The sequence below is a fragment of the Mobula birostris genome, chromosome 5, assembly GCF_030028105.1.
Source record: "Mobula birostris isolate sMobBir1 chromosome 5, sMobBir1.hap1, whole genome shotgun sequence".
In the NCBI taxonomy this organism is placed as follows: Eukaryota; Metazoa; Chordata; class Chondrichthyes; order Myliobatiformes; family Myliobatidae; genus Mobula; species Mobula birostris.
Genome location: NC_092374.1, coordinates 93,950,108 through 94,238,465, shown reverse-complemented (window position 1 = coordinate 94,238,465; position 288,358 = coordinate 93,950,108). Strand labels below are relative to the sequence as shown.

At 44.7% G+C, this 288,358-nt stretch overlaps 2 protein-coding genes across 2 annotated transcripts; both read right to left on the bottom strand.

Annotated features, from left to right (window-relative positions):
* Positions 1-86,796: 86,796 nt before the first annotated feature.
* On the bottom strand, positions 86,797-203,854 carry LOC140198382 (very-long-chain 3-oxoacyl-CoA reductase-B-like). Its single transcript, XM_072259478.1, has 9 exons — positions 203,688-203,854; positions 198,548-198,596; positions 195,515-195,615; positions 192,084-192,196; positions 191,661-191,728; positions 190,171-190,215; positions 185,889-185,923; positions 185,013-185,094; positions 86,797-86,958 (listed from the first exon to the last, which is right to left on the bottom strand). The coding sequence occupies exons 1-9, from the start codon at positions 203,852-203,854 to the stop codon at positions 86,797-86,799; spliced, it is 822 nt and encodes a 273-aa protein (XP_072115579.1).
* A 31,038-nt stretch (positions 203,855-234,892) lies between these two features.
* LOC140197304 (very-long-chain 3-oxoacyl-CoA reductase-B-like) lies at positions 234,893-260,560 on the bottom strand. The gene is made up of 11 exons (XM_072257245.1): positions 260,339-260,560; positions 255,210-255,256; positions 252,204-252,279; positions 250,363-250,473; positions 249,964-250,031; positions 249,189-249,233; positions 248,203-248,237; positions 247,327-247,408; positions 243,130-243,195; positions 239,133-239,282; positions 234,893-235,186 (listed from the first exon to the last, which is right to left on the bottom strand). Exons 1-11 carry the CDS (start codon positions 260,505-260,507, stop codon positions 235,055-235,057), a joined length of 981 nt encoding a protein of 326 aa, XP_072113346.1. The 5' UTR covers positions 260,508-260,560; the 3' UTR covers positions 234,893-235,054.
* Between the last annotated feature and the right edge of the window lie 27,798 nt (positions 260,561-288,358).

The following is a 288,358-nucleotide window of genomic DNA, read 5'->3' as shown; positions in this document are numbered from 1 at the left end:
CCAGAGCACAGCTCTCTGGACACACAGCCAGCAGCTAACCCGCTGCTTCTGAAGCTCTGTGTTCTCCCACGACACCTCAGTCAGGGCACCGGCCTAGAATCAGCCCGTCTCCAGAGCCACAAAAATCCTGCACCCTGAAGGTGCACTAGTCTTCCAGGCCGCGTACTTGGGATATCAAAAAGCTGCCTGTTGTGAGGCCCTGAGAGTGGGTCCTATTCCCACGGGCATTGCCTGGCTGATGTGCAGTATTAGATTTACGCCACACATATATTATTGCATATTCAAAGTGTACTTAACATGTGCTATGTACAATTGGGTGATCCAAATGCAAACAGCACATTTCCAGAAATTCTATCCCTGTCTTTTGTGGACAAAACACATTTAATACATGTAACTTCTGAAACTATATTACATGCAAAGAGGATTCTGATAAATCTGGAAGACCTCTATCATACGTGCAACAGAAGCTGAGAAGGTAATTTAGTTCCTCATGTCTGTTGCAACACTCATTAAAATCATGGCTCAGGGCCAGTTTTCTGAATTAACCTCACAGCCCCAATTCCATTAATATCAAAAATGCTGTCAGTTTCTAAGCAGTGATACCCTCGTGTCTTTATCAACTTCTCGTCAGTGAAAAGCTCCATAACTCCTTCAGTAGTGAATGCCAAAGATTCACTGCTGTCTAAGTGAGAAAGTTCATCTCATCTCTGTCCTGAATGGCCAATTTTATGTTCTAAGGCTGTGGCATTGAGATATGGTTGACAGGGTAATCTTCAACCCTGTATTGAAGAATATTGTACATTTCAATGAGATCACCACTAGTTCATCAAAACTCAAGACAGAAATAGTTTAGTCTGCTTAACTTCTCTTAATACAGGTATACAAATCCAGAAATTAATCTGGTGAATCTTAGCTGCATATCTCCTATCAGAAGATCAAAAGTACACCCTTCCTTACGTATGAAGGTGATAGTTGTACACAACATTCCAGATGTAATTGCACCTGGGACATATCACTGGAACAAAGGATAATCCTGAACATCCAACTGTCTATCATGTTAATTTGCCATCCCATTCCTATTCTGACTTCTGTCTTTGCCCTCCTAAACTGTTCCAGAGAAGTCCAAAGTAAGCTTGAGGAATAATATCTCAGCTTCTTTGAGGGTTGTAATGAACTTTAAGGTTCAACATTGAAGATTTTGATTAACCAGCTTTTCCAATTTGTGTCTGAAGTGTCGAGTTCTGATGCTAAAGCAATTTAGGGGGTTCTCATTGGTGCTATTCATGGGAAAGGTTCAGCTTTGTCATTTCTGGGCCAGAGACTTGCGTCATATATTTGTGCAGTTTTAATTCTTATACAGGTCGACCTTCACTAATCCGGAACCACTGGGATCTGAGGAGTGCCGGATTAGTGAAAATGCCTAATTACAGAAGGATCACATTGAGCATAATCAGTGCCGAATTATCGAAGGAACCAGATTTCTGTCAAAATAAATGTCAAGTACTTGTGCATTATTCTCAGTACATGAAATAATTTCCTTTTACAACCGACATCTGGGATAAAGAGGGATCATCACCCTGAGACTTGGACTATGTTGCACTCTCCACATATATTTCCCAGCCCATTGAGTGTTTTCAGCATTTGATATTTTATTTTGTTTATATTTCCAGCATCAGCTGTTCCCATAAGAGTCCAAGTCCCTCTGGGAATCACATTACCCCTTCCCTATCTGAAATGTATTTATTTACTGAGGTGCAGTGCAGAGCAGGCTCTTACAGCTCTTTGAGCTGCAACACCATGCAACCCCCAACTTAACCCCAGCCTAATTATGGAACAATTTACAATGACTAATTAATCTTCCAGTCTTGGGCTGTGGAAGGAGCACCCGGAGGAAACCCCTGCAATCTCCTTACTGACAGCGGCAGGAATTGAACCTTGGTCGCTGGTACTGTGAAGTGCTGTGCTAATCACTACACTGCAATGCCACCCCTTGGAAACTAAAGTTTGAGTGTCAGAGTGTCTCACACCAGGAAATAGCTGAAATCAAGTACAATTTCACAAAAAAAGTGGTTTTCAATTAGCTGATATTGAAAAACAAACAGTAATATTTTCAATGGACATCCCTCTATTCTGAGGCACTGTTTCACACCATAGGAAACATCCTCTCTACATCCAATCCTTTAAGGCCTTTCAACATTCAATAGGTTTCAACGAGATCATAAGAACATAAGCAGTAGGAGCAGGAGTCGGCCATCTGGCCTGTTGAGCCTGCTCTGCCTTTCAATAAGATCATGGCTGTTCTGGCCATGGACTCATCTCTACCTACCTGCCTTTTCCCTTACTATGCAAAAATCTATCCAACCTTGTCTTAAATATATTTACTGAGGTAACCTTAACTGCTTCACTGGGCAGAGAATTCCACAGATTCCCTCCCTCCGGGAAAGGCAGTTTCTCCTCATCTCTACTCTAAATCTACTCCCCTGAATCTTGAAGCTATGTCCCCTAGTTCTAGTCACACCTACCAGTGGAAACAACTTTCCTGCCTCTATCTTATCTATCCCTTTCATAATTTTATGTTTCCGTATGATCTCCTCTCATTCGTCTGAATTCCAGAGAGCACAGTCCCAGGCGATTCAATCTCTCCACATTGTCTAACCCCCTCATCTCTGGAATCACCCTGGTGAAACTCCTCTGCATTGCCGCCAAAGCCAGTATATCCTTACTGAAGTAAGGAGACCAGAACTGCACGCAGTTCTCCAGGTGCGGCCTCACCGGTACCCTGTACAGTTGCGGCATAACCTCCCTGCTCTTAAATTAAATCTCTCTAGTAATGAAGGCCAACATTTCATTTGCCTTCTTGATAGCCTACTGCACCTGTAAACTAACCTTTTGTGATTCATGCACAAGCACTCCCAAGTCCCTCTGCATAGCAGCATGCTGCAATACTTTACCATTTAAATAATAGTCTTATCTTTCAATTTTTCCTTCCAAAGAGGTTTACCTCGCAATTACCAACATTGTACTCCATCTACCAGACCCTTGCCCACTCGTTTAATCTATTTATATCTCTCTGCAGACTCTCCGTATCTTTTGCACAATTTGCTTTTCCACTCAATTTAGTGTCATCAGCAAACAGATACAGTGAACTCGATCCCCTCTTCCAGATCGTTAATGTATATTGTGAACAGTTGCAGGCACAGCACTGACCCCTGCAGCATACCGCTCAGCACTGATCGTCAACCAGAATAACATTCATGTATCCCGACTCTCTACTTTCTATTAGTTAACTAATCCCCTATCCATGCTAATATCTCAACCCCAACTCTATGCATCCTTATTATGAATAAGCCTTTTATGTGGCACCTTATCAAATGCCTTCTGAAATTGAAGAAATAACATCCATCTGTTCCCCTCTACTGAACCCATGCTGCGTCTGCCTGATGGATCCATTTCTTTCAGATGCCTCACTATTTTTTCTTTAATGATAGCTTCACGCACTTTCCCAACTACGGATGTTAAAATAACTGGCCTATAGTTACCTGCCTTTTACCTACATTCTTTTTTGAACAGTGGTGTGACATTCACTGTCTTCCAATCTGCCAGGACCTGCCTAGAGTCCAGAGAATTTTGGTAAATTATCACTAAAGCCTCTACTATAAATTCTGCCATTTCTTTCAGTACCCTGGGAGGCATTCCATCAGGACCAAAGAAATTATCTATCTTCAGGCCCATAAATTTGTTCAGCACTACCTCCTTAGTGATAGCTATTGTATTGAGGTCCTCACCTCCCATTGCGTCCATAACATCTCTCTTTGGCATGTTAAACGTGTCCTCCACCATAAAGACTGACACAAAATAGTCATTCAAAGCCTCAGCCATTTCCCCATTACACAATATCAATTCCCCTTTCTTGTCCTCCAAGGGACTTACATTGCTTTAGCAACCTTTTTCCACTTTATATAATTATAAAAACTTTTACTATCTGTTTTTATATTCTGTGCTAGTTTATTTTCATAATCTAGCTTCCCTTTCTTTATTTCTCATTTAGTGGTCCTTTGTTGCTTTTTAAAGTTTTCCCAATCTTCCAGTTTCCCACTACTCCTCATTCTTCTGAATTCCAATGAGTACAGGCTCAAACACTCCTCATATGATAAACCTTTCATTCCAGGAATCATTTTTGTGAACCTCCTTTGAACCCTATCCAATGTCAGCCCATCCTTTCGCAGATAAGGGACCCAAAACTCCAAGTAAGGCCTCACCAGTGCCTTATAAGGCCTCAATATTACATCCTTGCTTTTATATTCTAGTCCTCGCGAAATGAATGATAACATTGCACTTGCCTTCCTCACCACTGACTCCAATGCAAATTAACTTTTAGGGAATCAGGTTTTAGAATTTCCTATCATTTAGAAAATAGTCTATGCTTTTATTCCTTCTACCAAAGCGCATGAGCATACCGTATTCCATCTGCCACTGTCTTGCTCATTGTACTAATCTGTCTAAGTCCTCCCACAACCCTTCTACTTCCAGAACACTACCTGCCCTTCCACCTATCTTTGTATCATGCAGATCATTGACATATAACGTAAAAAGAATCGATTTCTCACACAGACCCCTGTGGAACACCATTAGTCAAAGACAGCCAGCCAGAAAATGCTCCAATTATTCCCGCACTTTGCCTCATGCCAATTAGCCAATTCTCTATCCATGACTGTATCATTTCTGTAAAACCACAGGCCCTTACCTTGTTAAGCAGCTTCATGGGTGGCGCTTGTCAAAAGTCTTCTGAAAATCCAAGTACACAACATCCACTGATTCTTGTTTGTCTATCCTGCCTGTGATCTGTTCAAAGACTTCCAAAAACATCATCAGGCAAGATTTTTCCCTCATGGCAATAGATACCTGGCAGCCAGATCCCCAGCACTGCAGAATGCAGCGAGAGGGCAGGTTTGTGTCAGAGCAGCATTGTCAGTAAAGCTTTTCCCTCTAAAATACGATTAGAAGCCCATTTTGTGCCGAGTGCGTTTATGTCCTTATTCCTGAAGCATGTCTCAAGCACGATGATGCCACTATTGATAAAAGTATCCAGAATCCACCTGAAACTTCCCCTTCGTTGCCCTTTACAATCTCATCACTCCCATCTCTATTACGGTTTTTTAAATAGAACTACATTGTCTTTGTAATAACAACATGAGGTAAATGAATCTTTTATTTACAAATTGCCAATTGAAGGTTCAGTACCAATAAATTGATAGACAATGATTGCCTAACAATATAAAGAAGACAAAACATATTTTATATCCCAGGAATAAATACACACAAATTCCGTGATTCGGAAGCAGATGTGTTAAATGTGTTAAATAACATTCAATTCGATTCACAATTCCTTAAGAAAAGAAGGAGGCCATGCATCACAGTGGGATGTGGTTAGCACAACACTTTACAGTACCAGCGACCCGGGTTCAATTCTCACCACTGCTTGGAAGGCACATTCTCCCTGTCCCTGCATGGGTTTCCTCCGGATGCTCTGGTATCCTTCCACAGTCCAAAGATCTAGCGGTTGGGAGATTAATCAGTCATTGTCAATTGTCCCATGATTAGGCCAGTGTTAAATTGGGGGATTGCTGGACAGCACGGCTCGAAGGACTGGAGGGAAGGACCTGTTCCTCACTGTATGTCAGTGAATAAAATTTAAAAATGAGGCAACATTCAGGTTTGGGCTGAGAATGGGAATGAACATTCATACCACAGAATTGATAGATAATAGGCATCTCTGCAATAATAACAGGCTTGGTGATCCAAGGGACTGCAGAGATTGGAATCTGGAGCAAACAACAAACCATCGGAAGAACTCTGGGTCGAGCAGTATCTGTGATGAGTGTCAAGACTCTGCATCAAGAGGGTGAAGAGGGAGTATAGTCTGTATAAAGAGAGGGGGATGGAGACAGAGCCCAGGAGGTGATAGGTGGAGCAAGGAAGGGTGAAGGATGATGGGCAGTTAGAGGCAAGAAGGGAGGTAGAGAGGTAGAGTTGGGTGATAAGAGGCAGATGTAAGTAGATGAGGAGATTAAGTCAGAGGAGGCAGGTGGGAAAGGGAGGGTGTTAAGGTAGAGACAGTTGTAGGAGGCTATGGAGAGCATGGAAAGAAAGTGGGAGTATAGAGTTGATTGAAAGGAATAAGAGAGGGAAAAATAGGAGATAAGGATTACCTGAAATTGGAAAATATGAAATTCTGGAGCAAGGGTTTCCAATCTTTATTATGCAATGGACCATTAAGCAAGGGGTCCATGGACCCCAGTTTGGGAACCCCTGTTCTACAGGCTTGGTATCTTGTGATGAGTGACTAACCCCTTGTCACCTAAAGCTTCTGCATGATATTTATGGCACAAGTCAAGACGAGAGGGAATGATCTCCAACTGCATAGGCCCAACATGTCTCAAATGGTTTGATGGCATCCAGGATGACCCAAACAACATGGCATCTTAGGTACCATCCGAAACATTCCTTTCCTTCCCCAGTGGCACACCATGCCTGTGTGGCTTGTAGGAAGAATGAGCAACCAAAGCACAGCACCTTGGTTAATGCTATGGCTGCCATTCAAGAAAGGGGAGAGAGGAGAGAAATGTAGTTGCAACTGGAGATAGGATTATCAGGAGAACAGACACTGGTTTCTGTCACCGTGATCAAGAGTCCAAATGGCTGTTTGCCTGCGTAATTTCCAGGTTCAGGACATCTCATCTGACCTGCAGAGGAATTTGGAGTGGAAGGGGAACGATCCTGTTGTCATAATCCACAAGGGTACTGATGATATAGGTAGAACAAGGAAAGAGTTTCTGCTGAGGGATTAAGAGCAGCTAGAGACTAAATTAAAAACCACAATCAAAAAAAGTAATAATCTCTCGATTACTACCTGAGCCACACAATAATTCAAAGTTCAAAGCTCAATGTGAATTTGTTATCAAAGTACATATATGACCCTGAGATTTGTTTTCTGGTGGGCATTCACAATAAATCCAAGAAACTCAACAGAATCAGTGAAGGACCACAGCCACAGGACGGACAAACAGCCAACGTTCAAAAGACAATAAACTGTGCAAATACAAAAAGAAAGAAAATAATAATAATAATAATATGCCTGGCTCAGAGCTGGAGAGTTCTTCCCAGAAACAGAAGGGTTCCTTGTGGCAATACAGTACCAGGTGGTTAACACACACAAAAAAAAATCAAAATACACAATAAAAGACCAACAAATTCAAGGTGATAAATGCAGAAAATGCCAAGGGAAAACAGAAACAATCCAACACATTACAGGATCCTGCAGCAGTGTAACTCAATCTGATTATTTACACAAGCACAATCAAGTGGCGAAAATCATTCACCAAACTCTTGCTTTAAAATACAAACACATAAAAGGCTCCATACCTTATTAGAAAAACAAGCCTGATCCAGTTCTAGAGTCAGAGTCCCACAAATTATATTACAACCGATCCGTTATTACAGATTGGACAATCCATAATAACCCTTCCCAGTTAATATAATTTACTTAACAAATATAGCCAGCTGGTGGCGTAGTGGCATCAGCACCAGACTTCGGAGGGAAGGCTCCCGAGTTTGAATCCAGCCGTCTCCCTTGCATGCTTTCCATCCGTGTTGGGTTGAAGGTCGAGTTAGCAACTCGGCCTCGTAAAAATAAGAAAGCATGCTAAAAAAAAGCTGTCATGACAGCATCCTGATGACTCCACTCGAAATTAAGGGCTTTCTTCTTCTTCACTTAATAAATATAGCCATTCCAAACTCACAACATACAGAAACCAATAAGTGAAAAATACCAGAAACACACTGAATTAAAAGAGGAAATTGAAAGACTGTGTGTCATGAACAGGGTATACATTGTCCCAATAGTAATATATACAACTGGTGTCATGACAAAGTCACTGCATAATAACATTAAAGAATTCGATCTGCAAGGAAATATTTATGTAAGTTTGCAGAAAGCCACAATACTAAACAGCACTAGAATAGTCTGAAAGTTCCCAGCAATTGAGAAATGAGTGGGCTTGGCTATGCCCATCCCTCAGGTTTTACCAGCTTGAGCTGAGAAAAAAATAGAAGTATAATAATAACCACCCCATGTGCCTCCACACCAAACCCATCATCCTCCGCAACTTCCACTATCTCTAAAGGGATCCTACCACTAAACATATCTTCACCTCTCCCACCCACTTTCCACAGAGGTGCCTTGATTCCCTTGTCTATTCGTCCCTCCCCTCTTATCTCTCTCCTGGTACTTATCCCGGCAAGCAGCCCAAGTGTTCCATCTACCCTTTTGTGTCCTCCCTCTCTCCACTCCATTCAGAGCCCCAAACTGTCCTTCAAGGTGAGGCAACACTTCTCCAGCCCTTTACTTTTCCCACCCACTTGATTTTATCTATAAACTTCTAGCTCTCCTCCCCTCACCTTTTTATTCTGGTGTCTTCCTCCTACCATTTCAGTCCTGAAGAATGCTCTCCATAGATGCTGCTGGACCTCCAGTGTTCTGTGTGTGTTGCTTTGGATTTCCAGCATCAGAAGACATTTTCGTGTTTACAATAATAACATATCTCTTACCTAAAGGAGAGCTCACCAAATCACCCATCAAACCTGATGATTCTGGCCATTTGGAGTTTGACAAGACCTATGGATTGCTTAGAGATCCATTCTACTGGCCCCGAATGAAGCCTGAGGTCAAAGAATACTGAATTTGTGCATTTGATGTATAAGGAGGAAGGCACTGCCTACGAGGGCCACTCCATTGTCCCACTTGCAGAGTTTGGGGCCACTTCACCTGGTGTGTATGGATTTCCTGTCAATAGAGCCAGATGCCAGCAACCTGGCGAACGTCTTGGTTATTACTGATCATGACACCAGATAAGTTCAAGCTTTCCCTACAATGGATCAGAGGGTGCTCACTGTGACCAAAGTGTTACGGGAAAGGTATCTCGTTCATTATGGCCTCCCCCGATGGATGGTTAGCAATCAGGGAAGGCTCATACATGAGTTACTGAGCATGCTTGGAGTCATGAAGTTGAGAACTATGCATTATCATCCTCAGGGTGATCTGCAGCCCGAGAAGTACAACCAGACATTGCTAGATATGCTCGGAACCCTGGAGAACAGCAAGAAGAACAAATGAAGTCAGCATATTGAGGTTTTGGTCCACTGCTACAACTGTACACATAATAAAGCTACTAGATATTCACCATATTACTTGACGTTTGGGTGGAAAACAAGGTTACCGGTTGACCTTTGTTTTGGGACTGGAGGGGAAGATTTTCCACAGAATACCTATCTGAAGTATATGTCTGACATGAGGAGGATATTGCAAAAGGCTTATGAACTAGCTGAGGTCACGGCTACTAAGCAGAATCAAGGAAATAAGTGGAGATTTGATCAAAACGTTGGTCCTCCCAACTGATGCCTGGAGAGCGAGTTCTCATTAAGAATTTGGGGCTACCAGGGAAGCATAAGTTGGCTGACAGCTGGGCGTCTATATTTTATGTAGTGGAGGGTCAGATGCCAAATGTACCATTTTTCCGAATGGAGCCAAAGGATGGGAATGGACCTGTCATGATTCTTCATTGGAACCTCTGGGACAAGAGATATGTGTTGAGCAAAATCCTGATGTGGACCCTATACCTAGAGGACTCTGCGGCAATGTGGCAGAATAGAAGGACAAGCAGCAGAAAGGCCTGGTAGGGACCTAACCATTGAATGTGATATGCACTCAGAGGATGAGGAAATGGGGGTATGGTTTATGCTACCTTTTGCAAACTCTCCAATAATTGACAAGGAGATTGCTAAACTTCCCCATGCTGAATTGGATCAAATGGGGGAGACTAGCAGTGGGCGAGCAGGTTTGCAGCTGGACAATGGCAGGAGACTGGGCTCCAACATAACTGGCTATGAAGCTGAGCTCAGCCAAGTGACAAGGGGACCTGAGCTGCCAGAAGACACAAGTAATGTACAGGGAGAGGCCTCTCTATGTGGAGGGAAGTGCCCAGGGAGTGTCTGAAACTGAAGAAGTAGATGATTGGATAAGGACATCTCAAAGAGTCAGGAAAGGCCAGATAGGCTGACCTATGTTGCACTGGGGGAACCAAGTGTTGTGCCTATTCCCCTTGTGAGATATGTCACCATCATTTACAAATGGATTGCAGGTTCTGACGTCATGAAATTCCTTTGAACACTGTGGTATTAATGAGGGAATAATAAATTATTTCAAAGTCATAAGGACATGACTATTTGGTGGGGAGAGAGTGTAACACCCCGGTAAATGTTTCACTAATAACAGTGTTTGGGTTATTATTAGAGATAAGGGATGCTTAGGAATTTGGGCCATCTAATCAGGAGAGGGTTTTGTTTATGCCTGAAGTCTTTGTCTTTGTTCGGTGCAAGATGAAGAGAGCAGATGCTGGAGAGAACCATTCGTAGGATTCAGTCTGGTGGGGACGGTGATTTGATGAAGCCAAGGTGCAGAAGTCTACTGGGAATCAGTGAATATGGCTTTTGGAAGATTTGAACTCCAACCTGTGATCTTTTGACTGTTTAATTATAATGGGCCCTTTTTGTTTTATTTTTCTTTCTTTCCTCTGCTAACTCTTTAGTTAATATTCATAAGTATACTTCTTTTAATTGTATACAGTATCCGGTCTGTTATTTCCTGCGATGAGCTGTAACAGGGCAGTAAATCACATAGCATTCACCCAAATTGGGGCTTGGGTGGACTAGACATTCCAATCTCACAGATTTGGTTGGAACGGAGTGTGTATAACCGAGACATATGAGGCTGGAAAAAGGTGGGCTTCTAGGCGCTGAATTGGGAGACTGCCAGTGAAGGCTAACGAGCCATTTTATGAGATGTCTGGGAAGAAAGGGGGTTTCACAGATATGTATATCAGGATTACAGTGTACTCAAGCGAATTCAGAAGTATGAGAGGGTAGCTGGCCAAAACTGATTGGAAAGGGGACACTAGCAGGGATGATGGCAGAGCAGCAATGGCTGGAGTTTCTGGGAGCAATTCACAAGACATAGGACAGATACATCCCAAAAAGGAAGAAGTAAACTAAAGGCAGGATGATGCAACAGAGGCAGACAAGAGAAGTCAAAGCCAGCATAAAAGTAAAGGAGAGGGAATGTAATTGAGCAAACGTTAATGGGAAGTTATAGGATTGAGAAAGGTTTAAAAACAAACAGAAGGCAACTAAAAATAGTAATAAAGAAGGAAAAGATGGAATACGAAGGTAACCAAGCCAATGATATTAAACAGGATATCAAAAGAATTTTTCAGATATATAAAGAGTAAAGGGCAGGTGATCATAGATATCGCGCCACTGGACAATGTTGCTAGAGGGGTAGTAACGGGGAACAAGAAAACTGAGGATGAACTGAATTAGTATTTTCCATCAGTCTTCCCTATGCTGGAAGTTCAAGAGTGTCGGGTGCAGAACTGATTGAAGTTGCCATTACTAGGGAGAGGGTGCTTGGAAAACTGAAAGGGCTGAAGGTAAATAAATCACCTAGATCAGATGGTCTACACCTCAAGGTTCTGAAAAAGGTGGTTGAAAAGATATTGGAGGCATTAGTAATGTTCCTCCGAGAACCAATACTTTCTAGCATGGTTCCAGAGAACTGGAAAATTGCAAACGTCACTCCTTTCTTAAGAAGGGAGAGCGGCAGATGAAAGGAAATTATAGGCCAATTAATCTGACCTCTTTGGCTGGGGAGATATTGGAGTCGGTTGTTAAGGATGTGGTTTCGGGGTACTTGGAGGCACATGATAAAATAGGCCAAAGTCAGCATGGTTTCCTTAAAAGAAAAGCTAACAAATCTTCGGAATTCTTTGAAGAAACAACAAAGGAAAATCAATGGATTTGTGTACTTGGATATTCATAAGTCCTTCGCCAAGGTACTACACATGAGGCTGCTTCGCAAGTTAAGAGTTTGTGGTATTACAGGAAAAATACTAGCATGGATAGAGCATTGGCTCATTGGCAGGGGGCAAAGAGTGGGAATAAAGGAGGCCTTTTCTGGTTGACTGCCAGTGACTAGTGGTGTTCCACAGGGATCAGTGTTAGGATCGCTTCCGTTTACGTTATACGTCAACGATTTGAATGATGGAATTGATGGCTTTATGTTGAAGTTTGTGAAAAATACAAAAATAGGTGGAGGTACAGGTAGTTTTGAGAAAGCAAAGAGGCTACAGAAAGAATTAGGAGAATGGGCAAAGAAGTGGCAGATGGAATACGGTGTCGGGAAGTGTACAGTCATGCACTTTGGCAGAAAAAATAAAGGTATAGACTATTTTCTAAATGAAGAGAAAATTCAAGACCTTGAGATTCAGGCAGGATTACCTGTGATGAGCAAGGCAAATGCAATGTTAGCATTCATTTCAAGAAGACTAGAATATAACAGTAAGGATGTAATGTTGAGACTTTATAAAGCACTGATGTGGCCTTACTTGTAATATTGTGAGCAGTTTTGGGCCCCTTAGAAGGGATGGGTTGAAACTGGAGAGGGCTCAAAGGAGGTTCACAAAAATGATTCTGGGATTGAAAGGCTTTTCATGTGAGGAACATTTGATATGGGCCCATACTCTTTGGGTTTTAGAAGAATGAGGAAGAGATCTGATTGAAACTATTGAACGTAGAAAGGCCGCAGTAGAGTGGATGTGAAGAGGATGTTCCCATGATGGAGGAATCAGAATAGAGTGATGTCCATTTAGAATGGAATTTCTTTAGCTAGAGAATGGTGAATCTGTAGAACTCATCATTACTGGCAGCTGTGGATGCTAAGTCATTGGGTATATTTAAGGCAGAAGTTGATAGGTTCTTGATTAGTCAGGGCAGGAAGGGTAATGGGGAGAAGGAAGGAGACCGGGGCCGAGAGAGAAATGGACCAGCCAGGATGAAATGTTGGAGTAGACTTGATGGGCTAAATGGCCTAATTCTACTCCTTTGTCTTTGGATCTTTTGGTCTTCTCCAGACTTCAAGGGTAGCCATGGGCACCCACTTGGGCCCCAGCTATGCCTGCCTCTTCATTGGCTACATAAGCAGTCCATGGCATTGGTGCTGCTCCATGCACCCATGCTGTGTTTGTCAATTTTATCAACTTTGCCTCTAACTTCCACCCGGCCTTTCAGTCACCTCCTTCCCCTTTCTTGATCTCTCTGTCTCCATATCTGGAGACAAACTGTCAACTGACATCCTCTATAAAGCTACTAATTCCCTCAGTTATCATGACTATACTTCTTTCCAGCTCTTGTCTCCTGTAAAAATGCTCTTCTCTTTTCTCCATTCCTTCAACTCAGGATGTGGCTTTCCATCCCAGAACATCAGAGATCTGTATTAAAGCTTTTAATATATATCAACTAAACCCCGTACTTGTGAAATTCCTACAACATCTGATGAAGCACTGGCGTACTATAATCACCTTGTTTATTGACAACTAAGAAAGAACAGCCACCGTTATCACAACAAACTGAAGTATTTTCCAGAGTGACTCTCTGAGCTCAGTAAGGCTTTGTTTCGGTTTAAACCCACTCTGTAATTTACTGAATCAGATGAAAATAGGGTATCAAATCAGAGGGAACTAAATGAATTATACCTTGTTATTGCTCCTGAACATAGACAATTTGAAATTATACACTTCTTCAACAATAAACATAAAGCAATTAATTCATATAGTAGAACTACTTTCTAAAGTTGGAAACATGAACTTTGGATTAGATAAGCGCAGACCATTAAAGAAGAATGCAGTGGAGATAGTAGAATATAAAACAGAACAGCAGGGTACATCACAAATGATCAGTGAACAGGAAACATAAAAGCAACGATAATAGATTATACTATGACTAGGGAAACTTTCAACAGAACTTATTTGACCTCCCACATCATGAAGACCCTGGAGAGACTTGTTCTGGAGCTGCTCTGGCCTATGGTCAGGCCACACTTAGATCCCCTCCAGTTCGCCTACCAGCCCCAACTAGGAGTTGAGGATGCCATCATCTACCTGCTGAACCGTGTCTACGCCTACCTGGACAAGACAGCGAGCACTGTGAGGGTCATGTTTTTTGACTTCTCCAGTGCATTCAACACCATCCGCCCTCCTCTACTGGGGAGAAGCTGACAGCGATGCAGGTGGATGCTTTCCTGGTATCATGGATTCTTGATTACCTGACTGGCAGACCACAGTTCGTGTGCTTGCAACACCATGTGTCTGACAGAGTGATCAGCAGCACTGGGGCTCCACAGGGGACTGTCTTGTCTCCCTTTCTCTTCACCATTTACACCTCGGACTTCAACTACTGTACAGAGTCTTGTCATCTTCAGAAGTTTTCTGGTGACTCTGCCATAGTTGGATGCATCAGCAGGGGAGATGAGGCTGAGTACAGGGCAATGGTAGGAAACTTTATCACATGGTGTGAGCAGAATTTTCTGCAGCTTAATGTGAAAAAGACTAAGGAGCTGGTGGTAGACCTGAGGAGAGCTAAGGTACCGGTGACCCCTGTTTCCATCCAGGGGGTCAATGTGGACATGGTGGAGGATTACAAATACCTGGGGATACGAATTGACAATAAACTGGACTGGTCAAAGAACACTGAGGCTGTCTACAAGAAGGGTCAGAGCCATCTCTATTTCCTGAGGAGACTGAGGTACTTTAACATCTGTTGGACGATGCTGAGGATGTTCTACGAGTCTGTGGTGGCCAGTGCTATCATGTTTGCTGTTGTGTGCTGGGGCAGCAGGCTGAGGGTAGCAGACACCAACAGAATCAACAAACTCATTCGTAAGGCCAGTGATGTTGTGGGGATGGAACTGGACTCTCTGACAGTGGTGTCTGAAAAGAGGATGCTGTCCAAGTTGCATGCCATCTTGGACAATGTCTCCCATCCACTACATAATGTACTGGTTGGGCACAGAAGTACATTCAGCCAGAGACTCATTCCTCCAAGATGCAGCACAGAGCATCATAGGAAGTCATTCCTGCCTGTAGCTATCAAACTTTACAACTCCTCCCTTGGAAGGTCGGACACCCTGAGCCAATAGGCTGGTCCTGGACTTATTTCCTGGCATAATTTACATATTACTATTTAAATATTAATGGTTTTATTACTATTTAATTGTTTAAGGTTTTATTACTATTTAATTATTTATGATGCAACTGTAACGAAAACCAATTTCCCCCAGGATCAATAAAGTATGACTATGACAATGACTATGACTATGACTATGACTATTTCAAGGATTAAGGACATCTGCAAAAACAGAACTCAACAGTAAAAAAATAACAAAGGCAATAAACCCTTTTGCTATACCCATATTAATTTATTCTTCTGGCATAATAACTTGGTGCAACACTGATCTGAATATATCACAAAGAGAAATGAGAACTGAAAGACAAAGTTTACAAAACACTGTGTACACTCGAATGCACTTACATTAACACTATTTAGGACTGAAGGAGGAAGATAAACAACAGTCAGATAAAATCTCTAAGGATATATTTTCAACAACGAAAACAGGATTCAGCACTCCATGTGAACATATGCATTTCTAATAAGAAGTACACAACTTAAATGAGAGCACAAGCGGAAAATAAGAATTTAACCAATGGAAGAGCATGAATCTCCATGGACGACATCCCCGCGATCTGAGCGGACTAGACATCGACTACACGAAGCGCTGAACATCTGGCTTGGAGTTGGAGTCCTCTTCCCAGAAATAAAGGAGTTATTTGTGGCAATACAGGACCAGGTGGTTAACACAAAAAATATCAAAAACACATAATAAAATACCAAAATATTCAAGACAATAAATGCAGAAAATGCTAAGAGAAACCAGAAACAATCCAACATGCTACAGGATTCTACAACAGTTTAACTCAATCTGATTCGTTACACAGACACAATCAAGAAGCAAACATCATTCACCAAAATCTTGAAGTAAAAGAATTCATGCCATACTATAAATACAAACTTGATCCAGTTTTGAAGACAGAGTCTTACAAATTATATTATAACCAATCCATTATTACAGATAGGACAATCCACAATAACCATCTGGATATATTACAGGTGTAAGGCCCTGCTTCATATTTTTACTGTTATGCTGCATGTATTTCATTTTGGCAGTTCTGTGAGAGCAGCTTGTTTCCGGCTTGCTCCATTTCCAGCTTGTTTGGGTTATTATTGAAGATAAGAGATAAGGAGAAATGTCTGCCATCCTATTAGGATGGTTGAATTTAGGGGAGGTTTCTCTGGAGAGGGACACTAAGGTTGGTCTTGGGCTTTTGTTCATCGGGAGAAGAGAGGAGGAACTGGGAAGAACCACTCACAGCATTCAATCCGGTGGGAGACCTGTTTGTCCGAGATGGATTGCGAGCGACATTCAGAAGGTGGTGTGTGCTTTCACGCAGACCGAAGGCGCAGCTCGTGAGTGACAGAGAAGTTCAAGATGAGCTCCAACCTGTGCACAACTGACTGTTTAATTAGAGTGTGCCCTTTACTTTCAGGTTATTCTTTACCTTTTGTTAAGTTAAGATTCATAAATATAATTCCTTTAATCGCATGTAGTGTACTGTCTGTTATTTCCTGGCACTGATTTGTATCAGGGTAGGGAATTACACAGCAACCACACAAACCGCGGTTCGGGACGGGAAAGTGCCCCAATCGCAAAAAGGCCAGAGGTTGTCTTCCCTAGACTTATGCAGCTAAGGAATCCAGGGTGTTTCGCAGGATAAACAAGGAAGAACATCTTACTCAATAAATATAGCCATTGCAAACACACATATATAACATACAGAAATCAAGACGTGAAAAGCACCATAAACATACTGAATTAAAAAAGGAAACTGAAAGACTATAGAACATGAACATTGTCCCAATAGTAATTTCTACAATTGGTATCATTCCAAAGTCACTATATAATTGCTTTAAACAATCGGGCCTACACAGCAATATTTATGTAAATCTCCAGAAAGCCACATAATAAACACCACGAGAGTAGTCCATGAAAAATGAGATGAGAAAATCTGCACCACTGTATATCTGGGGAAAAAAACATTTTAGAACCTCTTTTATATTATTGGCCAGCTTGCCTTTACATTAGATTAGATTATGAGGGGACACAGTCCTCTTTTATTGTCATTTAGTAATGCATGCATTAAGAAATGATACAATGTTCCTCCAGAATGATATCACAGAAACATAAGACAAACCAAGACTGAAAAACTGACAAAAACCACATAATTATAACATATAGTTACAACAGTGCAAAGCAATACCGTAATTTGATAAAGAACAGACCATAGGCATGGTAAAAAAATGTCTCAAAGTCTCTTGAAAGTCCCATCATCTCACGCAGACAGTAGAAGGAAGAAAAACTCTCCCTGCCATGAGCTTCCAGCGCCGCAAACTTGCCAATGCAGCACCCTGGAAGCACCCGACCACAGCCGGTTCTTAAGTCCGTCCGAAAACTTCGAGCCTCCGACCAGCCCCCCGACACCGAGTACCGAGCACCATTTCTGCCGAGCACTTTGACCGCAGCCCCGGCAACAGGCAATAGGCAAAGCCGAGGATTTGGGGCCTTCCCCTCTGGAGATTCTCAATCGCACAGTAGCAGTGGCAGCGAAGTGGGCATTTCAGAAGTTTCTCCAGATGTTCCTCTGTGTTTCTCACACCTGTCTCCATCAAATCAGGACTGTGCACGGTACCTACTTACAAATACGATATCATTCGGAGCAGCCGCGCGCGCTGTGTCGCACCACCATCTTCTCCTCCCCTCCTTTATATTTCATCCTTTCTTCCTTTATAGCTTTTTTAGATGCCTTCTATTGTTTTTTTTAATTTTCCCCTTTCTCTACCTTTCCACTATTTTTGGCTATATTATATGCCTGCTCTTTAGCTTTTATGCTGACTTTGACTTCCCTTGTCAGCCATGGTTGCCTCATACAAGCTTTAGGATACTACTACACCTTTAGGATGTATTTTTCCTGTCCTTTCTGAAGCTCGAAGTATATTTATTGTCAAAGTATGTATACCATATATAATCTGCAGATTCATCTCCATGTAGGTAGCCACAAAACTAAGAAACACAATAGAACCGGTTTAAAAAAAAGAAGCACTCTGGCAGAAAGCGATGGAGCGGATGCTGCAGGGCTGTCCAGGTATTCATTGTTAATTTACAACATAAGAACATAAGAAATAGGAGCAGGAGTAGGCCATCCGACCCATCAAGCCTCCCCGCCATTCAGTAAGATCATGGCTGATCTGTCCGTAAACTCAGCTCCATCTACCTGCCTTTTCCCCATAACCCTTAATTTCCCCACTATGTAAAAATCTACCTAGATATATTTAGTGAAGAAACCTCAACTGCTTCCCTGGGTAGGGAATTCCACAGATTCACCACCCTCTGGGAAAAACAGTTTCTCCTCATCTCCATCCTAAATCTTCTCCCCTGAATCTTGAGGCAATGTCCCCTAGTTCTAGTCTCGCCTGCCAATGAAACAACTTTCCTACTATCTTATATATCCCTTTCAAAATGTTGTATGTTTCTATAAGATCCCCTCTCATTCTTCTGAATTCCGGAGAGTACAGTCCCAGGTGACTCAATCACTCCTCATAGGTTAACCCCTTCATCTCTGGAGTCAACCTTGTCTTCCTTACTTGTTACAATAATATCACTCAGTTACCTGGATGACTCATTGTTACTGGTAAGAATCACAAGAACAAAATGCTGTTGTTGTTGTTGTTTGTCCTTCGTAGTCGAAGATGACTAGGGCTTCAAAGTCAAATGGGAGATTGGTGGCTGTGGGTCCGGAGGTGACTGATGAGACCAATCCGGGCCCTGAAGTCTGGCCCACATGTGGGACACAAGTGGGTGGGTGCTGTCGTGGCAGTGGATGCTGCTCGGGCCTTGCGCACAGCACGCTTTTGTTGCGCCTCGATGATGCGCCTGACTTCAGCTGCACGGGCTCCTGTGGTGATCTTGCTGCGCCAAGCTGGACGGTCGAGGGCAAGCGTCTCCCACGTGTTGATGTCGACACCCAGGCCTTTAAGGGACGCTTTGAGGCAGTCTTTGTAACGTTTCTTCTGCCCCCCGACTGAGCGCTTGCCTTGACACCGTTCTCCGTACAGCAGCTGCTTAGGCAATCGGCTGTCTGGCATTCTGACCACATGTCCAGCCCACCTGGCTTGGGCTTCCAGCAGGAGGGTGTAGACGCTGCAGAGCCCAGCTCGTTCCAGGATTTCCGTGTCGGGGACTTTGACCTGCCACCTGATGTGGAGGAGTCTGCGGAGACAGCTCGGGTGAAAGTGGTTGAGCTGTTTGGCGTGTCTGCTGTAGACAGTCCAGGTCTCGCTGGCGTAAAGGAGGGTGGTAAGGACCACTGCACAGTAGACCTTCAGCTTGGTGGTAAGGCTGAGTCCTCTCCGCTCCCAGACGTTCTCACGGAGTCTCCCAAAGGCGGCGCTGGCTTTGGCAATCCTGTTGTTGACCTCAGCGTCTATGTTCACTGCGCGAGAGAGTATGCTGCCCAGGTAGGTGAAGTTGTCGACTGCCTGGAGGTTCTGGCCCTTCACCGTGATGCGCGGCTCCTGGTATGGCTTTCCTGGGGCAGGCTGGTACATAACTTCGGTCTTTTTGGTGCTGGTAGTGAGACCGAAGTTGTCGCAGGCTTGTGAGAAGCAGTCCATTTCACGCTGCATCTCCTGCTCTGTGCTGGCGTTGAGTGCGCAGTCATCAGCAAACAAGAAGTCTCTGATGACAGTTTCTTGCACCTTTGACTGCCTGCAGGCACCTAAGGTTGAACAACCTGCCGTCAGTCCTGTACCTGACGTAGATTCCTTCTTCGTAGTTACGGAAGGCATCTGTCAGCATGGCAGAGAATACCATACTGAACAGAGTCGGGGCAAGAACGCAGCCTTGTTTGACGCCATTTGTCACTGGGAAGGCCTCCGACTGGTCACCATCATACCGTCGTGGAACTGCCGGACGATTGTGATGAACTTGCTGGGGCAGCCAAACTTCTCCATGATCTTCCACAAGCCTTCTCTGCTGACCGTATCGAAAGCCTTGGTTAGATCGACAAAGGTCACGAAGAGGTCGCTGTGTTGCTCCTGGCATTTTTCCTGGAGTTGGCGCGCAGCAAAAATCATGTCCGCGGTCCCACGTTCAGCACAGAAGCCGCACTGGCTTTCTGGGAGCAGACCTCGCTCAAGATGTTGGAGAAGGCGGTTGAACAGGACGCGGGCCAGAATCTTCCCCGCAATGGACAAGAGGGAGATGCCTCGGTGGTTGTCGCAAGACTGGCAGTTGCCTTTCCTCTTGTAGATGTGGACTATGCTGGCATCTTTCAGCTGTTGCGGGACCTGTCCCTTTTTCCACATGGACTGGAAGAGTACGGTCAGCTTTTGCATCATGACAGGGCCTCCTGCTTTGTATACCTCAGCAGGGATTGCATCGGGTCCTGGCGCTTTGCCACAGGAGAGTTGCTTCACTGCCTTCCTGACTTCATCTACTGTGGGGAGGGTGTCGAGGTTCTTGTTGATCTCTACCTGGGGCAGGCGGGCAATGGCCTCGTCGTTGATGTCGGCAGGGCGGTTAAGGACGTTGTTGAAGTGCTCAGCCCACCGATCCAGAATCTGCTTCTTCTCTGTCAGCAGCTGCGTCTCATCTGCGTTGAGGAGGGGTGAGGAGCCGGAGGACTGGGGTCCGTATACAGCCTTAAGCGCATCGTAGAAGCGCTTTATGTCGTGGCTGTCTGCATAGCCCTGGATTTCATCGGCCTTCTTGCTGAACCAGCTGTCCTGCATCTCACAAAGTTTCTTCTGCACCTTTCTTCTTGCGTTGGTAAAGGCATCTTTCCTGGCTAGCGACGTGGGGTCGTTCTGATGCGCTCTGTAATGTTGATGTTTCTCCGTTAGTAGTGCCTGTATTTCTTCATCATTCTCATCGAACCAGTCTTGGTTTCTTCGGGTTGCTGGTCCGAGATGTTCGAGGGCGGTAGTGTAGACAGCGTCTCTGAAGGCCGTCCACTGTTCCTCAACGTTGGTCCCGTCATCCTGTGGTGTGTCTGGCAGTCTGCCTTCAAGGTCATCGATGAGTTCTTCTGCAACCCTGCTGCTTTTCAGCTTGGAGACATTCAGCCTCTTTGCAGTCTTCTGACCTTGGGGTCTTCTCATGGGCAGAATGCGAAGCCTGAACTTGGACACAATGAGACGGTGGTCGGTCCAGCAGTCGGCACCACACATGGCCCTCGTCACTCTGACATCCATCCTGTCCCTCTTCCTGGTGATGATGTAGTCAATCAGATGCCAGTGCTTCTAGAGTGGGTGTATCCATGATGTCTTCTTACGGGTGGGTAAGCGGAACAGGGTGTTGGTGATGACAAGGTCATGTGTGGCACATGTCTTGAGGAGCAGAAGGCCGTTGTTGTTACACTTGCCAGTGCCGTGTCTTCCAATGATCCCTTCCCAGGTTTGGTAGTCTGTCCCTACTCTGGCGTTGAAGTCCCCGAGAACGATGAGCTTCTCTGATTGTGGGATTGCTGAGATAAGGGCGTCGAGTTCTTCATAGAACTTGTCTTTAATGTCATCTGGGTTGGTCATGGTGGGAGCGTAGGCACTAATCAGCGTAGCACGCTTCTTGTTTGCAAGTGCGAGCTGAAGTGTCATCAGGCGGTCGTTGATGTTCTCTGGGTGCTTGGTGAGTTTACGGGCGAGGTTAGAATTGATGGCAAATCCCACGCCTGCTTCTCGTCGTCCAGCGCTGCTACGACCGCTCCAGAAGAACGTGTATCCACCACTACGTTCTGTCAGCTGGCCCTTGTCTGCTAGGCGCGTTTCGCTGAGAGCTGCTATGTCCACGTTGTAGCGAGCTAGCTCTTTTGCAACCAGTGCAGTTCTTTTCTCTGGTCTGTCTGCCTTGATGTTATCTCGCAGAGTTCTCACGTTCCATGTGCCAAGGTTGACCACCATCACTTTCTTCTTCACTGTTGTAGGTCGACCGCTGTGAGGGATCCCCACCAGCCACGGTAAGCTGGTCAGGGTGAAGTGAAGTGAAGCAGACTATGTTTGAGGCACTTTTTCCAGCCCCTTCCTCCATGGAGGTGAGCAGAGCGATCCTAAAGAGGGCTGCTCAGACACCCAGGGGTCTGCCGAACTCAACTGCTGCTTCGGTCCAGTAGAGAGCGACCCTATGCCCTGGGCCGCCTGTGTGCAGGTCTGTGACTACAGCTTCCAGTGTATCCGTACCTGCTGCTTCGCCACTCCCCCATCGCCACAGGACTTCAGGTTGCGCGTTGGGTTTGAAGTCATGACTTGCGCTTGACTTGGATTAAAGTGAGGGAGAGCTGCGCAGGTCGTCAGCCTCACTCACTCGTGCCGGCCTATCTGGACCCAGTGGCAAGACATAGTCGAGATGGCTGGAGATAGGTCAGGATGCAGTGGATGGCCAGCAGTGTTCTGTGTGTCTCACTGTGCCCTCTTAGCGCTCCACGACGCATTGATGAGAATCGCCTTTTTGCCCGTTGAACCAGTGATGGTTTCTTCCGCACAGTCTGCTGAATCCAGGCTTCACACGCTAGGTAGACAAGCCCTGAGTGTTGTGGGTCTACGGCGGTTCTTGCAGCGTGCTCGCAAGCCTCCCTACCTATTGTTGGGCATCCTCATCCGCCTTTGCAGCCGTTGGGAGATGTCTCCTCTTCCGCCTGCTCCGCCTTTGGGATGACGACCTAATGAGGGAATATAGTGCTGATGAATTCCCCATTTTTCACCAGCATTCCTTTGGCTTAAGACAAGAACAAAATACAGGGCTATGGGTAACCCTAATTAATTTCTAAAGTAATTACGTGTTCGGCACAGCTTTGTGGGCCGAAGGGCCTGTATTGTGCTTTAGGTTTTCTATGTTTCTATGTGGAAATCCAAGCAACACACTGAAAATGCTGGAGGAACTCAGCAAGCCAGGCGGCATCTCTGGGAAAGAGTAAACAGTCGATGTTTCCTTCCTCAGGATTGGAAAAAAAGATGAGAAGTTAGAATAAGGTGCAGAGAGGGAAGGAAGAAGTACAAGGTGGTAGGTGACAGGTGATAGGTGAAACCGGGAGAGGGGGAGAAGTGAAATAAAGAGCTGGGAAGCTGATAGGTGAAAGAGATAAAGGGCTGGAGAGAGGGAATCTGATAGGAGAGGGTAGAAGACCATGGAAGAAAGGGAAGGGGGAAGAGTACCAGAGGGAGGTGATGGGCAGGTAAGGAGATACATTGAGAGAGGGAGATGGGAATAGGAATGATGAATGATGGGGGGGCAATTAGGGCAAGTTTGAGATATTGATGTCCATGCCACCAGGTTGGAGGCTACCCAGACAGAATATAAGGTGTTGCTCCTCCATCCTGAGTGTGGCCTTATCACGGCAGTAGAGAAGGCCATGGACTGCCACGTCGGAATGGGAAAGAGAAGTGGGAGAGAGAAATTGAAGTGTGTGGCCACTGGGAAATCCCACTTTTTCTGGTAGACAGTGTGTAGGTGCTCAGCAAAATGTTCTCCTAATCTATGTCATGTCTCACCGATAAACAGAAGGCCACGCTGGGAGTACCAGGAACAGTAGATGATCCCAAAAGACTCACAGATGAAGTGTCGTTCACATGGAAGAACTGTTTGGGGCCATGAATGGTAGTGAGGAAGGAGGTGTAGGGACAGGTGTGGCATTTGTTCCACTTGCAAGGAAAAATACCAGGAGTTAGATCAGTGGGGAAGGATGAATGGACAAGACAGTCACATAGGGAGCGATCCTTGTGGAAAGTGGAAGGGGGAAGAGGAGATGTGCTTGGTGGTGGGATCGCATTGGAGATGGCAGATGTTACAGAGAAAGAGAAATGAGTGTGCTTGGCTATGCTCATACCCCAGGTTTTACCAGTGTGAGCTGAGAAAAAGTAAAAATAATAATAAATAATAATAATAAACATAGAGAACATGTACTGAAGAGTCCTTGAAAGAGAGTACATCAGTCGCAGGAACAGTTCAGTGATGGGATGAGAGACTAAAAACATCAGTGAACATTCCAGCCAGTTGATCAACAAAGGTCTTTGGTATCAGCACAGAGTCATCATGGAGTGAAGCATCACTGACATTTATGCTGTTAGGCTTCACCTTATCGGAAGTCATGGCATGCAAACCATCCCACAGTTGTTAGGAAATTGTTTATTCTCTAACTGCACATAGAATTTCCATTTCACTCTCATAATGCTTCTGTAGGTCATACCTGAACTCATTGTTCAGTTCTGAATTGTCAGTCTTGAATGCCACAGACCTAGCCCTCAGCTTTCTGTCTTCTGGTTTATCCCTGACTTCTGGTATCTGCACGTTCTCAAAAACACACACTCATCCAAGAAGGATTTCATGAATTCAACGATGACTATGGCAAATTCATTCCGATACCAAGATGAATTTCTAAATTTATTCCATTTCACCAATTCAAAGCAGTTCTATACCTCCCTCATCATCCTCACCACTGGTGCTGAGGATTTATAAGGCAAAGGACAGATTGTATTCAGAACTTTGGGCTCATATCTAAGGAAAGATGTGTTTGCCCTGGAGACGGTTCAAAGGAGGTCCACGAGAATGATCCTGGGATGAAAGGCTTAATGTGTCTTCAATATCATTCACATTATTAAAGAGAATTTCCTGGATGTCTTAAAATGTATGAAGTAGGTAAATCTCCACGTCCTGATCACATTTATCCAAGAACAATCTGAGAGACTACAGAACAAATTGTGGGAGCACTGGCAGAGATATTTATTTCATCGTTGGCCACAAGTGAAGTGCTTGATGACAGGAGGAATGTGAATGTTGTGCTTTTATTTTAAAAAGGGCTGCAATGGAAAACCAAGAAACTAGAGCCCAGTAAGTTTAACATCTGTGGTGGGTAAGCTGCTGCAGAAGATTCTGATGGACATGATGTACATCAATGTGGAAAGGCAGACATTGATTAGGGACAGTCAGAAAGACTTTGTGTGTGTGAGCTCATGTCTTATAGACTTGATTTGAGTTTTATGGGAAATGATGAAGAAGCTTGATTAGGGTAGTGTAGTAGATGTGGTCTATATGGACATCAGTAAGGCATTTAATAAGGTTCTGCATGGTAGGCTGCTCTGGAAGCTTACATTGCAAGGGAGAGTTGTCTAAACTGATACACAACTGGCTTGATGGTAGGAAGCAGATCATGACGGTGGAAGGTTGTTTCTCAGACTGGAGCCCATGGCTACTGGTATGCCACAGGGATCAGTACTGAGACCATTATTGTTTGTTATCAATATTCTGGTCAAGACGGTGCCAGCGAACAACAATTCCTCAGGCAACATATTCCTGATAGTCAATCCCTTCAGCTTTCCTATGTCTTCTACATATTCTTTTTATCTTAATTTTTTTGAAACTGTTGGAGCCTGGGACTTGTAGTCTGTAGTTCAATCGAGTGAGCTAGTGCTCTGCTGTCCCCGAGAAAACTCCAGAAACTAATCCAGAAATGAGCCAAGATTCCCTTTGTTTATTTAGAACACTATGCCACATAATTCTAACAAGTGTCAGCCATGTGAACTTGTGTGGCTGTTAAAGATTATACTATGTTTACAGTGAACAATTTTTAAATAGTGTCAGTTGTGTGTGTTTGGGTTCAAAAAGCAGTGATTCTTATCACTGATAGTTGGTAAGGAATAAGCAGCAAGACAATTCAAAACTGTTTTGCTCATGGGTTTCAAGCTTTCAGGCTTGGAGATGCCAGATACGGCCATGAGTGAAAATGAAACAATTTCACTTCTTCAACAAGATAGGAAGTATGAAGAATTTGATGATATTGACAATCATTTTAAAGGTTTGAAGAATGCAACCATATAAATGAACTGTTAGAAGGCAGTTCATTATCTGCACTGATTTTGTTCATTTATGGACAATCAACAGAACATGGCAGCGTACACTGGATGAATTTCTCTGTCGTTAGCAGTTAGAAATGAATACTGTACACAGTATTATAGTACTGTAGTAGTATTGGTAGTGTTCTCATTTGTTCTGTATTTCACTTAAATCCATAATTTGTTACTCAGTGAAATGGTAGTTTGTCTTTTTTATACAGTTTAACTATTTCCAGGAAACTATGGATTGTTTGGGCAGCCGGTTAATTGGTCCAAACTTTACTGGTCATGATTTGTCCCAATTAACTAGAATCCACTGTGTATTATTTTTCATAAAAGTCTATTGTATTTTATTTCCTTGTAAATACATGTAATAAAATAAATCTCAAGGTAACATGTACTATATAAACATTGATAATAAATTTACTTTGAACTTTAATAAGTGAAACCAGATAAGGGAGTGATCATGGGCAAATGCAGTCAGCTGGGAAGCAATAAAATTCTCAGTCTACAGCAGTTCTGAAAATTACAAGGCATTTTATTTTATGACATGACCCAGTATTTCAAGATTACAAAATGCTTTGACAACATTCATGTATTAAACAGTGGGAAGAGCTGTGTTCAATTATTAAATAACTCTGAAACACTGAATGGTGCAATGTCCAGTGAAAGCTGTTCTTACTATGCAGCCCTCCCACTGAACACAGGAAGCAGCAGTGAAGGATCTGAAAAATGCCCTTGTTTTTGAAGTTAGTTATATTTCTTTTCTGCATCATTTCATGGGGTAAACTGAGTGGAAAAGCAAATTGTACAAAGGATGTGGAGAGTCTGCAGTGGGATATAGATAGGTTAAGTGAGAGGGCCAAGGTCTGGCAGATGGAATACAACGTTGGCAAATGTGAGATCATCCACTTTGAAAGGAATAATAGAAGAGCAGATTATTATTTTAATGGTGAAAGATTGCAGCATGCTGTTGTGCAGAGAGAATTGGGAGTGCTTGTGCATGAAACGCAAAATGTTGGCTTGCAGGTGCAACATGTTATTAAGAAGGCAAACGGAATGTTGGCCTTCATTGCTAGAGGGATTGAATTCAAGAGCAGGGAGGTCATCCTGCAACTGTACAGGGTACTGGTGAGGCCGCACCTGGAGTACTGTGTGCAGTTCTGGTCTCCAAACTTGAGGAAGGATGTACTGGCTTCGGAGGCAGTACAGAGGAGGTTCACCAAGTTGATTCCAGGGATTAAGGGGTTAACCTATGAGGAGATTGAGTCGCCTGGGACTATACTATCTAGAATTCAGAAGAATGAGAGGAGATCTTATGGAAACATACAAAATTTTGAAAGGGATAGATAAGATAGAAGTAGGAAAGTTGTTTTCATTAGTAGGTGAGACTAGAACTAGGGGACATTGCCTCAAGATTCAGGGGAGAAGATTTAGGATGGAGATGAGGAGAAACTGTTTTTCCCAGAGAGTGGTGAATCTGTGGAATTCTCTGCCCAGGAAAGCAGTTGAGCTTTCTTCGCTAAATATATTTAAGATACAGTTAGATAGATTTTTACATAGTAAAAGAATTAAGGGTTATGGGGAAAAGGCAGGTAGATGGAGCTGAGTTTACGGACAGATCAGCTATGATCTTATTGAATGGTGGGGCAGGCTCAAAGGGCCAGATGACCTACTCCTGCTCCTATTTCTTATGTTCTTTTGTTCTTATGTAATAACTTCCTTATTGAATAATGGGGCTTGGCGTAAGAATTACATAATTCAGAGATAAAAAGGAGACAATCATGAGCTATTGTGGACTTTTGCACAATTTAGTTTCTGCTTTCACAATTTCCACGGCAGCAGACAATTGATCACCAGAGTTTTGAACTGTGCCTCCTTTTTATTGAAGACACCTATGAAAGAGAAAAGCCAGAGTTCTAATTTTAGTCCTTTTTTTGTTTCCTTCAGGTTTGTTTTATTCTCAGATTTTAAAATGAAAAGATAAACATTATATATAACTGCTGTCTCTATTTTGCGACAGTCTTAGGTAAGTTTCAATATAATCTATATTCTAAAAATATTGTTGTGAGATTTGCAATTGTATTTATCTGAAACCTGAGATAGACATTGTTGCTAATGTGAATGGGATGCACGAGTTTCAAGCACAGTGTAAAGGGGAGAGATAAACCTTGGATATGCAGAAAGCAGGAGCAAAAGTTTGCCTCTCCCCGGTCAAGCAAACAATACAAAGGACTCAATTGACTATGAATAATAAATGCAGGATGGAGTTGATGAATCAAACTGCTGTTCCTTTCACTATTTCAGTCTGGAAATCATTTTTATTTTCATCTGTTAAAAAGAACCCCATCAGTTATGTGATGTTTCAGTTGTGGACCCAGGAAAACTGCCAGTCGCGAAGGCTGAGTTTGCCAACATGGAAAGACTTGGCATTGTATGCTGGTCGAATACCCCTGCACTTTGCTAATCCAGATGGTCCTGAAGTTCAATAGTGGTTGCTGTCCATGTGGCAATTACTGACACCTTAACAAGGCCACCACCGGATCATTATCTGGTCCCACACATCAGAGACTTTTCAGCATGTTTAACTGGAAAGTAAATGTTTTTCTAAAGTTGATTTAGTTAGGGACATTCCCAAAATGGCAGAAATTATAGTAGAGGCTTTGGTGATAATTCACCAAAATTCTCTGGACTCTACGGGTCCCAGCGGATTGGAAGATGGCGAATGACAGGCCACTGTTCAAAAGACGATGTAGGCAAAAAGGTAGGTAACTACAGACCAGTTAGTTTAACATCTGTAGTTGGGAAAATGCTTGAAGCTATCATTAAAGAAATAGCGAAGCATCTGGAAAGAAATGTATCCATCAGGCAGACGGAGCATGGATTCAGCAAAGGCAGGTCCTGTTTGACATGCTTACTGGAGTTCTTTGAGAATATAATGAGCACAGTGGACAGAGGTAAACAGATGGAGGTTACTTACTTGGATTTCCAAAAAGTATTCAATAAGGTGCTGCATAAAAGACTTATCCATAAGATAAGGATGCATAGAGTTGGGGGTGATGTATTAGCATGGATCGAGGATTGGTTAACTCATAGAAAGCAGAGAGTTAGTCTACATGGGTGTTACTCTGGCTGGCAATCATCGGTCAGCGGTGTACCGTAGGGGTTGGTGCTGTGCTCACAACTGTTCACGATATACATTAATGGTCTGGAAGAGGGGACTAAGTGTAGTGTATCTAAGTTTGCTGATACCAAACTGAGTAGAAAAGCAAAATGTGCAGAAGATACGGAGAGTCTGCAGAGATATATAAACAGGTTAAGTGAGTGGGCAAGGGTCTGGCAGATAGAACACAATGATGTTAAATGTGAGCTCATACACTTTGGAAGGAAAAATGGAAGAGTGGATTCTTATTTAAATGGTAAATAAATGCAGCATGCTGCTGTGCAGAGGGACTTGGCAGTGCTTGTTCATGAATCACAAAAGTGGTTTGCTGGTACAGCAGGCTATCAAGAAGGCAAATGAGATGTTGGCCTTCATTGCTAGAGAGATTGAATTTTAAGAGCAGGGTAGTTATGCTGCAACTGTACAGGGTACCGGTGAGGTTGCACCTGGAGTACTGCATGCAGTTCTGGTTTCCATACTTGAGGAAGAATATACTGGCTTTGGAGCTGATAAAGAGGAGGTTCACCAGGTTGATTCCAGAGATGAGGGGTTAGACTATGAGGAGAGATTGAGCTGCCTGAGACCCTACTCACTGGAATTCAGAATAACGGGAGGAGATCTATGGAAACATATAAAATTATGAAAGGGATGGATAAGATAGAGGCAGGAAAGGTGTTTCCACTGGCAGGTGAGATGAGAACTAGGGGACATAACCTCAACATTCAGGGGAGTAGATTTAGGATGGAGATAAGGAGGAACTGCTTTTCCCAGAGTGGTGAATCTGTGGCATTCTCTGCCCATTGAAGCAGCGGAGGCTACCTCAGTAAATATATTCAGACAAAGTTGGATAGATATTTGCATAGTAAGGGAATTAAGGGTTATGGGGAAAAGGCAGGTAGGTGGAGATGAGTCCATGGCCAGATCAGCCAGGATCTTATTGAATGGTGGAACAGGCTTGATGGGCCAGATGGCCTACTCCTACTCCTGCTCCTGTTTCTTATGTTCCAAATGGCAGTGATAACCCCCTATCGCCTCTTTGAGTTTCCGCACGTTCTGTTTCGGCTGAGAAATGCAGCACAGGTTTTCCGACGGCTGATGGACTCTGCGTTAAAAGATTTTAGATTTTCTTTTTGTTTACCTGGATGACACACTTGTCATCAGTGTATCCAAATCTGAACACATATCACATCTACGCACACTTTTCAAGTACTTAAGCCAAAAAAAATTATTAATCCTGCTAATGCCAGTTTGGGTTGTCAACTATTGACTTTCTTGGCCATTGCATCTCTGCAGAAGGTGTGAAACCCCTTCTATCAAAGGTAGCTGCTATTATATATTTCCCATCGCCCCACACTACTAACAAACTATAAGAGTTTTTTGGTATAGTGAATTTCTATCACTTCTTCATTACGTGAGCTGCTGAACTTGTGCTCCCTCTGTACAATACGTTTAAAGGCAAAACCCCTAATCAAGTGCTTGATTGTCAGAAGACATGACCAGGGCATTTGTTGATACCAAACATGCCCTCCAACGCAACACTACTGGTGCACCTGCTCCCCAACGCACCTATAGCCATTACTACTGAAGATCCAAACTATACAGTGGGTGCTCTGCACTAACAGCTGGCCAGAGGCATGTGGCAGCCACTTGCCTTCTTCAGTAGGCAGCTTCGTTCCCCTGAAAGGAAGTCCCTGAGCGATGGTTTGAACATGTCGACGTCTTTCCCCTCCCGTGGTTTCACACACCTCCTTACCATAGTGGACTGTACCACCCAGTAGCCAAAGGTCGCTCATCTCGCAACAACGACACCCGCAGACATTGCACAGGCATTCATCATCACCTGCGTTGCTCAGTCTGGCACTCTACCTGCTATTTTCTCCAACCACAGTCCCTGTTTCCCATCAGACCTCTGGCCCAGAACCATTGCGTTTCGCTACATCACACCACGATGTATAAGCCACAGTCCAATGGCCCACGTGAGAGGTTTCGCCAGTCCTTAGGGCAGCTCTGAGGACTTCCCTGATGGATGAGTGTTGGTATGATTTGCTCCCCTAGGTCCTGTTGGGGTCCAGAACAGCTCCAAAGGAGGACCTGCAGTCGTCTGTGGCTGAGTTGGTAAGCAGGCTGCCAGTAGGAATGCCAAGTGGTTTTATTCCTGATGTCACAACTGCCTGGTCGGCCTCTCAATAGCGTTCCACTGTCTCCAGTAAATTCAATTCCTTTTCACCTATTCCTGCCTCCCATCACGGCATACAGCACTCTTGGGTTCCTGTTGACCGACATTCCACCTCGTTTGTTCTCATCCGCCATGATTTTTAAAAATTTATTCATTTACAGGATGTGGGTGTCGCCAGCTAAGCCAGCAGTTATTGCCCATCCCTCGTTGACCTTGAGAAGGTGGTGATGAGCTGCCTTCTTGAACGGCTGCAGTCCCTGAGTGTACAGACCAACATTGCCCTCGGCCCCCTTACAATGGCCCATTCTGGAATGGAGAGAGAAAACTTTATCATAGATAGGAGGGGCAAACCTGAATGTATTTAGGTAGGTTGCCTTAAGCTGGCCCAGCAAGATTTGGAGGATTTTGCTATCATGTCCCTGACGCCAAGACATGACCATGACCATGTCAACACACCCCTGGATGAGCCAGAGGCACTGGCTGTTCCTCCACCCATGGAAAATAGAACCTGAGCCATGTGGCTTGTCCGAGCTCCAGACATGCCCAAATGTCAGTTTCAGTGAATTCTGAGTTGTGGGGGGTGGGGTGAGGAAATGCCAGTGTAGGTTAATATAATTGGTGGAAATGTACATAATTCACAACTACTGACATTGAGTTGGGGTTTAACGTTAAGAGGCTGGTCTGTTGTGATGATGTAATTACGTGAAGTTCTGTCACTGCTTTGTGTTCAGTGTTTGGAGTACAATAAACGAGCTGTTACAGTTTTTCTTAAACATAAATCTCCTCATGCCACTTTATTTGCAAAAATCTAAAATACATTCTCTAATAAGTCCATCGTTTTGGATCCTGTTGATGGGGACGACCTACCAGGGACAAGTTGCAGTGGTTGCGTCTCTGGCACCAAGATGGGACCCTCAGCTCAGAAGGGAAGGAGGGAAAAGAGGAGAGCAGTAGTGAGAGGGGATTTGATAGTTAGGGGGACACATAAGAGGTTTTGTGGGACAGATCGAGAATCCTGGATGGTCTGTTGCCTCTCTGGTGCCAAGTTTCGCGAGATCTCGGGTCGAGTTCTTAGTATTCTCAAGAGGGAGGGTGAGCAGCCGGATGTCGTGGTCCATGTAGGGACCAATGACGTGGGTAGGAAGAGTGAAGGGGTCCTGAAGGGTGAGGTTAGGGAGTTAGGTGCCAAGTTAAAGGACAGGACCTCCAGGATAGCAACCTCAGGATTGCTGCCAGTGCCACGTGCAGGCAGATTTAGAAATAGTAAGATAGCGCAGATCAACATGTGACTGAAGACATGGTGCAGGAGGAAGGGCTTCAGATTTATAGATAATTGGGCAGTTTTCCAGGCAAGGTGGGACCTGTTCTGGCGGGGCAGTCTACATCTGAACTGGAGAGGGACAAATATTCTTGCAGGTAGGTTTGCTAGAGAGGCTCTGGTGGATTTAAACTAGATATGAGGGGGGAGAGGAAGCAGAGTGTAGGAACAGATGTAGGGAAGAAGGAAGAAAAAAAATAGTAAAGTTGTTTGCACCATTAGTGATAAACAGAGAGTAAGAGATGGAAAAATTCTTAAGTGCATTTATTTTAATGCTAGGAGCATTATAAGAAAGGTGGATGAGCTTAAAGCATGGATTGATACCTGGAAGTATGATGTGGTAGCTATTAGTGAAACATGGTTACAGGAGGGGTGTGATTGGTAACTAAATATTCCTCGATTTAATTGCTTCAGGTGTGATAGAATTGGAAGGACAAGAGGGGGAGGTGTTGCATTGCTTGTCAGAGAAAATATTACAGCAGGGAGGATAGATTAGAGGGCTTGTCTGGGGGGCTATTTGGGTGGAATTGAGGAATGGGAAAGGTGTACTAACACTTATGGGGGTGTATTATAGACCACCAAATGGGGAGCAAGAATTGGAGGAGCAAATTTGTAAGGAGATAGCAGATATTTGTAGTAAGCATAAGGTTGTGATGGTGAGAGGTTTTAATTTTCCACACATAGACTGGGAAGCCCATACTGTAAAAGGGTTAGATGGTTTGGAGTTTGTAACGTGTGCAGAATAGTTTTTTGCAGCAATACATAGAGGTACCAACTAGAGAAGGGGCAGTGTTGGAGTTCCTGTTAGGGAATGAGACAGGTCAGGTGACGGAGGTTTGTGTTGGGGAGCACTTCATGTCCAGTGATCACAATGCTATTAGTTTCAATATAATTATGGAGAAGGATAGGTCTGGACCCAGGGTTGAGATTTTTGATTGGAGAAAGACTAACTTTGAGGAGATGCAAAAGGATTTAGAAGGAGTGGATTGGGACAATTTGTTTTATGGGAAGAATGGAATAGAGAAATGGAGGTCATTTAAAGGTGAAATTTTGAGAGTACAGAATCTTTATGTTCCTGTTAGGTCGAAAGGAAAGGCTAAAAGCTTGAGAGAGCCATGGTTTTCAAGGGATACTGGAAACTTGGTTCGTAAAAAGAGAGATAACTACAATAAGTATAGGCAGCATGGAGTAAATGAGGTGCCCGAGGAATATAAAGAATTTAAAAAGAATCTTAAGAAAGTAATTAGAAAAGCTAAAAGAAGATATGAGGTTGCTTTGGCAAGTAAGGTGAAAATAAATCCCAAGGATTTCTACCACTGTATTAATAGCAAAAGGATAGTGAGGAATAAAATTGGACCTTTAGAGAATCAGAATGAACAACTATGTGTGGAGCCAAAAGAGATGGGGGAGATTCTGAACAATTTCTTTTCTTCGGTATTCACTAAGGAGAAGGATATTGAATTGTGTAAGATAAGGGAAAAGGTAGGGAAGTTATGGAAACTATGATGATTAAAGAAGAGGAAGTACTGGAGCTTTTAAAGAATATAAAAGTGGATATGTCTCTGGGTCCTGACAGGATATTCCCTAGGACCTTGAGGGAAGCTAGTGCTGAAATAGCAGGGGCTCTGACAGAAATATTTCAAATATCATTAGAAACGGGGATGGTGCCGGAGGATTGGCATAATGCTCATGTTGTTCCTTTGTTTAAAAAGGGTTCTAACAGTAAACCTAGCAATTATTGGCCTGTGAGTTTGACGTCACTTGTGAGTAAATTGATGGAAAGTGTTCTTAGAGATGGTATATACAATTATCTGGATAGACAGGGTCCGATTAGGAACAGTCAACATGGATTTGTGCGTAGAAGGTCATGTTTGACAAATCCTATTGAAATTTTTGAAGAGGTTACTAGGAAAGTTGACAAGGGTAATGTGGTGGATGTTGTCTATATGGACTTCAGTAAGGCCTTTGACAAGGTCCCACATGGAAGGTTAGTTAGGAAGGTTCAATCATTAGGTATTAATATTGAAGTAGTAAAATGGATTCAGTAGTGGCTGGATGGGAGACACCAGAGAGTGGTGGTGGATACCTTTCTGTCAGATTGTAGGCCAGTGACTAGTGGTGTGCCTCAGGGATCTGTACTGGGTCCAATGTTATTTGTCCTATACATTAATGATCTGGATGATGGGGTGGTAAATTGGATGAGTAAGTATGCAGATGATACTAAGATAGGTGGAGTTGTGGATAATGAAGTAGGTTTTCAAAGCTTGCAGAGAGATTTAGGCCAGTTAGAAGAGTGGGCTGAAAGATGGCAGATGGAGTTTAATGTGGATAAATGTGAGGTGCTACATTTTGGTAGGACTAATCAAAATAGGGCATACATGGTAAATGGAAGGAAATTGAAGAATTCAGTAGAACAGAGGGATCTAAGAATAATGGTGCATAGTTCCCTGAAGGTGGAATCTCATGTGGATAGGGTGGTGAAGAAAGCTTTTGGTATGCTGGCCTTTATTAATCAGAGCATTGAGTATAGGATTTGGGATGTAATGTTGAAATTGTATAAGGTATTGGTGAGGCCAAATTTGGAGTATTGTGTACAGTTTTGGTCACTGAATTATAGGAAAGATGTCAACAAAATAGAGAGAGTACAGAGAAGACTTACTAGAATGTTACCTGGGTTTCATCACCTAACTTACAGAGAAAGGTTGAACAAGTTGGGTCTTTATTCTTTGGAATGTAGAATGTTGAGGGGGGACTTGATAGAGGTATTTAAAATTATGAGGGGGATAGAGAGAGTTAACATGGATAGGCTTTTTCCATTGAGAGTGGGGGAGATTCAAACAAGAGGACTTGAGTTGAGAGTTAAAGGGCAAAAGTTTAGGGGTAACATGAGGGAGAACTTCTTTACTCAGAGAGTGGTAGCTGGGTGGAACTAGCTTCCAGCAGAAATGGTTGAGGCAGCTTCGATGTTGTTGTTTAAAGTTAAATTGGACAGCTATATGGACAGGAAAGGAATGGAGTGTTATGGGCTGAGTCCCGGTCGGTGGGACTAGCTGAGAGTAAGAGTTCGGCAGGTACTGGAAGGGCCGAGATGGCCTGTTTCTGTGCTGTAATTGTTATATGGTCATATGGTTATGACAGATGAAATTGCATCTCCACCTCATCAATATCTCCACCCACTAACCCAATACACTACCACTACTGCACCATTTCCTGTCAAGTTACTTTATGTACAGATACTCTTGTATCTAGCATCAGTTCATGTAAATACAATCAATGGATGTATACAAAACTATTGCTATCTCTTCCTGAGATTATTATTGGCTTCTTTATAATCCTCAAGGACATTCATTTTAGCTTCCTAAATCTTACATTAATTTCCTTTCCTTCTTGGTTAAATTTACCACCTGTCACAACATCCAAGGCCCCCTTACCTTCTCACTGGAATGTACCTGTCTTGTACTCTGTGCACTTGGTCTTTAAATACCCTCCATATGTCAGAAGTGAACTTGCCCATAAACGGCTATTTCCAATTAATTCCCACTTAATACCCTCATAATTTGCCCTGCTCCAATTTAATATTCTATAAGGTTCTTACTTATCCTTATCCATAGCTATCTTACAACTTAAGGAGTTGTGATCACTGTTTTCCCATTAGAGGTTCAGTCACCTGACAGCTTCATTACCCAATACAAGTTCCATTTTGCCCTCTCCTATTGTTGAACTAGCAACATATTGATTTAAGAAACACTCCTGGAAGTACCTAACAAATTCTGCCCCATCTAAACTTCTTGCACTACAAAGCTCCCATTATATGTCAGAGAAGTCACCCATTTTGACAACCCTGTTGTTTTTATTCCTATCCCTAATCTGCCTACATATCTGTACCTCAATGTCCCAGTGGATGCTGGGGAGGAAGTCTAGAGTATAATTCCATCAGAGTGATTGCACCTTTTAAGTGCTACCCTTATAGCTTCCATTATGTCCCTTCTGAGTGCCATTGTGATACCCTCGCTGATCAATAGTGAAACTCACACCCTTACATCCTTCTCTACATTTTTTCTAAAGAACTGAAACCTGGGAATATTAAATATCCAATCCAGTCCCTCTGTTAACCAAAGTCTCTGTTATGGCTACAATATCACAGTTCCAAGTATTGATTCATGATCTAAGTTCATCACGGGTGGTAAAACAGTAGCATGACACTGTTACAGCTTGAGACATCCCAGAGTTAGGAGTTGAATTCTAGTGCCATCTGTAAGAAGTTTGTATGTTCTCCCCGTGTCCACGTGGGTTTCCTCCAGGTACTCCAGTTTCCTCCCACAGTCCAAAGACAATACAGCTCGTGGATGAATTGGTTATTGTAAATTGTCCTGTGATTAGGCTAGTGTTAAACATGAGGATTGTTGGGCGTGCGGCTCATTGGGAGGGAAAGGCATGCTCCATGCTGTATCTTTGAATAGAAATAAAAACAATACTTCGAGCATTAAAATACATACACTTCAGCCTGTCCATCACATTGTGTCTAACGCCTTGTTCCAGCTTGTTCTTATGATCATGGCATTCATCTCACTCCGAATCCCTCCACTTTCTGACCTGGTGCTCTGCTTCCATTTCCTTGTCAAACTAGTTTAAACCCTCCCGAGTAGCATTAATGAACCTTCTGGCCAGGATATTGGTTACCCTCAAGTTAAGGTGCAACCCATCCCTCTTGTCAGATCACCTCTGCCTCAGAAGAGGTTTTAATGATCCCAGAATCTAAATCCCTGCTCCCTGCACCAGTTCCTCAGCCACACATCCATCTGCTCTATCTTTCTATTCCTGCCTTGAAACGCCCTGGTTTCCTTGGCTGTGTAAGTCGAGGAAAAACACTCTCCAGTCCCACCAAACTCATGAGATTGAGCCGGTCTCCCACCCCAAACCCCGGTATGTGTGGATGCTGTGTAATTTGCTACCCTGTTCCAAGTTAGTGCCACAAAATAACAGACAGTACTCTTCACGGAATTAAACGAATTACATTTATGAATCTTAACTAAAAGGTTAGTCAAGGAAAACAAAAAGAAAAGGGCCTATTTTAATTAAACAGTCAGATGTGCACAAGCTGGGGCTCATCTTGAACTCCCCGTCACTCACGCTCTGGGCCCTCGGTCTGTGTGAAAGCACACACCTCCTTCCGAATGTTGCTCACAATTCATCTCGACCAAACGTGTCTCTCACCGGATCGTATCCTACAATCGGTTCTCTCCAGCATCTTCTCTCTTCATCTCCCGCCGAACAAAAGCCCCAAGACCAACCTTAGTGTCCCTCACCAAAGAAAAATCACCCCGTTTCACTACCCTAATTGGATGGCACACATTCCTATCATCCCTTATCTTCAACAATAACCCAAACAGGCTGACAGCAGAATAGACTGCTCTTACAGAACTGCTGAATGAAATACATAGGGAATAACTGTAAAGATGTGAACTAGGCCATTACACTCTCCCCCCACAAGAAATAGTCATGTCCTTATGACTTTGAAATAATTTGTCATCATGTTATTAATAACACCATTTTCAAAGGAATTTTATGATATCTGACCTCCAATTCATTTGTAAATGGTAGTGACATATCTCACTAGGGGAATAGTTGCAACACTCCGTTGCCAGCCTATCTGAGGGTTTCCTGATTCTTTGAGACCTCCTTATCCCATCATCTACACCTTCGGTATCAGCCATTCCTTGGGATACTTCTGGTCTATATGGCGAGGCCACCCTCAGTCTATCACTCGTGTCTTCCAGCAACTCAGGTCCCTCTGCCACTTGGCTGAGCTCAGCTTCATTCCCAGTTACTTTAGAGCCCAGTTCCCCCCCCCCCACCCTGCCCCGAGGTCCAGCTGCAAACCCACCTGTCCATGGCTAGTCCTCCTCATTTCTCCTGCCTCAGTGTGAGAAGGGTTGGGAATCTCTTCCTCAGTTAGTGGGGAGTTAGCGAAAGGCAGCATATACCACACTACCATTTCCTCATCCTCCAAGTCCATATTTCATTCAGGGCTGAGACTGATCTACTCTTTCCTGCTGCCAATCCTTCAGTCTCCCCGCGTCATTGCAGAATTCTCTTATCAGGTGTAGGGTCCAGGTCAGGCTCTGGGTCAACACGCACCTCTTGTCCCAGAGGTGGAAGGTGGTTCTGATGGAGAATCTTGACAGTCCCTTTTCCATCCTCTGGTTTCACCCAGAAAACTGGTACATTTGGCCTCTGACTCTCCACTACATAGGGTGTAACCGCCCAGCAGTCAGCCAACTTATGCTTCCCAGGTAGCCCCAAATTCTTCATGAGGAGTCCATCTCCAGGCATGAGTTGGGAGAACCTAAACTTTTGATCATACCTCCTCTAATTTCCTTGATTCTGCTTTGTAGCAGAGACCTCAACTAACTCATAAGCCTTTTTCAGCTCCCTTCTCATGTCAGACACATGCTTCAGATAAGTCTTCTGTGGTAGATCTTTCCTGCCAGTCCCAAAACAGAGGTCAACGAGCAACTTTGCCTCTCACCCAAACATCAGATAATACGACAAACACCCAGTAGCTTCATTGTGTGTACAGTTGTAGCAGTGGACCAGATGTCCAAAATATTGACTCCATTTGTTCTCTTTGCTGATCTCCAAGGTTCTGAACATGTCTAGCGAGGTCTGATTGAACCTCTCGGGATGGGGATCACCGTATGGGTGATAAGGCATAGTCCTCAACTTCTCGACTCCAAGCATGCTCAGCAACTCATCTATGAGCCTACTCTTGAAATCTGATCCCTGGAGGCCATAATAAATGAAATACTTCTCCCATAACACTTTAGCCATAGTGTATGCCCTCTGATCCTCGGTAGGGAAAGCTTGCGAATATCTGATGCAGTGATCCGTGATGACCAAGATATTCGCCATTTTGCTGGGATCTTGCTCTATTGACAGGAAATCCATACACACCAGGTCAAGTGGCCCCGCACTCTGCAAGTGGGACAATGGAGTGGCCCTCGTAGGCAGTATCTTCCTCCGTATACATCGAAAGGCATAAATGTCAGCAATGCTTCACTACCTTCTATGCCCGCTTTGAAAGGGAGAATACAATTACAGCTGTGAAGATCCCTGCTGCACCTGATGACCCTGTGATCTCTGTCCCGGAGGCCAATGTCAGGCTGTCCTTTAAGAGAGTGAATCCTTGCAAAGCAGAAAGTCCCGATGGAGTACCTGGTAAGGCTCTGAAAACCTTGCCAGCCAACTAGCAACAGGTGGAAGCTCCCACTTGCTTCAAAAAGGCAACGATTATACAACTTCCAAAGAAGAATAATGTGAGCTGCCTTAAAGACTATTGCCCAGTAACAGTCACATCACAGTGATGAAATGCTTTGAGAGGTTGGTTATGACTAGACTGAACTCCTGCTTCAGCAAGGACCTGGACTCATTGTAATTTGCCTATCACCACAATAGGTCAACGGCAGGTGCAATCTCAGTGGCTCTCCACATGGCTTTAGATCACCTGAACAACACAAACACCTATGTCAGGATGCTGTTCGATTATAGCTCAGCATTTAATACCATCATTCCCACAATCCTGATTGGGAAGTTGCAGAACTCAGGTCTCTGTACCTCCCTCTGCAATTGGATCCTTGACTTCCTAACTGGAAGACCACAATCTGTGCGGATTGGTGATAACATTCCCTCCTCACTAACGATCTCAGGGTGTGCTTAGCCCACTGCTCTACTCTCTATATACACATGACTGTGTGGCTAGGCATAGCTCAAATGCCATCTATAAATTTGCTGACGATACAACCATTGTTGGTAGAATCTCAGGTGGTGACAAGAGGGCATACAGCAGCGGTCCCCAACCACTGGGCCGCAGACCGGTACCGGGCCGCAAAGCATGAGCTACCGGGCCGCGAGGAAATGATATGATTTGGCGATGTGAGTCAGCTGCACCTTTCCTCATTGCCTGTTACGTGCCGTTGAGCTTGAACGCACGTGAGGTCATGACCCGCACATCATCCACGTCGAAGGAGATCAACTCCTCGAGCTTGCTAATGACGGTGGGCTGAAAGGTATGTTTGACATAACATCTCTGCCGGCATTCTGGATCAAAGTCAAAGCTAAGTATCCTGAGATAGCCACAAAAGCACTGTAAATGTTGCTTCCATTTCCAACATATCTCTGCAATGAATGCAACGAAAACTAAATTGCGGAATAGACTGGACATAAGGAACCCCGTTCGAGTATCGCTGTCTCCCATCACCCCTCGATAGGACTGTCTTGTTGCAGGGAAACAAGCCCAGGGCTCCCACTGATTCAGCGATATTGGTGTGTTGCAATGATTTTATATGTTCATACGGGGAAAATATGTGCTGTGTGTTTAATATCCAAACGTTACTTAAAATGTTATGATGATATTGACTTATATAACCATATAACCATAAGTAAGGGGTTTCTTTTTTTTATGTCACTGCATAGTCTAATTAAAATGGCTTCTTTGTTATGTTATAATTGAAAGGGCTTCTTTGTTATGTTAACTGCTGAGAAAGTCCTTCCCGCTAGCAGTTTGATTTCCATTATCTACTGATAAGAAAGGTGTTACGAACCAATTGGGATAGTTGTTATGTTTTTGGTGTGTCTGAGGATATTATATGCGCTGGGTTTTGGGGGAGAAGGCGAGAGAGAGAGAGAGAGACAGAGGATGCACCAGGTGCTGTGAGTCCACTAACGGGGTCAGACCCCGAGCGGGGTGTTCGGCGAGGAGAGGAGATGGAGACGGACTCGTGTGGAGCATCTGGTCGACCACTGTTGTTGGTCCTAGGCGGCCGGTCGAGGTGGTCCGAGGGGTCGCAGGGTGAAGAAGAAGGGTCCTGAGCTCCAACTGTTTGTGCATGAAGAGATTGGACTTTGATAAGCGTGGCACCTTTTACTTTCCTTTTATATTTTATTCTCTATTAATTATATAGTTCCAGTAATATCTATAAACGGTAAATCATTTAATCATATCTGGTGTATTGTCTGTTATCTGGGCGGGGTGGTGTACATCACACAGCATCCACACAAACTAATTACCCAGTTTGGCAGGGCCGAGGGCTGTTTCCCTAGACGACAGCGAGCTGAGCGACCTGAGACTGTCCGGGGGGGCTACATTGTGGGGGCTCGTCCAGGATTGGATCTACTGGTATGCTGTGTGGTTGCCCTGTTTAAATCAGTAATGTGTGTCTCTGTGGGTTATTTGTCGGTTATTGCTGCATGCATGGTGGGTGTGGTGTTTGTTCGAGTTCAGACTAGCATTGACAAGTTGGAGGTGGAACTCGGGGCTGAACATGCTGTTGGGAGGGGGAGGAAAGAGTGGTTTGATTTGGAGGTAGTGTCTGCGAATAAATGTTCTAGCTCTGGCAGGCTCCGCCTGGCGTTTGGGAGAGTGTCCACCCCGAGGCGCGGAGGGATGCAAGATGTGGGCAGAGTTGTTAGATGAGTGGCAGTGCTCGGTGGAGGGAGAGTGACAGGGATTGGTTGAAAGTTTAAGTAAGCAGGCTGGTGACAGTGTTAGAGCTGTCAGGCTCACTTACACTGTAGTGACAGCTGTCAGTTATTTGAAAGAGGGGGGAAAGTTTTCAGTGTGTCTTCTCTGGCTAGGAGGGCAGCTAAATTGCTTGCAGTGCCAGGGGGATCATTTCAGGGGATCAGCTCCTCCTTCAGTTGGTCAGCTGATCAGAGAGGTGTCGGGAAACTTAGTGGAGGTCCAGTGGGGGAACGGCTTGGGGTCTCTGGGGAAGCACGTTCCCAGCAATGTACCACTGAACTTCCGCAAGGAAAAGACCCTATTCCTGAAGGCTTAGAGGGACCACGCCCCAGGGTGTCATTACGGATAGAGTGAAGCGATGCTAAAGCCATCCTCGACCGCGGGGCACAGGTCAAGTTGTTGTACAGTTCGTTTTACAACCGGTGTCTGAAGCATTTACCCTTGACAACCGCAAGGGCGCCGGAGATTTTGGGTACCAATGCCAGTAGTTATCCAGAAGACGATGATTGGTTAATGACCCTGGAGTTCATGGGGGAATTGTCTGGGCACCCAGCATGTCGAGTTGCTTCTGAGGACGTGTGTAGCAGCCTTGAGCCGAATTTAATCGAGACCCAGTGGTGGTACAGCCTGGGAAAAGTAGCTGAGGGTGAGACCCTATTAGTAGATGCTCCGAACTACCACGAGGGAGGGGAGTTGACCGCTGAAGACACCTCAGTGAGAGAGAGGTCACGGCAACTGGACCCTGGCACCGTGGAAGATGTACGAGTGTGTGTGGATTATGCAACGTGGTTTAATGTGCTGGATCTGAGGAGTGGATGTTGCCAGATCCCCAAGAGCGCGTCTGTCAAGCCGAAGATGGCCGTTATTATTTCCCTAGGATTATTCTGATCCAAAAAGATGCCCAAGGGCATATCCAAAGCCCCTGCATCCTTCCCACGGGGCATGAGGAAGACCATGGGAGAAGTGAAGGTGTGTGGAGTTTTGGCATATGTGGATGACCGCCTAGAACTTGGATTCACATGGGGGTACTATGAGGCGAGGCGAGGCTAGTGGCTGAGCCCAGGTGACCGAAGCGAAGTGTCACATGTGGAGAAGTTTTTGGCTGGAGGAGTTTGGTGTAATGTGAGAAAAATGACCCGACATACCAGTTGAACTTCCTGGTGTTGGAACAGACAGTGGTGGACCTGGGGACGGAAACCCAGGTCATCAATCTGAATGAGACACAGGGGAGAGAGGGAATTTGCACCGCTGAACTGAGTGCTCAGAAATGTCGGCCGGAGACTGAGTGCCACACTTGTGGGACGACTTGGAATTCACGCTCATCAACGTGGAGAAGGAGCAACGGATTTCCGAGCAGACACTGCGGTCATGTACTGATGAATTAATCCAGCGAGAAGAAACAATGACCCACCTTTGAAGGGATCAGCAGAAACTCAAGGCGTCGATTCAGGTCAGGGTGGAAGGAGCTGGTGGGGTAACCGCGTCCCAGATTGAGATGGCCAAGAACCGTGAGTCAGAACTACTGAGGCTGTCGCGAGAGTTGAAGGAGTCCCCGAAGAAGCTGACGTCTCGACTGCAGGAGGCTGAAGGGGTAGCCTGGCTAAATGTTTCAGTGTGGAGAAACTTAAACAGCAGCTACTGATCGAGGGAATGAGGAAGAATATGGATTCAACGGATGATGTGCTGCACATGTGGTTCATGCTGCGTTTTGCTAACTTCCCCGTGATTGATGAAGAGAACTTTGGCCCTTCTCCCACTGAGTCAGGTGTAGTGGGAAGGGCTAGCTGTGAGCAGTCTGAGTTACAGCAGGACCAGGAAGGAAAAGAAGCGGAGCCCCGGACACGGGACAAGGGGCTCCGAGTTGTAATGGTGGCCTGAGTGAGAGAGGAGGTGGCGAGCAGGTCCGAGGTATCCCTAGTAGTGTCTGAGCCTTTAGGGTTTAGATGAGGGGGTACAGAGGTCTCAATGGGGTAGGAAGCTCTCAGATAGGTTGGCCTATGTAGCGCCCGTGGACGGGCGGAAGGTCCACTGTTTGGGGAGCAATGTCACCGTGTGTATCTGGATGAGTTTCTGTGTCTGTAGGACTGGTTCGCGAGTTATGTTGAAGTCATGAGGACATGACTTTATTTGGTGGGGGGAGAGTGTAAGGGGTTTCTTTTTTTTGTGTCACTGCATAGTCTAATTAAAATGGCTTCTTTGTTATGTTATAATTGAAAGGGCTTCTTTGTTATGTTAACTGCTGAGAAAGTCCTTCCCGCTAGCAGTTTGATTTCCATTATCTACTGATAAGAAAGGTGTTACGAACCAATTGGGATAGTTGTTATGCTTTTGGTGTGTCTGAGGATATTATATGCGCTGGGTTTTGGGGGAGAAGGCGAGAGAGAGAGAGAGACAGAGGATGCACCAGGTGCTGTGAGTCCGCTAACGGGGTCAGACCCCGAGCGGGGTGTTCGGCGAGGAGAGGAGATGGAGACGGACTCGTGTGGAGCATCTGGTCGACCACTGTTGTTGGTCCTAGGCGGCCGGTCGAGGTGGTCCGAGGGGTTGCAGGGTGAAGAAGAAGGGTCCTGAGCTCCAACTGTTTGTGCACGAAGAGATTGGACTTTGATAAGCGTGGCACCTTTTACTTTCCTTTTATATTTTATTCTCTATTAATTATATAGTTCCAGTAATATCTATAAATGGTAAATCATTTAATCATATCTGGTGTATTGTCTGTTATCTGGGCGGGGTGGTGTACATCACACAGCATCCACACAAACTAATTACCCAGTTTGGCAGGGCCGAGGGCTGTTTCCCTAGACGACATTGAGCCAAGCGACCCTGAGGCTGGCCGGGAGGGCTACACATATAACCTTATAACAATTACAGCATGGAAACAGGCCATCACCCTTCTAGTCCATGCTGAATGCTACTGTCACCTAGTCCCACCGACCTGCAGTCAGCCCATAATCCTCCACTCCTTTCCTGTCCTTATACGTATCCAACTTTTCTTTAAATGATAATATCGAACCTGCCTCTACCACTTCTACTGGAAGTTTGCTCAACACTTACTTCAAGCTTCCCTGTCCTCCCCTGATAATTGACATCACTATATTCATGCGAGGAAAATATGCGCTGTGTGTTTAATATTAAATTCGTTAGATAAACGCTTTTAAAAACGAAATTGAGTGTATTAGCCACTTATCACCTATATTCCGGTCGTGATTACCCCCCCCCCCCCCACAGCCGAACAGAATTGCCAAAACCGTTTTGTAGGAAAAAATCGGCACGTACACGCATGCGCACTGGTGCCCATGCAAGGCTTCATGGTCTTTGTAGTCTTTCTCGGGGTAAACACAACGTATTTGACTGCTACTCTTGTCCGTTGGCAACCCTACCCCCACCACCCCAGGTCGGCCGGTCCGCAACAATATTGTCAATATTAAACCGGTCGGCAGTGCAAATAAGTTGGGAACCCCTGGCGTACAGGAGTGAGATATGCCATCTAGTGGAATGGTGCCACAGCAACAACCTGGCACTCAACATCAGTAAGACGAAAGAGCTGATTGTGGATTTCAGGAAGAGTAAGATGAAGGAACACATACCAATCCTCATAAAGGGATCGGAAGTGCAGAGAGTAAGCAGTTGCAAGTTCCAGGGTATCAAGATCTCTGAGGATCTAACCTGGTCCCAACATATCGATGCAATTATAAAGAAGGCAAGACAGCAGCTATACTTCATTAGGAGTTTCAAGAGATTTGGTATGTCAACAAATACACTCAAGAACCTCTATAAATGTACTGTGGAGAGAATTCTGACAAGCTGTATCAGGGGACTACTGCACAGGACTGAAAGAAGCTGCAGAGGGTTGTAAATCTAGTCGGCTCCATCTTGGATACTAGCATCTTCAGGGAGCGGTGCCTCAGAAAGCGTCCATTATTAAGGTCCAATTTAATGTCAGAGAAATGTATACAATAGACATTCTGAAATTATTTTTATTTGCAAACATTCACAAAAACAGAGAAGTGCCCCAAAGAATGAATGACAGTTAAATGTAAGAACCCCAAAATCCCCCCCAGCTCCCACTCTTCCGTGTGTTAGGGGCAGCGAGCAACAATCTCCCCTCCCCACCCCACCGGCAAAAAAAAGCAATCATTGGCACTGCCACTGAGCACTCAAGCATGAGCAAAACAACAGCAAAAACACAGACTTGCAGTTACCCCAAAGACTTTGTGCTTCACCCAGCATTCGACAGGTTCTCTCTCTCCCTAGTAAGGGAGAAGGAGGTGTCACCATTTTCCCAGCGAGTGGGGAGACATAATACACAACTTGTTGGTTTATGATGTTAAAAGTCCATTACGTCGCTTTTTTCAAGCTCTGTGCCTGAAGATCGCAAAGATCCCGGGTCTTCAGGCCCACAGCAGTAGATTTTCCGACTCCTCCGACGACACATGGGCCTCCTGCCGTGACACTGACCCTCTATCCGCATGTCTCCAGAGCCCCGAGATCTTAGGTTTCCAAATCCGATCTGGACTTTCAGGCTGAAAACTTGGCATGCTGAACAATAGCCAGTTCTGAAACCCCGAGAACAGTCCCATTCCCCCAAAGACCGAAGTCAGCGTATCCATTCTCATCTCGAACTTGGCACCACATAGATAATCACTTAGCTTATCCATCACAGTCCACAGTACCCACAGAATCCAAGGAACGAGCGCAAGGCACTCACAGTCTGGGGCCTTGACCACGTGACGGATCTCAAGATACTCCATCCTTTGAGACTATGTGCCTCACTTCATGTTCCTGTAAGGTGGACCCGAACACAATGGTACACCAATGGTACACCAGAACACATCCTGGTACACCAATACCTCAAGAAAGTTTGTATCTTCCACCTTTTTCTCCACCACACGCCGGGAAGTCACCTGCACTCCCAATATGCCCTGGGGCATCCTTTCAAACTGGAAGAATCCCATTGGACATATGGATGCCATCTTCTCTTTGCCAATCTCACTTATGGGGCTGAGATTTCCTCAAATCCAGCACACTGAACCACTTCACAGTACTCAGACAGGCCAGTGCATCTTCAGTCCTTGGGACCATATATTGCCCACGGACTGTACGTCTGTTCAGAGTCTGATCGTCCACACACATCCGTACCTTCCCATTCTTCTTCCTGGCGACCACTGATGAAGACACATAGGGGCTTCTGAACTCAGTGATGACCCCAGCTTCTGCAGATGCTGAACGTCTTCCACCTCTGCAGGGGCCAGTCGCCGCGACCTTTCTCTGAACATGGTGTCGTCGGTCACCCGAATGATGTGGTGAATGCTCTTGGAACAACCCACATCAAGCTCGTCAGTAGAAAAGACATCTTCTAGCTTCAACATCTTATCTATCAACCTCTTCTTCCAACCTCCAGGTACCGGGCTGTCCCCAAAGTTGAATGACTCAACAGTCAAATTTCCCTTTTTCAGAGAAAGTTTCTCAATGCCTTGTCTCACAGGAACACTACACATTACTGACACCAGGAAGAGATGCACCATTGACATTCCCCAGCTGAGCGTGACCTCCCTCTCTGAAGTGTTCCTGACAATCACTTTCATCCTGGTCACCTGTATAACCGAGTACTTCTGCAGTTTGGGCCTCCCCAGTACCCCAGCAGGTAGGCCTGATGCCTTCTCGTGGTCTTCCGGAGCATCCATCAGGAGAACCTCGGCATCTGGCATTCCAGGAAATTGGGGCTTTCCCCTCAGTCCAGCTACTTCCCCAGCACGTAAAACGATTGGTTTGGGCTGAGTGTACCACACAGTCCCTCATTTATGCTCATTGTCCAGCCCAGTGCAGCCACACACTTCCTCAAAAGCAGCTCGGAACACAGGGTGAATGGACAATGTTGTCAGAAAGTTCTCTCCAACTTTCTCCATGCAGGCTCCCACTTGCCTCCTCACAATAGGAGTACTCGTCCCCACAAGAATTGAAGCTTTGCCCTTCTCAACTGGGTATGGACAAACCAACAAGAATGTATCAAGGAACTGAGCAACTCCCACATCTGTCTCCAAAAACTGCAGCTTCAATGATAAGTAACCATCGTACGGGTAGTCATCTATACCAAGATCACAGATCTCTAGCACACTGAGTGACATCAATGATAAATGCGTCAAATACCAGTTGTAAAACGAACGGTACAGCAGAGTAACCTGACAGTGTCAAGTAAGGCTCTCGCATAAATACCCTCAATCCGTAGCGACACACTGGAGCTTGACCCCACTAACCCTTCAGGAATAGGGTTTTTAGCTTTAGGGTGTTCCTTGATATATTGCTGGGAATGTGTTCCCCCCAACATGCCAGGCCATTCCCTCACTTGGGACTCACTCTCCAAGATTTTCCCATCTTTCACACTCCCGTCTGGTGTCCCTGTTCACCACAGTTATAGCAGACGATACCAGTCGACCCCTTCTTGCAAGGCCCCATTCACTAGCAGCCCTCTGCTTAGTCCATTCCTTCAGGGGGTCCAACTCCCTGTTGGATTTGCCGTGTGGGGTGGCCACACCTGCCGATAATAACCCGGAGATCTCAGTCCTAAGCTCTACCACGAGCTCCTTTACCACCCCAGGGGGTGGGCTATCAGGGGTCACCAGCAAAAGAGGCTACTACTGAGGACTGTACTCTGCTGATGGAGATCTCCCACATCTCCACCACATTCTGCTTCACTCTTACTTCTCTGATCAGCTCGACAAACAAGGGAGGGGGGCGCGTCTTATGAAACAGTCGGAGACCCCAAGCGATCATGTCTTGGGACTGTGCGCCTCTCGCCACTTGGTCCGTTCTTAATTGATTCACCTCAGCCGCTTGAATGACCACTCACCACCCCCCAACCCTGCAAACAACTCAGCTGCCTCTCTAGCCGAAAAATGTAGGTGGAAAGCTTCTCCACCTTCTCCTGAAACAAGTTCAGAAACCCCGTCAGAAGCTCCATTTGCCTTCACGTCACAACAAGATCATTTTCTAGCGCTTGTATGTAGCCCGCAGAAGTAGCAAAGAGGTTCTGTCTCTTTAAGGATCTCACGACATCAGCAGCCAGACCCCACAAACTCTCTACAAATCACTGTCTTGTTACGTCAGCAGAGCGCTGCCACTCATCCAGCATCTGAGAGGTCTGCTCCGCCAAAGTCACATAGTCCTCTTCCCCCTTAGGGGTGGGCTTCATTCCTGAGAACATTATCTTTAATCCATCCTGTAAATTCCCTTCTCTTTTTTTAAAACCTATAAACGAGGAATATTTTGAACATAATTCTCCTGCACTTGAGCCCAGTATATGTTACCATCACGACATAAGCTCAACAACTTTGTTCATAATGAGCTTTGAGCATTTTCAATCCACACACTACAATTGTGCTTTAGACCTGTGATGTGCTGAGCTGTGCCCACAACTCAGAGCAGTTGCCATGCCAAGCAGTTATGCATCTAGACAGAATGATTTCTAAAGTTCAGGGTTCAAGTTCATCAAAGTAAATTAATTATCAAAGTACACATATGTCACCACATATTCCCCTGAGATTTATTTTCCTGTGGGCATTCACAGTAGATACAGAAAAAAAACCACAAGGAGTCAATAACAAACTATATATAAAGACAGACAACCAAATGCCAAAGATAAACTGTGCAAATGTAAAAGTAATAATGATAAATGAATAAGAAATAAATAATATTGTAAACGTTAGTTTTAGAGTCCTTGAAAGTGAGTCAGTGGTGCATACGTCGATAAAAATGGGTAAAGATCAACGGGGACATGCCAAATTTTTTTAGTTCCTGAGGAAGTAGAGGGAGTGGTGAGATTTCTTGCCCGTCCCTAATTGCCTTGAGAAGTGGCTGATGAGCTCCCTTCTTGAAACAGTATAATCATGATGTGGGGTGGTTGTTCCAGGATTTTGACCCATCAGCAATGATGGAAGAGCAAAATATTTTGTGTCAGGATGGTGTGTAGCTATGAGGGCAACTTCCAGGTACTGATGCTCCCAAGCTTTTGCTGTCCTTGTTCTACTAGAAACTGCTGGTTTGGAAAATTCCACACTGACAAACGTGGAGCCTATTTCCACACAGCAGAGCACTGAGGAACAGTCAGGATCAGCAGGAATTTTACAGATACTGCCGCACTTCCCACTGCGAGTAGCAGATACATTACAGTACTTTCAAAACCTGAACCCAAAAGTAATCTTCAAATATATTCATCCCACCCATCACTGATAAGGGTGTCCAATCTAGCAAGAAAATTGTGCATTTTGAGGAGAAGCGCTGGCAACACCAACCTGAGACACGAGGGCGGATAATCAGGACTTTTTTAATAAAGGCATTACATGGCTAACAACATCCTGATTTTCTTTCTTTAATAAAATACAATTCACATTTAAATGCAGAAATATTCACAACACGTTCTTTGTTTCTGTTCAAGTGAATGTCATTTATAATAAGGTGCATGGAGTAAAGATAACAAACATCAGGTAATCTCAGCAATACACAGGGATCCAATTCCTATCTTTCCAGCATCATTCTACTCTGAGGATCAACCATCTCTATCAATGGCCACAGGTGGAGAAGTTCACTGATGATTGCATAATCTTCAATTTTATCCACAGATCCTCAGCAAATTTAATCCATTGAATTTATTTAAAATCTTACATCGATCCCACAATGTGAGGGAGTAAATATCTTTGCATTATGACTCCGTCACAAAGTACAGACATATAAATTTAAAAGTCTAATGGCTTATAGGAAGAAGTTGTCCTGTAGCCTGTTGGTCCGGACCTTAATGCTGTGGTACTGTTTGCCAGACAGAAGCAGCTGAAACAGTTTATGATTGGGGTGACTACAGTCCCTGATGATCTTCCAGGCCTTCTTTCTGAACCTGCTGCTGTAAATGTCCTCAGTGGAGGGACGTTCACACCCACGGATGCAGTGGGCGGTCACATACCAGTCTCTGCAGTGCTCAGTGACCAGGGTTGGTGCAGTTCCCGTACCAAACGGTGATACAGCCAACACACATAAAAGTTGCTGGTGAACGCAGCAGACCAGACAGCATCTGTAGGAAGAGGTGCAGTTGACGTTTCAGGCCGAGACCCTTCGTCAGGACTAACTGAAGGAAGAGTGAGTAAGGGATTTGAAAGTTGGAGGGGGAGGGGGAGATCCAAAATGATAGGAGAAGACAGGAGGGGGAGGGATAGAGCCAAGAGCTGGACAGGTGATAGGCATAAGGGGATACGAGAGGATCATGGGACAGGAGGTCCGGGAACAAAGACGGGGGGGGGGGACCCAGAGGATGGGCAAGAGGTATATTCAGAGGGACAGAGGGAGAAAAAGGAGAGCGAAAGAAAGAATGTGTGCATAAAAATAAGTAACAGATGGGGTACGAGGGGGAGGTGGGCCATTAGCGGAAGTTAGAGAAGTCGATGTTAATGCCATCATGTTGGAGGCTACCCAGACGGAATGTAAGGTGATACAGCCAGTCAGGATGTTCTCAATGGTGCCCCTGTAGAAGGTCTTGAGGATTTGGGGATTCATGCCGAACTTCTTCAGTCACCTGAGGTGGAAAAGACATTGTTGTGCATTTTTTGCCACAAAACCAGTGGGTACAGTCCAGTTGAGATCATCGGTGATGTGTATACCAAAGAACATGAAACTACTCACCCTCTCAACTGTAGACCCATTGATGTTGATTGGGCCAAGCCTGTCTCCGTTCCTCCTGTAATCCACGATCAGCTCTTTTGTTTTTTGGACATTGAGGGAGAGGTTGTTATCCTGGCACCACTGTGTCAGGGTGTCAACCTCTCCTCTGTAGGCTGTCTCATCACTGCTAGAAATAAGGCTGATCAAAGTCGTGTTATCTGTGAATTTTATCAGCAGATTGGAGCTGTGTGTGGCAGTACAGTCGTAGGCGTAAAGAGCATAAAGGAGGGGACTCAGAACACAATACTGTGTTGATGGTCAGAGGGGCAGAGGTGAGGGAGCCCATCCGTACCATCTGTTAGCCATCCGATAGGAAATCTAGGATCCAGTTGCACAAGGCGTGGTGCAGGCCAAGGCCTCTGAGCTTCCTGTCAAGTCTGGAGGGAATTATGGTGTTGAATGCTGAACTGTAGTCCAGGAACAGTGTTTTAACGTATGTATCCCTCTTCTCCTGGTGAGTGAGGACGGCGTGTAGTGCTGTGGCTATGACGTCATTGGTAGACTGGTTCCATCGGTAGGTGAATTGTAGGGGTCCAGTGTGGGTGGTAGCATGCTGCAGATGTAGTCTTTAACCAGCCTCTCAAAGTATTTGCTTATAATTGTGGTGAGTGTGACAGGGCACCAATCGTTTAGGCATGCTACCTTGGTTTTCTTAGATGGAGGGACAATGATGGACGATTTGAGAGATTAAAAATGTCCATAGACACACCAGCCAGCTGTTACACACACACTTTGAGAACTCACCTGGAATGCTATCCAGCCACTCTGCCTTGCGACTGTTCACAATTTGAAACATTCTGTGTACCTCAGCCTCAGAGATGATCAGATAGCAGGTCTCGTCGGCAGCTCTCCTCAGGGGTTCAGTCTTACCAACCTCGAATTGAGCGTAAAAAACACTCAGCTCATTCGGGAACAACAGAAACAACAGGAATACTGCAGATGCTGGAAATTCAAGCAACACACATCAAAGTTGCTGGTGAACGCAGCAGGCCAGGCAGTATCTCTAGGAAGAGGTACAGTCAACGTTTCAGGCCGAGACCCTTCATCAGGACTAACTAAAGGAAGAGTTAGTAAGAGATTTGAAAGTGGGAGGGGGAGGGGGAGATCCTTTTGAACATAAAGAGGGCTTTTGGCATGTTAGCCTTCATAAATCAGAGCATTGAGAACAGGACTTGAGATGTTATGTCATATAAATGTTGGTGAGGCCAAAATGGCGGATGCAAGTTCAAATGCAATGATCAAGCGATGTTTGGATAGGTACATGGGTATGGAAGACTATAGTCCACGCGCAGGTAGATGGAACTAGGCAGAGAAACAGCTTAGCACAGAATAGATGGGCCAAAGGGTTTATGCTGTAATGCTCTCTGACCCTATTGCAGCTGGCACAGGGAAAGACCATTACCTATAAATTCCCCTGTAAATTGAAGCTGGATCTAAATCCTGCAATTTGCTCCATAAAAGTGCTGTGGAATACCCTCATCAGCAGGACTGCAACAGCATCTTCTCAAGGGAATTAGGGATGGGCAATGAATACTGGCCTTGTCAGCAAAGCATGGATGTCAAAAATAATTACTAAATTATTATGTCACCCTGTAATTCAGCTGGCTGCTTCAAAATTTTCTTTAGTCATGAACTGTACACTGATCCTGAATGGGTAGGTCAGAATTTGCATTATTGTGTAATTTTCATCTGCCAGGTCGAACCAAAGCACTTCAACCTATTTCTGAATGAATACCATTGTTATTACTGGATGGGCACAGTAGCCAGTGTGAACACTGTAAAGCTTCAGTCAGAATAAAATTTTGGTTCAGGATAACTATTGTCTAGAACTTGGAGGAAGATATCCCTGATTTTGTTCCAGTAGATGATTTGGGATATTTCCACACCAGTATTTTCTCTGCAATTGTGCTGGGAAATCCACCAAGATTACTTGATCAAGTCTCTGCAAAGTGGTGTGAACCAAAGTCATTACAACTCAGAGGATGCAAATATTTCCTGAGCCAAGCTCACTCTAAAGATAACGATTAACTCTCAGTGAGAATGGTCTGTCTGTGCAGCTGGTGATGCTACAGAATTCGTGTTGTTGGAATGTACCACAGTAGCAAGATCAAACTGAGGACTATTTATGGTGTAGGAAGCTTAGAAACATCTGCCCAACATTCCTGCATCAAAATTAATTTAACTGTCCTTTTATCTTTAACAGGAGGAGAACGATGGCACCTAATGGTGACTCCTTCGTTTGCAACTTCTGAAACAGCTCTATTTCTATCTTTAATATCTCTATATTTCCCTTTCAGGGTTCCTTTTGAAGACCCTGACCTGTAGTTACACGCTGACTTTGGTTCTTTGCAGGAAAGGGACCCGCTCTCAGGGTCTCACGACTGGCTGCTATTCGATATGCCAATAGGAAAGGCAGTATCATTGTGGATCGTGAAGCTTTACTTGCTATGAACACTTCAGAAGGATTTTCTCAAGAGGTTCTTAATAACAAAGTCAAAAGATTGAAACAACTATCATCAGGAGGTCAAAGTTAAAATCATAACCCAAAATTGACAACAAAAATTTGGCTTCAATACCAAATATTCAAGGTGATGGCCTTGAAGCTCAATGAAGGATTGATTCCATATTGAAAAGAGTTTGAAGGGGCAGTGTAATGGGAGCTTTACACTGGATCTGACCTGTGTTCTACTGGCTCTGGGAAATGTTCCATAGGACAGAGTACTCCCACAAACCCAAACAGTGCCTGATGGGACAGTCTAGGCCTTTCTCATTATCAGAATAGTAGATTGAATTGGTAAGCGTCTTTGCAGCTGTAAATATGTCAGTAAGTAATGTACTTGGTTTTTAGATAATATATCAATTAGCTAAAGTCGAGGGGAGATTTTTTTTCAACTGTGAGATGTTGTGAATGGATTGTTTGAGGAGGGGATTTTCCTATGAGGTCAAAGGCAAAATCTCGGGACAAGAATGAGTCTCTCCCAAGAAAGTAGAAACCTTTGCCTCACCCACTGTATCTTATCCGTCATCGATAATCAAACGTTGGTCCATGGCAGACCGAAAGTGGTTCCAGTCCACTCAGATGTGTGCAGACAGGGCTACTTATTCCTAGTTAACTCTCATGTGGCTTCCAAACTGTTAACATGTCCTTAAATTTTGACAATGTAATTTTACTTGTGTAACACACATAGAATGCTGGAGGAACTCAGCAGATCAGGCAGCATCTATGTAAATGATTAAACAGTTGATGTTTCAGGCCAAGACCTTTCTTCAGGACTGGAGAGGAGGGGTGAAGATGACGGAGTAAAAAAAGCGGGTAAGGGGAAGGAAGAAAACTAGAAGGTGATAGGTGAAGCCAGGTGGGTAGGAAAGATAAAGGGCTGAAGAGGAAAGAATTTGATAGGAGAGGAGCACAGGAGAAGGGAAAGGAGGCGACCCAGGGGCAGGTGATAGTGCAGTGTAGATAGACAAATAAAGTGTAAAGGCAATGATGAAGTCAACTGAGATAGTGAAATCTTTAATATCTTTATTTTTCCCTTTCAGGGTACCTTTGAAGACGCTGACCTGGAGTTACACGCTGACTTCGGTTCTTTATGGGAATGGGACCTGCTCTTGGGGTCTCACAACTGGCCCATATTCGATATATCAAGGATGCGGCCTAGATGACTAGCGTGCCTTCAGGGTTCGGGATTTTGTGGTTCTGGAGGCGGGCGGACTCCAGGTCGGTGCCGCCAACTGGTGCGTCATGGGAGACGGAAGATTGAAAGCAGCGGGCTGGCTGCTGGCTGTATGCCTAGAAACCTGAGTTCTTTGGGCACAGAACTTGGAAGAAGCAACGCAACAGACTTTTAACATCGTAAATCAGTGAGTTGTACCTTCAGTAGCCTCACTTCATGTTCTCCAAAGTGGACCCAAACACTTTGAGGTCATCCAGATACACCAATACCTCAAGAAAGTTCCTATCCCCCACCATTTTCTCCATGACACTCTGGAAAGTCTCAGAGTATCCCAATATGCCCTTTCGAACTGGAAGGATCCCAGTGGACATATGAATGCCATCTTCTCTTTATCAGCCTCACTCATGGGGATCTGATCATCCCCACTGTCCAGCACACTGAATCACGTCGCACCATTCAGGCAGGCCAGTGCATCCTCGATTCTCGGGACCGTATACTGGTTGGGGACTGTAAGCCTGTTCAGAGTCCGATAGTCCACACACATGCGTTCCTTCCCATTCTTCTTCCCGTGCAAGGGCTTCTGGACAGAGTGATGATCCCAGTTTCCTTCAACTTCTGCACATGCTGCTGAACAACCTCCACCTCTGTAGGCATCAGCCGCCGTGACTTTTCTCTGAACAGGATGTCCTCTGATCACAGGAGGAAACCAGAATGGATTATTAACTCAGCATTCCAAGCTGAAAACAATTCTGTTACATTCATGGCCACAAATCTGATAATGATATTTTAAAAACTCAGATTATTTAACAACAAAATCTAAATATATAAGTTGCTAATGACCTTGGCCTTAGACCAACTGCTGTTTATTAATTACTGCCCATCATCATCCCCTCAGCGTCAGTATCTGGGCCTCCATACCTCCCTCTGCAACTGGATCCTTGACTCCCTCATCCAGAGACCACAGCCATTGCAGATCAGAAATAACATCCCGACTATGATGGGATGGTTTAGGTATCTCAAGTACTGCTGATCTCCTGGGATTTTCGAGCACAACAGTCTCAAGACTTTACAGAGAATGGTATGAAACACAAACAAAAAAATATCCAATGTCTGTAAGTTCTGTGGGCGAAACATCTTATTAATAGGAGGTCAAAGTAGAATGGCCAGATAGGGTCAAGCTGACAGGAATGTGATGTAACTCAAATAACTACACGTTCCAATAGTGGTGTGCAGAACAGCATCTCCTGAATGCACACCACATTGAACATTGAAGTAGATGGGCTACAGCAGCAAAAGACCACGATCGTTCAATTCTGGCACCATCTGTAAGGAGTCCCTGTACGTCTTCCTCATGGAATGTGTGGGTTTTCCCTGGGTGCTCCGGTTTCCACCCACAGTCCAAAGACAGACTGTGTAGATTAATTGGTCATTTTAAATTGTCACTTGATTAGGTAAGGGTTAAATTGGGGTTGCAAGGGTGGCTCCACGCTCTATCTTTAAATAAATCCGCCTGACAACAAGCAGACAAAGGAGAGTCAGTGGATATTATTAAATTGTTTTTCAAGAAGTTCTTGGACAAGGTGCTGCACGTAAGGCTGCTGACAAGAGCCCTTGGTGTGAGGCAAGACACTGTCATGGAGAGAAGATTGGTTAACTGGTAGAAGTCAGAAAATGGGGATTAAAGATTCAGAATGGCTGCTGGTTACTAGTGAAGCTCCACAGGTTTAATCTTGGGACACGACTTTTCACTTAATCATCTGAATGAAGGAGCTCATGGCATTATGGCCAAGTTTGCAGACAATACCAAAATGGGGTGAGATAGGTAGTGTTCCAGAAATGAAAGGCTTACAATATGGGGAGGGTTTGATGTCTCCAGGCTCTTTACAGCCAGTGGCTGGTGAATCTGTAGCATTCCCTCTCATGAACAATTGCAGATGGCAAATCACAAGGTGACTCAAACAAAATTCTGAAAGAACTCAGCAGATCTTTCAGGGGGTCAGATAGGCGATTCTGTGGACGTAGTCCAGAGACCCGGATGGTAGTTTGCCTCCCTGGTGCCAGGGTCCGGGATATTTCTGATCGTGTTCAAGATATCCTGAAGTGGGAGGGTGAGGAGCCAGAGGCCGTGGTACATGTAGGTACCAATGACATAGGTAGGAAAAGGGAAGAGGTCCTGAAAGGAGAATATAGGGAGCTAGGAGGGAGTTGAGAAAAAGGACCGCAAAGGTAGTAATCACGGGATTACTGCCTGTGCCACGCGACAGTGAGAGTAGGAATGCGATGAGGTGAAGGATAAATGCGTGGCTGAGGGATTGGAGCAGGGGGCAGGGATTCAAGTTTTTGGATCATTGGGACCTCTTTTGGCGCAGGCGTGACCTGTACAAAAAGGACGGGTTGCACTTGAATCCTAGGGGGACCAATATCCTGGCAGGGAGATTAGCGAGGGCTACTGAGGTGACTTTAAACTAGAATGGTTGCGGGGGGTGGGAATCAAATTAAAGAGGCTAGGAGAGAGGAGATTAGTTCACAATAGGGGGATGGGAACCAGTGCAGAGAGACAGAGTGGTGTAAAGTGAGGGTAGAAGCAAAAAGTACTAAGCAGAAAAGTAAAAGTGGCAGGCCGACAAATCCAGGGCAAGCATCAAAAAGGGCCACTTTTCAACATAATTGTACAAGGGCTAAGAGAGTTGTAAAAGAGCGCCTGAAGGCTTTGTGTGTCAATGCAAGGAGCATTCGTAACAAGGTGGATGAATTGAAAGTGCAGATTGTTATTAATGAATATGATATAGTTGGGATTACAGAGACATGGCTCCAGGGTGACCAAGGATGGGAGCTCAACGTTCAGGGATATTCAATATTCAGGAGGGATAGACATGTAAGAAAAGGAGGTGGGGTGGCGTTGCTGGTTAAAGATGAGATTAACGCAATAGAAAGGAAGGACATAAGCCGGGAAGATGTGGAATCCATATGGGTACAGCTGCGTAACACTAAGGGGCAGAAAACACTGGTGGGAGTTGTGTACAGGCCACGTAACAGTAGTAGTGAGGTCGGAGATGGTATTAAACAGGAAATTAGAAATGTGTGCAATAAAGGAACAGCAGTTATAATGGGTGACTTCAATCCACATGTAGATTGGGCGAACCAAATTGGTAAAGGTGCTGAGGAAGAGGATTTCTTGGAATGTATGCGGGATGGTTTTTTGAACCAACATGTCGAGGAACCAACTAGAGAGCAGGCTATTCTAGACTGGGTTCTGAGCAATGAGGAAGGGTTAATTAGCGATCTTGAGAGGCCCCTTGGGTAAGAGTGACCATAATATGGTGGAATTCTTCATTAAGATGGAGAGTGACATAGTTAATTCAGAAACAAAGGTTCTGAACTTAAAGAGGGGTAACTTTGAAGGTATGAGACATGAATTAGCTAAGATAGACTGGCAAATGACACTTAAAGGATTGACGGTGGATATGCAATGGCAAGCATTTAAGGATTGCATGGATGAACTACAACAATTGTTCATCCCAGCTTGGCAAAAGAATAAATCAAGGAAGGTAGTGCACCCGTGGCTGACAAGAGAAATTAAGGATAGTATCAATTCCAAAGAAGAAGCATACAAATTAGCCAGAAAAAGTGGCTCACCTGAGGACTGGGAGAAATTCAGAGTTCAGCAGAGGAGGACAAAGGGCTTAATTAAGAAGGGGAAAAAAGATTATGAGAGAAAACTGGCAGGGAACATAAAAACTGACTGTAAAAGCTTTTATAGATATGTAAAAAGGAAAAGACTGGTAAAGACAAATGTAGGTCCCCTACAGACAGAAACAGGTGAATTGATTATGGGGAGCAAGGACATAGCAGACCAATTGAATAATTACTTTGGTTCTGTCTTCACTAAGGAGGACATAAATAATCTTCCAGAAATAGTAGGGGACAGAGGGTCCAGTGAGATGGAGGAACTGAGTGAAATACATGTTAGTAGGGAAGTGGTGTTGGGTAAATTGAAGGGATTAAAGGCAGGTAAATCCCCAGGGCCAGATGGTCTGCATCCCAGAGTGCTTAAGGAAGTAGCCCAAGAAATAGTGGATGCATTAGTGATAATTTTTCAAAACTCGTTAGATTCTGGACTAGTTCCTAAGGATAAGATTGGCTAATGTAACCCCACTTTTTAAAAAAGGAGGGAGAGAGAAACCGGGAAATTATAGACCGGTTAGCCTAACGTCGGTGGTGGGGAAACTGCTGAAGTCAGTTATCAAAGATGTGATAACAGCACATTTGGAAAGCAATGAAATCATCGGACAAAGTCAGCATGGATTTCCGAAAGGAAAATCATGTCTGACGAATCTCATAGAATTTTTTGATGATGTAACTAGTAGAGTGGATGGGGAGAACCAGTGGATGTGGTATATTTGGATTTTCAAAAGGCTTTTGACAAGGTCCCACACAGGAGATTAGTGTGCAAACTTAAAGCACACAGTATTGGGGGTAAGGTATTGATGTGGATAGAGAATTGGTTAGCAGACAGGAAGCAAAGAGTGGGAATAAACGGGACCTTTTCAGAATGGTAGGCAGTGACTAGTGGGGTACCGCAAGGCTCAGTGCTGGGACCCCAGTTGTTTACAATATATATTAATGACTTGAATGAGGGAATTAAATGCAGTATCTCCAAGTTTGCGGATGACACGAAGCTGGGCGGCAGTGTTAGCTGTGAGGAGGATGCTAAGAGGATGCAGGGTGACTTGGATAGGTTGGGTGAGTGGGCAAATTCATGGCAGATGCAATTTAATGTGGATAAATGTGAAGTTATCCACTTTGGTGGCAAAAATAGGAAAACAGATTATTATCTGAATGGTGGCCGATTAGGAAAAGGGGAGGTGCAATGAGACCTGGGTGTGATTATACACCAGTCATTGAAAGTGGGCATGCAGGTACAGCAGGTGGTGAAAAAGGCGAATGGTATGCTGGCATTTATAGCGAGGGGATTCGAGTACAGGAGCGGGGAGGTACTACTGCAGTTGTACAAGGCCTTGGTGAGACCACACCTGGAGTATTGTGTGCAGTTTTGGTCCCCTAATCTGAGGAAAGACATCCTTGCCATAGAAGGAGTACAAAGAAGATTCACCAGATTGATTCCTGGGATGGCAGGACTTTCATATGAAGAAAGACTGGATGAACTGGGCTTGTACTCGTTGGAATTTAGAAGATTGAGGGGGGATCTGATTGAAACGTATAAAATCCTAAAGGGATTGGACAGGCTAGATGCAGGAAGATTGTTCCCGATGTTGGGGAAGTCCAGAACAAGGGGTCACAGTTTGAGGATAAAGGGGAAGCCTTTTAGAACCGAGATTAGGAAAAACTTCTTCACACAGAGAGTGGTGAATCTGTGGAATTCTCTGCCACAGGAAGCAGTTGAGGCCAGTTCATTGGCTATATTTAAGAGGGAGTTAGATATGGCCCTTGTGGCTACGGGGATCAGGGGGTATGGAGGGAAGGCTGGTGCAGGGTTCTGAGTTGAATGATCAGCCATGATAATAAGTGGCGGTGCAGGCTCGAAGGGCCGAATGGCCTACTCCTGCACCTATTTTCTATGTTTCTATGTTTCTATGATCAGACATCTTCTAGAGAAATGAAGAAACAGTCAACGTTTTGGGCCGAGACCCTCAGCAGGACTGGAAAGGAAGGGGGAAGATGCCAGACTATAGATAGTGGGAGGGGAAAAAGGATAGCTAGAAAGTGATAGGTGAAGCTAGGTGGGCTGGAAAGATAAAGAGCTGGAGAGGAAGCAATTTGACAGGAAAGGACAGTGAACCATAGGAGAAATGGATGAAGGAGGGGACACGGAGAGGTGATAGGCAAGCAGGAGGAGGTGAGAGGACAAAGTGGGGAACAGAAGAAGAGGAGAAGGGAAGGGATTTTTTTTACCTGAAAGGGAAATCAATATTCATGCCATCTGGTCGGATGCTACCCAAACAGATACAAGGTGTTGCTCCTCCACCCTGAGAGTGGCCTCATCTTGGCACAACTAAGTGAATTCAAAGCAGAGAGTGGTAGCCTCTTGGTTACTAAGGGTTACGGGGAGAAGATAGAAGAATGGGGTTGAGAGAAGAACATCCACTATGATTGAATACTAAAGGATTGCCAATGGGCCAAGGGGTCTGAATTTGCTCATATATTATATGATACTGTACACAGTTCTGGTCACCACACTACCGGAAAGATATGGTAATATGAGATAGATTACAGAGGAGATTCACCAGGACATTGACTGGAATGGAAACCTTTATTTATTAGGAGGGACTGGACAGGATGGTTTAATTCTAACTGCAGCAGAGGAGATTGAGGGAGAGGGGCTGCAGTCCAAGAAAACGTGCCATATGAGAATTTTCGTAACACAAAGCCACATCATTTGCATGTATAAAGAAATATGATTGAGAAAAACATGAATTTTGTGTTGACTTATTTAATATTTCTGAAGATAAACTATGTCAGGATGAATTTAATTTGGATATCACATTCTGCAATGATTTTTGAATTCTATAAGGATGAATTTCTGTAATTCAAATGGCCATAATACAGGGATCACCTGCATTTACTTCCCAATCATGGTCAATGTGTACCCTTATTTCCATAAAGGCTTTTGGATCCAATTCTGATTGTTAGATCTATTTGTCTTTTTAACCATTTCCCCCACTCTGTCTCCTTTTGCAGGTATATTATTATGTCAATATGCTCCATGCACCTTGATATGAAACCAATTATTCCCACATTAACCTCTGAGCCACAAATATGACTCTCTGATTTTATTTCCCTTTCCCAACATTTATATGGTTATGTGGTCATCCAGAGATTATTTACCTTTATGGTTCTGCTTTTCCTGATGTAGTCTCTGGGATGTACTCCTTTATAAAGCAAAGTTTATTTGTTTTAAATTGTGTCTCTCTTTTGCCATCCCTTTACTTCCATCTGGACTGATTGTGAGGACAAGGTATGTGATGACCTCTCCCCTGACATGATGAAGTCCCTGTGCTGTTCCTGCTATCCCAGGACTCGATAGCCAGAACTCATGGAGACACCAGGAAGAGACAAAAGTGCAACCATGAAACCCCAATGAGAAGATGCGAGTGGCCCACGGAAAAGACATGGCGCTGTGCTTGGTGGATTGGCGAACAGAAGCTGGGGCGAGTCATGAAGCCCATTCAAACTGCAAACGCTGAGGGGAGAACATGGTTCAGTGCTTGGCGGATCTGCGAGCGCGTGGGAGGTTGGTGTGGAACTCAGTGGAACACAGAGCTGGATGGGATAGGGAGTGGGAAGGTAGAACCCATAGGCTGTTTGGGGAATGAGGCTGGATTTGGGGGGTGGTCTGTGCTGGGTTATGATGGCACAATTTGACAGGGAAGTATTTAAAGTTAGAATGAACTGGGCCTTGAGATGGACGCATGGGTCCATTTGAGATGTGATTGGGATTCTGATAAGATTTGGAATTACTGGGGGTGCTTTGAGATTTTTGGGATGCTGAGAAGGGTTTGATAATTATGGGGGTGTTGGATTTTACTTTGAGAATTGAGGTGTGCTGAGAGTAGTTTAACTAGGTGAGGTTGATTTAGGACTTGGGCAAGTTGGAGTTTGGTTTGACACTGCTTTGAAAATTGGAGGAGGAAGGAGAAGTTGGTGAGAAATAGGGGTGACAGTACGAGACCATTGGGCATGATTTAATATTGGGGAGGGCATGGATTGAGAAAAGGGAGTCAGTTTGGGTTGAAGATCAAGGAACTGTTTGGGATTGTGTGGATCAGTATGGGCTGAGGCGACCCTAGTTTTTCTTTGGAATGGGGGCCGAATGGGGCCATTTGGAGTAAGAGGTAGTGGTTAGTAATTAGGGATTTGGTTAGACAGAGTCGTGGAGTGTTCAAATAGAAATCCGAACTCCAGTGAGTTTAAATGGAGTGTGGAATTACATTGCATTCAAAGGGAATGTATGAAGCTGCACCTGGTGAATGTAAACAGAATTTGGGAAATGGTGCCCTAAGCACTAAGTATTGATCTCCAGGAATACTGGAAACAGCACCCAGTGATTTAAATGGAAACTGAGCCCTCACGTAGTACTGGAAATGGGGCCATTGGGATATTGAGTGGAATGTGAGAACATTTGGGTTTCAACTGAGCACTGGAAACATGGCATCAATGAGTTTAAAGGGAAACATGGTAGAGAGGACTCAGTTGAATTTACACCAAGCTCTATAAAAAGGATCCTTGTAAGCAGAACAAGTGCTACACATGCCCTTATATTTCTTCCCTCACCACCATACAGGGCCCCAGACAGTCCTTCCAGGTGAGGCAACACTTCACCTGTGAGTCGGCTGGGGTGATATACTGTGTCCGGTGCTCCCGATGTGGCCTTGTATATATTGGCGAGACCCGACGCAGACTGGAAGACCATTTTGCTGAACACCTACGCTCTGTCTGCCAGAGAAAGCAGGATCTCCCAGTGGCCACGCATTTTAATTCCACATCCCATTCCCATTCTGATATGTATATCCTTGGCCTCCTCTACTGTCAAGATGAAGCCACACTCAGGTTGGAGGAACAACACCTTATATTTCATCTGGGTAGCCTCCAACATGATGGCATGAACATTGACTTCTCTAACTTCCATTAATGCCGTTAATGCCCCTCCTCCTCTTCTTACCCCATCCATTATTTATTTATTTATTTATTTCTCCTTTCCCCCCCCCCCTTTCTCTCTTTTTTTTCTCCCTCTATCCCTCGCACAGTAACTCCTTCCCTGCTCTCCATCTTCCTCTGGTGCTTCCCTACCCCTTTCTTTCTCCCTAGGCCTCCCATCCAAAGATCTTCTCCCTTCCAGCCTTGTATCCCTTTTGCCAATCAACTTTCCAGCTCTTAGCTGCATCCCTCCCCCTCCTGTCTTCTCCTATCATTTTGGATCTCACCCTCACCCTCTCACTTTCAAATTTCTTACTATCTCTTCTTTCAGTTAGTCCTGACGAAGGGTCTTGGCCCGAAACGTCGACTGCTCCTCTTCCCATAGATGCCTCCTGGCCTGCTGTGTTCCACCAGCATGTTGTGTGTGTTACTTGAATTTCCAGCATCTGCAGATTTCCTCATGTTGGTGTGATTAAAGTGAGTGTGAGGGAAAGAATTCAGTGAACTTGAAGGGAGAGTGAGAAACAAGAGGCCGGTGTGTAATGGAAGCAGCAGTAATGCAGCCTCAGTGGCTTTAAAGATGAAATGGGAAATGGAGTCCCTGTACGTTTAAAGGGAGCACAAGAAATGGTGCCTTGGTGAGTGCAAATGGAGCAAAGTGAAAGAAACCCTAATGGAGCAGAGGAAACAGAATTGTTCAAGTTAAAGGAATGTGGAAAATTTTCCCAGGGTGAGTGTGAAAAAGTGTACTCCAATGGGTTTAAAGAGTCTACGGGAAACAGGACCCTGTGTCAGGACGCTGGAGCAGGGGCCCAATTGCAGACCAAGTACTGTGCACACTGTGATATTTATTGAGTAACAAATACAGAGGTGCAAACAGTCAGTGTCAAAGTTCAGGCAGCGATCAAAGCATCAAGTGAAATCCAAAAATCGGAATCCGGAAAACTCATTGGCACAATCTGGCAAAACACAGGACTAAAATACACTCAGCAATAAACAGAGAGGCAGATGATAGGTGGAGCACAATGAGACATGGATGGCAGAAATACAGGTAATAATGGGAAACAGGTGAGGGCGGAGTACTCAGTGATACCAGAGTAGAGCAGGGTCGGGGACAGGAGCACATGGGGCATGAAAACAAACAAGAGAACATGGCAATACAAAATCACAGAATGAGGGCTAGGGGGAAACACACAAAAAGACAGAGTTCAACTGGAGGTTCTGACAGTACCCCCCCACCGCCGCCCCACGGACACCTCCTGGTGTCACTGCATTTATAGGAAGTAGTACAGTCGGCGTTTCAGGCCGAGACCCTTCTCCAGAGTTCAACTGGAGGTACTTGTTGTAATGTGAGCATTATTAAAAGTAAGTTAATACTAATTAGGATAATGGTAATATAGCAGTACTCCCGCTACGAGAAGCTGTTTTTAAAGAGAGGCTGGTTCCGGGGTTGGTGGGGTTTTACTTCCCGTGTGCATTGTATATAGTTTCTCTGCCATGCCGTATGGGTTAGTGAAAGCCTCTGTATGTAAATATTGCTTTTGCCGACTGAGATAAAGTTGTTCCTTTGGGCATGAAGTTGTCGAGTGGTTTTTTTCAAAGTAGAAGTTACCACATATTTTTGGCGACATGGTGAACTGGTTTTATGGACGTGTCATCCCATTTCCAACAGGAGCTGCGCGAAGCAAGGAGCATCACGTTCAGGTGGCTACGTTTGGGACTATTGGTGAATTTGTGGAGGGAAACAAGGACTGGTCGGAGTACGAGGAAAGGTTGGGAAAATTTTTCTGTGCTAATGGAATTACTGAGGAGGCTAAGAAGTGTTCTATTCTCCTGAGTGTATGTGGGGTGAAGACTTACAAGCTGATAAGGAACTTATCCACACCGCGGAAACCGGGGGACATGCTATATGACGAACTGGTCAAGCTCATGAGGAAACACCACAATCTGAAACCTTCTGTGATAGCCCAATTTCACAGCCGTTTCAGGAAGCCAGGTCAGTCTGTGGCCAATTTCATGGCCGAGCTTCGGCAGCTGTCGGAGTATTGTGATTTCAGAGCAGTGTTGGATGACATGCTCCGTGATAGATTGGTATGCATTAATAAGGACGTCATACAACGCCGCCTGCTGGGGGAAACTCCACCGTTGACTTTCAAGAAAGCCCTAGAGATTGCCCAAGGCATGGAGATGGCTGCTAATGATGCCAAGGATACCCAGAAAGAACATGGGGGGCTCGCAGTCGGTAGCAGTGCACCAAGTCATGAGGGAGTCTGGTAAACAGGCAAAGCAGGTGGAATGCTTTTGGTGTGGAGGGATGCACTATGCAAATGATTGCAAATTCAAAGACGCCATCTGCCATGCTTGTAGCAAAAAGGGACATTTAGCTAAAAAGTGCAGGAGTTCAAAGGGTAAGGTTAAGCCTGGGCAGGGAAAGCTCAACAGGGCAGCCACACACCACCTAGAAGAAGCAGATGAAGAGGCAGCGTGTGCCTACAACATGTTTGGAGTGGAAATGGATGAGGAACCACCTGAACCATATTATGCCACAGTCACTGTCAGGGGAAAGGACATTAAGTCTGAGATTGATTCAGGGGCTACTGCATCAGTCATCAGTGAAGAGACCTACAGGAAGACATGGGGGTCCAACCTACCTCTCATCAGACCGTCAAAGCTCAAACTCAGGACCTATACGGGGAAGCCCATACCTCATTTAGGGGTGTTATATGTGGATATTTCAGCTGGGGGTCAGAAGGCTGAAGCCAGGCTGGCGATAGCTAAGGGCAGTGGGCCCAGTCTTTTGGGCCGCGATTGGCTTAGCAAAATTCAAAAATTCAAAGATTCAAAGATTGAAAAAACTTTATTGTCATTCTAACCATACATCAGCTCTGCAGGGCAGAATGAGACAGCGTTCCTCAGGGACAGTGTAATTATAACATAACAAATGCAACACTAAGTAATAAACATAACAATAAATAGTAAAACACAACAGCCACACGTCAGTTAAATCAGTTATAAGTGTCCAGTGCAAGTTAAAAGTGTCCAAAGCAGAGTCAGGTAGAGCAGCTATTTAGCAGTCTGACTGCCTGTGGGAGGAAACTGTTTAGAAGCCTTGTGGTTTTAGTTTTGATGCTCCTGTAACGTTTGCCTGATGGCAGAAGAACAAACAGTTCATGGAGAGAGTGTGAGGGGTCTTTAATGATGTACCGTGTCTTCTGGAGGCATCGCTCTGAAAGAGGTCTTGGACAGAAGGTAGGGAGACCCTAATAACCTTCTCTGCTCCCCTAACCACCCTCCGCAAGGCTTTTTTGTCGACAGCACTGCAGCTGGGTACCAGGTTGTGATGCAAAAGGTCAGCACACTCTCAACCACGCCTCTGTAGAATGTAGTTCAGATGTTAGTGGGGAGTGATGCTTGTTTAAGCTTCCTCAGAAAGTGCAATCTCTGCTCAACTGGCATGAAATTAAGTATACATACACGATGGAGGACATTCTGCAATGGTATAGTGACTGAAGGGCGTGACAGTGAAACTCCATGTCAACCCTGAGGCCACACCACATTTTTTAAAGCTCAGGTTGGTGCCCTATGCCATGAAAGGCAAAGTCGAAGAGGAGCTGGAACGTTTACATGGGCTGGGCATTATTGAGCCCATCCACTTTTCAAGGTGGGCGGCTCCTATTGTTCCAGTTTTGAAGGCAGACAAAACGGTGAGGATATGTAGGGACTATAAGCTTACAGTGAATCAGGTCTCTAGGCTGGAGGAGTACCCATTGCCACGGGTGGATGACCTGCTTGCGACCCTGTCAGGGGGTAAGCTGTTCACAAAGCTGGACATGAGCCACGCCTACCAACAGCTGCTGCTCGACGAGGATTCAAAGGAGTACGTCACAATTAATACGCACAAGGGATTATTCAAGTACAATCGCCTGGTGTTTGGAGTGACGTCCAGCCCCACCATTTTCCAAAGGACATTGGACACTTTGCTGCAGGGGATTCCACACGTAGCAGTGCATCTTGATGATATTTTGATCACGAGGGCCACGGAGGTGCAGCATCTGGCTAATTTAGAACAGGTACTGAAGAGGCTCCCAGACGCAGGGCTGCAATTGAAACATGGAAAATGTGTGTTCCTGGCACCGAGTGTGACCTACTTGGGACACAAGATCACAGCTGAGGGTCTCTGCCCATTGGAAGACAAAGTGAGAGCTATCAAGGAGGTCCCAAGCCCCAAAAGCGTCACTGAACTCAGATCATTTTTGGGCATGGTGAATTATTATGGCAAGTTTCTTCCTGACCTTTCAAAGGTTTTGACCCCACTGTACAAGATGCTTCACAATGACACTAAGTGGCGGTGGGGTGAAGAGCAGGAGAAAGCTTTCAAGGAAGTGAAAAAACAAGCGAAGCTGCTTGTTCAGTATGACCCAAACAAGGAGATCACCTTTTCATGCGATGCCTCGCCCTATGGAGTCGGAACAGTTCTCTCACATGTAATGGAGGACCCTTCAGAGAAGCCTATTGGTTTTGCTTCACGTACCCTGATGGCTGCTGAGAAGGGATATTCACAGCTAGATAAAGAAGGTCTGGTCATTGTTTTTGCGGTCAAACGCTTTCATCAGTACCTCTATGGACGTGTATTCACAATTTATACGGACGATAAACCACTGATGGGCCTGTTCATTGAGACCAGATGCATCCCACCGCTAGCCTCAGCCAGGATACAGCGTTGGGCTCTCACACTGTCAGCCTACCAGTACACAATAGTGTACAGAGCGGGTGGAGATAAAACAAACTCCAATGCACTGAGTCGGCTACCTTTACCTGAGACACCTGCTACTACGTATGTGCCTCCAGAGACCATGTTTTCATTGGAGACACTGTCAGGCACACCTGTGTAGCCCCCCTGGCCACCCTCAGGGTCGCTCGGCTCATTGTGGTCTAGGGAAACAGCCCTTGGCCCCGCCAAACTGGGTATTTAGTTTGTGTGGATGCTGTGTGATGTACCTCACCCTGCCCAAATAACAGACAATACACCAGATACGATTAAATGATTTACCGTTTATAGACATTACTGAAACTATATAATTAATAGAGAATAAAATATAGAAGGAAAATAAAAGGTGCCTCACTTATCAAAGTTCAATCTCTTCGTGCACAAACAGCTGGAGCTCAGGACCCTTCTTCTTCACCCTGCGACCTCTCGGACCACCTCGACCGGCCGCCTGGGATATAGAAGTCCGTCTCAGTCTCCTCGCCGAACACCCTTCTCGGGGTCTGACCCCGTTAGCGGACATCACAGCACCTGGTCCATCCTCTGTCTCTCTCTCCCGCCTTCTCCCCCAAAACCCCGCGCATACAATATCTTACAGATACACCAAAAGCATAACAACTATCGCAATTGGTTCATAACATCTTCTTATCAGTAACGTGATTCAACAAACTGCTAGCAGGAGGACTTTCTCAGCACTTAACATAACAAAGAAACCATTTTAATTAGCCTATGCAGTAACATAAGAGACAAAATCCCATAACACTCTCCCCCCACCAAATAAGGTCATGTCCTCATGACTTCTAAATAACTCCCCAACCAGTCCTGCAGACAAACAACACACACATACACAGATACACACAGTGACAGTGCTCCCTATACAGTGGACCTTACGCCCGTCCCACGGGCGCTACATAGGCCAACCTATCTGGGAGATTCTTAACCCTCCAAGACCTCCATACCCCCTCACCTAAACCGAAAAGGCTCAGACACTACCAGAGATACCTCAGGCCTGCTTGCCAACTCCTCTCTCACTCAGGCCACCATTACAGCTCCGGGGCCCCGCTTCTTTTCCTTCCCGATCCTGCCGTAACTCCGACTGTCCACAGCTAGCCCTCCCCATTACACCTGACTTAGTGGGAGAAGGGCCAAAGGTCTCTTCCTCAATCACGGGGAAGTTAGCAAAAGGCAGCATGTACCACATGTCCAGCACATCACCCTTCGAATCCGTATTCTTCCTCATTCCGGCGATCAGTAGCTGCTGTTTAGATTTCTCCAAACTGAAACATTTAGCCGGGGCTACCCCTTCACCCTCCTGCAGTCGAGACGTCAGCTTCTTCGGGGACTCCTTCAACTCTTGCCACAGCCTCAGCAGCTCTGACTCAGGCTTCTTGGCCATCTCAATCTGGGACGCAGTTACCCCAACAGCTTCTTCCACCCTGACCTGAAAAGCGGCAGTTAAAGGATGTTCAGCCTCCAGTTTTTTCTTCCTGAGGACATCTTCCAGGTCAACTTTCAGTTTTTCCACCTCATTTAAACTGTTGATAGTCATCTTCAGGTTCCTTTCAAGCATCCGCCTCCCTTTTCCGAGATTTGTCCTCCATTTCTTCACCTCCTCAGGAGTGTCGTCAAACTCCCCTCCCTGGGCTCTCGGTTTTCTGTTGGTCTTGGTCAGAATACTTCTTTGATCTTCCCCAACTTGTAAGTCTTCCCATCTTTTCTGAATCGACGTCGTGAGTTCCTGCTGATCCCTTCGCAGGTGGGACATTGTTTCTTCTCACTGGATTAATTCATCAGTCATCATGACCGCAGTGTCGGCTCGGAATTCCATGGCTCCTTCTCCACGTTGACAAGCGTGAATTCCAAGTCTGCAATGGTCGTCCCACAGGCGCGGCACTCAGTCTCTGGCCGGCATTTCTGAGCACTCAGTTCAGCGGTGCAAATCCCCTCTCTCCCGTGTCTCATTCAGATTGACGACCTGGGTTTCCGTCCCCAGGTCCACCACCATCTGTTCCAACACCAGGAAGTTCAACTAGTATGTCGGATCATTTTTCTCACATTGCACCAAACTCCTCTGGCCAAAAACTCCTCCACATTTGACACTTCCCTTCGGTCACCTGGGCTCAGCCACTTGCCTCGCTTCATAGTCCCCCCAGGCGAATCCAAGCTCTAGGCGGTCATCCACATACACCAAAACTCCACACACCTTCACTTCCCCTCGTGGTCTTCCTCATGCCCCGCGGGAAGGATGCAGGGGCTCCGGATATGCCCTTGGGCATCTTCTCAGATCGGAAGAATCCTAGGGAACTAATAACGGCCATCTTCGGTTCGACAGCCGCACTCCTTGGGATCTGGCAACATCCACTCCTCAGATCCAGCACATTAAACCATGTCACATAATCACACACACGCTTCCTCCATCTTCCACAACACCAAGGTCCAGTTGCCGTGACCTCTCTCTCACTGAGGTGTCTTCAGCGGTCAACTCCCCTCCCTCGCAGTAGTTTGGAGCATCTACTAAGAGGGTCTCACCGTCAGCTACTTTCCCCAGGCCGTACCACTGCTGGGTCTCGCTTAAATTTGGTACCGGCTCAAGGCTGCTACACACGTCCTCAGAAGCAGCTCGACACGCTGGGTGCCCAGAGAATGCCCCCATGAACTCAAGGGTCATTAACCCATCATCACCTTCTGGATAACTACTGCCACTAGTACCCAATATCTCCGGTGCCCTTGCGGTTGTCAAGGGTAAATGCTTCAGACACCGGTTGTAAAACAAACTGTACAACAACTTGACCTGCGCCCCGGGGTTGAGGATAGCTTCAGCATCGCTTCCCTCTATCCATAATGACACCCTGGGGCGTGGCCCCTCTAAGCCTTCAGGAATAGGGTCTTTTCCTTGCGGAAGTTCAGTGGTACATTGCTGGGAACGTGCTTCCCCAGAGACCCCAAGCCGTTCCCCCACTGGTCCTCCACTAAGTTTCCCGACACCTCTCTGATCAGCTGAACAACTGAAGGAGGGGCTGATCCCCTGAAATGATCCCCCTGGCACTGCAAGCAATTTAGCCGCCCTCCTAGCCAGAGAAGACACACTGAAAACTTTCCCCCCTCTTTCAAATAACTGACAGCTGTCACTACGGTGTAAGTGAACCTGACAGCTCTAACACCGTCACCAGCCTGCCTACTCAAACTTTCAACCAATCCCTGTCGCTCTCCCTCAACCATGCACTGCCACTCATCTAACAACCGAGAGATCCGCTCCGTCCACGTCTCGCATGACTCCACCCCTCTTGGGGTGGACACTATCACAAGCAACAGGCGGAGCCTGCCAGAGCTAGAACATTTATTCACACACACTACCTCCAAATCAGACCACTCTTTCCTCTCTCTCCCAACAGCATGGACAGCCCCAAGTGCCACCTCCAACTCATCAATGCCAGCCTAAATTCGAACAAAGATCGCACCCACCACGCATACAGCAATAACCAGCAAATAACCCACAGAGACACACATTACAGATTTAAACAGGGCACCCATACAGCATACCAGTAGACCCAATCCTGGACAAAAGCCCACACAATCTAGCCCCCCTGGCCACCCTCAGGGTCGCTCAGCTCGCTGTTGTCTAGGGAAACAGCCCTCGGCCCCGCCGAACTGGGTAATTAGTTTGTGTGGATGCTGTGTGAGGTACCCCACCCTGCCAAATGACAGACAATACACTAGATATGACTAAATGATTTACAGTTTATAGATATTACTGGAACTATATAATTAATAGAGAATAAAATATAAAGGGAAAATAAAATGCGCCACACTTATCAAAGTTCAATCTCTTCGTGCACAAACAGTTGGAGCTCAGGACCCTTCTTCTTCACCCTGCGACCCCTCGGACCACCTCGACCGGCCGCTTGGGACCAACAACGGTGGTCGACCAGACGCTCCACACAAGTCCGTCTCCGTCTCCTCTCCTCGCCGAACGCTCTGCTCGGGGTCCAACCGCGTTAGTGGATATCACAGCACCTGGTCCATCCTCTGTCTCTCTCTCCCACCTTCTCCCCCAAAACCTCGTGCATACAATATCTTACAGATACAACAAAAGCATAACTATCGCAATTGGTTCATAACATCTTCTTATCAGTAACGTGATGCAACAAACTGCTAGCGGGAGGAATTTCTCAGCACTTAACATAACAAAGAAGCATTCCCAAGTATAATATAACAAAGAAGCCATTTTAATTAGCCTACGCAGTAACATAAGAGACGAAACCCCCTTACACCTGTAAAGGCGACCCAGATCAAGCAATGAACAGAAAGGAACCCAATCCTGTCCCAAGTCAAGACATTTCTTTTACAGGGTTGGCCCAGTGTCATGGAAGGAGAGGAACTGAGGCCTTATGCCAAACGCAAGACAGAACTGAGTCTGCAGGATGGCTGCATTTTCTGGGGAGCGAGGGTCATCGTGCCTCCCCCTGGCCATTCACAGATTATGGAGGAAACTGATGAGACTCATCTAGGGGTGCCTTAAATGAAAAGTCTTGCAAGATCTTACGTCTGGTGGCTAAGAATGGATCAGGATCCGGAGAACACGGTAAAATCATGCACGCAATGTCAGACTAATCAGAACATGCCACCACCAGCTCCTTTGCACCCTTGGGAGTGGCCAGACCCACCCCTGGTCTAGGCTACATTTGCACTTTGCTGGCCCCTTTATGGGGCAAATGTTTCTTGTAATGGTAGATGCGCACTCCAAATGGATAGAATCTCACATCATGAGCAACATCATAGCCCACTCAACCATAGACAAACTCAGGAAAGTGCTGCAGTCCACGGGTTGCCTGACACTCTGGTCACTGATAATAGCCTGACGTTCACCAATGAGCTGTTCAGTGAGTTCATGCTGCAGAATGGCATTCATCACATTTGGACAGCCCCTTTCCACCCAGCCTCAAATGGTTTGGCTGAGCAGGCTGTTCAGACAGTGAAGGGAGAGCTGAAGCAGATTGCAGAGGACTCTCTTAGCATTCGTTTTTCACATTTCCTGTTTAAATACCGCCTCACGCCACAGACTACGACTGCACGCACTCCAGCAGAGATGCTGATTGGGTCCGGGTGCAGCAGGCCCAAGTCAAGATTGGACCTGCTGCACCCGGACATGAAGGCAAAAGTGGAGAGAAAGCAGGAAAAGCAGAAGGAGGGACATGATCAACATGCGCGAGAGAGGCAATTAAAACCAGATGGCAATGTCTATGTGAGAAACAATTAGCAATGGCTACCTGGGATTATCCTTAAGCAGAGTGGTCCCGTCTCCTATGTTGTTAAGTTGACTGACAGTCGTGTTTTCCGCAGACTTCAGGACCATGTGCGCCTGTGTCATGATGCAGGCTCAGGGGTAGACAGTTCCACAGAGTTTCCAGTGGTGAGACAGACTACTGTGGGAGCATGTCCACCAGTGATTTTGCCAGAGAGAGAGACTACTGTGGGAGCGTCCGTTAGTGACTTTGCCAGAGAGAGAGACACGGGCAGAGCGGTCTGGGTCCTCTGAAGCGGATGGACTTTCTCACACGCACACACAGACCCCTCTCATGTCCTCAACACTAGATCCACCCAAAACATCCTCATCAGCGGTGCCTGCTGGGTCACCAGGGGTAGTGCGCAGATCGCAGCGCACTCACAAACCTCCTGACAGACTGAATCTTTGACTGGACAATTTTTTTTTTGTTGTTAGATTGAATGTTGAATCTGCCATGTTTTCCAGGTGTTTTGTATTGGTAAACTGTTGTTGAGACACTAGTATAAGTTTCAGGGGTACACAGAAGCTGTTTTTATTTCCCAGTTCTTTTACATTTGGGGAATGTTGGATTTTAAAGGGGGAGAAGTGTTGTAATGTGAGCATTATTAAAAGTAAGTTAATACTAATTAGGATAATGGTAATATAGCAATACTCCCGCTACAGGAAGCTGTTTTTAAAGAGAGGCTGGTTCTGAGGTTGGTAGGGTTTTACTTCCATTCTTTTTACTTCTGGTGTGCATTGTATATAGTTTTTCTGCCATGTCGTATGGGTTAGTGAAAGCCTCTGTATGTAAATACCACTTTTGCCGTCCCAGATAAAGTGGTTCCTTTGGGCATGAAGTTGTCGAGTGGTCCTTTTTCAAAGTAGAAGTTACCACAGTACTGACAGTAACCACGCCCCCCCCCCAACCTACGGACGCCTCCTGGTGTCACAGCAGGTGGAGCTGGGTGCTGGCAACGAAAGTCCCTGATGAGAGTGGGGTCCAGGATGTTACGGGCAGGGACCCTACATCTTCCCTCAGGACAGTAGCCCTCCCAGTCCACAAGGTACTGGAGGCCACGGCCCCAGTGACAAACATCCAGCAGTCGACGCACCATGAAGGCCTCTGACCTGTCGTTGAGCCATGGGGGAGGTGGGGGGTGGTCTGGGGACAGGACACAGGGGGTGGCTCATGAAAGGCTTGATACAGGACACATAGAAGGTGAGATGAATGTGGTAGAGAGTGGAGAGGAACTTGAGATGGACGGCAGCAGGGCTGATGACTTTAGCAATAGGAAAGGGGCCGATGAAGCGAGGGGTGAGCTTGCAGGAATCCACTTTGAGGGGCAGGTCTTGGGTTGAAAGCCACACATGCTGTCCCTGGTGGTAACGTGGGGCCTTGGAGCACTGGCGGTCAGCTTGGCGCTTGACAGTGCGGATATATTCCAGATTCTTGTGATCAGTCCAGACCAAGGAAACTGAGGCTCCTTGCAGTAGTTCAGATGCCGAGTTCATGAGCAGAAGAGGGTAACGGTTCTCAACAGTGACTTCGTTCAGGCCCTGGTAATCAATGCATGGATGTAAGGAGCCATCCTTCATTCCAACAAAGTTAAAAACCAGCACCAGCAGGGGAGGAAGATGGCCGGATGATGCCTGCAGCCAGAGACTCTTGAATGTACTTCCTCATGGCTTCTGTTTCAGGTATGGACCAGGAGTACAGGCAAGAGATGTGCCAGGCGCAGTTATATAGACAATGAGGCAGCAGGGAAGTGGCCCGGGACTTGCTGAACACAGCCTTGAGCTCCATGTATTCAGGAGGGATGGCACTAAGGTCTGGAAGTTCCTCAGAGGAATCTGGGCTTAGAGACAAGGGGATCTGAGTGTGGCGGAGGCAGTGGGAGTGACAAAATGGGTTCCAGCCTGCAATCTTGTGACTGAGCCAGTCAATGTGAGGGTTGTGTCTAACTAACCAGGGATGGACCAAGACAATGGGAGCTTGAGGAGAGTCAATAATATCTTTATGATGGATAACTTCATGATGGTTGCCGGATAAACTGAGACTCACTGGGTGATGTTAACCAGTCTCTGACCATTCAAGGCATTGGCTATCAATCGGGACTGAAGAGCAGACGTGGGTAACCCCCACTGGGCAGCTAAGCAGGAATCGATAAAACACCCCTCCACAACAGAATGGTCCAAGACGGAGACTGCTCGCCGTTGGACGCCCCACTCCAAAGAAACAAGTATGAGAGTGAGTGGTGGCGAGGAGGGCAGGACGGGAGTCACATTCACCAGTACTCCTCGTCCTACTGGTGAGCACTGGCTTTTACAGGGCAGGTAGCGATAAAGTCGTCTGGCTGACCACAGTACAAACAGAAACGGGTGCTGCTTCTCCTTTGTCTTTCTGTCGGCGTCAGGAGGGTACGGTCAACGTGCATAGCTTCGGGCTCTTGAGTGGGAGTTGTAGATGGGGGCAAATAGCAGGGCAATGCAGACTGACGAGGAGCTTGGAACTCACCCAGTGCCCCCAGGGACCCTCTGGAACCCCTCCCTCTGCAGCGCTGCTGAAGGTGAATGTCAATACAGATGGTCAAATCCACCAGGGTTTCAAAGGTGGCAGGAAGGTCCTGGGACACCAGCTCATCTTTTATGTCTTCGGAGAGGCCGTTCAGGAAGGTGTCAAACTGTGCCTCGGAGTTCCAGCCGCAGGACGAGGCTAGGTCTGGCACTCGATGGCGTAACCTGACACAGATCTGCGTCCCTGGCACATGTGCAGCATTTCACGGGCAGCCTCTCTCTCACATTTGGAGCGATCAAACACTTTTCCCATCTCCTCAGAAAATAACTGAAAACTGACGCAGAAAGGTGAGCCTGCCTCCCAGATGGCTGTTCCTCATTCTCTCACCCGACCAGACAGTTGGGTGATGACGTAGGCCACCTTGGCTTGATCAGTCGGAAATGTTTATTGTAATTCAAAAATGAGTGTGCGCTGGGAAAGAAAAGAGCGGCAGGTACCGGGCTCAGCTGAGTACTTTTCTGGAGGAGGCAGACAGGAGGAGCATGTGAGGACGTGAAGGATGCAGTGGCAGAATGTTGATGATGATGAGCGCTCTGGGACAGCTGGAATGACTGAATCTGGGCCCCAATATCGGCTACTTTGGCAGAAAGCAACTCCGCTGCCCTGAACGCATACTCCAGCTGGTTCCGGAGTCTCCCCAGCATCACTCACTGTTGTTCTAGGATAGCTCAGGTGACCGGGGTCTGCTGGATCCATTCTGGCCAGATTGTACTATCAGAATGCTAGAGCAGGGACCCAATCGCAGATCAAATACTGTGCAATTTATTGAGTAACAAATCCAGAGGTGCAAACAAAGTCAGCATCAAAGTTCAAGCAGAGATCAAAACAACCAGAGAAATCCAAAAATTAGAATCAGGAAAACTCTCTGGCACAATCGGGCAAAACACAGGACTAAAATACAGTGAGCAATACACAGAGCGGCAGATGATAGGTGCAGCACAATGAGACACAGGTGGCAGCAATACAGGTAATAATGGGAAATCAGTGCAGGGCCAAGTACTCAGTGATACAGGGGCTGAAGCGGAGCAGGAGCGGGGACAGGAGCACATGGGGCAGGAAAACAAACAAGAGCACATGGCAATACAAAAACACAGAATGACAGCTGGGGGAAACACACAAAGAGACAGAGTTCAGCTGGAGGTACTGACACCCTGGCAAGTGTAAAGTCAAAGTTGAATTTAAATGCAGTTTGTGGATTGGACTCTGCAGCTCATGTTACATGTGTTTCTGGTTGCTCCTTTTTTATTGCTATTTTGTGGGCAGACTGGCTCTACGGCCTGAAGTCAACAACTAACAGAGAGCTAAACTGAACTGAACTGAACTGAATACTCCGAGACTGTTTCAATGACTCTGTGGTTTGCTGTTCTTGAACCTGATGGTGTGGTACTTCAGATATCTGTACCTCCTGCTCAATGGTAGCTGAGGGAAGATGAAATGGCCTGATGGTGGGAATCTTTGATAATGTTGTCTTCTTGTGGCAGCACTGCCTGTAGATGCTGCCCGTGCCAGGGAGGGATCTATCTGTGACACACCGGGTAGAGTCCCCTACTCTCTTTGTATGTTCTTGGTGCAATTTAATTGCTGAAGCAGACCAAGAAGCAACCAGTCGGGACACTTTCAATAGTACACCTGTGGAAGTTTGTTAGTGTTCAATGACAAGCCAACCTCCTAAACATTCTATGAAAGTAAAGACGCTGGAATGCTTTCCTTATGCTTATGTCTATCTGCTGGGCCCAGTCAGGCCTTGCAATATGGATATTAATGTTACTAACACTCTACCAATTTCCCCCAGTGCAGACTGGCACATATTCACTCTCTTTCCCCTTTCTGAAGTTAGTAATCAGTTCTTTACTTTTGCTGACATTGAGCAAGAGATCGTTTATGCGGCACCACTCAACCAGGTGACCTATCCTGCTCTGGTAAGCTGACTCATCACCACCTGTGATTTATCCAACAACAGAAGTGTCATTAGCAAATTTTAAGATGGCATTGGAGCAATGCTTCACTACACAGTGATATGTGTACAGAGAGAAGATCAGGATGCCAAGCATGCAGCCTTGAGGTGCACTCATGTTACTGGTCAGCAACAAGGAGATGTTCTTATTAATCCTTACTGATTGAGGTCTGTCATTGTTGAACTCAAGTATCCATTTGCAAACAGAAGTGCAGGGGCTCAGGTCTTGAAGCTTGATGATGAGTTTGGACGGGATAACAATGTTGAATTTTTAGCTGTTATTGAACAATTTGTCTGATGTACATGTTCCTGATGACCAGATGATCCAGAGTAAAGTGAAGAGCCAGAGAAACCGAATCCGCTATTGACCTGTAGCAGCAGTAGATAAATTGGAGCAGACCTGGGTCATCTGAGAAGGAATAAATATGTCACATAGCTACTCTCTTAAAACATTTCATTACAGTGATGTACTGTAAGTGCCACCGGACAGTAGTCGTTAAGGCAGGTCACTGCAATCTTCTAGTATATCGGTACAATAGATGCCTCTTTGAAGCAGTGGGAACTTCAGACTGCAGAAGTGAAGATGAATACATCTGTACAGTCTCCTACCAGTTGGTCCACACAGATCTTCAGCAATCAGCCGGTACAATGTCTGGACCAGGTGCCTTTCGTGGATTCAGCCTCTTGGAGAAAGCTCAGAGACTGAAATTACAGAGCCACTCAGAGATGTGGGGGCTTGTGTGGCTCTGTCATAGTTCTCCCTATCAGATTGTGATAAAAGGCATCATGCTTATCCAGAAGTGATTGCTCATTGTCACCAATACTGTTTGATCTTGCCTTGTAGAACATTATATTGTACAAGCTCTTCCACAGCTGTTCTTTCAGTTTAGTCCAAAATTGCCTATTTGCACTCACATTGGCTTTCCTGAGGTTGCAGTCGATCTCCTAACTCTAGGTTGCCACCCCTAAACACCTCAGATCTTGCCCTCTGTGGATTATGAATCACCCGGTTTATCCGGGTCTTGTGAATGAAGGAGACTTGGAGTATTTTTTGTGGGTACACATTAGTTCACATATCTCTTAATGAAGAACTGAAGAACCACCCACCAGGTAGTTGGATTTACCAATGTGCAGGGGAAGTATGAAACAGTCGGCATTTTTGATGGTAGTATAGCAGTACTTGAATGTGTGGAAACCTCTAGTATTATGGGTGATGTGTTGAAAGTTGTTAGAGTCATACAACTTGGAAACAGGACCTTCCCCTCAGTGTAACTCAGAATCAGAATTAGGTTTATTATCACTGACATTGTATGTTGTAAATGTGTGGTTTTGTGGTAACAGCACAGAGCACATATAAAAATTTCTGTGGGAGGCTGGTCATGACTAGACTGAACTCCTGCCTCAGCAAGGACCTGGAACCATTGCAATTTGCCTATTGCCACAATAGGTCAATAGCAGATGCAACCTCAATGGGTCTCCATATAGCTTTAGACCACCGGAACAACAAAAACACCTATGTCAGGATGCTGTTAATCGACTATAGCTCAGCATTTAATACCATCATTCTCACAATCCTGATTGAAAAGTTGCAAAACCTGGGCCTCTGTATCTCCATCTGCAAATGGATCCTCGACTTCCAAACTGGAAGACCACAATCTGTGCAAATTGGTGATAACATGTCCTACTCACTGACAATCAACATTGGCACACCTCAGGGGCATGTGTTTAGCCCACTGCTCTGTTCTCTATATATACACATGACTGTGTGGCTAGGCATAGCTCAAATACCATCTATAAATTTGCTAATGATACAACCATTGTTGGTAGAATCTCAGGTGGTGACGAGAGGGTGTACAGGAGTGAGATGTGCCAACTAGTGGAGTGGTGCCGCAGCAACACCTGGCACTTAACATCAGTAAGATGAAAGAGCTGATTGTGAACTTCAGGAAGGGTAAGAGGAAGTAACACATACCAATCCTCATAGAGGGATCAGAAGCGGAGATTGAACAATTTCAAGTTCCTGGGTGTCAAGATCTCTCAGGATCTAATCTGGTCCCAACATATTGATGTAGTTATAAAGAAGGCAAGACAGCAACTACATTTCATTAGGAGTTTGAAGAGATTTAACATGTCAACAAATACACTCAAAAACTTCTATAGATGTGGAGAGCATTCTGACAAGCTGCATCACTGTCTGGTATAGCGGGGGGGCTACTGCACAGGACTGAAAGAAGCTGCAGAGGGTGTAAATCTAGTCAGCTCCATCTTGGGTACTGGCCCTCAAAATACCCAGGACAGCTTCAGGGAGTGGTGTCCCAGAAAGGCAGTGTCCATTATTAAGGACCTCCAGCACCCAGGACATGCCCTTTTCCCACAGTTACCATCAGGTAGGAAGTACAGAAGCCTGGAGGCATACTCTCAGTGATTCAGGAACAGCTTCTTCCCCTCTGTCATCCAATTCCTAAATGGACATTAAAACCTTGGACACTACCTCACTGTTTTTTAATATACAGTATTTTTGGTTTTTGCACATTTTTAAAATCTATTCAATATACTTATTTTACTTATTTATTTATTATTACTATTGTTTTTATTTTATTTGTTATTTTTTTCTCTTCTATATTACATATTGCATTGAACTGCTGCTGCTAAGTTAACAAATTTTACGTCACCTGCTGGTGATAATAAACGTGATTCTGATACTGAATTACAATAAGAATATGTAAACAAACAAATAAAAATTGCAAAAGGAGAGCAGAATAATGAAGTAGCGTTCACTGGTTCATGGACTGTACAAAATCTGATGCCGGAATTGAAGCTGTAATAAAATGTTGATCCTGCGTCTTTAGGCTCCTCTACCTCATCCCGAATGAGAAAACGGCATATCCTGGAAGGTGAAGGTCCTTAATAATGGATGGCATCTTGACACATTGCCATTGGAAGACATTCTCAATGGTGTAGAGGCTAGTACCTATCCAAACACCTCTTAAATGCTGCAATTGTGGCTGCTTCAACCACTTCCTTTGGCAGCTTATTCCAGGTACTCACCACCCTCTGTGTAAAGAAGTTACCTCTCAGGTCTCTTTTAAATCTATCCCTTCTTATCCTGTATCTATTCCCCTAGTTTTAGACTTCCAATCCAGGGGGAAAAGACAATGACTGTCCACCTTATCCGTACCCAACGTGATCCTATAAACTTACATGAGGTTACTTTTCATTCTTCTACACTCTAAGGAATAATGCTGCAGTATAGCCAACCTCTCACTATAATTCAGGTCTTCTAGTCCAAGCAGCATCCTTGTAAATCTCTTCGGCACCCTCTCCATTTTGGTGACACCTTTCCTCTAACAGGGGAAACAAAAATGTACACAATGGTTCAAGTGTGCTTTCACCAATGACTTATAAAACTGCAACACAAAATGCTGGAGGAACTCAGCAGATCAGGCAGTATCTACAGAAATTAATAAACAGTCAACATTATAGGCCGAGACCCTTCTTCCAGACTGGAAAGGAAGGGGGAAGGGAAGGAGGATAGCTAGAAAGTGATAGGTAAAGTTCAAAGTAAATGATATTATCAAAGTACATAAATGGTCTATCACCATATAAAACCCTGAGATTTTTTCTCTTGTGGGCATATTCAGCTAATCTACAGAATAGTAACTATACAGAATCAGTCAATGAAAGACCATCCAACTAGGGCATTCAACTAGAGTTCAGAAGAGAACAAACTGCAAATGCACAAGGAATAAACAATACTAATTAATAAATAACCAATAAATATCAACATCATGATATGAAAGTGAGTCCATAGGTTGTGGGAACATTTCAATGATGGGCACGCGAAGCTGAATGCAGTTATCCCCCATGTCTAAGAGCCTAATGGTTGAGGGGTAATAACCTTTCCAAAGCCTGGTGGCGTGAGTCCTGAGGCTCCTGTAGTTTCTTCCTGGCGGCAGCAGCGGGAAGAGAGCATGTTTTGGGTGGTGGGGGTCTCTGGTGATGGATGCTGCTTTCCTGTGACAGTATTTCACGTAGATGTGCTCAATGGTTGTGATGGCTTTAGCCATGAATGACTGGGCTGTATCTACTACATTTTGTGGAATTATCAATTGAAGGGCATTGGCATTTCCATGCGAGGCTGTAAGGCAGCAGGTCACTATAGTCTCCACTACACATCTATCAAAGATTGTCAAAGCTTTAGATGTCATGCCAGATCACTGCAAACTCCAAAGGAAGAAGAGGTGCTACTATATTTCCTTCATAATTACACTTACGGGCTGAGCCCAAGACAGGTCCACTGAAATAATAGCACATAGGAATTTAAAGTTGCTAACCTTCTCCAGTTCTGATTCTCCAGTGAAGACAGGCTCATAGACTTCTGCTTTCCTTCTCCTGAAGTCCAAAATCAGTTCCTTGGTCCTGCTGACATTGAGAGGTTGCTACTATGACACTACTCTGTCAGATTTTCAGTCTCCCTCCTATACACTGATTCATCACCACCTTTGATTCAGCCTATGACAGTGCTGTCATCAGCAAGCTTGAATATGGCATTAGAGCTGCACCTAGCCACAGAGACATAAATATTAAGCAAGTAGACCAAGCATACAGCCTTGTGGTGCACCAGTGCTGAGGGAGACCGTGGAGGAGATGTTGTTGCCAATCGAAACATAGTACAAGTGAGGAAATCCACGATCCAATTGCACAAGGAGGTTTTGAGGCCAACCTCTTGGAGTTATTGATTAGTTTTAAGGAGATGATACTTAATGCTGAGCTGTAGCCGAGAAAGAGCACCCTGATATGTGCACCTTTGCTGTCGAAATGTTTCAGGATTGAGTGTAGAGCCAATGAGATGGCACCTGTTGCTCTGGTAGGCAAATTGGAGTGAATCTAAATTGCTTCTCAGGCAGAAGTTGATATGTTTCATGTCCAAGCTCTCAAAACACTTAATCACTGTGGATGAAGCAGGTGGGTGCCACACACTGCCGAAGTGAGAAGTTAAAGCCAGGTGGATAGGAACGTTAATGGACTTGAGTGGGAGGAATATGATTGGAGAGGAGAGCCTGGTGAACACTTTAATTCCCATTCCAACATGTCAGTCCATGTCCTCCTCTTGCGCCACGATGAGGCCACTCTCAGGGTGGAGGAAAAAACTTTATGTTCCAGCTGGGTAGCCTCCAACCTAGTCGCATAAATATTGATTCCTCATTCTGGGGAAACAAATTCCCTCCCCTCTTCTTCTCTTCCCCACTCACACCTCTTATCCCTTCTCTCCTGCCTATCATCTCCCCCTGGGTTCCCTCCTCCTTCCCTTTTTTGTTATGATCCACTCTCCTATCAGATTCATTCCTCTCCAGCCCTTCACCTTTCCTACTCACTTGGCCTCACCTAACACCTTCTAATTACCCTCCTTCCCCTCCCCACACCTCTTTATTCTGGTGACTTCCCACTTCCTTTACAATCCTGATAAAGTGTCTTGGCCTTAAATGTTCACTGTTTATTCATTTCCATCGACACTGCCTGACCTACCGTGTTCCTCCAGCATTTTGTGTGTGTTACTTTGGATGTTCAGCATCTGCAGAATTTTTAGTGTTTATAAAACTGCAATATAATATCTCTACTCCTAAACACAATGCCCTGAATGATGGAGACCAGCATACCTTTATCAACCTATCAACTTGTGCAGGCACTTTCAGTGAACTCTACACTTGTACTCCCAAGTCCACAATACTTGTCAGTGCCCTGCCATTCACTGTGTAGGTCCTATCAGGTTTGATTGCCCAGAATGCATCACCTCGCACTTTTCTCAGCTGAAATTCATTTGCCATTCCTTAGCCCAGCTCTCTAACTGATCAAGATCACTTTGTAATTCATTGTAACCTACTTCATGACCCTTTAATTTAGTATCATCAGCAAACTTGTTAATTGTGCCATGGACACTCAGATCCAAATCATTTACATTAATAATGATTAACAGAGGTCCCAACACTGAACCCTGGGGCACCCACTAATCACAGGCCTCCCTTCAGAGAATCAACCTTCAGCAATCACCCTCTGCAAAGGTACAGCACAGGAACAGGCCCTTTGGCCCAGTAAGTCTATGCCAGGCCATTTAAACTGCCTGCATCCTATCACTGAGCAAATTGTCAATCCATTTTGCTAACCTCCCCTGATTTCCATGTGACCTAACCTTCCAGATCATCCTAGATCTACCAAATGGGCCTACTGCAGACAGTATACAGTGGTCTTCATATGCTTACAAACACCTGTCTATGTGTAGCCTATGCAAACATTTGGGAAACCAGCAAGGTGGATTTGCTGGTTGCTGTAGGGATCTACTGCTGTGTGGGATCATTGTTCCAATTTGCAAACTGTTCAGGTTATGTTAACCCTGTTGTGTTGCCCTTAAGGCATTTATTTGACTTTGTTGGGTCTACGTTTTAAATGATTTGTTTGTAACTATTTTCTAGTTAAAGTTAAAGGTTGATAATTAAATTACAGTATATCAAAGGTAAATTCATTGTCTATGGTATATCGCGGCATGTGATGACGTCATCTCCGGTTTCGCCACGTCTTATGTGTAACTTCCGGTTCGGAAGGTGTAAAAGTGGGTGCCATGCGTGCAGCATGATCATGAAGAGCTCCATCTCTACCTACAAAGAAACATTATAGAAGCAACGCCGTAAGTTTATAAGAAAGTATTTGAAGTAAAAATATTAACACGGTTTCTGTTAAGGGAAGCGGCGCGCGTGTCAGCTTTTCAATTGCAAATGCGAGGTGGGCTCGAGCCCAATGGCAGTTTGACACGATCCGCCCCTTGCCCGCTACTCAGGGCAGCTGGAGGCACTCGCTAAAAGAAGAGAGCACGCGTGGTCTCCAGAACGAAACAGATGCTGTATATGTTTGTATTTTTTTATCAACAGTTTTCACCATATGACGTTAATGTAGAAGAGTGAACAGTAAATGGCTAACCTTACTATGACTCTGTCTTTATTGGCTCCGGTTTAACCTAGTGTTTAGTCAGAGTTTCTTTCTTTTCTTTTTAAATCTTTTTATTGAATTAGTACACGAAAGGTAAACCATTTAGGCACTAATACACTGTTGCAATATAACTTTACAAGAGATATTAATACACAAAAAGAAGTTAGTACAAACAGTGCAGTTTAGATATAAAATAACAAGGTAATATAATAGTATACTAATTTTCATATATATCAATAAGGGAAAGAAAAAAAAAAACAAAAAAAACCCAAAAAAAAACCCACCGTGCAACTAATCTAAAAAGCAAAGCAGGCAATGGGCTAACTAGGTATCAAGTAGAGTTAAACAACTTAAAACAATCACGTCCTCAAACCCGACCTCCTTTAAAAACAGTTAAAAAGCAAGAAGGGAATGTAAATATGGACAGAGAGAGAAAAAAGAAGTTACATTAAATGAAAATGTTGAATAAAAGATCTCCAGGTCTGTTCAAATTTAGCTGAGGAATCATAAAAATTACTTCTAATTTTCTCCAAATTTAAACATAGTATCGTCTGGGAAAACCAAAAGAATGTAGTTGGAGCATTAGTCTCCTTCCAATGTTGTAAAATACATCTTCTCGCCATTAAAGTAAGAAATGCAATCATTCTATGGGCTGAAGGGGAAAGATTACTGGAAATTTTAGGTAATCCAAAGATAGCAGTAATAGGATGGGGAGAGATATCTATATTCAATACTTTTGAAATAATATTAAAAATGTCTTTCCAAAAAGTTTCCAGAGTAGGACAGGACCAAAACATATGAGTTAAGGAGGCTATCTCCTCATGACATCTGTCACAAAGAGGATTAATATGAGAATAAAAATGAGCTAATTTATCTTTGGACATATGTGCTCTATGGACAACTTTAAATTGAATTAGGGAGTGTCACCTTGTGTCCGGCTGAGTATTGCAGGCCGTTTGCCGCTGCTCCGAGCTGCGGTATGAATTGTCTGTCGTTGTTTGGTTTTGTTGCTTTGTTTTCCAGTCAAATCCATGCCCAGGCTCTGTGTGCCAGTCAAATCCAAGCCCAGGCTCGGAGCCCCAGTTCAAGTCTAGGCTCTGAGTCCCAGTCCACGTCTAGGCTCCGAGTCCCAGTCCACGTCCAGGCTCCGAGTCCCAGTCCAGTCCAAGTCCAGGCTCCGAGTCCAAGTCAACGTTCAATCTGTGTAAGAATCCTAACCTGTTTTCCATGCCTGTGTCCTGCAGTTGGGTCCACTTCCAGTCGCCGCTCATTGCAACCTGAACATAATAAGAACATATACAGCCTGCAATTATATGATGGAATCCAAATTATGTTCATCACATTGATTCCCTGGTAAGTCAACCTTTTAATATAGGAGTTGATATGCAAAATCTGCAAGGTGTTTTAAAGAACAGATTGATACTAATACAGGCTGACTGGAGAAAGGGCATTATTGATTACAAACAAATAAATTCTGAGGACATTTCTGAATATGAAGAATGCTACAGAATAGTGTGGTTGAGTAACTCAGGAGTTCCAGGCGTAAATAAAGTTAACATAGAAAGATCTGACTCTGGTCCATTGAAGTCAACCTTCATAGATGGCAGAAAAAAAGTTACCAAAAAGATCATTTTCAAAAAGCAAAATTGGCATGGATTTGTCACTATGAAATGTCAACCAGCTGGAAGCACAAGGAATGTATACTAAAACTCACAGTCTTTCAAACAAATTTGTCTGTTATGAAAGCGAATCCACCTGGAGACTAACATTGTTTTACAGGGTTGCTAATCAGTGTACTGACAAGTTAACTCCTCTAGCAGCCAACCTATCAACCATTTTCAATGTACTGAAGTCATCACACTAGTGGTTTACAGGTATTGTTATGGCCTATCGGTTCTAGGCTGTACCATTGGCAACCGAAGGTAAACCGTGTTTGGCTTTCATACTTAATCAACAATACCAGTGGTCGAATCTGCAAAAGGCTCTACAATAGTTCCACTTCCTACCACATAGCTCTGAGACAAATCTGTGCAAGTTACCAGCTATTGATACATCAGTTCAAAGTCAAACTCAAAGTAAAATTATTATCAAAGTGCATATATAATCACCATATACTACCTTGAGATTACTTTTCTTACAGGCATTTACAGGAAAATAAAGAAATACAACAGAATTTGTGGAAAATTACACACACTGAGAAGGAACCAATATGCAAAAGAAGACAAATTAGGCAAATAAAAAATATAAGTAAATAATACTGCACTAAGTTGTGAAACATGAGTCCTTGACAGTGGAGGTTGTGGAATGACTTCCAAGTTTGAGGTGAGTGAAGTTATTCACACTGCTTCAGGGACCTGATGGTTATAAGGTAAGAACAAATGTTCCTAAATCTAATGGGGTGGGATCTAAGACTCTGTATCTCCTACTTGATAGAAGTAGCAAGAAGAGAGCATGGCCTGAATCGTGGGTTTCTTGATGATGGATGCTGCTTTCTTGTGGCAGCGCTCTGTGTAAATCTGCTCAAAGCTGGGATGGGATTTACCTGTGATGCACTGGGCTGTGTCCTCACCACTTTCTGTCAACTGATCTGTTCCATACTGGTATACAGTACGTGGATGATATCTTGATTGCACCTGATACTGCAGACTAGCATGAACATGATGTAACAAACAAGACAAAATCTGAAGATGCTAGAAATCTGAGCAACACACACAAAATGCTGTAGGGTTCCAGCCCGAAAAGTCGACTGTACTTTTTTCCATAGATGTTGCCTGGCCTGCTATGTTCCTCCAGCATAATGTGTGTTTTACATAAACATGCGGTGCAGGCTCGAAGGGCCGAATGGCCTACTCCTGCACCTATTTTCTATGATGTGCTTTACTTACTTTAGCAGTTTATTTATTCAGTTTGCTCCTGCCCCCCCAAACCACTCCCCCCACCCCCATTTCGATCCAGCGTAATATCTATAAGCAAGTTTGGATAAGTCACAATTGTAAAAAGAAGAAATAATTTACTTGAGTCAGTCGATTTCCCAAAGTAAGTGGCAATCACCAAGGGTCACGTTAAGACAGTCAAGTCAGCAAAACCAGCTGCAACAGTCCAGCAAAGCTGATCAATTCTGGGACTGCGTAGCTGCAACAGAACATGGGTTGATTCCTATGCTGAAATTGCACAACCATTGAACAATCTGTTGAAAGGACAGCAAGTGATCAGATGACCCTGTGAAACACAGCTGGAAGCTTTCAAACAATACAGGCAATATTATGCACAGTGCCAGTATTAGGAATCCATGACACAAGTAAACAGTTGACCCTCTAGGTCAACAAGGAGCATAGCTACATGAAAAATCCCCCACCTCCTCTCCTTCACCATTCCTCATTCTTGTTTGGTAGATGGTGCAGAGATGCTCAACAAAGCCGTCCTCCAATTTACAATGGGTCTCAATAATGCAGAGGAGGCCAGACCGGACAATAGATGACAACAGCAGATTCACAGTTAAAGTGTTGCCTCACCAGGAGGGACTGCTTGGGGCCCTGAATGGAAGTGAGAGAGGAGGTAAATGGGCAGATGTAGCACATTGGCCACTTGGACAGAAAAGCACTGGGAGGGAGATTAGTAGGGAGGGACAAATGGACGGGGAAATCACAGAGGGAACGATCCCTGCGGAAAATGGAGAGAGGTGGGGGAGGTAAAGATAGATTTGGTGGTAGGATCGCTTTGGAGATGGCAGAAGTATTGAAAGATAATGTGTTGGATACAGAGGCTCATGGGTGGTAGGTAAGAACAATGTTTCTGAAATTGAAGTGATGACATCGAGAAACATGGCCTCCTGCTGTTTCTGAACAAAAGATGGAGCAGAAAGCCTTGACTGGATTGTGTAAGATGGCAGAAAGAAAATCAACTAACATCTACGTATTCTTGAGATTCTTTTGGAATTCTCTGACTTTAGCAATTTAATTGAATTGAATTGTCTTTATTACTTACATCATTCATATACATGAGGAGTAAAAATCTTTACCTTACGTCTCCGTCTAAATATGCAGTGTGCAATTTATAGTAATTTATAATAAATAGTATGTACAATAGGACAGTCAATATAACATAGAAATACATTTATATCAGCAAGAATTAATCAGTCTGATGGCCTGGTGGAAAAAGCTGTTCCCGAGCCTGTTGGTCCTGGCTTTTATACTGCAGTACCATTTCCCAGAAGGCAACAGTTAGAACAGTTTGTGGTTGGGGTGACTTGGATCCCCAATAATCCTTTAGTCCCTTTTTACACACCTGTCTTTATAAATGTCCTGAATAGTGGGAAATTCATATCTACAGATGCACTGGGTTGTCTGTACCTCTCTCTGCAGAGTCTTGCGATTGAGAGAAGTACAGTTTCCATACCAGTCAGTGATGCAGCCAGTCAGGATGCTCTCAATTGTGCCCCTATAGAAAGTATTTAGGATTTGGGGGCCCATACCAAACTTCTTCAACGGTCTGAGGTGAAAGAGACACTTTTATGGGATTCTATTGTAGCTGGACAGCTGTAAAAAGGACATTTTTTACAGCTGGAGAAACCCCAATCAAGATCAGCCAGTTAGTACAAAAACTAATGGGTGTACATAATTTTCATCAGATGTAGCTGTATTAAAATGTAAGAGCCAGTCCAAAATGAACTAAATTGAAAGTTGTGGAAATGCATTCACAAATGAAACAGCAAGAAGGGTAGCATGGGAAGGGCAAAGAAAATAAAGGTGGTCAAAAAACACCAATGAATAAAGTGAACCCAATAATGAAAGTTAAGGAAATAAATTTAAACTCTTTATCACAGCCAGTACTCAAATAAAGAATAGTGGTTTTGGATAGGGAATGATGGGAAATTAGACAGCAATGGAGCATGGAGATATGGCACTAGTCGCAGACTGGTGGCCCAACCACATTGCTTTCTCATCAGGTTTCAGTAAGATCCCCCTTCATTCTTCTGAAATCCAGTGAGTATAGGCACAGAGCTATCAAATGCTCCCCATATGATAACAGATTCAATTCCAAAATAATTTACTTCCCCACCTTTGAAACTCTTTTGAATACTCTCCAATGTCAGCACATGCATTCTTAGGTAAGGGGCCAAAAACAGCTCACAATACTCCAAGTGAGGCCTCACCAGTGCCTTATAAAGCCTCATCATTACATCCTTGTTTTCTGAGAAACAACCTTAAATCACCCCCATCTGCTTCTTACCTTGGAGCAAATTTTGAATACATTTCACTTGCTCTCCCTTGCATGGTGAATCAATTCTACTTCCTTTGCATGGAGGGCTCTCATTTGGCACAAGCATTCGTGTGCACATTTTGTCTCGGTGGGTTCAGTTCGTACATCCCGAACTGTAAGTTGCCCAGCATGTACCATTTACTAAAAGGGCTCAGTAAAAATGTTTAATCATACTACTTCATTACTCTGTGTAAAATGTAACATTTGATGACAAGTATTAAAATTGTCAATAAGGTGGTGGCTGGGAACGGACCCAAGTGCAAGACACAGACACTGAAGGACTAGGGACAGGACTAGGATACAAGGTGAGGGCTAGGACATGGACACGAAAACCGGGAACCCGGAACAGGACTAGACAAGAGAGCTAGGAGCCCGGGCTTGGACTCTGAGCCAGAGACTGGACAAGGACTCAGTACCTGGGTCTTGCTTCTGGCTCGGACCCCAGAACTAGGCAAGGACGAGACTTGGCTGGCAGGCAGGACGAGGCTGGAGTCTTCAGGCTTGAGGCGAGGCTTGAGACTAGAGACGAGACGAGGCTTGAGGCTAGAAACCTGGGGCGAGGCTTGAGGCTAGAGACCTGGGGCAAGGCTGGAGACCAGAGGCTTGAGGCGAGGCTTGAGACTAGAGACTTGAGGCTTGGGGACTTGAAGCTTGGCTTGGGGCAAGGCTTGAGGCTTGGGGTCTTGAAGCTCCTCCTGGGCAAGGCGTGGATCTCCACCCGATGGCGGCAAGGGACAGGAAGGTACAGAACCCACCTTAGGGTAACGGCAATCTGACCTGGCTTACCCAACTGAGGTACGGGACAGGAAGGGACAGAACCCACCTCAGGGTAACGGCAATCTGGCCTGGCCTACCCAACGGAGGCAAGGGACAAGAAGGGACAGGACCCACCGCAGGGTAACAGCAATCTGGCCTGGCTTACCCGATGGAGGCAAGGGACAGGAAGGGAGCTAGGTTCAGGGTGGCTCCAAGACAAGACTTCAGGCGAGACGAGAGTTACTGGCAAGACAAGGCAAAGCTTCAGGCAATGCAAGGTGAGACAAGAACTTCAGGCGAGGCAAGAGTCACCGGCAGACAAGGCAAGGCTTCAGGCAATGCAAGGCGAGACAAGAGCTTCAGGCAAGGCGAGAGTTACCGGCAAGACCAGGCAAGGCTTCAGGCGAGGAAACAGAAGGCAGGGGAAGGGATACAAGGAGTAAGGACAAGAATAATCCAGCAGCCACGCCCTGGTCTCTGGAGGTATTTATGCAGCCAGCCCCAATGAGCATCAACTGCCTCAATTAGTGCTCAACAGGAACAGAAACAGAGTAGACAGGAAAACCTGGAGCAAGGGTCAATGGACCGGACCGTGAACCAGAATGAGGACCTCACAGACCAGACCATGACAAAAACAAGAGTGGCCGCTCTAAACCAAGCAGCCAATCCATTTTGGGCCACAGTGATGGCAAAACTGAGACGTGGACTCTGGCTGCAACAGAAGGAAACTTTCCTGGACTAGACTGAACCCTAACCGGTTTTAACAACAACAGCAAAGCTGGAGAAATCAAAGAAACTGAAGCTGCTCCAGAAGAACTCAGGCAGAAATATTGAGATGCTCCATATCTACAGAACGACAATTCAACTGACAGATATTTGAGGCTTTGGACAGCATTTGGGGGACACTGACAATGTTGTTACAATACATTTCAAGTTCTCACAGCTATGGCAGACCCCCAATGAGAATGTAAACGATTTCATCACAAGACTGACCCTAGTAGTTCAGGAAAACAAGTGCAAAGATATTCCCCCAAGTAAATTCGAAAAAGTGATGCTTATCCAAGAATTGATTATTTGAGTCCAAGAGGATTCAGTAAATTTCAAAGTTCAAAGTAAATTTTATTATCAAATACATATATGTATCACCATATACAACCCTTAGATTCATCTTCTTTCAGGCATAATTAATAAATCTATAGAATAGTAACCATAACAGAATCAACAAAAGGCCATCCAACTAGGGCGGTCAACCAGAGTGCAGAAGACACAAATTATGCAATACAAAAAGAAGAAATAATAATAATAAATAAATAAACAATAAAGATAGGGAACATGAGATGAAGGATCCTTGAAAGTGAGTCTTAGGTTGAGGGAACATTTCAATGAAAGGGCAAGTGAAGTTGAGTTAAGTTAAACACAGCTATCCAAGAGCCTGACAGTTGAAGGTAGTAACTGTTCCTGAAACAGGTGATGTGAACCCTGAGACTCCTGTACTTCTCTCCTCATGGCAGAAGTGAGAAAAGAGTATTACCTGGCTGGTGAGGGTCCCTGATGTTGGATGTTGGCTTCCTGCGAGAGCATTTCATCTAGATGTATGCAATGGTGGGAAGGGCTTTCCCTGTGATGTACTGGGCTGTAGGAATGCCCATTCAAGGGCACTGGTGTTTCCACACCAGGCTGTGATGCAGCCAGTCTCCACTACACATCTATAGAAGTTTGTCAAAAGTTTACATGTCATGCCAAATCTTTCCAAACTTCAAAGGAAGCAGAGATGCTGCTGTGTTTTCTTCATGATGGTACTCATATGCTATGCCCAGGACAGATCTGCCAAAATGATTAATCTATGGAATTTAAAGTTGCAGAACCTCTTCACCTCTGATTCCTCGATGAGGACTGCCTCATGGACTTCCAGTTCCCTCTACCTTAGGTCAATAATCAACACCTTGGTCTTGTTGATGTAACGTTCAGTTATATTGGCTCGTGTATGTCTAGGGGAAATCCAGCCCAGCACCTGCCTCAACACTCCCCACAGGGTCAGTTGCCGCCCGAATCAATCACAACATCAATCATCAGCCAGCACACCCAGTAAATTTTAACAAATACCCTTTATAGATATTACTAATTCTATGACATTAATATACATTTGATAGAGAGAGGAAAGTAATGAAAAAAAAGGCGCCAACACTTATCAAAGTCCAAATTCTTTGCGCGATACCGTTGGAGCTCAGTTTGACTTCAGACGACCACCCGAATTCCGTCGACTCACGGCTCGGGACCACCCTGAGTGATCGACCGGAGCCTCTCCACACGTCCGTGGTCCTCCTCGTCTCTCCTCCGACTCCCCACCAAAACTCAGTCCACAGTCATATCATACAGCATGGTATCCGAAAACAAAACGATACATAACCACCCATTGGCTAATAGAACTCTGCTATCTCAATTTAAACTAAAACAAACTGCTAGCGCAAAAATCTCTTCAGCATTAAAGCACAACAAAGCCGCATTCCCCAGATTAACATAACAAAGTCGCCATTTTAAATGTAACAAAAGAAAGACCCCGTACACTCTCCCCACACCACAAAAAGTCATGCCCTCATGACGTTAACAGAGTTCACCAGTGCTCCTTGTAAAACACAAAACCCAACCCAGGTGCATAAAGCAGTGACATAACTTTGCAGGGCAGTAGAGATCACACCCTGCTCTCCCGGCGCTATATAAGTTAGTCTTTCCGGGGGATGCCTACTCCTCTGAGGCCTCTGGACTTCCTCTGCGGACTCTCCCTGTTCAGACACCCCAGTTGACCCCTCAGGCCTATCTGTCGGACCTTCCCCTTCACCGGGATCCCCCTGCCCCTGTGAGCCCTCTGGCTCAGGTTCTGCCTCCACCCTCTCCTCCCCCAATCCCGGCTGTAATACAGGCGGCTCTGCAACACCCTCCCTCGGTTCCCCTGACTCAGTGATGGAAGGGCCAGGAGTTTCTTCTCCCGGCACCGGGGAATCAGCGAACGGAAACAGGTACCGCACGTCCGAATCATCATCTTCCGATGACGTATCCCTTCTCGAGGTGGGGACCGGCCCCGTTTTCTTCGCAGCGGGATCTTAACTTCGCCCCGCGCCCTCGCAGAGTCCTCGTACTAGGCGTAAACTCCCATTCCGGCTCTGGGTCTACCTTCACCTCTCGACCCAGAGGCAACAGGTGGTTCCAATGGAGTACCTTGACAGGTCCCTGCCCGCCCTCAGGTCTCACCTGGTAAACCGAGAGATTTGGCATCTGACTCTCCACCACATAGGGGGTGGCTGCCCAACGGTCCGCCAACTTGTGCTTACCCTGTAGTCCTAAATTCCGGATAGGGACTCGGTCTCCCGGCAATAGCTGGACGAACTTTACCTTCTGATCATACCACCTTTTATTCCGCTGGTTCTGCTTGGTGGCTGCCGCCTCAGCCAACTCGTACGCCCTTTTCAACTCTCTCCTCATATTGGACACGTACTTCAGACATGGCTTCGAAGGTATTTCCCCCGCTTCAGTCCCAAAACACAGATCAATGGGCAACCTCGCTTCCCGTCCGAACATCAGACAGTAAGGCGAGTACCCCGTAGCATCATTGCGAGTACAATTGTAACAATGAACCAAATGGGCGATGTGCTGACTCCACTTACTTACTCTTCTGTCCAATCTCCAAGGTGCCGAGCATGTCCAGCAATTCATGTATAAGCCTGCTCTCGAAGTCCCGTCCCTGATCACCGTGGATCCGCCGGGGAAGGCCATAATGAACAAAGTACTTCTCCCATAGCACCTTCGCCACTGTAGTCGCTTTCTGATCCTTAGTAGGAAAAGCCTGCGCATACCTAGTGTAGTGATCCGTGAGGACCAAGACATTCGTGGTATTGCTGGTGTCTGGCTCAATAGACAGGAAATCCATACACACCAGGTCCATGGGTCCCGCACTCTGCAAGTGGGATAACGGGGCCGCCTGCGCAGGCAAGGTCTTCCTCCTGACGCAACGGCTACAGGTCTTACAGTATTCTTCCACCTCCCCCCTCATCCGGGGCCAGTAAAACTGGTGCTTGACTAATCCATAGGTCTTCTCTACCCCTAAGTGCCCGGAATCATCATGTAGAGCCTGGAGCACAGTCTTCCGGTACTTCTCAGGCATGACCAGCTGCCAGCGCCGGGGGTGGTCCAGAGGCGACGTGACCCGGTACAGGATGTGGTTCTTCAGCTTCAACCGGGGCCACTCCTTCAGTAGTAGGGGAACGGAGGCATGCTTCTCCTTCTCCACCTGCCCCATATCACCCTGGCTAACCGCATACCAGATAGTGCCAATGCTTGGGTCATCACGCTGAGCCGCCTCTACTTCCTGGGGACTCAACTCCGGCAGCTGCCTGTTCCTCAGAGCAGTCACATTACAGTAAACAGCAGGTAGCGCATCACCGTCAGCCCCCAGTTGATCCACTGCCCGATCCGTTCCCATCTGTGCTCCTACTTCCCCGTCGCTCCCAACTTGACACATGGCCTTTACTCCCTGGGCGGGGACACTCTTCCACTCCTCGGCCGTGCCCGACTCGTCGTGTGCCCGACGAGACAGGGCATCTGCATCGATGGACCGACTCCCCGGGCGGTACTTCAGGCTGAACTCATAGGCAGACAAGGCTGCTAACCACTGGTGCCCAGTAGCATCCAGCTTCGCCGAGGTCAAGACATAAGTGAGGGGGTTGTTATCAGTTCTCACCTCAAACTGGGCCCCATATAGGTAGTCACCCAACTTGTCCACCACCGCCCATTTCAACGCCAAGAACTCCAGCTTGTGAGTGGGATAGTTTCTCTCAGATGGCGACAAACTCCGATTGACAAACGCCACCGGCCTCAATCCGTTTCCCTGTTCCTGGAACAGAACAGCCCCCAGACCGTCGTGACTGGCATCAGTGTGTAGAACATACGGCTTCCGGGGATCAGCAAATGCCAACACTGGGGCCTGCGTCAGCGCCCTTTTTAGAGATTGGAACGCCCCCTCACATTGAGCATCCCACCTCAATCCAAAAGGCTCCCCCGGGTTCAAATATCCTCCTACCTCCAACCCTCGGTCTCCCTTCCTCCTCCTCCCCACAGGTGGATAGCCACACAGCAGCTGGTTCAATGGATGACTCATTTTCGCATATCCTTTCACGAATCGCCGGTAATATCCGCAAAACCCCAAAAACGAGCGTAAGGCGCTCACCTTCTGAGGTCTCGGCCAGGTGGTGACTGCGGCTATCTTATCCGGATCGGTGGCCACTCCATTTCGCGAGATTATGTGTCTGACATAACTGACTGACGTCTTGCAGAACTGACATTTATCCAGGGAAAGTTTTAATCCTTCCTCCTTCAGCCGACTCAGCACCTTCAGCAGCCGCTCCTCATGTTCCTCCAACATAGATCCAAACACTATCAGGTTGTCCAGGTACACCAATACCTCCAGCAGGTTCATGTCCCCCACTGTCCGCTCCATGAGCCGCTGGAAGGTGGCTGGGGCCCCCGATATACCTTGGGGCATTCGTTCGAACTGGAAAAATCCCAGGGGGCAGATAAAGGCCGTCTTCTCTTTATCGGTCTCACTCATCGGAATCTGGTAATACCTACTCCGCAAATCCAATACACTGAACCACTGTGCACCACGCAGACAGGCCAAGGCATCTTCCACCCTCGGGACCGTATATTGGTCGGGAACAGTGCGGCGGTTCAGGGTCCTGTAGTCCACGCACATGTGTACCTTCCCATTTTTCTTCCTTGCCACCACTATGGGGGACACATAGGGGCTTCGGGACTCCGCAATAATCCCTGCGTCTTTCACCTGCCGCAAGCGCTGCCGCACATCTCCCACCTCTGCTGGGGCCAACTGCCGCGACCTCTCCCTAAACGGGGTGTCATTTGTTACCCGAATGGTGTGCCAAGTGCTCTTAGAACACCCTACATCAAACTCGTCCTGAGAAAAGACACCCCCTAACTTCAGCATCTTCTCCACCAGCCTGCTCTTATACGCCGGCAGTACAGGGGAGTTTTCAAAATTAAAGGCCTCCTCGGTCAGCGGCCCCCCGTTTCCCAATAGTTTCCCTCCAGTGGGCTTCACGGGGGCGCTGGACATCACCGTCACCGGGAACAAGTGCACGAGGGGCATCCCGCGCTTAAAGCTGATCTCCCTCTCCGTTACGTTCCTTACCATCACCCCCATCCGCCGTGCCTGTACAGCTGAGGGCCTCTGCAATTCAGGTCTCACCAGCGCCCCAGCCAGGAACCGGGACTCCCCTTCCAGGTCGTCTGGGGCGTCTACTAGCAGGGCCTCGCCCGCCGGTACTCCAGGGAATCTGGGGGTCCCCATCACCAATGCCGCCTCCCCTGGCCGTATCACCTTAGGCCTTGCCTGAGTGCACCACACCGTCCCTCGTTTGCACTTAGCATCCAGACCCTGGGGGTCACCCACTCCTTCGTACACCGCTCGGAACACGGGGTGTACCGAGAGGGTCTCCAAAAAGTTCTCCCCCCCCCCCGCTTCTTCTTACAGGCTCCCAAGAGCCGTCGCACCAGAGGGGAGTTAGTCCCCACCGACAGGGCAGCACCACCGGTCTCCACCGGGTCTGGACAAACCAACACCAGCGTCTCAAAGGCTTCCGATACTCCCACATCTCCCTCCAAAAATTCCAATCTCACTGACAAGTATCCATCGTACAGGTAATCACCATCACTTATGCCCCAAATCTCCAATGCGTTAAACGGAGTGACTGTCAAATGTTTCAGATATTTGTTGTAGAACGACCGGTACAGTAAGGTAACCTGCGACCCGGTGTCAAGGATGGCTTTCGCAAAGATTCCCTCTATCCGTAGGGACACGCTGGAACGGGGTCCCACCAGTCCATCAGGAATTTGGGCTTGTTCTTTCTGGGGTTCCATAGCGGTTTTCTGGGAACGTGTTCCTCTCGAGACTCCAGTCCGTTCCCTCAGTGAGCCTCTCCTAAGTTTCCCGACACCTCTCCCTTCTTGGTGGCCCGGGGGCCCTCCATCCTCGGCGCATCTCGTCTCTCACAATCCTTCCGCAAGTGGCCAGCTACCCCACAGCGGTAGCACGCCCCCGGCCACTCACATTCCCGGCGGAAATGCCCCTCTCTCCCACAGTTATAGCACCCACTACTCGCCGCCTCTCTCCTCCCGATACGGCCCCCTGGAGACCCCTTGGATTTCTCTGGTCTCACCCCGACTACCACCTCCTGAACCGCTGAAGACCGTCCCTGAGGGTCCGAGCCCCCTGGTCGGCCCAAAGCACACTCCACGGCCCGTACCTCTCGGATCAGCTGTCCGAATGATGGAGGGGGGCTCCGCTTAAATGAGTGTCGTACACTCCAAGCCACCCTGTCATCCTCCCGGGAACCGCTACATATCTGGCTCATCCTTAACTCCGCCACATAGTCCTCCCTCACTATCCCTCGTCGCAGCAACCCCGTAAGCTTTCCTTCCAGCCTGAAAGCATAGTCTGAGAGCTTTTCCCCGCTTCTCTGCCCCATCCGTTGAAACTCTGCTAAATGCCGCCAGGGATCCCCTGACGGTCCAAACACTTCCTCCAAAGCGTCCAAACACTCCGATAGGGAAGCCAAGGGACGTGCCGCTCTCAGATCGCAGACCACCCGGGCCGCCCCGCCCCTTAAGCTTTCCACCAATCGCTGTCTCTTTTCCTCATCCGAAACTGGCCACACCCCTAACAATTGGGATGTATCTTCAACCCAGGTTTCATAGTCATCCTCCCCTTCCGGGGTGGGCTTGGCTCCCGAGAAAATTCTCAGCTTCGGGCGGGGTCCCTCAACCCTTCGCGCCAGGGAGGTAATGGCAGCCGTTAACTCGGCAGTCTCATCCCGCCCATGGGGGCCGGGCCTGGCCAAACCTTCCCACTCCACACCTCCACCCCTGGCTACTGGCACCTCCCCTGGGGCCTCATCTAGCTCCTCCTCCTCCTCCGGCACCTCCTCACTTGCGTCCTCGGGGAGAGTGTGGAGACCCCACGGCCCCGCCTCCCCCTGGACGTGGACTGTCGCTGGTAGTTCCAAAGTCATGACGTCGGCACTCGTCCGCACCAACATCCAGCTGGCCTCCAGTTCTTTCCCACCCCTTCTAGCTACAAGTTCTACTTGCCCGATACCTTTAATCAAACTCAACCCTCGCACCAGTACCTCTGCCGGAATGCGATAATCGACCCCGCTTACCACACATGCATGATTCACCAGTACCTCCTCCATTTCACACCAACTTACAATCTTATCTCGATCCATCTTCTCACCACTTAACGCAACGACAAGTACAACTTTCCCGAAAAGTCCAAATCCAGGACGGTAGCCCCCACTTGTAACGTTCCGTTATATTGGCTCGTGTATGTCTAGGGGAAATCCAGCCCAGCACCCGCCTCAACACTCCCCACAGGGTCGGTTGCCGCCCGAATCAATCACAAACATCAATCATCAGCCAGCACACCCAATAAATTTTAACAAATACCCTTTATAGATATTACTAATTCTATGACATTAATATACATTTGATACAGAGAGGAAAGTAATGAAAAAAAAGGCGCCAACACTTATCAAGGTCCAAAGTCCAAGTTCTTCGCGCGATACTGTTGGAGCTCAGTTTGACTTCAGACGACCACCCGAATTCCGTCGACTCACGGCTCGGGACCACCCTGAGTGATCGACCGGAGCCTCTCCGCACGTCCACGGTCCTCCTCGTCTCTCCTCCGACTCCCCGCCAAAACTCAGTCCACAGTCATATCATACAGCATGGTATCCGAAAACAAAACGATACATAACCACCCATTGGCTAATAGAACTCTGCTATCTCAATTTAAAGTAAAACAAACTGCTAGCGCAAAAATCTCTTCAGCATTAAAGCACAACAAAGCCGCATTCCCCAGATTAACATAACAAAGTCGCCATTTTAAATGTAACAAAAGAAAGACCCCGTACATTGACATTGATTGAGAGGTTGTTGTTGTGGCACCACAGCCAGATTTGCAGTCTTCCTCCTATATGCTGATCCATCACCACCTATGATTTGACTGTGGTGTCGTCAGCAAGCTTGAATATGACATTGGAGTTGTGCTCAGTCACACAGTCATGAGGAAAATCAAGTAGAGCAGGGGGCAAAGCACACAGCCTTGTGGTGCACCTGGGCTGATGGAGATTGTGGAGCAGATGTCGTTGCCAATCCAAAATGACTGGGGTCTGCAAGTGAGGAATTCAAGGATTCAACTGCAGAAGAAGGTATTGAAGCCAAGGTCTTGAATTTATTGATTAGTTTTGATGGCATGATAGTATTGATAGAGTTAAAAAGTTGGCAAATTTTACAACATATGTTGGTGTTATTAAACCTGATTCTAATGTTGAATGCCAATCTGTAGTCAAAAAAGAGAAATTTGATTTCATCTTTGCTGTTCCAGGGCTGAATGAAGAGCTAATAAAATGGCATCTGTTGTGGACCTGTTGTACCAGGAGGCAAATTGGAGCTGATCCAAGTCACTTCTCAGGTAGTAGTTGATATGTTTCATCGCCAACCTCTCAAAACATTTCATCGCTGTGGATCTAAGTGCTACTGTACAATAAGTCATTGAGGCAGCTTACCACATACTTCTTACAGACATCCCACCTCTCCCGGAAGTTCCAGGAGTCTCCCGCATATCGATAGTGGCTCCCTGATGCCCAGAAATTATATACAATATCCCAGAAATCAATTCTTTTGAGAGGGAGAGGGAAAGCGAGCATCCTGATTGGTCTCTCTTCATGCTAAGAGTGGTCCCTAACCACCGGGCCATGAGGAAACAATATAATTTGGCGATATGAAATGATATGAGTCAGCTGTACCTTTCCTCATTCCCTGTCACGCACTGTTGAATTTTAACGCACACGAGATCATCAGTGACCAAAGACGTGAAAAGTAATGGGTCCGTGACCCATTTGTGAATGTCCCTGGTGAATCATCCATGTCAGCGTGGGAAAAAGATCAACTCCTCGAGCTTGCAAATGACGGTGGGCTGAAAAATATGTTTGACATATCATCTCTGCCGGCATTCTGGATCAAAGTCAAGGCTGAATATCCTGAGATAGCCATGAAAGCACTGAAAACGTTGCTTCCATTTCCAACATACTTCTGCGAGGCGGAGTTTTCTGCAATGAATGCAACGAAAACTAAACTGCGGAATAGACTGGACATAAGGAACCCCCTTTGAGTATCGCTGTCTCCCATCACCCCTCGATGGCACCGTCTTGTTGCAGGAAAATAAGCCCAGGGCTCCCACTGATTCAGCAATATTGATGTGTTGCAATGATTTTATATGTTCATACGAGGAAAATATGCGCTGTGTGTTTAATATCCAAACATTACTTAAAATGTTATGATGATATTGACTTATAAGTGACTTATAATTCAGCGGTCCCCATCCTCCAGGCAGCGAAGAATGCAGTGGCACAGCGGTGGCCGGGACACACCCAGCACACCTCTAAGAAAAAAGCCAAAATAAACAAGCTAATTGATTAGGTGCTATCCGGCCTGTAAATGTCAGCCCACATCAGAGGCAATTGCCGATTGCATCGCCTCTGATCTGGGCCGACATTTACCTGCCGGGTGGCACCTTTAATCAATTAGCTTGTTTATTTTGGCTTTTTTCTTAAAGATGTGCTGGGTGCATTCTGGCTACCGCTGTACTGCTGCACGGAGCTTTGGGACCACTGTTATAATTGACTTATAATTGGGTCATGTTTTTTGACTTCTCCAGTGCGTTCAACACCATCCGCCCTGCTCTGCTGGGGGAGAAGCTGACAGCGATGCAGGTGAATGCTTCCCTGGTATCATGGATTCTTGATTACCTGACTGGCAGACCACAGTACGTGTGCTTGCAACACTGTGTGTCCGACAGAGTGATCAGCAGCACTGGGGCTCCACAGGGGACTGTCTTGTCTCCCTTTCTCTTCACCATTTACACCTCGGGCTTCAACTACTGCACAGAGTCTTGTCATCTTCAAAAGTTTTCAGATGACTCTGCCATAGTTGGATGCATCAGCAAGGGAGATGAGGCTGAGTGCCGGGCTATGGTAGGAAATATTTGTCACATGGTGTGAGCAGAATTATCTGCAACTTAATGTGAAAAAGACTAAGGAGCTGGTGGTAGACCTGAGGACAGCTAAGGTACCGGTGACCCCTGTTTCCATCCAGGGGGTCAGTGTGGACATGGTGGAGGATTACAAATACCTGGGGATACGAATTGACAATAAACTGAACTGGTCAAAGAACACTGAGGCTGTCTACAAGAAGGGTCAGAGCCGTCTCTATTTCCTGAGGAGACTAAGGTCCTTTCAGATCTGCTGGACGATGCTGAGGATGTTCTACGAGTCTGTGGTGGCCAGTGCTATCATGTTTGCTGTTGTGTGCTGGGGCAGCAGGCTGAGGGTGGCAGACAACAACAGAATCAACAAACTCAAGGCCAATGATGTTGTGGGGATGGAACTGGACTCTCTCACGGTGGTGTCTGAAAAGAGGATGCTGTCCAAGTTGCATGCCATCTTGGACAATGTCTCCCATCCACTACATAATGTACTGGTCGGGCACAGGAGTACATTCAGCCAGAGACTCATTCCACCGAGATGCAACACTGAGTGTCATAGGAAGTCATTCCTGCCTGTGGCCATCAAATTTTACAACTCCTCCTTTGGATGGTCAGACATCCTGAGCCAATAGGCTGGTTCTGGACTTATTTCATAATTTACTGGCATAATTTACATATTACTATTTAACTATTTATGGTTCTATTACTATTTATTATTTATGGTGCATCTGTAACGAAAACCAATTTCCCCCTGGGATCAATAAAGTATGACTATGACTATGACTATTATCACTACATTCATGTGAGGAAAATATGCGCTGTGTGTTTATTAAATTCGTTAGATAAACCCCTTTAGACATGAAATTGAGTGTATTAGCCACTTTAAGTGACTTATAGTTAACTTATCACCTATATTCCGGTCGCATTTAACACCCACCCCCACCACACATACCCCCACTCCGGACAGCCGGTCTGCAAGAATATTGCCAATATTAAACTGGTCCGCAGTGCAAAAAGGGTTGGGGATCCCTGATTTAAACTAGCTGGCTAGCTACCAAGGAGCTACGCTATTTCTGTCCTATATGATGAGGCCAAACTCCCTGTAGATTTGCTTAAAGTTGTAATAGAATAAACATGAGAAGAATATTACAATACTTCACACCCTAAATTCTAAGTTTATTTAATTTTATTCCAACACGAAAAATAAATGAATTAAAATTGACTCTTGCACTCAGTGTGATGACTGGGGACAGCCAGTCTGAGACAGTCTGTGAGGTGTAGGGTTGCCAACTGTCCAGTATTCCCCCTGCAAAGGTAGAGCATTCCTATGAAACCTTTCGTGCCGAAATGCTTTACGCCGAAGAAGCAATTACCATTAATTTATATGGAAAAAAATTTTGAGCGTTCCCAGACCCAAAAAAAACCTACCAAATCATGCCAAATAACACATAAAACCTAAAATAACACTAACATATAGTAAAATCAGGAATGATATGATAAATACACAGCCCATATAAAATAGAAATAATGAAGATTAAGCCAAAACCGATTCGTCGGGTAAAGAAAAATCAACACGTACTCGCATGCGCACACAGGTGCCCGCGCAAGGCTTCATGGTCATGGTAGTCTTTCTCGGGGTAAACTCAAATGTCCCGGGATTTGACTGCTACTTTTGCCCCTTATTTGGGAGTGAGAAAGTTGGCAACCCCAGTGAGGTGTCTGTCAGTAAGTCAGCTCCCGTACTTAGATTTAATCATTTTCATCTGTGAAAATGCAAGTTCACATTGATAAGTTGACCTGAAGTAGGCACTGACTTCTAGTGCTATAAAACAGACCGCGCATTGCTCGGCCCCGTCAGTAATAATTACCACCAGTTTATAAATGGGGGTGTCATTTTCACAGACATATTTTTTAAACTCATTGTAAATATCCTCACCTCTCATTCTTTCTTTTAATTGCAAAACAGTGACGAAGTCCTCCTTTGTTGTAAAATCCTGGAAAGCCATTCTGACAAATACAACAAGCTGAGCTGTTTGCATTACATCCAGGGATTCATCGAACTGTTGTGAAAAATATTCACGTCCTCTGAAGGTGACTCTACCCTCCTTGTCACTGTTGCAGGGCCAAGCAGTATATTATGTATTGCAGTTGTGCCGTTTTCGTTTTTAAAGTTATTAAAAACAGTTTCTGCGGTAATGACCTTTGCTTCCTTGAATAAATCGCCATCTGTAAAAGGCTTCTTGTGTTCAGCCAAAAGGTGACTTACACAAAATGATGCTTCAATAGCAGCCTTATTTTGAGCAGCATGTTTTGTGAAAAAAGATTGCTGAGCCTTCAACCCCAATTTCAGCTCCTCATACTTTCCTGGCATGAATTGTGCTCTTTGGGGGGAAGTGTCTTTAAATTTCTGGTGGTTGGTGTTGTGGTGCTGCTCCAGATTCCCTCTTTTAGTCAGTGCTTGTGTTTGGTGGCACAACATATTACCATTATCCTGATTGTCTATCCCAGCATGTGAATTGCAGCGGCATATTGAGCGGACGAGACCAATGGAAGGCCCAACGGTCAAGAAGGCGGTCTCTGCAAGCGTCGTGGAATGTGTAGAGCAGGACAAGACACAGAAGATGTCCTGGTCATCCACTGCGCCTAGTCCCATCTCCAGCCGTCTAGACTCTGTCTTGCCACTGGACCCAGATGGGAATTGGGAAGAGAGAGTGAGGATGACGCTGCGCAACTCTCCCTCACTTAAATCCAAATCATGCGCTAGTCTCGACACCATCATTATGGCGTCAAGGTGCTCATCGACGTCAACGATGGACGAACAACAACAATTAGTATTACTTTTATAATGCTCACATTACAACAGTACTTGTGTATTTATTTTTGATTTTTTTCAGGATCTACTGGGAAAGTCCCAAAGATCGACCGGTCGATCGTGATCGATGGGTTGGTGACCCCTACCTTAGACTGTCAAAGCGAGATCTGAGTGAACACTCCAGCCAGTTGAACAGCAAAGGTGTTTAAAATGGGGCCAGCTTCCCGATCTGGGCTTGATGGTTTCTGTGGGAATCATCCTCCTGAAGGATGCTCTCACATCAGCCTCGGAGACTGAAATCACAGGATTATTTTAACCATTCTCCCTGTTCTGCCTTCATTTGCAAGTATATACTCATGTCAATATACTCTACAAATATGAACTAATTATTCTCATTTTAACCTCTGAGCCAACCATTTAACTTTCTGATTATATAACTAAGAGACTTCCAATATTCATATGGTTTATGTAGTTATCCAGAGATTATTACCTTTATGGTTCTTTTTTCATGTAGCCTCTGGGGTAAGTACTGTAGCTATCTGCTTGGTGGTCAAATTGTGGTACTTCTGTTCCATAGCTAATTACATCATTGAAGAAAAGTGCTTGGTGACCAAACTGCGATACCTTTTGTTCTGTCACTAATTACATCATTGGGGAAAGAAGATTCAGACGTGTACTAAGTGTTTAGCAGTTTCCCACATTGATGCTAAGATAAGCATTTATTGTTGATCACCTTTTTGGTAGTTCCACAACTGTGATGTAAATCGGGATATTTCACAGAGCAGTTAAAAGCCAGTCATGCAGACACTGTTGATGTAGAGTCTGAGCCTGAAACAGTGATATTTCCTCCGAACCCCACTCCCTTCTCTCTTCACCACCCCCCCCCCGCGCAACACACCAACACACACACACACCGCTCCACCCATTGACTTCCTCCAGCAACACACACAAAATGCTGGAGGAATTCAGCAGGCCAGTCAGCATCGATAGAAAAAAGTGCAGTGGCTATTTCGGGCAGAGACCCTTCGGCAGGATTGGAGAAAAAAAGATGAGTAGATTTAAAAGGTCGGAGGAGGGGAGAAAGAAACACAGGTGATAGGTGAAACTGGGAGGGGGAGGGATGAAGTAAAGAGCTGGGAAGTTGATTGGTGAAAAGAGATACAGGGCCGGAGAAGGGAGAGTCTGATAGGAGAGGACAGAAGGCCATGGAGGAAAGAAAAAGATGAAGGAGCACCAGAGGGTGGCAATGGGTAGGCAAGCAGCTGAGGAGATAAGGTGAGAGGGAAAACGGGATGAGAATGGTGAAGCGGTGTGGGGGGGGGGGGTGCTCATTACCAGAATTTTGAGAAATTGATTCATCAAGTTTGAGGTTACCCAGGTGGAATACAAAGTGTTGTTCCTCAACTTGAGTGTGGCTTCATTGCAACAGCAGAGGAAGCCATGGATTGGCATATCGGAATGGGAATTGGAAATGGAATTAAAATGGGTGGCCAGTGGGAGATCCGGCTTCTTCTGGTGAACGGAACATAGGTGCTCAGACAGCTTTTCCAGCAGTTTGTTTTAGTGCTTAAGAGTCAGTCATTTTTTGCATGGTCTTGGACTGATGTGGAAAACATGAAACCTAATGAGTTAACTCAGTCCTATAGCTTCATTATTGCTTTGCCTGAATTAGATATTATTTTCATCATTTTTTTTTAAATTTTAAAGTAACAAGCTGCAGTGCTTTATTTGAACTGGTCCTCTGGGATACTCATTCAATAGCAGAAGTACTACATACTTATTGCCCATTACACTGCTGGCACTTAGGGCAGTAATAAAGGTGCTCCATTTTCTTTGCTATTTGTGTAACAGCTTTTTTTTTGATCATGCAGGGTTCTTGGCCCTGAGCTGAACCCCTGAACCTAGAGGACCAGAGGACCACTCAGTCTGGCCTCTATCTTTTGACTTGTTTGGTATGGGTGGCCATACCAAGAGCCAAAGCACAAAGGCCCGACTCCAGCCAACACAGCTCTCCCTGTCATTGAGGTATGCTAGCTTTCAAACCCTATGACAAGGTTGGAGGAGTAGAACGACTGTGTTGGTAAAATGTTATCTTTTATATTTCCAAAGTTCTAGTCTGACCTAGATGTTTTCCCTTGTTGAATTTTCTGCATTCTTCAGAGTTGTTACATGGACTTGGACCATGAACTTTAAGGTATGATTGGAAGCATATGAACACAGTGTAGAGAAATTTGCAGTGCATGAAATCACACCGTTGCGTCCTTGGTTTTCACCATGGGAACTTTGAAACTGATAGCATTATGTTGCTGCACAGAGGGGCTTCCTACATCAGTAGGGTGAATCAATCTTATAGTTCATTTTAGGTGCAATCCCTGCAGTTTATCCCTTGGCTTATCTTAGTTGCAGAATTCATGATCTCTAAATATATTCTCTGAACTCATACACCAATGTTCTGATCTCTAACCCAGTTACATATTTCATTTCAGCCTACTCTAACTAAACTTAAAACTTACTTATTTACTCCTTTTTGAGGATTTGAATATGGTATGTATTTATTGTCCATCCTTTTCCTCGTGTATTGGTGAGCTACCAGTCATAACAACATGCAGCGCAGAAACAAATCCTTTCATCCTAACTATTCTCCTCTATTTATGTACCTGCCTAAATGCCTTTTAAAAGTTGTAGTTATATCTGCCTCACCAACTTCCTTTGCCATTGTTCCAGATATTCACCAGTCAAGTCTCTTGTAAATTTCTCTCTTCTCCTCTTAAATCTGGTTGCTCTAGTTCTAGACTCCCCTACTCTGGCGAAAAAAAGATTCTGCCTGTCTGCCCTCTCTATGTCCCTCAGAATCAACTAATTTGATTGAGTTTTCTGACAAGGTTACAAGGAGGATTGATGAAGATGGACCAGTGGGCGTTTGACAAGGGCCATCATGGGGACTCATCCAGAAGATTAAGATGCATAAGGTCCATGATAAATTGGCTGTTTGGATTCAGAACTGGCCTTTCCGTAGTGGTTGAAGTGACTTGTTCTCGCTGGAGGTCTGTGATTAGTGGTGTTCCACAGGGATCTGTACTCCGGTCTTTGCTGTTTATGATGTGTATAAATGACATAGATGAAAATATAGATGGTTGAGTCAGTAAGTCTATAGATGGTGTGAAGATTGGTGGTGTAGTGGATAGCACAGAATACTGTCAAAGAATATATCGAGTATAGATCAGTTGCAGACATGGCAGATGGAGTTTAATCTGGCCAAATGCAATGTTGTTGCACCTTGGTAAGTCAAATGCAATACACTTAGAGCTGATACAGTGTTAATAAGCAAAGGGATCTTGGGTCTAAGTTTACAGCTTCCTGAAAGTGGCTGCACAGGTTGATAGGGTGTTTAAGAAGGCATAGCATTCTTGCGTTTATTAGTCGAAGAATTGAGCCTATAAGTCATGCTGCAGCTTTATAAAACTCTAGTTAGGCTGCATAGAGACTGTTACATATGGTTCTGGTTGCCCCATTATAGGAAGGATGTCAAGGCTTTGGGGAGGGTATACACGAGGTGTGCCAGGATACTGCCTGGTTTAGGGTTCTATAACAAGAAGTTGGACAAACTTGGGCTGATTGCTCTGAAGAGGCAGAAGCTGAGGGGATATCTAAGAGAGGTTTGGAAGTCTGACAGGCATAGATAGAGCACAGAGACTGTATCTCTTGTCCAGGGCTGAAAAGTCTAATATCAGAGGGCATGCAATTTAAGGTGGGGAGGGTAATTTCAAAGGAGATGTGGGGTGCTAGTTTTTTACAGTGTGGTCGGTATTTGTAATATGTTGCCTGATGTGCTGGTACATTTAGATACCTTCGGGACTTAGAGTGATAGAAAAGTACAGCACAGATACAGACCTTTTGGTCGATCTAGTCTGCCTAACCATTTACTGTCATCGACCTGCACCCGGATCATGGCCCTTCGTACCCGGTGAAATCGAGCTCGCATGTACCACTTTCTCTAGCCACTCATTTCACGCTCTCATGACCCTCTGGGTAAAGAAGATTCCCCTCATGTTCCCCTTAAACATTTCACCTTTTACCCTTAACACATTACATCTCATTGTAGTCCCACCCAACCTCAGTGGAATCAGCCTACTTGCATTTACCCTATCAATATCTCTCATAATTTTGTATACCTCTATTGAAATACCCTTCAAGCTTCTATATTCCAAAAAATAAAGCCCTAAGCTATCCAGTCTTTACTTATATGAGACATGTGACGAGAATACACATAGATAAGATGTTAGCTGTCCTGTGTGATCAGCAGTTGGTCTGCCACCTGTCTTCAAGAGAGAGATAAGGAACACAATGAAACAGCATCTGGAGATGTGTAATGAAGGGATGGGAGAGAGAGAGCTGTCTGGAGCGGCTCCCCCTTTGAACCCTGAACTGTTTGAAGTGATGGACAGGCGATACCCCAGCAGGGGGATAAAAAGGGACAGGTTCGCTAAGGCAGGACACACACGACACCCGAGGTAACGAGACCCTGGAAGCGGTGCGCCTCTCACGAGTCGGTGGGAAGTACCGGACAACGCACAGGGTGGAAAGGTACGATCAGCGGGAACCCGGTGTGTGTCCGCCCTTGCTTGGGTGCCGAGTTCACTGCAGAGGATCGACCGCATCTGGAGGAGGGGTCACAGTCGGTGACCTCAGGTGACATCACCAAGGACCTGCCCGGAAAGCTGCTTGTGAGCCATATCGCCGGTCTGTGAGTGGAAGCCGTGTCTGAATGATCAGTCGTTCCCGTTCTCTCTCTCTCTCTCTCCCCCCACGTTGTCCATCGCCATGGCAACGATTACTGCGAATTGCACTACTAAATTGGACTGAACTTTGTGTCACTTTGAAATTGGTCATTTATCCCTAGACAACGATAGAGCTTGATTGATGCTGTTATCTTAATTCTGTGCACATGTGTGTTTATCATTGCTGAACTGTTGCATTTATTATCCTCTCGTTTACTGTGTTGCTTGTTTCTTTAATAAAACTTCCTTTGTTCTAGTAATCCAGACTCCAACTGAGTGATCCATTTCTGCTGGTTTGGCAACCCAGTTACGAGGTACGTAACAGACATTCAGTAGGCACATGAACATGTGGGAAATTGATGGATATGGACAAAGTATAGACAGAAGAGATCAGTTTACGTTGGTCATTTGATTACTAATTCAATCGATTTGGCACAACATTGTGGGCCTTACTGTCCTGTGCTGTACCGTTCTATGTAACCTCAAGTACCCTTTTAAAAATTTGGCTCTTTTTCGTCGTCCCTTTATTGCCATCTGGACTGACAATGAGGGCGGGGTAAGTGGTATCCTCTCCCCTGACATAATGATTTCCCTGAGCTGCTCCTCGCCAAACCGGTGCTCGACGGCCAGAGCTCACGGAGACACCGTGAGGGACGATACAGCGGCCACTACAGCCCAACAGGAAAATAGCGAGTGGCCCGCAGAAAAGACAGAGCAATGGGATTGGTGGATCGGTGAGCGCAATCGGCTGGCGAAAAAGACACGCAATAGGATTGGTGCATAGGCAAGCGCAAACGGCTCACGGAAAGCACACGCAATGAGATTGGTGGATCGGCGCAGAAAGCTCAGGAATGGATTGGAGAGTAGGGCCAAGTGCAATAGGAATCGATGTGAAAGGTGAGGGGAGTAATGGATTAAAAGGATTATATATGAATGCACGAAGTATAAGAAATAAAGTGGATGAGCTTGAGGCTCAGTTGGAAATTGGCAAGTATGATGTTATGGGAATAACAGAGACGTAGCTGCAAGAGGACCAGGGCTGGGAGATGAAAATTCAAGGTACACGCCCTATCAAAAGGACAGACAGGTGGACGGGGGATGGGGGGGGGGTGGCTGTTGGTGAGGAATGAAATTCAGTCCCTAGTGAGGGGCGACCTAGAATCAGGAGACGTAGAGTCAATATGGATAGAACTGAGAAATTGTAAAGGCAAAAAGACCCCAATGGGAGTTACCTACAGGCCCCCAAATAGTAGCCTGGGTATAGCGTGCAAGTTAAATCAAGAGTTAAAATTGGCATGTCGCAAAGGTAATGCTACAGTTGTTATGGGGGATTTCAACATGCAGGTGGACTGGGAAAATCAGGTTGGTACTGGACGCCAAGAAAGGGAGTTTGTGGAGTGCCTCCAAGATGGATTCTTGAGCAGCTTGTACTGGAACCTACCAGAGAGAAGGCAATTCTGGATTTAATGTTGTGTAATGAACCAGATATGATAAGAGAACTCGAGGTAAAGGAGCCATTTGGAAGTAGTGAACATAATATGATAAGTTTTAATCTACAGTTTGAGAGGGAGAAGGGAAAATTGGAAGTGTCAGTATTACAGTTGAACAAAGGGGACTATACAGCATGAGGGAGGAGCTGGCAAAAGTTGACTGGAAAGATACCCTAGCAGGGATGACAGTGGAACAACAATGGCAGGTATTTCTGGGAATAATACAGAAGGTGCAGGATCAGTTCATTCCAAAGAGGAAGAAAGACTCTAAGGGGAGTAAGCAGCGACCGTGGGTGACAAGGGAAGTCAAGGACAGTATAAAAATAAAAGAGAAGTATAACATAGCAAAAATGAGCGGGAAGCCAGAGGATTGGGAAACTTTTAAAGAGCCACAGAAAATAACTAAAAAGGCAATACGGGTAGAAAAGATGAGATACATAGAAACATAGAAAAATAGGTGCAGGAGTAGGCCATTCGGCCCTTTGAGCCTGCACCGCCATTTATTATGATCATGGCTGATCATCCAACTCAGAACCCTGCCCCAGCCTTCCCTCCATACCCCCTGATCCTCATAGCCACAAGGGCCATATCTAACTCCCTCTTAAATATAGCCAATGTACTGGCCTCAACTGCTTCCTGTGGCAGAGAATTCCACAGATTCACCACTCTCTGAGTGAAGAAGTTTTTCCTAATCTCGGTCCTAAAAGGCTTCCCCTTTATCCTCAAACTGTGACCCCTTGTTCTGGACTTCCCCAACATCGGGAACAATCTTCCTGCATCTAGCCTGTCCAATCCCTTTAGGATTTTATACGTTTCAATCAGATCCCCCCTCAATCTTCTAAATTCCAACGAGTACAAGCCCAGTTCATCCAGTCTTTCTTCATATAAAAGTCCTGCCATCCCAGGAATCAATCTGGTGAACCTTCTTTGTACTCCCTCTATGGCAAGGATGTCTTTCCTCAGATTAGGGGACCAAAACTGCACACAATACTCCAGGTGTGGTCTCACCAAGGCCTTGTACAACTGCAGTAGTACCTCCCTGCTCCTGTACTCGAATCCTCTCGCTATAAATGCCAGCATACCATTCGCCTTTTTCACCGCCTGCTGTACCTGCATGCCCACTTTCAATGACTGGTGTATAATGACACCCAGGTCTCGTTGCACCTCCCCTTTTCCTAATCGGCCACCATTCAGATAATAATCTGTTTTCCTATTTTTGCTACCAAAGTGGATAACTTCACATTTATCCACATTAAATTGCATCTGCCATGAATTTGCCCACTCACCCAACCTATCCAAGTCACTCTGCATCCTCTTAGCATCCTCCTCACAGCTAACACTGCCACCCAGCTTCGTGTCATCTGCAAACTTGGAGATGCTGCATTTAATTCCCTCATCCAAGTCATTAATATATATTGTAAACAACTGGGGTCCCAGCACTGAGCCTTGCGGTACCCCACTAGTCACCGCCTGCCATTCTGAAAAGGTCCCGTTTATTCCCACTCTTTGCTTCCTGTCTGCTAACCAATTCTCCATCCACATCAATACCTTACCCCCAATACCATGTGCTTTAAGTTTGCAAACTAATCTCCTGTGTGGGACCTTGTCAAAAGCCTTTTGTAAATCCAAATATACCACATCCACTGGTTCCCCCCTATCCACTCTACTAGTTACATCCTCAGAAAATTCAATGAGATTCGTCAGACATGATTTTCCCTTCACAAATCCATGTTGACTTCGTCTGATGATTTCACCGCTTTCCAAATGTGCTGTTATCACATCTTTGATAACTGACTCCAGCAGTTTCCCCACCACCGACGTTAGGCTAACCGGTCTATAATTCCCCGGTTTCTCTCTCCCTCCTTTTTTAAAAAGTGGGGTTACATTAGCCACCCTCCAATCCTCAGGAACTAGTCCAGAATCTAACGAGTTTTGAAAAATTATCACTAATGCATCCACTATTTCTTGGGCTACTTCCTTAAGCACTCTAGGATGCAGACCATCTGGCCCTGGGGATTTATCTGCCTTCAATCCCTTCAATTTACCTAACACCACTTCCCTACTAACAAGTATTTTGCTCAGTTCCTCCATCTCACTGGACCCTCTGTCCCCTACTATTTCTGGAAGATTATTTATGTCCTCCTTAGTGAACCAAAGTAATTATTCAATTGGTCTGCCATGTCCTTGCTCCCCATAATCAATTCACCTGTTTCTGTCTGTGGGGGACCTACATTTGTCTTTACCAGTCTTTTCCTTTTAACATACCTATAAAAGCTTTTACAGTCAATTTTTATGTTCCCTGCTAGTTTTCTCTCATAATCTTTTCTCCCCTTCGTAATTAAGCCCTTTGTCCTCCTGTGCTGAACTCTGAATTTCTCCCAGTCCTCAGGTGAGCCACTTTCTCTGGCTAATTTGTATGCTTCTTCTTTGGAATTGATACTATCCCTAATTTCTCTTGTCAGCCACGGGTGCACTACCTTCCTTGATTTATTCTTATGCCAAACTGGGATGAACAATTGTTGTAGTTCATCCATGCAACCTTTAAATGCTTGCCATTGCATATCCACCGTCAATCCTTTAAGTGCCATTTGCCAGTCTATCTTAGCTAATTCATGTCTCATACCTTCAAAGTTACCCCTCTTTAAGTTCAGAACCTTTGTTTCTGAATTAACTATGTCACTCTCCATCTTAATGAAGAATTCCACCATATTATGGTCACTCTTACCCAAAGGGCCTCTCACGACAAGATTGCTAATTAACCCTTCCTCATTGCTCAAAACCCAGTCCAGAATAGCCTGCTCTCTAGTTGGTTCCTCGACATGTTGGTTCAAAAAACCATCCCGCATACATTCCAAGAAATCCTCTTCCTCAGCACCTTTACCAAATTATTTCACCCAATCTACATGTAGATTGAAGTCACCCATTATAACTGCTGTTCCTTTATTACACACATTTCTAATTTCCTGTTTAATACCAGCTCCGACCTCACTACTACTGTTACGTGGCCTGTACACAACTCCCACCAGCGTCTTCTGCACCTTAGTGTTACGCAGCTCTACCCATATCGATTCCACATCTTCCTGGTTTATGTCCTTCTTTTCTATTGCGTTAGTCTCTTCTTTAACCAGCAACGCCACCCCACCTCCCCTCCCTTCATGTCTATCCCTCCTGAATATTGAATATCTCTGAACATTGAGCTCCCATCTTTGGTCACCCTGGAGCCATGTCTCTGTGATCCCAACTGTATCATAATCATTAATAACAATCTGCACTTTCAATTCATCCACCTTATTACGAATGCTCCTTGCATTGATACACAAAGCCTTCAGGCGCTCTTTTACAACTCTCTTAGCCCTTATACAATTATGTTGAAAAGTGGCCCTTTTTGATGCTTGCCCTGGATTTGTCAGCCTGCCACTTTTACTCTTCTCCTTAGTACTTTTTGCTTCTACCCTCACTTTACACCCCTCTGTCTCTCTGCACTGGTTCCTATCCCCCTGTTGTGAGCTAACCTCCTCACGCCTAGCCTCTTTAATTTGATTCCCACCTCCCAACCATTCTAGTTTAAAGTCACCTCAGTAGCCCTCGCTAATCTCCCTGCCAGGATATTCGTTCTCCTAGGATTCAAGTGTAACCCGTCCTTTTTGTACAGGTCACGCCTGCACCAAAAGAGGTCCCAATGATCCAAAAACTTGAATCCCTGCCCCCTGCTCCAATCCCTCAGCCACACATTTATCCTCCACCTCATCGCATTCCTACTCTCACTGTCGTGTGGCATACGAAGGTAAGCTAGCCAGGAATATAAAGGAGGATAGTAAAAGCCTCTTTAGGTATGTGAAGAGGAAAAAATTAGTTAAGACCAAAGTTGGCCCTTGAAGACAGAAACGGGTGAAATTATTATGGGGAACAAGGAAATGGCAGACGAGTTGAACAGGTACTTTGGATCTGTCTTCACTAAGGAAGACTGAAACAATCTCCCAGATGTAATAGTGGCCAAAGGACCTAGGGTAATGGAGGAACTGAAGGAAATTCACATTAGGCAGAAAATGGTGTTGGGTAGACTGATGGGACTGAAGGCTGATAAATCCCCAGGGCCTGATGGTCTGCATCCCAGGGTACTTAAGGAGGTGGCTCTAGAAATTGTGGACACATTTGTAATCATTTTCCAATGTTCTATAGATTCAGGATCAGTTCCTGAGGATTGGAGGGTAGCTAATGTTACCCACTTTTTAAGAAAGGAGGGAGAGAGAAAACAGGGAATTATAGACTGGTTAGCCTGACATCAGTGGTGGGGAAGATGCTGGAGTCAATTATAAAAGATGAAATAACGGCACATTTGGATAGCAGTAACAGGATAGGTCCGAGTCAGCATAGATCTACGATGGGGAAATCATGCTTGACTAATCTTCTGGAATTTTTTGAGGAAGTAACTATGAAAATGGACAAGGGTGAGCCAGTGGATGTAGTGTACCTGGACTTTCAGAAAGCCTTTAATAAGGTCCCACATAGGAGATTAGTGGGCAAAATTAGGGCACATGGTATTGGGGGTAGGGTACTGACATGGACAGGAAATTGGTTGGCAGACAGGAATGCAGGGTGACTTGGACAGGTTGGATGAGTGGGCAGATGCATGGCAGATGCAGTTTAATGTGGATAAATGTGAGGCAAGAACAGGAAGGCAGATTACTATCTGAATGGTGTCAAGTTAGGAAAAGGGGAAGCATAATGAGATCTAGGTGCCCTTGTTCATCAGTCACTGAAATTAAGCATACAGGTACAGCAGGCAGTGAAGAAAACTGATGGCATGTTGGCCTTCATAACAAGGGGAATTGAGTAAAAGAGCAAAGAGGTCCTTCTGCAGTTGTACAGGGCCCTGGTGAGACCCCACTGGAGTATTGTGTGCAGTTTTGGTCTCAAAATTTGTGGAAGGACATTCTTGCTATTGAGGGAGTGCAGCATAGGTTCACGAGGTTAATTCCCGGGATGGTGGGACTGTCATATGTTGAAAGATTGGAGTGACTGGGCTTGTATACACTAGAATTTAGAAGGATGAGAGGAGATTTGATTGAAACATATAAGATTATTAAGGGATTGGACACGCTAGAGACAGGAAACATGTTCCCGATGTTGGGGGAGTCCAGAACCAAAGGCCACAGTTTAAGAATAAGGGGTAGGCCATTTAGAACGGAGTTGAGGAAAAACTTTTTCACCCAGAGATTTGTGGATCTGTGGAATGCTCTGCCTCAGAAGGCAGTGGAGGCCAATTCTCTGGACGCTTTCAAGAAAGAATTAGATAGAGCTCTTAAAGATAGCGGAATGAAGGGATATAGGGAGAAGGCAGGAACAGGGTACTTATTGTGGATGATCAGCCATGATTACAGTAAATGGCGGTGCTGGCTCGAAGGGCCGAATGTCCTACTCCTGCACCTATTGTTTATTGATAAGTAAAGCAAGGGACACAGGTGAAAATTATCAACGATTAATCAGAGAAGGAGAAAAGTTTGAGACTGGAGGAGTCTGGCACTCCCCAACCAGCTGCTTGGACCAAAGCATGCCAGGCACCTGATGGTCCAGGGCAATCTATGTCATCTGGGTCCAAGATGTTATGGGAGCGAATCTACAATCTTTCGTCTGGGTGTAACTCTGCTAGTCTAGAAGTATGGAGCTGGCCATGAACCACATGGGAGTCCAGAACCAACGGATGGTGTAAACTAGCTGACCATCGATGATGTGAGGAGCCAAGGGAGTCTCAGGATAGGCGCCAACAGGCTGCACACAAGGGGCTGTGGACAGGAGACATCAGAATCAGGTTTATTATCACCGGCAGGTGTTGTGAGATTTGTTAACATAGCAGCAGCAGTACAATGCAATACATGATAATATAGAAAGAAAAAATAAGCAGATCAAATACAGTAAGTATATATCTTTGAAGGGGAGGAGAAGATGGCGGCGCGACACAGCGCGCGTGGCCGCTCTGAAATGATATGGTATTTGTAAGTAGGTACCGTGCACAATCCTGATTTGATGGAGACAGACATGAGGAGCACGGAGGAACATCTGGACAAACTTCTGAATTGCCCCCTTCGCTGCCGCTGCTACTGTGCAATCGAGAACCTCCGGAGAGGAAGACCCCAAATCCTTGGCTTTGCCTATTGCCAGGGCTGGGGTCGAAGCATTCAGCAGAGATGGTGCTCGGTGTCGGAGGGCTGGTCGGAGGCTCGAAGTTTTCGGATGGACTCAAGAGTCGGCTGTGGTCGGGTGCTTCCAGGGTGCTGCATTGGCAAGTTGCAGCGCTGGAAGCTCATGGCAGGGAGAGTTTTTCTTCCTTCTACTGTCTGCGTGAGATGATGGGACTTTCAAGAGACTTGAGACATTTTTTTACCGTGCCTATGGTCTGTTCTTTATCAAATTACGGTATTGCTTTGCACTGTTGTAACTATATGTTATAATTATGAGGTTTTTGTCAGTTTTTCAGTCTTGGTTTGTCTTGTGTTTCTGTGATATCATTCTGGAGGAACATTGTATCATTTCTTAATGCATGCATTACTAAATGACAATAAAAGAGGACTGCGTGTCCTCATAATCTAATCTAATTATATGAACATGGAAGGTGGAGTTGATATGTGTGGTGTCTGGTAACTGGAGACGGTATGTCACTGGGTTGATCTGAAAGAGAATCTTGAATGGTCTGATGCAGCATGGTGCCAGTTTCCAAGTCCCAAGCCACAAAAGAAAGACTTTGATGGAAAGTCAGACCCATTGCCGGACAGAACGAAGTCCCCACCTGCCTTCAGTGGTTGGCATACTGCTGTGTTGCAGAGAAGACTTAAGCAGAGCTGCCCAGGCTTTCCTCCACTTCTGCTGGTGGACCAGCTGTTCAGCAGACAGGATTCCTAATTTAGAATCCTGCTTTGGAAACAGGAGGTGGATAACCAATCTAACACTCTAAAGGAAACAATCCTATAAAGAGTGGCATGGAGTGTTATGAGCAAACACTGCCCAGAGCAGATGATCATTCTAAGTAGTTAGGTCATCTGATACAAGGCACCTCTGGGTCTCCTCCAGGCTCCAGTCTATCCTCTCCATCTGCCCATTACATTGGGGGATGAAATCTTGAAGAAAGGCTGGCTGTAGGTTCAACTGGCTGATAGAATGCCTTCTAGAACCAGGAACTAAACTGAAGGCCTCAGTAAGACAAAAATGTCCTGGGCAGAGTCGTGCACTCAAAACATCATTTCAGCATAAGCTTGGCCATCTCCCAAGCCGAGAGAAGCTTGGGTAGGGGCATAAAGTGGCAGGCCTCGGTGGCAGATTGGTAATGAAGTTCATGGAGATAGAGGAGGAGGGATAGAAGTGAATGGGCAATGGGTGTAGCAGTTTCTGTAGATGAGATCTGGGTTCCAGTTCCGGGCACCGGTGTCACTGGGTGCCATGTATAATTTAACATGCCCATCTATGCCAGAACCACTTCCCTATGAACTCCGCCATTTGAGCAGTCCCTAGATGTAATGTGATGTATGATGTGTCTCCCCACTGCAAATCATCTGAACAGACAGAGTTAGGGATGAAAAGGTGACCTGGTCTGCCTCCTGCTGTTGTGCCCCTCCTGATGATGGGGTCAACTTTGCATCAGAGTGGTGCCACCAGCCTGGACCTTGAGAGGATGTGTTCTGGTTGTTCAAATTGCCTGGAGGGAGCATACAGCTACTGATTCTTCAAACCAGGACATTACCAGGTAGTTATAAAACCGAAATTGTTAAAAGAGACCACCAATCATGGCACGAATTTAACTGTTTCACCCTTTGAATATAGACCATAAGATATAGGAACAGAATGAGCACATTTGGCCCATTGAGTCTGGTCTGTCATTTCGTCATGGCTGATCCAATTTTCCTCTCAGCCCCTAACTCCTGCCTTCTTCTCGTCTCCCTTCATGCCCCATCAAATCAAGAATCTATCAACCTCTATTCTGAATTCTAGTGAATACAGGCCTACATCCATCAAACACTTTTCATAAGACAAGCCATTCAATCCTAGAATCATTTTCGTGAACCTCCAAGTACTCTGAGATTTCATCCTTAATAATTGACTCCAACATCTTCCCAACCACTGAGGTCAGACTAACTGGCCTATAGTTTCCTTTCTTCTGTCTCCCTCCCTTCTTGAAGAGTTGAATGACATTTGCAATTTTCCAATGCTCTGGAACCATTCCAGAATTTAGTAATTCTTGAAAGATCGTTGCTCATGCTTCCACAATCTCTTCAGCCACCTCTTTCAGAACCGTGGGGTGTACACTGTCTGGTCCAGGTGACTTGGATAAGAATAGAGATACAGTACTGGAGAAGTGGGCTAATACAGCTCCCTTGTCCATTTGTCCTTCCCCACTGATCTGCCTCCTTGCAAGTGGAACAAGTGCTACACCTGCCCCTACACCTCTTCCCTCACTGCCATTCAGGGCCCCCAGGTGGGGTGATACATCATCTGTGAGTCTGTTGGGGTCATATACAGTGTCTGGTGCTCCCAGTGTGGCCTCCTGTATATCAGTGAGACCTGACATAGGTTGGGAGACCGCTTCACTGAGCACCTATGTTCTGTCCACCAGAAGAAGCAGGATCTCCCAGTGGACACCCATTTTAATTCCATTTCCCATTCCCATTCCAATAATCCATCCATGACCTCCTCCACTGTCATGATGAGGCCACACTTGGGTTGGAGGAACAACATCTTATATTCTGTCTGGGTAGCCTCCAACCTGATGGCATGAACATTGACTTCACAAACTTCCTATAATGTCCCTCCACTCCTCCACCATTCTCCATCCCTTTTTCCCCCTCTCACCTTATGTCCTTGCCCACCCATCACCTCCCTCTGGTGCTCCTCCTCCCGTTTCTTTCTACCATGGCCTTCTGTCCTCTTCTATCAGTGCCCCTATTCTTGAGCCCTATATCTCTTTTCAGCAGTCAACTTCCTGGCTCTTTACTTCATCCCTCCCCATTCAGGCTTCACCGATCAGGTTTTTCTCTACCCTCCCCCCACCTTTTACATCTACTCCTCAGCTTTGTTTCTCCAGTCCTGCCAAAGGGTCTTGGGCCGAAACGTCGACCGTTGCTCCAGTATTTTGTGTGTGAACTCCATTAATGGTACCTTCACACACTTCATGACCCCTGACACCTGGAACTTCTACCATACTGCTCGTGTCTTCAACAGTGAAGACAGATGCAAAATACTTATTCAGTTCATCTGCCATTTCCTTGTCCCTCATTACTACCTTTCCAGCAGTCCTATACCCACTCTCACCTCTCTTTTAAACTTTATGTACCTGAAGAAACATTTGGTATCCTCTTTAATATTACAAGTAGCTTACTTTCATATTCCATCTTTACCTTCTCAATGACTTTTTAGTTGCCTTCTGTTGGTTTTTAAAAGTTTCCCAATCTTCTAACCTCCCATTATTTTTTGCTCTATTATATGCCCTCTCTTTGGGTTTTTATGTTGGCTTTGATTTCTCTTGTTAGCCACAGTTCTGTCATCTTGCATTTAGAATACTTCCTCCTATTTGGGATGTATATATTCTGTGCCTCCGAATTGCTTCCATAAATTCCAATCATTGCTACTCTGCCATCATCCCTGCCATTGTTCTTTTCCAATCTAATCTGGCCAACTCCTCTTTCATGTCTCTATAATTCCCTTTACTCCACTGTAATACTAATACCTCTGACTTCAACATCTTCTCAAATTTCAGGGTGAATTCAATCATATTGTGATCACTTTCCCGAGAAGGTTCTTTTACCTTAAGCTCTTTAATCAATTCCGGTTCATTGCACAACACCCAATCCAAAATAGTTGATCCTCTAGTGGGCTCAACCACGAGCTGCTCTAAAAAGCCATCTTGTATGCATTCTAGAAATCCCCATTCCTGGAGTTCAGCACCAACCTCATTTTCCCAATCAACTTGCATATTGAAATCCCCAATATCTATTGTAATATTGCCCTTTTGGCATGCATTTTCTATCTCTCATTGTAATTTGTAGACCACATTTGCACAGGGTCTTTTTACCCTTGCCATTCCCTAGCTCTATCCACAATGAATCAACACCTCCCTACCCTATGTCACCTCTTTCTGAGGAGTTGATTTAATTTTTTTTCCAACAGAGCAAAGCTGTCCCCTCTGCCTTCCTGCCTGTTCTTTCGATACAACATGTATCCTTGGACATTAAACATCCAGCTATAATCTTCATTCAGCCATAACTCGGTGATGCCCATGACATAATACATGCCAATCTGCAACTGTGCTGCAAGTTCATTTACCTGTTCTGTATACTGTGCGCATTCAAATGTAACACCTTCAGTCCTGTATGCACCCTCTTCGATTTTTGTCCACTTTTTATGTTGCAACTCATCCTGTTGACTGCAATTTTGCCCTATCAGCAGCCTCTCTTCACCTCATATTGCCTCTGTTTGTATACCAGCTACATCATCTTCAGCACTCTCATCGGCTTTTCCTACAATACTTCTTGCATGGAAATATACAGCTCAGGACACGAGCCGCACCATGCTCAACCTTTTGATTCCTAACATTGTCTGAGCTTTACCAACATCTGCCTCCATAACCTCTCTACTAACTGTTCTGGCACTGGTTTCCATTCCTCTGCAACTCTCGTTTAAACCCCACTGTGCAGTATTAACATACCTTCTGATTAGGGTATTAGTCCCCCTCCAGTTTAGGTGCAAACCATCCCACCTGTACAGGTCCCTGGAAGAGAGCCCACTGGTCCAAAAGTCCTGCGCTCTCCCTCCTCCATCAACACCTTTATCCATGTATTAAATTGTATAATCTTCATATTTCAATCATTACTAGTCGCAGTAGCAGTAGCAGTCCTGAGATTACAACCCTGGAGATCCTGCTGTTTAACTTGGCACCTATCTCCCTGAACCCACTGGACTCTGGCACCCAGGAGACAACAAGCCATCCAGGAATCCCATTATCGCCCACAGGACCTCCAGTCCATTCCCCTAACTAATGAATTCCTTATCACCACAGTGTGCCTCTTCTTCCCCCCACACCCTTCCCTTCTGGGTGGCAGAGGCAAACTCAGTGCCAGATATCCGACCATTGTGACTTTCCTCTGTCAGGTTAACCCCTCCCCTCCTAATGGTATGCAAAATGATAAGCCTGCTGTTGAGGGGGATGGCCCACAGGGGCACTCTGCACTGACTCCTTACCTCTTTCCCCTTCCTGACTGTCAACCAGTTCTTGTGGTGGGTCCAGACCACAAATCGATATTTAACCTCTTCCAGCCAATATCTCCACTCCTCAAGGGCAAATTTTACTGCTTACAACTCTGTATTCCTTATGCCATAAGTCACCAGGAGAAGAAATCATGGGGGTGGAGTTGTTGCAAAAAATACAGCCCCATCTCTGGTGTCTGAAGCATGTATTTCTACTATGAATGGCAGATTTGGGTTTGGAACAATATGGATGGGAGTTGTGAAGCAATGCTTCAATTCATGAAAAGCCACATGAAAGGGACCCAGTGAAATGGGCAGGCGTTCCTTTAGTCAGATTAGTAAGGGGTCCCGTGATGGAACTGAAGCTGCAAATGAACTTCTGGTAAAAATTAATGAATTCCAGAAACCGCTGGAGCTGCTTGTTTGTGGGAAGTTGCTGCCAATCCCTGACAGCCTATGACTTGCAAGGATCTATCTGCAAATTCCTCTTAAAAACAGTAAAGCAGAGAAAGGAAACTGGAACTCACTCTTCTGCAATTTGACAAATAGTTGGCTCCGGAGTAATGAAGGACCCATCAAACGTTAGTTGTGTTCATAGTAGGGTTTGGAGAAGATCAGTATATTATGAAGGTACACAAAGACAAAGTGATTTGCCATCTCTAGGGGAACATTGCTGATTATGGCCTTTAAGACTGCCAAAGCAATGACTAAACCGAACGACATCATAAGGTATTCATAGTGGACAATCTTCCAGTGTATGACAGATGTGAATAAAGAGTTGGTGCAGGAAGAAGCACTTTAGATATTTGGCCATCACTTCTGGGGCAGATTGGATCTGTACAAGAAGAATGGATGGTCCGAAATTGGAAGAGGACCAATATTCTTGTAGGGAGATTTGCCCATGTGTCTTGGATCAGAATCTATCTACTGCCTGTTACGCCGTGTTTCGGGCAGCAATGAAGGTTCTCCATCTCTGGCAGCGTTTAGGGTTTCCTTCATCATATCAGAAGTTTGGTTTTCACTACTGTCAGCTATGCAAGTCCCAGGTGGAAACTCAAGAATACCATGCGCTCAGGTGTAGAAGGAGTCTTCATTGTTGTCTCCATAGCAATTTTGCTTTCCCAGTCAGTATTGTTATACCTGAGCCGAACCCCCAAACCGGAAGACCAGTGGACCACTCTTACTCTGGCCTCCAACCTTTGACCTATTTAGCATGGATGACCCGTCCAAGAGCCAAAGTATAAAACCCTGACTCCAGCCAACACAGCTCTCTGGGTCATTAAGGCACACAAGCCTCCAACCCCTATGACAAGGTTGTGGTCCTCTTGGAGGTTGTGTTAGAATGGGGAATAGAAAAGGAGAGAAGGAGAAATTAACAGTTTAGAGAAATCAATGCTCATGCCATCAGATTGGAGGCTACCCAAAAGGAATGGGAGGTGTTGCTCCTCCGACCTGGGAGTGGCCTCATCATGGCAGAAGTGGAGGCCATAGCCCAAAATGGAGACTGGAATTAAAATGGGTGGCCAGCAGGAAAAGCAGTCTTTTGTAGTGGATAGAGTGAAGGTGCTTTACATAACCGTCTCTCCCTTCTCTCTGTTTCCATTCCCCATTCTGACCCCGCACTTATCCCTTCTCTTCTTCTCATCTGCTCGTCACCTCTCTGTGGTGTCCCTCCTTCCCTTTTTCCCATGGTCCACTCTCCTCTCAGATTCATTATTCTTTAGGCCCTTACCTTTTCCACCTATCACATCCCAGCTCCTCACTTCATATTCCCTCTCCCATATACCCACTTTCCCCCTTTACCTGGCTTTACCTATCACTTGCTAACTATCACTCCCCCCCCCCCCCCAATTTCTTCTGGCTTCTTTCTCACTCCTGAAATGTTGATAGTTTATTCCTCAGCATAAATTCCAACCAAGGTGCTTATCTGCATTTGTTACATATTAGATCTCCTCCTATTGCCTGTGTTTTGGCCATAAGTCTGTGTACTTTTTTCCTAACCACGTAGCTGTCCAAATATTGATTAAATGTTGTAATTGTGCACACCTCAAACCCCTCTTCAGGTAAATTGTTCCATAAGCCACCATCCTCTGTGGGAAAATCTTGCCCCTTAGATCCTGCTTAAATTATTCCCCTCTCAGCTTTAAACTCTCTCCTTTAGTTTCCCCACTCTGGGAGAAAAAAGGCTGCAACTATCTATAATATCTGTACCCTTCATGGTTTTATAAATGTTTATCAGGTCACCCCTCAACCTCTTACACACCAGGGAATACAATCCAGCTTACCCAGCCTCTCCATGTATCTCAAGACTTCCAGTCCATGCAACATTCCTGTGAATCTTTTTGGAATGCTCTCTAGTTTAATGACATCTTTCCTATAGCCTGTTGATCAAAACTGCAAACAATATTCTAAGTGTGGCCTAGCCAACAACTTGTAGATCTAGCATGACGTCCCAATTCCTTTTCTCAATGTCTCAACTAATGAAGACAAGAATACCTCCTGGTCTTTCCAAATATTGATTGAAATTGCCTTAATATCAGTTTAGATGGGTGGAATTTGTTAAATGTGGCTAAGAGAGTTTTTCTAAAAGCACTATGTAAATAGTCATCTAATAAGATATTGCTGTCCTCAACCTTCTCTTACTCACTAAAACTAAGCAGGAATTGAAAGTGTTGGATCAGTCTGAGATCAGGTTCTGCAAAAAGAACTTGAGAATTAGTGTAGGAAGACTTGGTGAGAGTGGATTGGGACAGATGTTTGCAGATAAAATGTCACTTTTATGAGACCTTGAAAGTAAGTCTCTTAATAATTCAGTGCCAATATATTCTTGTTAAAGGTCAAAGATATAATTGGCAAGATTAGGAACCTTGGATGACAAAGGATATTGAAGGTTTGATCAGGAACCTCTTTATGCATTGCAAACATTTCTGCTAATACTTTCTGTAAGGCATTGACTGTACTATTGCTTACTCTTTCTAGAACATTTTAATTTCCCTTGTAGAACTTGTTACACCCCATTCATCCGCGGCTCAGTTCAATCATTGCCAGCACTCATCATGTTAGAGTCTATTGTTCCTCTGCAGCTCAGTTCAATCATTGCCAGCACTCATCATGTTAGAGTCTATTGTTCCTCTGCAGCTCAGTTCAATCATTGCCAGCACTCATCATGATAGAGTCTATTGTTCCTCTGCAGCTCAGTTCAATCATTGCCTGCACTCACCATGACAGAATCTATCATTCCTCCGCACATAGGTTCAATCATTGCCAGCGCCCACTGTAACCAAGTCTGCCGTTCGTCTGCATCTATGTTCAGTTGTTGCCAGTGCTCACCATGATAGTGCCTGTTTACTCCTCCGCACCTGGGTTCAGTTGTTGCCAGCACTCACTGTGATAGATTATACCAGTATATAAGCAAGTATTAAGAAAATTACAACAGATACTACAAGAATGAGAGTGGTCTTTTTAAAGTGTCAGAACCTCAGATTGAAGAAGGGAGATATTAAAAATATCTGCAAATACACCTGTCAGCTGATCTGCACAGGATCTGAGCCAGATGCTTTCCTTAGCTTCAATCTTTGGAAGAATGATCCTGCTCCCCCAACGGTGACTGCAGGTTCATGTGTATTGGAGACACTCAGGATTGATGGTGATATTCCAGTCCCATATTCAAAACGTGCCTGGAACGTGTTATCTGCATTGGGAAGGACTGCGCGATTTGGAAACAACCGAACTGTCCTCTTTCAATGGTGCAATTTAACATCAGGGAACATGTATGTAATATACAACCTGAAATCCTTACTGTTCACAGACATTCATGAAACAGAGTAAAAAAAACCCAAAGAATGAATGACAGAAAAATGTTAGAACCCCGAAGTCCCCCATCCCATGCACAAACAGCAGTAAAAGCATCAATGCTCCACCTCTCACCTTGTTTCAGCAGAAGCAGCAGCAAGCCCCCCGACCAGCCACCCACCATGAAACCAACAGCAAACCCCCAGAGACCATGATCTAGAGTCCATCAAAAACTACTGCCCATCCCAACAATTTGACATCTCGACAGGCCTTCTCTCTCACCGACAAGGGTGAGAGACATATCGTTCCTGCCACAACAAGAGGGGAGGGCAGCAGCTCGTTGTTTCGATGTTACAATCTGTCGTGTTGCTTATTCAACGACTCGGGGCCAACATTCTCTCTCACCATAGGGAGAGGCCGCTCAGCAACTTCCCTAATCCTACTGCAGTTTCCAAAGACAAAGAACCCACTACCCTTGAAGAACATAGTTTGTGCACAGCTGTAGATCATGGACTCTGTCAGGACCCAACCACCTTGAAAAGGGAAACAAAAGAGACATGAGAACAGAAGATTTAACCTGTTTCGCAGATGAACTGCAAGAAGTAGGCCAGTTATGCAAACCTGAGTTTTGACCATGGACTGATCTACAGATTCACAGCACTTGCAGAGAAACTCATCTGCTTTCTTTGGCCACACACATAAAAGTTGCTGGTGAACGCAGCAGGCCAGGCAGCATCTCTAGGAAGTTGTACAGTCGACGTTTTGGGCTGAGACCCTTCGTCAGGACTAACTGAAAGAAGAGCTAGTAAGAGATTTGAAAGTGGGAGGGGGAGGGGGAGATCCGAAATGATAGGAGAAGATAGGAGGGGGAGGGATGGAGCCAAGAGCTGGACAGTTGATCGGCAAAAGGGATATGAGAGGATCAGGGGACAAGAGGCCCAGGGAGAAAGAAAAGGAGGAGGGGGGAAGCCCAGAGGATGGGCAAAGGGTATAATGAGAGGGACAGAGGGAGAAAAAGGAGAGAGAGAGAAAAAGAATGTGTATATAAATAAATAACAGATGGGGTACGAGGGGGAGGTGGGGCATTAGCAGAAGTTTGAGAAGTCAATGTTCATGCCATCAGGTTGGAGGCTAGCCAGACGGAATATAAGGTGTTGTTCCTCCAACCTGACTGTGGCTTCATCTTTACAGTAGAGGAAGCCGTGGATAGACATATCAGAATGGGAATGGGACGTGGAATTCAAATGTGTGGCCACTGGGAGATCCTGCTTTCTCTGGTGGACAGAGCGTAGGTGTTCAGCGAAACGATCTCCCAGTGCATTGGGTCTCACTAATATATAGAAGGCCACATCGGGAGCACCAGACGCAGTATATCACCCCAGCCGACTCACAGGTGAAGTGTCACCTCACCTGGAAGGACTGTCTGGGGCCCTGAATGGTGGTAAGGGAGGAAGTGTAAGGGCAGGTGTAGCACTTGTTCCGCTTACAAGGATAAGTGCCAGGAGGGAGATTGGTGGGGAGGGATGGGGGGTACAAATGGACAAGGGAGCCGCGTAGGGAGTGAACACATTTTAATTCCACATCCCATTCCCATAGTTTCTATTGAAGACCTGTACATAGAGGGACGGTTTGCAACATTTAGTCGCTGAAAGAGAAATTTGAGCTGCCTCATTTGCACTTTTTTCGTTATTTACAAATTAGACACTACATTCAATTTAAGATTTATAATTTTGAAATCCTTCCAGGGAAACATATATTTTTTTATATTTTAAAGAACCCTCCTGACTCCAGACATCTCATTTCTAAGTTTGTATTTATTTGATAATTGCACTGTAGCGTCTACTGTGAAGATTAGAGATGCCTAGAGAGAGGAGTTGGGCATTGAATTATCTGAAGCTGCCTGGGATAAGTGTTTCTCTATGATAGAGGCTTTCTCTGTTAACAGCAGGCACCAACTGATCCAGTTTAAACTTGTCCACCATCTCCATTACTCTAAACTTAGATTGCACAGGATTTACCCTTCTGTCTCGCCAATGTGTGATAGATGCCAAGGTACGGAAGCCACGTTGTCACACACCTTTTGGTTTTGCCCTTTACTGACTGGATTTTGGTCCAAAATATTCGACTGGTACTCAAAGGCCTATAAAAGATCCTTCCTCTTGGAAGCTGGTCTTGCTATATTTGGCTGCTCGCAATCTACTATGTTTCCCCGCAGTCATACAACAGTCTCTGATGCTGGGGATGATTGTTGCCAAAAGACTTATCTTGAGGGAATGGAAATCACCTTCTCCCCCTTCCTTTTGGAGATGGATGGCTGATATGATCTCAGTCATATAGATGGGAAACGTAGGTTCTTGAGAACCAATTCAATTAAAAAATTTTCGGCTATCTGGGATCCATTTCTTGCCTACCTGGACGAGGCCAGGGGCGGATGAGCAATTTCCCCCCAGCTGATTTCTCACGACCCTCATTTGAGATATAATGTTTAGTATTTTTTAGCATTTTGTACAATAGGCATCCCTCTAATGTTATGTTTTTTTTTGCTTATTTCTTTTTTACACATGTCTGAGCTGATAAGCTTTTGTTGATTTCATTGTTTTTTTTTGAAAATTTTGAAAATAAAGTATTTTTTAAAGAGTGTCAACTGAGTCTGCATCCCTTATAGTGTTAGGTATTGAATTACACAGTTTAGGAATTTAGTTCAAAAAAGCTGACTTGCCATTTATCTTCAGAGGGAAATCGTTTAAATTTAAGACACCAGCAGAAGAAGACCAGAGAATGCTATAAAAAGCAAATGATCCTGTGATGTACTCCAGTCCCAGGGCATTAAAAACTTTAAAATCCAGTGAGGGACCTCTTAGAATTGACGTTAAAGATACAGGAAGCCAATGCAGAGTAGCCAGGATGAGATTGATAAGTTCCTTCATCTTGTTTTTGATTAAAATTGTAGCAGTGGTGTTCTGAATAAGTTGAAGATTGCCAGTAAAAAGTGCAATGAAGTGATCTAGTCAATCTGATATAAAGGTGTGAAACTAGTTTTTCAACCTCATTACATGGCAGAGGTAGTAAATCATCCTTACCGACAGAAGAGGTACCAGAGGATTGAAGAATAGCCAATTGCCAGTGTTGTTCTGCTGCTTAAGAAAGGCTTTAAACGTTGACCAGGAAATTATAGTCCAGTGAGTCTGGTATTAGTAGTGGGAGAGGTATTCTAAGTGATCAGATACATATACAAATATTGGATAGAAAAGGACTAAGGATAGTCAGCATGGCTTCGTGCTTGGTAGGTCAAGTCTAACCAATCTTAGAGTTTTCCATTGAAGTCACCAGGAAAGTGGATGAAGCCAAGGCAGTGAATGTTATCTACATGGACTTCAGCAAGACATTTGACATGGTCCTGCATGGGAGGTTGGTTAAAGTGGTCAGTCAGTCACTCGGCATTCAAGATGAAGTAGTGAATTAGTTTATACATTGTCTTTGTGAGAGAAGCTGAAGAGTGGTAGTAGATGGTTACTTGACTGAAAGCCTGTAACTAGTGGAGTGCCGCAGGGGTTGGTGCTGGGTCCGTTGTTTTAGTCATCTGCAGTATATCAGCAATCTGAGTGATAATGTGGTTAACAGGATCAGAAATTTGCAGACAACAACAAAATTGGGGGTGTAGTGGACAGCAAGGAAAGCTATTAAGGCATGCATTGGTATCTGGATCAGCTGGTAAAGTGGACTGAAAAATTGCAGATGGAATTTAATGCAGACAAATGCGAGGGGTGGCATTCTTTGAGGGCAACTTCTTCGAGTTCACCAGCAAATCAGTTCAAATTCTTCTTTTCAATGTCTCTTCTTTCCTTTTCAAAGTGGCTGGAGTTCTGTCGGAGTCCATGATCTACAGCTGCACTCAAATTGAGTTTCTTCAGGGCAGTGGATTCCCACTCTTGGAGTCACAAAGTGGCCTAGTATTTCCACTATCTCTTGGAGTGGCCTGGAAGATGTGCACCTTTGGGGTGCGGTCCTGTGGATGACCCAATTGCTTGCCCATGTCGCCAACTGAAGCATGGCAGGAGATTGGAATATTGAGACAGTGGGTGCAGCTGTCGGAGACCTCTGCACCAAGGGATCATGCTCTCTCTTCCTTTCTCTATGGTAAGAGAGAGCTTGCTGCTGATCTCAAGGCAGACTGTAACATTGAAACAGCAAGCTGTTGCTCTCCCCTCTCACTGTGGCAAGAGTGATACCCCTCTTTCCCTTATTAGTGAGAGAGAGAGCCTGTGAACGTCAAACTGTTGGGGTGAACAATGTTTTTTGATGGACTGTAGATCATGGCCTCTTTGGGGCTTAGCTATTGCTTGCATGGTGGGTGGGGGTGGGCTGATGCTTTCTGCTGGAATAAGATAGGACAGGAGGAGGGATGCTTTGCTGCTGCTTGTGAACGGGAGGGGGAACTTTGGGATTCTAGCAGTTCTTTGACATTCATTCTTTGGGGTGTTTCTTCTATTTCATGGCTGTTTGCAAAGAGTAAGAATTTCAGGTTGTATAGTGCATACATTCTCTGATATTAAATGGAACCATTGAGCCAACCAGAGTCGGTCTTACACAGTAAATGGCAGGGCACTGAGCAGCGCAGTAGAACAAAGGGATCTGGGAATACAGATCCATAATTTGTTGAAAGTTGTGTCACAGGTAGATGGGGTCATAAAGAAAGTTTTAGGCATATTGGCCTTCATAAATCAAAGTATGGAGTACATGAGATGGGATGTTATGTTGAAGTTTATAAGACATAGATTTTTTTTTGCGTGTCACACCAGATAGTCAGCTATTCTTGTCTGGCTCATGGTGTCAGGATTGGTCTCCATAAGACCATAAGACCATAAGACAAAGGAGCAGAAGTAGGCCATTCGGCCCATCGAGTCTGCTCTGCCATCTTATCATGAGCTGATCCATTTTATCCTATTTAGTCCCACTGCCCCGCCTTCTCACCATAACCTTTGATGCCCTGGCTACGCAGATACCTATCAATCTCTGCCTTAAATACACCCAATGACTTGGCCTCCACTGCTGCCCGTGGCAACAAATTCCATAGATTCACCACCCTCTGACTAAAAAAATTTCCTCGCATTTCTGTTCTGAATGGGTGCCCTTCAATCCTTAAGTCATGCCCTCTCATACTAGGCTCCCCCATCATGGGAAACAACTTTGCCACATCCACTCTGTCCATGCCTTTCAACATTCGAAATGTTTCTATGAGGTCTCCCCTCATTCTTCTAAACTCCAAGGAATACAGTCCAAGAGCGGACAAACGTTCCTCATATGTTAACCCTCTCATTCCTGGAATCATTCTAGTGAATCTTCTCTGTACCCTCTCGAACGTCAGCACATCCTTTCTTAAATAAGGAGACCAAAACTGCCCACAGTACTCCAAGTGAGGTCTCACCAGCGCTTTATAGAGCCTTTCAGATTAACCAGGTCACAATATGAACTTTCCTGACTCGACTCTTTTTTTCATATGAGGACAAGTGGCTAGCTCGACGCTCAACCCAGCACGGGTGGAAAGTGTGCTGGGGGGGGAATGGCCCAACTTGGATTCGAACTGAAGAGCCTTCGCTCCAGAGTCCGGTGCTGATGCCATTGCGCCACCAGCCAGCCGAAGACATTGATGAGGCCTAATTTTGAGTCTTGTGTGCAGTTTTGGTCACCTACCTACAGGAAAGACGCAAATAAAGTTGAAAGAGTACAGAAAAAATTTACAACGATGCTGCTGTGTCTAAAGGACCCGAGTTATAAGGAAAGATTGATTAGGTTAGGACTTCCGGTGTAAGATGGTGCTGCCAAAGATGTGTGATAGCTTACTGGTAAATCATAAGATAAGAGAACCAACTAAAAACATTACTTATAAGACCATTCATGAAGCAAAATGTGGTGAACTATCACCGCAGACAGTGCGCAGGCACTCTCCCACAAATGTTCAATTTCTTTCTCCGTGGCAACAAGGCTGTGAACTGATCAGGCTGCTATGTTCCTGCCCCACTGTTGTGAAAACAGGGGACTGAAGCTTGGCTTTGGACCTGCTCCTGCTGCCCTGGGAGCAGATCCGGAACTCAGCCTACTTTAGAATGCTGTTGGTTTGCTTCTACTGTTTAAAAAATGTGTGTGTTTTTTCTCGCTCTTTCTTTGCACAGTGGCTGTTTTTGACCTCTTTATTGGGTTATTCGAGTTTCTTGCTTTGTGGCTGCCAGCAAGCAGAGAAATTTCAAGTTTCATAACTTATACATTCTTTGATAATAAATGTGGTTTGAATCTTTATTCCTTAGAACAGTGGTCCCCAACGACCGGGCCGCAAAGCCTGTGCTACTGGGCCGCAAGGAAACTATATGATTTGGCGATATGAGGCGATATGAAGCGATATGGGTCAGCTGCATCTTTCCTCATTCCCTATCACGCCCACTGTTGAGCTTGAACGCAAGCGAGGTCATAACGCATGCGTGGTCATTACCCATGCCAGAGGTCATCAGGCAGTATAAGTAAAAAGTTTGAGAATTTCTTTGGAAGAGGACATACAAGGCCTAACGATGATGATAATGCAGAGACAGCTGAGGCAGAGACTGCAAAAAGAGTTTCCTTCAACAGAAAATACGACAGGACGTACATAAAATATGGCTTTATTGCGACCAATGACTCGCACGCTCCAAGCCCCCTGTGTGTGATATGTGGAGACAAGCTGTCTAATGAGGCAATGAAGCCCTCAAAAGTGCTTTGGCACCTTGATTCCAAGCACCCTGCACTCAAAGACAAACCCGTTGAGTTTTTGAGCGGAAAAAAAACGTGAGCAAGCGGGGCAGAAACAAGTGCTGAGAGCCACCACCTCCACAAATGCTGCTGCTCTGAGAGTGTTATACTTAGTGGCTAGTCGTATTGATGAGGCTAAGAAGCCTTTCACTGTTGGTGAAGTATTGATTCTGCCTGCTGCCAAGGACATGTGCTGTGAAGTGTTGGGAGAAGCTGCAGCTAACAAGATGACACAGGTTTCTCTTTCAGCTACCACAGTCTCAAGGAGAATCGATGACATAGCGGAGGACATTGAAACACAGCTGTTGGAACGGCTTAATGAGTCACCATGGTATGCTATCCAGGTCGATGAGTCTACCGATGTCGACAACAGGGCAATACTGCTGGTTTATGTTCGATATATATTTCAAGACAACGTGCACAAGGATATGCTGTGTGCACTGCTGCTGCCAACTAATGCAACTGGGGCAGAACTATTCAAGTCTTTGAACCACTACGTGTCAGGCAAACTGGACTGGTCATTCTGCATTGGAATATGCACAGACGGGGCTGCAGCTATGACTGGACGGCTGTCTGGTTTCACTACCCGAGTCAAAGAGGTTGGTCCTGAATGCCAGTCTACACACTGTGCCATACACAGGGAAATGCTGGCTAGCCGAAAAATGTCACCTGATCTTAACAGCGTGTTGAGTGACATTGTTGAAGTTATCAATCACATCAAAGCAAAAGCCCTTACCTCACGTCTGTTTGAGCAGCTTTGCGAGGAAATGGATGCCGAGTACAAACGCTTTCTCTTACACACTGAAGTCAGGTGGCTATCAAGGGGGAGAGCCCCGGCCAGGGTTTTTAAGTTAAGAGAGCAGCTGCAGAGATTTCTTTCAGGAAAAAAAGTCACCACTGGCAGCACACTCCAGTGACGAGGAGTGGATAGCAAAACTCGCTTATCTGTGTGACATCTTCAACCTGCTCAATGAACTCAATTTGTCACTTCAGGGGAGAATGACAACTGTCTTCAGGTTGACAGATAAAGTGTCTGCTTTCAAAGCCAAACTGGAACTGTGGGGACGGCGAGCGGACAGGAGCATATTTGACATGTTCCCAACATTAGCTGGGATTTTGGGAGAGACTGAGGCTGCACCGGCCTTCTCACAGCTGGTGCACGATCACCTGTCTTCGCTATCGACAGAATTCAAGCGTTACTTCCCAACCCCAAATGACCCAAGACGTGCAAAGGAATGGGTTCGTGACCCACTTGTGAATGTCCCCGGTGAATCACCCATGTCAGAGCGGGAAGAAAATCAACTCCTCGAGCTTGCAAATGACGGTGGGCTGAAAAGTATGTTTGACATAAAATCTCTGCCGGCATTTTGGATCAAAGTCAAGGCTGAATATCCTGAGATAGACACGAAAGCACTGAAAACGTTGCTTCCATTTCCAACCTCATATCTCTGCGAAGCGGGGCTTTCTGCAATGAATGCAACGAAAACTAAATTGCGGAATAGACTGGCCATAAGGAACCCCCTTGGAGTATTGCTGTCTCCCATCACCCCTCGATGGAACCGTCTTGTTGCAGGGAAACAAGCCCAGGGCTCCCACTAATTCAGCGACATCGGGTTGCCGACTGACCCGTATTAGCTGGAACATCCCGTATATTGGGCTAAATTGGTTTGTCCCATACAAGACCGCCCTTGTCCCGTATTTGCCCCGCTAAGGTAGAGCGTTCCTATGAAACCTTTCGTGCCAAAATGGCATAAGGTGAAGAAGCAATTACCATTAATGTATATGGGAAAAATTTTTGAGCGGTCCCAGACCCAAAAAAATAGCCTACCAAATCATACCAAATAATACATAAAACCGAAAATAACACTAACATATAGTAAAACCAGGAATGATATGATAAATACACAGCTTATATAAAGTAGAAATAATGTATGTACAGTATAGTTTCACTGAGCAGAAACGCCAAAAACGATCTGCAGAAGAAAAAAATTGTCACGTACACGCATGCGCACACAGGTGCCCGCGCAAGGCTTCATGGTCATGGTAGTCTTTCTCGGGGTAAACACAGTGAGAAAGTTGGCAACCCTACCCGCCCGCCGGTTGGCCGGTCCACAAGAATACTGTCAATATCAAACCGGTCCGTGGTGCGAAAAGGGTTGGGAACCCCTGCGCTAGAAAATGATCTTGTTGCGACGTGAAGGCCAATGGAGCTTATGACGGGGCTTCGGAACATGTTTCAGGAGAAGGTGGAGAAGCTTTCCACCTATGTTTTTCGGCTAGAGAGGCAGCTGAGTTGTTTGCAGGGTTGGGGGGTGGTGAGTGGTCATTCAAACGGCTGAGGTGAATCAATTAAGAACGGACCAAGTGGCGAGAGGCGCACAGTCCCAAGACATGATCGCTTGGGGTCTCCGACTGTCTCGTAAAACGTGCCCCCCTCCCTCATTTGTCGAGATGATCAGAGAAGTAAGAGTGAAGCAGAATGCGACAGAGATGCGGGAGATCTCCATCAGCAGAATACAGTCCTCAGTAGTAGCCCCCTTTGCTGGTGACCCCTGATAGCCCACCCCCGGGGTGGTAAAGGAGCTCGTGGTAGAGCTTAGGACTGAGATGTCCGGGTTATTATCGGCAGGTGTGGCCACCCCACACGGCAAATCCAACAGGGAGTTGGACCCCCTGAAGGAATGGACTAAGCAGAGGGCTGCTAGTGAATGGGGCCTTGCAAGAAGGGGTCGACTGGTATCGTCTGCTATAACTGTGGTGAACAGGGACACCAGATGGGAGTGTGAAAGATGGGAAAATCTTGGAGAGTGAGTCCCAAGTGAGGGAATGTCGCTACGGATTGAGGGTATTTATGCGAGAGCCATACTTGACACTGGCTCTCAGGTTACTCTGCTGTACTCTTCATTTTACAACTGGTATTTGACGCATTTATCATTGATGTCACTCAGTGTGCTAGAGATCTGGGATCTTGGTATAGATGACTATCCGTACGATGGTTACTTATCATTGAAGCTGCAGTTTTCGGAGGCAGATGTGGGAGTTGCTCAGTTCCTTGATACATTCGTGTTGGTATGTCTGTACCCAGTCAGCCGTACTGAGTGTGGCACGTGGCCAAGTGGTTAAGTCATTGGACTAGCGACCTGAGGGTCGTGAGTTCAAGCCCCAGCTAAAGCAATGTGTTGTGTCCTTGAGCAAGGCACTTAATCACACATTGCTCTGTGATGACACTAGTGCCAAGCTGTATGGGTCCTAATGCCCTTCCCTTGGACAACATCGGTGTCATGGAGAGGGGAGACTTGCAGCATGGGCAACTGCTGGTCTTCCATACAACCTTGCCCTGGCCTGCGCCCTGGAGAGTGAAGACTTTCCAGGCACAGAACCATGGTCTCGCAAGACGAACGGATGCCAGAAACCCAGTTGAGAAGGGCAAAGCTTCAATTCTTGTGGGGATGAGTCCTCCTATTGTGAGGAGGCAAGTGGGAGCCTGCAAGGAGAAAGCTGGAGAGAACTTTCTGACAACATTGTCCATTCACCCTGTGTTCCGAGTTGCTTTTGAGGAAGTGTGTGGCTGCACTGGGCTGGACAATGAGCATAAATGAGGGACTGTGTGGTACACTCAGCCCAAACCAATCGTTTTACGTGCTGGGGAAGTAGCTGGACTGAGGGGAAAGCCCAAATTTCCTGGAATGCCAGATGCCGAGGTTCTTCTGATGGATGCTCCGGAAGACCACGAAAAGGCATCAGGCCTACCTGCTGGGGTACTGGGGAGGCCCAAACTGCAGAAGTACTCGGTTATACAGGTGACCAGGATGAAAGTGATTGTCAGGAACACTTCAGAGAGGGAGGTCACGCTCAGCTGGGGAATGCCAATGGTGCATCTCTTCCTGGTGTCAGTAATGTGTAGTGTTCCTGTGAGACAAGGCGTTGAGAAACTCTCTCTGAAAAAGGGAAAGTTGACTGCTGAGTCACTCAACTTTGGGGACACCCTGGTACCTGGAGGTTGGAAGAAGAAGTTGATAGATAAGACGTTGAAGCTGGAAGATATCTTTTCTACTTATGAGCTTGATGTGGGTTGTTCCAAGTACATTCACACATCATCCGGTTGTTCAGAGAAAGGTCGCGGTGACTGGCCTCTGCAGAAGTGGAAGACGTTCAGCATCTGCAGAAGCTGGGATCATCACTGAGTTCAGAAGCCCCAATGTGTTTCCATTAGTGGTGGCCAGGACAAAGAATGGGAAGGTACAGATGTGTGTGGACGATCAGACTCTGAACAGGTGTACAGTCCCTGGGCAATATATGGTCCCAAGGATTGAAGATGCACTGTCCTGTCTGAGTAGTGTGAAGTGGTTCAGTGTGCTGGATTTGAGGAATGGGTCTTATCAGATCCCCATAAGTGAGATTGGCAAAGAGAAGACGGCATCCATATGTCCAATGGGATCCTTCCAGTTTGAAAGGATGCCCCAGGGCATATTGGGAGTGCCAGTGACTTCCCAGCGTGTCATGGAGAAAAAGGTGGAAGATATGAACTTTCTTGAGGTATTGGTGTACTTGGATGATCTCATTGTGTTTGGGTCCACCTTAGAGGAACATGAAGTGAGGCACATCGTCTCAAAGGATGGAGTATCTTGAGATCCGACTAAGATGGAGGTGGTGACCACATGGTCAAGGCCCCAGACTGTGAGTGCCTTGTGCTCGTTCCTTGGATTCTGTGGGTACTATCAGAAGTTCATGAAGGACTACTCTAAAGTGAGTTAGTCTTTAAATTAGCTTCTGTGTGGTTACCCTCCCTTGGGAAAGAAAGGGAGGAGGACAAAAGGAAAGGTTAGTAAAGATCTTAGCCTTTCAGAGCCTTTTGGAGCAACATGAGATGTGAAATGTGAAGAGGCCTTTCAGTTGCTGAAGGAGCTGCTGACGAAAGTGCCTGTGCTGGCCTTTGCAGAGCCCTGATTGCTGTGTATATTTCATACAAATGCGAGCAGAGAGGGCTTAGGGTGTGTTCTGTATCAGGGTCAGGGCACAGGGTCGAGACCCGACCTGTTTTTCAGCTGGAGTTTGTCACCCTCTAAGTGAAACTATCCCATACACAAGTTGGAGTAGACTGGCTTTGAAGTGGACTGTGATGGATAAGCTAAGTGATTATCTATGTGGTGCCAAGTTTGAGGTGAGAATGGATACGCTGACTTCGGTCTTTGGGGGAATGGGACTTTTCTCGGGGTTTCAGAACTGGCTGTTGTTCAGTATGCCAAGTTTTCAGCCTGAAAGTCCAGCTTGGATTTGGAAGCCTAAGATCTCGGGGCTCTGGAGACATGCGGATCGAGGGTCAGTGTCATGGCAGGAGACCCGTGTGTCGTCGGAGGAGTCGGAAAATCTACTGCTGTGGGCCCGAAGACCCGGGATCTTTGCGATCTTCAGGCACAGAACTTGAAGTAAGTGATGTAATGGGCTTTTAACATTATAAACCAGCAAGTTGTTTGTTATGTCTCCCCACTCGCTGGGAAAATGGAGACACCTCCTTCTCCCTTACTAGGGAGAGAGAGAACCTGTCGAATGCTGGGTGAAGCACAAAGTCTTTGGGGTAACTGCAAGTCTGTGTTTTTGCTGTTGTTTTGCTCATGCTTGAGTGCTCAGTGGCAGTGCCAATGATTGCTTTTTTTTTGCCAGTGGGGTGGGGAGGGGAGATTGTTGCTCGCTGCCCCTAACACACAGAAGAGTGGGAGCTGGGGGGGATTTTGGGGTTCTTACGATTAACTGTCATTCAGTCTTTGGGGCACTTCTCTGTTTTTGTGAATGTTTGCAAAGAAAAAACATTTCAGGATGTATATTGTATTCATTTCTCTGACATTGAATTGGACCTTTGTACCTTTGACAACAACCCATTAAACTTTATACTGATCTCGGCAAAATTAAATGCCAGAGGCCATTGGTGGTTGACAGTGTTGTCTGCCTATGATTTCAGTCGAACGTACCAGCCGGGGGGTTGGAACATTGATGCTGATGCGTTGTCCCAACGTGCATATGAAGGGCCGGACACGGAAGGAGAGTGGGGGAACGTTCCTGCCCCCGGAGTCAAAGCCATGAGCCAGTTTTCCATCACGGGGAAGGCACAGGAAAGGCAAGGGCAGAATCAAGTGGTAAATCATTTGGGAGCTTCTGATGACACCATTTCACAAGCTTACTGCAGCCTGTCTGCTCTGAAGGCAAAGCAGTTGCCAGAATTGAATCCTGGGGAAGTGGCAGCTGCTCAGCAAGATGATCTGTGTATTAGTAGTGCTTGGTCAGTGGTTGTGAAGGGGGACATGGCCCAAGCAGACAAGATGAAGCACTCTGTGGTGTCCCTACCACTCAGATAATGCCCCAGATTGGAGTTGAGGAACCAGATCCAATACCGGGTCACGTCGCCTCCAGACCAGCCACAGCCTTCCCAGCTGATTCTGCCAAGGAAGAAACTGGATTGTGTTGAAGTCACTTCAAGATGATTCTGGCCACTTGGGGGCTGACAAGACCTATGGATTGCTCAGAGATCAGTTCTACTGGCCACAAATGAAGTTTGAGGTTGAAGAGTACTGCAAGTAGTGTATTCAGAATCAGAATCAGATTTATTATCACCGGCACGTGACAAGAAATTTATTAACTTAGCAGCAGCAGTTCAATGCAATACATAACATAGACGAAAAAAAATTAATCAATTACAGTGTAGCCGCTGTCTTGCCTTCTTTATAACTGCATCGATATGTTGGGACTAGGTTAGATCCTCAGAGATCTTGACACCCAGGAATTTGAAACTGCTTAGTCTTTCTTTCTTCATTAATATTTTTTATTGATTTAAAAGGAGCGTAAATATAATCAAGTGGATAATAATCTCAAGTATAGCTATCAGTAACAATATAAACCGAGATTAAGATAAACATTGTCAAAATCATAGACACTGTTAAACTAGTATAAAATATATAATTAAATGAAAATAACAATTCTCCTCTTATCAGTTTATGAAGAGAAAAGAAAAAAACATTGAGTTTTAAATGAAAAGAAAAAAACACTATAGAAGAAAAAACAACAAAAAGGGACTTGGCAGCCCATTTTGAGGATACTGTGGCGATCCACTTTCTAGCACACATGAACCGATGGGCGCCAGCAGAGAGGCCGGCCCCAAAATGGGCGCCAGGCCATCTTCACCAGCAGGGGGAAAGTCCCGCGCGCGGAAAGGGTCTGGGAATATGCATTCCCCACAGCAGTCCTGCCTAGAGAGGGTGGGAACGGGAAGGTTTTAAAGCAGGCCGCGAAATTTGAATAAATTTCTTTCATCGCAACTCCAACTCACCAACTCCGTGTGGTTATTCTAGTGCTGTGTGTAGCACACCGCTACAATTGGTGACCCCGACGGCCCAAATGTTATTTGGACCAGAGATGATCGACGCCGCATCTGTTCACGCAGTTTCGTTAAAACTGCCAAGCTTTTGGCCGCTGAGAACCCATCTGTGGTTCGAGCAAGCAGAAGCTCAATTCCACATTCGGCAGATAACCTCGGAGTCCACCCGCTACTACTTCGTGCTGAACTCTCTCGACCAGGAGACAGCTGCACAAGTAGAGGAGTTTATACAGTCGCCCCCAGAGGACGGTAAATACACAGCATTCAAAGCCCTGCTCATAAGGACTTTTGGACTCTCACGGCGTGAACGAGCACGCCGCTTAATGCACCTGGATGGTTTGGGAGACAGGCCGCCGTCGGCATTAATGAACAAAATGCTGGCCCTGGCTGAAGGACACAAACCCTGCCTCATGTTTGAGCAGGCGTTCCTAGAGCAACTGCCCGAGGACATATGCCTGCCGCTGTCCGACGCAGATACCAGCGGCCCGGGCAGAGGCGCTGTGGAATTCCAGGAAAGAGAGAGGGGCATCCGTCGCACAGATCACCAAGCCACATGCCCAGCGGCAGACCAGACCAGACCCGACAGCAGAGCCTACAAAACCCGGCGACGGGAGTGAGGAGCCCAACGAACAATGGTGCTTCTACCACCATCGGTGGGGCTCACAGACCCGCCACTGCAGACCACTCTGCAAATTCCCGGGAAACGCCAAGGCCCAGCCGCCGATCACTATGCCTGCTGGCCATCAGGGCAGCCTCCTATATGTCTGGGATAAGCAGTCAGGACGCCGATTTTTGGTCGACACCAAAGCGGAGATCAGCATCTTACCTCCAATGAGTTACGACACCCGCAACAGAGAACCGGGGCCCACCCTGAGGGCCGCAAATCGCAGCACAATACGAACCTACGGCACCCGCACAGTGCGGCTACAGTTCAGCTCCAGCCGGTTCACGTGGGACTTCACAGTGGCCACCGTGGCCCAACCACTCCTGGGGGTGGATTTTCTATGAGCCCACACCCTGCCGGTCGACCTGCAAGGGAAGCCAAGACTTTTCAAGCGTTCTCCCTGTGTGAAGCACAGTTGCAAGGCTCACACCAGAACTCCATCACGCTGTCCAACGATGAATTCACCAGGGTCCTGGCAGATTTCCCATCAGTACTGACACCGCAGTTCACGGCAGCCATGCCCAGACATGGAGTACAGCACCACATCCCGACCCAGGGACCACCCCTCCACGCCCGTGCTCAAAGGCTTCTCCTGGACAAGCTCCGACTGGCGAAGGAGGAGTTCAAGAAGATGGAGGAATTGGGGATCATACAACGGTCCGACAGCCCATGGGCCTCCCCCCTGCACATGGTGTCCAAGGCAACGGGGGGGCTGGAGACCATGCGGTGACTACCGCAGACTGAACGAGGCTACAACGCCAGACCGCTACACTGTGCCACACATTCAAGACTTCGCAGCAAACCTACACGGCGCAAGGATCTTTTCCAAGGTAGACCTCGTCCGGGGATACCATCAAATCCCTGTACATCTGGACGACATCCCCAAAACAGCACTCATCACCCCGTTCGGACTTTTCGAATTCCTCCAAATGCCGTTCGGTCTAAAAAATGCCGCACAGACGTTCCAGCGGCTAATGGACGCGGTGGGACGCGACCTGGACTTTGCATTAATCTATTTGGACGACATTCTCATAGCCAGCAGTAGTCGGCAGGAGCATCTGTCCCACCTCCGCCAGCTCTACTCCCGCCTGAGTGAATTCGGTCTTACAATCAACCCGGCCAATTGCCAGTTCAGACTCGATACCATCGACTTCCTGGGCCACAGGATTACCAAAGACAGGGCAACCCCGCTGCCCGCCAAGGTAGACGCGGTCGGCTACTTCCCCTGACCAAAAACAGTCAAAGGCCTGCAGGAATTCGTGGGTTTGGTGAATTTCTACCACCGTTTCCGCCCCTCAGCCCGAACCATGTTCACTCTAATGTCGGGTAAGGGCAAGGACATTACCTGGGCCGAAGAGGCCGCAGCCACTTTCGTTAAGACCAAAGAAGCCTTGGCAAACGCCGCGATGCTAGTGCACCCCAGAATGGACGTTCTTACTGCCCTCACGGTGGACGCATCCAACACAGCAGTCGGTGGAGTGCTGGAACAACTCATCGAGGGTCGCTGGCAACCCCTGGCATTCTTCAGCAAACACCTACGACCACCTGAACTCAAATACAGTGCTTTCGACCGGGAGCTATTGACACTATACCTGGCAATCCAGCATTTCAGATACTTCTTCGAAGGTAGGCCCTTCACCGCGTTCACGACCACAAACCGCTTACCTTTGCATTCATGAAGGTGTCCGACCCCCCGTCGTCCCGCCAGCAGCAACATCTGTCCCGAATCTCCGAGTACACGACGGACATCTGGCATGTCTCTGGAAAGAACAACATTGTGGCGGACGCACTATCCAGACCTACCATACAGGCCCTGTCCCAAGGGGTGGACTATGCAGCACTGGCAGAGGCATAGCTGGCAGACGCTGAGATCCCCAGTTACAGGACTGCAGTCTCCGGTTTGCAGCTCCAAGACCTCCCCATAGGCCCAGGTGAGAGGCCCCCACTATGTGACGTAGCTACTGGCCAATCCCGCCCCGTCATCCCAGAAGCCTGGCGCCCGCGAGTTTTCGAATCCATTCACAACTTAGCGCACCCCTCCATCAGGATAACCGTCCGGCTGGTCGCCAACAGATTCGTGTGGCATGGGCTGCGTAAACAGGTCAGTGAATAGGCCAAAACGTGCATGCAGTGCCAAACGGCCAAGGTGCAGCGGCACACCAAGGCTCCGCCGCAGCAGTTCGAACCCACCCGCCGGAGGTTCGACCACATTCATGTGGATATTGTGGGGCCCCTGCCAGTGTCACGAGGAGTGCGGTACCTCCTAACTATGATAGACCGGTTCACCAGATGGCCAGAGGCAGTCCCGCTCACCGACACCACCACCAAATCCTGCGCCCGAGCACTGATCGCAACCTGGGTAGCCCGCTTTGGGGTACCAGCCCACATTACCTCCGACAGGGGCGCCCAGTTCACCTCCAGCCTGTGGTCGGCTATGGCCAGCCTTTTAGGATTGCAGCTACACCACACAACTGCCTACCACCCATAGTCGAACAGACTAGTGGAGCGTTTCCACCGTCACCTGAAGTCGGCTCTCATGGCCCGCCTGGAGGGGCCTAACTGGGTGGACGAGCTTCCCTGGGTCCTGCTCGGAATCCGCACGGTGCCGAAGGAAGATCTGCACACCTCGTCGGCCGAATTGGTGTACGGCGCACACCTGGTCGTCCCAGGAGAGTTCATACCAGCCCCAAGGGGGCGAGAGGAAGAACCCACAGCAGTCCTGGACAGACTACGGGAGACGCTCGGTAACCTAGCCCCCATACCCACTTCACAGCACGGACAGAGCCCGACCTACGTACCCAAAGACCTGCAGAACTGTAAGTTTCTTTTTGTACGACGGGGCAGACACCGGGCACCGCTACAGCGGCCCAACGAGGGGCCGTTTAAGGTGAACAGGAACAATGGGTCCACATTCGTGCTGGACATTGGGGGGAGAGAGGAGGTTTTCACGGTGGACCGACTCAAACCGGCCCATGTGGACTTGGTGCAGCAGGTCCAGACTCAGGCACCGCGGTGCAGGGACAGACCCCCAAACAGAGGCCAATCCAGACTGTGGACATTGGGGGAGGTATCACCAGTTCTGGGGTGGGGGGTTATGTGGCGAACCATTTTCTAGCACCCACGAACCGGCTCACGAAACAGCACGCGCAGGCAGAGGGCCGGCCCCAAAAAGGGCGCCAGGCCATCCTCACCAGCAGGGGGAAAATCCCGCGCGCGGACAGGGTCTGGGAATATGCATTCCCCACAGCAGTCCTGCCTAGAGAGGGCGGGAACGGGAAGGCTTTAAAGCAGGCCGCGAAGTTTGAATAAATCTCTTTCATCGCAACTCCAACTCACCGACTGCGTGTGGTTATTTTAGCGCTGTGTGTAGCACACCGCTACAATACGACTGAAAAGAAAGAAAGAAAGACTTTCTGATCAAATCTAAAACTCCTGGAAAAAAAAAGATTGAAAGAGTATTAAATCAAATTAAATGAAAATATTGGATAAAAGGTCGCTAGATTTGCTCAAATTTAAAGGATATATCAAATGTGTGACTTCTTATTTTCTCTAAACTTAAACAGGACATAATGGAGGAGACCCAATAAAAGACCGTAGGTGCATTAGAATCCTTCCACTTCAATAAAATGGCTCTCCTAGTCATAAAGGTCGAAAAGACTATCATACGTTGAGCGGAAACAGGAATATTTCCTGCTTCCAATGGGATAATCCCAAAAATTGCTGTAAGCAAATAAAGTTGTAGATCCAGATCCAAAACTTTTGATAGTGTTTTAAAAACATCTCTCCAAAATTTATCTAGTTTAATGCAAGACCAATGCATATGAGTTAAAATGGCCAGCTCAGTGTTACATCTGTCACAAATAGGATTGATATTGGATAAAATACACGCCGGTTTATCCTTTGACATACGTGCCCAATGCACTACCTTGAACTGTATCAAGGAATGACGGGCACAAATAGATGAGTTGTAAACCAAATGAAAAATTTTACTCCATTGATTATCTAAAAATGACTGTTGAAGTTCCGATTCCCAAGCGCGTTTAATTTTATCATTAGATATCATTAGTGAGTTCAATAACTGTTTATAGATTATAGCTATCAACCCTTTTTGAAATGGTTTAGACTGAAAGAGAGCGTCTGTCATATTAGGTGGGTAAGCAGAAGGGTAATTTGGCAACAAACCATGTAAAAAAATTCCTAATTTGTAAATATCTAAAACAGCGGTCCCCAGGTACCGGGCTGCAAAGCATGCGCTACCGGGCCGTGAGGAAGCGATATGATTTGGCGATAGGAGTCAGCTGCACCTTTCCTCATTCCCTGTTGAGCCATTACGCATGTGAGGTCATTACCCACGCATCATCCATGTTAGCGCGGGAAGGGTATCAACTCCTCGAGCTTGCAAATGACGACAGGCTGAAAAGTATGTTTGATATAACATCTCTGCCCGCATTCCGGATCAAAGTCAAGGCTGAATATCCTGAGATAGCCACGAAAGCTCTCAAAATGTTGCTTTCATTTCCAACATTTTTCTGCAAAGTGGGGTTTTCTGCAATGAATGCAACAAAAACTAAATTGCGGAATAGACTGGACATAAGGAACCCCGTTCGAGTATCGCTGTCTCCCATCACCCCTCAATGGGACCGTCTTGTTGCAGGAAAACAAGCCCAGGGCTCCCACTGATTCAGCGATATTGGTGTGTTGCAATGATTTTATATGTTCATACGGGGAAAATATGTGCTGTGTGTTTAATATCCAAACATTACTTAAAATGTTATGATGCTACTGACTTATATAACCATATAACAATTACAGCACGGAAACAGGCCATCTCGGCCCTTCTCGTCCGTGCCGAACGCTACTCTCACCTAGTCCCACCGAGCTGCACTCAGCCCATAACCGTCCATTCCTTTCCTGTCCATATAGCTATCCGATTTTTCTTTAAATTATAATATCGAACCTGCCTCTACCACTTCTGCGGAAAGTTCGTTCAATACTTACTTAAAGCTCCCCTGTCCTCCCCTGATAATTGATTTATCGCTATATTCATGCGAGGAAAATATGCGCTGTGTGTTTAATATTAAATTCATTAGACAAATCCTTTTAGAAACGAAATTGAGTGTATTAGCCACTTATCACCTATATTCCGGTCGTGATTAACACCTCCCCCCCCCGAACAGAATCGCCAAAAACGATTTGGGGGGAAAATAAATCGGCAGGTACACGCGAGCGCAGGTTACACATGCGCACTAGTGCCCACGCAAGGCTTCATGGTCATTGTAGTCTTTCTCGGGGTAAACTCAACGGATTTGACTGCTACTCTTGTCCGTTGGCAACCCTAACCCCCCCCGGTCGGCCGGTCCTCAAGAATATTGTCAATATTAAACTGGTCCGCAGTTCAAAAAAGGTTGGGGACCCCTGCCTTAGAACACAGAAGATTGAGAGATTTGATTGAGGTATAAAAAATTATGAGGGGCTGAAGCACCTTCAATTACTCCAAAAGACTGAGGTTTGGTAAAATACTGAAAGGCTTTTATTCGCTGTACAATACGACCTCCACAGTGAGTGTCTGCCCCCGGACTGAGGGGGAGGGGCAAAGTGAACACCTTTATACAGGACTCTGTGGGAGGAGCCACAGGGGCAGTCAGCAGAGGGGTGTGTCCAGACAGGTAACCGAGTTACAACATATATACATGGTTTACCACAGGGGCACAAGTAGGATAAATGCAAGCAAAACCTCTGAGGTTTTGTGGGACTACAATCAGAGATCATGGGTTAAGGGTGAAAGGCGACAATTTTAAGGGGAACCTGAGGGGAAACCTCTTCAGAGAGTTGTGAGAGTATGCAATGAGCTGTCAGCACAAGTGGTGCATGCAAGCTTGATTTCAATGCTTAAGCAAAGTTTGGATAGCTGCATGATAGTAAGGAGGGCTGTGGTCCCAGTGTAAGTCAATGGGAGTAGGCATGGACTAGATGGGCCAGAGGACCTGTGACTGTGCTGTCCTTTTCTATGAAAATATGACAGAACCAGATCTCCCTTCGCAATATTTCGTAAGTGTAGAAATGCTGCGCTGGTCACTTTATGTGGGCTATAAAATTCAAATCTGAATCAAGAATATCACCAAACTTGTTACTTCTGATTTTACAAGAAATTGTTTCAGGTTTATCAAGAAATTTACCACTTTTGCTAGGGCTTTACTCTTTGGAGCGGAGGAGGATGAGAGGTGACTATGTAGAGGTGTATAAGATTCAGAGGCAATAGACAGCCAGCACCTTTTCCCAGGGCAGCAATGATCAACACCAAAGCACATCCATTTATGAGAAGGAAAGTTTCAGGGCGATGCCAGAGGTAGATTTTTTTAGGCGTGATGTGGTGGATGCCCGGAAAGCACTTCCAGGTGTAGTCAGGGGAAATGATGCAATTGAGACATTTCAAAGAATCATATGAGAATCAGGTTTAAAATTGTTGGCGTAAGTTAAACAAGAAGAAAGGAGGGTAGTGGACCATGCGGGAGGAAAGGGTTAGATTAATCATGGAGTAGGTTTATATAGATTGGTACAACATCGTGGGCTGGAGGGCCCATACTGTACTCTACTGTCTGTGTAAAGTCATGATGAACTTCTATAGATCACTGATTTGTCTAAAACTGGAGTAATACATCTGGGGAAAAAATACAACATTGTGGGCATTGATTATTTCCTGGTAACATTTCAGGAATGACCCTTTTTGACTGGAGAAAGCAGGGGTTATTTACCCAAGAACAAAGACAATGGAGGCATGAAGGGTCTTTTCATCAGATACCCAAACCCACCCACTTAGTGCTGATAACCTAACTTTCTTATGTTCCTGAGGGAACATGCTCTCCTTACTCAGTTTGACATGTGCAGTTTCAGTTGAATCTTCTACTTTAAATGACTCTTAACCATCCTCTGAAATAGCCAGGAAGGCTATTCAGGCCATTGGCAAGCAGAGATGGGAAATAGATGCTGTATTTTTTGGTGCAGACACTTCTTGGTAGAAAGACCATGAGAAGATCAGCTGAGCTCAAGTGACTTTTGACAATTCTGGTTTCATTTGTGCTATGAACGAAAACAAGTTCAAAATTAGAAATTGTTTATAAAACTCTACAGAGAGGTTAGGTGCAGCCTGTCAAATGGACCAACTTCTTACGCACTTGTAAGAAACTGAAATTTAGTTCAACCTATTTTTACCTTTATGATCATTTGTAAAAAGCCTTGTTGAAAGATAGTTACACTCACGAGCACAAAGCCCTTTCTTCCTCTGCACTTTCTAGTTTCGTGCCATTTTAAAAATTACTCAGATTCTGTAAGTTTTTATCTTGCAGCTGTTTTGTCAATGTTAAGTGAGTTCAGTATGATATCTGATTGCTTGCATCATAAGAAATATTCCCAAACCTTTCCAAGTTTTCAGTTGGAAGAAAGTTTTATTTTTAAAAAGTTATTAAACATTTCAAATATTTATATTTGTACTCCAGAGATATTATGAAAAATGTTCACTTCCTTTCTAAATGCACTCCTCCCCAATCAAAATGGGCTATGCCGTGGCAACCAAAAAACAAGTTAAGGCCAGAAAAAACATGCAGATCAAAGGAGGACTCAGACGTTAAAGCACGTTCAGAAGGCCCACAATCTTAAACTGCTCCTCCATCACTGTCCCACCTCAAACTGCGTCCAGCAACACTAACTATTACAAACCACCTCCTAAATCTCAAATCACCACAAACCCCTCCATCTCCTGCCCTTTCCCCAACCGCCCACAGATTCCAACCCTCCCCTTCCCACGTGCCACTGAGCTCCATACTGACCTCTTGCGCGCTGTGGAGCTCCACGTTGATCTCCTGTGTGCTTGCGATCCACCAAACCACATTCCCTTCTTCTTCTTCTGACTTTTAATGGCGATTGGCAGTCCAACTTAAAGGTGCATTACAGCACCAACTGGACTACGGTGTAGAATTGAGGAGCCCTTATTAGTTGTTAATCAAATGAAGACTAAGCTACCCCAAGAAGCTCGATAGATTGTAACTAATGAAAGACAATACTGTGAATTAAAGTCACTCCTATAACTTCATAAAGTTTTCAAATAAAAACCATCAACCCCCATAGATAGTAAAGCCAGCATTTGATTTTTCAACCTTATGTGCTTCACACTGTAATTGAATGTGTTCAACCATTTCATAACAATGACAAAACCTATACAACCCAGAATGATATTTTCCAGTGACGTACAAGGAATAAATATAGTACACCCAATTCTAAGTCGAGTCAATACAATTCCTTCCCTTCTTGTCTTACCCCCTTCTCCCATCAATCCACAGTTTTATGTAAAGGTGTCTCCCCCTATGCCCTTTATCCTTCAAGTCTTACCCTAATTCTTAGACCTACCAACCCCTTAGCTCCTGATTTGCTGTGCAAGGTCCATACCCACAGGTGAATTTTTATATAACCATATAACAATTACAGCACGGAAACAGGCCATCTCGGCCTTTCTAGTCCATGCCAAACTCTTACTCTCACCTAGTTCCACCGACCTGCACTCAGCCCATAACCCTCCATTTCTTTCCTGTCCATATAGCTGTCCAGTTTAACTTTAAATGACAACATCGAACCTGCCTCAACCACTTCTGCTGGAAGCTCGTTCCACACAGCCACCACTCTCTGAGTAAAGAAGTTCCCCCTCATGTTACCCCTAAACTTTTGCCCTTTAACTCTCAACTCATGTCCTCTTGTTTGAATCTCCCCCACTCTCAATGGAAAAAGCCTATCCACAACAACTCTATCTAGCTCTCTTATAATCTTAAATACCTCTATCAAGTCCCCCTTCAACCTTCTACATTCCAAAGAATAAAGACCCAACTTGCTCAAGCTTTCTCTGTAACTTAGGTGATGAAACCCAGGTAACATTCTAGTAAACCTTCTCTGTACTCTCTCTATTTTGTTGACATCTTTCCTATAATTCGGTGACCAGAACTGTACACAATACTCCAAATTTGGCCTCACCAATGCCTCATACAATTTCAACATTACATCCCAACTCCTATACTCAATGCTCTGATTAATAAAGGCCAGCATACCAAAAGCTTTCTTCACCACCCTATCCACATGAGATTCCACCTTCAGGGAACTATGCACCGTTATTCCTCGATCCCTCTGTTCTACAGTATTCTTCAATGCCCTACCATTTACCATGTATGTCCTATTTTGATTAATCCTACCAAAATGTAGCACCTCACATTTATCCACATTAAACTCCATCTTCCATCTTTCAGCCCACTCTTCTAACTGGCCTAAATCTCTCTGCAAGCTTTGAAAACCTACTTCATTATCCACAACACCACCTATCTTAGTATCATCTGCATACTTACTCATCGAATTTACCGCTCCATCATCCAGATCATTAATGTACATGACAAACAACATTGGACCCAGTACAGATCCCTGAGGCATACCACTAGTCACTGGCCTCCAATCTGACAAACAGTTTTCCACCACCACTCTCTGGCGTCTCCCATCCAGCCACTGTTGAATTCATTTTACTACTTCAATATTAATACCTAACGATTCAACCTTCCTAACCAACCTTCCGTGTGGAACCTTGTCAAAGGTCTTACTGAAGTCCATATAGACAACATCCACCACTTTACCCTCATCAACATTCCTAGTAACCTCAGCAAAAAATTCAATAAGATTTGTCAAACATGACCTTCCATGCACAAATCCATGTTGACTGTTCCTAATCAGACCCTGTCTATCCGGGTAATTATATATACCATCTCTAAGAATACTGTCCATCAATTTACCCACCACTGACGTCAAACTCACAGGCCGATAATTGCTAGGTTTACTCTTAGAACCCTTTTTAAACAATGGAACAACACGCCAATCCTCCGGCACCATCCGCGTTTCTAATGACATTTGAAATATTTCTGTCAGAGCCCCTGCTATTTCCACACTAACTTCCCTCAAGGTCCTAGGGAATATCCTGTCAGGACCCAGAGACATACCCACTTTTATATTCCTTAAAAGCTCCAGTACTACTACTACTTTAATCATCATAGTTTCCATAACTTCCCTACCCGTTTCCCTAATCTTACACAATTCAATATCCTTTTCCTTAGTGAATACCGAAGAAAAGAAATTGTTAAGAATCTCCCCCATCTCTTTTGGCTCCACACGTAGCTGTCCACTCTGATTCTCTAAGGAACCAATTTTATCCCTCACTATCCTTTTGCTATTTATATAACGGTAGAAACCCTCATTTTCACCTTACTTGCCAAAGCAACCTCATATCTTCCTGTAGCTTTTCTAATTTCTTTCTTAAGATTCTTTTTACATTCTTTATATTCCTCGAGCACCTCATTTACTCCATGCTGTCTATATTTATTGTAGATCTCTCTTTTTTATGAATCAAGTTTCCAATATCCCTTGAAAACCATGGCTCTCTCAATCTTTTAACCTTTCCTTTCAACCTAACAGGAACATAAAGATTCTGTACTCTCAAAATTTCACCTTTAACTAACTCCATTTCTCTATTACATCCTTCCCATAAAACAAATTGTCCCAATCCACTCCTTCTAAATCCTTTTGCATCTCCTCAAAGTTAGCCTTTCTCCAATCAAAAATCTCAACCCTGGGTCCAGATCTATCCTTCTCCATAATTATATTGAAACTAATAGCATTATGATGACTGGACCCAAAGTGCTCCCCAACACAAACCTCCGTCACCTGACCTATCTCATTCCCTAACAGGAGGTCCAACACTACCCCTTCTCTCTATGTACCTGGTACCTCTATGTATTGCTACAAAGAACTATCTTGCACACATTGTACAAACTCCAAACCATCCAGCCCTTTTACAGTACAGGCTTCCCAGTCTATGTGTGGAAAATTAAAATCTCCCACAATCACAACCTTGTGCCTACTGCTAATACCTGCTATCTCCTTACAAATTAGCTCCTCTAATTCTCGCTCCCCATTTGGTGGTCTATAATATATAGCCTTTTTAGCTAAACAATATCAACACTTCAACATATCTATGTGTAGGGACCCATAAGAGACATGTAAACCAATACTTTGAATATGAAATAAAGTTTGAAGAGCTTTCAGCAGTAAATCTGACCTATTGCTAGAATGACCTGTATTAAGACTTATCAAGACCGAACAAGAATCTGAACAAATTACCACTTTGCAAGAACAAATTCCCTTCACCCAATGATAAGCCCAAACTCTGCTGGCTATATTAATAAATGGTTAGTCAAATGTTTTATTTATGGTTACCCAAACTTAAATATATTCTATCCTCGACGATTGCCCTTTGAATGACCTTCGTGACTCAGCCCAGCTCGCGCTTGCCGATTCACCAATCCCATTGCCGTGTCTTTTCCGCGGGCCACTCGCTATTTTCCTGTTGGGCTCTAGTGGCCGCTCTATCGTCCCTCACAGTGTCTCCATGAGCTCTGGCCGTCGAGCGCCGGTTCGGCGAGGAGCAGCTCAGGGAAATCATTATGTCGGGGGAGAGGACACCACTTACCCCGCCCTCATTGTCAGTCCAGATGGCAATAAAGGGACGACGAAAAAGAGCCAAATTTTTAAAAGTGTACTTGAAAAAGGAACTTATCCCAGAGACTAAATGAAAAAAGAAGAACCATAAAGGTAATAATGTCTGGATAACTACATAAACCATATGAATATTGGAAATCTCATAGAGTTATATAATCAGAAAGTTAAATTGTTGGCTCGGAGGTTAAATGGGAATAATTGGTTTCATATCAGTAGAGTATATTGACATGAGCATATACTTGCAAGTGGAGACAGTACTGGGAAAATGGTTAAGAAGATGAATAGATCTAACCATCAGAATTGGATCTAAAAGCCTTATGGGAAAAAGGGTGCAAATTGACCATGGTTGGGAAGTAAATGCGGGCAATCCCAGTAATGTAGCCATTTGAATTACAGAAATTCATCCTTACAGAATTTACAAATTGTTACAGAATTTGATATACAAAATAAAATTCACCCTGGCATAGTTTAATTTCAAAATAGAAGGATTGACCTGATATTGTGCAGTACACTGATCTGTAAGGTATATCCTATGGAATACAGGGAGAGCGAGTGAAGAGGCAAGGGTGCTAATAGGGATTCAGTTCCAGATGAGCTCAATGTCTTCTGTGCTCGCTTTGACCATCAAAACATGGATGAACTATCACAAACTCCCGCAGCCTTGATGATCCTGTGATTTCAGTCTCCGAGGCTGATGTGAGAGCATCCTTCAGGAGGATGATTCCCACAGAAACCATCTAGCCCAGATTGGGAAGCTGGCCCCATTTTAAACACCTTTGCTGTTCAACTGGCTGGAGTGTTCACTGAGATCTTAAACCTTTCGCTTTGGCAGCCTAAGGTATCCACATGCTTCAATTATACCAGTACCTAAGAAGAATGTGGTAAGCTGCCTCAATGACTTATCGTACAGTAGCACTTACATCCGTAGTGAAGAAAAGTTTTGAGAGGTTGGCGATGAAACATATCAACTACTGCCTGAGAAGTGACTTGGATCTGCACAACAGGTCCACAGCAGATGCCATTTTATTAGCTCTTCACTCAAACCTGGAATAGTAAAGATGAAATCAAATTTCTCTTTATTGACTACAGATTGGCATTCAGAATCAGAATCAGGTTTAACATCACCGATATATGTTGTGAAATTTGCTAACTTTCTAGTTCTATCAATACTATCATGCCTTCAAAGCTAATCAATAAATTCAAGACCTTGGCTTCAATACCTTCTTCTGCAGTTGAACCCTTGATTTCCTCATTTACAGACCCCAGTCAGTTTGGATTGGCAACATCTCCTCCACGATCTCCATCAGCCCAGGTGCACCACAAGGCTGTGTGCTTTGCCCCCTGCTCTGCTTGATTTTCCTCATGACTGTGTGACTGAGCACAACTCCAATGTCATATTCAAGCTTGCTGACGACACCACAGTCAAATCATAGGTGATGATGAATCAGCATATAGGAGGAAGACTGCAAATCTGACTGTGGTGCCACAACAACAACCTCTCAATCAATGTCAACAAGACCAAGGTGTTGATTACCAACCTAAAGTAGAGGAAACTGGAAGTCCATGAGGCAGTCCTCATCGAGGAATCAGAGGTGAAGAGGTTCAGCAACTTTAAATTCCTCAGATTTATCATTTCAGCAGATCTGTCCTAGGCCCAGTATATGAGTACCATCATGAAGAAAGCACAGCAGCACCTCTGCTTCCTTTGAAGTTTGGAAAGATTTGGCATGACATGTAAAATTTTGACAAACTTCTATAGATGTGTAGTGGAGACTGGCTGCATCACAGCCTGGTGTGGAAACACCAGTGCCCTTGAATGGGCATTCCTACAGCCCAGTACATCACAGGGAAAGCCCTTCCCACCATTGCATACATCTAGATGAAATGCTCTCACAGGAAGCCAACATCCAACATCAGGGACCCTCACCAGCCAGGTAATACTCTTTTCTCACTTCTGCCATGAGGAGAGAAGTACAGGAGTCTCAGGGTTCACATCACCTGTTTCAGGAACAGTTACTACCTTCAACTGTCAGGCTCTTGGATAGCTGTGTTTAACTTAACTCAACTTCACTTGCCCTTTCATTGAAATGTTCCCTCAACCTAAGACTCACTTTCAAGGATCCTTCATCTCATGTTCCCTATATTTCTTGCTTATTTATTATCATTATTTCTTTTTCTATTTGCACAGTTTGTCTTCTGCACTCTGGTTGAATGCCCCAGTTGGACGGCCTTTTGTTGATTGTGTTATGTTTACTATTCTATAGATTTGGTAATTATCCCCATGAGAAAATGGATCTAAGGGCTGTATATGGTGATACATATATGTATTTTTGTGTTGGCATGTGGCCAAATGGTTAAGGTGTTGGTCTAGTGATCTGAAGGTCGCTAGTTCGAGCCTCAGCTGAGACAGCATGTTGTGTCCTTGTGCAAGGCACTTAACCACACATTGCTCTGCGACGACACCGGTGCCAAGCTGTATTGGCCCTAGCGCTCTTCCCTTGGACAACATCAGTGGCATGGAGATGGGAGACTTGCAGCATGGGCAACTGCCGGTCTTCCACACAACCTTGCCCAGGCCTGCACCCTGGAAACCTTCCAAGGCGCAAATCCATGATCTCACGAGATTAACGGATGCCTATATATGTACTTTGATAATAAAATTTACTTTGAACTTTGAAATTTACTGAATTATCTTGGAATCTAACAATCATTTCTTGGATAAGCATCGCTTCTTTGAGTTTGCTTGGGGGAATATCTTTGTACTTGCTTTCCTGAACCGCTAGGGTCAGTCTTGTGATGAAATCATTTAATTCTCATCGGGGGTCCGCCATAGCTGTGAGAACCTGTTGTAACAACATTGTTAGCATCCCCAAATGTTGTCCAAAGCCTCAAATATCTGTCCATTCAGATCCTTTCTGTAGATATGGAGCATCTCAATATTTCTGCCTGAGTTCTGGAGCAGCTTCAGTTTCTTTGATTACTCCAGCTTTGCTGCTGGAGTTCAGTCTAGTCCAGGAAAGTTTCCTTCCATTGCAGCCAGATTCCAGGGCTCGGTTTTGCCATCACTGTGGCCCAAAATGGATTGGCTGCTTGGTTTAGAGCTGCCATTCTCGTTTTAATACTTGTCACCAAATGTTACATATTACACAGGAGTAAGAACTACAATGAAGTAGTATGACTAAATGTTATTATTGAGTCCTACTAATAAATGGTACACGCTGGGCAACTTACAGTTCATATATAAACGGTAGATGCAGGGCAACTTACAGTTTGGGATGTATGAACCAAACCCACTGAGATAAAACATGTACACACGAACGCTTGTGCCAAATGAGAGCCCTCCATGGATAGGAAGTACAATTGATTCACCATGCAAGGGAGAGCAAGTGAAGTGGATTCACCTCCTCCCTTTACCTTTTCCACACACCTGGCTTCACTGATCACCATCTAGCTAGACTTCCTTCCCTCCCCCCCACAATTTTGTTCTGGCGTCTTTCCCCTTTCCAGTCCTAAAGAAGGGTCTCATCCTGAAACATTGACTGTATTAATTTCCATAGATGCTGCCTGACTTACTGATTTCCTCTAACATTTTTTGTGTTTTGCTTCAGAAACACTGGCCTAGTCACTCATCCAAATTCTCGACTCAATTGTTGAGGAGCCAACAGTGTACAGAATCAGATCAGGTTGAAGGGAGACAAACCTTTGTGAAGACTTGCATCTTCATGGAATGTTATCCTTGCTCAGTGACTGTCATCATAGTCCTCCAAGCCCAACAGCCACAGTGTAACTGGATTCATTAAACTCCCTTGTTTGATGACATTGGTGCTTGAAGAACAGTAAACCATTTGGAACATTGAACAACTGTTACTTGGGAAGACCTATTCCTTGTCAGTAAGTAGTTTACTGAAGGAGGATATTGGACATTCAAAACTTGATCAGCACTAAGTTAGAAACAGCCATGGCTGCTTAATAAGTTGCTTACACTGCTCACAAGCATGGGCTTCATCTTAGTGATACATTATCCAATTTGGCAGAATAACAGTAACCATGCCCTTGAGTAAGACTGTTCTCATGTAGCTATCTCAAACACGTGGAAATCTGCAGATGCTGGAAATCCAGAGCAACACACGCAAAATGCTGGAGGAACTCATCAGGCCAGGCAGCACCTATGGAAAATACTAAATAGTTGACATTTCAGGCCGAGACTTTTCATCAGGACTGAAAAGGAAAGGGAAAAGTCAGAAGAAGGTGGTGAGGGAAGGGAGGAAGACGTACAAGGCAGCAGGTGATAGGTGAAACTGGCATAGGGGGATGGGGTGAAGTGAAGAGCTGGGAAGTTGATTGTTCAAAGAGATAAAGGGCTGGAGGAGGGAAAATCTGATAGAGGACAGAAGACCAAAGAAGAAAGGGAAGAGGAAGAGCTCAAGAAAGAGGTGATGGGCAGGTAAGAAAGGAAGGTGAAAGAGGGAAACAAGAATGGGGAATGGTGAAGGAAAGGAGGTGGGGGATTTTTCATGTAGCTATGCTCCTTGTTGACATAGAGGGTAAACTGTTTACTTGTGTCAGGGATTCCTAATACTGGCACTGTGCATAATATTGCCTGTATTGTTTGAAAGCTTCCAACAGTTTTTCACAGGGTCATCTGATCACTTGCTGTCCTTTCAACAGATTGTTCAATGGTTGTGCAATCTTAGCATAGGAATCAACCCATGTTCTGTTGCAGCTACGCAGTCCCAGAAATGATCAGCTTTGCTGGACCTCTGCAGATGGTTTTGCTGATTTGACAGTCTTGTGGCCCTTAGTGATTACCACCTAACTTGAGAAGTTGTTTGTCCCAAGTAAATTACTTCTTCCTGTTGCAATTGTGACTTGCCCAAACTTGCTTATCAATATGAAACTGGATCAGGAAGGTTTGGGAGGCAGGAGCAAACTGAGTAAATAATCTGATAAAGTAAATAAAGCACAACATGTTCATGCTAGTCTGCAGTATCAGGCACAATCAAGATATCATCCACATACTATATATCAGTTTGGAACAGATAAATTGACAGAAAATGGCGTGGACATAGCCCAGCTCATCACAGGCAAAGCCCTCCCCACCATTGAGCACATTTACACAAAATGCTGCCACAAGAAAGCAGCATCCATCATCAAGAAACCCACCATCCAGGGCATGCTCTCTTTTTGTTGCTACCATCAAGCAGGAGGTACATAGCCTTAGGTCCCACTGGTTCCTGAACCAGTGTGGCTAACTTCACTCACTTCAAACTCAGAACTCAGTCCACAACCCACAGTCTCATTTTCAAGGTTCTACTCATGTACTATTTATTTATATTTTTTATTTGTATAGTTTGTCTTCTTTTGCATATTGGTTGCTTCTCAGTCCTTATGTGCAGTTTTTAATAAATTCTGTTGTATTTTATTTTCCTGTAAATGCCTGCAAGAAAACGGAATCTCAATGTAGTATATGGTGATATATGCGTACTTTGATAATAATTTCACTTTGATTTTGACTTTGAACAGAGGAATCAATGGCTGATAAGTCGCACAGATGTTGTCTCAGAGCTATGTGGTAGACAGTGGGGCTATTGTAGAGCTTTTGTGACAGACTCAACCACTGGTATTGTTGTTGATTAAGTACGAAAACCAACCACCGTTTACGTTCAGGTGCCAATGGTGCAGCCAAGAACCGATTGACCATAACAATAATTGTAAACCACTTGTATGATGACTTCAGTACATTGAAAATGGTTGATAGGTTGGCTGCTGGAGGAGTTAAGTTGTCAGTACACCGATTAGCAACTCCGTAAAACAACGTTAGTCTCCAGATGGATTTGCTTTCGTAACAGACCAGACTGTTCGAAAGACTGTGAGTTTTAACAAATATTCCCTGTGCTCACAAAATAATCTGCGGATGCTGGGGTCAAAGGAACACTCACAACACGTTGGAGGAACTCAGCAGATCGAGCAGCATCCGTGGAAAAGATCGGTCGACGTTTCGGGCCGGAACCCTTGGTTGACATCAGATAAAGTACTTTCCATAGTGACAAATCCATTCCAGTTTTGTTTTATCTTTTTGGTAACTTAGAATTCATTTGCCTGCAATGGACCATGACCTTTCTCCAGCCAGTCTGTTTTGGTATCTACCTGTCCTTCAAAATACCTTGTAGATTTTGCTTTTAAACACCCATGTCAAATGTTTGATTTGTTAAGGAAACAATGTGGACAGAATTTGGATTTCACCATATAGTTGCAGGCTGTATTTGTTCTTAATACGTTCAAGAGCAGCCCAAGTCGTTGAACCTCATTTTTTTTTTAGGATCTTTGGACCATTTATCAGTCTTTTCATTTCAGGTGCTACCACTCTCTGGCTTCTTCTACAAAGCAAATATCTTAATTCAAATCACCACCTCATCCTGAATGCCAAGTACCTAAACTTTGTTGACCAATCTCCCATGTGGGACCTTGTCAAATGCCTTGCTGAAGTCCATGTAGAAACATCCATTGCCTTTCTTTCATCGACTATCCTGTTAACATCCTCGAAAAACTCTACAAGGTTGGTTAGGCATGACCTACCACACATAAAGCCATGCTGACTATCCCAAATCAAACCACATACATGGTGTCCAAAATATCAGAGCCTTGGTCTGTGTGGCAGCAGTGTCACCTGGGCTACGTATCAGAGTTCACAACTTACATTCAACATATCAAGGGGAAAAAGAATGCCATGCCTGATTACCTCCTCGGCTGGCTGTTGAGGCCATACACATAGTGTTTGGCTATGCCGTCATGGCAGACGACCACGCTACGGGCCCAGACGTTTAGGCTCAGTAAACAGGAGTCACAGGCTTGTGGTTGGCTGATAGTAAGTTCGGAAGAGCTGGGGTTTCTCTCCTGTGAGATATCTCAACCACAAATTGGAGGTGTACTATTTTTAACTTCAATCATGGCCTCTCACAATTGGGTTGGAAGGCCTCACAGAAATTAGTTGCACTAAAATTGGGTGGCACAGCCTTAGGAAGGATGTGCATGATCGGAGCGCAGCCTGTGGTGAGTGCTAGTGAGTGAAAAATAGTCATCATGTTTGGGTACCATTGACATCTTTTGAGATCCCTGACAATGGTTTGACCATGTCAATGTGAACCTGGTTGGTCCTCTTCCCCCTCTCACGCACTTCCTTACCATGGTGGACTGTACTACCAGGTGGCCAGAGGTCATCTCTCTGGCATCAGTAACAGCCATAGACATGGCTCAAGCACTCATCAGCACCTGGTTGCACGGTTTGGCACCTCATCTAATATTTCCTCTGATTGCGGTCCCCAATTCATATCAGACTTATGGGCTGCAATGGCCCAAAACCTCAGTGTTAAGCTACATCACACTATGGTGTATAACCCGCAGTCCAATGTCCTATGCGAGCAGATTCACTGCTCCTTAAACGTTGCTCTGAGGGCTTCCTTGATGGATGAGTGATGGCATGATCATCTCCTGTTGGTCCAGCTGGTGCTCAGAAATGTTCCAAAGGAGGACATGCAGCCATCCGTAGCAGGGTAGCCGTTACGAGTGTCAGGTGGTTTTCATCCTGTTGCCACAACCGCCTGGTCGGCCTCTCAACAGTGTTCCACCTTCCTCAGTAATTTAAATTCCTTTTCACCTATTCCTACCTCCCATCATGGAATACAGTACTCTTGGGTTCCAATTGAACTACATTCTGCCTCGTTTGTTTTCGTACGCCGTGATGCACACCAACATCCCCTTAGGCCCCCTTACAATGGCCTATTCAGCATTTCAGAATGGAGAGAAAAGACTTTTATCATAGCTGGGAGGGGTATACCTGAACATGTTTAGGTAGATTATCTTGAGGCAGCGCACCAATATTTAGGGGATTCCATTATCATGCCCCTGCGTCACAAATAAGCATGAGTGTGGACGAGCCAGAGGGACCTGCAGTTCCTCCACCCATAGACCACCGGACCCAAGCTCGGCTCCTTGTCTGAGCTTCGGACAGGCTTATAATGCTGGTTTTAGTGAATTGAAATCTGGGGAGTGGGCTGTGTAGAGTATTGTAATGGATGAAATCGTACATAATTTACAACCACTGACATTGAGATGGGGTTCACTTTAAGAGGCTGGTTTGATGTGGTGACCTAATTATGTGAAGTTTTTTTTTACCTGCGCTTACCTCAAACCCCCCTCTAACCCCAGCCTCATTATCCCAACAGCCTACAGGTTCCAACCTTCCAACTCTCCGCTGAGCTCCACTCCGACCTCCCGCATGCTTGCCGATCCTCCAGTCACCGAAATGCGTTCTTCCCTCTGCGGTTGCTGTTTGAACGGGTCATGACTCTACCCAGCTCACGCTCACTGATCTACCAATCTCAGTGCCCTGTCTTTTCTGCGGGCCATTTGCCAATTTCCCACTGGGCTCTCATGGCCCCACTTTTGGCTACTCACGCCATCTCCGTGAGCTCTGGCTGTCAAGCACTGGGCTGGTAAGGACCAGCACAGGGAATTTATTATGTCAGGAGAGAGGTCATCACAAACCCTGCCCTCATTGTCAGTCCAGATGAAAGTAAAGAGATGGTGTAAAAGAGACAAAATTTTTTTTAAAGTTTACCTGAGAAAGGAATACATCCCAGAGACTACATCAGAAAAAGCAGAACCATAAAGTAATAATCTTTGGATGAAGACATAATCTATGAGAGAGAAATAAAATCAAAGAGTTAAGTGGCTGGCTCAGAGGTTAAAGTGGAAATAATTGGTTTCATATCAAGGTGCATGGAGCATATTGACATAATAATATACCTGCAAAAGAAGACTGAATAGGGAAAATGGTTAAAAAAGGACAAGTAGATCTATCGATCAGAATTGAATCTAGTAGCCTTATGGAGATGTGGGTACAAATTGACCATAGTTGGGAAGTAAATGCAGGTGATTCCTCTATTATGGCAATTCAAATTAGAGAAATTCATCCTCATAGAATTCGCAAATCACTACAGAATTTGACATACGAACTAAGAATTTATCTGCAAAAATATTAAATAAGTCAAAATTGAATCAAGATTCACTATGAATAGCACACGTGATTTGTGGCGAGGGTTGCATACCGTCACAGACTTCAAAGCTAAACGTAGTGGTGCTGCCAACATCGTGGCCTCTGTCCCAGATGAGCTCAATCATTTTTATGCTCGCTTCGATGTTGCTAACTCTGTGCCTCCGAGGAAAGCCACCACTACAACCTGATCATCTCTGAGGCTGAGGTATGTAGATGTTTCCAACGAGTGGACAGTCATAAGGCTGCAGGACCGGGGCATCTCAGGGCGGCTACTCAGGATGTGTGCAGCTCAACTGGCAGGTGTGTTTACTGACATTTTTAATCTCTCCCTCTCCCAGTGTAGAGTGCCCTCCTGCTTCAAATCATCCACCATTGTCCCTGTGCCAAAAAAGACCAAGGTAACATATCTAAATGACTGGCATCCTGTTGCATTTACCTCAATAATAAACAAATACTTTGAGAGGCTGGTCAAGGACTACATCTGCAGCACGCTGCCAACCAAACTGGACCCTCTACAATTTGCCTACCGACACAACTGATCGACAGACAACGCTATAGCCACTGGTCTACATACCGTCCTTACATATCTGGAGAAGAAGGATGCTTATGTGAGACTACAGTTCAGCATTCAATACCATAATTTCATCCAGGTTTGACAGAAAGCTCAGAGACCTTGGCCTTGCAGCTGGATCCTGGACTTCCTGTCAGATTGCCAGCAGGTTTTAAGAGTGAGCTCCCTTACCTCCACCCCTCTGACTCTCAACACAGGAGCCCCTCAGGGCTGTATACTAAGTCCCCTCCTTTACTCCCTGTATAGCCATGACCGTCACCACCCACAGCTCTAATCTGCTAATTAAACTTGCTGACAACACTACATTGATTGGTCTAATCTCAAACAATAACAAGGTGGCCGATAGGGAAGAAGTTATCTCTCTGACACAATGGTGTCAAGGAAACAACCTCTTTCTCAATGTCGCAAAAACAAAGGTGCTGGTAGTGGATTACAGGAGGAGTGGAGATGGGCTAACCCCTATTGACATCAATGGATCTGGGGTTGAGAGGGAAAGCAGCTTTATTTCCTCGGCATCCACATCACCGAGGACCTCATGTGGTCTGTACACACAGGCTGTGTGGTGAAAGAGACACAACATCGCCTCTTTCACCTCAAACATTTGAGGAAGTTTGGTATGGGCCGCCAAATCCTAAGAACTTTTTACAGGAGCACAATTGGGAACTCCATCTCCCTTAATCACAGGATTCTGCAGAGAGTGGTGCAGACAGCCCAGCGCATCTGTAGTTGTGAACTTCCCATGATTCAGGACATTTACAAAGACAGGTGTGAAAAAAGGGCCCGAAGAATCACTGGGGACCCAAGTCACCCCAACCACAATCTATTCCAGCTGCTACCATCTGGGAAACGGTACCTCAGCTTAAAACCCAGGATAAACAGGCTCAGGGACAGCTTCTTCCACCAGCCCATTAGACTGACTAACTCACACTGATTTGAATGCATTTCTATGCTACATTGACTGTTTTATTTATTATAAATTACGATGATGGCATAGTGCATAGCGAGACATAATGTAAAGATATTTACTCCATGTATGTGAAGGATGTAAGAAATAAAGTCAATTCAATTTGCAAAACTCATGTTTTTCTCAACTCACATTTCTTTATACATGCAAATGATGTGGCTTTGTGTTATAAAAATTCTCATATGGCATGTTTTCTTGGAACGCAGTCCCTCTCCCTCAATCTCCTCTGCTGCAGTTAGAATCAATCTATCTTGTCCAATCCTTCTTAAGAAATAAAAGTTTCCATTCCAGTCAATGTCCTGGTGAGTCTCATCTGTAATCTATCTAATATTACCACATCCTCCAGTAGTATGATGACCAGAACTGTATACAATATCATAAAATCTATGAGCAAAATCAAACTATTTGGCACATTGGGAATCCTCTACATTACTTCTTTTCTCTCAACCCCATTCGCCCACCTTCTCCCCATAACACTTAACCCCTTAGCAACCAAGAACCTACCAACCTCTGCCTTGAAATCACTTAGTTATGCCAAGATGAGGCCACCCTCAGGTTGGAAGTGCGACATCTTATATACTGTCTGTGTAGGTCCAACCTGATGACTGAACATCAATTTCTCCTTCTAGTAAACCCGCCCCCAACCTTCTTCTATTCCCTCTGGCCTCTTATCTCTTCTCACTGGCCTATCACCTCCCCTGGGTCAGCTCCTCCTTCCCTTTCTCCTATGGTCCACTCTTCTTTCCCATCAGATTCTTTCCTCTCCAGCCCTTTACCATTCCCACTCACCTGGCTTCACGAATCACCTTCCAGCTATCCTCCTTACCTCCCCCCACCTTTTTATTTTGTCGTCTTCCCCCTTCCTTTCCAGTCCTGAAGAAGGGTCTCAGCCTGAAACATCAGCTGTTTATTCATTTTCGTAGATGATGCCTGACCTGTTGAGTTTCTCCAACATGCTGTGTGCAATACTTAATAATTTTCCCTCCATAACCATTCATTATTTTCCTTACTTATTGGATTCCAGCATTGGTAGCCTTTGTGTCCTCACTTAATCTATCTTCACCCTCCCCTTACCACTTGGTTTCAGCTGTGTTTTGTTCCTCACTTGTTTCCACTTAAAAACAACTGCCTCCCTATCCTATCTCTCCCCCTGCCTTACACCTAACTTCATCAGCCTTTCAAACTTTACCTGTCCTCAGTCCATCTATCAGCTGCTCGTCCCAGTCTCACTCCTGTTCCTGTCCTCAATATACTGGACAGCTGCCCTTGCCACCTTCCATCCAGATGCAGGGTCTCATACTGGAACATCAAAAGTTCCTTTCTTCCCACGGGTGCTGCTTGACCCACAGTTATTTCAGCAGTTTGCTTCATTTTGTTCAATTCCAGCATCTGCAGCCTCTGACCTTTTCAAAAACAGTGTAATTTATTCAACTCACCACCCAGGCCATGTTCTTTTCTCATTGCTGGCATCGGGTAAAAGATACAAGAGTCTCAGGGTTTGTACCACCAGGTTCAAGAACAGTTATTACCCCACAACCATCGGGCTCTTGAGCAAGGGGAATATCTTTACTCACTTGCCGATCCATTGAGATGTTCCCACAACTTATTTCTTCAGTGGTTTGATCGTGGCACGACTGCGTGAGCGTGTGGACATCAGCCAATGAGAACAGTGAGGAGCTTAAAAGGAGACAGCTTTATAGAGCGGGTGTAAGAGTAGAGGGAGACAAAGTAGGAAGCATTTAGCTGAACAGAACTTCCGTGATAACGGGCTGAGGCAAGGTAAGTTAACTCTGGAATACAGACAGGAAGTATGTCTGGGAGGCCAGAGTTCTGAGCTCGGTGTCAGATGTGGGAAGTTCTGGAGACTCCCAGCCTCCTGGACAGCCATATCTGCACCAGGTGTGTCGAGCTACAGCTCCTTAGGGACCGCATTAGGGAACTGGAGATGCAGCTCGATGACCTTCATCTGGTCAGGGAGAGTCAGGATCAGTGACAGAGAGGAGCTATGTGGTTCAGAAGGGTAGGGAAAGGAAGAGGATGGCAGCAGTGATAGGGGACTCTATAGTTAGGGAATGAGACAGACACGTGACAGTGAGTATAGGAATAGAATGAGGTGGAGGATAAATGCGTGGCTGAGGGATTGGAACGGGGGCAGAGATTCAGATTTCTGGATCATTGGAACGTTTTTTGGGGCAGATGTGACCTGTACAAAAAGGACAGGTTGCACTTGAATCCCAGAGGGACCAATATCCTGGCGGGGAGGTTGGCAAAGAGTTTAAACTAGAATTGTTGGGGGGTGGGAACTGAACTGAAGAGACAGAGGAGGAGGCAGTTGGCTCACAAATGGAGAAAGCTTAGAGACAGTGCGAGAAGGAGGATAGGCAGGTGATAGAGAAGAGACATGCTCAGATCGAGGGTTTGAGATGTGTCTATTTTAATGTCAGGAGTATTATGAACAAAGAGGATGAGCTTAGAGCATGGATCAGTACTTGGAGTTATGATGTCGTGGCCATTACAGACTTGGATGGCTCAGGGGCAAGAATGGTTACTTCGAGTGCCAGGCTTTAAATGTTTCAGAAAGGACGTGGAGGGAGGCAAAAGAGGTGGGGGTGTGGCACTGTTGATCAGAGATAGTGTCACGACTGCAGAAAAGGAGGAAGTCGTGGAGGGATTGTCTACAGAGTCTCTGTGGGTGCAAGTTAGGAATAGGAAGGGGTCAATAACTCTACTGGGTGTTTTATATAGACCACCCAATAGTAACAGGGGCATCAAGGAGCAGATAGGGAGACAAATTCTGCAAAGGTGTAATAATAACAGGGTTGTCGTGGTGGGAGATTTTAATTTCCCAAGTATTGATTGGCATCTCCCTAGGTCGAGGGGTTTAGATGGTGTGGAGTTTGTTAGGTGTGTTCAGGAAGGTTTCTTGACACCATATGTAGATAAGCCTACAAGAGAAGAGGCTGTACTTGATCTGTGTATTGGGAAATGAACCTGGTCAGGTGTCAGATCTCTCAGTGAGAGAGCGTTTTGGAGATGGTGATCACAACTCAATCTCCTTTACCATAGCATTGGAGAGGGATAGGAACTGACAAGTTAGGAAAGCATTTAATTGGAGTAACAGGAAATATGAAGCTATCAACCAGGAGCTTGGAAACATAAATTGGAAACAGATGTTCTCAGGGAAACATACGGAAGAAATATGGCAAATGTCCAGGGGATATTTGCGTGGAGTTCTGCATAAGTACGTTTCAATGAGACAGGGAAAGGACGGTAGGGTACAGGAACTGTGGTGTACAAAGGCTGTTGTGTATCTAGTCAAAAACAAAAGAAGAGTTTATGAAAGGTTCAAAAAACTAGGTGATGATAGAGATCAAGAAGATTATAAGGCTGGCAGGAAGGAGCTTAAGAATGAAATTAGGAGAGTCAGAAGGGGCCATGAGAAGGCTTTGGTGGACAGGATTAAGGAAAACCCCAAAGCATTCTACAGGTATGTGAAGAGCAAGAGGATAAGATATGAGAGAATCAGACAAATCAAATGTGACAGTGGAAAAGTGTGTATGGAACCGGAGGAGATAGCAGAGGTACTTAATGAATACTTTGCTTCAGTATTCACTACAGAAAAGGATCTAGGCTATTGTAGGGATGACTTACAGCAGACTGAAAAGCTTGAGCATGTAAATATTAAGAGAGAGGATGTGCTGGAACTTTTGGAAGTATCAAGTTGGACCAGATGAGATGTATCCCAGGCTGCTGTGGGAGGCAAGGGAGGAGATTGATGAGCCTCTGGTGATGATCTTTGCATCATCAGTAGGGATGGGAGAGGTTCCAGATTGGAGGGTTGCGGAAGTTGTTCCATTATTCAAGAAAGGGAGTAGAGATAGCCCAGAAAATTGTAGACCAGTGAGTTTTACTTCAGTCGTTGGTAAGCTGATGGAGAAGATACCAAGAAGCAGGATTTATGAACATTTGGAGAGGCATAATACGCTTAGGAACAGTCAGCATGGTTTTGTAAAAGGCAGGTCGTGCCATATGAGCTTGATTGAATTTGTTGAGTAAGTGACTAAACGTATTGATGAAGGTAGAGCAGTAGATGCAGTGTATATGGATTTCAGCAAGGTATTTGACAAGGTATGCCATGCAAGGCTTATTGAGAAAGTAAGGAGGCACGTGATCCAAGGGGACATTGATTTGTGGATCCAGAACTGGCTTGCCCACAGAAGGCAAAGAGTGGTTGTAGACAGGTCATATTCTGCATGGAGGTCACTGACCAGTGGAGTGTCTCAGGGATCTGTTCTGGGACCCCTACTCTCATGATTTTTATAAATGATCTGGATGAGGAAGTGGAGGGATGGGTTAGTAAATTTGCTGATAACACAAAGGTTGGGGGTGTTGTGCATAGTGTGGAGGGCTGTCAGAGGTTACAGCAGGACAATGATCGGATGCAAAACTGGGCTAAGAAGTAGCAGATGGAGTTCAACCCAGATAGGTGTGAGGTGGTTCATTTTGGTAGGTCAAATATGATGGTGAATAAAGTATTCATGCTAAGACTCTTGGCAATGTGTAGGATCAGAGGGATCTTGCGGTCCTAGTCCATAGGACACTCAAAGCTGCTACACAGGTTGACTATGTGGTTAAGAAGGCATACAGTGCACTGGCCTTCATCAATTCTGGGATTGAGTTTAGGAGCCGAGAGGTAATGTTGCAGTGATATAGGACCCTGGTCAGACCCCACTTGGAGTACTGTGCTCAGTTCTGGTCACCCCACTCTTGGAAGGATATGGAAACCATAGAGAGGGTGCAGAGGAGATTTACAAGGATGTTGCCCGGATTGGGGAGCATGCCTTATGAGAATACATTGAGTGAACTCGGCCTTTTCTCCTTGGAGTGACGGAGGATGAGAGGTGACCTGATAGAGGTGTATAAGATGATGAGAGGCATTGATCGTGTGGATAGTCAGAGGCTTTTTCCCAGGGCTGAAATGGCTAGCAGAAGGGGGCAGAGTTTTAAGGTGCTTGGAAGTAGGTACAGAGGAGGTATCAGGGGTAAGCTTTTTACGCAGAGAGTGGTGAGTGTGTGGAATGGGCTGCCGGCAATGGTGATGGAGGCAGATACGATAAGATCTTTTAAGAAACTCCTGGATAGGTACATGGAGCTGAGAAAGATAGAGGGCTATGGTAACCCTAGGTAATTTCTAACATAAGGACATGTTCGGCACAGCCTTGTGAGCCGGAAGGCCTGTCTTGTGCTGTAGGTTTTCTATGTTTCTCACTAATGATCTCACTTTAAGGATTCTTTATCTTGTTATCGCATGTTCTCATTACTTATTGCTATTTATTTATATTTGCATTTGCACAGTTTATTGCCTTCTGCACTCTGGTTGATCTATCGTTGATCCTGTTGTAGTTGCTATCTATAGAGTTGTTGAGGATGCCCACTGGAAATGAATCTTAGGGTTGTATACGGTGACATATATGTGCTCTGATAAGCAAATTTACTTTGAACTTGTAAATGTTTGCTTAATAGTGAACCCCCTTTCTCATGATCCCAATAATCGTAATGTCATTGAGGTCAAGGGTAGATTCCCTCTTAATGGAGAAGATTATTAATTGGTTCTTCTGTGCCATGAATGTTAATTCCCATTCTCAGCCAAATTCTGAATGTTGCCTCATCTTGCAGCCTGTAGGCACAGGATGCTGCATTACCCATTTATACCTATCTATCTATATATATATATGTGTGTGTGTGTGTGTTTAGATATACATACCCAAAGATTCAAAGTACATTTATTATCAAAGTCTGTATAAATTATACAATGTTGAGACACAACTGCTTCCAGGCAGCCACAAAGAAGAAACCCAAAAGAACCCAAATTAAAATAAAAAACTAACACCCAATGCACAGTGAAAGAGCAAAAAAACAAAAATCATGCAAACAATAGAAGCAAACAACAGCATTCTGAGCCAAATTGAGTCCATAGTCCGGAAATCTGGAGTAACCAGAGTAAGCCCATAGTCTTGGTCTCAGTTCATCATATAGCATAGAGAGTGGTGTTCATCGCGTGAGAGTGAGCTGGTGTTTAAATCGTCCAGACACTGGGTTGTACTGTGCACTAGGACCCAGGACCCATGCTGCAATACGCTCTGGGCCTAGACTTGGCCGACCAGCCCGAAGCAGTTTTTAACCTATCAAAATCAGCTTAGTGCTTACAGCAATCCAACCTTTAGGTGGACAGGCATCAAAACTCCACTGCCTCGACTCCTCTCCGCATTGCTCACTCGAGCTCCATCTCTGACACCAATACCATCTCCGACGACTCCAATACTGTCTCAAACACGTTATGCTCTGACTTTGCAATGCTCCAGCATGGCTTACCTCTCAAGTCAGCTTCACCTTCACTTGCCTCTTCTTTGCAGTGATAGTTTGACATAATGTACCTTGCGAAAAGTGTTATTAATAATGTTTTTAGTTGTATTTCTTGCTTTGAACTATCAAGTCAGCCAACTTCAGAAATGCCTTCAAAGTGCTGTCTTAAATCTATTTTTCTGCCCTTTATCAGGTACAGTGGACTTGGGACACAGTGCGTTTTGTTGCAATTAAGCAGCTGTCACAATTTGCCAAAATTTCATGGAAATAGTTAAAAAGGTATAAAAAAAGACAAACTATTGTTTAACTGAGTAACAAATTATGTATTTGAATGAAATTCAGAACAAATTGGAGCACTATAATTCTACTAGAGTACTATAAAACTGTGTATTAGTTTCCAATAGTTTTCAGCAGAGGAAGTAATCCTGTGTATGCTGCTGCATTCTTTTGATTGACTGTAAACAAAGAAAATCAGCACAGATTCCTAATGCATATAATTGTCTGCCTTCATACAATGATTGCATTCTCCAAATTTTTATTTTCATTGTTATTCAAGATAATTGTTGATGCTTTTGATTCAGTTTGAAAAAAGATAGGAAGCAATCATGAATGAATGTATTTGATTGGACAAATCCTAATTTCAATGGATTAGATAATCATTTGGCCAAGAATCTGATCAGTAACAAAATTTGTATTTGAACAACGGGTAATCTTTGGTGGAGATAATTCAGATACAATGAAGATTAGGTGCCATCTGTAAAATAGTGTACCAAGATGACAAAAGAGATATTGAAGGCACTCCTCCTAACTTCTTGCTCCATTATCATCTCAGTCTTATTGTAAGCAACTTGGTCATACGTTTGTCTCATAATGGGTTGAGTCTACATTAGCTTTTCACACAATATTTTGTATTTAGAGTGTTTTAAACAAGCTTGAAAACTAGGAAATAATAACATTTTGATATATTGCTTGATAATTATATAATGCAACAAAACAGTTATCACTAACTCACTGGTAGAAAAAGAAATTAACAGAGGATTCATTAGGAAACTTATGACATGCAGTATTGCACAGCTCAGGGCACTGGTACTTGAGCCTTTTGTCATTTTAATTCATTTGACATGTGTGACATTGTTTACAAATATTTGAAAATTTGATATGTTTGTGATTAAGAAGAGGTACACATTTTACATGTGTAAGATTCACAGATAAAACAAAACAAAATTAAAGTATGAATTAACAATATTAGAAAAACATAGTAATCTTGACATATTAGACTTTAGATGTTAGATTTAGATATTAGATGTTAGGCATTTTCATCTGTGGCCTCTGGGAAAAGAACAGCATTCTATTTGTTTCCCTATATCAAATGTCGAACATTTTCTGAAAGACGTTTCCATTACAAATTATTATGCTAATTTTTTGAGATCATTCATGTGGTAATAATCTTTTATATATTTCTTATTTTATATTTATTTTGTAATTTTTTTGTAATTTTATATCTTTGCACTTTACTGTTGTCACAATGCAATCAATTTCACTTCATTTAAGTTAGTGACAATAAGTTTGCTTCTGATGCAAGGGCAGTTCTAATACTAGCAAAGAGGAAATAATTATAGTTTGAGACATTTAAGATCCTGTTATAAATACAGATCTATGCAATTAATTATAGCATTATACTGATTGAGGTGTATGGGGTGTCCAGGGAGGGGTAGCACCTCCGGTGAAGGGGCTTCTTCATCCGTTCTGGGGCAGCTCACTCACCTTTGGCCCCAACAGACATTCATCTCTAACCTGTGGCTCCAAGTAGCTGTCTGCATATGACAGCAGTCACACCTCAGTACACTGTTTTGACAGGGTGACTAAACCAGGTGAGGGTAGTTGGCGGGCCTCATAGGTGTAGGGGCATGCCTGTCCAAGCATGTGATGTCAGCTCTGGTAGACTGGGCGCATGGGATCTACGGTAAGATCAAAAGGCAGGAAGATGGTTCTATAATGCTTCGTGGAGAGCAAAGAGCATGATAAATCACAGAAGACGTCATAGTCATCCACTGTAAATAAGGAAGACCACAGTTTGTGATGCTTGTTTGTACCATTGGACTTGGACTTCTGAGGTCGAGAGAGTGGAACCATCCCAGTGCAATGGTTTTCCACTTTAAAAACTCTCCTGCGAAGTTCTCCTGTCATCTTTGGACATGGCAGACAACCACTACACTGATAGTATGGAATCTATGGCTTTGAGATGAAATTCATGTAATACCTATGTAGTTTTTATATTGGAAAAATCCTGATCACTTGAGTCACGGACACAATTACTGGATAGTGCCAGTAGCTCCATGTGTATCTTATACCTCTGTAATCTCTGACACATGATGACTAATGCCATGAAATATTTAAAAGTTCACAATTTTAGAGCCTCTATAATTCTACATATACCATGAAGGTAGTTTTTTGTAACATTTTTATTACTCCTGTGCTTGAAACCATCAGAAAGGTAAGTGATCACTACCTCGGCTTCCCTGTTGAACAGTCTGATAGTCAATGATGTCTCATCAGCATTGTAGGCTTGTTCTGGTTTTAGATTTTTATCAGCAGCAAACTTGGCAAACTCATCAATCATTGCTCTGCTACTTCATGATAAACAGATACGTTATCACCAAAAATCTTTAAAAAGTTAATCTCATCCCATTTCTTAAATTTCTGCAAACAGCCAGATGAATATTCACAACTACCTTCAACTTTCAGTTTGTCATAACAGAACTTTGCTTGTTTCATCATCAGCATACCATTAAGCAGCAAATGACACTGATGAATCCACTCTTTCAATACATAATTGAGATCTTCATGTTCGCTTTATGCAGTGTTATGCTATTTTTCATTAACTTCTGTTCATTTCTCTTAGGATTGAGCTTTTAGCAGTTTGTCCTTCTGTTTCTTCAGGTCGTAGATGGTGGTCATTCCAACACCATATTCCTTTGTCTGATGCTTCACACTTAAACCAGTGTCAAGTTTTTCCAACAACTTGACTTCCTGTGTTTATAAATAAACATAAATGCTTCCTCTCTTTTTTCACTATGACTCATAAGGTCTTTGTGACATTTTCAACAAGATCTTCACAGCACGGAACAGAGAATAAGCGCAAAACACACGGTAATCACTGTGAATAATGCAGGAGTATCTGGCTATGATGACCACTGAAAATAAACTGGTGCCAGCAGGGTCCCATTCAGGATAGGAGAGGCCACTTTCAGAACTGGCTGTGGTTCGCAGAGACCTGTGCATAGCCTGGGAATCTACTCAGCTCCTTGTGGAAATTTCCATTTGTGACATCATGTAAGCACTCAAAAAATTTCAGATTTAGGAAGTTTTTGGATAAGGCATGCTAAAACTGTATAAATTGCAAAAAAGAATGTGTGTGTGTGTGTGTGTGTGTGTGTGTGTGTGTGTGTGTGTGTGTGTGTGTGTGTGTGTGTGTGTGTAGAAAAACCCACAGCACAAGACAGGCTTTTCAGCCCACAAGGCTGTGCTGAACATGTCCTTATGTTAGAAATTACCTAGGGTTACCATAGCCCTCTAGTTTCTGAGCTCCATGTACCTATCCAGGAGTTTCTTAAAAGATCTTATCGTATCTGCCTCCGTCACCACTGCCGGCAGCCCATTCCACACACTCACCACTCTCTGCGTAAAAAGCTTACCCCTGACATCTCCTCTGTACCTACTTCCAAGCACCTTAAAACTCTGCCCCCTTCTGCTAGCCATTTCAGCCCTGGGAAAAAGCCTCTGACTATCCACACGATCAATGCCTCTCATCATCTAATACACCTCTATCAGGTCACCTCCCATCCTCCATCACTCCAAGGAGAAAAGACCAAGTTCACTCAAACTATTCTCATAAGGCATGCACCCAAATCCAGGCAACATCCTTGTAAATCTCCTCTGCACCCTTTCTATGGTTTCCACATCCTTCCTGTAGTGAGGCAACCAGAACTGAGCACAGTACTCCAAGTGGGGTCTGACCAGGGTCCTACATAGCTGCAACATTACCTCTCGGCTGCTAAACTCAATCCCATGATTAAAGAAGGCCAATGCACTGTATGATTTCTTAACCACAGAGTCAACCTGCACAGTGATCCCTCTGATCCTCCACACTGCCAAGAGTCTTACCATTAATACAATATTCTGCCATCACATTTGACTGACCAAAATGAACCACCTCGCACTTATCTGGGTTGAACTCCATCTGCCATTTCTCAGCCCAGTTTTGCATCCAATCAATGTCCCACTGTAACCTCTGACTGCCCTCCACACTACCCACAACACCCTCAACCTTTGTGTCAGCAAATTTACGAACCCATCCCTCCACTTTCTCATCCAGGTCATTTATAAAAATCACAAAGAGTAGTGGTTCCAGAGCGGATCCCTGAGGCACACCTATGGTGACCAACCTCCATGCAGAATATGACCCGTTTGAAACCTCTCTTTGCCTTCTGTGGGAAAGCCAGTTCTGGATCCACAAAGCAATATCCCCTTGGATCCCATGCCTCCCTACTTTCTTAATAAGCTTTGCATGGGGTACCTTGTCATATGCCTTGCTGAAATTTATATACGCTACATCTATTGCTCTACCTTCATCAATGTGTTTAGTCACATCCTCAAAAAATTCAGTCAGGCTTGTAAGGCACGATCTCCCTTTCACAAAGCCATGCTGACTATTCCTAATCATATTATGCCTCTCTAAATGTTCATAAATTCTGCCTCTCAGGAACTTCTCCATCAGCTTACCAACCACTGAAGTAAGACTCACCAGTCTATAATTTCCTGGGCTATCTCTACTCCCTTTCTTGAACAATAGAACAACATCTGCAACCCTCCAACCTCCAGAACCTCTGCCGTCCCCATTGATGATGCAAAAAGATCATTGCCAGAGCCTCAGGAATTTCCTGCCTCACTTCCCACAGTAGCTTGGGGTACATCTCATCCAGTCCCAGTGACCTATCCAACTTGATGCTTTCCAAAAGCTCCAGCACATCCTCTTCCTTAATATCTACATGCGCAAGCTTTTCAGCCTACTGTAAGTCATCCCTACAATCACCAAGATCCTTTTCTGTAGTGAATACTGAAGCAAAGTACTCATTACGTCGCTCTGCTATCTCCTCCGGTTCCATACGCACTTTTCCACTGTCACACTTGATTGGTCCTGTTCTCTCACGTCTTATCCTCTTGCTCTTCACATATTTGTAGCATGCCTTGGGGTTTTCCTTAACCCTGTCTGCCAAGGCCTTCTCATGGCCCCTTCTGGCTCTCCTAATTTCTTTCTCGAGCTCCTTCCTGCTAGCCTTTTCATTTTCTAGATCTCTATCATTACCTAGTTTTTTCGAACCTTTCATAAGCTCTTTTCTTCTTGACTAGATTTACAACAGCCTTTGTACACCACAGTTTCCTGTACCCTACCATCCTTTTCCTGTCTCATTGGAACGTACCTATGCAGAACTCCATGCAAATATCCCCTGAACATTTGCCACATTTCTTCCGTACATTTCCCTGAGAACATCTGTTCCCAATTTATGCTTCCAAGTTCCTGCCTGATAGCCTCATATTTCCTGTTACTCCAATTAAATGCTTTCCTAACTTGTCTGTTCCTTTCCTTCTCCAATGCTATGGTAAAAGAGATAGCATTGTGATCACTATCTCCAAAATGCTCTCCCACTGAGAGATCTGACACCTGACCAGGTTCATTTCCCAATACCAGATCAAGTACAGTCTCTCCTGTGTGTGTCGTCCAACTCATCCATGCTGACTGTGTTACCCATTGAGCTAATTTCACCTGCTTGCATTTGACCCAAGGCCCTGTAAACATCTCCTATTCAAGTACTTATGTAGATGGCTTTTAAATGTTGCTAATGTTCCTGCCTCAACCACTATTTCTGACAGCCTGCTGCAAATACACATCACCCATGGTGTGAAACAGCTGCCCCTGATGTCCACTTAAATCTCTCATCTCTGATCTTAAACCTATGCCCTTTTGTTTTTAGCAAACCACCCCCCCCCCCACAGGGAGAGAGGCTATGTGATTTCACCCTGTTTGTGCTTCTTATGTACCTCAATCTCCTGCATTCCAGGGAATAAAGTCCTGGTCTCTGCAACTTCTCCTTGTAACGCAGGTCTCTCGTCCAGGCAAAATCCTGGTAAATCTTGTCTACACACTTTCTAGTTTAATAACATCTTTCCTGTAACCGGGTGACCAAAATTGCACTCAATACTCTTAAGTGCAGACTTACTAATGTTGTTACGTAACGTGTTGTATGATATGGGCAATCATGATCTTTCCATGACCATGATTGTTCTTGGCAAGTTTTTCTACAGAACTTGTGTCCTTATTTGGATTGTTGAAAGTCACTTCTGTTGTGATTGGTTAGTTTAGACACTGCAGCTGTTTTTCCCATTGGATAGCTGCCTGGTGTCCAGTTTTAAATATCTTGGGTATATAAAATAGCATGTGGAAGGGGCTTGCTTTCTCTTCATTTGTTTATGGCAAGGATACACATGACGATTGGGAAGGTATGCTCTGCGCACAATTTTAACTAAGTAGGTTTGTTGGATGTTCAACTTTGTAGTGTCTGCAACTTGGGGAACGTGAATGTTTGATCAAATTTTTACTGTTTATAAATAAATGATTAAAGTATGTATTCGAAGTCAGTGTGTTTCCTATCTCACTTGCTGGACCCACGAACCTGATTCAACATTACAACTGGTTTGCCATTTCCTTCTGTTGGAAGTATCTTTACAAGGTGGGTGGCCCCAGCCATGGTGCCAGTGGTCACATAACCAGGACTCATGATATGTGCCAGCTGCTCATATGACTATCCACAACTACTCCCATGGCTTCATATAACCTTGATCGGGGGGACTAGGCAAGTGCTATACCTTGCCTAAGATTGATCTGCAGGCTAACGGAGGGTACCCCCTCTGGTAGAAAGGTATCCCCACCACGCCACCAAAAAGTCGTATGAAACTGCAACATAACTTCCTGTACTAGTCAAGACAGGAGTAGAAAGGTAGAGCAGATGGATGAGTGGCTGAGGAACTGGTGCGCAAGCAGGGTTTAAGATCCGTGGATCATTGAAACCTCTTCTGAGGCAGAGTTGATCCGACAAGATAGATGGGTTGCACCTTAACTCGACAGTAACCAATATCCTGGCCAGAAGGTTCACTTAATGCTACTCAGGAGGGCTTAAACTAGTTTGACAAGGAGATGGAACCAGAGCACCAGGTCAGGACGTGAAGGGATCCAGAAGAAGGTAGATGCCATGACCAAAAGAACAGGCAGGAACAAAGCAATAGATGCAATGAGATGAGCAGGAGGTGTGTGTATTTCAATGCTAGGAGCATTGTTTTTATTTTTATTTAGAGATATAGCATGGAACAGGCCTTTCCTTCCCCATGAGCTGCACACCCAACAATCCTCCTGTTTAACACTAACCTAATCACAGAACAATTTATAATTACCAATTAATCCATGAACCGGTTTGTTTTTGGACTGTGGAAGGAAACTGGAGCACCCAGAAGAAGCCTACGTGGCCACAGTGTGAATGTACAAACCCCTTACAGCCGGCACCAGAATTGATCTCCAAACTCCAGAAAACCCCAAACTGTAATATCGTCATGATAACTGCTATGCCATCAATTATATTTCCATCATAAATTTAAAAGTTTTGAGATACCAAAGCAGTACATGGTTGAATGCATCAAGACTCAGACAATATTCAGTCTGAGGGCAAATGTGGAAGGAAATTTCAACTACAGAGAGTCTAAACAACAGCTCTTGAAATGTCATAATATTACTGTTACTTAACTCCCTATCTCCATCACTGTCCATTGCCACGGAACTTTAACTAAATAAGCCACATAAATACTCTGCTCAGAAGAGAAGGTGAGAGATTGATTATTAGGTGATGAGAAATCACATCCTGACCCATCAAATCCTCTCCACTATCTGGAAAGTTTGATATAAAGAATATTTTACAATATTCTCCCTTGTTGTTTGAACACAACTACAACAATACTAAAGCAGCTAAAGACAAACGAAAACAAAACTTTTATGATTTGCACCTCTCTCCACCTCCCTGCATGTTGACTCCCTTGAGCAGCACTACAGTGTTTACAAAATATATTTCAGTAATGCACCACTGCTTTGCTGATAGTGCCTCCCTAAGTTGCTGTTTCTACCACCTGTGGGAAAAAAGCAATTACTTAGGAAAAGCATTGGCTTCAAGTTTCTCACTAATTCACATAACATTATACATGACCTGCCATGCTGCAATTTCTGCACTTGCCTCCTTCAGAGTCTGAGGGAACACCTTGTTGATCCCCGGGGTTTATCCATTCTAATGTGCCTCAAGACAGCACACACCTATTCTTCTGTAATCTGTATAGAGTTCATGAAGTTGATGCTGCTTTGCCTCAGTGCTATATACTCTGTGTCCATCTCCTGAGTATACACAGATGCAAAAAATCCATTCAAGATCTCCCAAAATAAAACTCACCTCAAAGGGACTTGAGAATACTTTTGCCACATATACTTCACTGAATATTTCGATGTATATGTGAAAAATAAAGCAAGTCTTTAAACACTGAACAGTCCAGTAAATGTTTGCTATTGTTCTAAGGGCATGGATAATAAATGCTCGCATTAACAGTGATTATATATTGCTCATATACAGTAAATATTAAAAACTATTCCTTTTGTTATCTTCTGTCAGTCTTGATCACCTATCACACCCATGCTTCCTGATCAAAATTGACTCTTGTTATGACAGTAATGTAGTTTTCAATTCTTGCTCTTGTTATCAGTTCCCTAGGTCTTACTACATGCCATCTTCCCTTTTCCTCCTTCTTACCTTCAGCAGACTCCACCCCTTCTGTTTTGAATTCACATGCTGTTCAAATTTTGACCTGTTGCTCATCTTCAGAATCAGAATCAGATTTATTATCATCGGCATGTGACATGAAATTTGTGAACTTAGCAGCAACAGTTCAATGCAATACATAATCTAGCAGAGAGAGAAAAATAATAAGAAATAAACAAGTAAATCAATTATGTATATTGAACAGATTTTTTAAAAATGTGCAACAGAAATACTGTATATTAAAAAAAGTGAGGTTGTGTCCAAAGCTTCAATGTCCATTTAGGAATCGGATGGCAGAGAGGAAGAAGCTGTTCCTGAATTGCTGAGTGTGTGCCTTCAGGCTTCTGTATCTTCTACCTGATGGTAACAGTGAGAAAAGGGCATGTCCTGGGTGCTGGAGTTTTAATAATTCCTTTTCTGTCAGTCTTACCTTCAGCAGTCTTGGTCCAAAGATCTCAATTACCTTTCTGCAATTTTTATCCCTTTCTACCTCTCTCCAGTCTTGTGAGATTCTCCACCAAACCCCTCTATTTTGTTATCCTGAAACTTTTTATGGATTGCTGTCAATATTTGTCAACTTTTTGTTTCATCACATGCCTGCTGAGCTTAGTGCAATATTTATTTACATTAGTGATACCACATAAACACAAGTTAATGTTGTCATGTTACATTATAATTGGCACATTATAATATCATGTTAATACACAGTTTGAGCACAAACCTGTCCAGTAATGCAGCCTGGTGCAGGTGTTGTATAATTCCTGGAATAAGTGGAGTAGTCCCAGTCATTTGTTGCACCTGAATTATAAATCCACATCATCATCATCAAATCAAAAATGCAGATTTGTATATGTAAAACTTCTTCCACATCCTCACGGGTTTCTTTTGCTGAAATCACAAAAATAAACAAAAACTACCTTGTGAAAGGGCAACCAACAACACCATTGCTCATATAAACATGTTGATTACCACAATGCTCCTTTGAGACCCAGTTGAAAAAATTACTTTGGTTCCACTTCTCTTGTTATATGTTAATGATTTCTGATAAAGGGAGAACCACTTTTCTGAGGTGTTCTGTTTTGAAGGATTTCTAGAATCTCTGATTTTTGAGGGGGAACCTGTTCAAACTACCTGAGGAATGTTGAGTATGATCCCAGTTTGTGTTGGTTTGTTTCAGGCTGTTTATTTTTAAATTTGAGGTTTAACATGTCTTCACTGCCCTCACAATCAAAGGCACATCACCCTGAATCAAAAGCCTTGCTTCAAGATCTCTGTGATACATGATACAGACAGTATATCACTCTACTTATTGCTGCATTTCAATAGCCCAGTAAGCTTATTGGTAAGATGGGAAACCTTCTGTTCTTGATCAATAGTGCCTCTAGCATTCACTCCTGGAAAATGCTTTAGGCTGCACTGCAGGGTTCCCTAAAGTGCAGGTTTTTTGTGTGTCAGGGCACCTCATGTACTTACAGACACCTTCCTGACATGAGTGTCCTTCATTTAATGAATTTTACGGGATTTTTAGATTGTTAATGCTGAAAAAGGGGGAACAAAAAAAATTCATAGCCCTTCGTTGTCAAAAACATTTTAAGTTGGAAATCTCATGGATGAATTTTAGCTTGCTGCAAAACCATTAATGTTACACAGACACGATTTATTCAGAAGATGTCCTCGGGAGAGCAAAAACCCCACATTTAATAAAATGAATTTCCAATAACTACTCGGACTCACAGATACATGCAACTTTGTTAAATTACAACTCATCACATTTATTTTGGGTCTGTACAAATTTACATTGGACTTTGAATTAGTGTGTGGCTCAGGTAGTAATCGAGAGATTATTACTTTTTTTGATTGTGGTTTTTAATTTAGTCCCTAGCTGCTCTTAATCCCTCAGCAGAAACTCTTTCCTTGTTCTACCTATATCATCAGTACCCTTGTGGACTATGACAACAGGATCGTTCCCCTTCCACTCCAAATTCCTCTGCAGGTCAGATGAGATGTCCTGAACCTGGAAACTACACAGGCAAACAGCCATTTGGACTCTTGATCACGGTGACAGAAACCAGTGTCTGTTCTCCTGATAATCCTATCTCCAGTTACAACTACATTTCTCTACTCTCTCCCCTTTCTTGAATGTCAGCCATAGCATTAACCAAGGTGCTGTGCTTTGGTTGCTCACTCTTCCTACAAGCCCCACAGGCATGGTGTGCCACTGGGGAAGGAAAGGAATGTTTTGGATGGTACCTAAGATGCCATGTTGTTTGCTTCATCCTGGATGCCATCAAACCATTTGAGACATGTTGGGCCTATGCAGTTGGAGATCATTCCGTCTTGTCTTGACTTGTGCCATAAATATCATGCAGAAACTTTAGGCGACAAGGGGTTAGTCACGCATCACAAAATACCAAGCCTGTAGAACAGGGGTTCCCAAACTGGGGTCCACGGACCCCTTGCTTAATGGTCCATTGCATAATAAAGATTGGAAACCCTTGCTCCAGAATTTCATATTTTCCAATTTCAGGTAATCCTTATCTCCTATTTTTCCCTCTCTTATTCTTTTCAATCAACTCTATACTCCCACTTTCATTCCATGCTCTCCATAGCCTCCTACAACTGTCTCTACCTTAACACCCTCCCTTTCCCACCTGCCTCCTCTGACTTCATTCCTTATCTGCTTACATCTGCCTCTTATCACCCAACTCTACCCCTCTACCTCCCTTCTTGCCTCTAACTGCCCACCATCCTTCACCCTTCCTTGGTCCACCTATCACCTACTGGACCCTGTCTCCATCTCCCCTTCTCTTTATACAGACTATACTACCTCTTCGTTCTCTTCATGCAAAGTCTTGACACAAAAGACTCTTCAGCCAGAGAGTGGTGAATCTGTGGAATGCACTGCCACAGGCAGCTGTGGAGGCAACTTCCTTCTGCATATTTAAGGCAGAGGTTGACAGATTCTTGAATGGTCAGGGCATGAAGGGATACAGGGAAAAGACAGGATATTGAGCTGAGAGGAAAATTGGATCAACTGTGATATAATGACGGAGTAGACTCAATGGGCCAAATGGCTTAATTCTACTCCTATATCTTATGGTCCTATGGTTTTATAGAAACATTGATAGTTCCTTTCTCATCACAGGTTCTGCTTGTATCTCCAGTTGTTGTTTGCTCCAGATTCCGGTAAAAAGATGACTTTTTAAAGATCCTCCACTGGAGGATCAGTTATTCTCGATTGAGTGTTGTGTCATGACTCGGATTTGATTAGGGAGCTTAAGGTAAAGGAACCCTGAGGAGACAGTGATCATAATATGATAGAATAGCAAGAATAATGGCAGAGCAGCAATGGCTGCAGTTTCATGCAGAAATTCACAAGGTGCAAGAGAGATACATCCCAAAGAAGATGAGTATTCTAAAGGCAGGATGACACAATTGTGTCTCACAAGGGAAGTCAAAGCCAACATAAAAGCAAAGAGAGGGCATATATTAGAGCAAAAATTAGTGGGAAGTTAGAAGATTAGGGAACTTTTAAAACCAATGGAAGGCAACTAAAAAACCATAAGGGGAGAAAGATAAAATATAAAGGTAAAGTAGCCAATATCCCAGTCCCCAAGTCTGGATCCCTCACAAAGACAAATAACTACCGCGGTATTAGCTTGACTTGCATCTTAGCAAAGCTATACAATCGGGTGATCTTAAACAGGATTCGCACCGCCATTGACCCTAAGCTAAGATTCAATCAGAATGGTTTTCGGCAGAAGCACACAACAGTAATGCAAATACTTGCTCTCCATAGGATCATCGAGGAAGTCAAGAAGAACAAGGTACTGGCTGTGCTTACTTACATCGATTTCCGCAAAGCTTTTGACTCCATTCACCGAGGTAAAATGCTGAAGATCCTGAAAGCTTACGGAGTGCCAGACCATCTACTGACAGCAATAGAGTCCAGCTATACCTAAACCATGGCGAAAGTTGTATCACCAGACGGAGAAACAGCAGTGTTCGAGGTCCTAGCTGGTGTGCTGCAAGGAGACACTCTTTATAATCGTCCTTGATTACGCTCTGCGTCAAGCTACCAAAGATCATGACAAGCTTGGTTTTACATAAAACCATGGCGAACCAAAAGGGTCAGACCAGTTACACTCACAGATCTCGATTTTGCAGATGACATAGTCCTGCTCTCTGACCAGATGGAGGAAGCACAGCAGCTACTGACAAAAGTGGAAATTGAGTGCAATCAAGTTGGACTTCACCTAAACGCTAAAAAGACAGACTACATGGCGTTTAACTGCGACGAAGGTACTCTCAAGACTGCAGAGAATGATACCATTAAGAAAGTCTTTGACTACAAGTACCTCGGGTCAAGAATGATGAGTTCGGAGAAGGACATAAAGATACGGAAGGTGCTGGCGTGGAGGTCTATGAACAACACGAAGGAAATCTGGAAGTCGAACCTGACCAGTGGGCTTAAAAAGAGGATTTTCATAGCAGTCATAGAGTCCATTCTCACGTACAGATGCGAGACGTGGACAATCACCAAGACGTAACGAAAGTCTTTAGATGGTTGCTATACACGAACGCTCTGGATGGCTCTTGAGGTCAGTTAGCAACAGCACATGACGAACGTTGAGCTCTATAACAACCTACCGATGCTCTCCACTAAAATCAAGGCGAGAAGATTGCAACTAGCGGGGCACTGTCTACGTCACCCCGAGCTAAATGGCAGCCCAGTCATCATATGGGAGCCCAAGCACGGGAGGATGAACCCTGGGCGCCCTTCCAAGACTATGGTCAACACGCTCCTAGAAGACAGCGGCGCGGCTAATGTAGATGAACTGAACACACTGATGAGAGAAAGGGAGAAGTAGAGAGTCCATCATTGTGCCCGATGCCGGCCCCCTAGGCCTGAGTCGACGTAGTAGTAGTAGTAGTAGTAGTAGTAGTAGCCAATAATACCGAAGAGGATACCAAAAGTTTTTTCAGCTATATAAAGAACAAAAGGGAGGCAAGACTTCTGCAAAATGACACTGGAGAGGTAGTAATGGGGGACAAGGAAATGGCGGATCAACTGAATAAGCATTTTGCATCAGTCTTCTCTGTGGAGGACACCAGTAGTGTGCTTGAAGTTCGGGAGTTTCAGGGACAAAAGAGTATGCAGCTCTTATTATCATGGACAAGGTGCTAGGGAAACTGAAAGGCTCGAAGGTCAATAAGTCACCTGGACCAGGTGGACTATACACGGGGTTCTCAAAAAGGTAGCTGAAAAGATTGTGGAGCCATTTATAATTATCTTTCAAGAATCAATAGATTTAGCAGAGTTCTAAATGACTTGAAAATTGCAAATGGCACTCCAAGATGGGAGGGAGGCAAAAGAAAGGAAATCATAAGCCAGTTAGCCTGACCTTAGTATTTGGAAAGATGTTTGATAAGGATGAGGTTTCGGGGTACTTGGAGGTACATGATAAAATAGGCCAAAGACAGCTTGGTTTCCTGAAGGAAAGATCTTGCCTGACAAATCTGTTAGGATTTCTTTGTGATCTCCTGTCCCATGATCCTCTCATATCCCTTTCTCAAATCACCTGTCCGGCTCTTGGCTCCATCCCTCCCCCTCCTGTCTCCTCCTATCATTTTGGATCTCCCCCTCCCTCTCCCACTTTCAAAACTCTTACTAGCTCTTCCTTCAGTTAGTCCTGACAAAGGGTCTCTGCCTGAAATGTTGACTGTATCTCTTCCTAGAGATGCTGCCTGGCCTGCTGCGTTCACCAGCAACTTTGATGTGTGTTTCCTGTACTGTAATGTTGTGCCAAAGCTTCAGAGGTGAGAGCACTACTTATCCAGTCAGCTAGCCTGATAAATGCTTACCTTAGTCGCTGAATACATGGTAAGCATTGGATATGGAAAAGCTCCAGCTTCTGAAGAAATGTTGATAATGACCCCTTTCTTCCTGGCAAGTTTCAAAACAAAACACCAAACATTAGAACAGGGAGAACGATTGAAATCATTTTACTTCCAAGGCAGAGATCATCAAGAACGTAAAGATTTGGGAAAAACAACTCAAGGTAAAATATGAGATAGGGCAGAGGTGTGAGTTTAACATGTAATGGTGATATTTTTGCTCTGTGCTGTTCTGCTGTAACTGCACAAACCATAAGTAAAATGATTCATCTTTCATCAAATCGAGGATGTACTGTAGCCAACCGCAAGTATCGCCGCACTTCCAGCGCCAATGTAACATGCCCACGACTTATTCATCCTAATCCCTACATGTTTGGAATGTGGTAGGAAACCAGAGCACTTGGAGGAAACCCACATAATTGTGTGGAGAGTATACAAACTCCTTCCAGACAGTGGCAGGACCCGAACCCTGATCATACATCCGGCGCTGTAAAGCAATTTTGCTAAGCACGATGTAAACACGAGGAATTCTGCAGATGCTGGAAATTCAAGCAACACACATCAAAGTTGCTGGTGAATGCAGCAGGCCAGGCAGCATCTCTAGGGTCTCGGCCCGAAACGTCGACTGTACCTCTTCCTAGAGATGCTGTCCGGCCTGCTGCGTTCACCAGCAACTTTGATGTGTGTCGCTAAGCACTATGCTAGCTTTTAATAATCAGATGTCAAATAAAATCTCTTTTACCATTTCAGCTGTCCGCTCAACCTCTGCCTCTCCTACTCTCTCCAAAGTTACACTTGATTATAATTAACACTAACCTCCCAAAGTACAAGCTGCTACTGTACCTTTCAACCATTTGCGGCAGGACAACAGCAGTCATCTATCAAAGAGGAAAGAGGGACGTGTTAGGCACAATACATTTACTGAAGGGAAAATATTTCTGAACCGTATGGGGTCGATTGAAAAATGTGATGGGAGCGCATGTGGCTGTGTGAACATGCGGTTAATCCATTGGGCCTCCTAAGTTTGGAGAGTTCTCTCTTTTGACACAGGCTTTTGAGTGCAAACGTTTTTACTTCTCAACAGGTCTGGTTCATAGCTCCCAAACTGCAGGTTTCCCAGAGTGTACAATTACTCAGGCTGCCCAGTGTGTGCAATTACTCAGGCTGCCCAGAGTGTACGATTACTCAGGCTGTCCACTGTGTGCAATTACTCAGGCTGCACAGAGTGTACGATTACTCAGGCTGCCCAGAGTGTACAATAACTCAGGCTGCCCAGAGTGTACGATTGCTCAGGCTGCCCACTGTGTACGATTACTCAGGCTGCCCAGAGTGTACGATTACTCAGGCTGCCCAGAGTGTACGATTACTCAGGTTGCCCAGAGTGTACGATTACTCAGGCTGCCCACTGTGTACAATTACTCAGGCTGCCCAGAGTGTACGATTACTCAGGCTGCCCAGAGTGTACGATTACTCAGGATGCCCAGAGTGTACAATTACTCAGGCTGCCCACTGTGTGCAATTACTCAGGCTGCCCAGAGTGTACGATTACTCAGGCTGTCCACTGTGTACAATTACTCAGGCTGCCCACTGTGTACAATTACTCAGGCTGCCCAGAGTGTACGATTACTCAGGTTGCCCAGTGTGTACGATTACTCAGGTTGCCCAGAGTGTACGATTACTCAGGCTGCCCAGAGTGTACAATTACTCAGGCTGCCCACTGTGTACAATTACTCAGGCTGCCCAGAGTGTACGATTGGTCAGGCTGCCCAGAGTGTACGATTACTCAGGTTGCCCAGTGTGTACGATTACTCAGGTTGCCCAGAGTGTACGATTACTCAGGCTGTCCACTGTGTACAATTACTCAGGCTGCCCAGAGTGTACGATTGGTCAGGCTGCCCAGAGTGTACGATTACTCAGGTTGCCCAGTGTGTACGATTACTCAGGTTGCCCAGAGTGTACGATTACTCAGGCTGTCCACTGTGTACAATTACTCAGGCTGCCCAGAGTGTACGATTACTCAGGCTGCCCAGAGTGTACGATTAGTCAGGCTGCCCAGAGTGTACGATTACTCAGGCTGCCCAGAGTGTACGATTACTCAGGTTGCCCAGAGTGTACAATTACTCAGGCTGCCCAGAGTGTACGATTGCTCAGGCTGCCCAGTGTGTACGATTACTCAGGCTGCCCACTGTGTGCAATTACTCAGGCTGGCCAGAGTGTACGATTGGTCAGGCTGCCCAGAGTGTACGATTAGTCAGGCTGCCCAGAGTGTACGATTACTCAGGTTGCCCAGGGTGTACGATTACTCAGGCTGCCCAGAGTGTACGATTAGTCAGGCTGCCCAGAGTGTACGATTACTCAGGTTGCCCAGGGTGTACGATTACTCAGGCTGGCCACTGTGTACAATTACACAGGCTGCCCAGAGTGTACAATTACTCAGGCTGCCCAGAGTGTACGATTACTCAGGCTGCCCAGTGTGTACGATTACTCAGGCTGGCCACTGTGTACAATTACTCAGGCTGCCCAGAGTGTACAATTACTCAGGCTGCCCAGAGTGTACGATTACTCAGGCTGCCCAGTGTGTACGATTACTCAGGCTGCCCAGAGTGTACGATTACTCAGGCTGCCCACTGTGTACGATTACTCAGGCTGCCCAGAGTGTACAATTACTCAGGCTGCCCACTGTGTACGATTACTCAGGCTGTGCAGAGCGTTGAAATGTCTCATTGCCTGTTTCATAGCTCCCACACTGCAGGTTGCCCAGTGTATAAAAATGCTAACATGACGCAGTAAAATGTTTAATCATCTACTTCATTGTCATTCTTGCCACACAGAAACATAACTCATATCACCTGCTTCACAGATTCATTTGATAAACTTTCCGCTCTGAAACAGTTGAAAGGCTTTCCCATCTCATCTGGCAACACAGCAAGGTGAATTCATATAAACTAATGTAAATTCAGCGTTAGTTGTCATTTCTAGAAATGTGATGCTGATGCTTTATAAAGCATTGGCCAGACCACTGACTAACGTGCGCAGCTTTGGCTCCATATCAAAGAAAAAGATGTGCTGACATTGGACAGGGTTCAGAGGTGGTTCACGAGAATTATCCCAGGAATGAAAGGGTTAATGTATGAGGTGTCTTTGGGCCTGTACTCACTAGAGTTTAGAAGAATGCGTGGAATTCTCACTGAAAATTTTTGAATATTGAACAGTATATATACAGTGCCTATAAAAATATTCACCTCCCTTGGAAGTCTTCATGTTTCATTGTTTTACAACATTGAATCGCTGAGCTCTAAATTTATTACAATTATTAAATACCAATTAATTAATTGATCACAGAATGACTCACCCTCTTCAAGTCAGTATTTGGTAGATGCACCTTTGGCAGCAATTACAGCTTTGATTCTGTGTGGATAGGTGTCTATCAGCTTTGCACATCTGGACACTGAAATTTTCCCCATTCTTCTTTACAAAACTGCTCAAACTCTGTCAGATTGCATGAGGATCATGAGTAAACAGCTCCTTTCAAGTCCAGCAAGTCCAGCCACAAATTCTCAATTGGATTGAGGTCTGGACTCTGACTTGGCCACTCCAAGGCATTAACTTTGTTGTTTTTAAGCCATTCCTGTGTAGCTTTGGCTTTATGCTTGGGGTCATTGTCTTGCTGGAAAACAAATCTTCTCCAAGTCACAGTTCTTTTGCATCAGGATGTCCCTGTATTTTGCTGCATTCAATTTACCCTCTATCTTTATAAGCCTTACAGGGCCTGCTGCAGTGAAGCATCCCCACAGCATGATGCAACCACCAGCATGTTTCATGGTAGGGATGCTGTGTTTTTGATAATGTCCAGTGTTTAGTTTACAGCAAACATAGCATTTAGTCTGATGGGCAAAAAGCTCAATTTTGGTTTCATCAGACTATAGCATCTCCTTTCAGCTGACTTCTGACAAACTTGAGCTGAGATGTTTTGTGAGTTTTTTTTCCAACAGTGGCTTTCTCTTTGCCACTCTCCCATAAAGTTGCGACGGGTGAAGCACCCGGGCAACAGTTGTTGTATGCACAGCCTCTCCCATCTCCGCCACTGAAGCTTGTAACTCCTCCAGAGTTCTCAGAGGTTTCTTGGTGGCCTCCCTCACTGGTCCCCTTCTTGCACAGTCGCTCAGTTTTTGAGGACAGCCTGCTCGAGGCATGTTTACAGCTATGCTATATTCTTTCCATTTCTTGATGATTGACTTAACTGTGATATTCAGTGACTTGGAAACTTTCTTGTATCCAATTCCTGACTTGTGCTTTCCAATAACATTTTTACAGAACTGCTTGGAGTGTTCTTTTGTCTTCATGGTGTAGCTTTTGCTGTATACTGACTCATCAGTAGTTGGACCTTCCAGATACAGGTGTATTTTACTTCGATCAATTTAAACAGCTTGACTACACATAGGTCTCCAAAATCAGATCTCCATTTAAATAATTATGTAATTTCTAAAACCAATTGGCTGCACCAGTGATGATTTGGTATGTTGTATTAAAGGGGGTGAATATTTCTGCAGTCAATCATTTTGTATTTTATGTTTGGAATTAATTTAGATCACTTCGTAGAGATCTGTTTTCACTTTGACACAACGGAGTCCTTTTCTCTTGATCAGTGCCAAAAAAAGTCAAAATAAATCGACTGAGATTCAATGCTGTAAAACAATAAAACATGAAAACTTACCGGGGGGAAGTGGTGAATACTTTTCACAGGCACTGTAGAATGGATGTGTAGAAAATGTTTCCTACAGTGACAGAGTTTAGCACCATTGGGCACTGCCTCAGAATAGAAGGACATCTCTTTAGAACAGAGGCGAGGAGCAATTTCTTGAGCCAGAGGGTGGTGAATCTGTGGAATTCATTGCCACATTTAGCTATATATCAGGTATTTCTAAAGTGGAGGGTAAGGGTGCTGGCGGTTACAGAGAGAAGGCAGGAGAATGGGGTTGAGAGGAATAATAAATCAGCCATGATGGAATGACATAGCAGATCCGATTGACCAGGTGGACTATACCTGCTCCTATGACTTATGGTCTAAGAACTTGGTAATACCCTCTTTAATCAATACTGTGTTCTTCAGTATGGGGATACTCACCATTGGCACAGAAAGGGCATTGCAGAAGATGATATCAGTAACTGCCTGAAATATTAAAAAATTTAATTTAGAAAATAGAACATTACAGCACAGTACAGGCCCTTCAGTCCATGATGTTGTGCCGACACCAAGATCAATCTAACCCTTCCCACCCACATGGATCTCCATTTTTCTTTCAAGCATGTGCCTCAATAGAGTTTTAATCAAGTTTCATTTTTGAATTTTTCCTCTCTCCACTCCACCTTAAAGTCTCAGACTCCTATTGGGTTGTTGTTAAAACAGGGAACTCCTCCCAGAGTATTTGTTCTTCAGATTTCTCTTCAGACTACGGTGTGAGCATCGGCAGTTCAGTTCATGATCTTCACATGTATTACGTCCACCAGTACTTCATAAGACACTGATCTGGGGTGGGAAACCTGGTCAATATCCAAAGACTAGCCCAGCCAAGTGAATGCAGACAGGGGATTTACCAGTGGCCACCCATTTGAGAATGGCATTTCAATTCCACCCCGTTCCCATTCTGATGTCTGTTCATGGTCCTCCACTACTGCCACAATGAGGTCCTCCCCCCACCCCCCCCCCCACCAATCTTCTTACTCTGGCTTCTGCCCCATCCTTTCCAGTCCTGATGAAGGGTCTCAACCTGAAATGTCGACTGTTTATTGTCCTCCATAGATGCTACCTGACCTTCTGAGTTCCTCCAGCATTTAGTGTGTGTTGCAGGGGATTGAACTTGAAAGTCTCATGCATGGCAGGAACAGCTGTTTAATAGGCTTTACTATCCTTCAACAATGTGACCCACTTTTCTCTTCTGTAAGCCATGCCTTTAATACAAGCTTTCCATTTGACTGTGTAGTTTCCTCCAGGAGCTCCAGTTTCTTCCCATATTCCACAGACATGTGGAATTTATTTCTTTATTGAGATAACAGTGCAAAATAGGCCCTTCCAGACCTTCAAACTGAGCCACTCAACAACCCTCGATTTAACCCTCGCCTAATCATGGCACAGATTGCATTGGAACACATAGTTCGTAGAACAGTACAGCACACGAACCGGCATTTGGCCCACAATGTTGTGCCAGACCAGCTAAAAACCAAATTATAATAACACTAATCCCTCCTAACTACACAATGTCCATGTCCTTCCATCTTCCTCACATTCATATGCCAATTAACCTCCCAACCACTACATCTTTGGACCGTGGGAGCAAACCCGCACGACCATGAGAAAACGTACAAACTGCTTGCAGGCAGCAGTGGGAATTCAACCTGGGTCACTGGTAATGTAAAGCATTGTGCTACCGCTATGCTACCTAGCCATCCATTCCCTATGCGTACAGTATAAGCTATCTTATGTATCTATATTTATTGTGTTCTTTATCTTATTGTGGTTTTTTATTGCCCTGTATTAGATCTGCAGTAACAATTACTTTGTTCTCCCTTATAATTGTGTGCTGGGAATGACATTAAACAATCTTGAATGTGCTATACCTTTTTGACATCTGGCACATCCAGAAAATAACATGAAAGTATATCATATGTTTTCCCAACGTTGTTCACTGAAACAAGGAAGATTAGAATTAGAACTTCTTTTTCACTGACAACTGTAACGCTTATTGCTTTCTAGAAGTAGTACAGTGCAAAATATTAAACAAATATCATGATGAATTTAAATAAATAAATCAGATACATAAATAGCACATAAACAATAAACAGATAAATTAAAAACAGATAAACCAATATTTTAATTTTTTAAATATTTCCTATGATTTTTTTTCACATTTCTTTATCTTGCCTTATCACACAATACTGACAACTCAGGAAAAGAGCTGTTCCTCGTTTTATAGCTGTGAGGATGCATTTTATCTGCCATCTGTAGAAATGAAAAAGCGGGCTTAAAGTCCAGAGAATTACCAAGGATTCCAATGTTCATGTCATTCAGTACATCCTGAATAGGCACGTAGATGTCAGTTCCAGCGGTGAAGTCAGCCTGAATAATCTTGGTCTTTTTGCCGTGTTTTTGTTCCATAATTACCCACAAAAAAAGCATCAATCCACAGAGTTCCACCCCATGCACTTCCATCTTCTTGTACAATCATACAACGTAGAAGGCCATTGTGTCTGCACAGCATCTTTGAAAGTGTAGTTCCACCCATTTAGTCTCACTCTTCTCAGCTTCCCCTGGAAAGATATCTCTTCAATCACTTATCCAACTCATTTCTAGTTTATTGCCTCTCTTGGGGTAGAATCTACTCCATGGGTTCCCGAACTTGGGTTCATAGACACCTTGCTTAATGGCATTGCTCAGTGGCATAAAAAACCCTGGGATAGATTATAACTCACTATGTAAAATATATTCTGCTCCTCTACTTACCTAGTTCCTTTGTAATAGCCAATCGTTATATGAATATTGACTGACATTGTCTGTTCAGAACCCTTTACAATTCATTAAATCTTCCCTGATTTTCCCCTATTCCATGGTGAACTTCCCTGGCCTATCTCACCTTGTAGCAAAGTCCACTTTAGAATCATAAGACATAGGAACTGAATTTGATCATTCAATCATACCTGATTTATTATCCCTCTCAACCCCATTCTTCTGTCTTCTACCATAGTCTTACTAATCAAGAGCCTATTGACCCCCAGTTTAGATATACTGTACCAAATGGCTTAGCTTCCACAGCCATCTGTGACGTTGAATTCCATAGATGTACCACCCTCTGGCTAAAGCAAGGGTTCCTAACCTGGGGTCCATTAGTTAAGGTAGGGGTCCATGGCAGGTTGGGAACCCCTGGGCTAAAGAAATTCCTCTTCATCTCTGTTCTAAAGAGACATCCTTTTATTCTGAAGTTGTGCCTTCAGACCTGAGACTTTTCCACAACTGGAAACATTCTCTCTCCACATCTACTCTATCCAGGACATTCAAAGAACATTCCTGGAAGTTATTATTTACTAAACTAAATACCTGGAGTGGATACATTGTCTTCTAAAGCAGGATTATCCACTGGAGATTAGAAGGGTGAGCAGGGACTTTATAATATTCTGGGGGATCTTGGCAGAGTCGAAGAGCAGAGGATTCCTCCTGTAGGAGAACCTGGAACCATTGTCATTTCCAAAAAAGGTGGGGGTGGTCACAAGATGAGAGAGGAATTTTTTTCTCTCTCAAAGAGGATCATGAGCCTTTGGAATTCAATCAATTGTTGGAAACAGGAGGTTGGCATTCATTTCTAGAGGAATAGAGTATAGGAGCAGGGATGTGATGTTGAGGCTCTATAAGGCGCTGGTGAGACCTCACTTGGAGTACTGTGGGCAGTTTTGGTCTCCTTATTTAAGAAAGGATGTGCTGACGTTGGAGAGGGTACAGAGAAGATTCACGAGAATGATTCCGGGAATGAGAGGGTTAACATATGAGGAACGTTTGTCCGCTCTTGGACTGTATTCCTTGGAGTTTAGAAGAATGAGGGGAGACCTTATAGAAATATTTCGAATGTTAAAAGGCATGGACAGAGTGGATGTGGCAAAGTTGTTTCCCATGATGGGGGAGTCTGGTACGAGAGGGCATGACTTCAGGATTGAAGGGCGCCCTTTCAGAACAGAAATGCGAAGAAATTTTTTTAGTCAGAGGGTGGTGAATCTATGGAATTTGTTGCTACGGGCAGCAGTGGAGGCCAAGTCATTGGGCGTATTTAAGGCAGAGATTGATAGGTATCTGAGTAGCCAGGGCATCAAAGGTTATGGTGAGAAGGCGGGGCAGTGGGACTAAATAGGATAAAATGGATCAGCTCATGATAAAATGGCGGAGCAGACTCGATGGGCCGAATGGCCTAATTCTGCTCCTTTGTCGTATGGTCTTTTGGTCTTTAATATTTTTAAGGTAGAGATAGATACATGCTAGATAAAAAGAGATTAAAATATTATTAATGGAGAGGGGAATACGTTGTTTGAACAAACTCAATTTCTCAGTATATTTTTATTCGAGGAATTTGATTTCTTCTGTACAGTCGTGGTTTCTCAGTCTTTGTTCATGTATATTTTCTGTAAATACAATTGTATTTCTTGATTTTTTCTCTGAAAGCCTGCAAGGAAATGAATCTCAAGGTAGTGTATGTTAACATATACCTACATTGATAATAGATTTTGCTTTGACTTTGAGTTGAGGATATAATCAGTTCAATCATGATATTAATGTTGCAGTAGGCTTAACTGACCTAGTTGCCTCCTCACTCCCACCCCCATTCATATGTTTGTAGAAATCCTCTAATCCTCAGTAAATGTCCTAAAGCACTGCGCTCATAATTAGTCACAATCTCCCAACAAAGGTTTATGCGTCTATGTCGTTCAGCCCAATTTATGAGGCCTATTTGGGGTATATCGGGCATCCAGGGAGGGGTATAAGGAGCCTGTCGTGCCCATTCTGGGACAGCTCACTCGCATTTGGTCCCCACTGGACTCTCAGCTCTAACCTGTGGCTCCAAGAAACTGTCTGCGTACGACAGCGGTCACACCCTGATACACCACTTCAACAGGAAAGCTAAACCAGGTGAGGGCAGCCCACAGGCCTCATACCTCAGTGAGGTAGGGACATGCCTGTCGTAGCATGTGAACTCATCTCCTGCAGACTGAGCAGATGAGATCTACATTGAGTTCCAGCAGCCAGGAAGGCAGTTCTTCAACATACCATGGAGAGCATAGGGCATGACAAGGCACAGAAAACTTCATGGTCATCTACAGCAGGTACGGTAGACCCCAGCTTGTGACACTTGTTCGAACCACTGGACCCAGCCTTCTGAGGTCCAGAGAGCGGAACCCAGTGCAACAGCTTTTCTACTTTAAAAACTCTCCCGCGCAGATTTCCTGTTATCATCGGACACGGCGGACAAGCATTATCCCAACTTCTTACACCCCTCCCAAACACTCTGTCCAAACCTGTCATTCATAAAAACACATTCTGGCACCAATCACAGAAAACCCAGGTACAATTTTGAACAGTGCACAAGGTCCAGAAAAGAACAGAAAATTTTTGTTTTCCCTGTATCAGTAAAGTGTCCTGTGCTCATCAACACGTAACTGTTGATTGTACGACTGTCTCTTGTGAAACAGGAGGAATAATTTCTAAAGACCATATTATGCTCAGTGGTTGGGGGGAGGGGAGGACTGGGCCATATCCGCTACATTTTTAATGGGATTCTCCCTTCAACGGCATGGATGTTTCCACAGAGGCTGTGATGCAGCCGGTCAATATACTCTCCACTCACATCTATAGAGGCTTTTCAACGTTTTAGATGTCATGCCGAATTTTAATAGCAAATATCTATTGCAGGCATGAAGGGCTGAATGACCTACCTCTTTGGAAATCATTTTGTTTCTTACCTATCTCTTCTGCTGTGGTTTTCAGCTTCTCCAGTGATCGGCTGATCAGCACAATATTAAGGCCTCTTCTTGCCAGCTGGGAATCAAGAAAAGAAAGAACTGTACTAGTCCAACATTGTGGTAAAGACCAAATGCTCAAGCCATTAATCACTGCTCTGAAAACATGCCAAAAGGTACGAGGAGCAATGTGTTTAAATTGTTCGATTAGAATCCAGGAATCTAGCTGATTGACCAAGAGACATGAATTAGAATCACAACAATGGTGGCAAGCAGGAATTGAACTATCTAACACAAGATCTCACCAACACTATAACACCACAAGACATCAGAGCAGAATTAAGCCATTTGGCCCTTTGAGTCTGCTCCAACATCATGGCTGATTTATTATCCCACTCAACCTCATTCTCCTTCCTTCTCCACGTAACCTTTGACGTCCTTACTAATCAAGAACCAATCAACCTCTGCTTTAAATATACCCAATGAGTCATCAGTGGCACTGAATTCCACAGATTCACCACCATCTGGCTAAATAAATTCCTCCTTATCACTGTTCTAATGGGACATCTTTCTATTTTGAGTTTGTGTCCTCTGGTCCTAGACTCTCCCGTTATTGGAAACATCTGCTCTACGTCCACTGGGCCTTTCAATATTCAGTCCGCTTTAAAAAAAAAAGAATCCTCTTCATTCTTCTAAACTCCAGCAAATGCTCATGTTTTAACTCTTACATTCCCAGGATCATTCTTGTGAATCTCCTCTGGACCCTCTCCAATGCTAGCACATTCTTTCTTAGAGAAAGGGCCCAAAACTGCTCATCATACTCCAAAGCCTCAGCATCCTTAATGGAAAACCATGAAACTATCTAATCTCAACATCATGAAAATCCATCTAATGCCCATAAAGGGGACAAAACCCTGCGACACATACATGATTCCAGACCCACTAATCCTAGGGGTGGACCATAAATGATTGCTAATGCTATGCACATCCCTTTAAACTCTAAGCAGAGAAACGAACTCAAAGATACTGGAGTAAAGTAAAAAGACAACAGAATACATTGAAGTATTAACATCACTGCATCTGCCGATGAATCAAAGAAAGGCCACGGTAAACAGTATGTGGTACAGCAAACATTTATTCAGAAAGCAAAGAGCAGAGCAGAGGAAGCAGAGACTACAGCAACTTTCCCCATTAAAGACGGGACAATGTCTCTGGGAAAAAACAGCAAAGAGAGAATGGTTCTGGAACATAGAACATCACAGCTCACAGTACAGCATAGTACAGGCCCTTCAGCTCACAATGTTGTGCTGACCCCTTAAAACTACTCCAAGATCAATCTAACCCTTCCATCTATATAATCCTCTGATTTTCTGCCATCCATGTACCTACCTACGAGTTTCTTAAATGCCTCTATGTATCTGTCTCTACCACCTGGCAGGGTGTTCCATCACTATCTGTGTAGAGAACTTAAGCTGACATCCCCCATATGCTTTACTCAAAAATCACTTAAAACTCTGCCCCCTTGTATTAGCCATTTCTGCCCTGGGGAAAAGTCTCTGGCTGTCTACTCAATATATACCACTTATCATCTTGTACACCTCTATTAAGTCACCTCTCATCTGAGACCTTCCCTCCCACATAGCCATTGATTTTGCTTTCAAGATACCTGCAGCTGTGTTGTTAACAAATCTTGATTGGCAAGAAAGATATTTCAGTTTCTGATCATATTCCCCTGAGGTGGACCAGCAGCAACCATCTCCCTCTCCTGTTGCTGAACTGATCTCAGGACATTACTTGGGCCACCATCATTGTCTACTTATGGGAAAGAAAGAGAACTGAACTTGGCTTTCTTCTTCCAGCCACGAAACTAGTATTTAAAGGTACAACAGATTTCTAAGTCAAAGTGATATGTGATTTGAAGGGGAAACAGCAGGTATTAATCCTGTGACCTAACTGATAAGACCCAGATTTAGAGGGTGTTACTGGTGAATATGGTGTGGGGATAAATCTCTACCAAAAGAGGTGTAAGGTGCTCCTTCCTCCACTAGCCTGCAGGTCAAAGTGTAGTACCTCCTTAACCCCCTCCCATCAGGGTCATGTGAAGCCAAGGGAGCAGGTGGTGGAAGGTCATATGAGCAGCTGGTGCATACCACAAGTCCTGGTTATGCAACCACTGACGCCAGGCAGACAGTCTCTGGAATACTGATAATGGCTGCGATCATTAGAAAAAGGCAATGAGAAACCACGTCTGTAGAAAAATTTGCCAAGAACAATCATGGCCACAGACCATCAAATGACACGGCACATAGTGAATGAACTGATGAATTATCGCAGTGGACTTTGTAGATGATGTACATTGTGACCATGGTATGACAACGAAGGAGGAATGAAAATTGGTAATGAAAATATAAGAAAAATAATTTAAGATGGGTCACCAAAATCTAGGTAAAACAAATAAGTTTTAAGGACAAGCTGAAAGGAACAAAGGTAGATATGTTTACAATTGGGTTCCAGACTGAAGGCTTGGGAAAACTGGAGCGGTGGTGGAATTCAGGGAGACAAGCAACAGTGTAGGTTACAGAAATAGAATAGATGAGGTCTTGGAAGGACTGAAAATAAGGATGAGAATCTTAAAATAGTGGTGTTGCCTGAGTGAGCTGGTACAAGTCTGAAAGTACAGGAGCAGTAGTTGAAATGGATGGGATGCTTCCATCACACACTGGGCTGTTCTCTACAGTTACCTGCTGAGGTAACCATGGCCTTTGGAGTTTGATAAAGTTTAATCAGAAGGAAGAGGGAGACTACTGGAAAGCACGAGTCTGCAGTGAACAAAAGCACATATGTAAATATAGATAAAAATGCATTTCTGTAGTGGTTCAATTATAAGAGCAGTGCTATTGGGATTCGTTTCCTTCTTCTGCCGGAGATCTAACATGGTCCCAAGAAAGTTGAAGCTACCTCCTTTGCAGAATCAGTTTATGAAGACAGACAGAATCGGAGATTGACATTACCTCGTGAGCATAGGCTTTCCCAATCCCGTTGGTCACACCTGTAACAACAAGAAAAAATGGATTTAGGATGTATTTTACTGAAAACAGCACATTTTTAAAAATGCTTTCTCAAAGCACTCTGATAAAAACAAGAGATAAATATAGAACATTGGAGATAATCATTAGGCTTGTAGCGGTTACTTGAAAAGCAAATCAGAACTGTGAGAGACTGAGTTAGGGAAATAACACTGCTTGATGCACTTCTAAATAACTGAGTTCTAAGTCACAGACAGCTACTATCCTTTATTACAAAACCAGCAAAGACTAGCAACAAAGATGAATGATTAGAAAAGCAATAAAAAACTAATGAAAATCAAAACCAGCCGCTGGATGAACTTAGCAGATCAAGCAGCTTCTATAGAAGCAAAAGGATAGTCAACATTCTCGACACCGTGCATCAGAACTGAGTGTCCGGAGAGAATGTGGGCAGTATAAAGAGCTGAGAGGGACGGGTGAGTAATCGGTGGATGCCTTCCCTATCATTTTGAAAGATTTCAACCAAGCCAGCTTGAAAAAATCCCGAAATAACTATCACCAACATATCACCTGTAGGACCAGAGGAGCCAACACACTGGACTACAGTCATACTACCATCAAGAATACTTACTTTACTTCTACTTCCTGAGTGTAGGCAGAGACTGAAGACTACAGCACTGGTAGAGAGGACCAAGGAGGTATGGACAAAGGAGGTAGAGGAACCGTTACAGGACTGCTTTGAGGCAGTATTCAGAGATTCATCTTGCCATGAATGAATATGCCACAGTTGTCACTGACTTCTTTAAAACTTGTGTGGATGACTATGCCCACAAGAATATACTGCACATACCCAAATCAAAATCCATAAATGAACCAAGAGATCCATGGTCTGCTGAAACATAGATCAGTGGCATTCAGTCTGATGATGCCAGACTTTTGAAGAAGGCCAGGTACGACTTATGGAGGGGTATCTCAAGACCTAAAAGAACAATTCTGATTGAGGTTGGAGGTGGAATCAGATGCACGTAAATCCTGGCAGGGTTTGCTGGCCATTCCTTCCTACAAAGCAAAACCCAATATCATGAAGAGCAGCGATGCTTCACTATCACATGAGCTCAATGCCTTCTATGTCCGCCTTGAAAGGAAGAATAAAGCTGCAGCTCTGAGGATTTCTGCAGCACCCAGTGACCCTGTGATCTCTGTCTCAGAGGCCAATGTCAGGCCAATTTCAAGAGCGTGAACCCTCACAAGGCGACAGGCTCCAATGGAGTACCTGCTAAGGCTCTGAAAACCTGTGCCGACCAAATGGTGGACATGTTCAAAGATTTTTTTCAATCTCTTATTGCTAAAGTTGGAAGTTCCCACCTGCTTCAAAAGGGCGACAATCATACCAGAGCCCAAGAAAAACAGTGAACTGCCTGAACGACTATCATCCAGTAACACTCACATCTACGGTGATGAAGATTGAGAGGATGATTATGACTGGAATCAGTTCCTGCCTGGATCCACTGAAATTTACGTGTCGCCACGATAGGTCAACAGAGCTTGTGATCTCATTGGCTCTTCACACACCCTTGGATCACCTAGATAATTACTAATGTTCACGTCAGGGTGCTGTTTACTGACTTCAGCTCAGCGTTTAACACAATCATTCCTGCAGTTCTAATCAAAAACCTCCATGACCAGAGCCTCTGTACCTCCATCTGCAAATGGATCCTTGGCTTCCTCACCAGAAGTCCATAGTCTATGCGGATGGGAAGTAACATCTCCAACGCAATGATAACCACCACTAGTGCTCTTTTTCTCCATTATCTTCCCTTCTCCCATGTTAACAAAATGAATTATTCTTCCAGACCGACTTCTGCCACCATGTTGTGTTCTTTACACACACCGTGGGGTACTAAGAACAAACCATATTCTGGAAGAATTAAAACTAGAACGTTCATTTACAACAGCAAACAGCAAGCATGTCTTTAACATACAGTTTCTAGATCATTGTCATTTCTGCGCATGCTCCCTACTCTGTCCAATCACGTTCTTATACGTGACACGTGATATCACCACAGGTAGCACAATGCTGTACAGTGCCAGTGACTCAGGTTCAGTTCCTCTGCGGTACGTTCTCTCTGTGAACATGTGGGCTTCCTCCAGGTGCTCTGGTTTCCTCCTGCAGTCCACAGACTTACCAGTCTGTAAGTTAATTGTCCTGTGATTAGCCCAGAGACAAATGAGGGGTTGTTGGGTATTGGGGCTCGAAGGGCTGGAAAGGCCTGTTCCATGCTGTATCTCAATAAATACATATACTTACTGTAATTCAGCTTTTTATTATTATTTACTGCAGTGTACTGCTACCACTTACTAATGAGTAAACAAAGCTTTGATGTAACAAGTCAGATTCGTCACTGTTATTATATATCATATACCCCGGATCAAACACAAATGTAACCACAAGCAAAGTGCACTGGTGTAAGGAGGTCTGGTTTTATTTTGAGAGATACAACATGGTGACGGGCCCTTCCAACCCAACAGGCCCGTGCCACCCAATCACATTCGTGTGACCAGTTAACCTATTTTGGAGCGAGAGAGAAAACTGGAGTACCCACACAGTCATGGGAAGTAAATACAAATGCTTACAGATGGTGGCGGAATTGAACCTGGGTTGCTGGCACTGTAATAGCATTACCCTGGTGGGACGCACACTGGAGTATTTAAATGCACACCTCGGTGCAGACTGGAACCTTTATCTAGTGTCTTGACCATCTGGCCATACTACCAATAAAGTTGACTTTAAGATTCAAACATCAGGTTTATTTATTGAAACATACAGTGAAATGTCTCATTTGCATTAACAAACCACCACACCCGCAAGTGTCACCACATATTTTGGTGCCAACATAGTACGCCCACAATGTTTTGGAAGCAGAATGTTCTTTGCACAACCAATTTTTGAAGAAGAAATATTACACAAGCAAATATCACACATGGTGTATTTAATATAGGAAATATGTGTCGGTCATTTAGTTCTGGTTCCTTAAGATTGTTATAGCTGAAGGTGTTAATGGGGACAAGCTCCCACTACTTATTAAGTGCCCCCAATGGCGTACATCTCAAATAGCCTCTAACAACCAAGTCCGGCTCCTGGCCTTCACAGGTAGCTTAGCTACTAAGCCCAGTAGGATTGTTTCTACTAACAGGAGAAGGGGAAAAGCTAAGTTACTGGCACCTTCAACCCGGTTGCTTCGGGCAGATGGGGTTCGTCAGCCATGGTTGGCAGCTCGTCTTGGAGAAGGAAAATTCTTGTCTCAAATCTCGGCTGCCTTATGCCTATACCCACTCATGGGGAAGGCTTTGGGAGTAAACCCTGAGGAAAGATCCAGAGTTGGAGTCACTAAGCAGTCCTACATTGAGTTCAACACTGACTGGCAACTCCTGCCATATTGCTGGTGCCAAACTGTATCGGCCTCTGCCATTCCTTTGAGTTCATCAGATTCATGGAGAGGGGGACCTCGCTACAACCATGCTCGACCCCAATCAATGGAGGGCCGTATCTATTTCTTCTAACCTGCACTTTGCATGAACCCTCATCTGACCACTATCTGGAAATCAGACAGGATGGTGTACAAGCATATCAGTGTGATGCAATTAAAAGCTTTAGATAACTGTGAGTAACAGCTGTGTAGCGCTGGTCTTATCTCGTGTAACTGGTCGCCATACACTTTATGAGAAAATCAAATTACACGAGGTGCTAGTCGGCCGTCAGAAACTCTGGGTACAATAAGGAGGCAGTAAATAGAAAACACACACTCCTGGAGGTAAATTTTGTTTGCAAAAAGAAAAGCTATACAAATTATTGACTTGAGTAAGTACAATTCAAAATTCTAACCTTCAGTTTAGGTTTCAAATCTACCACATTCGTCTTTAACTACAATCAGTAAGATTCATTAGAATAACCTTTATTACTCCAATATCTCTAACTAATTAGATCTAGTGTTATTCCCTCTTTAAATGTTTACAGACTAAACTTTCCTTAGTCAGTTAGAAAACCAAATGAATTCCTATTCTTAAGTATTATAGTTAGCTTCAGTTTTCAGTTCCAGTCAGTATAATCACAAATTCAAAAATTATATATACAGACCAACCTTTCCTTAGTTAGTTAGTTAGAAAACCAGATGAATTCCTATTCTTAAGTATTATAGTCAGCTTCAGTTTTCAGTTTCAGTCAGTATAATAACAAATTCAAAAATTATATATATATACAGCTTAACTTTCACAATTCTCCAACATTACAACTTTTAGACAAATTAAATCCATTTAGTAACTTGTCAAGGTCTTTGCCAAAATAATCAGTTATTTCAGAAAATCAAATTCAGATCCTTCGAATGAAGATGAACTTTTACATCCAACCGTATTAAATCACTCTATGTCCTGACACATATCGATCCCGGCTAGTTCTTCGATGTTGGGTGGCTCGCCATCTTATGTCTTAGTTCGTTGGATGAAATAGTGGTTCATCCACGGAAAGTCGATTCACAACATTTACACAACAAAAACTGACTGGATCCCTTGGTATGATTTAACAGAACTAATTCCCGGTGACACGGTAGAGATCTTGGACACTCGTCTCTGCCGATATTGTCTCCTTATAGTTGCTGCTTGTTATAGCCGCAGCTTCAACAGATCTTTTATCGCTATCGTCTCTCCTCCAGGGATTTCATCCTGATGTTTTCAAGTAAGAAGGGTAGAGATACTCACTATTAATTCCACTTCTAACAGTTTATGTCTTTATTTTCTAATAGTTTGCTGCGGTTATCTCGCTTCCCCGCGCCTGCGCCAGCCACACTTCGTTCACGCTCCGCGTTTCCCCCGACTTCACTTTTTCTAAAAAAAATCGGTAAACTTCGTTTTCATCGCTCCACAAGTGGACCTTTCTAACATTACATTTTTGGGGTATTTAATTAACCTGGGTTACATTTGCGTTGGGCAAATAACTGTAAATTAGATATGCAGGCAAACATCGCAAAACAATTACAAATGATTATATCTACAACTTTGTGACCCGGGAAAGAAATGGCATTCTCAAGAGACGGCAACAGAACTTCAGCAAAACCAAAGCACAATCTTACCAGCCCATTCTCCAAAATATGTCAGGTCTATCTTCCAAAATTTGGAGAGAATATAAATCCTGATGCCAAACAGCAGTTTCCAAGTGTACTTCACCAAATAATAGAGGCATGTCATTGCCCCGATCAGCGCCAAGACTGAATTCCCGAAAATGTTTGTAAAAAGAAACATTTTCCAAAATAATCTCTGGAATGTTTAACGTCTATGCCTTCTCTGGTGTCTCTCTGTAGTTTACTTACAAAGTGAACAGAGTACAGATGCACAGTGAGCTTAAGCTTTGACCAGTTCTGATTAGACATTTCTATATGATTGGCAGTTCGGTCATGTAATCATTTGTTTGCTTTAACATAAATTAATTTGTGAACTTTCCGTCTCATTGAGATTACCTGACCAACCTGGGACACCTTCTTATTGGCTCTGGTCCAGGGCTACAACTGGCATTGTTCTGTGGTCTTTGCCCTCAGCCTTGTGCTTTCAACTCCGACTGTTTCAAACTGGTCGAACCAGATGACTGAGATACTGAGTCAAACAAGATTACAGATGGCTTCTCCTGCGAGCCTGCCAGCGTGTTGTGAGTGTTACATAAACCATATAAACTAATGGTCACTAACCTTTTTAAGCCCAAGGTCCCCTATCTCGACCTCAGTGAAGGGCAAGATCTACCGACTAAATCGTTTAGAGAAAAAACAGCTCAGATTGTTCTTCCAATTTGAGGCCTTCTATTTGGGCGAATTGTATTTGAATTACACAAAATACTTTTGTCAAACTTTCAAATTAATTCAAACAAGAAAACTCTGTACAGGCCATAGCTGTCTTTCTTTAAGAATATTACAATACTTCATACCTTTAATTCTAAGTTTCATTATTTAATTTTATTTCACACTAGAGCGGGAGAGATGAAAGAAGAGGACGATGGGCAAAGATTTCAGGAAGGCCGTCACTTTCATCAAAGAGGGAGCTAGCCTTTCGTAACCAAACAACCAAAGCCCAATCTGCTGCTAACGGCCAGGTCCTGGGAGATGAGGGTCAACGTGGGAAGGAGGTTGCAGTTCCCAGATATGGTGCACACAACCCCACGCCCGGACATTGTACTGTGGTCAAATGAAGACAAGAAAATAATTCTGGTTGAGTTGACTGTGCCGTGGGAGGAGGGAAGGGAAGAGGCCCACGAGAGAAAGGCCTTGAAGTACCAGCCCTTACTGCAGGAGTGTAAAGACAAGGCATGGCAGGCATAGTTGTTCCCTGTGGAGATTGGCTGCAGAGGTTTCCCAACGAAATCAGCATGGCGGTTGTTTTCAAATCTGGGCCTGGACGAAAGGAGCAAAAAACCAGCAGCTCGTAGGATGGAGGAAGAGGCAGAACGAGCTTCTTGCTGGATTTGGAGTAGGTGAGAGGAGGGGAGCTGGAAGCCAGGAGCAGACGGCAGTGATTTGGCCACCACTGCCGGCCCACCAACTGGAGAGTGTCATGGTTAAGGGTTGAAACACTCGGTGAAGGTTGGGAACCACCTGATGATATCTGCTCCTGGCTGAAGGCCACGTTAACCTTATAAGGTAACTAGAGAATGTACCCTAACAGGTGTATGTAACAAGTAATTTCTGGCTTGTACCAGTAGCTTCCAGGAAAGACTGGATTGCAACCGAGGAAGGTCAGTGATGCTGGGGAGACAGCTGACCACCAGGGAAGACTGGATGGCAACCGAGGAAGGTCAGTGACGCTGGAGAGACAGCTGATCTCCAGGAAAGACTGACATGGGCTCACAAGGCTAGCAACCTTGTGGGCAGTACTCACAAGAGGGCACCACTCAAGCTACGACTGAACACGAACAGCAATAGCCCCAGAGTCTCCGGAGAGGCGGGGAAGATGAGAGACTCCAGGATTGTCATACTGGCAACAGCCAGGACAGGAAACTCGACTACGAGGAAGCTAAAGCAAACAACACTGACTGGAGAGGAATTCACGGTAGGGTGTCATTGCGGGAAAGTCTGCAAAAACATCAGAGGGCTCAAACTACACCAGAGCAAGTCTAGATGTGGATCAATGGTGCCCAAGTGCAGCGCACAGACTTAGTCTCCGGTGAGATGAAGGAGAATTCCAGCCAGGAAGCACTCCACAGAGCTGAAGATCTCTCCGCACTTGAGTCGCCTCAGCACCGAACAACAGACCTAGTGAGTTCCTCTTCGTCTACCCCAATCCATTCGTCAAGGAAAGACAGGTTCAAATGGCCTGGATAGTCAGACAACGTCGCCTGGATGCAGTTCAATGATGATCTAGACGGCATCCTGGAAGTTGCCTTAGCAGGTCCAGTACACAGAAAGATCGACTCACTCACGGCCATAGCGTACAATCTAGCTAAGGAAATGGAGCAGAAACGCCAGCTGGAGTTACCGCGGGGCAGCCAAATAGGAGGGAAACGGAGATTTGTCACTTGAGAGGCGAGTTAAAGGCACTCAACAAGAGGTTTAAAACCAGCACACCGGCCGAAAAAGAAGGTATCAAGGACTTAACCAGTAAGCTGCGGGAAAAGCTGTGCAAACTCCGGAGGGCGGAACATCTGCGACAGCAAAGAAGGAAGAAAGAGAAAAGGCGAGCGCAGTTTGTGAGAGATCCATTCAGCTTCACCAGGACTCTTCTCGGCCAACAAAGATCTGGTATACTATCCAGCTCGAAGCCAGAGGTAGAGGAGTTCCTGCGGGAGGCACACAGCCACCCACGGAGGGGTCAGGGACTAGGGACCAATCGGGCTGTGCGTAGACCGGAAAATCCATCAATTGAGCTGAATGTGAAGGAGCCTACACAGCAGGAAATCCAGGACATCATCCGGAAACTTAAAGCATCAGCTGCCCCAGGCCCAAGCGGCATACCTTATAAGGTGTATAAGAAATGCCCAAAGCTTCTTCGGAGGCTGTGGAAGGTCATGAGAAAGATCTGGACCAAAGGTACTCTCCCAACAAGTTGGAAATTGGCAGAGGGATGCTTAATTCCAAAGAAAGAGGTTTCTTCCACAATGGCCCAGTTTAGGACAATTTCTCTCCTGGATGTGGAATGTAAGATTTTCTTTTCTGTGCTCGCATGAAGGCTGACTTCTTACATGACGCAGAACCGCCATATCAACGCATCCATCCAGAAAGGCAGTATTCCAGGCTTTTCGGGGTGTCTGGAGCACACCTCAATGATTAGCCATTTGATCCCTCAGGCCATGCAGAGAAAAAGGCGACCTAACAGTTGTCTGGTTAGACCTCGTGAACGCCTGCAGGTCTATTCCACATGACCTCAGCCTAGAAGGATTCGACCACTACTACATCCCAGTGGCTATTCGAGACATGATCACCAGCTACCTAGGAGGATTCAAACTCAGATTTACAACAGCCCATTTCACAACTAGTTGGCAGGACCTCCAGAAGGGGATTCCAACAGGGTGCACCATCTCCCCCATCCTATTTATTATGGGAATGAACCTTCTATTATCAGCAGCAGAACATGTAACCCGCGGCCCGATGCTGGAGTCAGGCATTGCTCGGCCGGCTCTACGAGGATTCATGGACGACATCACTACAACAACTGTGTCACATGTCCAAGCAAGATGGGTATAGGAAACCCTGAGTAATGTAGCCACTTGGGCGAGGATGTCCTTCAAGGCTAAGAAGTCCAGGTGCATGGTGATCAGAAAGGGCAAAGTTTCTAGCAAGTTTAGCCTCCAGGTTCAGGGTGAGGTCATCCCTTCCATCGAAGATAACCCAATAAAATGCTTGGGGAAGTGGTTTAGTGTGTCACTGACAGATGGGGCCAATGTCACCAATACTGTGAAGCAGACAGAGGAATGGCTGAAGAAGATTGACAAATCCGGACTTGCGGGTAAATTCAAGACCTGGCTGTACCAGTACGGCATTCTGCCCAGGCTTCTCTGGCTCTTCACACTTCATGAGTTCCCCATGACTGTCGTAGAGGACGTCGAGAGGAAAACCAACAAGCACCTGCAGAGATGGTTGGGAGTTCCCCCAAGCTTCTCTTCAGTGGGCCTTTAAATTCGTTCTGGGCAATTGCAGCTTCCCCTGTCATCTGTTGTGGAGGAATTCAAGGTGGCAAAATGCAGAGTTTTATTAAGCTTGAGAGATTCTAATGACGTCTTTGTAAAGCAAGCAGGCGTGACAACCAGATATGGGCGTAAGTGGGCAGCCAACGCAGTGTGGAGGAGGCAGTGTGTTCTCTGAAGCTGCGAGATATCATCGGCAACCCCTGTGTCGGGCGGCAAGTCCTCGGCTCAGTTCACTTCCAGAAGTGGGGATACGCAAGCATAAGGAACAGGCGAGACATGATACAGGCAGAAGTACGGATCCGTGAGGAAGAGAAGCGGATTTCAAAGGCAGTGGAACAAGGGTCCCAGGGTGCCTGGACAAATTTAGCAGTAAGCAGGTATCCTGAGAAGTCTTGACTAGGTGATTCAAGACTGTTCAAATATCATTTCCAGTACACAAGTGTAAAGGAGGATGAAGTAATTGTTACACTAGATCTGATGCAGCATATAAAAATAAGATAAGTAATACAACAAAAACACAATACATCTAAATACATGAAATTAATTCTATACTTTGTATTTACATAAAGTGATGCGATGTACAGTATGTCTCTATATAAAGTGACTCTGACAATGATGCTGGGGTAGGTTAATGGGTGCAGGTGTTAATCAGCTTTATTGTTAGGGGAAAGTAACCGAGTCTGGCGGTCCTGGTGTGGAAGGTACATAGCTCTTCTCCCTGATGGAAGTGGGACAAATGGTCCATGAGCAGGGTGAGTTTGATCCTTCATGATATGACTGGCCTTTTACCGGATATAGATGTAGATGAGATGTTATTTCCTCTTAGAGAATGTATAACTAGGAGGTCACATTTAATAAAAAGGAATTATTGATTTAAGGTGTAGATGAGGGATTCCAAATATGTTTATAGCCTGGAGTTATTTGAATTGATCAGAGGTTAGCAGAAGGTGTTTGAGAGCTGTCACGTGATCCGCAACAATGAATATATCAATCGAGTCAGGTTCGATAAAAACGATCAAACATTTATTAAACCCTGCTCAATATTAAAAAAACAAATAAACGAAAATCTTAACCGGAAGTAAACTGCTATGCGGCCATTTAACAAACCGCCACTCAGTACTAGTTCTTAAAGCGATAAATGCGAAAACACTTCTTAAAGTGGTAAATTCCAACGCAGTTCTTAGAATGGTAAATTCGAAAGTCCAGGAGATTTATACAGTCAATTAGGAGAGACTTTCCTGAAGTAAAGAATTCCTCGAAGACAGGACGTCACTGCTGATCCGAGCCGGAACCTGCCTTGTCCGCAGGATTCACGTCGACAGAAATAAAACAGTTTAAAGGCACTGACCTTTCCCTCTGAATACTAGATACTGCACAACCTTTTCTGCTGCTTTTAGCAGAAGCTATCTCATGCAGAATACACTTTCTTGAACAAATTCAATAATGGTCGATCCTATGCAAAACCACCAGACGACTCCTTCAGGTTCCCGTCTTCACTCTCCAATACTACTGAAAAGATACATCAACAAACCTGGCAGCGATTGGTTAAACTGCCGGCCCAACACTTTTGTACCTTACAATAGAACGTAAAACTCCATTTTAAATCAAAACTGTGTCATAAGGCAAACACTCAGCGGAGCGGAGTATCTGGCGGACGTTCTAACTGGAAAACTAACTGCGTCACCCCAGGGGTTTCCTTTTATACCCGAGGTGAACATGTCATCACGTGACCTAACATCGGCGGGAAAATTACATCAGGTGACCTCAAAAAGACCATTATATCATGGTCATAAGACAGTCACAAGGTATACATGGAGGTATGTAACAGAGCTTTTAATAGTGTTAGAAAGTATCAAGTGTTTTAACAGCTTAGGATCTTTTAACCAAAAGTGGTTAGAAACCCTGAGAACAATTTTAACCTAATGCACCCGGTATAACGTTAGTAAGGTATTTCAGTTAGTCTTTTCTTATGAACCTGACTTCAGGTTTTCATTTAGCTGGAGTATAAAAGAATTAGCTAACTCACTTTCTGTTTCAATTGGTTAGAATGTGTTGTGTTCAGAAAACCCACAACTGAAACACAACATACTGGACAGGGTTCTTTTTAACAGATGAAAATAAAAATGTTTTTTTTTCTTTTCAATACCTGAGCACCATTCAGTGTTTCAGGGTTATTTTATAATTGAGTCCAGCTCTTCCCACCCTTTAACACATGAATGTTGTCAAAGCATTTTGCAGTCTGAAATACTGGGTCATGTCATAAAATGTTTTGTAATTTTCAGAAGTGCTGTAGACTGAGAATTTTATTGCTTCCCTGTTAACTGCATTTGCCCATGATCACTCTCTTATCTAGTTTCACTTATCAAAGTTCAATGTAAATATACTATTAAATACATTAGCTTGAGATTTATTTTCTTCCCCGCATATAAAGGAGAGAAGAAATACAATAGAATATTATGAAAAATATTATACAGTGTATTCTGCTTAATTAGGACAAATTATGACCAGTACATTTTGGCCCAATTACTTTGCTGACCGAATTAGCAGAAGTTTATGGAAATAGTTAAAAGTGTATAAGAAGACACTACCATTTCACTGAGAATTAAATGATCTATTTCAATGAAATACAGAACAAGTTAGAACACTATCAATACTAGAGTCACCTAAGCCATTTAAACTGCCTACACCCATCAACCTGCACCCGGACCATAGCCCTCCATACCCCTACATGTACTTATTCAATCTTTGCTTAAGTGTTGAAATCGAGCTTGCATGCACCACATGTGCTGGCAGCTCCTTACACACTCTCCTGACCCTCTGAGTGAAGAAGTTTCCCCTCACATTCCCCTTAAACTTTTCACTTTTCACCCTTAACCCTTGACCTCTGGTTATAGTCCCATCCAACCTCAGTGAAAAAAGCCTGCTTGCATTTACCTCATATTTTTATGTCAAATCTCCTCTCAATCTTCTATGTTTCAAGAAATAAAGTTCTAACCTATTCAAGCAACACACATCAAAGTTGCTGGTGAACGCAGCAGGCCAGGCAGCATCTCCAGGAAGAAGTACAGTCAACGTTTCAGGCCAAGACCCTTCGTCAGGACTAACTGAAGGAAGGGTTAGTAAGAGATTTGAAAGTGGGAGGGGGAGGGGGAGGGGGAGATCCAAAATGATAGGAGAAGACAGGAGGGGGAGGGATGGAGCCAAGAGCTGGACAGGTGATTGGCAAAAGGGATACGAGAGGATCATGGGACAGGAGGTCCGGGAAGAAAGACAAGGTGGGGGGGAACCCAGAGGATGGGCAAGGGGTATAGTCAGAGGGACAGAGGGAGAAAAAGGAGAGTGAGAGAAAAAGAATGTGTATATAAATAAATAACAGATGGGGTACGAGGGGGAGGTAGGCATTAGCGGAAGTTAGAGAAGTCGATGTTTATGCCATCAGGTTGGAGGCTACCCAGACGGAATATAGGGTGTTGTTCCTCCAACCTCAGTGTGGCTTCATCTTTACAGTAGAGGAGGCCGTGGATAGACATGTCAGAATGGGAATGGGATGTGGAATTAAAATGTGTGGCCACTGGGTGATCCTGCTTTCTCTGCCGGACAGAGCATAGGTGTTCAGCAAAGCGGTCTCCCAGTCTGCGTCAGGTCTCGCCAATATATAGAAGGCCACATCGGGAGCACCGGACGCAGTATATCACCCCAGCCGACTCACAGGTGAAGTGTCGCCTCACCTGGAAGGACTGTTTGGAGCCTGAATGGTGGTAAGGGAGGAAGTGTAAAGGCATGTGTAGCACTTGTTCCGCTTAGAAGGATAAGTGCCAGGAGGGAGATCAGTGGGGAGGGACGGGGGGTACGAATGGACAAGGGAGTCGCGTAGGGAGCGATCCCTGCGGAAAGCAGAGAGAGGTGGGGAGGGAAAGATGTGCTTAGTGGTGGGATCCCGTTGGAGGTGGTGGAAGTTACGGAGAATAATACGTTGGACCCGGAGGCTGGTGGGGTGGTAGGTGAGGACCAGGGGAACCCTATTCCTACTGGGGTGGCAGGAGGATGGAGTGAGAGCAGATTTATGTGAAATGGGGGAGATGCGTTTGAGATCAGAGTTGATAGTGGAGGAAGGGAAGCCCCTTTCTTTAAAAAAGGAGGACATCTCCCTCGTTCTAGAATGAAAAGCCTGATAGCAGTTGCGGCGGAGATGGAGGAATTGCGAGAAGGGGATGAAAGTTCTAATCTATTCAATCTTTCTTTATAACTCAAGTCCTCCAAACCCAGCAACATCCAAGTAAATTTGCTCTGTACTCTTTCAACCTTCCTCCAGGCAGGTGATCAAAGCTGCAGACAATACTCCAAATTAGGCCTCACCAATGTCTAATACAACTTGAACATAACATCCCATCGCCTGTACTCAGTACTTTGATTTATGAAGCCCAATGTGGCAAATGCTTTTTGAACAACTCTATCTAACTATGACTCCACTTCCAATGAATTATGTACTTGTATTCCCAGATTTCTTTGTTCTGCCACACTCCTCAGTGCCCTACCATTCACTGTGCAAAATTTATCCTGGTTGGTCCTGTCATAGTGCAACCTTCACTTTTGTCTGCATTAAATTCCCTCTGCCATTTCTCAGTCCAATTTGCCAACAGGTCCAGGTCCCACTGCAAGCAATGATAGCCTTCCTCACTGCACTACACCTCCAATCTTGGTGTGGCCCAGTTAACCACATTATCATCCAGATCGTTGATACAAATGGCAAACAGCAGCAGACCCACCACCAATCCCTGTGGCATTGAACTAGTCACATGCCTCCAGTCGGAGAGGCAACCATCTGCCACCACTCTCTGGCTTCTCCACAAAGCCAATATTGAATCTAATTTGCTGCCTCATCTTGAATGCCGAGTGACTGAACCTTCTTGATCAACGGACCAAGCACACATGAGGGACCTTGTCAAATGCATTGCTAAAGTCCATCAAGACAAAATCCACTGCCTTGCCTTCACCAGCCTTACTTTTTTAGATTATGAGAACACTCAGTCCTCTTTTATTGTCATTTAGAAATGCATACATGCATTAAGAAATGATACAATGTTTCTCCGGAGTGATATAGAAACATAGAAACATAGAAAATAGGTGCAGGAGTAGGCCATTCGGCCCTTCGAGCCTGCACCGCCATTTATTATGATCATGGCTGATCATCCAACTCAGAACCCCGCCCCAGCCTTCCCTCCGTACCCCCTGACCCCCGTAGCCACAAGGGCCATATCTAACTCCCTCTTAAATATAGCCAATGAACTGGCCTCAACTGTTTCCTGTGACAGAGAATTCCACAGATTCACCACTCTCTGTGTGAAGAAGTTTTTCCTAATCTCGGTCCTAAAAGGCTTCCCCTCCATCCTCAAACTGTGACCCCTCGTTCTGGACTTCCCCAACATCGGGAACAATCTTCCTGCATCTAGCCTGTCCAATCCCTTTTGGATCTTATACGTTTCAATCAGATCCCCCCTCAATCTTCTAAATTCCAACGAGTACAAGCCCAGTTCATCCAGTCTTTCTTCATATGAAAGTCCTGCCATCCCAGGAATCAATCTGGTGAACCTCCTTTGTACTCCCTCTATGGCAACGATGTCTTTCCTCAGATTAGGGGACCAAAACTGCACACAATACTCCAGGTGTGGTCTCACCAAGGCCTTGTACAACTGCAGTAGTACCTCCTTGCTCCTGTACTCAAATCCTCTCGCTATAAATGCCAGCATACCATTCGCCTTTTTCACCGCCCGCTGTACCTGCATGCCCACTTTCAATGACTGGTGTATAATGACACCCAGGTCTCGTTGCACCTCCCCTTTTCCCAATCGGCCACCATTCAGATAATAATCTGTCTTCCTATTTTTGCCACCAAAGTGGATAACTTCACATTTATCCACATTAAATTGCATCTGCCATGTATTTGCCCACTCACCCAACCTATCCAAGTCACCCTGCATCCTCTTAGCATCCTCCTCACAGCTAACACTGCCACCCAGCTTCGTGTCATCCGCAAACTTGGAGATGCTGCATTTAATTCCCTCATCCAAGTCATTAATATATATTGTAAACAACTGGGGTCCCAGCACTGAGCCTTGCGGTACCCCACTAGTCACCGCCTGCCATTCTGAGAAGGTCCCGTTTATTCCCACTCTTTGCTTCCTGTCTGCTAACCAACTCTCCACCCACACCAATACCTTACCCCCAATACCGTGTGCTTTAAGTTTGCACACTAATCTCCTGTGTGGGACCTTGTCAAAAGCCTTTTGAAAATCCAAATATACCACATCCACTGGTTCTCCCTTATCCACTCTACTAGTTACATCCTCAAAAAATTCTATGAGATTCGTCAGACATGATTTTCCTTTCACAAATCCATGCTGACTTTGTCCGATGATTTCACCGCTTTCCAAATGTGCTGTTGTCACATCTTTGATAACTGACTCCAGCAGTTTCCCCACCACCGACGTTAGGCTAACCGGTCTATAATTCCCCGGTTTCTCTCTCCCTCCTTTTTTAAAAAGTGGGGTTACATTAGCCACCCTCCAATCCTCAGGAACTAGTCCAGAATCTAACGAGTTTTGAAAAATTATCACTAATGCATCCACTATTTCTTGGGCTACTTCCTTAAGCACCCTGGGATGCAGACCATCTGGCCCTGGGGATTTATCTGCCTTCAATCCCTTCAATTTACCTAACACCACTTCCCTACTAACATGTATTTCGCTCAGTTCCTCCATCTCACTGGACCCTCTGTCCCCTACTATTTCTGGAAGATTATTTATGTCCTCCTTAGTGAAGACAGAACCAAAGTAATTATTCAATTGGTCTGCCATGTCCTTGCTCCCCATAATCAATTCACCTGTTTCTGTCTGCAGGGGACCTACATTTGTCTTTACCAGTCTTTTCCTTTTTACATATCTATAAAAGCCTTTACAGTCCGTTTTTATGTTTCCTGCCAGTTTTCTCTCATAATCTTTTTTCCCCTTCCTAATTAAGCCCTTTGTCCTCCTCTGCTGAACTCTGAATTTCTCCCAGTCCTCAGGTGAGCCACTTTCTCTGGCTAATTTGTATGCTTCTTCTTTGGAATTGATACTATCCCTAATTTCTCTTGTCAGCCACGGGTGGGGTGCACTACCTTCCTTGATTTATTCTTTTGCCAAACTGGGATGAACAATTGTTGTAGTTCATCCATGCAACCTTTAAATGCTTGCCATTGCATATCACAGAAAACAGGACAGACCAAAGACTAACACTGACAGAACCACATAATTATAACATATAGTTACAGCAGTGCAAAGCAATACCATAATTTGATAAAGAACAGACCATGGCAACAGTAAAAAAAAGTCTCAAAGTCCCGAGTCCCCGATAGCAGGCAGCAAAAGGGAGAAACTCCCTGTCATAAACCTCTAGGCACCGTCAACTTGCCGATACCTTGGAAGCAGCCGACCCTGAGTCCATCCGTCCGAAAACTCCGACCGTCTGAGCAGCCTCTCCGATACAGCCTCCCAAGCGCCATCCTCTGCCGAGCGCCTTTGACCTCTCCCCGGCCACTGAAACACGCAAAGCCGAGGATTTGGGGTCTTCAGCTCCAGAGATTCCGGTTACCACACAGCCGCAGCGGCAGCGAAGCAGGTATTTCAGAAGTTTTCCAGACGTTCCGCTGTGCTCTCACATCTGCCTCCATTAAATCAGGATTGTGCACGGTCCCCTACTTGACAGATAACAGACATCATCACCGAAGTGCCCATGCACGCTGGTAACTGGTAACATTGTAGCGGTGTGCTGCACAGAGCGCTAGAATGACCACACGGAGTCGGTGAGTTGGAATTGCGATAAAGAGATTTATTCAAACTTCGCGGCCTGCTTTAAAACCTTCCCGTTCCCGCCCTCCCTGGGCGGGACTGCCGTGGGGAATGCATATTCCCAGACCCTCCCGCGAACGGGATTTTCCCCCTGCTGGTGAAGATGGCCTGGCGCCCGTTTTGGGGCCGGCCCTTTGCCTGCGCGCGCTGTTTCGTGAGCCGGTTCGTGGGTGCTAGAAAATGGGTCGCCACATAACCCCCCACCCCAGAACTGGCGATACCTCCCCCAATATCCACAGTCTGGATTGTCCTCTGTTTGGGGGTCTGTCCCTGCACCGCGGTGCCTGAGTCTGGACCTGCTGCACCAAGTCCACATGGGCCGGTTTGAGTCGGTCCACCGTGAAAACCTCCTCTCTCCCCCCAATGTCCAGCACGAATGTGGACCCATTGTTCCTGTTCACTTTAAACGGCCCCTCGTTGGGCCGCTGTAGCGGTGCCCGGTGTCTGCCCCGTCGTACAAAAAGAAACTTACAGTTCTGCAGGTCTTTGGGTACGTAGGTCGGGCTCTGTCCGTGCTGTGAAGTGGGTATGGGGGCTAGGTTACCGAGCGTCTCCCGTAGTCTGTCCAGGACTGCTGTGGGTTCTTCCTCTTGCCCCCTTGGGGCTGGTATGAACTCTCCTGGGACGACCAGGTGTGCGCTGTACGCCGATGAGGTGTGCAGATCCTCTTCGGGCGCCTTGCGGATTCCGAGCAGGACCCAGGGAAGCTCGTCCACCCAGTTTGGCCCTTCCAGGCGGGCCATGAGAGCGGACTTCAGGTGACGGTGGAAACGCTCCACTAGTCTGTTCGACTATGGGTGGTAGGCAGTTGTGTGGTGTAGCTGCGATCCTAAAAGGCTGGCCATAGCCGACCACAGGCTGGAGGTGAACTGGGCGCCCCTGTCGGAGGTAATGTGGGCCGGTACCCCAAAGCGGGCTACCCAGGTTGCGATCAGTGCTCGGGCGCAGGATTCGGAGGTGGTGTCGGTGAGCGGGACTGCCTCTGGCCATCTGGTGAACCGGTCTATCATAGTTAGGAGGTACCGCGCTCCTCGTGACACTGGCAGGGGCCCCACGATATCCACATGAATGTGGTCGAACCTCCGGCGGGTGGGTTCGAACTGCTGCGGCGGAGCCTTGGTGTGCCGCTGCACCTTGGCCGTTTGGCACTGCATGCACGTTTTGGCCCATTCACTGACCTGTTTACGCAGCACATGCCACACGAACCTGTTGGCGACCAGCCGGACGGTTGTCCTGATGGAAGGGTGCGCTAAGTTGTGAATGGATTCGGAAATCCGCCGGCGCCAGGCTGCTGGGACGACGGGGTGGGGTTGGCCGGTAGCTACGTCACATAGTAGGGTCCTCTCACCTGGGCCTACGGGGAGCTCTTGGAGCTGCAAACCGGAGCCTGCAGTCCTATAACTGGGGATCTCAGCGTCTGCCTGCTGTGCCTCTGCCAGCGCTGCATAGTCCACCCCCTGGGACAGGGCCTGTATGGTAGGTCTGGATAGTGCGTCCGCCACGCCGTTGTCCTTCTCCGAGACATGCCGGATGTCCATCGTGTACTCGGAGATGTAGGACAGATGTCACTGCTGGCGGGACGGCCAGGGGTCAGACACCTTCGTGAATGCAAAGGTAGGCGGTTTGTGGTATGTGAACGCAGTGAAGGGCCTACCTTCTAAGAAGTACCTGAAATGTCGGATTGCCAGGTATAGTGCCAATAGCTCCTGGTCGAAAGCACTGTATTTGAGTTCGGGTGGTCGTAGATGTTTGCTGAAGAACGCCAGGGGTTGCCAGTGACCCTGGATGAGTTGTTCCAGCACTCCACTGACTGCTGTGTTGGATGCGTCCACCATGAGGGCAGTAGGAACGTCCGTTCTGGGGTGCACTAGCATCGCGGCGTTTGCCAAGGCTTCTTTGGTTTTAATGAAAGCGGCTGCGGCCTCTTCGTCCCAGGTAATGTCTTTGCCCTTACCCGACATCAGAGTGAACAGGGGGCGCATGGTTTGGGCTGCTGAGGGGAGGAAACGGTGGTCGAAATTTACCATACCCATGAATTCCTGCAGGCCTTTGATTGTGTTGGGTCGGGGGAAGTGGCGGACCGCGTTTACCTTGGCGGGCAGAGGGGCTGCCCCGTCTTTAGTAATCCTGTGGCCCAGGAAGTCGATGGTGTCGAGTCCGAACTGGCATTTGGCTGGGTTGATTGTAAGGCCGAATTCACTCAGGCAAGAGTAGAGTTGACGGAGGTGGGACAGATGCTCCTGACGACGGCTGCTGGCTATGAGGATGTCGTCCAAATAGATGAATGCAAAGTCCAGGTCGCGTCCATTAGCCGCTGGAATGTCTGTGCGGCATTCTTTAGACCAAACGGCATTCGGAGGAATTCGAAAAGTCCAAATGGGGTGATGAGTGCTGTTTTGGGGATGTCGTCCGGATGTACCGGGATTTGATGGTATCCCCGGACGAAGTCTACCTTGGAAAAGATCCTTGCGCCATGTAGGTTTACTGCAAAGTCTTGAATGTGTGGCACAGTGTAGCGGTCTGGCGTTGTAGCCTAGTTCAGTCTGCGGTAGTTATCGCATGGTCTCCAGCTCTCCGTTGCCTTGGGCACCATGTGCAGGGGGGAGGCCCATGGGCTGTCGGACCATCGTATGATCCCCAATTCCTCCATCTTCTTGAACTCCTCCTTCGCCGGTCGGAGCTTGTCCGAGGGTAGCCTTCGAGCACGGGCGTGGAGGGGTGGTCCCTGGGTCGGGATGTGCTGCTGTACTCCGTGACTGGGCGTGGCTGCCGTGAACTGCGGTGTCAGTACTGATGGGAAATCCGCCAGGACCCTGGTGAATTCATCGTTGGACAGCGTGAGGGAGTCCAGGTGTGGGGCTGGCAACTTTGCTTCACTCAGGGAGAACGCTTGAAAAGTCTTGGCTTCCCTTGCAGGTCGACCAGCAGGCTGTGGGCTCGCAGAAAATCCGCCCCCAGGAGTGGTTGGGCCACGGTGGCCACTGTGAAGTCCCACGTGAACCGGCTGGAACTGAACTGTAGCCGCACCGTGCGGGTGCCGTAGGTTCGTATTGTGCTGCCATTTGCGGCACTCAGGGTGGGCCCCGGTTCTCTGTTGTGGGTGTCGTAACTCATTGGAGGTAAAACGCTGATCTCCGTTCCGGTGTCGACCGAAAAGCGGCGTCCCGACTGCTTGTCCCAGACATATAGGAGGCTGTCCTAATGGCCAGCCGCCGTAGCAATCGGCGGCGGCTGGGCCTTGGCGTTTCCCGGGAATTTGCAGGGTGGTCTACAGCGGCGGGCCTCTGTGCCGCACCGCTGGTGGTAGAAGCTCCATTGTTTGTTGGACTCTGCTGCCGGGCCTGGTCTGGTCTGTCGTTGGGCACGCGGCTTGGTGATCTGTGCGACGGATGCCCCTCTCTCCTTCTTGGCATTCCACAACACATCTGCTCGGGCCGCCACCTCCCGGGGGTCGCTGAAATCTGTGTCGAACAGCAGCAGGCGTGTGTCCTCGGGCAGTTGCTCTAGGAACGCTTGCTCAAACATGAGGCAGGGTTTGTGTCCTTCAGCCAGGGCCAGCATTTTGTTCATTAATGCCGACGGTGGCCTGTCTCCCAAACTATCCAGGTGCATTAAGCGGCGTGCTCGTTCAAAAGTCCTTATGAGCAGGGCTTTGAATGCTGTGTATTTGCCGTTCTCCGGGGGCGACTGTATAAACCACTCAACTTGTGCAGCAGTCTCTTGGTCGAGAGAGCTCAGCACGTTGTAGTAGCGAGTGGACTCCGAGGTTACCTGCAGAATGTGGAATTGTGCTTCTGCCTGTTCCAACCACAGACGGGGTCTCAGCTGCCAAAAGCTTGGCAGTTGTAATGAAACTGCGTGAACAGATGCGGCATCGGTCATCACTGGCCCAAATATCGTTTGGGCCGTCAGGGTCACCAAATGTAGCGGTGTGCTACCCACAGCGCTAGAATAACCACACGGAGTCGGTGAGTTGGAGTTGCGCTAAAGAGATTTATTCAAACTTCGCGGCCTGCTTTAAAGCCTTCCCGTTCCCGCCCTCCCTGGGTGGGACTGCTGTGGGGAATGCATATTCCCAGACCCTTTCCGCGCGCGGGATTTTCCCCCTGCTGGTGAAGATGGCCTGGCGCCCATTTTGGGGCCGGCCCTCTGCCTGCGCGCGCTGTTTCGTGAGCCGGTTCGTGGGTGCTAGAAAATGGGTCGCCACAACATCCTTGAAAAACCATAGGATTGGTTAGATATTACCTACCATGCACGAAGCTATGCTGACTATCCTTAATCTGTCCGTGTCTATCCAATTACTTATATATACGGTCCCTTAGAATGCCTTCAATAACTCTCAATATTGATGTCAAGCTTACCAGCCATCATTTCTTGTTTATATTTGGAACCTTTGTAAACAACGGAACAATGTTGGCTATCCTCTAACCCTTTTGTACCTCACCTGTCACTAAGGATGATTTAAATATCTTTCCTAGGACTGCGAAAATTTCTGTACATTCCTCCTGCAGGATCCAAGAGAACACCTTGTTAGGCCACCCTAATTTGCCTCAGGACAGCAAAAACCTCCTCCTCTGTAATCTGTATAGGGTCCATGAAGTCGATGGTGCTTTGCCTCACGATAGACAGTGTCCGTCTGATCATTAAATCAAACGTTGCAGTGAAGAATGGGTGAACCCAAACACAGGACACTGACACAAAGGTAGCGTAATCAGGAGAGTGTTTATAATGCTTGCAGGGAAGGCGGGACAGTGAGGATTAGGCAGAGGAAAGCCGAGGAGTGAGTGAGGCTGGATTGGGGATCGAACCGTGTCGCTACAGTGAGAACGCGGCGTTTAACCACTGAGCCAGCGGAGAGTGTAGACGGAAGGCAGGATGAGGCAGGGCAGCAATGCGGACACGGGGATGAGTGTGGCTGGGGGGGGAATGGCAGGTGGCATGCCATGGTCCTGTTAACGTGGGGAGACAGAGTTAACACAGGCAAACAACAGGACGGAAACAAAACGTAGATTACACAAGTCTAAGCGGCCGAGAGACATGGTTAACACAGGCAAACGGAATTTAGAATACAGAATTCTAAGCGGCTGAGAGACAGACTTAACACAGGCAAACAGCGCGGATGAACGGAAGAGCAGGGGGCAGGCAAAACTTTTCATGACAGTGTGTTGCTGGAGCTGAACGGCAAACAGGAGACAGGCAGCAGGCAACACTTATCTTGACACGGAGCGTTAAACGGAAAGGCAAACAGCAGGCAACCCTTATCTTGACACGGAGTGGCAAATGGAAAGACCAACAACAGGCAATACTTATCTTGACACAGAGAGACAGAGTTGCCCAGGTAAACCTCGGTACTGAAGTAAAACTTAGAATACACCATTCTAAGCGGCCAGGAACGTGAATTACCATACTGGCTGAAGCAATGGTCTGGCCATGAGTGGATGCAAAGCCAAGGTTTTTATGCTGCAGGTTTAGGTGAGAATCAGGTGTCGCAATCAAGGAACCCAGGAGAACATGGGGAAAAGGGAATTAGGAGAATAAGAGGAATTAACGGTCGGGACCGTGAGATCAAATGCAAAAAGATCATTTAATATCTTCCCCGTTTCTGTTGGCTGCATTCTGATCTTCCAGAGGAGCAACTTTGTTCCTTGTAATCCTTTTGCTCTTAACATACCTGTAGAATCCCTTAGAATTATGCTTCACCTTGTCTGCTAGGACAACCTCATGTCTTCCTTTAGCCCTCCTAATTTCTTTCTTAAGTGTCCTCTTGCATTTCTTATACTCCATAAGCACCTCATTGTTCCTACCTGCCTATACCATAAGGCCATAAGACATAGGAGCAGAATTAGGCCATTTGGCCCATTGAGTTTGCTCTGCCATTCAATCATGGCTGATCCTTTTTCCTTCTCCTCCTCAACCCTAGTTCCCAGCCTTCTCCCCATAACCTTTGATGCCATGTCCAATCCAGAACCAATCAACCTCTGCCTTAAATACACCCAATGACCTGGCTTCCACCGCTGCATATGGCAACAACTTCCAGAAATTCACCACCCTTTGGCTAAAGAAATTTCTCTGCATCTCTGTTTTGAAAGAGTGCCCCTCTATCCTGAGGCTGTGCCCTCTTGTCCTAGCCTCTCCCACCATGGGAAACATCCTTTCCACATCTACTTTCTATAGGCCTTTCAACGTTCGAAAGATTTCAATGAGATCCACCCTCATCTTTCTGAATTCCAGCGAGTACAGACCCAGAGCCATCAAATGTTCCTCGTACGATAACCCTTTCATTCCTGAAATCACCCTTGTGAACTTGCTATTTACCTGCTATGCACCTTTTTTTCCCTTAACCAGGGCCTCAATATCTCTAGAAAACAAAGATTCCCTACAGCAGTTGTCTTTACTTTTTATTCTGACAAGCACATACAAGCGTTGTACTCTCAAAATTGTGTGGTTAAGAAGGCCTTCATCAACTGTAGGATTAAGTTTAGGAGCCGAGAGGTAATGTTGCAGCTATACAGGATCCTGGTCAGATCCCAGTTGGAGTGCTGTGCTCAGTTCTGGTCGCCCCACTACAGGAAAGATGTGGAAACCATAGATAGGGTGCAGAGGAGATTTACAAGGATATTGCCTGGACTGGGGAGCATGCTTTATGAGAATAGGTTGAATGAACTCAGCCTTTTGTCCTTGGAATGATGGAGGATGAAAGTTGACATGATAGAGGTGTATAAGATGATGAGAGGCATTAATTGTGTGGATAGTTAGAGTCTTTTTCCCAGGGCTGAAATGGCAAACATGAGAGGGCACAGTTTTAAGGTGTTTGGCAGTAGGGACAGAGGAAATGTCAGGGGTATTATTTTTACCCAGAGAGAGTGAGTGCGTGGAATGGGCTGCCGGCGACGGTGGTGGAGGCGGATACGATAGGGTCTTTTAAGAGACTCTTGGACAGGTACATGGAGCTCAGAAAAACTGAGGGCTATGGGTAACCCTAGGGACTTTCTAAATTAAGTACATGTTTGGCACAGTATTGTGGGCCAAAGGGCCTGCATTGTGCTGTAGGTTTCTTATGTTTATATGTTTTTGCTTATTTACTTTGAAGCTTTTGGCATTGTGATCAAAAGATACAACGTGTTCCCCTACAGAAATTTTTGTCACCTACCCTGTGTCGTTCCCTAATAGCAGATCAAGTACTGCACACTCTCTCCTTGTCATAATCAGGTCCGAAGTACACATTCCGGTTCATGGTCCGGTCCGCGGACTCCGGACTCCGGGTGTGGTTGCTGGGTCATCTCGTCAGTCTCCCCTTGGAGCAACCAACTGGTGGAAGGCTAGTGCAGTCATCAAGATATGGATTTGGCTGTTCCATATCCCGCCAAGGTTACCGGCCGCCTTGAGTCTTGGAGCCACCCCGGACCTAGCTCCCTTCCTGTCCCTTGCCTCCATCGGGTAAGCCAGGCCGATTGCCGTTACCCTGCGGTTGGGTATATCCCTCCCTGTCCTTGCCTCCATAGGGTGGAGTCCCACATCCTGCCCAGGAGTTGCCTCGAAGTACCCTTGCCCCGTCGTGTCCTCATCTAGTCTCCAAGACCCCAGGTCTCCAAGAACCCGAGCCTTGTCAAGTCTTCGCCTGGTCTCCAAGAACCCAAGCCTCATCACGTCTTCGCCTGGTTTTGGGGTCCGAGCCCAAGTCAAGACCCAGTTTCTGGGTCCTTGTCCAGTCTCTGGCTCAGAGCCCGCACCCAGGCTCCTTGTTCCCAGCCCCTCATCCTGGCCCTGCTTCCCCAGCCTAGTCTGTGTTCCTGACCCTACTCCTAGTCTGTGTCCTGTCCCGTCATTTAGTTTTCTCCGTTCCTGTTCCTCGTACTTCAGTGTCTGTGTCTTGCATTTGGGTCTGTTCCCAATGCCCCCATTGTGACACTCCTAGGGACTTCTACATACTGAGTAAGGAAACTTTCCTGAACATATTTGACAAACTCTATCCCATCTTGTACTATTACAGTATGGGAGTCCCAGACAATAGGTGGAAGGTTAAATTCACCTACTATAGCAACCTTATTTTTCTTGCAACTGTCTGCGATCTCTCTACAAATCTGTTCCTCTCAATCCCTCGGACTATTAGGTGGTCTCTTATATAGCCCCATTAACATGGTCATACCTCTCTTCTCAGTTCCACTCATAATGCTGCACCAGACAAGTTCGCCAGTCTGTCCTGACTGAGCACTGCTGTCACTTTTTCCCCGAATGGTAACCACCCCTCCTGCTTTTATCCCTCCCACTCTGTTGCATCTAAAACAAAGGAACCCGGGAATATTAGTGTCAGTTATGACCCTCCTGAAAGCATGTCTCACAAATGGTTACAATATCATATTTCCATATGTTGATCCAGGCCCTGAGCTCCTCTGCCTTTCCTACATTACTTCTTGTATTCGAATATATGCAGCGCAGGACACTAGTCACACGATGCTCAACCTTTTGATTCCTGGCTTTGTCTGAAGTCTTATCAACATCTGTCTCAACAACCTCTCATCTAACCATTCTGGCACTCTGGTTCCCATCACCCTGCAACTATAGTTTAAAACCCACCATGCAGCATTAACAAACCTTACTGCAAGGATATTAGCCTCTCTCCAGTTCAGGTGCAAACCTTCCCATCTGTACAGGTCCCACCTTCCTTGGTAGAGAGCCCAATGATCCAAAAGTCTTATGCTGTCCCTCCTACACAAACTCCTTAGCCACGTATTAAACTGTATAATCTTCCTATTTCTGGCCTCACTAGCACGTGACACAGGTAGCAGTCCTGAGATTACAACCCTGGAGATCCTGCTGTTTAACTTAGCATCTATCTCCCTGAGCTTGGTCTTTTGATTGACTGTAAATGAGCAAAATCAATGCAGATACCCAGTGTTGATAATGGACTGCCTTCAAACAGTTCTTTGGATGATTGCATCCTCCAAATCTTCATTTTCATTGTAACATTGAAAATGATTGTTGATACAGTGAAATTCTTTATAGTGCCTAACTTGTTGAAGTAGTGAAATTGTCATATCTGGCTTGAAACCAGTGAGCAAAACAGTAGTGAAATTGTCATATCTGGCTTGAAACCAGTGAGCAAAACAGTTCTGAATTTTCTTATTGCTTATTTCTTGCCAAATATCAATGACAAAAATCAATGCTTTTTGAACACCAACACACGTAACTGACACTATTTAAAAACTGTTTGCTCTAGGCATAGTGTAGTGTTTAACAGCCTCACAAGTGCACGCGACTGACACTAGTCTCCTATCCCAATTAAGTGGCAAAGTGTCCCAAATAAATGAAGGGGATCCAGCTACTTTCTCGATTAGTCTTTGTTCTTTAAGAGTTGTCCCAAATATGCAGCTGTCCTGATTAACTGATGATCCAATTCACCAGAATCAACTATAAAAGCAAAGACTGCCGAACAACCAAAGTGGAAAAGAAGAAAAATTGTGCAAAGAGGCAGTAAATAATGCTGAGAACATCAGTTGTAAAGAGTGCTCGTAATTGAGTCCAGGGTGTAGAATCAGTTCAGCGTGTGTGAATGAAATTATCCGTGTTGGTTCAGGAGCCTAATGGTAGTCAGGTAATAACTTCCTGAACCTGGTCGTGCAGACCTATGGTTTCTCCTCCTCTTGCCCAACAATAGTAGTAGTGTGAAGACAGCATGGCCTGGATTGTGGGGTTCTTTGATAATGGTTGCTGTTTTCTTATGGTCGCACTCCATGTCAATGTGCACAATGGTGGGGAGGGCTTTGCCTGTCATGGACTGGGCTGTATCCACAACTTTCTGTAGTTGTATCCGTTCCTGGGGATTGGTTTTCCATTCTAGTCTTTCCACCATCTCCTCTTCCTGGTTCACCTATTGTCTGCCAGCTGCTGCCTCACTCACCCATTCCCCCCTCACATCTTTATACTGACTACTTCTACTGCGCACTTGTGGTCCTGATGGGGGTCTTAATGTGAACTCCAAAATCTCTCTGTCCTCAAAATCGTCCGGGGCCCTGACAGTTTAATGTGAAAGACCTACCACGATTTGCCTTTCAAAACTACAGCATCTCGCACTTAACTGAATGAAATCCATTTGGCATTCCTCAGCCCAGTTACCCAGCTAATCAAGAAACTCCTGCAATTCTTGATAACCTTCTTCACTGTCTGCAATGCCACCTTTATTAGTTTCATTGGCAAACTTATAAACCATGCTTTATACATTCTAATCCAAATCAGTGATATAGATAACAAATAATAATGGTCTCATCCCTCTTGCATACCAGTAGTCAAATACTTCAGTGTAAGAAACAACCTTCCACCATAATGCTCTGCTTGCTACCATCAAACCAGTTGTGTATCATTTTAGCCAACTCTCCCAGGCAATATAATCTTCCAGAGCAGCCTACCATGCAGACCACATCTATTGCCTTTCTAATTCTTCAGTGTACTCCTGCGTTCCCTGTGCTCCTTTAGGGATACACAATCTCAACTGTCTGTACCTCTCCATGCCAATTCCTTTTTCCTTGTCAGAGCCTTTCTACCAATTCACATCCTGGGTGTCTACTTCTTGTTAGCCTTCACATGGTAAATCTCAAGGCTTCAGTCCTGTCGTACATTATTTATTTTTCATCAATAACATGCAGTTTAAAACTCTTTTTGAAATTGCAACTTGACTTTTTATCTTTTATTCTTCCCTGTGCAGTCCAATTATTTTTGTCTGTCTGACGTTCTCTTTATATGTGTCCTACTTTGTTGCAATTTATTCAAGTTCCACCTTAAACACAATTTGTTCGGCAGGCTGGTTTCTGTTTAGATGTTGCTGTTTTGTTCACATTCACTTTCATTCCTGACTGCACCTCAATTTCATCCATTGATACAGCAATTTTAACTGCTCTTTTAAATGTAGGTTATGTTTCAGTTAGGAGCAGTTTTGGAATGCTTTTTGTAAGATTCCGCAAACTAAATGATCTCTCTATGCACCATTAAGCCCATGACTGAACTGACAATGCTCAAACAATCTTTTCAATTCAGCCACTTAAGCTGAGATGGGACTCCCGCTTATGAAACCTAAAGCATCCTGAAATCAACAATGGTTTTGGTTCTAAATATTCCTGCATTACTTTCATGATATCATTAAAGCTCATTTTGCCTGTTTTGTTTGGAGCAGTTAAACTTCTAAGCAAACTGTATGCTTTTCTGCCCAATGCTCTTAGCAAAACTGGTAGTTTTTTTTCTCATTGGCTGTCTCATGTGCTTTCAATACGGCTCAATTCACTAAGTATACATATTCCTGTTATTTGTTGTGGAATGGAATGTGTCTACAGTATCTTTCTGATATAGGTAGCCATTTCTGCTTTTTTTAAATTTATGATCATTATCATCTGGTACTCGATGTTTATGAACCTGTGAGTTTGTTCTTTTACTGCCTTTTTGTTTAAACTCAACCATTCATTCTTGCTAAGAAAAAATGTGTGCTGCAATTTTTATTAACTGCGTTACAAGAATCACTCCTTGTCATAATGATTAGAGAGGCAGAGAGAATATGTATTTACCAACAAGTAACTTTTTATTGTCTCAACTAAAAACACGTGTTCACAAGCTAACTGCCTGTGTGCACTCCTTTACAATCTTTGATCTTCAATGAATAGTCAATGATGAGAAAAGGTATTTCCCAGGAAAGGAGTCTACGCTGGCCAGGCATACCTCGTGATCCCAATCTTCTTGTATCTGTGAAGTCCTCATCTGCAGTGTCTCTGGTTGCTGGAGAGTTTTCATCCCCATGTATTTGGAGCTCCTGACTTTTGATGTTCCTCATCAGTTGAAGTGATAAATCTGCATCCCATTGGCTCAAATTCACCTGACCTACCTGGGTCACCTTCTTTTGAACATTGATTTCTCTAACTTCCGTTAATGCCCCTCCTTCCCTTCTTAGCCCATCCCTTATTTATTTACTTATTTACTATTTTTCCCTTCCCCCATTTTCTCCCCAGGCCTCCCGTCCCATGATCCTCTCCCTTCTCCAGCTCTGTATCCCCCTTGCCAGTCAACTTTCCAGCTCTTAGCTTCATCACTCCCCCTCGTGTCTTCTCCTATCATTTTGGATCTCCCCCTCCCCCTCCCCCTCCCACTTTCAAATCTCTTACTATTTCTTCTTTCAGTTAGTCCTGACGAAGGGTCTGGGCCCAAAATGCACTTCTTCTTATAGATGCTGCCTGGCCTGCTGCATTCCACCAGCATTTTGTGTGTGTTGCTTGAATTTCCAGCATCTGCAGATTTCCTCGTGTTTGGGTCACCTTCTTCTTGGTTCTAGTCGGCTTCAACCTTGTTTCATGGTTCTGCCCACCCCTGCGAAAATGTCTGTGTGAAGAGTGGCACACCACACAGTCTCTCCCGCTCTGCGCCTTGTAAAAGCCATGAAAAACACTTCATCACGGACGCACGCATGGACACACCAGAGAATAAATAAATAAGAACAATAAACAGTACTGGTCATCAGAAATGCAGGGGTGGGCTGTCGACCACACCCTCATTCTCCCCCCCCTCCCCCGATCATCACACTGTCCCTACCCGAGGGGTCAGGTCAGCCATCCCTGGCAACCCCGGAATCCATAACAAAGTCCAAAAGCTCTGGTGGGTGTGGACACTGACACCTGTTTGTATGAGGCAGGCACCCAGTGTCAATTCCTTCCCTTAGCCTCAATAGGTTAGTGGTAGCCAAGGGCTGACACGGTGTCAGCAGGTCCTGGTGTAGCACCACTGCCTTCTGCCGCTCAGGCAACCGTACCCGATATAGCACATCAGAGCTGAGTTTGAGCACCTCTCCCAGCCCTTCCAGTGCCTGGGAGATGGTCCTTTCTTCCGTGAAGAGCAGTAGACGCATACTGGGGCCCCGACCATGTACTGCTGCACTGGCACCCTCAGCTGGCGGCTTGGCTCCTTCTGGGACGTGCAAGTGTCGCAACAGTGCACGAACATCTCCAGGTCCTGCCTGCACCCGGGCCAGTAGAAGTGTTCACGCAGCCTGCCCAACGTCTTTGCAACTGCGAAATGGCCGACTCCCACCAGCCCGTGCACCGACTGCAGCACCATGGCTTCGAGCCCCCAAGGGACGACCAGCTGTAAGAGATGTCTGCCATCATCGGACAACTGTCACCGCCGGAACACCAACCCGTCACGCACCTCAACATTCCCTACTGAGAGTATAGGGCTTTGGTCTCTGGGATCAGAGGGCAGACTTCTGCCCTCTCCGGCCGTCGTCTCACACTCAGCCATTCCCTCACCCTGGCCAGCACGGGATCGCTCAGCTGTCGGCTGCACAGCTGCTGCTCCCTGGTGGGGAGGTGCTCGCTGGCTGTCACCTGAAGCGCTGTCACTGCATCTTGTCCCTGGTTCAGCTGTGTTGCGTTGGGCCGCTGCCTGGTATGCTGCACTGCCGCGGGCCGCTGTGAAACCAGTGGTGGATGTTGCCCCTGCTGTGTCTGCTTCCTGGAGCTGACCCACCCGGAGGGGCAACAATAGAGGGATTCTACTGGAGGATTCGGGCGGCGCTCTCCACAAGGCATTTCCCAATGGCTGCTCTGAGCTATGGCATGGTACTGGTATGGGGCAGTCCCAGGCCAAATGACCTGCCTCACTGCACCGGCAGCAAATATCGTTTCATTGCCTGCGGCAGGGTTGGCACAGCGCTGGTTGGACCTGCCTCACGGGCTTCTCCTCGTCAGTTTCTTGCTCACCCTCGTTGCATGAGGGGCAACATTGCAATACCTTGGGGGCTAAAATTGCTTCTGCCCTCTCCACCTCGTCCAGCAATGACGGCGACATTAGCCGAACATCCTGCCAAAGGTGCTCCAACATCATCGCCTTTACAAAGATGTGGAGGGCAAGCTCTTCCTGGGCCATAGGAGGGAGCTCGGGTAGCCACGCCGAGCACAGTAGTGGAGATTTGCTGCAATTGCCCCCAGGTTTTCTACCATACAGCGCTCCCTGCTGCACAGCTCTTCCCTCATTGCTCCCGCCAATGGCCTCTGCTCGAAATGCTGCTCCAGCGCCACGATGAGAGCACTGTAGTCATGCTGCTCCACCGGCGTTAGGTTGAAGAGGGCCCACAGAGCATCTCCCTGCAGTGACAAAGCAAGGTATATTGACATCTCGGTGGGGCTCAACCCATTGTGCCATGTGGCAAGTTTGACTTGCGCCAGATGAGGCTCCAGGCGGTTGCTGCCATTGTATCTGGGGAGTTTCAGAGTAGACCTTGAGGCACAAATCATCAAGGCCCTTTGATCTTCCTCCTGCTGCACTGGCGTCTGCCATGGTGCCCATCCTCCCATGTCTACGGCGTCTTGGGTTCTCTGGTGTGGTTTGCTATGGAGGGGAGTGATGCACTCCGCTCTCTTCCCTCGGGTTGGGGTGCCTGGGTACGCTCGTTCCATCGCGGCTCCCTGGGAAGGCACAATGCTCACTTCCCAGGTTCTCCCTCCGGGTCTCGTCTTCGTGACTCCTGCGCATGGGTGCGGAGGAGGCATACTGCTCGGTCCCTCGTCTTACTCCCCAGGCCTTCAGGCACTCTATCCGACATCGTAGCTCTTTAATCTCACATCCCACTCCTGACACCAACGTGGTGAGCATTTGGTCCATAATGACAGACGAGGATACTCTTTAATTCACCAACCGTTGTATTGTGATAACCACAAAACAGGCTGGGCACCATGACCTGCAGACTGAACCCAACCAATCTCATACAAACAGGGAAAAGTGATCATCAGACACCCCGGTTACAGTTAGGGTGACCCACAAATACAGAAGCAAATAACTGTAAAACCCAAGCTAAAATGTAACAATAAATGAACTGGAATTTTCCAACATAATCCCACAAAAGCATTTTAACACAAGAACAAGAAACAGTACTGGTCATTAGAAATGCAAGGGCGGGCTGTAGACCAGGTCCCCTCCACACCCCGCCCCCCCCCCACCGAGCGTCACAATATGGTTTTTTTCAGTGAATATCACTATTTAAATTAAGTTGCTCGCTATTTTTGAATGTTTACTTGCTATTAAATATGATAATTTTATTATTATACAGAAAAAAATCTAAACCCACTACCAAGATCAAAGCTGCTTGGTAAAGAAAGAAAGAAGGAAAAAAAAATCCTTACCATATGGTGAAATATGTTATTAGCCAACATCTGTACTTTAACAACAAATCAAAGATTTTGAAAATAGTTCAAAAATGGTCCCTACAATGTGTGAAAGTCATGGCTAGATTCAGAAATTGAACAATGGATCTTCTCTAAATTGAAGTATGACATAACATCACGTAACCATTGAGCGTGAGTAGGCAGAACGACATCCTTCCATTTAAACAAGTTTGCCCTCCTAGCTGTATGAGAAGTAAATGCCAAAATGTGCAAATCAGATGTCTCCATAATAATATCTTTTCCTCCAAAAACACGGAATAGGGCAGTCAAAGGGTCAGGCTTAAAATTTACATTAAAAAGTACCGAGAAATTTGGAATACCTTCTTCCAATATCTTTCAAGACTTGGACATGTCCATGTTCGGAACTCGGTAAAGTATTCAGCTACGCTTCGCGAGCCCTGACAGAGTCAGTAGGCGCCTAGCGGCGTCCTTACCACAAATGGGCTTTTGAAAAATCTTCCTCATTTCGGAGACGAATCTAGGAGGAGATTCAGAAGCCTGAAGACCCACACACAAATATTTTAGCAACAGCTTTTTCCTCTCTGTCAACAGATTTCTGAACAGTCCATGAACCCATGAATGCTACCTCATTATTTATATTTTGCACTAATTATTTATGTTTGTAATTTATAGTAATCTTTGAGCCTTGCACTGTACTGACAAGTTAATGACATATGTCAGTGATAATCAACCTGATAGAAAGCCTGCAAATGGGTGGGGAAGAAAACGGGGAAAACTGTGTTGCAATTTTAACTCAACTTATCCAACAAGGACGTAACAGGACAATAATTATACCTCAATCAAAACTATCAAATTATATCAGGACAATATCCTGTTGTGGGTGTTTTCTGTCATGTTTGGCTGTCATGTTTCAAAAATGAAATCAATGACTATGCTTCAAAGTGCACTGTCAAATTTTGCCTCTCTGTTTGTCTAGAACTTTTAACATGTTAGGTACTTCGCCTCCCTCTCTCTCAAGGTGCTGCTTCTCCCTCTGGTATATATTCCCTCCTGAATATGTTTAGACCAAGTTTACTCAGCAAACTTTTTGTGTGCTGCTATTAAATCTAAGATGGGCAATGGGGGTATTGCATTACAAACTTCAGTGAGAATCTTCCAAAACCTGGGGCTTTGAGCAGCACAGTCTTAAGTTTTCCTAACTTCTAAATGTTAGATTTGGCGATGATCGGCAATTACAATCAAAGAGCTAGTTTTTAAATGACAAATAGAATACAACACATATTAATCTGAGACAGAAATCTAATTGTAAAGATGTAAGCTGTTGAAATGGCAACTGCTCTGCACATGGCTTCAAGAAACTGTAGACAGTTGTGGACACAGCTCAGCACATCACAAAACCAGCCTCCCCTCAATGCAGTCTGCCTGCAGTTCATGCTGCCTCAGTGAAGCAGCCAGCATAATCAAAGACCCCACCCACCCTGGACGTCCTCTCTACTCTCCCTCCAATCGGACAGAAGATACAAAAGCCTGAAAGCACCTACCAACAGGCTCAAGGACAGCTTCTAAACCAGCGTTGAATGGACCTGATGGATGATAAGATAGACTCTTGGCCTCATAATCTACCTCGTTATCATCTTGCCCTTTATTGTTTACCAGTGCTGCACTACTTTGGTAGCTGTTACACTTTTTATTCTGCATTCTGTTAGCTATTGTCTTACCTTGATCTATCTCAATGCACTGTGTAATGATCTGATCTGTATGAACAGTGTGCAAGCAACACACACAAAATGCCGGTGGAACTCAGTGGGCCAGGTAGCGTCTATGGAAAAAAATACAGTTGATGTTTCAGGCTGAGACCCTTTGGCAGGGCTGGAGAAAAGAAGATGAGGAATAGATTTAAAAGGAGTGGGAGAGGAGAGAGAAACTCAAAGTGATAGATGAAACCGGGAGGGGGAGAGATGAAGTAAGGAGCTGGGAAGTTGATTGGTGAAAGAGATACAGGGCTGCAGAAGGGGGAATATGATAGGAGAAGACAGAAGGCCATGGGAGAAAGAAAAAGGGGGAGGAACATCAGAGGGAAGCGCTGGGCAGGCAATGAGATAAGGTGAGAGAGGGAAAAGGGGATGGGGAATGGTGAAGGCGGGGTAGGGGGCAATTTCTGTAAGTACGAGAAATCGATGTTCATGCCATCAATTTGGAGACTACCCAGACGGAACATAGGATGTTGTTTCTCCAACTGTCGTGGTCTCGTCGCGACAGTAATGGGGGCCATGGATTGACATATCGGAATGGGAAATGGAAATAAAATGGGTGGCCACTGGCAGATGCCACTTCTTCTGGCATATAGAGCGTAGGTGCTCAGCGAAACAGTCTCCCAATCTCCGTCAGGTCTCACCAATGTACAGGAGGCCACAACAGGAGCACCGGACACAGTATATGACCCCACCAGACTCACAGGGGAAGTATTGCCTCAACTGGAAGGACTATTTGGGACCCTGAATGGTAGTGAGGGAGGAGGGGTAGGGGCAAGTGTAGCACTTGTTCCACTTGTAAGGATAAGTGTGAGGGAGATCAGTGGGGAAGGATGAGTGGATAAGGGAGTCATTTAGGGAGCAATCCCTATGGAAAGCAGAAAGTGGTGGGGTGGGAAAGACGTGCTTGGTGGTGGAATCCTGTTGGAGATGGCAGAAGTTACGGAAAATTATGTGCTGGACCCGGAGGCTGGTGGGATGGTAGGTGAGGACAAGAGAAACCCTTTCCCTAGTAGGGTGGCAGGAGAATGGGGTAAGAGCAGACGTGCGTGAAATAGAAGAGATCCAGTTGAGAGAAGCATTAATGGTGGAGGAAGGAAAGCCCCTTTCTTTGAAGGATGATATCTCCTTTGTTCTGGAATGAAAAGCCTCATCCTGAGAGCAGATGCAGTGGAGACGTTGGAAATGAGAAGAAGGGTATGGTGTTTATACAGGTAATAATGGGAAGAGGTAATATCCAGCTAGCTGTGAGAGTCTGTGGGTTTATAACAGACATCAGTAGATAAGCTTTGTTCGTAGCTCGGCGGCCGGGGCAGGGTCGAAGCGCTCGGCAGAGATGATGCTCGGTGTCAGAGGGCTGGTCGGAGGCTCTAAGTTTTCGGACGGACTCAGAGTCAGCTCTGGTCGGGTGCTGCATCAGCAAGTTTGCAGCGCTGGAGGTTCATGGCAGGGAGTGTTTCTCCCTTCTACCGCCTGCATCAGATGATGGGCTATCGGGACTTTAAGACTTTTTTTTCCGTGCCCATGGTCTGCTCTTTATCAAATTACGGTATTGCTTTGCACTGTTGTAACTATATGTTATAATTATGTGATTTTTGTCAGTTTTAGTCTTGGTCTGTCCTGTGTTTCTGTGATATCATACTGGAGGAACATTGTATCATTTCTTAATGCATGCATTTCTAAATGATAATAAACCAGGACTGAGTGTCCTCAAAATCTAATCTAATCTAAATGGACCAGGTAAATTTGAGGGCTGGGTGGAAGTTGGAGGCAAAGTTGATGAAGTCGACTGGCAGCATCAATATAGTGTAGGAAGAATGGGAGACGGACACCAATGTATGCTTGGAATATAGACAGCCGACAAAAAGGCAGGCGTAGCTGGGACCCATGTGAATGCCCATGGCTACCCCTTGTATTTGAAGAAAGTGGGAGGAGCCAAAGGAGAAATTATTAAAAGTGAGGACAAGATTCTCTAGACGGAGGAGAGCGGGTCTGGTATCTAGAAAGAAACGAAGAGCTTTGAGGCCTTTTTGGTAGGGGATGGAGTTGTAGAGGGACTGAACATCCATAGTGAAAATAAGATGATGGAGGCTAGAGAACTTGAAATCATTGAAAAGATCCAAAGTGTGTGAAGTGTCATGGATGTAGGTAGGAAGGGATTGAACTATGGTTGATAAGACAGAGTTGAGGTGTGCAGATATGAGACCAATGTGGCAGGAACAAGCTGGAAAAAATGGGTCTACTGGACAAGCGGGTTGTGGATCTTGGGTAGGAGGTATAAAGAGGAGGTGTGGGGTATGGGAACTGTGAGGTTGGTGGCAGTGCATAGGAGATCCCCAGAGCTAATAAGGTCAGTGATTGTGTGGGAGACAACAGCCGAGTGCTCTTTCAATCAGGTCACAGTTTATTTTTTTAATCTCAGTGTCGCTGTTTCAACTACATGGATAATGTATCTTCTTGAATTAACAACAGATGTCAAAAGAATCAGCCAATAATATAACATCAGACAAATATTAGAGGTATTTCCTCTAACCACTGTGTTGCAACTAATTTATTTTGCTCTTCTTCTTCCATTTCTCCAACTGTGTCTTTCTTCCCTCAGTGAATTTCTTCATAGCAGTTAATCCAAACTGGGAGAGTCGGTAACAACCCGGAAACAAACTATCAATAAACCAATGCTGGAGAAACAGATAGGAGAAAAAGTTTTGTCAGAATAATTCAGCACCTAATTTATTTTAACTATTGCATGTACACTCAGTGGCTACTTTATTAAGTACACCTGTACACCTGCTTGTTAACGCAAATATCTAACCAGCCTATCATGTGGCAGCAATTCAGTGCTTAAAAGCATGTAGGCATGGTCAAGAGGTTCGGCTGTTGTTCAGACCAAACATCAAAATATTGGTCTTTGTCACCTTGACTGTGGAATGGTTGGACAGAGTGATTGGGTATCTCGGAAACAGCTGATCTCCTGGGATTTTCATTCTCTAGAGTTTATATAGAATGGTGCAATATAGAACAGAGTGGATGGGCTGCAGCAGAAGACCGTACTGGGCTCCTCTCCTGCACCTAATAAAATGGTCACTGAGTGGATTACTCTGACTAGCAGCAAATCTTCTCAGCCAAACAACACAGACTGTTGTTTTTAGTGTGCTCTTCCTTGTGGCTTCAGCTTTCTTTAAACTTCCTTATGTTTGTATACTTACCTGTTTTGTGAAGTTTTATTAACATTTGCTTTTATAGTTCTGCAGTTTCTTTGCAAAGCTGAAGTGTGATTCAGAATTCAGAAGGATGAGGGGGGAATTCCATGGAAACCCACAAAATAGTTTCAGGCCTAGATAGAATTTTGAAAGGTCTAGTCACTTGTAAGGAAGACAAATGCAATGGTAGCACTAATTTTGGGAGGACTAGAATGTAATGCTGAGGCTTTACAAGGCATTGGTCAGAGTGCACTCGCAGTGCCCTCTTGGGCTCTTTATCTAAGAAAGGAAGTGCAGGCATTGGAGAAGGTCACAGAAGTTCATGAGAATGATCCCAGGAATGAGAGGGTTAACATGAGGAGCGTTTGATGGCTCTGGGACTGTACTCGATGGAGTTTAGAAGAATGAGAGGGATCTCATTGAAACCTATCGAATATTAAAGGTGAGGAGAATAGGTTCAAAGAGGATGTAAGGGGTAAGTTTTCTTTTTACTCAGAGGGTGGTTGATGCCTAGAATGTGCTGCCTGGTATGGTAGTAGAGGTAAATGCATTAGCAGCTTTTAAAAGACATTTCAATAGGCACATGGATAGAAACATAAAAAACCTACAGCACAATACAGGCCCTTCAGCTCACAGTGCTGTGCCAAACATGTATTTCCTTTAGAAATTACCTAGGGTTACCCATAACGCTCTGTTTTTCTAAGCTCCATGTACCTATCCAAGAGTCTCTTAAAAGACCCTATTCTATCCACCTCCACCACTGTTGCTGGCAGCCCTTTCCATGCACTCACCACTCTCTGCATAAAGAACTTAACCCTGATATCTCCTCTGTACCTACATCTAAGCACCTTAAAACTGTGCCCTCTCATGTTAGCCATTTCAGCCCTGGGGAAAAGCTTCTGACGATCCATACGATCAATGCCTCTCATCATTTTATACACCTCTATCTGGTCACCTCTCATCCTCCATCACTCCAAGGAGAAAAGGCTGAGTTCACTCAATCTATTCTCATAAGGCATGCTCCCCAATTCAGGCAACATCCTTGTAAATCTCCTCTGCACCCTTTCTATAGTTTCCAAATTCTTCCTGTAGTGAGGCGACCAGAACAGAGAACAGTACTCCAAGTGGGGTCTGACCAGGGTCCTATATGGCTGTAACATTTCCTCTCAGCTCTTAAGCTCAATCTCATGGTTGATGAAGGCCAAAACACTGTATGCCTCTTAAACACACAGTCAACCTGCGTAGCAGATTTGAGTGTCCTTTGGACTCAGATCCCAAGATCCTTCTGATCCTCCACACTGCCAAGAGTCTTGCCATTAATACTATATTCTGCTATCAGTTTTGCATCCTATTGCTGTCCCAGTGTAACCTGTGACAGCCCTCCGCACTGTCCACAACACCCCCAACCTTTGTGTCATCGCCAAATTTACTAACCATCCCACCACTTCCTCATCTAGGTCATTTATAAAAATCATGAAGAGAAGGGGTCCCAGAACAGATCCCTGAAGCACACCACTGGTCACCGACCTCCATGCAGAATATGACTGGACTACAACCACTCTTTGCCCTCTGTGGGCAAGCCAATTCTGAATACACAAAGCAAGGTCCCCTTAGATTCCATGCCTCCTTACTTTCTCAATAAGCCTTGCATGGGGTAACATTATCAAATGCCTTGCTGAAATCAACATACACTACATCCACTGCTCTACCTACATCAATGTGTTTAGTCAGATCCTCAAAAAATTCAGTCAGGCTTGTAAGGCATGACCCGCCTTTGACAAAACCATGCTAACTATTCTTAATCATATTATGCCTCTCCAAATGTTCTTAAATCCTGCAGCTCAGGATCTTCTCCATCAGCTTAACAACCACTGAAGTAAGACTCACTGGTCTATAATTTCCTGGACTATCTCCACTCCCTTTCTTGAATAACCTCCAATCTGAAACCCTCCAGTCTTCCAGAACCTCTCCCGTCCCCATTGATGATACAAAGATCATTGCCAGAGGCTCAGCAATCTCCTCCCTCGCTTCCCACAGTTGCCTGGGGTACATCTTGTCTGGTCCCGGTGACTTATCCAACTTGATGCTTTCCAAAACCTCCAGCACATCTTCTTTCTTAATGTCTGTATGCTCAAGCTTTTCAGTCCGCTGTAAGGAAGATGGAGGGATATGGATGTTGTGTAGGTGGGAGGGATGAATTTGTTCTTTTTCAATTTCCTTTTTAGCTGGATCAGTAAACATTGTGGGCCAAAGAGCCTGTTCCTGTATTGTACTGTTCTGTTGAAAGGCCAAGATGGAATGGATGTGGAGAAGATGTTTCCACTAGTGGGACTGTCTAGGACCAGGGAACACAGCTCAGAATGAAAAGGACGCTCTTTTAGAACGGAGTTGAGGAATTTATTTAGCCAGATGGTGGTGAATCTGTGGAATTCATTGTCACAGAACATTGGTCCCCCTCAGGGTCAGGTGTAATCTGTCCTTTTTGTACAAGCCATACCTTTCCCAGAAGGGATCCCAATGAACCAGAATTCTGAAACCCTGCCCCCTGCACCATTCTGTCAGCCGCTCATTCATCTGCACTATCATCCTATTCCTGCCCTGACTAGCATGTGGTACTGGGAGTAATCCAGGGATTACTACCTTGAGGGTCCTGCTCTACAGCCTCTTCCTCAACATCGTATACTCATAGTGCACAGTATCATGGAGGATTGTGTCTGTGCATGGGTGGCTGGGAGGGAGGAAGGGGGTTTATTGTTGCTGTTATTGTTGTTGCTTGTGTTGTTCTGCAGAACATTGTGGGTATGCGACATTGGCGCCAGAATGTCTGGTGACACTTGTGGGCTGCCCCCAGCACTTCCCTAGGTCATGTTCAGTGCTAACACAAACAACACATTCCACTGAATGTTCTGTTGTACGTGATAAATAAAAGAATTTAAATACGAATCTCGGCACAGTGAAGTATAACCACAAACAAGAGAAAATCGGCAAATGCAGGAAATCCAAGCAACAAAATACTGGAGGAACTCAGCACGCCAGGTGGCATCTATGGAAAAGAGTAAACAGTCGATGTTTCAGGCCAAGAAGGGACTCTGCCTGGCCTGCTGAGATCCTCCAGCTTTTTTTTGTGTGTGTTACGGTGAAGTATATGTGACTACAGTTGACGTGACCAAGTCTAATCCTTTATTCACTAGGTGTTCACCTTTCACATGAAGTGTCCAGACAGTCAGCTGAAAAGATGTTTGTTGTGTTCATTCCCCACATAGAGTTTCTACACTCAACTGGGGGCAGGGGGTGTGAGGGTGGTCACTGAGCACCTTAAGATTTATTCCAGTTAATACAGAATATAGGAGTTTATTTGCCATGTTCAATTTGACTCCAAGCCATAGTAATGGTCCAGCATTCCCCCACATTCTTTGACACTTACCTGAAGTGCATGGGAGATGCATCCTCTTGTCTGATCTGTTATTCCAACAGTGTTCAATGCTTCTTGGACGTAGTCATCTGCCTGCCTCACCAATAGATTAGTATCCATGTCATGTGTTAAATGGGTGGAAACGAATAGTGGCATTACACACTGGAAAACAAAATTTATTTCAGTGGTGTTGCATGATTTTTAAATTGCTAATGTATGTTTCTTATACAGTTGAAAATAACAATACATAAACATTATCTTATTTGTCACATGTACATCGAAGCATATACTGAAATGCATCACTTGTGTCAAATCAAATTGCTGAGCGTTATGCTGCACAGCCTGCAGTTGTCACCGTGCTTCACAACGTGCCCACAAGTTACTAACCTTAACGTGGAAATCTTTTTAGAGCATGGGAGGAAAGTGGAGCACCTGAATATTAAATATATCAGAGAGCATATGGTCTAATGTTCTTGGTCACGGGCAAGTAAGAACAAATAACTTCTGGAGATTAGTCCTTGTTAAATGACAAGAATAGATGAGCCAAGTCCCACAATACAGCCTGTTAATCTGCTTCCCATATTGAGATGTCGAATACTGGAAGACCTAGATAGAGTTCAAAGTTGAAAGCAAATTTATTATCAAAGTACTCAAATCTCACCATATACAAAACTGAGTATGATTTTCTTGCAGGCATACACAGGAAATCAGAGAAACCCAATAGAATCAATGAAAGACTGCACCCAACAGAATGGACAAACAACCAGTGTACAAAATGCAACAAACTGTGGAAAGACAAAAGAAAAATCTGATGATAATAATAATAAATAAATAAGCAATCAATATTGAGAACATGAGATGAAGAATCCTTGAAAGTGAGTCCATAGGTTGTGGGAACAGTTCAGTGATGGGCAAGTGAGATTATCCCTTCCGTTGAAGAGCCTGATGATTGAGGGGTAATAACTGTTCCTGAACCTGGTGGTGAGACCTGAGTCTCCTGTACCTTCCTCCTACTGGTAGCAGTGAGACGAGAACATGGCCTGGGTGGTGGGATCCCTGATGATGGATGATGTTTTCTTGTGACAGTGCTCCATGTAGATGTACTCAATAGTGGGGAGGGTTTTAACCGTGATGTACTGGGTCCTATCCATTATTTTCTGTGCAAGGCCATTGGTGTTCCCACACCAGGCCATGACGCAGCCGGACAATATACTGTCCACTGCACATCTGCAGAGGTTTACAAAGTTTTAGATGACATGCCGAACCTTCACAAACTTCCAATAAAGTGGAGGTACTGCCATGCTTACTCGTACTGCCACTTAAAGTCTGGAGCCAGGAGAGAACCTCTGAAGTGATAACATTGAGGAATTTGAAGTTGCTGACCCTCTCCACCTCTAATCCCCCAGTGAGGAATGGTTCATGGCCCTTCAGTTTCCTCTTTCTGAAGTCAATAATCAACTCCTTGGTCTGGCTGACATTGAGTGATGGGTTATTATCGTGATACTACCCAATCAGATTTTCAGCCAGGTGATTCATCATCACCTTTGATTCAGCCAGTAACAGTGGTGTCATCAGCAAAGTTAAATATGGCATTGGAGCTGTGCCTCGCCACTCAGTCATAAATAGAAAGCAAACAGAGCAGAGCCTAAGCACACAGACATGTGGTGCACCTGTGCTCATGGAAATGATGGAGTAGATGCTTTTGCCAATCCAAACTAACTGGGGTTTGCAAGTGCGGAAATCAAGTATTCAGTTGCACAGAGGGTTATTGAGACCAAGCTCTTGAAGCTTTTTGATTAGTTCTGAGGGGATGATAGTATTGAATGCTGAGCTCTAATCAATGACGAGCATCCTGATGTATGCATCTTTATCATCCAGGTGTTCCAGGTTGAGTGAAGAGCCAATGAAATGAGTGGACATGGAGGGTATATTTCTAACAGCGGGGGAATCCATAACCAGAGGGCATGGCTCAGAATTGAAGAACATCCCTTTAGAGCAGAGGTGATGAGGGTTTTCTTTAGCCAGAGGGTGATAAATTCGTGGTTCCATGGCCACATACGGCTGTGAGGGCCAAGTCATTGGGTATATTTAAAGTGGAGGTTGATAGGTTCTTAATATTGTAAGGAAGTCAAAAGTAATAGGGAGAAGGCAGGAAAATGGGTTTGGGAGGGATAACAAATCAGCATGATGAAATAGCGGAACAGAATCAATGGGATAAATGGCCCAATTCAGCTCTTATGTCTTATGATCTCATGGTCTTTCCAAAAATCAAAGAGGAACAGGTATAAGAAATCTGAAATAAAAACAGAAGAACTGGAAATACTGAGCTGGTCTACCAGACCCTGCCCAGAAACAGTAAAGGGAACGATTTGGGAAAGGGATAAAAAAAATGAATAAATTAAGTAAATAAATACATAGGGATTGGATAATTATGTCTGCGGGCAGGAGCAAGCATGAACAAATTAGGATATAAACACCTACAATGGTTGATACATAGGCTTATATACAACATTTTGGACCAGTGGAAATGGTCCAGAAGGGTTATATGGAAACTATTATTACCATTTTTCTTAACAACTAATTCCATTACTTAGCCTAATAGGTTAGATTTACCACAGTACATAATTATCTATTTAAATGTTTATTTTCCTTTTATATCATCTCAATGTGTACTTAAGAATGTATAAATAATTGTAGTTTTATACATATAAAAAAATGGAAAAGGTTATATGTGTGAAAAAAGTACATGATATTTGTGAATTCCTTATCCAAATAAAAATAAAATTAAAAAAAAAAAGAAAATTGCTCTCAAGCAGGGGTTCTGAACCTTTTTTATGCCTTGAACCCCTATCATTAACAGAGATCTTCATGGACCCCAGGTTGGAACCCCTGCTCTAAAGTTTCACAGGTAAGATGACACCAGTGAGAGTCCAGCATGGGGCTTGAAAGCCACAAACTAACCCAACACTTCAACATCACAAAGATGTTGACGGGATTTATGGACCTGAGTTATAGGGTGGGGTTGAATAGGACAGTAGGAGTAAGAGGGCAGATTTGGTAGAGATATCCAAAACAAGGACTATAAATAGGGCAAATATCATGGGACGTGGGAAAAATTAATTTTGCTTGACATATTGTGAGATCGAATTAGAGTTAATCTGGGTTGAGTTCAGAAGTAGGAAACAGCAGAATGACTTGGTAAGAGTGATTTATGAAAACATTAATAATAGTTGGAAGGTATAGTGTGAACAATTCCAGTCCCAGGAATGATCCTCCTTTGTCTCGGCCACTGATAAGAAGTTTAGCAACATTCCTTCTTAACCTCTGGGAATCCTGACAGTAAACATTCCTGCCCCAGTTTCGCAGCTCCACTGGCTGATGAAGCGGGGGGTAATGTTTATATGCTCATCCTTCCCTAACACCTCATCATGAATGTATTGCTGAGTTTCTTCCAAAGTTCTGGAATGTAAATCCTATACCTAATAAAGAGGCTCATGTTTGTGGTCTTCTGCTGCTGTAGCCCATTCACTTCAAGATTCAACATGTTGTGCATTCAGAGATGTTCTTCTGCACACCAGAATTACTCTTCCTGTCACATGAACCAGTCTGGCCATTTACCTCTGACCTCTTTCATTAACAAACTGTTCCTGCCCACAGATCTCCCATCCATTAGATGATTTCATCTAAACTCTAGGGACACATGAACGAAAATCCCTGGAGATCAGGAATTTCTGAGATACTCAAACTACCCTATCTGGCACCAGCAATCATTAAAGATTGTTACTTAGATCACATGTCTTCCCCATTCTGGTGTTTGTTCCGAACAACAAGTGAACCTCTTGACCATGTCAGCATGCTTTTATGCACCGAGTTGCTGCCACATGATTGGCTGATTAGATATCTGCATTAACAAACAGGTGTACCTAACAAAGTGGTTGCCAAGTTTAAATAAAAATAATATATGTACTTCAGTAAGAAGGAACAATGCTACTCATTTGTTTTTCCATACCTGTGTGATAACTCCCTGTGATTTGTATTCCACATTCAGTGCTCGAGAGAAGAAGTCAATGAAGACCTGTGAAAGGTGAAGATCCTTAATTGAAGACCACCGAACAAGATTCAAAAATTTCAAACTCATTCACTGGTTGATACCCAATCCCCAGTTTGGGGTCATCAAATAAAAGGAATGAGTCATTGCAGGTACATGATAGTCAGACAGGTTACAGCTGGTGAGGGCAGGGATGAAAGATGAGTGTGCTGAGAGGTCAGAATATGTGAAGTGGGGTGCAGAAGAGAATGTCGGGTTTTTGAGCCTGGGCAGGGTTTGTTGCAGTACATGTGTAAAGAGTTGGAGTTTATCATTATTCAACTATCCACATGTACACAGATAAATGAAGCAATATTCCACTGGGACATAGGTGCAATAAGCAGTACATGTATCAAATGCAGCACATAAAATAATATTGACACAATAATATGAACAGATAAGTTTAAAAAAATTTGTAGCTGTACAACCAGCTAAGGATGAGAGCAGTGGGCTTGGGATGTTCAAAGTAAATTTATTACTAAAGTACATATATGTCACCCGACACAACCCTGAGATTCATTTTCTTGTGGACCCATGATTGCCCATGTCATGCGGCATGACACATTATGATTATGATGATACTCAATAAATTGATAATTGGATAATAACCATAACAGAATCAAGGAATCCCGCACCAGTGTGCAAAAGACAACAAATGTGCAAATACAAAGAGAAAGAAATAATATTAATAAATAAATAAGCAATAAATATCAAGAACGTGAGAAGAAGAGTCCATTGGTTGTGGGAACATTTCAGTGATGGGGCAAGTGAAGTTGAGTGAAGTTATTCCCTTTGGTTCAAGAGCCTGATAGTTGAGGAGAAATAACTGTTCCTGAACCTGGTGGTGTGAGTCCTGAGGCTCCTTTAGGTCCTTTCTGACGGCAGAAAGAGAAGTAAGCATGACTTGGGTGATGGGGAACCTTGATCGTGGATGCTGATTTCCTGTGACAGTGTTTTATGTAGATGTGCTCAATGGTGGAGAGGGTTTTGCCTGTGATAGACTGGGCCACAATTGTGTAATATGGTACAGCTTCATCTGCAGACCTTAGGACTACTTTGTAAATCTCAGTATTGAGCAGGCAACAGAGAAATCCATCAGAATGATATCAGTGACGATGGACTGCAGGAACCTGAAGGAGTCGGGGTTTCTGTGTTTTGTACAGAGAACAGCATGAGATTTAATATAGGAGTATTGAAAAACTGTCCAAAATAAGATGTTGCCCCTTTGAGAAAGCAATGAAGCAAAAGAAAGTGCTCTCCAGAGATCAAGATTTGGAAATCTATTCCTCAAAGTATGGTGTAAACAAATACAATGGGAAAGTGTGTGTGAGAGGATAGCGACAGTTTACCATACCTAGGATGGAAAGTGGAGTTGCAGTTACAGGTAGCTTGGCCACTATCTTGTTGAATGATGCAACAGATGATTGATGGCATAATGCTTTACACTGCCAGGGACGGGTTCAATCCCTGCCTATGTCTGTGAGGAATTTATACGTTCACCCTGTGACTGTGTCAGTTTTCCCCGGGTGCTCCAGTTTCCTCCTTTATCGTAAAGGCATACGGGTTAGTGTCAGTAAGTTGTGGGCGTGCTATGTTGGCACTGGAAGGAAGCATGGTAATACCTCTGCACTTCCCCCAGCACAACCTCAGACTGTGTTGGTTGTTGATGCCAACTACTCATTTCATTGTATATTTTGATGAACGTAACAGATAAAGCTAATCTTCCTAAATCTCAGACTTGTGTAGCTGAATGTCCTGTTCCTTGTTCATGTGTTTGTATAATTAGTGGGTTATCTTAATGAAGGTATTTTTCAGCTGGAATGGTGGGGTGGTCATAACTGTTCTTCCCATTCCACAGAAGAAATGAAAGTCCACAGCTCATACCACCAGGCTCAAGAACAGTATCTACCTGCCTGTTATTAAATGACTGAATGGTCTCCTCGTACAATAAGATGGACTCTTAATCTCACAGTCTCCCTTGTTAGGGCTTATTGTCTGTCTGCACTGCACTTCCTCTGTAACTGTAACACATTATTCTATTATAGTTTTCCCCTGTACTGCCTCAATGCACTGTTGCCATGAAATGATCTATTTATATATTGCGATACAGCATACAATAGGCCCTTCTGGCCCTTTGAGCCGCACCGCCCAGCAAACACCAAATTTAACACCAGCCTAATCACGGGACAATTTACAATGACCAATTAACCTACCAACCAGTATGTCTTTGGACTGTAGGAGGAAACCAGAGCACCCAGAGGAAACCCACGCACTCATGGGAAAATGTACAAACTCCTTACAGGCAGCGGCAGAAACTGAACCCAGGTCACCTGTACTGTAAAGGATTGTGCTGACTTCTATGCTACCATGCCACCCAATCTATATGGATGGCATGCAAAACAAAGCCTTTCGCTGCACCTCAGTGTATGTGGAAATGGTAAATCAATTTACCAGCTCATGAAGCCATCGGCCAAAGAAGAACCAATAGTTATGATCTGGAGTGCTCCGCCTGAAAGAGTGGGGAACATACAATCATGGTTTTCAGAAGGGAACTGGATGCAGGAGAGAAAACTACAAGACTGTTGGAACATGCAGGAGGGTCTATTTGAAAGCTATCCCAGGACTGGAAAAGGTGAGTTCAAGGAGCAGGAATCAATCCTCAAAAGGTATATTAAGGATCAGTGATATAGGGGCTTAGGAAGCAAGGATCAGACAGGGCTCTTCATAGTAACGGGGGAACCAGGAAGGAGTTGACGTGTAAATTCTGGAGAGATAGAAGAGGGCATAATAAGGTCTTGGCAAATTGGATTACCACTTGCAAACATGCCATCCCCTTCTCGCAATTCCTCCGTCTCCGCCGCATCTGCTCTCAGGATGAGGCTTTTCATTCCAGGACAAGGGAGATGCCCTCCTTTTTTAAAGAAAGGGGCTTCCCTTCCTTCACCATCAACACTGCTCTCAAATGCATCTCCCCCATTTCACGCACATCTGCTCTCAGTCCATCCTCCCGCCACCACACTAGGAACAGGGTTCCCCTGGTCCTCACCTACCACCCCACCAGCCTCCGGGTCCAACATATTATTCTCCGTAACTTCTGCCACCTCCAACGGGATCCCACCACTAAGCACATCTTTCCCTCCCCCCACCCCCGCCGCTTTCCACAGGGATCGCTCCCTACGCAACTCCCTTGTCCATTCGTCCCCCGCATCCCTCCCCACTGATCTCCCTCCTGGCACTTACCCTTGTAAGCGGAACAAGTGCTACACATGCCATTACACTTCCTCCCTTACCACCATTCAGGGCCCCAGACAGTCCTTCCAGGTGAGGTGACACTTCACCTGTGAGTCGGCTGGGGTGATATACTGCGACCGGTGCTCCCGATGTGGCCTTCTATATATTGGCGAGACCCGACGCAGACTGGGAGATCATTTTGCTGAACAATTACGCTCTGTCCGCCAAAGAAAGCAGGATCTCGCAGAGGCCACACATTTTAATTCCACATCCCATTCCCATTCTGACATGTCTATCCACGGCCTCCTCTACTGTAAAGATGAAGCCACAATCAGGTTGGAGGAACAACACCTTATATTCTGTCTGGGTAGCCTTCAACCTGATGGCTTGAACATTGACTTCTCTAACTTCCGCTAATGCCCCACCTCTCCCTCGTACCCCATCCGTTATTTATATACACACATTCCTTCTCTCACTCTCCTTTTTCTCCCTCTGTTCCTCCGACTATATCCCTTCCCCATCCTCTGGGTTTTCTTCCCCTCCCCCTTTTCCTTCTCCCTGGGCCTCCTGTCCCATGCTCCTCTCATATCCCTTTTGCCAATCACCTGTCCAGCTCTTGGCTCCATCCCTCCCCCTCCTGTCTTCTCCTATCATTTTGGATCTCCCCCTCCCCCTCCCACTTTCAAATATCTTACTAGCTCTTCCTTCAGTTAGTCCTTGAGAAGGGTCTCGGCCCGAAACATCGACTGTATCTCTTCCTAGAGATGCTGCCTGGACTGCTGCGTTCACCAGCAACTTTGATGTGTGTTTCCTGTACTGTAATGTTGTGTCAAAGCTTCAGAGGTGAGAGCACTACTTATCCAGTCAGCTAGCCTGATAAATGCTTACCTTAGTCGCTGAATACATGGTAAGCATTGGATGTGGAAAAGCTCCAGCTTCTGAAGAAATGTTGATAATGACCCCTTTCTTCCTGGCAAGTTTCAAAACAAAACACCAAACATTAGAACAGGGAGAACGACTGAAATCATTTTACTTCCAAGGCAGAGATCATCAAGAACGTAAAGATTTGGGAAAAACAACTCAAGGTAAAATATGAGATAGGACAGAGGTGTGAGTTTAACATGTAATGGTGATATTTTTGCTCTGTGCTGTTCTGCTGTAACTGCACAAACTATAAGTAAAATGATTCATCTTTCATCAAATCGAGGATGTGCTGTAGCCAACCGCAAGCATCGCCGCACTTCCAGCGCCAATGTAACATGCCCACGACTTACTCATCCTAATCCCTACATGTTTGGAATGTGGTAGGAAACCAGAGCACTTGGAGGAAACCCACATAATCGTGTGGAGAGTATACAAACTCCTTCCAGACAGTGGCAGGACCCGAACCCTGATCATACATCCGGCGCTGTAAAGCAATTTTGCTAAGCACGATGTAAACACGAGGAATTCTGCAGATGCTGGAAATTCAAGCAACACACATCAAAGTTGCTGGTGAATGCAGCAGGCCAGGCAGCATCTCTAGGGTCTCGGCCCGAAACGTCGACTGTACCTCTTCCTAGAGATGCTGTCCGGCCTGCTGCGTTCACCAGCAACTTTGATGTGTGTCGCTAAGCACTATGCTAGCTTTTAATAATCAGATGTCAAATAAAATCTCTTTTACCATTTCAGCTGTCCGCTCAACCTCTGCCTCTCCTACTCTCTCCAAAGTTACACTTGATTATAATTAACACTAACCTCCCAAATTACAAGCTGCTACTGTACCTTTCAACCATTTGCGGCAGGACAACAGCAGTCATCTATCAAAGAGGAAAGAGGGACGTGTTAGGCACAATACATTTACTGAAGGGAAAATATTTCTGAACCGTATGGGGTCGATTGAAAAATGTGATGGGAGTGCATGTGGCTGTGTGAACATGCGGTTAATCCATTGGGCCTCCTAAGTTTGGAGAGTTCTCTCTTTTGACACAGGCTTTTGAGTGCAAACGTTTTTACTTCTCAACAGGTCTGGTTCATAGCTCCCAAACTGCAGGTTTCCCAGAGTGTACAATTACTCAGGCTGCCCACTGTGTGCAATTACTCAGGCTGCCCAGAGTGTACAATTACTCAGGCTGCCCAGAGTGTACGATTACTCAGGCTTCCCACTGTGTACAATTACTCAGGCTGCCCAGAGGGTACGATTACTCAGGCTGCCCAGAGTGTACGATTACTCAGGCTGCCCAGAGTGTACGATTACTCAGGCTGGCCACTGTGTACAATTACACAGGCTGCCCAGAGTGTACGATTAGTCAGGCTGCCCAGAGTGTACGATTACTCAGGCTGCGCAGAGTGTTGAAATGTCTCATTGCCTGTTTCATAGCTCCCACACTGTAGATTGCCCAGTGTATAAAAATGCTAACATGACACAGTATAATGTTTAATCATCTACTTCATTGTCATTCATGCCACACAGAAACATAACTCATATCACCTGCTTCACAGATTCATTTGATAAACTTTCCACTCTGAAACAGTTGAAAGGCTTTCCAATCTCATCTGGCAACACAACAAACAACAGGAATTCTGCAGATGCTGGAAATTCAAGCAACACACATCAAAGTTGAGAGGAATAATAAATCAGCCATGATGGAATGACACAGCAGACCCGATTGACCAGGTGGACTTTATACCTGCTCCTATGACTTGTGGTCTAAGAACTTGGTAATAGCCTCTTTAATCAATACTGTGTTCTTCAGTATGGGGTTACTCACCATTGGCACAGAAAAGGCATTGCAGAAGATGATATCAGTAACTGCCTGAAATATTAAAAAATTTAATTTAGAAAATAGAACATTACAGCACAGTACAGGCCCTTCAGTCCATGATGTTGTGCTGACACCAAGATCAATCTAACCCTTCCCACCCACATGGATCTCCATTTTTCTTTCAAGCATGTGGAATTTATTTCTTTATTGAGATAACAGTGCAAAATAGGCCCTTCCAGACCTTCAAACTGAGCCACTCAACAACCCTCGATTTAACCCTCGCCTAATCATGGCACAGTTTGCAATGGAACACATAGTTCATAGAACAGTACAGCACACGAACCGCCATTTGGCCCACAATGTTGTGCCAGACCAGCTAAAAACCAAATTATAAAAACACTAATCCCTCCTAACTACACAATGTCCATGTCCCTCCATTTTCCTCACATTCAAATGCCAATTAATAATCCCAACCACTACATCTTTGGACCGTGGGAGCAAACCCGCACGACCACGAGAAAACGTACAAACTGCTTGCCGGCAGCAGTGGGAATTCAACCTGGGTCACTGGTAATGTAAAGCATTGTGCTACCGCTATGCTACCTAGCCATCCATTCCCTATGCGTACAGTATAAGCTATCTTATGTATCTATATTTATTGTGTTCTTTATCTTATTGTGGTTTTTTATTGCCCTCTATTAGATCTGCAGTAACAATTACTTTGTTCTCCCTTATAATTGTGTGCTGGGAATGACATTAAACAATCTTGAATGTGCTATACCTTTTTGACATCTGGCACATCCAGAAAACAACATGGATGTATATCATATGTTTTCCCAACATTGTTCACTGAAACAAGGAAGATTAGAATTAGAACTTCTTTTTCACTGACAAATGTAATGCTTATTGCTTTCTAGAAGTAGTACAGTGCAAAATATTAAACAAATATCATGATGAATTTCAATAATACATAAATAGTACACAAACAATAAACAGATAATCCAATATTTTAATTTTTTAAAATATTTCCTATGATTTTTTTTCACATTTCTTTATCTTGCTTTATCACACAATACTGACAACTCAGGAAAAGAGCTGTTCCTCGTTTTATAGCTGTGAGGATGCATTTTATCTGCCATCTGTAGAAATGAAAAAGTGGGCTTAAAGTCCAGAGAATTACCAAGGATTCCAATGTTCATGTCATTCAGTACATCCTGAATAGGCCCGTAGATGTCAGTTCCAGCGGTGAAGTCAGCCTGAATAATCTTGGTCTTTTTGCCGTGTTTTTGTTCTGTAATTAACCACAAAAAAAGCAAGCATCAATCCACAGAGTTCCACCCCATGCACTTCCATCTTCTTGTACAATCATTCAACGTAGAAGGCCATTGTGTCTGCACAGCACCTTTGAAAGTGTAGTTCCACCCATTTAGTCTCACTCTTCTCAGCTTCCCCTGGAAAGATATCTCTTCAATCACTTATCCAACTCATTTCTAGTTTATTGCCTCTCTTGGGGTAGAATCTACCCCATGAGTTCCTAAACTTGGGTCCACAGGCACCTTGCTTAATGGCATTGCTCAGTGGCATAAAAAACCCTGGGATAGATTATAACTCAGTAAGTAAAATATATTCTGCTCCTCTACTTACCTAGTTCCTTTGTAATAGCCACTCGTTATACTAATATTGACTGACATTGTCTGTTCAGAACCCTTTACAATTCATTAAATCTTCCCTGATTTTCCCCTATTCCATGGTGAACTTCCCTGGCCTATCTCACCTTGTAGTAAAGTCCACTTTAGAATCATAAGACATAGGAACTGAATTTGATCATTCAATCATACCTGATTTATTATCCCTCTCAACCCCATTCTTCTGTCTTCTACGTAGTCTTACTAATCAAGAGCCTATTGACCCCCAGTTTAGATATACTGTACCAAATGGCTTAGCTTCCACAGCCATCTGTGACGTTGAATTCCATAGATGTACCACCCTCTGGCTAAAGCAAGGGTTCCTAACCTGGGGTCCATTAGTTAAGGTAGGGGTCCATGGCAGGTTGGGAACCCCTGGGCTAAAGAAATTCCTCTTCATCTCTGTTCTAAAGAGACATCCTTTTATTCTGAAGTTGTGCCTTCAGACCTGAGACTTTTCCACAACTGGAAACATTCTCTCTCCACATCTACTCTATCCAGGACATTCAAAGAACATTCCTGGAAGTTATTATTTGCTAAACTAAATACCTGGAGTGGATACATAGTGTATGTTAGCATATACGTACATTGATAATAGATTTTGCTTTGACTTTGAGTTGAGGATATAATCAGTTCAATCATGATATTAATGTTGCAGTAGGCTTAAGTGACCTAGTTGCCTCCTCACTCCCACCCCCATTCATATGTTTGTAGAAATCCTCTCATCCTCAGTAAATGTCCTAAAGCACTGCGCTCATAATTAGTCACAATCCCCCAACAAAGGTTTATGCGTCTATGTCATTCAGCCCAATTTATGAGGCCTATTTGGGGTATATGGGGCATCCAGGGAGGGGTATAAGGAGCCTGTCGTGCCCATTCTGGGACAGCTCACTCGCATCTGGTCCCCACTGGACTCTCAGCTCTAACCTGTGGCTCCAAGAAACTGTCTGCGTACGACAGCGGTCACACCCTGATACACCACTTCAACAGGAAAGCTAAACCAGGTGAGGGCAGCCCACAGGCCTGTCGTAGCATGTGAACTCATCTCCAGCAGACTGAGCAGACCAGCAGACTGAGCAGATGAGATCCACATTGAGATCCAGCAGCCAGGAAGGCAGTTCTTCAACATACCATGGAGAGCATAGGGCATGACAAGGCACAGAAAACTTCATGGTCATCCACTGCAGCCACGGTAGACCCCAGCTTGTGACACTTGTTCGAACCACTGGACCCAGCCTTCTGTTTTAGATGTCATGCCAAATTTTAATAGCAAATATCTATCGCAGGCATGAAGGGCTGAATGACCTACCTCTTTGGAAATCATTTTGTTTCTTACCTATCTCTCCTGCTGTGGTTTTCAGCTTCTCCAGTGACCGGCTGATCAGCACAATATTAAGGCCTCTTCTTGCCAGCTGGGAATCAGGAAAAGAAAGAACTGTACTAATCCAATGTTGTGGTAAAGACCAAATGCCCAAGCCATTAATCACTGCTCTGAAAACATGCCAAAAGGTACGAGGAGCAATGTGTTTAAATTGTTGGATTAGAATCCAGGAATCTAGCTGATTGACCAAGAGACATGAATTGGAATTACAACAATGGTGGCAAGCAGGAATTGAACTGTCTAACTATATAAACACAAGATTTCACCAACACTATAACACCACAAGACATAAGAGCAGAATTAAGCCATTTGGCCCTTTGAGTCTGCTCCAACATCATGGCTGATTTATTATCCCACTCAACCTCATTCTCCTTCCTTCTCCACGTAACCTTTGACATCCTTACTAATCAAGAACCAATCAACCTCTGCTTTAAATATACCCAATGAGTCATCAGTGGCATTGAATTCCACAGATTCACCACCATCTGGCTAAATAAATTCCTCCTTATCACTGTTCTAATGGGACATCTTTCTATTTTGAGTTTGTGTCCTCTGGTCCTAGACTCTTCCGCTATTGGAAACATCTGCTCTACGTCCACCGGGCCTTTCAATATTCAGTCCACTTTAAAAAAAGAATCCTCTTCATTCTTCTAAACTCCAGCAAATGCTCATGTTTTAACTCTTACATTCCCAGGATCATTCTTGTGAATCTCCTCTGGACCCTCTCCAATGCTAGCACATCCTTTCTTAGACAAAGGGCCCAAAACTGCTCATGATACTCCAAAGCCTCAGCATCCTTAACGGAAAACCATGAAGCTAACTAACCTCAACATCATGAAAATCCATCTAATGCCCATAAAGGGGACTAAACCCTGGGATACATACATGATTCCAGACCCACTAATCCTAGGGATAGACCGTAAATGATCGCTAATGCTATCCACGTCCCTTCAAACTCTAAGCAGAGAAAAGAGCTCAAAGATACTGGAGTAAAGTAAAAAGACAACTCAATACATTGATGTATGAACATCACTGCATCTGCCGATGAATCAAAGAGAGGCCATGGTAAACAGTACATGGTACAGCAGACATTTAATCAAAAAGCAAAGAGCAGAGCAGAGGAAGCAGAGACTACAGCAACTTTCCCCATTAAAGATGGGACAATGTCTCTGGGAAAAAACAGCAAAGTGAAAATGGTTATAGAACATAGAACATCACAACTCACAGTACAGCATAGTACAGGCCCTTCAGCTCACAATGTTGTGCTGACCCCTTAAACTACTCAAAGATCAATCTAACCCTTCCATCTATATAACCCTCTGATTTTCTGCCATCCATGTACCTACCTACGAGTTTCTTAAATGCCTCTATGTATCTGTCTCTGCCACCAACCTGGCAGGGTGTTCCATCACTATCTGTGTAGAGAACTTAAGCTGACATCTCCCATATGCTTTCCTCAAAAATCACTTAAAACTCTGCCCCCTTGTATTAGCCATTTCTGCCCTGGGGAAAAGTCTCTTGCTGTCTACTCAATATATACCACTTATCATCTTGTACACCTCTGTTAAGTCACCTCTCATCCTAGCCCTTCCCTCCCACATAGCCCTCGATTTTTCTTTCAAGATGCTTGCAGCTGTGTTGTTAACAAATCTTGATTAGCAAGAAAGATACTTCAGTTTCTGATCATATTCCCCTGAGGTGGACCAGCAGTAACCATCTCCCTCTTCTGTTGCTTAACTGATCTCAGGACATTACTTGGGCCACCATCACTGTCTACTTGTGGGAAAGAAAGGGAACTGAGCTTGGCTTTCCTCTTCCAGCCACGAGACTAGTATTTAAAGGTACAACAGATTTCTAAGTCAAAGTGATATGTGATTTGAAGGGGAAACAGCAGGTATTAATCCCGTGTCCTAACTGATAAGACTCAGATTTAGAGGGTGTTACTGGTGAATATGGTGTGGAGATACGTCTCTACCAAAAGAGGTGTAAGGTGCTCCTTCCTCCACTAGCCTACAGGTCAAAGTGTAGTACCTCCTTAACCCCCTCCCATCAGGGTCATGTGAAGCCAAGGGAGCAGGCGGTGGAAGGCCATATGAGCAGCTGGTGCATATCACAAGTCCTGGTTATGCAACCACTGACGCCAGGCAGACAGTCTCTGGAATATTGATAATGGCTGCGATCATTAGAAAAAGGCAATGAGAAACCACTTCAGTAGAAAAATTTGCCAAGAACAGTCATGGCCACAGACACGGCACATAATGAATGAACTGATGAATTGTCACAGTGGACTTTGTAGATGATGTATATTGTGACCATGGTATGACAACGAAGGAGGAATGAAAACTGGTAATGAAAATATAGGAAAAATAATTTAAGATGGGTCACCAAAACCTAGGTAAAACAAATAAGTTTTAAGGACAAGCTGAAAGGAACAAAGATAGATATGTTTACAATTGGGTTCCAGACTGAAGGCTTGGGAAAACTGGAGCGGTGGTGGAGTTCAGGGAGACAAACAACAGTGTAGTTTACAGAAATAGAATAGATGAGGTCTTGGAAGGACTGAAAATAAGGATGAGAATCTTAAAATAGTGGTGTTGCCTGAGTGAGCTGGTACAAGTCTGAAAGTACAGGAGCAGTAGTTGAAATGGATAGGATGCTTCCATCACACACTGGGCTGTTCTCTACAGTTACCTGATGAGGTAACCATGGCCTTTGGAGTTTGATAAAGTTTAATCAGAAGGAAGAGGGAGCGTATTGGAAAGCACGAGTCTGCAGTGAACAAAAGCACACATGTAAATATAGATAAAAATGCATTTCTGTAGTGGTTCAATTATAAGAGCAGTGCTATTGGGATTCGTTTCCTTCTTCTGCTGGAGATCTAACATGGTCCCAAGAAAGTTGAAGCTACCTCCTTTACAGAATCAGTTTATGAAGACAGACAGAATCGGAGACTGACATTACCTCGTGAGCATAGGCTTTCCCAATCCCGTTGGTGGCACCTGTAACAACTAGAAAAAATGGATTTAGGATGTATTTTACTGAAAACAGCACATTTTTAAAAATGCTTTCTCAAAGCACTCTGATAAAAACAAGACATAAAAATAGAACATTGGAGATAATCATTAGGCTTGTAGCGGTTACTTGAAAAGCAAATCAGAACCGTGGAGAGACTGAGTGAGGGAATTTATACTGCTTGATGCACTTCTAAATAACTGAGTTCTAAGTCACAGACTTTATTACAAAACCAGCAAAGACGAGCAACAAAGATGAATGATTAGAAAAGCAATAAAGAACTAATGAAAATCAAAACCAGCCGCTGGATGAACTTAGCAGGTCAAGCAGCTTCTGTAGAAACAAAAGGATAGTCAACATTCTCGACACCGTGCATCAGAACTGAGTTTCTGGAGAGAATGTAGGCAGTATGAAGAGCTGAGAGGGACGGGTGAGTAATCGGTGGATGCCTTCCCCATCATTTTGAAAGATTTCAACCAAGCCAGCTTGAAAAAATCCATAAATAACTATCACCAACATATCACCTGTAGGGCCAGAGGAGCCAACACACTGGACTACAGTCATACTACCATCAAGGATACTTACTTTACTTCTACTTCCTGAGTGTAGGCAGAGACTGAAGACTGCAGCACTGGTAGAGAGGACCAAGAAGGTATGGACAAAGGAGGTGGAGGAACCGTTACAGGACTGCTTTGAGGCAGTATTCAGAGATTCATCTTGCCATGAATGAATATGCCACAGTTGTCACTGACTTCATTAGAACCTGTGTGGATGACTATGCCCACAAGAATATACTGCACATACCCGAATCAAAATCCATAAATGAACCAAGAGATCCATGGTCTGCTGAAACCTAGATCAGTGGCATTCAGTCTGATGATGCCGGACTTTTCAAGAAGGCCAGGTACAACTTATGGAGGGGTATCTCAAGAGCAAAAGAACAATTCTGATTGAGGTTGGAGATGGAATCAGATGCATGTCAATCCTGGCAGGGTTTGCTGGCCATTCCTTCCTACAAAGCAAAACCCAACATCATGAAGAGCAGCGATGCTTCACTACCACATAAACTCAATTCCTTCTATGTCCGTCTTGAAAGCGAGAATAAAGCTGCAGCTCTGAGGATTTCTGCAGCACCCAGTGACCCTGTGATCTCTGTCTCTGAGGCCAATGTCAGGCCAATTTCAAGAGGGTGAACCCTCACAAGGCGACAGGCTCCAATTGAGTACCTGCTAAGGCTCTGAAAACCTGTGCTGACCAAACGGTGGACATGTTCAAAGATTTTTTTCAATCTCTTATTGCTAAAGTTGGAAGTTCCCACCTGCTTCAAAAGGGCAACAATCATACCAGAGCCCAAGAAAAACAGAGTGAACTGCCTGAACGACTATCATCCAGTAACACTCACATCTACGGTGATGAAGTTTGAGAGGATGATTATGACTGGAATCAGTTCCTGCCTGGATCCACTGAAATTTACGTGTCGCCACGATAGGTCAACAGAGCTTGTGATCTCATTGGCTCTTCACACGCCCTTGGATCACCTGGATAATTACTAATGCTCACGTCAGGGTGCTGTTTACTGACTTCAGCTCAGCGTTTAACACAATCATTCCTGCAGTTCTAATCAAAAACCTCCATGACCAGAGCCTTTGTACCTCCCTCTGCAAATGGATCCTTGGCTTCCTCACCAGAAGTCCATAGTCTATGCGGATGGGAAGTAACATCTCCAACGCAATGATAACCACCACTAGTGCTCTTTTTCTCCATTATCTTCCCTTCTCCCATGTTAACAAAATGAATTATTCTTCCAGACCGACTTCTGCCACCATGTTGTGTTCTTTACACACACCGTGGGGTACTAAGAACAAACCATATTCTGGAAGAATTAAAACTAGAACGTTCATTTACAACAGCAAACAGCAAGCATGTCTTTAACATACAGTTTCTAGATCATTGTCATTTCTGCGCATGCTCCCTACTCTGTCCAATCACGTTCTTATACGTGACACGTGATATCACCACAGGTAGCACAATGCTGTACAGTGCCAGTGACTCAGGTTCAGTTCCTCTGCGGTACGTTCTCTCTGTGAACATGTGGGCTTCCTCCAGGTGCTCTGGTTTCCTCCTGCAGTCCACAGACTTACCAGTCTGTAAGTTAATTGTCCTGTGATTAGCCCAGAGACAAATGAGGGGTTGTTGGGTATTGGGGCTCGAAGGGCTGGAAAGGCCTGTTCCATGCTGTATCTCAATAAATACATATACTTACTGTAATTCAGCTTTTTATTATTACTTACTGCAGTGTACTGCTACCACTTAGTAATGAGTAAACAAAGCTTTGGTGTAACAAGTCAGATTCGTCACTGTTATTATATATCATATACCCCGGATCAAACACAAATGTAACCACAAGCAAAGTGCACTGGTGTAAGGAGGTCTGGTTTTATTTTGAGAGATACAACATGGTGACGGGCCCTTCCAACCCAACAGGCCCGTGCCACCCAATCACATTCATGTGACCAGTTAACCTATTTTGGAGCGAGAGAGAAAACTGGAGTACCCACACAGTCATGGGAAGTAAATACAAATGCTTACAGATGGTGGCGGAATTGAACCTGGGTTGCTGGCACTGTAATAGCATTACCCTGGTGGGACGCACACTGGAGTATTTAAATGCACACCTCGGTGCAGACTGGAACCTTTATCTAGTGTCTTGACCATCTGGCCATACTACCAATAAAGTTGACTTTAAGATTCAAACATCAGGTTTATTTATTGAAACATACAGTGAAATGTCTCATTTGCATTAACAAACCACCACACCCGCAAGTGTCACCACATATTCCGGTGCCAACATAGTACGCCCACAATGTTTTGGAAGCAGAATGTTCTTTGCACAACCAATTTTTGAAGAAGAAATATTACACAAGCAAATATCACACATGGTGTATTTAATATAGGAAATATGTGTCGGTCATTTAGTTCTGGTTCCTTAAGATTGTTATAGCTGAAGGTGTTAATGGGGACAAGCTCCCACTACTTATTAAGTGCCCCCAATGGCATACATCTCAAATAGCCTCTAACAACCAAGTCCGGCTCCTGGCCTTCACAGGTAGCTTAGCTACTAAGCCCAGTAGGATTGTTTCTACTAACAGGAGAAGGGGAAAAGCTAAGTTACTGGCACCTTCAACCCGGTTGCTTCGGCCAGATGGGGTTCGTCAGCCATGGTTGGCAGCTCGTCTTGGAGAAGGAAAATTCTTGTCTCAAATCTCGGCTGCCTTATGCCTATACCCACTCATGGGGAAGGCTTTGGGAGTAAACCCTGAGGAAAGATCCAGAGTTGGAGTCACTAAGCAGTCCTACATTGAGTTCAACACTGACTGGCAACTCCTGCCATATTGCTGGTGCCAAACTGTATCGGCCTCTGCCATTCCTTTGAGTTCATCAGATTCATGGAGAGGGGGACCTCGCTACAACCATACTCGACCCCAATCAATGGAGGGCCGTATCTATCTCTTCTAACCTGCACTTTGCATGAACACTCATCTGACCACTATCTGGAAATCAGACAGGATGGTGTACAAGCATATCAGTGTGATGCAATTAAAAGCTTTAGATAACTGTGAGTAACAGCTGTGTAGCGCTGGTCTTATCTCGTGTAATTGGTCGCCATACACTTTATGAGAAAATCAAATTACACGAGGTGCTAGTCGGCCGTCAGAAACTCTGGGTACAATAAGGAGGCAGTAAATAGAAAACACACACTCCTGGAGGTAAATTTTGTTTGCAAAAAGAAAAGCTATACAAATTATTGACTTGAGTAAGTACAATTCAAAATTCTAACCTTCAGTTTAGGTTTCAAATCTACCACATTCGTCTTTAACTACAATCAGTAAGATTCATTAGAATAACCTTTATTACTCCAATATCTCTAACTAATTAGATCTAGTGTTATTCCCTCTTTAAATGTTTACAGACTAAACTTTCCTTAGTCAGTTAGAAAACCAAATGAATTCCTATTCTTAAGTATTATAGTTAGCTTCAGTTTTCAGTTCCAGTCAGTATAATCACAAATTCAAAAATTATATATACAGACCAACCTTTCCTTAGTTAGTTAGTTAGAAAACCAGATGAATTCCTATTCTTAAGTATTATAGTCAGCTTCAGTTTTCAGTTTCAGTCAGTATAATAACAAATTCAAAAATTATATATATATACAGCTTAACTTTCACAATTCTCCAACATTACAACTTTTAGACAAATTAAATCCATTTAGTAACTTGTCAAGGTGTTTGCCAAAATAATCAGTTATTTCAGAAAATCAAATTCAGATCCTTCGAATGAAGATGAACTTTTACATCCAACCGTATTAAATCACTCTATGTCCTGACACATATCGATCCCGGCTAGTTCTTCGATGTTGGGTGGCTCGCCATCTTATGTCTTAGTTCGTTGGATGAAATAGTGGTTCATCCACGGAAAGTCGATTCACAACATTTACACAACAAAAACTGACTGGATCCCTTGGTATGATTTAACAGAACTAATTCCCGGTGACACGGTAGAGATCTTGGACACTCGTCTCTGCCGATATTGTCTCCTTATAGTTGCTGCTTGTTATAGCCGCAGCTTCAACAGATCTTTTATCGCTATCGTCTCTCCTCCAGGGATTTCATCCTGATGTTTTCAAGTAAGAAGGGTAGAGATACTCACTATTAATTCCACTTCTAACAGTTTATGTCTTTATTTTCTAATAGTTTGCTGCGGTTATCTCGCTTCCCCGCGCCTGCGCCAGCCACACTTGGTTCACGCTCCGCGTTTCCCCCGACTTCACTTTTTCTAAAAAAAATCGGTAAACTTCGTTTTCATCGCTCCACAAGTGGACCTTTCTAACATTACATTTTTGGGGGATTTAATTAACCTGGGTTACATTTGCGTTGGGCAAATAACTGTAAATTAGATATGTAGGCAAACATCGCAAAACAATTACAAATGATTATATCTACAACTTTGTGGCACGGGAAAGAAATAGCGTTCTCAAGAGACGGCAACAGAACTTCAGCAAAAGCAAAGCACAATCTTACCAGCCCATTCTCCAAAATATGTCAGGTCTATCTTCCAAAATTTGGCGAGAATATAAATCCTGATGCCAAACAGCAGTTTCCAAGTGTACTTCACCAAATAATAGAGGCATGTCATTGCCCCGATCAGTGCCAAGACTGAATTCCCGAAAATGTTTGTAAAAAGAAACATTTTCCAAAATAATCTCTGGGATGTTTAACGTCTATGCCTTCTCTGGTGTCTCTCTGTAGTTTATTTACAAAGTGAACAGAGTACAGATGCACAGTCAACTTAAGCTTTGACCAGTTCTGATTAGACATTTCTTTCTGATTGGCAGTTCGGTCATGTAATCATTTGTTTGCTTTCACATAGATTATTTTGTGAACTTTCCGTCTCATTGAGATTACCTGACCAACCTGGGCCGCCTTCTTATTGGCTCTGGTCCAGGGCTACAACTGGCATTGTTCTGTGGCCTTTGCCGTCAGCCTTGTGCTTTCAACTCCGACTGGTTCAAACCGGTCGAACCAGATGACTGAGATACTGAGTCAAACAGGATTACAGATGGCTTCTCCTGCGAGCTTGCCAGCGTGTTGTGAGTGTTACATAAACCATATAAACTAATGGTCACTAACCTTTTTAAGCCCAAAATCCCCTATCTCGACCTCAGTGAAGGGCAAGATCTACCTACTAAATCGTTTAGAGAAAAAGCAACTCAGATTGTACTTCCAATTTGAGGCCGTTTATTTGGGTGAATTGTATTTGAATTACACAAAATACATTTGTCAAACTTTCAAATTAATTCAAACAAGAAAACTCTGTAACTAGTATATCAAATAGGCCATAGCTGTCTTTCTTTAAGAATATTACAGTACTCCATACCTTTAATTCTAAGTTTCATTATTTAAATTTATTTCACACTAGAGTGGGAGAGATGCAAGAAGAGGACGACGGGCAAAGATTTCAGGAAGGCCATCACTTTCATCAAAGAGGGAGCTGGGCCTTTCGTAACCAAACAACCAAAGGCCAATCTACTGCTAACGGCCAGGTCCTGGGAGATGAGGGTCAATGTGGGAAGGAGGTTGCAGTTCCCAGATATGGTGCACACAACCCCACGCCTGGACATTGTACTGTGGTCAAATGAAGACAAGAAAATAATTCTGGTTGAGTTGACTGTGCCGTGGGAGGAGGGATGGGAAGAGGCCCACGAGAGAAAGGCCTTGAAGTACCAGCCCTTACTGCAGGAGTGTAAAGACAAGGCATGGCAGGCATAGTTGTTCCCTGTGGAGATCGGCTGCAGAGGTTTCCCAACGAAATCAGCATGGCGGTTGTTTTCAGATCTGGGCCTGGACGAAAGGAGCAAAAAATCAGCAGCTCGTAGGATGGAGGAAGAGGCAGAACGAGCTTCTTGCTGGATTTGCAGTAGGTGAGAGGAGGGGAGCTGCAAGCCAGGAGCAGAAGGCAGTGATTTGGCCACCACTGCCGGCCCACCAACTGGAGAGTGTCGTGGTTAAGGGTCGAAACACTCGGTGAAGGTTGGGAACCACCTGATGACATCTGCTCCTGGCTGAAGGCTACATTTACCTTATAAGGTAACTAGAGAATGTACCCTAACAGGTGTATGTAACAAGTAATTTCTGGCTTGCACCAGTAGCTTCCAGGAAAGACTGGATGGCAACCGAGGAAGGTCAGTGATGCTGGAGAGACAGCTGACCTCCAGGAAAGACTGACATGGGCTCACAAGGCTAGCAACCTTCTGGGCAGTACTCACAAGAGGGCACCACTCAAGCTACAACTGAACATGAACAGCAATAGCCCCAGAGTCTCCGGAGTGGCGGGGAGGATGAGAGACTCAACAGGATGGTCATACTGGCAACAGCCAGGACAGGAAACTCGACTACGAGGAAGCTAAAGCAAACAACACTGACCGGAGAGGAATTCGCGGTAAGATGTCATTGCGGGAAAGTCTGCAAAAACATCAGAGGGCTCAAACTACACCAGAGCAAGTCTAGATGTGGATCAATGGTAACCCAAGTGCAGCGCACAGACTTAGTCTCCGGTGAGATGAAGGAGAATTCCAGCCAGGAAGCACTCCACAGAGCTGAAGATCTCTCCGCACTTGAGTCGGCTCAGCACCGAACAACAGACCTAGTGAGTTCCTCTTCGTCTACCCCAATCCATTCGTCAAGGAAAGACAGGTTCAAATGGCCTGGATAGTCAGACAACGTCGCCTGGATGCAGTTCAATGATGATCTAGACGGCATCCTGGAAGTTGTCTGAGCAGGTCCAGTACACAGAAAGATCGACTCACTCACGGCCATAGCGTACAATCTAGCTAAGGAAATGGAGCGGAAAAGCCAGCTGGAGTTACCGCGGGGCAGCCAAATAGGAGGGAAACGGAGATTTGTCACTTGAGAGGCGAGTTAAAGGCACTCAACAAGAGGTTTAAAACCAGCGCACCGGCCGAAAAAGAAGGTATCAAGGACTTAACCAGTAAGCTGTGGGAAAAACTGTGCAAACTCCGGAGGGCGGAACATCCGCGACAGCAAAGAAGGAAGAAAGAGAAAAGGCGAGCGCAGTTTGAGAGAGATCCATTCAGCTTCACCAGGACTCTTCTCGGCCAACAAAGATCTGGTATACTATCCAGCTCGAAGCCAAAGGTAGAGGAGTTCCTGCGGGAGGCACACAGCCACCCACGGAGGGGTCAGGGACTAGGGACCAATCGGGCTGTGCGTAGACCGGAAAATCCATCAATTGAGCTGAATGTGAAGGAGCCTACACAGCAGGAAATCCAGGACATCATCCGGAAACCTAAAGCATCAGCTGCCCCAGGCCCAAGCGGCATACCTTATAAGGTGTATAAGAAATGCCCAAAGCTTCTTCGGAGGCTGTGGAAGGTCATGAGAAAGATCTGGACCAGAGGTACTATCCCAACAAGTTGGAAATTGGCAGAGGGATGCTTAATTCCAAAGAAAGAGGTTTCTTCCACAATGGCCCAGTTTAGGACAATTTCTCTCCTGGATGTGGAATGTAAGATTTTCTTTTCTGTGCTCGCATGAAGGCTGACTTCTTACATGACGCAGAACCGCCATATCAACACATCCATCCAGAAAGGCAGTATTCCAGGCTTTTCGGGGTGTCTGGAGCGTACCTCAATGATTAGCCATTTGATCCATCAACCTAACAGTTGTCTGGTTAGACCTCGCGAACGCCTACGGGTCTATTCCACATGACCTCATCCGAGAAGGACGCGACCACTTCTACATCCTATTGGCTACTCGAGACATGATCACCAGCTACCTAGGAGGATTCAAACTCAGATTTACAATTGCCCATTTCACAACTAGCTGGCAGGACCTCCAGAAGGGGATTCCACCAGAGTGCATCATCTCCCCCATCCTATTTATTATGGGAATGAACTTCCTATTATCAGCAGCAGAACATGTAACCCGCGGGCCGACGCTGTAGTCAGGCATTGCTCAGCCGGCTCTACGAGGATTCATGGACGACAACACTATAACAACTGTGTCACATGTCCAAGCAAGATGGGTATAGGAAACCCTGGGTAATGTAGCCACTTGGGCGAGGATGTCCTTCAAGGCTAAGAAGTCCAGGTGCATGGTGATCAGAAAGGGCAAAGTTTCTAGCAAGTTTAGCCTCCAGGTTCAGGGTGAGGTCATCCCTTCCATCGAAGATAACCTGATAAAATGCTTGGGGAAGTGGTTTAATGTGTCACTGACAGATGGGGCCAATGTCACCAATGCTGTGAAGCAGACAGAGGAATGGCTGAAGAAGATCGACAAATCCGAACTTCCGGGTAAATTCAAGACCTGGCTGTACCAGTACGGCATTCTGCCCAGGCTTCTCTGGCTCTTCACACTTTATGAGTTCCCCATGACTGTCGTAGAAGGACATCGAGAGGAAAACCAACAAGCACCTGCGGAGATGGTTGGGATTTCCCCCAAGCTTCTCTTCAGTGGGCCCCTACATTCGTTCTGGGCAACTGCAGCTTCCCCTGTCATCTGTTGTGGAAGAATTCAAGGTGGCAAAATGCAGAGCTTTATTAAGCTTGAGAGATTCCAATGACGTCTTGGTAAAGCAAACAGGCGTTACAACCAGATCTGGGCACAAGTGGGCAGCCAATGCAGCTGTGGAGGAGGCAGTGTGTTCTCTGAAGCTGCAAGATATCATCGGCAAACCCTGCGTCGGGCAGCAAGTCCTCGGCTCAGTTCACTTCCAGAAGTGGGGAAATGCAAGCATAAGGAACGGGCGAGACATGATACAGGCAGAAGTACGAATCCGTGAGGAAGAGAAGCGGATTTCGAAGGCAGTGGAACAAGGGTCCCAGGGTGCCTGGACAAAATGGGATTTGCCTAAGCGCAAGATCTCATGGGCAGAGTTATGGAGACTGGAGCCCTTCCGTGTTTCCTTCCTCTTGCGATCCGTGGATGACACCCTTCCTTCACCATTACATCTGTACACATGGGGGATGAGAGAGGACCCAAACTGTAAGCTCTGTGCTCAAAAGGGGATATCGGCTCATATACTGTCCGGGTGTAAAACAGCTCTAACTCAAGGACGGTATAGCTGGCGCCATGATAAGGTGCTTCTGGCTCTTGCTGACACACTAGAGCGGGAGAGATGCAAGAAGAGGACGGCTGGCACAGATTTGAGGAAGGCCATCACTTTCATCAAAGAGGGAGCTAGGCCTTTCATAACCAAACAACCAAAGCCCAATCTGCTGCTAACGGCCAGGTCCTGGGAGATGAGGGTCGATGTGGGAAGGAGGTTGCAGTTCCCGGATGTGGTGCACACATCCCTACGCCTGGACATTGTACTGTGGTCAATGGAAGACAAGAAAATAATTCTGGTTGAGTTGACTGTGCCGTGGGAGGAGGGATGGGAAGAGGCCCACGACAGAAAGGCCTTGAAGTACCAGCCCTTACTGTAGGAATGTCAAGACAAGGGATGGCAGGCATGGTTGTTCCCTGTGGAGATCGGCTGCAGAGGTTTCCCAGCCAAATCAGCATGGTGGTTGTTGTCAGATCTGGGCCTGGACGAAAGGAGCTAAAAACAAGCAGCTCGTAGGAGGGGGGAAGAGGCAGAATGGGCTTCTTGTTGGATTTGGAGTAGGCGAGAGGAGGGGAGCTGGAAGCCAGGAGCAGACGGGCTGCGATCTGGCCACCACTGCCGGCCCACCAACTGCAGAGTGTCATGGTTAAGGGTCGAAACACTCGGTGAAGGTTGGGAACCACCTGATGACATCTGCTCCTGGCTGAAGGCTACGGTTACCTTATAAGGTAACTGGAGAATGCACTCTAACAGGTGTATGTAACAAGACTGTTGCACCCAGTGTGATGACTGGGGCTGAATACTTTCTGCTAGTTCCCTGAAATTTGGCTCATAACTACAGACAGCCAGTCTGAGACAGTCTGTGAGGGTGTAGGGTTGCCAACTGTCCTGTATTCCCCCCGCTAAGGTAGAACGTTCCCATGAAACCTTTTGTGCCGAAATGCTTTACGCCGAAGAAGCAATTACCATTAATTTATATGGAAAAAAAATTGAGCGTTCCCAGACCCAAAAAAAACCTACGAAATCATACCAAATAACACATAAAACCTAAAATAACACTAATATATATAAAAAGCAGGAATGATATGATAAATACACAGCCTATATAAAGTAGAAATAATGAAAGTTAAGCCAAAACTGACTGGTGGGATAAAGAAAAGAAATCGGCACATACGCGCATGCGCACACAGGTGCCCGCGCAAGGCTTCATTGTAGTCTTTTCGGGGTAAACACAATTGTCCCGGGATTTGACTGCTACTTTTGTCCGTTATTTGGGAGTGAGAAAGTTGGCAACCCTCGTGAGGTGTCTGTCAGCAAGTCAGCTCCCGTACTTAGATTTAATCATTTTCATCTGTGAAAATGCTCGGCCCCATCAGAAATAATTGCCACCAGTTTATAAATGGGGATGTCATTTTCACGGATAATTTTTTAAACTCATTGTAGATATCCTCACCTCTTGTTCTTTCCTTTAATTGCAAAAGAGTGAGGAAGTCCTCCTTTGTTGTAAAATCCTGGAAAGCCATTCTGACAAATACAACAAGCTGAGCTGTTTGCATTACATCCAGGGATTCATCGAACTATAGTGAAAAATATTCACGTCCTCTGACGGAGACTCTACCCTCCTTGTCACTGTTGCAGGGCCAAGCAGTATATTACGTATTGCGGTTGTGATACCGTTTTTGTTTTCAAGGTCATTACAAACAGTCTCTGCGGTAATGACCATTGCTTCCTTGAATAAATCGCCATCTGTAAAAGGCTTCTTGTGTTCAGCCAAAAGGTGACTTACACGAAATGATGCTTCAATAGCAGCCTTATTTTGAGCAGCATGTTTTGTGAAAAACGATTGCTGGGCCTACAACCCCGATTTAAGCTCAACTTTCCAGGCACGAACTGCGCTCTTTGAGGTGTAAGTGTCTTTAAGTTCCTGGTGGTTGGTGTTGCGGTACCGCTCCAGATTCCCTCTTTTAGTCAGTGCTTGTGTTTGGTGGCACAACATACATACACACTTGTCTTTCACCAAGGTAAATAGAAATTCCTCTTCCCATTCTGGATGGAATTTGTATGTTTTCGCCTTCTTTCGTGGAGCCTCCACTACGCTATCAGGATATCACGAGCGATTGCCGATTGCGTCGCCTCTGATCTCAGCCGACATTTACGTGCTGGGCAGCACCTAATGAATCAGCTTGTTTACTTCGGCTTTTTTTCTTAAAGATGTGCTGTGTGCATCCTGACTACCGCTGCACCACTGCCTGCTTCGCGGCCCGGAGGTTAGGGACCACTGCCGTATATTGATGTTTGCGCCAGTCAGTACGCTTATCCCTAATCTGATTGGTCATTTTGATGCAGCACAGGCTACGCTGAAAATGAGGTGCATGGCGGGGGAGCTATACACATGCGCACTGGGCAGATAGAACGGAACTAAACCCCCGCAACCCGGAAACAATCTCTCTTTACAAACAACTTTTTAGCGAAAATATTGCTATACTACCGTTATCCTAATTAGTAAGTATTACTTACTTCTATAATGCTCACATTACAACAGTATTTGTGTATTTATTTTTGTTTTTCTTCAGGATCTACTGGGAAAGTCTGAAAGATCGACCGGTTGGCGACCCCTAATATAAACCATATAACAAGTACAGCACGGAAACAGGTCATGTCCATGCCGAACTCTTACTCTCACCTAGTCCCACCGACCTGCACTGAGCCCATAACCCTCCATTCCTTTCCTGTCCATATATCTATCCAACTTAACTTTAAACAACATCGAACCTGCCTCAACCACTTCTGCTGGAAGCTCGTTCCACACAGCTACCTCTCTCTGAGTAAAGAAGTTCCCCATTTCCTATAACTATTAACTTTAAATATACAAACAAAAAAGAAAATCCACTCCATATACTGCTCCACTGAAGGAACTATACCTAAAAGGAGTCACAAAACAAAAACACTTATAGAAATAACCTGAAACGTTGACAAATTTATACAGTCTTTACAGCTTTCCGGTTATGGGAAGTTTTCAGAGTGTTATTGTATAATTTGAAGTCTAATGTAAAAAAATATAAATGGTTTCTTATTGCTATATTTGCATTTAGGGATATAACGTATACTGTAAATTAACAAAAGATTTATGATAACGAAATGATCCCTATGAACATGGCATAAACATTGACTTCTCACACTTCCGCTAATGCCCCACCTCGCCCCCCCCGTACCCCATCCGTTATTTATTTATATACACACATTCTTTCACTCTCTCTCCTTTTTCTCCCTCTGTCCCTCTCACTATACCCCTTGCCAATCCTCTGGGTTTTCCCCCCTCCCTCTTTTCTTTCCTGGGATGGCAGGACCTTCATATGATGAAAGACTGGATCAACTTGGATTATGCTCATTGGAATTTAGAAGATTGAGGGGAGATCTTATTGAAACGTATAAAATCCTAAAGGGATTGGACAGGCTAGATGCAGGAAGATTGCTCCTGATGTTGGGGAAGTCCAGAACGAGGGGTCACAGTTTGAGGATAAAGGGGAAGCCTTTTAGGACTGAGATTAGGAAAAACTTCGTCACACAGAGAGTGGTGAATCTGTGGAATTCTCTGCCACAGGAAACAGTTGAGGCCAGTTCATTGGCTATATTTAAGAGCGAGTTAGATATGGCCCTTGGGGCTAAAGGGATCAGGGGGTATGGAGGAAAGGCAAGTACAGGGTTCTGAGTTGGATGATCAGCCATGATCATACTGAATGGCGGTGCAGGCTCGAAGGGCTGAATGGCCTATTCCTGCACCTATTTTCTATGTTTCTATCACTAAAAATAAACTAGAGAATGCAAAAACAGTCTCCAGAAGCGTCAAAACAACGCTATTAAACCTAAACAGTGCAATCTGTAACAAGGGAAAAGACACCATTATACCTTTAGCTTACAACCCATCTTTAATAGAAGAAACTAGAGCTAATTATCTGTTCAAAGGACTCTTCACTGTATAAGAATGAGTCTATATGAACTGTAAAATCTATCACTTAATTAATACAAGTAAAAAAAGCAAATAATCAAACCAGTTAGTAATCTGTCCACTGTGTTACTTTACTCCTTATACCAAACAGAACTCAAAAAAGTCATTCATTAGTCAAATCAAGAAGTTCACCTCTTCTTTAAATAGTTTATCGATCAAAGGAAATCTTCAGCATATCCAAAATCTTCAAATCTTGTTTTCTTTAAGGGTAGATCGGAAGTGTCAGTATTACAGTTGAACAAAGGGTACTATGGACACATGAGGGAGGAGCTGGCAAAAGTTGACTGGAAAGATACCCTAGCAGGGATGACAGTGAGTGGAACAACAATGGCAGGTATTTCTGGGAATAATACAGAAGGTGCAGGATCAGATCATTCCAAAGAGGAAAAAGGTTCTAAGGGAAGTAAGGGGCGACCGTGGATGACAAGGGAAGTCAAGGACAGTATAAGAATAAAAGAGAGGAAGTATAACATAGCAAGGATGAGTGGGAAGCCAAAGGATTGGGAGACTTTTAAGGAGCAACAGAAGATAACTAAAAAGGCAATACGGGGGCAAAAGATGAGGTATGAAGGTAAGCTAGCCAAGAATATAAAGGAGGAGAGTAAAAGATTCTTTAGGTATGTGAAGAGGAAAAAATTAGTTAAGACCAAAGTTGGGCCCTTGAAGACAGAAACAGGTGAAATTATTATGGGGAACAAGGAAATGGCAGACGAGCTGAACAGGTACTTTGGATCTGTCTTCACACAAACAATCTCCCAGATGTAATAGTGGCCAGAGGACCTAAGGTAACAGAGGAACTGAAGGAAATTCGCATCGGGCACAAATTGGTGTTGGGTAAACTGATGGGACTGAAAGTTGCTAAATTCCCAAGACCTGATGGTCTGCATCCCAGGGTACTTAAGGAGGTGGCTCTAGAAATCATGGACGCATTGGTAATCATTTTCCAATGTTCTATAGATTCAGGATCAGTTCCTGCAGATTGGAGGGTAGCTAATGTTATCCCACTTTTTAAGAAAGGAGGGAGAGAGAAAACAGGCAATTATAGACCAGTTAGTCTGACATCAGTGGTGGGGAAGATGCTGGAATCAATTATAAAAGATGTAATAGCGGCATATTTGGATAGCAGTGGCAGGATAGGTCCGAGTCAGCATGGATTTACGAAGGGGAAATCATGCTTGACTGATCTTCTGGAATTTTCTGAGAATGTGACTATGAATATGGACATGGGAAAGCCAGTGGATGTAGTGTACCTGAACTTTCAGAAAGCCTTTGATAAGATACCACATAGGAGGTTAGTGTGCAAAATTAGAGCCAATGGTATTGGGGGTAGGGTACTGACATGGATGGAAAATTGGTTGGCAGACAGGAAACAAAGAGTAGGGATTAATGGTTCCTTTTCAGAATGGCAGTTTTGGTCTCCAAATTTGAGGAAAGCTATTCTAGCTATTGAGGGAGTGCAGCGTAGGTTCACGAGGTTGATTCCCCAGATGGCGGGACTGTCATATATTGAAAGATTGGAGTGACTGGGGTTGTATACACTGGAATTTAGAAGGATGAGAGGGGATCTGATTGAAACATGTAAGATTATTAAGGGATTGGACACGCTAGAGGCAGGAAACATGTTCGCGATGTTGGGGGAGTCGAGAACAAGAGGCCACAGTTTAAGAATAAGGGGTAGACAGTTTAGAACGGAGTTGAGGAAACTCTTTTTCACACAGAGGGTTGTAGTTCTGTGGAATGCTCTGCCTCAGAAGGCAGTGGAGGCTAATTCTCTGGATTCTTTCAAAAAAGAGTTAGAGCTCTTAAAGATAGCGGAGTGAAGGGATATGGGGAGAAGGCAGGAAAAGGGTACTGACTGTGGATGATCAACCATGATCACAGTGAATGGCGGTGCTGGCTCAAAGGGCTGAATGGCCTACTCCTGCACCTATTGTCTATTGTCTATGAAAGTTATTCAGCAACCCAAATATCCTTCATGCGTCAGCCGACTCCACAATAGAACTAACAAAGTCCAATGCCGCTTGGGGATCCGAAAACACACGAGGTGTAGAATCTTTAGGAAATAATTTTTAACTTAGCGGGGTAGCGGACCAATGGAAAAAGTGTCTTTGTATGCGCGATTTTCATCACTGGGACAAATTTGATTCGCTGTTCCATAATTTCCTGTGGATAGTCTTCGTAAAAACGGATCTTGGAGCCGTTAAATTTAGAAACTCTCTGTTTTTTGCACATTTTATAATTTGGTCTTTAACTTTAAAGCGAAGAAGATTGACCAAAATTGGTCGAGATTTACCTGAAATCTGAGAATTCAAAATGGAGATTCTGTGAGCTCTTTCAATATCGGGAGGCTGAGGTAGAATATCCAGAAACAAAGATTGGAACAAGTTGGCAAAATAGTCCAATAAATTTCCACTCTCAGTGCCTTCCTTCAGAGCGATGACTCGGATATTATTCCGACGAAACTTCACGTCAAAGTCGACAATTTTACGTTGAGCCTGTTCCAAGCGAGTTGAAATATCCACCATCTGACGTTTCGATTCTTTAATCTCAGTATTCAAGGAAATAATATTTTCCTCAATAGTCTGAAAACTCTGTCAGAACAACTTCAACTCAGAAGTGTTATTATCTATTTTGCTGTCGAGAACCATCAACGCACGTTCCAAACGCTCAGCCCAGCCAGGCATATCTTCCGATTTTTCTTTCAAAGTTTTTCCCTTTCCATTGCTGGATTCAGAAGGGTGCTTTCCACTTCTTAAAGGATATGACATAGTGACAACTATTTCCTTCTAAGATCCGAAAAATAAAAGTTAAAAATTCAAGGTTTAAACTGGGGGAAAAGAAGGAATTAAAGGCAGCCGCAAAATTTAAGCATTACTCCATCGAGCCGCAGGCAGAAGTCCCCCATCCCTTCTGATTCCATCAAAACTGGCCTTACTCCAAATTTGAATCTTGATCCAAGGACCATTTCCAGCTTTCTCTGTAATTATCTTGAAACTACTGCAATGATGATCAACAGATCCGAAGCGTTCTCCTACACATAAACTTTGTCACTTGCCATGTTTCATTCTTTCAGAGGAAACCCAGTATCATACTTTCTCTAGTTGGGACCTCTACGTAGTGATTAAGAAAACCTTCCTGAACACATTTTCCAATCCCTTTAAATTATGGAACACTGTCATTACGTGGAAAATTAAAATCACCTGCTATCACAACCTTATATTTCTTGCAACAGTATGCTTATTCTAAAAATGTCTTCCTCCAAATCCCACTGACTATTAGGAGCTCTATAAAATAGTCTGATTATTATGGTCATCACTTTTTTATTCCTCAGTTCCACCTTTATTGCCTCAGTAGTTGAGCCCTCCATTGTATCCTGAGCACTGTCATAACACTTTCTTTGACTAGAAGTACTACCCTCCCTCTTTAAAACTCCCCACACTATCACATCTAAAACTGCGGAAACCTGGAACCCTGTCCCTCCTGCAACCAAATCTCATTGGTGACTACAACATCATAACCCACCTGCTGATCAATGCTCTAAGTTCATCTGCCTTACCTACAATACATGGGTTGAGAGGGAAAAGTATATCAGCTATGTTGGAAAGACACAGCAGACTTGATTGGCTGAATGGCCTAAATCTTCTCCTGTGTCTTGTGATTTAAGAACATGTTAACAACCTCTCTACTCAAATGCAATGTTCTTCAGTATGTGAATACTCACCATTGGCACAGAAAGAGCATTGCAGAGCATGATATCAGTAACTGTCTGAAATGCTAAAAAATTAATTTAGAAAATAGAACTTCGAGCATTACAGCACAGTACAGGCCCTTCAGTCCATGATGTTGTTCAGACCTTTTAACCTACACCAAGATCAATCTAACCCTTCCCTCCCACATAGATCTCCATTTTCCCTCTCATCCATGTGCCTAAATAGAGCCTTATTGAATTTTGTTCCCAATATTTTTATTAATTTATATAAGACCATAAAATATAGGAGCAGAATTAGGCCATATGGCCCATCGAGTCTGCTCTGCCATTTCATCATGGCTGATCCAATTTTCCTCACAGCCCCAGTCTCCTGCCTTCTCCCCATATCCTTTCATGCCCTGACCAATCAAGAATATATCAACCTCTGCCTTAAACATGCATGAAGACTTGGCCTCCACAGCCACCCGTGGCAAAGAATTCCACAGATTCACTGCTCACTGGCTAAAGAAATTCCTCCTCATCTCCGTACTAAAAGGACGCCCCTCTATTCTGAGGCTGTGTCCTCTGATCTTAGACTCTCCCACCATAGGGAACATAATACTGAAGTTTTAACAACTCATTTTCTATCAATATGGCATTACAGCAACATTGGCATATATTCACAAGTACTCTGCATGATTATAATGGAGCAATGTATCTGAGAATATTGCCATTCTCTCTACAGAGGCTAGAGCGCATTTAGGCTGTGAAGACACAACCACAGAAAGATAATCTTTCATCTGTTTGAATTCAAAACAAAGGATTGTTCACATTCCTTCAGCATTTCCTCTCAAGACCATGCCAGCTTTATTTGCATAGGGATACATATTTTTTAAACTCAATGTTAGTACTTGACAGATTACAACAACACATTGTCCAATATTTTTGAGAATACAGAAAACAGTACTCTGAAACAATAAACTCTCTTCATTCGTCATTGAAAGAATTCTGTATCCCACCCTGCACATTATTAACTGCAATGGAGATATTCTTGAATGAAAGGAAATCTGAAAATTTGACAATATTCAGAGCCACATACCCTAACAGGAGCAAGACAAAAGAAAACACACCAGGCTGTTGACAATTTACTTTTTTTTACTAACTGTAAGTGATTAAGCCTCAAGGTTATTTCAAGTATAAAACATAATAGCCAATTATTCTGTACCACTTTTTAAAAACTATTGTAGAAGGAAAATAAGCTTTTTAACAGACTCTTTTAACTAGAATGTGACACTTTAACCAAGGATATTTTCAAGCACATTCACAAATATTAAAAGTGAATAATATGCTCCATATATTAAATGCACATTATAAACACTATCTGGATGAACAACAAAATATGTTTCATTTGAAGTACCCTTTCGCCTGACTTTTAACATTATCACCAATAATCAAACACCTTTGCCACAATTGTTGAAACTTAGCCAGGAATACTTCAAGCCTTTATCAGTCAACCCTGTTGACATACGTGACCCAACATCCACAGCAAGAACACAGCTAAATCAAATCATGATTCTTTAAGGCATGGGGCTTTTCTGAAAAAACAGTGAATGGCATGTTAGTGGTACTTTTATTCAGTAGCTGAACAGTGTGCAACATAGGAGGAGCAGGACAGAGGTATGAACATATGCAAAACTGAATTGTCATCACCATATTAAGATCAGAATTATGCACTATAACCTTGACAAATAAATATGTAGAGCAGCAGATGAATTCTAACATACGACATAGCTTATCATACAAAGTAAAGCATAATGTCATAAAGCATAATATATAAGAATACAGAGTACAGGAAAAAATATATAAGTCAATACATTCAACTAAATCGCGTATCAAGACTCTTTACCCTATATCCGTACAAATCAATCAGTTCATAACATTGAAAAATAGTTTAAGCAGTGTAAGGAGTCACAGTTCTTCAGATTTCTCTCAGGACGAATGTGCGAGCATCCACAGATCAATTCACTATCTAGCATCTCTCTTCAGATCTTCACACGTACAACTTCCATCAGAAGTTCATAAGCAGAGAAGAAGGCAGGGTAATGGACTGTAGTGTAATAAATCAACCATGATGCAATGATGGAGCCGTCTCAATGGACTGAATGGACTATATTCTGTTCCCATGTCTTATGGTCTACTTCCATCCTGCAACTTAGGTGTTCTCACCTATCTATCGACCCCTCAGTCTCCTAGGTCATTCAGTTCCCGCTCCAGTTCCCTAATGCGGTCTCTAAGCAACTACAGTCAGATGTACTTCTCATAGGTCTAGTCGTCAGGGCCATTGGTGGACTCTCTAACTTCCCACATCCTGCTGGAGGAATAACTGCAAATCCACTGTACTAACTGTGAAATTAGAGCTATAATTACCAGAGCTTCACCTTCCTCTCATTTCCTCTGCCGCCTTCTCTCCAAAGCCTCAAGAACCCACTCTTAACTGAGCCATTCCTACACTGGCCGTTCCACTTGAGCTTACCTTCTTCTCATTGGTAGCTGCTGCCAAATTAGCCAATTAGCTAATCATCGAGACTTGGTCCTTAAAGACCTTCTCAGTCTTGCTCTCCCTCCTATGAAGTGAACCTCACCAGCAATAGGACTACTGCACCTTGAAATCCTTCCAATGTGCAGTAAAAAACTTGTCTTGCTTACCATCCACAGGGGCCCTGTACTGGGGTTATTACTATTATTGTCACATGTACCAAGGTACAGTGAAGAACTTGTCTTCCATACTGTCCATACAGATCAATTCAATACAACATTGCATTGAGTAGTACAAAGTAAAATCATTAACAGAATGTAGAATAAAGAGTTACAGTTAGAGTCAGTGCAGTTCAGGTAGGTAATGTGCAAGGCCATACAGGGTAAACTGTGAGGTCAAGAGTGCAGCTTATTATACTAGAGGACTGTTCGAAAGTCTTATACCAGCAAGCGAAGCTGTCCTTGATCCTGGTGGTACATGCTATCAGGTGTTTGTTGTAAGGGGTCTGAGATCTCTGATTACGTTCGTGGAGTACAGGCTGGTTTCTGTGATGTGCTGAGTTGTGCCACATTTCCCTACAGTTTCCTCTGGTCATGGCCAGTTGCCATACCAAGATGTTATTTCAAAGTTCAAAGTAAATTTATTATCAAACTTCTAAGTACAGGCACTGTTATGCCTTCTTTATGACACCAACATGCAAATACTCTGACATGTTCACACAAAAAGTTTAAAAGTACTGATCTCCTCCAAATCCATTCATCTAATGAGGCCTGGCTCATGGACCTCCAGCTTCTTCCTCCTTTGCTTGATAATCAGCTCTTTCCAGCTACAATTAATCTCCTGACCCTTGTATCAGATATGGTTCATAAACCACTTCCCTTGAAGTATCTGATTACAATATAGATACCACGTGGGGCATTGCAGTTTGCAACAACAACAACATCCTGGCCAAACTGAATATACACTTTCCCAACCTCTGGCTGCTGTGACATGTTCTCACCCAAGCTCCAGGGAGGTAACTTTCCAAGTTTACTTTGATGGATCTGCCCCACTCCCATTGCAAATGTAACAGAATCCGGTCAAGCAAGAGTTTGGTTTTTGATTTAGACCATAAGATGTAGGAGCAAAATTAGGCCATTTAGCCCATCGAGTCTGTTTTGTGATTTCGTCACGGCTGATCCATTTCCCTCTCAGCCCCAATCTCCTGGCTTCTTCCCGTAACCCTTCATGTCTTGACTAATTAACAATCTATCAATCCCTGTAAATATACCCAATGACTTAGCTTCCACAGCCACTTGCAGCTACAAATTCCACAGATTCACCACTATCTTGATGGAGAAATTTCTCCACATCTCCATTCTAAATCGACGACCCTCTATTCTGAGGCTGTGACCTCTGGTCTTAGACTCCCCTACCATAGGAAACATCCACTCTACTGAGGCCTTTCAACATTCGATGGACTTCATTCTTCTGAGTTCCAGTGAGTACAGGCCCAGAGCTATCAAACTCTCCTTATATAAGACCATAAGACCTTAAGATATAGGAGCGGAAATAGGCCATTTGGCCCATCAAGTCTGCTCCATCATTCAATCATGGCTGATCCAATTCTTCCAGTCATCCCAATTCCCCTGCCTTCTCCCCAGACCCTTTGATGCCCTGGTTAATCAATAACCTATCCATCTCTGCCTTAAATGCACCCAATGATTTGGTCTCCACAGCTGCTTGTAGCAACAAATTCCACAAATTTACCACCCTCTGACTAAAGTAATTTCTCCGCATCTCTGTGTAAATGGACATCCTTCGATCCTGAAGTCATGCCCTCTTGTTCTATACTCCCGTACCATGAGAAGTAAGTTTGCCATATATAATCTGTTCAGGCCTTTTAACATTTGGAATGTTTCTATGAGATACACCTTCATTCTCCTGAACTCCAGGGAATACAGCCCAAGAGCTGCCAGATGTTCCTCATACAGTAACCCTTTCATTCCTGGAATCATTCTCATGAAGCTTCTCTGAACCCTCTCCAACATCAGTATATCCTTTCTAAAATATGGAGCCCAAAACTGCACACAATACTCCAAGTGTCGTCTCATGAGTGCCTTATAAGCTTCAACATCACATTCCTGCTCTTAAGAATTGAAACTACACGTGGACAAAGATGTCAACTATCCTGCGCTATCACCAGAGGATCATCAGTTGATCTGCCACCTGTCTTCAGGAGTTTGGGCCCGCTTATGATCAAGACTCCCTCGAGGTGGTGGGCCAGCAGTGCTAAAGCACCACCTCCCACTGGTGAGCTTAAAAACTTGGCATCTGCCTCTATCAGAGTTGTTGGTCACTTCCATCCAACAGATAGTCTACTCTTCAGGTGTCTATGCAACTACTGAAGGGTTTGCAAATGATGGATACACTGTCCAACTATCTGCCCCTCTGGACGTACTTGGTCCTCACCCGTGACGAACCTGTCTCTGCTGCCTCAGCTACAGCCCTTGACTTGATCTCTCTTCTAGTGAAGCCAAGGTCATGCAGCCACTTCTGGAAAGTGAACGCAATAAATCCATGGCAGCCTACTTCGAAAGGACAGGATGAGATCTTCCACGCTCTGTCTCTGCACTCTGATCTTAATTCTGCATACTTGGTTAACTTGTGTTCATGGGCTTCATCGATATTGTCTTCCCAGGGGACTATGAGTTCACCAATAACCACTTCTCTACTGGTGTCAGACCATACTATTATATCTGGACACAATGTGGTCAAAGCTATTTGCTCCGGGAAGCTGCCTTTCCCATCCAGGTCGGCCTTGACACACCAATCATTGGCTGAAGAAAGTATGATTGATCGTGGGCCTGCGCTGTACACCCTTGACTTGGAGCCTTCTTTCACAAATGATATGCGATGTTCTGTGCAGCATGGGGCATGAGATAAGTTGTGCTGCAGTACTCTCTGCTCAACCGCTTCTGTTACAACTTTGAGAACGTTGTTATGTCTCCAAGTGTACATGCCGCTGGAAAGATTGACTCTGCATGCACTCAAAATATTTTGAAGTGTTCCCTTCTCGCCACAAGCAGCACACCTGTCTGTCTTATCTTCCGACCAGGTGCTGAGGTTGGCAAGTGTTGGAAGCAGGTCGTACGCTGCTCTTCATAGAAAAGAAATGCGGAGCAGTTCCATCTGCCGCAGAACATTCCAAGATAGATGTCATTGTTCAACACTTTCTCATCAGGTCCAAGCCCATTGTTTGGCTAGGCCACCTGTTTTAGCTAACCTCTTCTCCTCTTCTACCTCTCGTATTTTTTGCACTACAAGCTCACGGCGCTCCTTACCCGTGCAAGATGACCACCACTTGTGGGTTGTCCATCCATGTCACTGGCAGCAGAGCTGGGTAGCCCCAACCTTCTTGACCAATCTCCTTCAATCTAGACTCTGCCTCATCAACTGTTACGTGGGCTGACCACTTCCTGCCTGATCTGACATCCGGCTGGTTGTTCTTGATGACAGGGTCTTTTGAGTCTCGAAGCATCAAGAATGATCTTACTTTGGCTACCTTGACGTCTTCAACAAGGGATTGCACTGGGATGGTAAGCTTTGTCTGGCTACTGTGGATTGCAACATTGGTCAGGCTGCTCGGTACTCCAAGCCACTTCTTCACATACTTGTTGATCTTTCATTCCAGTGCCTCAACATGGGACATTGCCACTTCATAGACAGTTAGTGGCCACATTATCCACGGCATCAGTCCGTACTTCAAGCACCACAACTTCAACTTGCCAGGCAAGCCACACTTGTTGACAGACATCAGGCCTCTGCTGATCTGTTCTCCTGTCTCTTGAACCCTCTTGGTGCCTCTCAGCTCCTCTGTGTGCCATCGCCCGAGGCTCTTAACTGGTTGGTCCTCAATGGATGGAATCTCCTCTCCACAAAGGGTGAAATGAAAGTCAAACAACAGGAATTCTGCAGATGCTGGAAATTCAAGCAACACACATCAAAGTTGCTGGGGAATGCAGCAGGCCAATGAAAGTCAACCAGCTTTCCTCTCCTAAGAACAAGGCTCCTTGACTTCTCGGTCTGGAACTTCATTCTTCCCCAATCCATTAGCTGATCGAGTCTAGATAGTACACTTTCCACTGCCTCCGTGCTAGGACCCAAAAGGGTGAGATCGTCCATGAACGCTTGTATTGGTGGTAATTCCCCTCTGCCATCAAGTGCGATACCTCGTCCCACTGATTCTGCAGCCCTCACAATGATTTCCATGGCTAACACAACAAGGATGGGGGATATCACACATCCCATTGGGATTCCAGCATCCAAGCTCTGTCACCTGGTTGTAAACTGCTGAGTGGAAAACCTCATCTGGAAATCATTGTAGTACTGCATAACAAAGTCCCTCACCTTAGCAGAAATCCATAGGAATTCCATTGCAATCTCAGTCAGAACCATACGCATTTGCCAGATCAAGTCAAACTACAGCCAGATTTCTTCTCAACTTTTTCGACTCCTGGACAGTATGCCATATCCTACTAGTATGTTCAAGGCATCCCGGGAAGCCTTCTGCACAGATGTACTTACTAATCCATTCTCTATCACAAATGAAGATATTCTTTTTGCTAGAATGCCAAACATAATCTTCCCCTCTACATTCAGGAGTGAAATTGGTCGGAACTGATTCAATGTAGTAGAATTCTCGTCTATTAGGATGTATAATCCTTCAGCCTCACTCCATGACAAAGGAACAACACCTTATCTCCACACCACCTTTAACAATCTCCACAAGTATTTCTTCAACTCTTCGCATTTCTTGAACACCTTATACGGCACTCCATTAAGTCCTGGCAGTGAACCTGACCTTGCCTTTCTGATGAACCATTCGACTTCTGCCAATTTGGGTTCTGACAGATTGAACTTCACTCCTGGCTCGGTAGGCTTCACAAGCCCTGAAATGTCAACCAAGGGAGCCTCCTGCTGTTCGTTAGAGTAAGTGCTTGCCAGGTGATCCGCAAGTTCTTGTTGAGAGATGTTAAGCTGCCTGCTCTTACTTTGTTCAAACAATTTCTTTGTGAACTGGTGAGGGTTCTCAAAGAATGACTTTCTTGTCTTCTCTCTGTTACGTATCCCATAACTGGGTTGCCAAACCAGCGGAAATGGAACGCTCGTTGGAGTCTGTGATCGCTAGGAACTAATAAAGTTTTATTAAAGAAATAAGTAATACAGTACACTAATCGCAAGGATATAAATGTAACAGGTTAGCAATGATAATACACACATATACACAGAAATAGGGTAATAGGAATCAACCAAGCTCTATCGCAGTCTAGAGGTAAAATGATCAGTCTTAAGTGAAGCAGAGTTCAGTTCAGTTTAGTGCAGTTCGAAGCAGTCGCTGCTGTTATACTCTTGGAGGGGGGAGATTGAGGGAGAGAGGGAGGGAAGGAGGGAGGGAGAGGGAGAGGGAGAGGGAGAGAGAGAGAGAGAGAGATGGATGCAGTTGGTTTCAGGCAGACCTTTTGATGTCTTCTGATCCCGCTGTGGTCACTGACTGTGACCCCTCCTTTCCGGATACGATCATTCTTCCGTGGTGAACGCAGCACCCAGGCAATGGTGGGCACACACCCCACTGATTGTACCTTTACACCCTGTGAGTCTCTGACCAATTCCCGTGAACCGGTCCTCCAAACTCGCAAAAACTTGTGGGGGCACACTGCTCTTTCCAGGGTCTCGTGGCGTGTCATGCCTTAGCAAACCTGCTCTTTTTATCCCCCTGCTGGGGTCTCACCTGTCCATCAAACTTCAAACAGTTCAGGTTCAAAGCAAGTGGTCTGTCAATATCTGAATTGTGTTTCTTTCTCATTAATCTCTCTCTTCTCTCTTATTCGCATTTTGACTGTTTCTCCATTGTCTTCTGTTATCTCTCTCATTAACATCATCCGTCCGGTAGCTCTGCTTGGCGTCACACATGACATCACTCTTATTTCTCTTTTTACGTTGTGACTCTGCATGTCGGAGTGATGCTAACTTTAATTGAAAATGCTCTCAGAGGTCAGCAAGCCCTGGTTTGTCACCCTCACTTGCTACCTTCCACTTCTGTCTCAACGATCTAAGCTCCCTCCTCAACCTACTAATCTCCTTCTGGTGCCTGCTTGGTGTCTGTGTAGACTTTTCTTTCTTCAGCTCAACCAAACCAAACCTGTACTTTCCAACATCATAAATCATATCACCCATCACTTCCAACTTTCTCTTTGATATTCTCATGAGAGTGTTCTCCAACATCATACTGATATCCTCATCAAACACACGCCAAGCCTTCTCATCTGCCATTGCTGGCCACTTGACCTTCCTCTTCTTCTCTACCTCCTCACCACCGCCAACATGCGAAGGATCTACCTGGGTACTGTGGTCTGAAACCTGACCTGGGTTATCTCTCGTCCGACCTGGAGTATAATGACTCTCTTCAGAGCGAATCGCTGTGGCTTGTGAATCAGTGGTTGAAAAGACCACATCATCTGTGCTTGGGGAAGTAATTTCATCTTTATCCACTGGGATGGAATAGCACTTCAACTTTGCTTGGTGGACTCGTAAACCTTTAATGCTGGAAAATGCTCTCCCACACCAACACACTGGACACTCAGAGCTTCTTGGTTGTAGTCATTCCCTGTAATTAACTGTATTCGTCTGATTGGGTCCATCATTCTCCCTCTCTCTCGGAGGTCCCCGAGGGTATGTTTCTCCGTGTAAACTAGAAATATATTCTATACCTCTAGAAATGAATGCCAGCATTCCATTTCCTTTCTTCATCACCAACTCAACCTGGAGGTTGACCTTTAGGGTATCCTGCACATATACCCTCCACAAGAGCCTTTGCATCTCTGCGTTTTGAATTCTCTCTCCATCTAAATAATAGTCTGCCCATGAAAATAAGCTTTTCAATCTTGCAATCATTTTCATATATCTCCTTTGAACCCCCACCTACCTTTGCCAGCATCAAATATGCAAACATTTAAAATAGCTCTTGCCAAGTATCAAATAATGAGTGCAAATCTTCAGTCTTGGATGGGATAACAATAGCCACAGGACTAAAGATCCTCAAAGCTCAAGAGCCATTATTGCCAGACATGGTTGTCAGAGGCTGACGATCTCTTGTTTCTTTGGAATTCCATTGACAAATCACCAAAGTCAAGAATTTGTCTTGTTCTACTTTCTTTTCTCGCTGGTGCTTTTTTCTTTCTCTCATCTTCTGGCTAAAAGTAGCTACAAATGCTGTGTGCAATCTCCATCCACAGAGTAAGCAAGAGAGGCACATTAAGAGACCTGGGCCTGCTGGAGTCCTTTCTTCCCACTTCCTTCTACTTATCATTACATGGTATGCCACATTCAGCATCTGGTCCCAAGCCGCTGTGCTCTGGGGCATGTGCTGTAGGCAAGATCAGAGTTGCTTTGGACAAGACTTAAAAAAGAAAACCTCACTGAAGATCTGAGCGAAAGACCATCATCTGGGAGAAATGTTACAGTTGTTTATTGTGACAAGAATTACATGAACATGAACATTAAAAGAACAACAGTTTTTAGCTGTTTACAGTATTAACTTTTTCATATGGCACAACTAACCTTGGAGAAAACTTCATCTGTGTATTATTTCAACTTTTGCAATAAAAGTTGGTCTTTTATGAAAAGTACCTGAAAGAAGATCACAGCTGAGCCCAAAACATCCAAGGATGCATATTGAAAAGTCAGGCAGACAGGCGGAAGGGATAGAGTGGTTCAGTTGGTAAGATGTGATATAGGATTGGAAGGTGACGAGCTCTCGAGGGTAGAGTTAAGAAACTGCAAGGGTTAAAAAGATCCCAATGGAAGTTATATACAGGTGTCTAGGTAGCAGTCAGGATGTGGGGTACAAATTATAGCAGGAGATAGAAAAGGCATGCAAGAGAGGCATTGTTCTAGTGGTCATTACTGTATCAGGTAGACTGGGAAGATCAGGTTGGTATTGGATTCCAAGAGAAGGAATTTGTGGAACGCCAACAAGATGGCTATTTAGAGCAGCTTGTGATCAAACCCACTTGGGAAAAGGCAATTCTAGAATTGGTATTGTGCAATGATCAAGATTTGATTGGGAGCTGAAGAGAGTGATCATAATATGATAGAATTCACCCTGCAGTTTGAGAGGAAGAAGCTAAAATTGGATGCATCAGATTAAATTTGAGTAAAAGTAACTCCAGAGGCATGAGAGAAGAACTGGCCAAAGTTGATTGGAAGGGGATACTAGCAGAAATAATGGTAGAGTAGCAATAACAGGTGTTTTGGAAGATGGAATTTCATTTAATCCCAAAGAAGAAGAATCATCCTAAAGGGGGTTGAACAACTGTAGCTAACAAGAGAAGTCAGAGACCACATAAAAGCAAGAGAGAGGATATAAAATATTGCAAAAACTATTGGGAAGGTAGAGAATGAGAAAGCTTTTAAAAACCAACAGAAAATAAGTAAAAAAAAAAAAGCAATAAGGAAAGAAAATATGAAATAGAAAGGCAAGTTAATTAATGATATTGAAGAGAATACCACAAGGTTTTTCAGATATTTAAAGATTAAAAGAGAGGCAAGAGTGGGCATTGGGAAGCTTTGAAATAACACTGGAGAGGTAGTAATGGGGAACAAGGAAATGATGGATGAACCGAATACGTATTCTACATTAGTCTTCACTGTTGAAGGCACCTGCAGTATGCCAGAAATTCAAAAGTGAGTGTAGCCACTATACCTAAGGAGAAGGTGCTTGGGAAACTGAAAGGTCTGAAGGTGGATGAGTCACATGGACCAGGTAGGCTACACCTCAGAGTTCTGAAAGAGGTGGCTGAAGAGATTGTGAGTGATTGTATTAGTAGTGATCTTTTAAGTATCACTAGTTAGGAACGGTCCCAAAGGACTGGAAAATTTCAAATGTCACTCCACTCTTTAAAAAGGGAGGAAGATAAAAGATAGGAAATTATAGGCTGATTAACCTGACTTCAGTGGTGGGGAAGATTTTTTTAGTCCATTATTAAGAATGGGGTTTCGGGATACTTGGAAGCTAGTAATAAAATAGGCCGAGGTCAGCATGGTTTCCTCAGAGTGAAATCTAGCCTGATAAATCTGTAGAAATTCTTTGAGAAGCTGTAAACAGGACTTTGAAAATTTTTCAGAAGCTACTGCACATGAGGCTGTTAAACAAGAAAGGAGCCTATGGTGTTACAGGTTGTTGTTGTTGTTGTGCCATTGAGTGGTCGTCGACTCATGGCAACCATATATATAATCTAATTGTCCATAGGATTTTCATGGCAAGATACAGAAGTAGATTGCCAGGCCCCTCTTCCACACAGATACTGCTGCTGCCCAAGTTGGGACCTGGCCAGATTCAAACTCAGGACCATCCACTCGCCAGCCCATAGGTAAGGGAACTAGCATGGATGGAATAGTGGCTGACTGAGAGAAGCACAGTGGGAATGAAGGAGGCCTGTTCTAGTTTGCACATAGGTGACTAGTGGCATTTTACAGAGATCAATGTTGGGTCACTACTTGACATGTTATATATTAATGATATTGATATCCAAATTGATGGCTTTGTGGCCATGTTTGCTGATGATACAAAGGTAGGAGGAGGAGCAGGCAGTGTTGAGGAAGGAGGAACTCCACATAAGAATATAGACAGTTTGGAGAATGGACAAAATGGCAGATGGAGTACAGCGTAGGGACGTGTATGGTCTCTTTGGTCGAAGAAATAAAGGCATCATTTTTTTTAAATGGGGAGAGAATTCAGAAGTCAGAGGTACAATAGAGACTTGAGATTCCTAGTACGGAATGCCCTGAAGCTTAGTTTGTAGATTGAGTTGGTAGCAAGGAAGGCAAATGCATTGTTAGCATTCATTTCAAAAAGACTCGAATATAACAGTAAGGATGTAATGCTGAGGCTTTGTAAAGTGTTGGTTAGACCACATATGGAGTATTGTGAGCAGTTTTAAAGTCATATCTAGTAAAGATGTACTGGTTCTAGAGAAAGTCCGGAGGAGGGTTTATGAGAATGCTCCCAGGAACTAGAGGATTAATGTATGAGCGTTGATGGCTCTTGGCCTGTACTAACTGGAGCTTAGAATGATGAAGGGAGGGGGTGTCACTGAAACATACCAAATATTGAAAAACCAGCATGGAGTGGACGTGGAGAGGGTGTGTCCAATAATGGGTGAATCTAGGACCAGTAGGCGCAAAGTCGGAATAAATGAACATCCATTTACAACAGAGATGAGAATGAATTTCTTTAGCCAGAGAGTGCTGAATCTGAAGCAGTCATTCCTTCTGATGGTTGTGGAGGCCGAGTCATTGCATATATTTAAAGAGGAGCTTGATAGTTTCTTCATTCGTAAGGGTGTCAAAAGTTGCATGAAGGCAGGAGAATGAACTTCAGAAAAGGAGTAATAAATCAGCCACGATGAAATGGTGGAGCAAACAGGATAGTCTGAATGGCCTAAGTCTTATGATCTTTACATGTCATTATTGATAGGGCATTGGTCATCCTTGCACTGATAATCCAGTATTTAACAGAGAGATGGAATTTCAGCAGTCCTCTTCTACTGGAGAGGAATCAATATTCGAAACAAACTTTTCAAAACTCTTCTCAGCTAAGTGTTGTAGCTAAATCCAGCTACTACTCATTAAATTCCAAATGACAGAAGGATTCTGCATATCAGTGTGCATAACTTGCAAATACAGCAAGTAATTGCAAAAAGTAACAATGTTTATGGCTTTGAGAACTGAGTGTAAACATATGCAAGTTAATCTGCTTTGTGTGACCTGGGTAAGACGGTGATGGTTCTCCCTTATCTAAGGAAAAATGTGTATGTGTTGCAAGCAGTTCAGAGAAGACTAGTTCCCGAAAAGAGGGAGGAAAGGTTGGACAGGCAAGGGTTGCTGATGTGTCTGATGATATTTAGCAGTAAGCAGTTATCCTGAGAATTCTTGATTAGGTGATTCAAGACTGTTTGATATCATTTCCAGTACACAAGTGTAAAGGTGGATGAAATAATTGTTACACTAGATCTGATGCAGCATATAAAAATAAGATAAGTAATACAACAAAAATACAATACATGTAAATACATGAAATTAATTCTATACTCTGTATTTACATAAAGTGATGCTATGTACAGTATGTCTGTATATAAAGTGACTCTGACAATGATGCTGGGGTAGGTTAATGGGTGCAGGTGTTAATCAGCTGTAGTGTTAGGGGAAAGTAACCGAGTCTGGCGTTCCTGGTGTGGAATCTACATAGCTTTTCTCCCTGATGGAAGTGGGACAAATGGTCCAGGAGCAGGGTGAGTTTGATCCTTCATGAAATGACTGGCCTTTTACCGGATATAGATGTAAAGGAGATGTTATTTCATCTTAGGGAATGTATAACTAGGAGGTCACTGTTTAATAAAAAGGGATTATTGATTTAAGGTGTAGATGAGGGATTCCAATTATGTTTATAGCCTGGAGTTATTTGAATTGATCAGAGGTTAGCAGAAGGTGTTTGAGAGCTGTCACGTGATCCGCAACAATGAATATATCAATCGAGTCAGGTTCTATAAAAACAATCAAACATTTATTAAACCCTGCTCAATATTAAAAAAATAAACAAACGAAAATCTTAACCGGAAGTAAACTGCTATGCGGCCATTTAACAGTCCACCACTCAGTACTAGTTCTTAAAGCGATAAATGAGAAAACATTTCTTAAAGTGGTAAATTCAAACGCAGTTCTTAGAATGGTAAATTCAAAAGTTCAAGAGATTTATACAGTCAATTAGGAGAGACTTTCCTGAAGTAAAGAATTCCTCGAAGACGGGACGTCACTGCTGATCCCAGCCGGAACCTGCCCTGTCCGCAGGATTCACGACGACGGAAATAAAACGGTTTAAAGGCACTGACCTTTCCCTCTGAATACTAGATACTGCACAGGCTTCTCTGCTGCTTTTAGCAGAGGCTACCTGATGCAGATTATTCTTTCTTGAACGAATTCAATAATGGTTGATCCTATCCAAAACCACCAAACGACTCCTTCAGGTTCCCGTACTACTGAAAAGATACATCAACAAACCTGGCAGCTATTGGTTTAACTGCCGGCCCAACACTTTTGTACCATACAATAGAACGTAAAACTCCATTTTAAATCAAAACTGCGTCAGAAGGCAAATACTCAGCGGAGCGGAGTATCTGGCTGACGTTCTAACTGGAAAACTAACTGCGTCACCCTAGGGGTCTCCTTTTATACCCGAGGTGAACATGTCATCATGTGACCTCACATGGGTGGCAAAATTTCATCAGGTGAACTCAAAAAGACCATTATATCATGGTCATAAGACAGTCACAGGATATCCATGGAGGTATGTAACAGAGCTTTTAATAGTGTTAGAAAGTATCAAATGTTTTAATAGCTTAGGATCTTTTAACCAACAGTGGTTAGAAACCGTGGGAACAATGTTAAGCTAATGCACCCAGTGTAACATTAGTAAGGTATTTCAGTCAGTCTCTTCTTATGAACCTGACTTCAGATTTTCATTTAGCTGGAGTATAAAAGAATTAGCTAACCCGCTTTTTGTTTCAATTGGTTAGAATGGGTTGTGTTCAGAAAACCTATAACTGAAACAACACATACTTGATGGGGTTCTTTTTAACAGATGAAAATAAAAATGTTTTTTTTCCCTTTTCAATACCTGAGCACCATTCATTTTGCCGTCTGAAATACTGGGTCACGTCATAAAATAAAATGTTTTGGAATTTTCAGAAGTGCTGTAGACTGAGAATTTTATTGCTTCCCTGTTAACTGCATTTGCCCATGATCACTCTCTTATCTAGTTTCACTTATCAAAGTTCAAGATAATTATACGATTAAATACGTTAGCGTGAGATTTATTTTCTTCCCTGCATATAAAGGAGAGAAGAAATACAATAGAATATTATGAAAAATATTATACAGTGTATTCTGCTTAATTCGGACAAATTATGACCAGTACATTTTGGCCCAATTACTTTGCTGACCAAATTAGCGGAAGTTTATGGAAATAGTTAAAAGTGTATAAGAAGACACTACCATTTCACTGAGAATTAAATGATCTATTTCAATCAAATACAGAACAAGTCAGAACACTATCAATACTAGAGTCACCTAAGCCATTTAAACTGCCTACACCCATCAACCTGCACCGGGACCATAGCCCTCCATACCCCTACATGTACTTATTCAAT

What these genes read in the sequence shown, in the direction of transcription:
- LOC140198382 (XM_072259478.1), bottom strand. Translation starts at nt 203,854, where the DNA reads ATGTTTCTTTTTACAAACATTTTCGGGAATTCAGTCTTGGCGCTGATC. An exon ending in ACATATTTTGGAGAATGGGC is followed by an intron (nt 198,597 to 203,687) that starts TGGTAAGATTGT and finishes TCCATTTTTTCT; the next exon opens with TGTTGTTACAGGTGTGACCA. An exon ending in CATGAACATTGGAATCCTTG is followed by an intron (nt 191,729 to 192,083) that starts GTAATTCTCTGG and finishes TCCTTGTTTCAG; the next exon opens with TGAACAACGTTGGGAAAACA.
- LOC140197304 (XM_072257245.1), bottom strand. Translation starts at nt 260,507, where the DNA reads ATGTTTCTTTTTACAAACATTTTCGGGAATTCAGTCTTGGCACTGATC. An exon ending in ATGTGCCAGATGTCAAAAAG is followed by an intron (nt 249,234 to 249,963) that starts GTATAGCACATT and finishes TTAATATTTCAG; the next exon opens with GCAGTTACTGATATCATCTT. An exon ending in CACAGGGAGTTATCACACAG is followed by an intron (nt 239,283 to 243,129) that starts GTATGGAAAAAC and finishes TTTGTTTTCCAG; the next exon opens with TGTGTAATGCCACTATTCGT.